The sequence below is a fragment of the Euprymna scolopes genome, chromosome 12, assembly GCF_053919585.1.
Source record: "Euprymna scolopes isolate OS-2025 chromosome 12, ASM5391958v1, whole genome shotgun sequence".
Lineage (NCBI taxonomy): Eukaryota > Metazoa > Mollusca > Cephalopoda > Sepiida > Sepiolidae > Euprymna > Euprymna scolopes.
In genome coordinates, this window is record NC_136493.1 from 56,131,711 (window position 1) to 56,403,825 (window position 272,115).

General features: G+C 32.4%; 5 protein-coding genes across 22 annotated transcripts; 2 read left to right on the top strand and 3 right to left on the bottom strand.

Moving 5' to 3' along the window:
* Nucleotides 1-4,667: 4,667 nt before the first annotated feature.
* On the bottom strand, nucleotides 4,668-17,026 carry LOC145291299 (uncharacterized). Its single transcript, XM_080136985.1, has 2 exons — nucleotides 16,870-17,026; nucleotides 4,668-9,513 (listed from the first exon to the last, which is right to left on the bottom strand). Exon 2 carries the CDS (start codon nucleotides 7,739-7,741, stop codon nucleotides 5,135-5,137), a length of 2,607 nt encoding a protein of 868 aa, XP_079993111.1. The 5' UTR covers nucleotides 7,742-9,513; nucleotides 16,870-17,026; the 3' UTR covers nucleotides 4,668-5,134.
* Nucleotides 17,027-23,336: 6,310 nt separating this feature from the next.
* LOC145291297 (uncharacterized) lies at nucleotides 23,337-45,447 on the bottom strand. 2 transcript variants are annotated; one of them, XM_080136975.1, is made up of 2 exons: nucleotides 34,223-34,401; nucleotides 23,337-28,641 (listed from the first exon to the last, which is right to left on the bottom strand). In XM_080136975.1, the coding sequence occupies exon 2, from the start codon at nucleotides 27,769-27,771 to the stop codon at nucleotides 24,427-24,429; it is 3,345 nt and encodes a 1,114-aa protein (XP_079993101.1). In that variant the 5' UTR covers nucleotides 27,772-28,641; nucleotides 34,223-34,401; the 3' UTR covers nucleotides 23,337-24,426. The 2 variants fall into 2 exon arrangements, 1 of the variants encoding a protein (XP_079993101.1); XR_013869377.1 differs by lacking the exon at nucleotides 34,223-34,401 and adding an exon at nucleotides 41,805-45,447 and having other exon boundaries at nucleotides 28,506-28,641.
* A 736-nt stretch (nucleotides 45,448-46,183) lies between these two features.
* Nucleotides 46,184-220,819, bottom strand: LOC145291298 (calaxin-like). 9 transcript variants are annotated; one of them, XM_080136979.1, is made up of 10 exons: nucleotides 220,682-220,813; nucleotides 167,832-167,874; nucleotides 111,922-111,988; nucleotides 103,566-103,697; nucleotides 94,926-95,030; nucleotides 94,174-94,259; nucleotides 91,441-91,506; nucleotides 86,467-86,571; nucleotides 82,290-82,392; nucleotides 62,952-63,088 (listed from the first exon to the last, which is right to left on the bottom strand). In XM_080136979.1, the coding sequence occupies exons 1-9, from the start codon at nucleotides 220,783-220,785 to the stop codon at nucleotides 82,324-82,326; spliced, it is 777 nt and encodes a 258-aa protein (XP_079993105.1). In that variant the 5' UTR covers nucleotides 220,786-220,813; the 3' UTR covers nucleotides 62,952-63,088; nucleotides 82,290-82,323. The 9 variants fall into 9 exon arrangements, 8 of the variants coding, with proteins under 8 accessions (XP_079993102.1, XP_079993105.1, XP_079993104.1 ...); XM_080136978.1 differs by lacking the exon at nucleotides 62,952-63,088 and having other exon boundaries at nucleotides 82,240-82,392; XM_080136981.1 differs by lacking the exons at nucleotides 62,952-63,088; nucleotides 103,566-103,697 and having other exon boundaries at nucleotides 82,240-82,392; nucleotides 220,682-220,819.
* Nucleotides 130,416-177,299, top strand: LOC145291300 (glycylpeptide N-tetradecanoyltransferase 2-like). Its single transcript, XM_080136986.1, has 13 exons — nucleotides 130,416-130,768; nucleotides 145,541-145,796; nucleotides 152,792-152,933; nucleotides 153,142-153,272; nucleotides 164,121-164,212; nucleotides 166,413-166,529; nucleotides 166,978-167,148; nucleotides 170,753-170,861; nucleotides 171,961-172,032; nucleotides 172,541-172,639; nucleotides 172,966-173,130; nucleotides 175,382-175,519; nucleotides 176,605-177,299. The coding sequence occupies exons 1-13, from the start codon at nucleotides 130,668-130,670 to the stop codon at nucleotides 176,623-176,625; spliced, it is 1,614 nt and encodes a 537-aa protein (XP_079993112.1). The 5' UTR covers nucleotides 130,416-130,667; the 3' UTR covers nucleotides 176,626-177,299.
* Nucleotides 208,892-241,128, top strand: LOC145291302 (cyclic AMP-responsive element-binding protein 1-like). 9 transcript variants are annotated; one of them, XM_080136991.1, is made up of 9 exons: nucleotides 208,931-209,057; nucleotides 217,376-217,428; nucleotides 222,809-223,061; nucleotides 223,593-223,675; nucleotides 229,611-229,756; nucleotides 233,322-233,345; nucleotides 236,524-236,703; nucleotides 238,318-238,465; nucleotides 239,762-240,005. In XM_080136991.1, the coding sequence occupies exons 3-9, from the start codon at nucleotides 222,891-222,893 to the stop codon at nucleotides 239,904-239,906; spliced, it is 897 nt and encodes a 298-aa protein (XP_079993117.1). In that variant the 5' UTR covers nucleotides 208,931-209,057; nucleotides 217,376-217,428; nucleotides 222,809-222,890; the 3' UTR covers nucleotides 239,907-240,005. The 9 variants fall into 9 exon arrangements, with proteins under 9 accessions (XP_079993114.1, XP_079993119.1, XP_079993116.1 ...); XM_080136988.1 differs by lacking the exon at nucleotides 217,376-217,428 and having other exon boundaries at nucleotides 208,892-209,057; nucleotides 239,762-241,128; XM_080136990.1 differs by lacking the exon at nucleotides 217,376-217,428 and having other exon boundaries at nucleotides 208,915-209,057; nucleotides 222,747-223,061; nucleotides 239,762-241,128.
* The last annotated feature ends 30,987 nt before the right edge of the window (nucleotides 241,129-272,115 follow it).

The window sequence follows — 272,115 nt, forward strand, 5'->3', positions numbered from 1 at the left end:
ATTTGAGCCACAGCAACGCGTGGCAGGGTACAGCTAGTATATATATATATATATATGTATGTGTGTATATATATGTGTGTGTATATATATATATATATATATATATATATATATATATATATATATATATAAAGAACAACTAGTTAATAAGACATGTTAAAAAACACTGAAAAAGAGTTAAAAACATATTTAATTTTATACCAGACTAATTACTGATACCAGATTATCCATTCACGTGAAATCACCTTTTTCATCACCCTATTCCTTCTGCTTCACTATTTGTTACCAAATAAGATCTATGACTTACTTGTAGTTTCATTAAATACTTTTGCAAGCAAAATCTGATCCCGCATTTTGCTAAATCCTACTCTTAGATGAAAAGGAAAGTATTTCTTCGAAACTCTGCGGTGTAAGGACTATCCACTTATTTTGTGCTTTCTTTTTAAAATTAAATATGTTTTTAACTCTTTTTCAAAGTGTTTTTTAACATGTTTTATTAACTAGTTGTTCTTATTATAAGCTCTATTTCCTATTTGGTTTTATCGAGCTTTTACATCTGGTTGAGATTACTTTATAAATATTAATTCTTCAATATTTTTAATATATGTTAGTTTTGCCATCTTGAATTATTTTGGTAAACTTAACTGTAATTCTTATTTCATAAAATCTTGGAAGTTTTACAACTTTTAAAGCTATAATGAAATATGTATATGAGGATAAAACAATTCCACTAACGCACTAATACATAGCAACACATTTACCCACACTTTTCACCTTATGTATGACACTCTCCTCAAAACTGATTCCTCTCTCCCAAACCACAAGTACATTAGGCTTGGCTCGGACTTCTTCTTCAAGCATCTAGTAAAAATTACACTAAAACAATGTAATATAGCTCACCACTGCATTACAAATTTTGATCAATATGTAAACATGAAGTTAAGAATAACAAGTTATTCAATATGACTGTCCATTGGAGCCATATTTGATTACTTTCCCTAATGTTTACATATTTAAAGTGAGTATTGCTCAATACAAAATGTGTTTTTCTCAATAGATTTTAACTTGAAATGATTCCCTATATAATATTTAACAAAAACAACATTATTAATGCCTACAGAGATTTTTTTCTCACAAACCACTCACACCATGATTTCATGTTATTAAAACTAAAGTTGTCTTTTGACAGGGCCTTGCCTAAAATATGTGACATGATTCACTCTAGCCTAATCCAGTACTGCTTTTGACGTTGAGCATTAATTTTTAATGTAAAAATCTCTGCATGTAAAATAAACAACTAGTGACAGTTTTTTAACTATTTTCTTCAATATTTATTCCTTGTTTTTGAAACGTGATGTTATGAAGTTGTTATCCTGAAAGATTACTTTAATACTATTATATGTTATGGTATTAGGTTGATGATATAGCTTTTTTTCTAAATTAATTTTGAATAAATTAAGGTAGTTGAGGCTTAATGGGGAAAACTGACTCCAAATCAATTTTACTCTCATTTCAAGAAATGTAATAAAAAAATTTAAAAAATGGGTAAATGTTACCTTCAACTACAACATAACATCGACCACTCCAATTTGTTTTTTTAGGGGTTTTGATCCTGGGATTATTTTGTGCCATTTCACTGTGTTCATTTACACTACGCTCTAGTGTGTGGTCGTGGTTTCTTACTTAAATGTACGTTTGCATGTGCATAGTTACGTAACATCTCACAAAGTGTGATACATGGCGGACATTTTAAATTACAAGAAATATTTTTCATAAAATAAAAAAAATTGTTTTCACCTAATTTAACAGTAAAAATAATGCTGTCGGTAATTTTTCACAAGCGGTTTACAAAAACATATTTTTATGTTTTTATTCATTTTTTTTGGGGGGGGGGGGGTATTCAATTATAGAACTTGTATAGTTTAAAAGGCGCTTCTGTAGTTCAATTAATCGTTTTTCTATAAGTAACAGCCATGGCCACCACTACCGCTCCTCCTCTCAAATGTTAACACAAAATTTTTGTGGAATGTTAAATGGTACTTCTACTTGGTAAATGTTGGTGCGTTCGGGAAAAGGTTAATTAAACTGCAGAACCACCTGTTAAACTATACAAGTCCTATGATTGAATACCCACCCCAAAAAAGCATGAAAAACATAAAAATGTTTTTGTAAACTGCTTGTGAAAACTTAATTTTTTTAGATCAATTAAAAAGTATTAAAAACTACATAACAACAGAAAAAAAATTGAATATTTTTTTTGAAAACTTTGTTATTTCAAATGCCCACTAAAGATTCCTCTGCAATGTGACAAGTCACTTTATTACATGTGAACGCATAATGTAAGAAAACACTACCATGCGCTCGCACATAGCATTAACTCAGGCGGTGAAATGGCACAAAATAGTCCCAGGGTCCAGGGATTAATACCATGCAAACAGTAAATTTATGAATTTGAATATCAGATTCATTGTCAGGGACTCCAAAACCCTAAAAAAACAAATTAGAATGATAAGTGTTGTATTGTAGTTAAAAATAACATTTACCAAAAAAAGGAAATACTGATTCTTTTCGATATTTGATGTAAAAGTTGTGTTATCTATATATCTATCAAAGTGAACGTGTCTGTGTGTCTGTCTGTGTGTGTGTGTGTACATTTCCCTATGCAATAACTCTGTCAATTTTTAGTCTACAGACTCGAAATTTGATATACAGGGTATTGAGATTTGGGAAAATCTATGTGATCGGTTTTCGGCCAGAAATTTGGCTGTTAAGAGGTCAAAGTTCAACGATTTGACCTTTGAGAACTCTACCAAACTCCTCCGACAATTTTGGGTCTAAATAGTTGAAATTTTAGATATAGATTCCTTGGACATGGATCTAACTTAATAACTTGATTTGAGCTCAAAACAATAAATGTTAATGGGTCATAATAGGGGTCAAAGTTAAAAAAATTGACTTTTTTTTTTTTTTTTGCTCAGCATACACCTCCAAACACCCAGGCAATGCCGGGCACCTATGCTAGTTTTGATAATAAACCTAAAATGTATGTTATTTTATTAAATAAAAAGTTCAGTTTGAAATTCCACATAAGACTCCCAAGCCTGGTATAAAAATATGACAATAGCATATTCTTTTCCTTGTTTCTATTCTCAAACATATATCCATTGATTCCCAAACCAAAAAGATGTGCTGAAGAGGTTACACCACCTAAAATAATGTATATATAACAACTAAGATGAAGATAGTCTGATTAATAGAAATAATATAAATGATCAAACTTAAGTATTTCCTTTGTTTCTAATCCTTTAATTATATAAAAGAAACATTGTGTGTGTTTGAGTTTGTTTCCTATTGATTCAGAAATGACTGGACCAATTTTTTAAATTTTCCAAAGTTACTTAATGTGTCTGGGAGTGTTCTTACATAGGTTTTGTATTGTAATGCATCTGATAAGTATCGAAAGTCAGTAATCGGAAAAATCCGATAAAAAAAGGAAGTTCGATTTTGACCAAAGTTAACACTTTTATACAACCTAATATCACAAGTGCATTTGAGAAATTTTATCATCATACAAGCAGAAAGGACTAGCCTATAAAATTAACTGTAGACACTTTATAAGACAGAGGCATGTTCGGAACTAATTTTTCTTTTTAGAGCATAACTGAATTAGGATATTTGACTTTTGTACATTTAAGTTTAATTCAAATAATTATGTAAAAATAATTTCATAAAATCAACAATTGGTTCTTTGATAAGACAGGGGTGTGTTCAAAATAAATCATTCTGTTTAAAGCAGAATTGAACCATGATACTTGACTTTTGCATTTTAAATTTAAGTGAAACCATTATTTACAGATAATTTTATAAAATCTACAGTGCAATGTAGACTACAGTGTATTGTGAACTAAGTTACTACACGGACGTATATGAAGCTTCTTCCTGGTACATTGCAGGAAGGGAGGGATCTCTAACTAGAGGAAGCAATCAATCGATTTGATTAAAAAACTGGCGATTTCACTGATTTCAAATGATAATAAAACTATGATAGGTTGGAACATTTATTGATCCTCATTCAATCTCAGACAACATTGGATCTCTCTACTAGTTAATTGATAAATTTAACTTCTTCCTTATTTATATTTTATTGTAAGTCTTGATACCACATGATTCAGAAATGCTTGCGCTTACTTCTCATGAGAACAGAATATAAACACGTATCACATTATTTTTTATATCACATAAAGGAAAAAAATTGCATTTTGTGTGAGCAAGTAAACTAAAGAACTTTGATGAATCCAACAGTAGGTTAAAAAATATGGCCATAGAAGGAAATAGAGTAAAAGCAAAAACCTGTAGTTGCAAAAATAAAAAGGTAAGATATTTAATACCTTGCATACAACAAAGGTAGCAAATTTGAAGGGAATGATAGAGAAACTAAACAAGGAAAAATGGCAACAGTCTAATTTAACAGGGCCTCAACCAAGTTGAGAGCATTTTTTTTGTACTCTAAAATTTACTCAATAAGATATTGGTCTATTTTAGAAGTAATGTAATTTGATTCTGTCCTGTTTTTCAAAAAACAGTTGATAAAACAGGACCTTTGATATGAGCTTTCAGAGAATTTATATGAGAAAAGGTTTTGCTACATATATCACAACAAAACGGTATCTCTTCACTATGCATTTTAATGTGGGTTTTCAAAGTTTGTGATCATAAATAAAACATATTTTACAAACAAAAATATGAAGTCTCTTTAGTATGTAGTGCATACAAAGTTTTCAAGTATAATTTTTAGCAAAGGCTTTATCACAATTTATACTTTCCAGAAAAGGCTTTGCTGCATATTCCAGAGATAAAGGGAGTTTTTCTATCTTTTTGTTTTTATTTCATTTTAGCTCAGTTAATTCTCAGAGATCAAGCACTCCTATCCCAACTTTTAATATGGACCTTAAAGATTTTAAGGCTTCATTTATCGAAGATGTTTGGTCACAAAAAGAAAATGTATTTTTACCTGTATAAGTTTCCATAACTTTTCCAAAATAATTTTACGAACCATTTTTATATGCAAACGGAAAATGTATTTTCACCTGCATAAATTTGTATAGTTTTTGCAAAAATTTTACAAGGCATTTTTTTACATGCAAACGGAAATCTCTTCAGCATGAATTCGCATATGTGTTTTCAGAGAAACATTATGCGAAAAAGCTCTGTTACAAAGTTTACAAGGATATGGAGTTTCTCCAGTATGTATTCTGCCATGACTTTGCAATTTATCCTTTCTCGAAAATGCCTTTCCACAGACAGCACAAGGAAATGGTAATTCGCCAGTATGAATTTTCATGTGATTCTTTAGAGTACAATTATAAGAAAAAGCTTTGTTGCATATCGTACATGGATATGGAGTCTCGCCTGTATGAGTTCTCATATGGAGTTTTAACTTTTCTTTTCGAGAAAAAGCTTTAGCACACACTTCACAAACAAACGCACTCTCTCCAGTATGAATTACGACATGAGCGTTCAAAGAAGATCGATGTGAAAAACTTTTGCCACAAATTCCACATGAATATGGAGTCTCTCCAGTATGAGTTCTTATATGGACTTGTAATTTATCTTTTCTCGAAAAAGCTTTGTTACAGACAGCACAAAGGAATGGCAATTCATTGGTATGAATTCTCATATGGTTTTTTAGAGTGCAATTATAAGAAAAGCCTTTGCCACATAACGTACAAGAAAACGGCCTCTCTCCAGTATGAATTCTCATGTGACGTTTTAACTGTTCGTCTTTAGAAAAGGTCTTATCACAGATTGTACATGTATGTAGAGACTTCATCGTCTGTGTTTCCAAACAATATAAATCTAACTCTTTCTTTATAGATAAATCTTTGTCGAACATTTCAAGTTTAAATGGAGTCACCTTAGCGTGACTTTTTAGATGTGCTTCCAAATCGTCTTTCATTAAGAAAGCGTCATTACATACTTCACAACGGAATATCATTTTTTCAATCTCCTCGTTGTAGGCATCTAAAGTATTTAACTCTTTTTTTATAGAAAAACATATGTCATGTATTTCAATTGCCTCAGTGTGACTTTTTACATGTACTTCCAAATCACCCTTTTCGAAAAATGTTTCATCACACACTTGGCAAGAAAACCTTGCTTCAGCCGAATTATGAGAGAAGTTTTTCTCATAGATTTTATAACGGTATGCGTTTTCCCTTCTTTTTTGCAATTTTCTTACCTTTTTGTTTTTATTGGGAATGAGGTGCCCCACCGATGTACCAGCATTTTCCCCAGTATGCATTTGCGAGTGAGATCTTGCCTCTTCAGTTGCATTATGAGAGGAATTTTTCTCACACATGCTACAACAGTAAGAATTTTTTCCGTTATGTGTTCGCATGTGAGATTTCAATTTAGCCTTTCGAGAAAATTCTTTGCCACATACTTCACAAACAAAAGGATTCTCTCCTACTTGGCTCTTAAAACGAGATTTCAAATCCGCTGCTGGAAATGCTCTGTCAGACATATTAGAAGAAAATGTAGTTTTTGTTGTATGAGTTTTTATATCTATTTTTCTAGAAGATGTTTTATCAAGCACATCACACACCACAGATGTCTCTTCATGTGTGATAATGTGATTTTTCAAACCATCTTCCACTGAAAATGTTTTTTGACAAATATTACAAGAAAATAGACTTTCTGCTGAATCAGTTTCTGAGTCCTTTTTTTGAGAAAAATTTTTATCAACCACAGGTGTGTCTTCATGAGTCATAATGTGATTTTTTAAACCATTTTTTGTTGAAAATGATGTTTTACATGTATCACAAAGAAATAAAGTTTCTATTTCATTATTTTCTACATGATTTTCTTGGTTTATGCTTTTACAAGTTTCATCAAACACTTTACAAAACAAAAGACTCTCTGTATCATGTGTTTTAATATGAATATTTAAACTATCATTTGTCAAAAAAATATTTTTACAAATATTACATGAAATTGAAGTTTCTTCTGTATGAGTTTCCACCTCTACTTTTTTAGAAGTTTTATCAAACACTTTAGAAACCAAAGCTGTCTTTTGATCATGTATTGTAATGTGAGTTTTCAAAACATCTTCTGTTGAAAATGTTTTTTTACAAATATTACAGGAAAATGGAGTTTCTGTTAAATCAGTTTCTGTCTCTTTTTTTCTAGAAGTTTTATCAACCATAGATGTTTCTTCATGTGTTATAATGTGATTTTCCAAACCATTTTTTGTTGAAAATGATGTTTTACATATATCACAAGGAAATAAAATTTTGCCTTCATAAGTTTCTATGTGATTTTCTTGATCTATGTTTTTAAGAGTTTCATCAAACTTTTTACAAGTCAAAGAATCTGTGTTGTGTGTTGTAATATGACTATTCAAAACATCTTTTGTTAAAAATGTTTTTTTACAAATATTACAAGAAAATGAACTTTCTACTGAATCAGTGCCTGTGCCTATTTCTTTAGAAAAACTTTTATCAACCATAGATGTTTCTTCATGTGTCATAATGTGATTTCTTAAACCGTCTTTTGTTGAAAATATTGTTTTACATAAATCACAAGAAAATAAAGTTTCTTCTTCATTAATTTCCATGTGATTTTCTTCATCTATGTTTCTAAACGTTTCATCAAACACTTTACAAACCAAAGGAGTATCTTCAACATGTGTCGTAATGTGAGTTTTCACACTATCTTCTGTTGAAAATGTTTTTTCACACATATTACAAGAAAAAAGAGTTTCTCCTTTCTGAGTTTCAATGTGATTTTCTTGGTCTACTCCTTTAAAGGTTTTATCAAATATTTCACAAACCAAATGAGTCTCTTCATCATGTGTTGCAACATGAGTTTTCACACTATTTTCTGTTGAAAATGTTTTCTTACATATATTACAAGAAAATAGAGTATCCCCATGTGAGTTTCTATATTATTTTCTTGGTTGACTTCACTAAAGGTTTCATCAAATACTTCAAATACCAAAGGAGTTTTTTCATGTGTTGCAAGGTGAGTTTTCACACTATCTTCTGTTAAAAATGTTTTTTCACACATATTACAAGAAAATAAAGTGTCTACTGTTTGAGTGTGTATGTGATTTTCTTGATCTACTCCTGTAACGGTTTCATCAAACTCTTCGCAAACCAAAGGAGTCTCTTTATCATGTGTCTTAATGTGAGCTTTCACACTATCTTGTGTTAAAAATGTTTTTTGACATGCATTACAAGAAAATAGAGTATCCTCCATGTGAGTTTCTATATTATTTTCTTGGTCTATTCCTCTAAAAGCTTCATCAAACACCGCACAGATCAAAGGAGTCTCTTCAACTTGTGTTATAATGTGAGTCTTTATATTATCTTCGGTTAAAAATGTTTTTTCATATGTATTACAAGAAATGACAGTATCCCCGATGTGAGTGTCTAAATGATTTTCTTGGTCTACTCCTCTAAAAGTTTCAAACTCTTCACAAACCAAAGGAGTCTCTTTATCATGTGTCATAATGTGAGCTTTCACACAATCTTCTGTTAAAAATGTTTTTTTGCACGTATTACAAGAAAACAGAATTTCTTCTTCTTTAGATTCCATATTATTACCTCGGTTTATTTTTCTATTAAAAGCTTTATCAAGCATTTCACAAACCAAAGGAGCTGTGTGGTCCTAATAGGAATTTTTAAACCAATCTCCTGTTAGATTTTTCCACACATAACAAAAAAGTTTTACCACTAAGCTGTCACCTGAAGTTCCATCTATCAATATTCTGCTGTCTTTTAAGTAACAAAAAATATTTAAGTTATTTTCACTTAAAAAATAATTAGTGTATATGTCACAAGTGTGTAAAATTGCAACATAATTAACAGTTGTGAAATCATAAAGAAAGGAAAACAATAATTTAGTGCTAACAAAGTAGATTAAATTCTCTATTGACCATTATACTTGTAACACAGAGATTTTAGCATTTCAGAATTTTATTTCTATGATTATGTGATTTATCAACACCAGAAAAACAACATGGCAACTAAAGTATTGGCATTATCTGGCTAAACTTATACAATTAAGTGTGGTTTTATGAAGATTATTGTATGAGAGGAGTTGGCTATTTGGACTTACTGGTAAGGTAATTTCATTTTTTGTTAATATCTTTTAATTTATGAATTAATGAATTTAACTGAAGTAAGACCTAATGTGGTCAGTCATTTTGATTTCTTGACTGTTAACTATACTGCAATTTTACCGGCTGGTATATCAAAATCCAGATCAAAATGTCACTTCCACAGCAGCAGATGTACACCGGTTGATTTGAGCCTCTTTTTTTCTCATCTACCGCATGTACACAAAAAAGTGTTTACTTCAAGTGAAATTCAGGTAAAAAATGTCTCTTGTAACATTCACTCCATCACATTTTAAGTTCATATGAGAAATTGATTTTTTTTCCTCTTTTGCAGATTTCCTATCAAATTTAATTTCTTCAATGTAAGAATCCATTTCTATTCACATGAGAATCTGAAAATAAAAATAAAAAAATATTAAAAAATCTGCGTGTGAGTGTATGTCTTTATTCATTTGTGTGTTCACAAAAATATTGACAAAATGATAGTAAATATGACATTGGTATACTCCTCTAAAAGTTTCATCAAACTCTTCACAAAGGAGTCTCATTATTATGTGTCGACGTACATATCCCTGACAAACCCGATTAGCAATAAGATCTCACCCCTTCACTGTTGATGTCCCTAAATGCCAGAAAACTTTCTATTCTAATAGTTTCTTCCCTCAAACAGCTAGACTTTGGAATTCCCTTCCTGCTGCCTGCTTCTCTGGCTGTACTGATATGCAGAAGTTTAAATGTAACATAAATAACATAAACAAATATCTTGTTAATCTTTTCTAGACATGGCCCCAAATAGTAGCCCCTTACATCCAAGTAGCGATATGCTTTGTAAGGGGTGAACATGAGTAAAACAAAAAAGTAAATATGACATTGGTAGGGACTACGATATTGATAAAGATCACTTTTTAGCAACATTTCACATTTCGGCAGTGCCCAACATGTCAGTCGCATCCTTGCTGTAGTTGTATCAAACCTATGCAGCTGGAACTCCAGATTTTGGTAGGGCCACCCAGGTTTGACACCAAATAACATTAGAGCCACAACCCAGCTGACAGGACTTGTCCTTTGAGAGTTTCTACCTCTGCCTGTAGCAAAGATACAGAATGTTTCTACCTCTGCATGTGTCAGATACAGAACCACAAATCAATGGCATGAAAGTGGCAATATTGTTTCTGTGTGTTCTGGGCCAAACTTTCTATGACTTCACATGCAACCTTTGAGCCTTGCTGTTCTTGATGTGGAGGAGTGGGGGGGGTAAAAACCTGCAATCTTACTGATTTATGTATGGTTGCAACCAACAGTTGTAGAGGCAGTGTGGTAGTGCCAGAGTTACATGACTAACAGAGCTTGTGTGTAAGTCCAGAAGTCAACATCAGGATCTGTCATCCTTTAGCCATCTCTGCCTCTGCATATCAAATATGGAACCACAAATCCATGGGGTAAGAATAACAATGTTGCTTCTATGCATGTACAACTACCATTCCTTTGTGTGCTCTGGACTAAACCTTCCCTGACTTTTCATGCAACCCAGAGCTTTGTTGCTTTCAGTGTCACACGTTAAAACCAGCAATCTTGCAAATTGATGGATAGTTGTGATCAACAAGGAAACAATCCAGACGCACAATCTTCAAAAGCTGCTCTACACATAACAATAACAACAACTACGAAAATCAGAAACATCTATCACATGACAGCATCCATTATATTGACATAAACTAAGAAGAAATGATAATACAATTAGAAGTGGAAAAACAACAGTCGACAACTTTGCTTTTTTAATGTTACAAAATGGAATACCTTTTAGAGTTTTAATGTTCTAGGTTCTAGGTGAGATCTTTTTTTTTGGGGGGGGGACCTCTTTTACGGAAACCCTTTTAGAAAAACAGTTTTAAGAGATATGCGTATGAGAGAGAGTGAGTGAAATGTTATATAATACACACAAACAAAATAATGAGTATAAAAGTAGCAGTTCATAAAAGACATATTTTATGTATGTTTAAAAATGGTAGTCTACATTAGCTGCAATAACTTGATAACTTATGGACTGTGAATTTCCCAACTATGGAATTAGTAACATATTACTACATTACATAAAACATTTACTTTTACGACCCAATGATCCACCATTATTATTTCAAAATGTCACTTAAACAAGGGAAGTAACTCATGGTTTTGAAGTTTTATTATTTAAGTATAACTTAAAATTTTTTCTTCAAAAGCTATTTTCATTAATAAATAATTTTCTACCAAATCATTTTTTGTAATTTTTGGATCTGTTACTAATTTCGAAATGACAATTAAGTATATAACATTGCTTTTAGTTGAAATTCAATTTTTCTATTTTATTATCATCATTCCTAACAAGGACCTTAATTTGTTTGTTTTGGCAAATACAAATTTTTCTTATTTTTGCAAATTTCTTTTCCTTTTCATTTCTATTTTGCAAATATTAATTTAAAAATAATAAAATCAAGCAGTGTCAAAAATTATGATAACATCAAGAAAAGACATGATAATTTTATCAGAAAGGTGATGTACAATAGCTCAATTTTTTTAAAAATCATAATATATTCAATGTTAAAATCAATTTAGTATTATGTATGAAATGATGAGAAGAAAAAAATCAACACTTTTTCAATTAGTAAATTAACTGATATACTGGCATATTTCCAATATGACTGTTTTGTGAGTCGATATAAAAATAGAAATGAAACATAGACTATGTTGGAATATTGAAAAGTTGTTGAGTGGTCCTCTTAAATATCACTTTCTGACCAGTAACAACCATCGTTACTAATCCTTCCAGTGTTTCATTGTCTACCTGTCAAATTCAAATTACTATTATCCTTGACTTGCCTGTTGGACTTGATAAGCAGCGACTCCTTTGTAAAAAGTTTCTCACTGAGATACTTTACTTCTTTTTGTCTGACATATTCTACACGGTGCCTTCAATAAGTTTCCAGACTTTTTTCAAATAGGAACTTTTATTGATTGTATACATATGAAACTCTGGTCCCCTTTAAAGTAATATCCTCTGGCTGCAATGCACTTGTTGTACCATTCTAACAACTTGTGGAAGACTCCATCGAATTTCTCTTGTGTGAGCATGTCAATGACGCTTGTCACAGCCTCTTTCATCTCCTCAATTGTCTCATAACGACAGCCTTTAAGGTTTTCCTTGAGCTTAGGGAATAAGCAAAAGTCACAGGAAGCAAAGTCTGGACTGTAGGGAGGATGAGGAACTGTCTTGATACCCATCTTGGTCAAATAGTCAGTAACAAGGATAAAGTTGTGGACTGAGCACCCTTGCAACAAACTTCCACAGATCTTCCGCATCTTCAATTCCTTGCGAATAATTGTGTGTACACTTCTCAAACTGACATCAAACTGTGCACTTATTGTCTTTATACACACATGACGGTCCTTATCCATGAAATTCTTTATTTGGCCAATCAACTATGATGTTCTGACTACCTTACTCCTCCCACACCTCTTATAATCCCTGCTTTCCTTGAATCTTTCATGCCACTCAAAAAATGATGCTCAATTCATGCAAGATGGTCTAAAAGCAGTCTGAAGCATTCCATGTTTCCGTGACATTTTTCAAAGTTTAAAATAGAATTTTATTGCATATCTTCTAAAGTGTCCTTACGTCCAGATTGTATTTTTTAAATTCACCAGTTATGATAATCAGGCTTAAGTAGGGTGTATTCCAGTTTCTGCTGTAGCTGTTCATTTGAACCTGAAATCAAAAAAATTAGTCAATCACCTCATAAGATGTATAGCAATAACATACTGAATTTTCAAGAGTTTATGACGATTTTAAATGTCGGTACAAAAAGTCTGGAAACTTATTGAAAGTATCTCGTACATCCAATCCTATTTTATATTTACTAGCAAAACAAACAGCTATATTGGAAATGCTAGTATGTCGACTTATTCACTAATTAAAAAAAAATGCTTTTTTTTTTCAATTTCATACATAATACTTAATTGATTTTGATGCTAATGCATTCAGCATATCATAATCTTTTTTTCATTAAACATAATTTAAAATTAACTGATAAGATTTGGCAACCATTATTATAATGGTTGCCAAATCTTATATATTAATAATGGCATTATAGGAGCAAGCCACTTCAATATAATCTAGCACTTTTAACTCGGAAGAAATGTTAGCTAATCAAGCACCTTCAAGACTCAGAATAATCGAAGTAATTCAATATGCTGATGATCACACACATCAAACAAACATTAGGGTTGGGGTTGGGATTCAATGTATATACTTATAACCTTAAAAATGGGAAAGATGAGAGAATTTCACAGTTAAGCTTTATACTAAAGAAAAACATAGAAACTGCTCGAAAAATGAATTGTTTTTATTTTTTATTTTATTTATTTATTTATTTTACCTAAATTCAATTCTGTGATGGATCTAAAGCAAATGCGAAAAAAAAAAATCCGTAGACCAGACCACATCCTTTCATGCGTTTTTTCTTTGGATGTTAACGTGACTCGTGTTGGATGTCATTTTAACCTTCTTTACAAAAAAGAAAGAGTATTGGGGAATTTATGCAGAATGCTTGCGAATGGAAGTGCGATCATCGGTATAAATACAAAAAATCTCATTAAAATGTTAAACAATTAAACTAAAACAGCAAAGGAGGGGAGGGGGGTGATTCATATTCGGAAATGGATTAAATTTCCCAATTGCTGATATGCGTATATCGTCCGTCAACAAGAATAATATAGAACCCTAACCCTAACTCTAACATCGTTCTACGTTAACACACGCACGCATCACGATTGTTACTATGTTCATTTGAAACGAACATAATAACGATCATAAACTTTATGGTGATTTGTTGAAAACAAACAATTTTTTTTTTATGCACTTATCGTAAGGGGGAGGCGGAGGCACTTTGTGAAATAGATGCTTACTTATAATCGCTGTAACTGACGTCACTCGTTTACAATACAAAACATCGTTTCCGTTGCCTTCACATAAGGATTAATGATTTCAGCTACACTATTTAGTAAATTACCATTTTACATCTTTAATGGATAAATTGTACGGATGCTAATTCACCTTAAAAATGAGAATTTTACTTTTTATTTGGCGATGTTTTGGGGGAGGGGGACAGAAAAACGAAAACAAATTAAACCCATTTTTTAGAAGAAAAAAAAAAGTTATTTTTTAATCCAAACCCTAAATACGGTAATGCAATTGCAGCAGCAATGCAATGCAAATGCACTAATGCAGTTTTATAGAAACTCTAAAACTTTAAATAACCATCCCTCTGAACTAGCATCTTATTTTCCCCCTTTCTTTTATTTTGTTTTGTATTGCCACATGGGCTAACGGTTAATGTTTACGTTAATGAAGGTGTTGTTTACTTCATTTACCCCAACCAGTCACCAACAACCACCACTTAAAATCCGGGTGATAACACGAAAAACGCCATAATAACTCACAATTTATCAAATTGAGTTATCGTCCCTGGTTCGCGAGAATAGATTTTACCACTTTACACACCTCCTTCAAAAGATTATTTATTTTTAAATGCGTGATTTTATGTGTCACCAGATTGCAGCTTTAACCATAGTTTTACTTCTCGCGAAAGTCTGCACCGAATGTATCGAAGAATTGTTTTTTGTGGGAATGGTTACATGGTAGGTATGTGAAAATGCCAAGGCTTTTGCGAGGGTTAAGTGGCATTGGTAACTTGAGTAAGCCGTAATTCTGTGCACTGAGGTATGTGTCATAAATTTGCCCCTACCACCTATATCCGGGGGGTTAACTACACCGCAGGGATACTGATGAGGTAGCACACATGTTTCGCTACATGCTGGTTTTTGAATTATTTCCATACGTTCAGTAGAAGTGTAAAAAATTTTGAAGTGAAGTTTTGTGTCATTTAAATCATCATTATTAGACCTGAAGGTAAGTTGTAATAGTTTTGAAACTATATATATTTGTTAATATAGATATTAAACCTTATTTGTGCGAAATATGAAGCCTATATGACTTTACCTTCATTGGTTTTGAGTTTACCTAAAATGTGAAGCCGTTACGAAAATTTTCAAAATTTCACTAACGCCATATCGTTAACCTACGCACTTTGTTTACAAATATTTTCCAACAACGGCAATGACGCCAAACTACGGCTGGCTAAAAAAATTCTTTTAAATTATTAAAATTTATTTCAGCATAATGAACTTTTAGGATTTAAATTATTTTACTTTCTTTAAAAACCAAAACATTTCTCCCCGGCAAAATGTATTTTTTTCTATTTTATCATTTTATCGAGCTGCTTTTTTTTTCTTCCATTTTGTTACTTTGCTTTTTTTTTCTATGATAAACTAATAAACAAATTTACAATTAAAAAAAAATACAAGAGTTATTTTTAAAATTAAAAAATAAAACTTTCATGAATATATTTTTTATTATGCACATTTTGCAAACTTTAAATTCTAAAAGTTTTAATAATTTAAAAGAAATTTTGGGTTTGTATTACTGTACACATTCGAAAAAGTTGTCAAAAAACAAATATATAACAAATAAATATTATCAAAGGCAAGATAAGTTACTTTTCTACCAAACTGGATACATTTTTTGTTTTTATTCAATGTAACATGAAAAACATGCAGTGCTTACCGTTGTATTGGAAAATTCAAAATGGCGGCCACTCTCTCTTAAACACGGTAAGTTTGGGAAAAGGTGTTATAAATAATAAACTAGACAAAATACTATTAAAAAAAACCCGAATATATGCCAACTTATGTCACGGTAACATATAATGAGCGAATTTCTAACAGTATTTTGTCTAGTTTATTATTTATAACATCTTTTCTTGAACTTACCGTGTTAAAGAGAGTGTCGGGCGCCATTTTGAATTTTCCAATACATCGATAAACACTGTATTCGAGCTGAATAAAAACACGAAAAATATATCCAGTTAGGTAGAAAAGTAACTTATCTTGCCTTTGATAACATTTATTTGTTATATATTTGTTTTTTTTTGACAACTTTTTCGAATCTATGTGTACAGTAATACAAACCCGAAATTTTAATTTATATGCTAAAAGAAATTTTAATAATTTATATGCTAAAAGTTCATGAGAAATGTAAAAAAAATTATATTTATTGGTGTTTGTATGATGAGAAATAAAAAAACGGTGCTTCTGCAGTTTATTTTGACATAAAAAATCAGCATTAGCAGCAGACTTCATATGCGGGGATGTAATATTGCCTTAGTAATTGACTGCATCTTCCGCCCCAGCATCCCCTTTCACCTCTTAATCTTGTAAATAATTCATTAATAAACTTTCAAAATATATTTTTCTTGTTCTCCATTCAATAAGCTCTCCAGTGATATTTGTCTTTTTGAAATCGGACAAGAAATAAGAAAGTTATGACAAAATAACTGTGAAAAATCTTGATATCGGTCACAACTTTGTTAAGGAAATCCATTGATTCTATTGTCAAAAATTAGCCTCAAATTTCAGCTTTAGAATTGTTGTAACTTTCTTATTATTTGTCCTACAGAGGTGGTTCAAGTATCATTAGAATGGTCTCTGCGTACTCTTTCTGCTGAGCTGTTCCATTTTGAGATATGTTAACTTTGAAATTTTCTTTCACGTACCTATACATGGTAATAAGGAAGGGAACCAAATATTTAGGAATGTCATTTTAAAAAAAATATTCCATAATCAAAACAAACGAGAAAGAAAGAAAAATGTTTCACCTTTGCAAACATTGTTTTCCTTGTTTTATCAAATGATATTCTTCCCCCTTTTTTTAAATGTGTTGTTTGGAACATTTTGCATCAAATGTAAACAAACTTGTTTAGAAAGATCAAGTGAATACATAGTTTAAAAAAAAAACATCAAATTGCTTGCGACATCGAAAAAAAAAAAAAAAGGAAGTTGGCGGTGAAACCTGAAAAATAATTCCTCATAAAAAATGGACCGTGAAGACTCCTTAAAAATGGAGGTCGTTTCGAAACAGAGAAGTTCTGGGCTGCTTTTGTTTTGTAGACATTTAGAGCACGTTTGTCAAGAAAAGTATTCGAAAATCATCCACCTTGATATTATATAAAAGGACACTTATTTTATAACCGGTGTATACGAAATAGGAGTCATCAAGAGATATTTTACCGGCTGTAATGTATATTTTATAATGTAAAAATCGAAATATGTATGAATATGATTAACAAAAATATTGGTGCTTGCTTGTGTAGATTGTAGTCTTTGAAACCAACTCATTTTATGTGAAAACATTATTACGTACTTACGTGTTATGTCGAAATTTGTATAAATTCCAAAAATTACGAAAAATGAACCAGTAAAAGATGTGCTAGATATATATTTACCAAAACATCATCCACAGTTGTAATTATTTTTCTACGATCTTTTTTTATTTTTTAATGACATTTTCACCCCAAACAAAGCATAGTGCCGTTTTGATAGGGGCGGGGGCTACTATCTGACACATAATTTGCAATTAAGTAGGGAGTTGAGCAGCAAGATGTTTGTTTACATTACACTTGAACTTTTGCATGTCAGTACAGTTAAGAATGCAGGAATCCGGAAGGGAATTCCAAAGTCTAGCAGTTCTAGGGAAGAAACTATTAGAGTAGAAGGCTTTCTGGCATCTTGGGATCTCTACTGTGCAGGGAGCAGGGTTGGGATTTTGCTGCTTGCCAAGTTTGTCAGGGGGGGGGTACAAGTGCTTGTAGTTCTTCCAAGCACCTACCATTAAAATACTTATAAAACAGGCAGAAGGATGCAATATTTTGTCGATGAGACAGAAGTTGAAGCCTAGCTGACAGTGCAAGACCTCTTAGATTGGCAACTCTCTTTTGAACCCTGTCTAAGAGTGAGAGACTACTAGCGGATGCACTAGATCAAATGTGGCAACAATACTCCATATATGGGCGAATGAGAGCCTACTCTCAGGCATAAGTAATTTTCTGGCACAGTAGAGAGAGCCCATCTTCTTTGCAGCAGCTTGGCAATACCCTCGATGTATCTATTCCAACTCATGTTCCCTGTGAATGTTAAGCCGAGGAGTTTCAACAAAGTACTTTCAGGTAATGTATCATTAACCATGGCTATTAGTGCAGGTTTCTTGTAATTATTAAAGGAAAGAAGCTTAGTCTTAGCAGCATTTAACGTGATTGTCCCCATTCCACTACAGACTGGAGGTTTTCTTCTGGGGTTTCTGCCATTGCCTTGGATATGTGTTCATTTATTTTTTCCCTTGTGTCTGTTATAGAGTGTGGTGTCATCAGCAAATATATCCATCGCAGAGATTATTCTATCAGGGAGGTCATTTATGACTATCAGGAGTAATAAAGGTCAAAGGATCGACCTGAGGCATACCCGCATTGATATCATATTGTTTTGGCATACAACCATCGAGGACACCCTGGAGTTTTCTCTTATTTAAGAGGGATTTAATTATGTTAAGTATTCATCCAGTAATACCATATGATCTGATTTTCCTGTGCCCATTTGCCATACTCTGTCAAAGAAGTGTAAGCCATGTTTATTTTCAGAACAGTTTCCGATGATTCATTGTTCTACACAAGTCCTGAGTGGTGACTGGTTTGCAGTAGACAGAACAGTTTCCGATGGTTCATTGTTCTACACAAATCCTTGGAGTTGACTGGCTTGCAGTAGACAGAACTGGAGTTGGAATTCACAAAGCAAAAGATTCTTCTCGTGTTCGGACGGCGAAAACATATGCGAAATTGCTACAGAAAGGTTTAATTTTTATGGAGCAATTCTGGTTTCTGATTGGTTGGTAGCAGAACGTGAATTGATTCGATTTGTCAGTTCTTAGCAGCATCGTTTATAAATAGAATCTCCCGACTATGCGGGATCATACCCCATAATAATCCAAAATCCACAAAGGAAAATCTGGGTGATAGTGGTCTGCTAGGTCCAAAGTAGAGTTGGAAGCTAGCTAATGAGCAAGCAAGTTAGCCTTACCGATTGCCATGCAGACAACTTCAAGATTGTTGGATAGGGGGGGGGGGATTGTTGATTACCTATTATTTCCTGCACTGTTATAGATTTTCCAGAAATCACAAGTTTCTAATTTTTGTGCTTCATTGCGTTTTCTGGTGGTCTCGGTATATTCTCTCTTAGCTGTAGCTATTTCTTATAAACTTTTATCTATTTGTTCTGGACTTATGCAAATAAATCTGCAGTATGCATGGTGCTTTTGAGTAATGACAGCTGTGCAAGTAGAAATAAACCATTGAGGAGAGTGAGGTTTGCTATAGAACTTCTGAGTAGAAACATATGCTTCAGTTGCCACTTTGAACCATTCAGTGGTCTCATTTGTGCACTGTTCCACAGGAAGAGAAAAGATATTTCCCCACGGAGCATCTCTGATGTGATCTCTGATGACATCCCAGCCATCCTTATTGTAGTACATTGATGTTTTGAACACTGGCTCATCAACTTGGTGTTGAGAGTTTAAGATGATGTTTATCATTATCATAGTATGATTAGCATTCCTGAGAGCAATGGGCATTTGTTACATAATTCTCAGGAATTGTAGTCAGAAATAGGTCAAGAAGTGAGGCTTGCTGGCCCTGATGGTCTGAGAGACAGGTGGGGAAGTAACTGTCTGTGTCCAGGAATGGGATATAGAAAAGTTATGTGTGATGCTATCAGCTGTGTCTGTGTAGTTAAAAAAGCCAAGCCAATTACTATGGTGGACATTAAAGTCATCAAATATATGTACTTAGGCACTAGTGTCTAGGGAAAGTGCTACATCTATGCTGTTACAGACGTGATTGATTAGAGTACAGTCCTGGGTTGAGGGAGAACGGTAAAGAAAATTTAAGTAGCTAACATTGTTCTAAAGTTAGTCTAAAACACATGAAGGTCCATCCACACTTTTGACATATCTTGTGTTATTATCTAATTTACCAATCTAACTGTTACGTGTATAAAAATGAGTTTTGAATGTGAAATAACCACATAAAAATGATACAACTAAGTGGAACGTTTAACAGATTTACAAGTTACGATTGACTTTATGATATTTTTAACCGCTGGATGTGCGATGATAAGTCTCTCGGTTTTGAAGCATGTGTTTTCGTCTCACAGTGTCATGATGGACTCTCCTTTTCTTTGATAGAGGCGTTGAATCAAGATTGAATTTTTTGGTCTTATAAATCCAAGTTTTCGTTCTTATCTGGTCTTCCATTGTCAGGTCCATACAGAGGATGAGTTGGCCGAAATGTTGTGAAACCACAACTATGAAAGTGAGGATACCAGTCCACAAATAAATACACAAATTACTCATCTCAAAGGATTCCAATAATAAAATAATATAATGTAAGAGTACAAAAATGCTTAAAAAAAGAGAAAAGGTGAATCACTCATTCCATTGTTATGCCTTAATTTGTTTCAGTTTGTGTCTATCCATTGCACTTTTGTATTGTAAATGACCTTTATATATACACACTAAACAATGCTGCAAGCAAACTACATTAACCTTTTGATTTCCTACATGTGTCCATTTTAAAAAATCCTTTTGATTTACATGAGATTAAAACTTAGATATGTACACCATAAAAACTACTGCCTTTGTTATGTGTACTCTGCCTATTCCTTTTTGTTTGCCAATCAATCACATTTTTGAATTTTTGAGATGAGGATTAGTTATTTGTATTATTTGGATTTATCGGACTACTGTTCTCATCTTGAGTGTAATTTTTACAACGTTTTGGTTGATGTAACCTCCGGCCTTCTCCAGGTGTATCTTTTCGAACTTGGGAATATTTCTGTTGAACTCTGAAATTTAGACAGAATTTCGAGTGGAACCCTTTATTTACTTCACGGGGGTAGCATGCTTTTGTTCGATCAGCCTTGACTGGATAGAGGTTGGCAAGTGCTCGACTGTGCTCCAATCTATGGTACCCCCTCACCAAACTTTCACAAGAAACATTTGTCTAGCTGAAAACACTATCAATAATTTCCCCCATTCTTTATCTGTGCCTAAACCTAAATGTAGATTCCATGAACAAATCTTCTTCCTTAGAACTGTACGCCTGTGGAACTGTCTTCTGTTTTCCTGCTTTCCAGCTGACTACAATACAATCTTCAAGTTCAACGTAAACAAGTTCTTGATAAGCCATTCCACTTAAGTTAACAAATTTACTGAATTTCCATTAATAACGATTACTATATTGTCCAATTTTACTACTGTACACTCGTTAACCCTTAATCTCGAGTGGCCTCTGGGCCTTGATAAGTGGTGATGCCTATGTAAAATAAAAAATTGTACTTTTTAGTTGCCCACACTGAGGATTGAACCTTCAGGAGAATATCACTTTTTACTATTGATTTTTCCAAGTATTCTAACTACTGCGCCACGGGTTTGAATAGAATAGGAAAGACCTTTGACTCACTTTTTCCGGTTGTAACAGCAACATTTATTTCCTCATTCTCCCACCATACGTGACTTCTTGTTAAGGCTGTGACATCACTTTCACTTCTAACATGATCTCAAACATCATCCACGTCTCTAATGTAATTATCCTCTCTAACGTGCTCTTTCTCCTTTTTATAGTCTTTTCCTTTACCAGTAACATCATTTCACATGCGCACCCACGCTCTGTTATACTATAAATGAAGTATATTTATTTATCTAAACCAGAAAGTCATAGAAAGTGAATGGTGTGAGTTAATTCGAAGTCTCCATCCAATAGTCCCAGGGTCCAGGGATTAATACCATGCAAACAGTAAATTTATGAATTTGAATATCAGATTCATTGTCAGGGACTCCAAAACCCCTAAAAAAACAAATTAGAATGATAAGTGTTGTATTGTAGTTAAAAATAACATTTACCAAAAAAAGGAAATACTGATTCTTTTCGATATTTGATGTAAAAGTTGTGTTATCTATATATCTATCAAAGTGAACGTGTCTGTGTGTCTGTCTGTGTGTGTGTGTGTACATTTCCCTGTGCAATAACTCTGTCAATTTTTAGTCTACAGACTCGAAATTTCATATACAGGGTATTGAGATTTGGGAAAATCTATGTGATCGGTTTTCGGCCAGAAATTTGGCTGTTAAGGGGTCAAAGTTAAAAAAATTGACTTTTTTTTTTTTTTGCTCAGCATACACCTCCAAACACCCAGGCAATGCCGGGCACCTATGCTAGTTTTGATAATAAACCTAAAATGTATGTTATTTTATTAAATAAAAAGTTCAGTTTGAAATTCCACATAAGACTCCCAAGCCTGGTATAAAAATATGACAATAGCATATTCTTTTCCTTGTTTCGATTCTCAAACATATATCCATTGATTCCCAAACCAAAAAGATGTGCTGAAGAGGTTACACCACCTAAAATAATGTATATATAACAATTAAGATGAAGATAGTCTGATTAATAGAAATAATATAAATGATCAAACATAAGTATTTCCTTTGTTTCTAATCCTTTAATTATATAAAAGAAACATTGTGTGTGTTTGAGTTTGTTTCCTATTGATTCAGAAATGACTGGACCAATTTTTTAAAATTTCCAAAGTTACTTAATGTGTCTGGGAGTGTTCTTACATAGGTTTTGTATTGTAATGCATCTGATAAGTATCGAAAGTCAGTAATCGGAAAAATCCGATAAAAAAAGGAAGTTCGATTTTGACCAAAGTTAACACTTTTATACAACCTAATATCACAAGTGCATTTGAGAAATTTTATCATCGTACAAGCAGAAAGGACTAGCCTATAAAATTAACTGTAGACACTTTATAAGACAGAGGCATGTTCGAAACTAATTTTTCTTTTTAGAGCATAACTGAATTAGGATATTTGACTTTTGTACATTTAAGTTTAATTCAAATAATTATGTAAAAATAATTTCATAAAATCAACAATTGGTTCTTTGATAAGACAGGGGTGTGTTCAAAATAAATCATTCTGTTTAAAGCAGAATTGAACCATGATACTTGACTTTTGCATTTTAAATTTAAGTGAAACCATTATTTACAGATAATTTTATAAAATCTACAGTGCAATGTAGACTACAGTGTATTGTGAACTAAGTTACTACACGGACGTATATGAAGCTTCTTCCTGGTACATTGCAGGAAGGGAGGGATCTCTAACTAGAGGAAGCAATCAATCGATTTGATTAAAAAACTGGCGATTTCACTGATTTCAAATGATAATAAAACTATGATAGGTTGGAACATTTATTGATCCTCATTCAATCTCAGACAACATTGGATATCTCTACTAGTTAATTGATAAATTTAACTTCTTCCTTATTTATATTTTATTGTAAGTCTTGATACCACATGATTCAGAAATGCTTGCACTTACTTCTCATGAGAACAGAATATAAACACGTATCACATTATTTTTTATATCACATAAAGGAAAAAAATTGCATTTTGTGTGAGCAAGTAAACTAAAGAACTTTGATGAATCCAACGATAGGTTAAAAAATATGGCCATAGAAGGAAATAGAGTAAAAGCAAAAACCTGTAGTTGCAAAAATAAAAAGGTAAGATATTTAATACCTTGCATACAACAAAGGTAGCAAATTTGAAGGGAATGATAGAGAAACTAAACAAGGAAAAATGGCAATAGTCTAATTTAACAGGGCCTCAACCAAGTTGAGAGCATTTTTTTTGTACTCTAAAATTTACTCAATAAGATATTGGTCTATTTTAGAAGTAATGTAATTTGATTCTGTCCTGTTTTTCAAAAAACAGTTGATAAAACAGGACCTTTGATATGAGCTTTCAGAGAATTTATATGAGAAAAGGTTTTGCTACATATATCACAACAAAACGGTATCTCTTCACTATGCATTTTAATGTGGGTTTTCAAAGTTTGTCATCATAAATAAAACATATTTTACAAACAAAAATATGAAGTCTCTTTAGTATGTAGTGCATACAAAGTTTTCAAGTATAATTTTTAGCAAAGGCTTTATCACAATTTATACTTTCCAGAAAAGGCTTTGCTGCATATTCCAGAGATAAAGGGAGTTTTTCTATCTTTTTGTTTTTATTTCATTTTAGCTCAGTTAATTCTCAGAGATCAAGCACTCCTATCCCAACTTTTAATATGGACCTTAAAGATTTTAAGGCTTCATTTATCGAAGATGTTTGGTCACAAAAAAAAAATGTATTTTTACCTGTATAAGTTTCCATAACTTTTCCAAAATAATTTTACGAACCATTTTTATATGCAAACGGAAAATGTATTTTCACCTGCATAAATTTGTATAGTTTTTGCAAAAGTTTTACAAGGCATTTTTTTACATGCAAACGGAAATCTCTTCAGCATGAATTCGCATATGTGTTTTCAGAGAAACATTATGCGAAAAAGCTCTGTTACAAAGTTTACAAGGATATGGAGTTTCTCCAGTATGTATTCTGCCATGACTTTGCAATTTATCCTTTCTCGAAAATGCCTTTCCACAGACAGCACAAGGAAATGGTAATTCGCCAGTATGAATTTTCATGTGGTTCTTTAGAGTACAATTATAAGAAAAAGCTTTGTTGCATATCGTACATGGATATGGAGTCTCGCCTGTATGAGTTCTCATATGGAGTTTTAACTTTTCTTTTCGAGAAAAAGCTTTAGCACACACTTCACAAACAAACGCACTCTCTCCAGTATGAATTACGACATGAGCGTTCAAAGAAGATCGATGTGAAAAACTTTTGCCACAAATTCCACATGAATATGGAGTCTCTCCAGTATGAGTTCTTATATGGACTTGTAATTTATCTTTTCTCGAAAAAGCTTTGTTACAGACAGCACAAAGGAATGGCAATTCATTGGTATGAATTCTCATATGGTTTTTTAGAGTGCAATTATAAGAAAAGCCTTTGCCACATAACGTACAAGAAAACGGCCTCTCTCCAGTATGAATTCTCATGTGACGTTTTAACTGTTCGTCTTTAGAAAAGGTCTTATCACAGATTGTACATGTATGTAGAGACTTCATCGTCTGTGTTTCCAAACAATATAAATCTAACTCTTTCTTTATAGATAAATCTTTGTCGAACATTTCAAGTTTAAATGGAGTCACCTTAGCGTGACTTTTTAGATGTGCTTCCAAATCGTCTTTCATTAAGAAAGCGTCATTACATACTTCACAACGGAATATCATTTTTTCAATCTCCTCGTTGTAGGCATCTAAAGTATTTAACTCTTTTTTTATAGAAAAACATATGTCATGTATTTCAATTGCCTCAGTGTGACTTTTTACATGTACTTCCAAATCACCCTTTTCGAAAAATGTTTCATCACACACTTGGCAAGAAAACCTTGCTTCAGCCGAATTATGAGAGAAGTTTTTCTCATAGATTTTATAACGGTATGCGTTTTCCCTTCTTTTTTGCAATTTTCTTACCTTTTTGTTTTTATTGGGAATGAGGTGCCCCACCGATGTACCAGCATTTTCGCCAGTATGCATTTGCGAGTGAGATCTTGCCTCTTCAGTTGCATTATGAGAGGAATTTTTCTCACACATGCTACAACAGTAAGAATTTTTTCCGTTATGTGTTCGCATGTGAGATTTCAATTTAGCCTTTCGAGAAAATTCTTTGCCACATACTTCACAAACAAAAGGATTCTCTCCTACTTGGCTCTTAAAACGAGATTTCAAATCCGCTGCTGAAAATGCTCTGTCAGACATATTAGAAGAAAATGTAGTTTTTGTTGTATGAGTTTTTATATCTATTTTTCTAGAAGATGTTTTATCAAGCACATCACACACCACAGATGTCTCTTCATGTGTGATAATGTGATTTTTCAAACCATCTTCCACTGAAAATGTTTTTTGACAAATATTACAAGAAAATAGACTTTCTGCTGAATCAGTTTCTGAGTCCTTTTTTTGAGAAAAATTTTTATCAACCACAGGTGTGTCTTCATGAGTCATAATGTGATTTTTTAAACCATTTTTTGTTGAAAATGATGTTTTACATGTATCACAAAGAAATAAAGTTTCTATTTCATTATTTTCTACGTGATTTTCTTGGTTTATGCTTTTACAAGTTTCATCAAACACTTTACAAAACAAAAGACTCTCTGTATCATGTGTTTTAATATGAATATTTAAACTATCATTTGTCAAAAAAATATTTTTACAAATATTACATGAAATTGAAGTTTCTTCTGTATGAGTTTCCACCTCTACTTTTTTAGAAGTTTTATCAAACACTTTAGAAACCAAAGCTGTCTTTTGATCATGTATTGTAATGTGAGTTTTCAAAACATCTTCTGTTGAAAATGTTTTTTTACAAATATTACAGGAAAATGGAGTTTCTGTTAAATCAGTTTCTGTCTCTTTTTTTCTAGAAGTTTTATCAACCATAGATGTTTCTTCATGTGTTATAATGTGATTTTCCAAACCATTTTTTGTTGAAAATGATGTTTTACATATATCACAAGGAAATAAAGTTTTGCCTTCATAAGTTTCTATGTGATTTTCTTGATCTATGTTTTTAAGAGTTTCATCAAACTTTTTACAAGTCAAAGAATCTGTGTTGTGTGTTGTAATATGACTATTCAAAACATCTTTTGTTAAAAATGTTTTTTTACAAATATTACAAGAAAATGAACTTTCTACTGAATCAGTGCCTGTGCCTATTTCTTTAGAAAAACTTTTATCAACCATAGATGTTTCTTCATGTGTCATAATGTGATTTCTTAAACCGTCTTTTGTTGAAAATATTGTTTTACATAAATCACAAGAAAATAAAGTTTCTTCTTCATTAATTTCCATGTGATTTTCTTCATCTATGTTTCTAAACGTTTCATCAAACACTTTACAAACCAAAGGAGTATCTTCAACATGTGTCGTAATGTGAGTTTTCACACTATCTTCTGTTGAAAATGTTTTTTCACACATATTACAAGAAAAAAGAGTTTCTCCTTTCTGAGTTTCAATGTGATTTTCTTGGTCTACTCCTTTAAAGGTTTTATCAAATATTTCAAATACCAAATGAGTCTCTTCATCATGTGTTGCAACATGAGTTTTCACACTATTTTCTGTTGAAAATGTTTTCTTACATATATTACAAGAAAATAGAGTATCCCCCATGTGAGTTTCTATATTATTTTCTTGGTTGACTTCACTAAAGGTTTCATCAAATACTTCAAATACCAAAGGAGTTTTTTCATGTGTTGCAAGGTGAGTTTTCACACTATCTTCTGTTAAAAATGTTTTTTCACACATATTACAAGAAAATAAAGTGTCTACTGTTTGAGTGTGTATGTGATTTTCTTGATCTACTCCTGTAACGGTTTCATCAAACTCTTCGCAAATCAAAGGAGTCTCTTTATCATGTGTCTTAATGTGAGCTTTCACACTATCTTCTGTTAAAAATGTTTTTTCATATGTATTACAAGAAATGACAGTATCCCCGATGTGAGTGTCTAAATGATTTTCTTGGTCTACTCCTCTAAAAGTTTCAAACTCTTCACAAACCAAAGGAGTCTCTTTATCATGTGTCATAATGTGAGCTTTCACACAATCTTCTGTTAAAAATGTTTTTTTGCACGTATTACAAGAAAACAGAATTTCTTCTTCTTTAGATTCCATATTATTACCTCGGTTTATTTTTCTATTAAAAGCTTTATCAAGCATTTCACAAACCAAAGGAGCTGTGTGGTCCTAATAGGAATTTTTAAACCAATCTCCTGTTAGATTTTTCCACACATAACAAAAAAGTTTTACCACTAAGCTGTCACCTGAAGTTCCATCTATCAATATTCTGCTGTCTTTTAAGTAACAAAAAATATTTAAGTTATTTTCACTTAAAAAATAATTAGTGTATATGTCACAAGTGTGTAAAATTGCAACATAATTAACAGTTGTGAAATCATAAAGAAAGGAAAACAATAATTTAGTGCTAACAAAGTAGATTAAATTCTCTATTGACCATTATACTTGTAACACAGAGATTTTAGCATTTCAGAATTTTATTTCTATGATTATGTGATTTATCAACACCAGAAAAACAACATGGCAACTAAAGTATTGGCATTATCTGGCTAAACTTATACAATTAAGTGTGGTTTTATGAAGATTATTGTATGAGAGGAGTTGGCTATTTGGACTTACTGGTAAGGTAATTTCATTTTTTGTTAATATCTTTTAATTTATGAATTAATGAATTTAACTGAAGTAAGACCTAATGTGGTCAGTCATTTTGATTTCTTGACTGTTAACTATACTGCAATTTTACCGGCTGGTATATCAAAATCCAGATCAAAATGTCACTTCCACAGCAGCAGATGTACACCGGTTGATTTTAGCCTCTTTTTTTCTCATCTACCGCATGTACACAAAAAAGTGTTTACTTCAAGTGAAATTCAGGTAAAAAATGTCTCTTGTAACATTCACTCCATCACATTTTAAGTTCATATGAGAAATTGATTTTTTTTCCTCTTTTGCAGATTTCCTATCAAATTTAATTTCTTCAATGTAAGAATCCATTTCTATTCACATGAGAATCTGAAAATAAAAATAAAAAAATATTAAAAAATCTGCGTGTGAGTGTATGTCTTTATTCATTTGTGTGTTCACAAAAATATTGACAAAATGATAGTAAATATGACATTGGTATACTCCTCTAAAAGTTTCATCAAACTCTTCACAAAGGAGTCTCATTATTATGTGTCGACGTACATATCCCTGACAAACCCGATTAGCAATAAGATCTCACCCCTTCACTGTTGATGTCCCTAAATGCCAGAAAACTTTCTATTCTAATAGTTTCTTCCCTCAAACAGCTAGACTTTGGAATTCCCTTCCTGCTGCCTGCTTCTCTGGCTGTACTGATATGCAGAAGTTTAAATGTAACATAAATAACATAAACAAATATCTTGTTAATCTTTTCTAGACATGGCCCCAAATAGTAGCCCCTTACATCCAAGTAGCGATATGCTTTGTAAGGGGTGAACATGAGTAAAACAAAAAAGTAAATATGACATTGGTAGGGACTACGATATTGATAAAGATCACTTTTTAGCAACATTTCACATTTCGGCAGTGCCCAACATGTCAGTCGCATCCTTGCTGTAGTTGTATCAAACCTATGCAGCTGGAACTCCAGATTTTGGTAGGGCCACCCAGGTTTGACACCAAATAACATTAGAGCCACAACCCAGCTGACAGGACTTGTCCTTTGAGAGTTTCTACCTCTGCCTGTAGCAAAGATACAGAATGTTTCTACCTCTGCATGTGTCAGATACAGAACCACAAATCAATGGCATGAAAGTGGCAATATTGTTTCTGTGTGTTCTGGGCCAAACTTTCTATGACTTCACATGCAACCTTTGAGCCTTGCTGTTCTTGATGTGGAGGAGTGGGGGGGGTAAAAACCTGCAATCTTACTGATTTATGTATGGTTGCAACCAACAGTTGTAGAGGCAGTGTGGTAGTGCCAGAGTTACATGACTAACAGAGCTTGTGTGTAAGTCCAGAAGTCAACATCAGGATCTGTCATCCTTTAGCCATCTCTGCCTCTGCATATCAAATATGGAACCACAAATCCATGGGGTAAGAATAACAATGTTGCTTCTATGCATGTACAACTACCATTCCTTTGTGTGCTCTGGACTAAACCTTCCCTGACTTTTCATGCAACCCAGAGCTTTGTTGCTTTCAGTGTCACACGTTAAAACCAGCAATCTTGCAAATTGATGGATAGTTGTGATCAACAAGGAAACAATCCAGACGCACAATCTTCAAAAGCTGCTCTACACATAACAATAACAACAACTACGAAAATCAGAAACATCTATCACATGACAGCATCCATTATATTGACATAAACTAAGAAGAAATGATAATACAATTAGAAGTGGAAAAACAACAGTCGACAACTTTGCTTTTTTAATGTTACAAAATGGAATACCTTTTAGAGTTTTAATGTTCTAGGTTCTAGGTGAGATCTTTTTTTTTTGGGGGGGGACCTCTTTTACGGAAACCCTTTTAGAAAAACAGTTTTAAGAGATATGCGTATGAGAGAGAGTGAGTGAAATGTTATATAATACACACAAACAAAATAATGAGTATAAAAGTAGCAGTTCATAAAAGACATATTTTATGTATGTTTAAAAATGGTAGTCTACATTAGCTGCAATAACTTGATAACTTATGGACTGTGAATTTCCCAACTATGGAATTAGTAACATATTACTACATTACATAAAACATTTACTTTTACGACCCAATGATCCACCATTATTATTTCAAAATGTCACTTAAACAAGGGAAGTAACTCATGGTTTTGAAGTTTTATTATTTAAGTATAACTTAAAATTTTTTCTTCAAAAGCTATTTTCATTAATAAATAATTTTCTACCAAATCATTTTTTGTAATTTTTGGATCTGTTACTAATTTCGAAATGACAATTAAGTATATAACATTGCTTTTAGTTGAAATTCAATTTTTCTATTTTATTATCATCATTCCTAACAAGGACCTTAATTTGTTTGTTTTGGCAAATACAAATTTTTCTTATTTTTGCAAATTTCTTTTCCTTTTCATTACTATTTTGCAAATATTAATTTAAAAATAATAAAATCAAGCAGTGTCAAAAATTATGATAACATCAAGAAAAGACATGATAATTTTATCAGAAAGGTGATGTACAATAGCTCAATTTTTTTAAAAATCATAATATATTCAATGTTAAAATCAAGTTAGTATTACGTATGAAATGATGAGAAGAAAAAAATCAACACTTTTTCAATTAGTAAATTAACTGATATACTGGCATATTTCCAATATGACTGTTTTGTGAGTCGATATAAAAATAGAAATGAAACATAGACTATGTTGGAATATTGAAAAGTTGTTGAGTGGTCCTCTGAAATATCACTTTCTGACCAGTAACAACCATCGTTACTAATCCTTCCAGTGTTTCATTGTCTACCTGTCAAATTCAAATTACTATTATCCTTGACTTGCCTGTTGGACTTGATAAGCAGCGACTCCTTTGTAAAAAGTTTCTCACTGAGATACTTTACTTCTTTTTGTCTGACATATTCTACACGGTGCCTTCAATAAGTTTCCAGACTTTTTTCAAATAGGAACTTTTATTGATTGTATACATATGAAACTCTGGTCCCCTTTAAAGTAATATCCTCTGGCTGCAATGCACTTGTTGTACCATTCTAACAACTTGTGGAAGACTCCATCGAATTTCTCTTGTGTGAGCATGTCAATGACGCTTGTCACAGCCTCTTTCATCTCCTCAATTGTCTCATAACGACAGCCTTTAAGGTTTTCCTTGAGCTTAGGGAATAAGCAAAAGTCACAGGAAGCAAAGTCTGGACTGTAGGGAGGATGAGGAACTGTCTTGATACCCATCTTGGTCAAATAGTCAGTAACAAGGATAAAGTTGTGGACTTAGCACCCTTGCAACAAACTTCCACAAATCTTCCGCATCTTCAATTCCTTGCGAATAATTGTGTGTACACTTCTCACACTGACATCAAACTGTGCACTTATTGTCTTTATACACACATGACGGTCCTTATCCATGAAATTCTTTATTTGGCCAATCAACTATGATGTTCTGACTACTTACTCCTCCCACACCTCTTATAATCCCTGCTTTCCTTGAATCTCTCATGCCACTCAAAAAATGATGCTCAGTTCATGCATGATGGTCTAAAAGCAGTCTGAAGCATTCCATGTTTCTGTGACATTTTTCAAAGTTTAAAACAGAATTTTATTGCATATCTTCTAAAGAGTCCTTACGTCCAGATTGTATTTTTTAAATTCACCAGTTATGATAATCAGGCTTAAGTAGGGTGTATTCCAGTTTCTGCTGTAGCTGTTCATTTGAACCTGAAATCAAAAAAATTAGTCAATCACCTCATAAGATGTATAGCAATAACATACTGAATTTTCAAGAGTTTATGACGATTTTAAATGTCGGTACAAAAAGTCTGGAAACTTATTGAAAGTATCTCGTACATCCAATCCTATTTTATATTTACTAGCAAAACAAACAGCTATATTGGAAATGCTAGTATGTCGACTTATTCACTAATTAAAAAAAAATGCTTTTTTTTTCAATTTCATACATAATACTTAATTGATTTTGATGCTAATGCATTCAGCATATCATAATCTTTTTTTCATTAAACATAATTTAAAATTAACTGATAAGATTTGGCAACAATTATTATAATGGTTGCCAAATCTTATATATTAATAATGGCATTATAGGAGCAAGCCACTTCAATATAATCTAGCACTTTTAACTCGGAAGAAATGTTAGCTAATCAAGCACCTTCAAGACTCAGAATAATCGAAGTAATTCAATATGCTGATGATCACACACATCAAACAAACATTAGGGTTGGGGTTGGGATTCAATGTATATACTTATAACCTTAAAAATGGGAAAGATGAGAGAATTTCACAGTTAAGCTTTATACTAAAGAAAAACATAGAAACTGCTCGAAAAATGAATTGTTTTTATTTTTTATTTTATTTATTTATTTATTTTACCTAAATTCAATTCTGTGATGGATCTAAAGCAAATGCGAAAAAAAAAAATCCGTAGACCAGACCACATCCTTTCATGCGTTTTTTCTTTGGATGTTAACGTGACTCGTGTTGGATGTCATTTTAACCTTCTTTACAAAAAAGAAAGAGTATTGGGGAATTTATGCAGAATGCTTGCGAATGGAAGTGCGATCATCGGTATAAATACAAAAAATCTCATTAAAATGTTAAACAATTAAACTAAAACAGCAAAGGAGGGGAGGGGGGTGATTCATATTCGGAAATGGATTAAATTTCCCAATTGCTGATATGCGTATATCGTCCGTCAACAAGAATAATATAGAACCCTAACCCTAACTCTAACATCGTTCTACGTTAACACACGCACGCATCACGATTGTTACTATGTTCATTTGAAACGAACATAATAACGATCATAAACTTTATGGTGATTTGTTGAAAACAAACAATTTTTTTTTTTTATGCACTTATCGTAAGGGGGAGGCGGAGGCACTTACTTCACTATTATTCATTAATTGTGAAATAGATGCTTACTTATAATCGCTGTAACTGACGTCACTCGTTTACAATACAAAACATCGTTTCCGTTGCCTTCACATAAGGATTAATGATTTCAGCTACACTCTGGTCAAGATCAAAGTGTAGTATCTGTTCTTCGGATGCTGCACTTCCATTTCTTGTTCTCTTTCGGTGGAGGAGAAATCCTTCACGACTGAGACAATTTTTATTTTTGTACCTTTTCTCCACGTTAAAAAACGACCCTGGTGTCTAACTCTGTCCCGTGGGGAGGCATAGTAAATAGGTACACTATTTAGTAAATTACCATTTTACATCTTTAATGGATAAATTGTACGGATGCTAATTCACCTTAAAAAATGAGAATTTTACTTTTTATTTGGCGATGTTTTTGGGGAGGGGGACAGAAAAACGAAAACAAATTAAACCCATTTTTTAGAAGAAAAAAAAATGTTATTTTTTAATCCAAACCCTAAATACGGTAATGCAATTGCAGCAGCAATGCAATGCAAATGCACTAATGCAGTTTTATAGAAACTCTAAAACTTTAAATAACCATCCCTCTGAACTAGCATCTTATTTTCCCCCTTTCTTTTATTTTGTTTTGTATTGCCACATGGGCTAACGGTTAATGTTTACGTTAATGAAGGTGTTGTTTACTTCATTTACCCCAACCAGTCACCAACAACCACCACTTAAAATCCGGGTGATAACACGAAAAACGCCATAATAACTCACAATTTATCAAATTGAGTTATCGTCCCTGGTTCGCGAGAATAGATTTTACCACTTTACACACCTCCTTCAAAAGATTATTTATTTTTAAATGCGTGATTTTATGTGTCACCAGATTGCAGCTTTAACCATAGTTTTACTTCTCGCGAAAGTCTGCACCGAATGTATCGAAGAATTGTTTTTTGTGGGAATGGTTACATGGTAATAAGGAAGGGAACCAAATATTTAGGAATGTCATTTTTAAAAAAATATTCCATAATCAAAACAAACGAGAAAGAAAGAAAAATGTTTCACCTTTGCAAACATTGTTTTCCTTGTTTTATCAAATGATATTCTTCCCCCTTTTTTTAAATGTGTTGTTTGGAACATTTTGCATCAAATGTAAACAAACTTGTTTAGAAAGATCAAGTGAATACATAGTTTAAAAAAAAAAAAAACATCAAATTGCTTGCGACATCGAAAAAAAAAAAAAAGGAAGTTGGCGGTGAAACTTGAAAAATAATTCCTCATAAAAAATGGACCGTGAAGACTCCTTAAAAATGGAGGTCGTTTCGAAACAGAGAAGTTCTGGGCTGCTTTTGTTTTGTAGACATTTAGAGCACGTTTGTCAAGAAAAGTATTCGAAAATCATCCACCTTGATATTATATAAAAGGACACTTATTTTATAACCGGTGTATACGAAATAGGAGTCATCAAGAGATATTTTACCGGCTGTAATGTATATTTTATAATGTAAAAATCGAAATATGTATGAATATGATTAACAAAAATATTGGTGCTTGCTTGTGTAGATTGTAGTCTTTGAAAACATTATTACGTACTTACGTGTTATGTCGAAATTTGTATAAATTCCAAAAATTACGAAAAATGAACCAGTAAAAGATGTGCTAGATATATATTTACCAAAACATCATCCACAGTTGTAATTATTTTTCTACGATCTTTTTTTATTTTTTAATGACATTTTCACCCCAAACAAAGCATAGTGCCGTTTTGATAGGGGCGGGGGCTACTATCTGACACATAATTTGCAATTAAGTAGGGAGTTGAGCAGCAAGATGTTTGTTTACATTACACTTGAACTTTTGCATGTCAGTACAGTTAAGAATGCAGGAATCCGGAAGGGAATTCCAAAGTCTAGCAGTTCTAGGGAAGAAACTATTAGAGTAGAAGGCTTTCTGGCATCTTGGGATCTCTACTGTGCAGGGAGCAGGGTTGGGATTTTGCTGCTTGCCAAGTTTGTCAGGGGGGGGGTACAAGTGCTTGTAGTTCTTCCAAGCACCTACCATTAAAATACTTATAAAACAGGCAGAAGGATGCAATATTTTGTCGATGAGACAGAAGTTGAAGCCTAGCTGACAGTGCAAGACCTCTTAGATTGGCAACTCTCTTTTGAACCCTGTCTAAGAGTGAGAGACTACTAGCGGATGCACTAGATCAAATGTGGCAACAATACTCCATATATGGGCGAATGAGAGCCTACTCTCAGGCATAAGTAATTTTCTGGCACAGTAGAGAGAGCCCATCTTCTTTGCAGCAGCTTGGCAATACCCTCGATGTATCTATTCCAACTCATGTTCCCTGTGAATGTTAAGCCGAGGAGTTTCAACAAAGTACTTTCAGGTAATGTATCATTAACCATGGCTATTAGTGCAGGTTTCTTGTAATTATTAAAGGAAAGAAGCTTAGTCTTAGCAGCATTTAACGTGATTGTCCCCATTCCACTACAGACTGGAGGTTTTCTTCTGGGGTTTCTGCCATTGCCTTGGATATGTGTTCATTTATTTTTTCCCTTGTGTCTGTTATAGAGTGTGGTGTCATCAGCAAATATATCCATCGCAGAGATTATTCTATCAGGGAGGTCATTTATGACTATCAGGAGTAATAAAGGTCAAAGGATCGACCTGAGGCATACCCGCATTGATATCATATTGTTTTGGCATACAACCATCGAGGACACCCTGGAGTTTTCTCTTATTTAAGAGGGATTTAATTATGTTAAGTATTCATCCAGTAATACCATATGATCTGATTTTCCTGTGCCCATTTGCCATACTCTGTCAAAGAAGTGTAAGCCATGTTTATTTTCAGAACAGTTTCCGATGATTCATTGTTCTACACAAGTCCTGAGTGGTGACTGGTTTGCAGTAGACAGAACAGTTTCCGATGGTTCATTGTTCTACACAAATCCTTGGAGTTGACTGGCTTGCAGTAGACAGAACTGGAGTTGGAATTCACAAAGCAAAAGATTCTTCTCGTGTTCGGACGGAGAAAACATATGCGAAATTGCTACAGAAAGGTTTAATTTTTATGGAGCAATTCTGGTTTCTGATTGGTTGGTAGCAGAACGTGAATTAATTCGATTTGTCAGTTCTTAGCAGCATCGTTTATAAATAGAATCTCCTGACTATGCGGGATCATACCCCATAATAATCCAAAATCCACAAAGGAAAATCTGGGTGATAGTGGTCTGCTAGGTCCAAAGTAGAGTTGGAAGCTAGCTAATGAGCAAGCAAGTTAGCCTTACCGATTGCCATGCAGACAACTTCAAGATTGTTGGATAGGGGGGGGGGGATTGTTGATTACCTATTATTTCCTGCACTGTTATAGATTTTCCAGAAATCACAAGTTTCTAATTTTTGTGCTTCATTGCGTTTTCTGGTGGTCTCGGTATATTCTCTCTTAGCTGTAGCTATTTCTTATAAACTTTTATCTATTTGTTCTGGACTTATGCAAATAAATCTGCAGTATGCATGGTGCTTTTGAGTAATGACAGCTGTGCAAGTAGAAATAAACCATTGAGGAGAGTGAGGTTTGCTATAGAACTTCTGAGTAGAAACATATGCTTCAGTTGCCACTTTGAACCATTCAGTGGTCTCATTTGTGCACTGTTCCACAGGAAGAGAAAAGATATTTCCCCACGGAGCATCTCTGATGTGATCTCTGATGACATCCCAGCCATCCTTATTGTAGTACATTGATGTTTTGAACAATGGCTCATCAACTTGGTGTTGAGAGTTTAAGATGATGTTTATCATTATCATAGTATGATTAGCATTCCTGAGAGCAATGGGCATTTGTTACATAATTCTCAGGAATTGTAGTCAGAAATAGGTCAAGAAGTGAGGCTTGCTGGCCCTGATGGTCTGAGAGACAGGTGGGGAAGTAACTGTCTGTGTCCAGGAATGGGATATAGAAAAGTTATGTGTGATGCTATCAGCTGTGTCTGTGTAGTTAAAAAAGCCAAGCCAATTACTATGGTGGACATTAAAGTCATCAAATATATGTACTTAGGCACTAGTGTCTAGGGAAAGTGCTACATCTATGCTGTTACAGACGTGATTGATTAGAGTACAGTCCTGGGTTGAGGGAGAACGGTAAAGAAAATTTAAGTAGCTAACATTGTTCTAAAGTTAGTCTAAAACACATGAAGGTCCATCCACACTTTTGACATATCTCGTGTTATTATCTAATTTACCAATCTAACTGTTACATGTATAAAAATGAGTTTTGAATGTGAAATAACCACATAAAAATGATACAACTAAGTGGAACGTTTAACAGATTTACAAGTTACGATTGACTTTATGATATTTTTAACCGCTGGATGTGCGATGATAAGTCTCTCGGTTTTGAAGCATGTGTTTTCGTCTCACAGTGTCATGATGGACTCTCCTTTTCTTTGATAGAGGCGTTGAATCAAGATTGAATTTTTTGGTCTTATAAATCCAAGTTTTCGTTCTTATCTGGTCTTCCATTGTCAGGTCCATACAGAGGATGAGTTGGCCGAAATGTTGTGAAACCACAACTATGAAAGTGAGGATACCAGTCCACAAATAAATACACAAATTACTCATCTCAAAGGATTCCAATAATAAAATAATATAATGTAATAAGAGTACAAAAATGCTTAAAAAAAGAGAAAAGGTGAATCACTCATTCCATTGTTATGCCTTAATTTGTTTCAGTTTGTGTCTATCCATTGCACTTTTGTATTGTAAATGACCTTTATATATACACACTAAACAATGCTGCAAGCAAACTACATTAACCTTTTGATTTCCTACATGTGTCCATTTTAAAAAATCCTTTTGATTTACATGAGATTAAAACTTAGATATGTACACCATAAAAACTACTGCCTTTGTTATGTGTACTCTGCCTATTCCTTTTTGTTTGCCAATCAATCACATTTTTGAATTTTTGAGATGAGGATTAGTTATTTGTATTATTTGGATTTATCGGACTACTGTTCTCATCTTGAGTGTAATTTTTACAACATTTTGGTTGATGTAACCTCCGGCCTTCTCCAGGTGTATCTTGTCGAACTTGGGAATATTTCTGTTGAACTCTGAAATTTAGACAGAATTTCGAGTGGAACCCTTTATTTACTTCACGGGGGTAGCATGCTTTTGTTCGATCAGCCTTGACTGGATAGAGGTTGGCAAGTGCTCGACTGTGCTCCAATCTATGGTACCCCCTCACCAAACTTTCACAAGAAACATTTGTCTAGCTGAAAACACTATCAATAATTTCCCCCATTCTTTATCTGTGCCTAAACCTAAATGTAGATTCCATGAACAAATCTTCTTCCTTAGAACTGTACGCCTGTGGAACTGTCTTCTGTTTTCCTGCTTTCCAGCTGACTACAATACAATCTTCAAGTTCAACGTAAACAAGTTCTTGATAAGCCATTCCACTTAAGTTAACAAATTTACTGAATTTCCATTAATAACGATTACTATATTGTCCAATTTTACTACTGTACACTCGTTAACCCTTAATCTCGAGTGGCCTCTGGGCCTTGATAAGTGGTGATGCCTATGTAAAATAAAAAATTGTACTTTTTAGTTGCCCACACTGAGGATTGAACCTTCAGGAGAATATCACTTTTTACTATTGATTTTTCCAAGTATTCTAACTACTGCGCCACGGGTTTGAATAGAATAGGAAAGACCTTTGACTCACTTTTTCCGGTTGTAACAGCAACATTTATTTCCTCATTCTCCCACCATACGTGACTTCTTGTTAAGGCTGTGACATCACTTTCACTTCTAACATGATCTCAAACATCATCCACGTCTCTAATGTAATTATCCTCTCTAACGTGCTCTTTCTCCTTTTTATAGTCTTTTCCTTTACCAGTAACATCATTTCACATGCGCACCCACGCTCTGTTATACTATAAATGAAGTATATTTATTTATCTAAACCAGAAAGTCATAGAAAGTGAATGGTGTGAGTTAATTCGAAGTCTCCATCCAATAGTCCCAGGGTCCAGGGATTAATACCATGCAAACAGTAAATTTATGAATTTGAATATCAGATTCATTGTCAGGGACTCCAAAACCCCTAAAAAAACAAATTAGAATGATAAGTGTTGTATTGTAGTTAAAAATAACATTTACCAAAAAAAGGAAATACTGATTCTTTTCGATATTTGATGTAAAAGTTGTGTTATCTATATATCTATCAAAGTGAACGTGTCTGTGTGTCTGTCTGTGTGTGTGTGTGTACATTTCCCTGTGCAATAACTCTGTCAATTTTTAGTCTACAGACTCGAAATTTGATATACAGGGTATTGAGATTTGGGAAAATCTATGTGATCGGTTTTCGGCCAGAAATTTGGCTGTTAAGGGGTCAAAGTTCAACGATTTGACCTTTGAGAACTCTACCAAACTCCTCCAACAATTTTGGGTCTAAATAGTTGAAATTTTAGATATAGATTCCTTGGACATGGATCTAACTTAATAACTTGATTTGAGCTCAAAACAATAAATGTTAATGGGTCATAATAGGGGTCAAAGTTAAAAAAATTGACTTTTTTTTTTTTTTTGCTCAGCATACACCTCCAAACACCCAGGCAATGCCGGGCACCTATGCTAGTTTTGATAATAAACCTAAAATGTATGTTATTTTATTAAATAAAAAGTTCAGTTTGAAATTCCACATAAGACTCCCAAGCCTGGTATAAAAATATGACAATAGCATATTCTTTTCCTTGTTTCGATTCTCAAACATATATCCATTGATTCCCAAACCAAAAAGATGTGCTGAAGAGGTTACACCACCTAAAATAATGTATATATAACAATTAAGATGAAGATAGTCTGATTAATAGAAATAATATAAATGATCAAACATAAGTATTTCCTTTGTTTCTAATCCTTTAATTATATAAAAGAAACATTGTGTGTGTTTGAGTTTGTTTCCTATTGATTCAGAAATGACTGGACCAATTTTTTAAAATTTCCAAAGTTACTTAATGTGTCTGGGAGTGTTCTTACATAGGTTTTGTATTGTAATGCATCTGATAAGTATCGAAAGTCAGTAATCGGAAAAATCCGATAAAAAAAGGAAGTTCGATTTTGACCAAAGTTAACACTTTTATACAACCTAATATCACAAGTGCATTTGAGAAATTTTATCATCGTACAAGCAGAAAGGACTAGCCTATAAAATTAACTGTAGACACTTTATAAGACAGAGGCATGTTCGAAACTAATTTTTCTTTTTAGAGCATAACTGAATTAGGATATTTGACTTTTGTACATTTAAGTTTAATTCAAATAATTATGTAAAAATAATTTCATAAAATCAACAATTGGTTCTTTGATAAGACAGGGGTGTGTTCAAAATAAATCATTCTGTTTAAAGCAGAATTGAACCATGATACTTGACTTTTGCATTTTAAATTTAAGTGAAACCATTATTTACAGATAATTTTATAAAATCTACAGTGCAATGTAGACTACAGTGTATTGTGAACTAAGTTACTACACGGACGTATATGAAGCTTCTTCCTGGTACATTGCAGGAAGGGAGGGATCTCTAACTAGAGGAAGCAATCAATCGATTTGATTAAAAAACTAGCGATTTCACTGATTTCAAATGATAATAAAACTATGATAGGTTGGAACATTTATTGATCCTCATTCAATCTCAGACAACATTGGATATCTCTACTAGTTAATTGATAAATTTAACTTCTTCCTTATTTATATTTTATTGTAAGTCTTGATACCACATGATTCAGAAATGCTTGCACTTACTTCTCATGAGAACAGAATATAAACACGTATCACATTATTTTTTATATCACATAAAGGAAAAAAATTGCATTTTGTGTGAGCAAGTAAACTAAAGAACTTTGATGAATCCAACGATAGGTTAAAAAATATGGCCATAGAAGGAAATAGAGTAAAAGCAAAAACCTGTAGTTGCAAAAATAAAAAGGTAAGATATTTAATACCTTGCATACAACAAAGGTAGCAAATTTGAAGGGAATGATAGAGAAACTAAACAAGGAAAAATGGCAACAGTCTAATTTAACAGGGCCTCAACCAAGTTGAGAGCATTTTTTTTGTACTCTAAAATTTACTCAATAAGATATTGGTCTATTTTAGAAGTAATGTAATTTGATTCTGTCCTGTTTTTCAAAAAACAGTTGATAAAACAGGACCTTTGATATGAGCTTTCAGAGAATTTATATGAGAAAAGGTTTTGCTACATATATCACAACAAAACGGTATCTCTTCACTATGCATTTTAATGTGGGTTTTCAAAGTTTGTGATCATAAATAAAACATATTTTACAAACAAAAATATGAAGTCTCTTTAGTATGTAGTGCATACAAAGTTTTCAAGTATAATTTTTAGCAAAGGCTTTATCACAATTTATACTTTCCAGAAAAGGCTTTGCTGCATATTCCAGAGATAAAGGGAGTTTTTCTATCTTTTTGTTTTTATTTCATTTTAGCTCAGTTAATTCTCAGAGATCAAGCACTCCTATCCCAACTTTTAATATGGACCTTAAAGATTTTAAGGCTTCATTTATCGAAGATGTTTGGTCACAAAAAGAAAATGTATTTTTACCTGTATAAGTTTCCATAACTTTTCCAAAATAATTTTACGAACCATTTTTATATGCAAACGGAAAATGTATTTTCACCTGCATAAATTTGTATAGTTTTTGCAAAAATTTTACAAGGCATTTTTTTACATGCAAACGGAAATCTCTTCAGCATGAATTCGCATATGTGTTTTCAGAGAAACATTATGCGAAAAAGCTCTGTTACAAAGTTTACAAGGATATGGAGTTTCTCCAGTATGTATTCTGCCATGACTTTGCAATTTATCCTTTCTCGAAAATGCCTTTCCACAGACAGCACAAGGAAATGGTAATTCGCCAGTATGAATTTTCATGTGGTTCTTTAGAGTACAATTATAAGAAAAAGCTTTGTTGCATATCGTACATGGATATGGAGTCTCGCCTGTATGAGTTCTCATATGGAGTTTTAACTTTTCTTTTCGAGAAAAAGCTTTAGCACACACTTCACAAACAAACGCACTCTCTCCAGTATGAATTACGACATGAGCGTTCAAAGAAGATCGATGTGAAAAACTTTTGCCACAAATTCCACATGAATATGGAGTCTCTCCAGTATGAGTTCTTATATGGACTTGTAATTTATCTTTTCTCGAAAAAGCTTTGTTACAGACAGCACAAAGGAATGGCAATTCATTGGTATGAATTCTCATATGGTTTTTTAGAGTGCAATTATAAGAAAAGCCTTTGCCACATAACGTACAAGAAAACGGCCTCTCTCCAGTATGAATTCTCATGTGACGTTTTAACTGTTCGTCTTTAGAAAAGGTCTTATCACAGATTGTACATGTATGTAGAGACTTCATCGTCTGTGTTTCCAAACAATATAAATCTAACTCTTTCTTTATAGATAAATCTTTGTCGAACATTTCAAGTTTAAATGGAGTCACCTTAGCGTGACTTTTTAGATGTGCTTCCAAATCGTCTTTCATTAAGAAAGCGTCATTACATACTTCACAACGGAATATCATTTTTTCAATCTCCTCGTTGTAGGCATCTAAAGTATTTAACTCTTTTTTTATAGAAAAACATATGTCATGTATTTCAATTGCCTCAGTGTGACTTTTTACATGTACTTCCAAATCACCCTTTTCGAAAAATGTTTCATCACACACTTGGCAAGAAAACCTTGCTTCAGCCGAATTATGAGAGAAGTTTTTCTCATAGATTTTATAACGGTATGCGTTTTCCCTTCTTTTTTGCAATTTTCTTACCTTTTTGTTTTTATTGGGAATGAGGTGCCCCACCGATGTACCAGCATTTTCCCCAGTATGCATTTGCGAGTGAGATCTTGCCTCTTCAGTTGCATTATGAGAGGAATTTTTCTCACACATGCTACAACAGTAAGAATTTTTTCCGTTATGTGTTCGCATGTGAGATTTCAATTTAGCCTTTCGAGAAAATTCTTTGCCACATACTTCACAAACAAAAGGATTCTCTCCTACTTGGCTCTTAAAACGAGATTTCAAATCCGCTGCTGGAAATGCTCTGTCAGACATATTAGAAGAAAATGTAGTTTTTGTTGTATGAGTTTTTATATCTATTTTTCTAGAAGATGTTTTATCAAGCACATCACACACCACAGATGTCTCTTCATGTGTGATAATGTGATTTTTCAAACCATCTTCCACTGAAAATGTTTTTTGACAAATATTACAAGAAAATAGACTTTCTGCTGAATCAGTTTCTGAGTCCTTTTTTTGAGAAAATTTTTTATCAACCACAGGTGTGTCTTCATGAGTCATAATGTGATTTTTTAAACCATTTTTTGTTGAAAATGATGTTTTACATGTATCACAAAGAAATAAAGTTTCTATTTCATTATTTTCTACGTGATTTTCTTGGTTTATGCTTTTACAAGTTTCATCAAACACTTTACAAAACAAAAGACTCTCTGTATCATGTGTTTTAATATGAATATTTAAACTATCATTTGTCAAAAAAATATTTTTACAAATATTACATGAAATTGAAGTTTCTTCTGTATGAGTTTCCACCTCTACTTTTTTAGAAGTTTTATCAAACACTTTAGAAACCAAAGCTGTCTTTTGATCATGTATTGTAATGTGAGTTTTCAAAACATCTTCTGTTGAAAATGTTTTTTTACAAATATTACAGGAAAATGGAGTTTCTGTTAAATCAGTTTCTGTCTCTTTTTTTCTAGAAGTTTTATCAACCATAGATGTTTCTTCATGTGTTATAATGTGATTTTCCAAACCATTTTTTGTTGAAAATGATGTTTTACATATATCACAAGGAAATAAAGTTTTGCCTTCATAAGTTTCTATGTGATTTTCTTGATCTATGTTTTTAAGAGTTTCATCAAACTTTTTACAAGTCAAAGAATCTGTGTTGTGTGTTGTAATATGACTATTCAAAACATCTTTTGTTAAAAATGTTTTTTTACAAATATTACAAGAAAATGAACTTTCTACTGAATCAGTGCCTGTGCCTATTTCTTTAGAAAAACTTTTATCAACCATAGATGTTTCTTCATGTGTCATAATGTGATTTCTTAAACCGTCTTTTGTTGAAAATATTGTTTTACATAAATCACAAGAAAATAAAGTTTCTTCTTCATTAATTTCCATGTGATTTTCTTCATCTATGTTTCTAAACGTTTCATCAAACACTTTACAAACCAAAGGAGTATCTTCAACATGTGTCGTAATGTGAGTTTTCACACTATCTTCTGTTGAAAATGTTTTTTCACACATATTACAAGAAAAAAGAGTTTCTCCTTTCTGAGTTTCAATGTGATTTTCTTGGTCTACTCCTTTAAAGGTTTTATCAAATATTTCACAAACCAAATGAGTCTCTTCATCATGTGTTGCAACATGAGTTTTCACACTATTTTCTGTTGAAAATGTTTTCTTACATATATTACAAGAAAATAGAGTATCCCCCATGTGAGTTTCTATATTATTTTCTTGGTTGACTTCACTAAAGGTTTCATCAAATACTTCAAATACCAAAGGAGTTTTTTCATGTGTTGCAAGGTGAGTTTTCACACTATCTTCTGTTAAAAATGTTTTTTCACACATATTACAAGAAAATAAAGTGTCTACTGTTTGAGTGTGTATGTGATTTTCTTGATCTACTCCTGTAACGGTTTCATCAAACTCTTCGCAAACCAAAGGAGTCTCTTTATCATGTGTCTTAATGTGAGCTTTCACACTATCTTCTGTTAAAAATGTTTTTTGACATGTATTACAAGAAAATAGAGTATCCTCCATGTGAGTTTCTATATTATTTTCTTGGTCTATTCCTCTAAAAGCGTCATCAAACACCGCACAGATCAAAGGAGTCTCTTCAACTTGTGTTATAATGTGAGTCTTTATATTATCTTCGGTTAAAAATGTTTTTTCATATGTATTACAAGAAATGACAGTATCCCCGATGTGAGTGTCTAAATGATTTTCTTGGTCTACTCCTCTAAAAGTTTCAAACTCTTCACAAACCAAAGGAGTCTCTTTATCATGTGTCATAATGTGAGCTTTCACACAATCTTCTGTTAAAAATGTTTTTTGCACGTATTACAAGAAAACAGAATTTCTTCTTCTTTAGATTCCATATTATTACCTCGGTTTATTTTTCTATTAAAAGCTTTATCAAGCATTTCACAAACCAAAGGAGCTGTGTGGTCCTAATAGGAATTTTTAAACCAATCTCCTGTTAGATTTTTCCACACATAACAAAAAAAGTTTTACCACTAAGCTGTCACCTGAAGTTCCATCTATCAATATTCTGCTGTCTTTTAAGTAACAAAAAATATTTAAGTTATTTTCACTTAAAAAATAATTAGTGTATATGTCACAAGTGTGTAAAATTGCAACATAATTAACAGTTGTGAAATCATAAAGAAAGGAAAACAATAATTTAGTGCTAACAAAGTAGATTAAATTCTCTATTGACCATTATACTTGTAACACAGAGATTTTAGCATTTCAGAATTTTATTTCTATGATTATGTGATTTATCAACACCAGAAAAACAACATGGCAACTAAAGTATTGGCATTATCTGGCTAAACTTATACAATTAAGTGTGGTTTTATGAAGATTATTGTATGAGAGGAGTTGGCTATTTGGACTTACTGGTAAGGTAATTTCATTTTTTGTTAATATCTTTTAATTTATGAATTAATGAATTTAACTGAAGTAAGACCTAATGTGGTCAGTCATTTTGATTTCTTGACTGTTAACTATACTGCAATTTTACCGGCTGGTATATCAAAATCCAGATCAAAATGTCACTTCCACAGCAGCAGATGTACACCGGTTGATTTTAGCCTCTTTTTTTCTCATCTACCGCATGTACACAAAAAAGTGTTTACTTCAAGTGAAATTCAGGTAAAAAATGTCTCTTGTAACATTCACTCCATCACATTTTAAGTTCATATGAGAAATTGATTTTTTTCCCTCTTTTGCAGATTTCCTATCAAATTTAATTTCTTCAATGTAAGAATCCATTTCTATTCACATGAGAATCTGAAAATAAAAATAAAAAAATATTAAAAAATCTGCGTGTGAGTGTATGTCTTTATTCATTTGTGTGTTCACAAAAATATTGACAAAATGATAGTAAATATGACATTGGTATACTCCTCTAAAAGTTTCATCAAACTCTTCACAAAGGAGTCTCATTATTATGTGTCGACGTACATATCCCTGACAAACCCGATTAGCAATAAAATCTCACCCCTTCACTGTTGATGTCCCTAAATGCCAGAAAACTTTCTATTCTAATAGTTTCTTCCCTCAAACACCTAGACTTTGGAATTCCCTTCCTGCTGCCTGCTTCTCTGGCTGTACTGATATGCAGAAGTTTAAATGTAACATAAATAACATAAACAAATATCTTGTTAATCTTTTCTAGACATGGCCCCAAATAGTAGCCCCTTACATCCAAGTAGCGATATGCTTTGTAAGGGGTGAACATGAGTAAAACAAAAAAGTAAATATGACATTGGTAGGGACTACGATATTGATAAAGATCACTTTTTAGCAACATTTCACATTTCGGCAGTGCCCAACATGTCAGTCGCATCCTTGCTGTAGTTGTATCAAACCTATGCAGCTGGAACTCCAGATTTTGGTAGGGCCACCCAGGTTTGACACCAAATAACATTAGAGCCACAACCCAGCTGACAGGACTTGTCCTTTGAGAGTTTCTACCTCTGCCTGTAGCAAAGATACAGAATGTTTCTACCTCTGCATGTGTCAGATACAGAACCACAAATCAATGGCATGGAAGTGGCAATATTGTTTCTGTGTGTTCTGGGCCAAACTTTCTATGACTTCACATGCAACCTTTGAGCCTTGCTGTTCTTGATGTGGAGGAGTGGGGGGGGTAAAAACCTGCAATCTTACTGATTTATGTATGGTTGCAACCAACAGTTGTAGAGGCAGTGTGGTAGTGCCAGAGTTACATGACTAACAGAGCTTGTGTGTAAGTCCAGAAGTCAACATCAGGATCTGTCATCCTTTAGCCATCTCTGCCTCTGCATATCAAATATGGAACCACAAATCCATGGGGTAAGAATAACAATGTTGCTTCTATGCATGTACAACTACCATTCCTTTGTGTGCTCTGGACTAAACCTTCCCTGACTTTTCATGCAACCCAGAGCTTTGTTGCTTTCAGTGTCACACGTTAAAACCAGCAATCTTGCAAATTGATGGATAGTTGTGATCAACAAGGAAACAATCCAGACGCACAATCTTCAAAAGCTGCTCTACACATAACAATAACAACAACTACGAAAATCAGAAACATCTATCACATGACAGCATCCATTATATTGACATAAACTAAGAAGAAATGATAATACAATTAGAAGTGGAAAAACAACAGTCGACAACTTTGCTTTTTTAATGTTACAAAATGGAATACCTTTTAGAGTTTTAATGTTCTAGGTTCTAGGTGAGATCTTTTTTTTTGGGGGGGGACCTCTTTTACGGAAACCCTTTTAGAAAAACAGTTTTAAGAGATATGCGTATGAGAGAGAGTGAGTGAAATGTTATATAATACACACAAACAAAATAATGAGTATAAAAGTAGCAGTTCATAAAAGACATATTTTATGTATGTTTAAAAATGGTAGTCTACATTAGCTGCAATAACTTGATAACTTATGGACTGTGAATTTCCCAACTATGGAATTAGTAACATATTACTACATTACATAAAACATTTACTTTTACGACCCAATGATCCACCATTATTATTTCAAAATGTCACTTAAACAAGGGAAGTAACTCATGGTTTTGAAGTTTTATTATTTAAGTATAACTTAAAAATTTTTCTTCAAAAGCTATTTTCATTAATAAATAATTTTCTACCAAATCATTTTTTGTAATTTTTGGATCTGTTACTAATTTCGAAATGACAATTAAGTATATAACATTGCTTTTAGTTGAAATTCAATTTTTCTATTTTTATTATCATCATTCCTAACAAGGACCTTAATTTGTTTGTTTTGGCAAATACAAATTTTTCTTATTTTTGCAAATTTCTTTTCCTTTTCATTTCTATTTTGCAAATATTAATTTAAAAATAATAAAATCAAGCAGTGTCAAAAATTATGATAACATCAAGAAAAGACATGATAATTTTATCAGAAAGGTGATGTACAATAGCTCAATTTTTTTAAAAATCATAATATATTCAATGTTAAAATCAATTTAGTATTACATATGAAATGATGAGAAGAAAAAAATCAACACTTTTTCAATTAGTAAATTAACTGATATACTGGCATATTTCCAATATGACTGTTTTGTGAGTCGATATAAAAATAGAAATGAAACATAGACTATGTTGGAATATTGAAAAGTTGTTGAGTGGTCCTCTGAAATATCACTTTCTGACCAGTAACAACCATCGTTACTAATCCTTCCAGTGTTTCATTGTCTACCTGTCAAATTCAAATTACTATTATCCTTGACTTGCCTGTTGGACTTGATAAGCAGCGACTCCTTTGTAAAAAGTTTCTCACTGAGATACTTTACTTCTTTTTGTCTGACATATTCTACACGGTGCCTTCAATAAGTTTCCAGACTTTTTTCAAATAGGAACTTTTATTGATTGTATACATATGAAACTCTGGTCCCCTTTAAAGTAATATCCTCTGGCTGCAATGCACTTGTTGTACCATTCTAACAACTTGTGGAAGACTCCATCGAATTTCTCTTGTGTGAGCATGTCAATGACGCTTGTCACAGCCTCTTTCATCTCCTCAATTGTCTCATAACGACAGCCTTTAAGGTTTTCCTTGAGCTTAGGGAATAAGCAAAAGTCACAGGAAGCAAAGTCTGGACTGTAGGGAGGATGAGGAACTGTCTTGATACCCATCTTGGTCAAATAGTCAGTAACAGGGATAAAGTTGTGGACTTAGCACCCTTGCAACAAACTTCCACAAATCTTCCGCATCTTCAATTCCTTGCGAATAATTGTGTGTACACTTCTCACACTGACATCAAACTGTGCACTTATTGTCTTTATACACACATGACGGTCCTTATCCATGAAATTCTTTATTTGGCCAATCAACTATGATGTTCTGACTACTTACTCCTCCCACACCTCTTATAATCCCTGCTTTCCTTGAATCTCTCATGCCACTCAAAAAATGATGCTCAGTTCATGCATGATGGTCTAAAAGCAGTCTGAAGCATTCCATGTTTCTGTGACATTTTTCAAAGTTTAAAACAGAATTTTATTGCATATCTTCTAAAGAGTCCTTACGTCCAGATTGTATTTTTTAAATTCACCAGTTATGATAATCAGGCTTAAGTAGGGTGTATTCCAGTTTCTGCTGTAGCTGTTCATTTGAACCTGAAATCAAAAAAATTAGTCAATCACCTCATAAGATGTATAGCAATAACATACTGAATTTTCAAGAGTTTATGACGATTTTAAATGTCGGTACAAAAAGTCTGGAAACTTATTGAAAGTATCTCGTACATCCAATCCTATTTTATATTTACTAGCAAAACAAACAGCTATATTGGAAATGCTAGTATGTCGACTTATTCACTAATTAAAAAAAAATGCTTTTTTTTTTTCAATTTCATACATAATACTTAATTGATTTTGATGCTAATGCATTCAGCATATCATAATCTTTTTTTCATTAAACATAATTTAAAATTAACTGATAAGATTTGGCAACCATTATTATAATGGTTGCCAAATCTTATATATTAATAATGGCATTATAGGAGCAAGCCACTTCAATATAATCTAGCACTTTTAACTCGGAAGAAATGTTAGCTAATCAAGCACCTTCAAGACTCAGAATAATCGAAGTAATTCAATATGCTGATGATCACACACATCAAACAAACATTAGGGTTGGAGTTGGGATTCAATGTATATACTTATAACCTTAAAAATGGGAAAGATGAGAGAATTTCACAGTTAAGCTTTATACTAAAGAAAAACATAGAAACTGCTCGAAAAATGAATTGTTTTTATTTTTTATTTTATTTATTTATTTATTTTACCTAAATTCAATTCTGTGATGGATCTAAAGCAAATGCGAAAAAAAAAAATCCGTAGACCAGACCACATCCTTTCATGCGTTTTTTCTTTGGATGTTAACGTGACTCGTGTTGGATGTCATTTTAACCTTCTTTACAAAAAAGAAAGAGTATTGGGGAATTTATGCAGAATGCTTGCGAATGGAAGTGCGATCATCGGTATAAATACAAAAAATCTCATTAAAATGTTAAACAATTAAACTAAAACAGCAAAGGAGGGGAGGGGGGTGATTCATATTCGGAAATGGATTAAATTTCCCAATTGCTGATATGCGTATATCGTCCGTCAACAAGAATAATATAGAACCCTAACCCTAACTCTAACATCGTTCTACGTTAACACACGCACGCATCACGATTGTTACTATGTTCATTTGAAACGAACATAATAACGATCATAAACTTTATGGTGATTTGTTGAAAACAAACAATTTTTTTTTTTATGCACTTATCGTAAGGGGGAGGCGGAGGCACTTACTTCACTATTATTCATTAATTGTGAAATAGATGCTTACTTATAATCGCTGTAACTGACGTCACTCGTTTACAATACAAAACATCGTTTCCGTTGCCTTCACATAAGGATTAATGATTTCAGCTACACTCTGGTCAAGATCAAAGTGTAGTATCTGTTCTTCGGATGCTGCACTTCCATTTCTTGTTCTCTTTCGGTGGAGGAGAAATCCTTCACGACTGAGACAATTTTTATTTTTGTACCTTTTCTCCACGTTAAAAAACGACCCTGGTGTCTAACTCTGTCCCGTGGGGAGGCATAGTAAATAGGTACACTATTTAGTAAATTACCATTTTACATCTTTAATGGATAAATTGTACGGATGCTAATTCACCTTAAAAATGAGAATTTTACTTTTTATTTGGCGATGTTTTTGGGGAGGGGGACAGAAAAACGAAAACAAATTAAACCCATTTTTTAGAAGAAAAAAAAATGTTATTTTTTAATCCAAACCCTAAATACGGTAATGCAATTGCAGCAGCAATGCAATGCAATGCAAATGCACTAATGCAGTTTTATAGAAACTCTAAAACTTTAAATAACCATCCCTCTGAACTAGCATCTTATTTTCCCCCTTTCTTTTATTTTGTTTTGTATTGCCACATGGGCTAACGGTTAATGTTTACGTTAATGAAGGTGTTGTTTACTTCATTTACCCCAACCAGTCACCAACAACCACCACTTAAAATCCGGGTGATAACACGAAAAACGCCATAATAACTCACAATTTATCAAATTGAGTTATCGTCCCTGGTTCGCGAGAATAGATTTTACCACTTTACACACCTCCTTCAAAAGATTATTTATTTTTAAATGCGTGATTTTATGTGTCACCAGATTGCAGCTTTAACCATAGTTTTACTTCTCGCGAAAGTCTGCACCGAATGTATCGAAGAATTGTTTTTTGTGGGAATGGTTACATGGTAATAAGGAAGGGAACCAAATATTTAGGAATGTCATTTTAAAAAAAATATTCCATAATCAAAACAAACGAGAAAGAAAGAAAAATGTTTCACCTTTGCAAACATTGTTTTCCTTGTTTTATCAAATGATATTCTTCCCCCTTTTTTTAAATGTGTTGTTTGGAACATTTTGCATCAAATGTAAACAAACTTGTTTAGAAAGATCAAGTGAATACATAGTTTAAAAAAAAAAACATCAAATTGCTTGCGACATCGAAAAAAAAAAAAAAAAGGAAGTTGGCGGTGAAACTTGAAAAATAATTCCTCATAAAAAATGGACCGTGAAGACTCCTTAAAAATGGAGGTCGTTTCGAAACAGAGAAGTTCTGGGCTGCTTTTGTTTTGTAGACATTTAGAGCACGTTTGTCAAGAAAAGTATTCGAAAATCATCCACCTTGATATTATATAAAAGGACACTTATTTTATAACCGGTGTATACGAAATAGGAGTCATCAAGAGATATTTTACCGGCTGTAATGTATATTTTATAATGTAAAAATCGAAATATGTATGAATATGATTAACAAAAATATTGGTGCTTGCTTGTGTAGATTGTAGTCTTTGAAACCAACTCATTTTATGTGAAAACATTATTACGTACTTACGTGTTATGTCGAAATTTGTATAAATTCCAAAAATTACGAAAAATGAACCAGTAAAAGATGTGCTAGATATATATTTACCAAAACATCATCCACAGTTGTAATTATTTTTCTACGATCTTTTTTTATTTTTTAATGACATTTTCACCCCAAACAAAGCATAGTGCCGTTTTGATAGGGGCGGGGGCTACTATCTGACACATAATTTGCAATTAAGTAGGGAGTTGAGCAGCAAGATGTTTGTTTACATTACACTTGAACTTTTGCATGTCAGTACAGTTAAGAATGCAGGAATCCGGAAGGGAATTCCAAAGTCTAGCAGTTCTAGGGAAGAAACTATTAGAGTAGAAGGCTTTCTGGCATCTTGGGATCTCTACTGTGCAGGGAGCAGGGTTGGGATTTTGCTGCTTGCCAAGTTTGTCAGGGGGGGGGGTACAAGTGCTTGTAGTTCTTCCAAGCACCTACCATTAAAATACTTATAAAACAGGCAGAAGGATGCAATATTTTGTCGATGAGACAGAAGTTGAAGCCTAGCTGACAGTGCAAGACCTCTTAGATTGGCAACTCTCTTTTGAACCCTGTCTAAGAGTGAGAGACTACTAGCGGATGCACTAGATCAAATGTGGCAACAATACTCCATATATGGGCGAATGAGAGCCTACTCTCAGGCATAAGTAATTTTCTGGCACAGTAGAGAGAGCCCATCTTCTTTGCAGCAGCTTGGCAATACCCTCGATGTATCTATTCCAACTCATGTTCCCTGTGAATGTTAAGCCGAGGAGTTTCAACAAAGTACTTTCAGGTAATGTATCATTAACCATGGCTATTAGTGCAGGTTTCTTGTAATTATTAAAGGAAAGAAGCTTAGTCTTAGCAGCATTTAACGTGATTGTCCCCATTCCACTACAGACTGGAGGTTTTCTTCTGGGGTTTCTGCCATTGCCTTGGATATGTGTTCATTTATTTTTTCCCTTGTGTCTGTTATAGAGTGTGGTGTCATCAGCAAATATATCCATCGCAGAGATTATTCTATCAGGGAGGTCATTTATGACTATCAGGAGTAATAAAGGTCAAAGGATCGACCTGAGGCATACCCGCATTGATATCATATTGTTTTGGCATACAACCATCGAGGACACCCTGGAGTTTTCTCTTATTTAAGAGGGATTTAATTATGTTAAGTATTCATCCAGTAATACCATATGATCTGATTTTCCTGTGCCCATTTGCCATACTCTGTCAAAGAAGTGTAAGCCATGTTTATTTTCAGAACAGTTTCCGATGATTCATTGTTCTACACAAGTCCTGAGTGGTGACTGGTTTGCAGTAGACAGAACAGTTTCCGATGGTTCATTGTTCTACACAAATCCTTGGAGTTGACTGGCTTGCAGTAGACAGAACTGGAGTTGGAATTCACAAAGCAAAAGATTCTTCTCGTGTTCGGACGGCGAAAACATATGCGAAATTGCTACAGAAAGGTTTAATTTTTATGGAGCAATTCTGGTTTCTGATTGGTTGGTAGCAGAACGTGAATTAATTCGATTTGTCAGTTCTTAGCAGCATCGTTTATAAATAGAATCTCCCGACTATGCGGGATCATACCCCATAATAATCCAAAATCTACAAAGGAAAATCTGGGTGATAGTGGTCTGCTAGGTCCAAAGTAGAGTTGGAAGCTAGCTAATGAGCAAGCAAGTTAGCCTTACCGATTGCCATGCAGACAACTTCAAGATTGTTGGATAGGGGGGGGGATTGTTGTTACGTGTATAAAAATGAGTTTTGAATGTGAAATAACCACATAAAAATGATACAACTAAGTGGAACGTTTAACAGATTTACAAGTTATGATTGACTTTATGATATTTTTAACCGCTGGATGTGCGATGATAAGTCTCTCGGTTTTGAAGCATGTGTTTTCGTCTCACAGTGTCATGATGGACTCTCCTTTTCTTTGATAGAGGCGTTGAATCAAGATTGAATTTTTTGGTCTTATAAATCCAAGTTTTCGTTCTTATCTGGTCTTCCATTGTCAGGTCCATACAGAGGATGAGTTGGCCGAAATGTTGTGAAACCACAACTATGAAAGTGAGGATACCAGTCCACAAATAAATACACAAATTACTCATCTCAAAGGATTCCAATAATAAAATAATATAATGTAATAAGAGTACAAAAATGCTTAAAAAAAGAGAAAAGGTGAATCACTCATTCCATTGTTATGCCTTAATTTGTTTCAGTTTGTGTCTATCCATTGCACTTTTGTATTGTAAATGACCTTTATATATACACACTAAACAATGCTGCAAGCAAACTACATTAACCTTTTGATTTCCTACATGTGTCCATTTTAAAAAATCCTTTTGATTTACATGAGATTAAAACTTAGATATGTACACCATAAAAACTACTGCCTTTGTTATGTGTACTCTGCCTATTCCTTTTTGTTTGCCAATCAATCACATTTTTGAATTTTTGAGATGAGGATTAGTTATTTGTATTATTTGGATTTATCGGACTACTGTTCTCATCTTGAGTGTAATTTTTACAACGTTTTGGTTGATGTAACCTCCGGCCTTCTCCAGGTGTATCTTGTCGAACTTGGGAATATTTCTGTTGAACTCTGAAATTTAGACAGAATTTCGAGTGGAACCCTTTATTTACTTCACGGGGGTAGCATGCTTTTGTTCGATCAGCCTTGACTGGATAGAGGTTGGCAAGTGCTCGACTGTGCTCCAATCTATGGTACCCCCTCACCAAACTTTCACAAGAAACATTTGTCTAGCTGAAAACACTATCAATAATTTCCCCCATTCTTTATCTGTGCCTAAACCTAAATGTAGATTCCATGAACAAATCTTCTTCCTTAGAACTGTACGCCTGTGGAACTGTCTTCTGTTTTCCTGCTTTCCAGCTGACTACAATACAATCTTCAAGTTCAACGTAAACAAGTTCTTGATAAGCCATTCCACTTAAGTTAACAAATTTACTGAATTTCCATTAATAACGATTACTATATTGTCCAATTTTACTACTGTACACTCGTTAACCCTTAATCTCGAGTGGCCTCTGGGCCTTGATAAGTGGTGATGCCTATGTAAAATAAAAAATTGTACTTTTTAGTTGCCCACACTGAGGATTGAACCTTCAGGAGAATATCACTTTTTACTATTGATTTTTCCAAGTATTCTAACTACTGCGCCACGGGTTTGAATAGAATAGGAAAGACCTTTGACTCACTTTTTCCGGTTGTAACAGCAACATTTATTTCCTCATTCTCCCACCATACGTGACTTCTTGTTAAGGCTGTGACATCACTTTCACTTCTAACATGATCTCAAACATCATCCACGTCTCTAATGTAATTATCCTCTCTAACGTGCTCTTTCTCCTTTTTATAGTCTTTTCCTTTACCAGTAACATCATTTCACATGCGCACCCACGCTCTGTTATACTATAAATGAAGTATATTTATTTATCTAAACCAGAAAGTCATAGAAAGTGAATGGTGTGAGTTAATTCGAAGTCTCCATCCAATAGTCCCAGGGTCCAGGGATTAATACCATGCAAACAGTAAATTTATGAATTTGAATATCAGATTCATTGTCAGGGACTCCAAAACCCCTAAAAAAACAAATTAGAATGATAAGTGTTGTATTGTAGTTAAAAATAACATTTACCAAAAAAAGGAAATACTGATTCTTTTCGATATTTGATGTAAAAGTTGTGTTATCTATATATCTATCAAAGTGAACGTGTCTGTGTGTCTGTCTGTGTGTGTGTGTGTACATTTCCCTGTGCAATAACTCTGTCAATTTTTAGTCTACAGACTCGAAATTTGATATACAGGGTATTGAGATTTGGGAAAATCTATGTGATCGGTTTTCGGACAGAAATTTGGCTGTTAAGGGGTCAAAGTTCAACGATTTGACCTTTGAGAACTCTACCAAACTCCTCCGACAATTTTGGGTCTAAATAGTTGAAATTTTAGATATAGATTCCTTGGACATGGATCTAACTTAATAACTTGATTTGAGCTCAAAACAATAAATGTTAATGGGTCATAATAGGGGTCAAAGTTAAAAAAATTGACTTTTTTTTTTTTTTTTGCTCAGCATACACCTCCAAACACCCAGGCAATGCCGGGCACCTATGCTAGTTTTGATAATAAACCTAAAATGTATGTTATTTTATTAAATAAAAAGTTCAGTTTGAAATTCCACATAAGACTCCCAAGCCTGGTATAAAAATATGACAATAGCATATTCTTTTCCTTGTTTCGGTTCTCAAACATATATCCATTGATTCCCAAACCAAAAAGATGTGCTGAAGAGGTTACACCACCTAAAATAATGTATATATAACAATTAAGATGAAGATAGTCTGATTAATAGAAATAATATAAATGATCAAACATAAGTATTTCCTTTGTTTCTAATCCTTTAATTATATAAAAGAAACATTGTGTGTGTTTGAGTTTGTTTCCTATTGATTCAGAAATGACTGGACCAATTTTTTAAAATTTCCAAAGTTACTTAATGTGTCTGGGAGTGTTCTTACATAGGTTTTGTATTGTAATGCATCTGATAAGTATCGAAAGTCAGTAATCGGAAAAATCCGATAAAAAAAGGAAGTTCGATTTTGACCAAAGTTAACACTTTTATACAACCTAATATCACAAGTGCATTTGAGAAATTTTATCATCGTACAAGCAGAAAGGACTAGCCTATAAAATTAACTGTAGACACTTTATAAGACAGAGGCATGTTCGAAACTAATTTTTCTTTTTAGAGCATAACTGAATTAGGATATTTGACTTTTGTACATTTAAGTTTAATTCAAATAATTATGTAAAAATAATTTCATAAAATCAACAATTGGTTCTTTGATAAGACAGGGGTGTGTTCAAAATAAATCATTCTGTTTAAAGCAGAATTGAACCATGATACTTGACTTTTGCATTTTAAATTTAAGTGAAACCATTATTTACAGATAATTTTATAAAATCTACAGTGCAATGTAGACTACAGTGTATTGTGAACTAAGTTACTACACGGACGTATATGAAGCTTCTTCCTGGTACATTGCAGGAAGGGAGGGATCTCTAACTAGAGGAAGCAATCAATCGATTTGATTAAAAAACTGGCGATTTCACTGATTTCAAATGATAATAAAACTATGATAGGTTGGAACATTTATTGATCCTCATTCAATCTCAGACAACATTGGATATCTCTACTAGTTAATTGATAAATTTAACTTCTTCCTTATTTATATTTTATTGTAAGTCTTGATACCACATGATTCAGAAATGCTTGCACTTACTTCTCATGAGAACAGAATATAAACACGTATCACATTATTTTTTATATCACATAAAGGAAAAAAATTGCATTTTGTGTGAGCAAGTAAACTAAAGAACTTTGATGAATCCAACGATAGGTTAAAAAATATGGCCATAGAAGGAAATAGAGTAAAAGCAAAAACCTGTAGTTGCAAAAATAAAAAGGTAAGATATTTAATACCTTGCATACAACAAAGGTAGCAAATTTGAAGGGAATGATAGAGAAACTAAACAAGGAAAAATGGCAACAGTCTAATTTAACAGGGCCTCAACCAAGTTGAGAGCATTTTTTTTGTACTCTAAAATTTACTCAATAAGATATTGGTCTATTTTAGAAGTAATGTAATTTGATTCTGTCCTGTTTTTCAAAAAACAGTTGAGAAAACAGGACCTTTGATATGAGCTTTCAGAGAATTTATATGAGAAAAGGTTTTGCTACATATATCACAACAAAACGGTATCTCTTCACTATGCATTTTAATGTGGGTTTTCAAAGTTTGTGATCATAAATAAAACATATTTTACAAACAAAAATATGAAGTCTCTTTAGTATGTAGTGCATACAAAGTTTTCAAGTATAATTTTTAGCAAAGGCTTTATCACAATTTATACTTTCCAGAAAAGGCTTTGCTGCATATTCCAGAGATAAAAGGAGTTTTTCTATCTTTTTGTTTTTATTTCATTTTAGCTCAGTTAATTCTCAGAGATCAAGCACTCCTATCCCAACTTTTAATATGGACCTTAAAGATTTTAAGGCTTCATTTATCGAAGATGTTTGGTCACAAAAAAAAAATGTATTTTTACCTGTATAAGTTTCCATAACTTTTCCAAAATAATTTTACGAACCATTTTTATATGCAAACGGAAAATGTATTTTCACCTGCATAAATTTGTATAGTTTTTGCAAAAATTTTACAAGGCATTTTTTTACATGCAAACGGAAATCTTTTCAGCATGAATTCGCATATGTGTTTTCAGAGAAACATTATGCGAAAAAGCTCTGTTACAAAGTTTACAAGGATATGGAGTTTCTCCAGTATGTATTCTGCCATGACTTTGCAATTTATCCTTTCTCGAAAATGCCTTTCCACAGACAGCACAAGGAAATGGTAATTCGCCAGTATGAATTTTCATGTGGTTCTTTAGAGTACAATTATAAGAAAAAGCTTTGTTGCATATCGTACATGGATATGGAGTCTCGCCTGTATGAGTTCTCATATGGAGTTTTAACTTTTCTTTTCGAGAAAAAGCTTTAGCACACACTTCACAAACAAACGCACTCTCTCCAGTATGAATTACGACATGAGCGTTCAAAGAAGATCGATGTGAAAAACTTTTGCCACAAATTCCACATGAATATGGAGTCACTCCAGTATGAGTTCTTATATGGACTTGTAATTTATCTTTTCTCGAAAAAGCTTTGTTACAGACAGCACAAAGGAATGGCAATTCATTGGTATGAATTCTCATATGGTTTTTTAGAGTGCAATTATAAGAAAAGCCTTTGCCACATAACGTACAAGAAAACGGCCTCTCTCCAGTATGAATTCTCATGTGACGTTTTAACTGTTCGTCTTTAGAAAAGGTCTTATCACAGATTGTACATGTATGTAGAGACTTCATCGTCTGTGTTTCCAAACAATATAAATCTAACTCTTTCTTTATAGATAAATCTTTGTCGAACATTTCAAGTTTAAATGGAGTCACCTTAGCGTGACTTTTTAGATGTGCTTCCAAATCGTCTTTCATTAAGAAAGCGTCATTACATACTTCACAACGGAATATCATTTTCTCAATCTCCTCGTTGTAGGCATCTAAAGTATTTAACTCTTTTTTTATAGAAAAACATATGTCATGTATTTCAATTGCCTCAGTGTGACTTTTTACATGTACTTCCAAATCACCCTTTTCGAAAAATGTTTCATCACACACTTGGCAAGAAAACCTTGCTTCAGCCGAATTATGAGAGAAGTTTTTCTCATAGATTTTATAACGGTATGCGTTTTCCCTTCTTTTTTGCAATTTTCTTACCTTTTTGTTTTTATTGGGAATGAGGTGCCCCACCGATGTACCAGCATTTTCCCCAGTATGCATTTGCGAGTGAGATCTTGCCTCTTCAGTTGCATTATGAGAGGAATTTTTCTCACACATGCTACAACAGTAAGAATTTTTTCCGTTATGTGTTCGCATGTGAGATTTCAATTTAGCCTTTCGAGAAAATTCTTTGCCACATACTTCACAAACAAAAGGATTCTCTCCTACTTGGCTCTTAAAACGAGATTTCAAATCCGCTGCTGGAAATGCTCTGTCAGACATATTAGAAGAAAATGTAGTTTTTGTTGTATGAGTTTTTATATCTATTTTTCTAGAAGATGTTTTATCAAGCACATCACACACCACAGATGTCTCTTCATGTGTGATAATGTGATTTTTCAAACCATCTTCCACTGAAAATGTTTTTTGACAAATATTACAAGAAAATAGACTTTCTGCTGAATCAGTTTCTGAGTCCTTTTTTTGAGAAAAATTTTTATCAACCACAGGTGTGTCTTCATGAGTCATAATGTGATTTTTTAAACCATTTTTTGTTGAAAATGATGTTTTACATGTATCACAAAGAAATAAAGTTTCTATTTCATTATTTTCTACGTGATTTTCTTGGTTTATGCTTTTACAAGTTTCATCAAACACTTTACAAAACAAAAGACTCTCTGTATCATGTGTTTTAATATGAATATTTAAACTATCATTTGTCAAAAAAATATTTTTACAAATATTACATGAAATTGAAGTTTCTTCTGTATGAGTTTCCACCTCTACTTTTTTAGAAGTTTTATCAAACACTTTAGAAACCAAAGCTGTCTTTTGATCATGTATTGTAATGTGAGTTTTCAAAACATCTTCTGTTGAAAATGTTTTTTTACAAATATTACAGGAAAATGGAGTTTCTGTTAAATCAGTTTCTGTCTCTTTTTTTCTAGAAGTTTTATCAACCATAGATGTTTCTTCATGTGTTATAATGTGATTTTCCAAACCATTTTTTGTTGAAAATGATGTTTTACATATATCACAAGGAAATAAAGTTTTGCCTTCATAAGTTTCTATGTGATTTTCTTGATCTATGTTTTTAAGAGTTTCATCAAACTTTTTACAAGTCAAAGAATCTGTGTTGTGTGTTGTAATATGACTATTCAAAACATCTTTTGTTAAAAATGTTTTTTTACAAATATTACAAGAAAATGAACTTTCTACTGAATCAGTGCCTGTGCCTATTTCTTTAGAAAAACTTTTATCAACCATAGATGTTTCTTCATGTGTCATAATGTGATTTCTTAAACCGTCTTTTGTTGAAAATATTGTTTTACATAAATCACAAGAAAATAAAGTTTCTTCTTCATTAATTTCCATGTGATTTTCTTCATCTATGTTTCTAAACGTTTCATCAAACACTTTACAAACCAAAGGAGTATCTTCAACATGTGTCGTAATGTGAGTTTTCACACTATCTTCTGTTGAAAATGTTTTTTCACACATATTACAAGAAAAAAGAGTTTCTCCTTTCTGAGTTTCAATGTGATTTTCTTGGTCTACTCCTTTAAAGGTTTTATCAAATATTTCACAAACCAAATGAGTCTCTTCATCATGTGTTGCAACATGAGTTTTCACACTATTTTCTGTTGAAAATGTTTTCTTACATATATTACAAGAAAATAGAGTATCCCCCATGTGAGTTTCTATATTATTTTCTTGGTTGACTTCACTAAAGGTTTCATCAAATACTTCAAATACCAAAGGAGTTTTTTCATGTGTTGCAAGGTGAGTTTTCACACTATCTTCTGTTAAAAATGTTTTTTCACACATATTACAAGAAAATAAAGTGTCTACTGTTTGAGTGTGTATGTGATTTTCTTGATCTACTCCTGTAACGGTTTCATCAAACTCTTCGCAAACCAAAGGAGTCTCTTTATCATGTGTCTTAATGTGAGCTTTCACACTATCTTCTGTTAAAAATGTTTTTTGACATGCATTACAAGAAAATAGAGTATCCTCCATGTGAGTTTCTATATTATTTTCTTGGTCTATTCCTCTAAAAGCTTCATCAAACACCGCACAGATCAAAGGAGTCTCTTCAACTTGTGTTATAATGTGAGTCTTTATATTATCTTCGGTTAAAAATGTTTTTTCATATGTATTACAAGAAATGACAGTATCCCCGATGTGAGTGTCTAAATGATTTTCTTGGTCTACTCCTCTAAAAGTTTCAAACTCTTCACAGCCAAAGGAGTCTCTTTATCATGTGTCATAATGTGAGCTTTCACACAATCTTCTGTTAAAAATGTTTTTTTGCACGTATTACAAGAAAACAGAATTTCTTCTTCTTTAGATTCCATATTATTACCTCGGTTTATTTTTCTATTAAAAGCTTTATCAAGCATTTCACAAACCAAAGGAGCTGTGTGGTCCTAATAGGAATTTTTAAACCAATCTCCTGTTAGATTTTTCCACACATAACAAAAAAGTTTTACCACTAAGCTGTCACCTGAAGTTCCATCTATCAATATTCTGCTGTCTTTTAAGTAACAAAAAATATTTAAGTTATTTTCACTTAAAAAATAATTAGTGTATATGTCACAAGTGTGTAAAATTGCAACATAATTAACAGTTGTGAAATCATAAAGAAAGGAAAACAATAATTTAGTGCTAACAAAGTAGATTAAATTCTCTATTGACCATTATACTTGTAACACAGAGATTTTAGCATTTCAGAATTTTATTTCTATGATTATGTGATTTATCAACACCAGAAAAACAACATGGCAACTAAAGTATTGGCATTATCTGGCTAAACTTATACAATTAAGTGTGGTTTTATGAAGATTATTGTATGAGAGGAGTTGGCTATTTGGACTTACTGGTAAGGTAATTTCATTTTTTGTTAATATCTTTTAATTTATGAATTAATGAATTTAACTGAAGTAAGACCTAATGTGGTCAGTCATTTTGATTTCTTGACTGTTAACTATACTGCAATTTTACCGGCTGGTATATCAAAATCCAGATCAAAATGTCACTTCCACAGCAGCAGATGTACACCGGTTGATTTTAGCCTCTTTTTTTCTCATCTACCGCATGTACACAAAAAAGTGTTTACTTCAAGTGAAATTCAGGTAAAAAATGTCTCTTGTAACATTCACTCCATCACATTTTAAGTTCATATGAGAAATTGATTTTTTTTCCTCTTTTGCAGATTTCCTATCAAATTTAATTTCTTCAATGTAAGAATCCATTTCTATTCACATGAGAATCTGAAAATAAAAATAAAAAAATATTAAAAAATCTGCGTGTGAGTGTATGTCTTTATTCATTTGTGTGTTCACAAAAATATTGACAAAATGATAGTAAATATGACATTGGTATACTCCTCTAAAAGTTTCATCAAACTCTTCACAAAGGAGTTTCATTATTATGTGTCGACGTACATATCCCTGACAAACCCGATTAGCAATAAGATCTCACCCCTTCACTGTTGATGTCCCTAAATGCCAGAAAACTTTCTATTCTAATAGTTTCTTCCCTCAAACAGCTAGACTTTGGAATTCCCTTCCTGCTGCCTGCTTCTCTGGCTGTACTGATATGCAGAAGTTTAAATGTAACATAAATAACATAAACAAATATCTTGTTAATCTTTTCTAGACATGGCCCCAAATAGTAGCCCCTTACATCCAAGTAGCGATATGCTTTGTAAGGGGTGAACATGAGTAAAACAAAAAAGTAAATATGACATTGGTAGGGACTACGATATTGATAAAGATCACTTTTTAGCAACATTTCACATTTCGGCAGTGCCCAACATGTCAGTCGCATCCTTGCTGTAGTTGTATCAAACCTATACAGCTGGAACTCCAGATTTTGGTAGGGCCACCCAGGTTTGACACCAAATAACATTAGAGCCACAACCCAGCTGACAGGACTTGTCCTTTGAGAGTTTCTACCTCTGCCTGTAGCAAAGATACAGAATGTTTCTACCTCTGCATGTGTCAGATACAGAACCACAAATCAATGGCATGGAAGTGGCAATATTGTTTCTGTGTGTTCTGGGCCAAACTTTCTATGACTTCACATGCAACCTTTGAGCCTTGCTGTTATTGTTGTGGAGGAGTGGGGGGGTAAAAACCTGCAATCTTACTGATTTATGTATGGTTGCAACCAACAGTTGTAGAGGCAGTGTGGTAGTGCCAGAGTTACATGACTAACAGAGCTTGTGTGTAAGTCCAGAAGTAAACATCAGGATCTGTCATCCTTTAGCCATCTCTGCCTCTGCATATCAAATATGGAACCACAAATCCATGGGGTAAGAATAACAATGTTGCTTCTATGCATGTACAACTACCATTCCTTTGTGTGCTCTGGACTAAACCTTCCCTGACTTTTCATGCAACCGCTGAGCTTTGTTGCTTTCAGTGTCACACGTTAAAACCAGCAATCTTGCAAATTGATGGATAGTTGTGATCAACAAGGAAACAATCCAGACGCACAATCTTCAAAAGCTGCTCTACACATAACAATAACAACAACTACGAAAATCAGAAACATCTATCACATGACAGCATCCATTATATTGACATAAACTAAGAAGAAATGATAATACAATTAGAAGTGGAAAAACAACAGTCGACAACTTTGCTTTTTTAATGTTACAAAATGGAATACCTTTTAGAGTTTTAATGTTCTAGGTTCTAGGTGAGATCTTTTTTTTTGGGGGGGGGACCTCTTTTACGGAAACCCTTTTAGAAAAACAGTTTTAAGAGATATGCGTATGAGAGAGAATGAGTGAAATGTTATATAATACACACAAACAAAATAATGAGTATAAAAGCAGCAGTTCATAAAAGACATATTTTATTTATTTTTAAAAATGGTAGTCTACATTAGCTGCAATAACTTGATAATTTATGGACTGTGAATTTCCCAACTATGGAATTAGTAACATATTACTACATTACATAAAACATTTACTTTTACGACCCAATGATCCACCATTATTATTTCAAAATGTCACTTAAACAAGGGAAGTAACTCATGGTTTTGAAGTTTTATTATTTTTTTTTTTTTTTTTTTTTTTTTTTACATAGGCATCACCACATTATCAAGGCCAAGAGGCCACTCAAGGATAAGGGTTAAAGAGTGTACAGTAGAAATTGGACAATATAGTAGTCATTAGTAATGAAAATTTGGTAAATTTGATAACTTATATGGAACGGCTAATCAAGAACTTATTTACGTTAGACTTGAAGACAGCCATATTGTAGTCAGCCGGAAAGCAGGAAAACGGAAGACAATTCCACAGGCGTGCAGTTCTAAGAAAGAAGCTTTGTTCATGGAATCTACGTTTAGGTTTAGGCACAGATAAAGAGTGGGGGGAATTATTGATAGTGTTTACAGCTAGACGAGTGTTTCTTGTGAAAGTTTGGCGAGGGGGGACCATAGATTGAAGCTCAGTCGAACACTTTCCATGAAAATAACGATACATCAGAGACAAACTCGCAACATCTCTTCTGTGAGATAGAGGTTGCAAGGAAGAGAAAAGGACATCTCCTACGAGGCTACGAAGTCTATTTTGAACTCTATCAAGGCAGGCCAAGTCCTTTCTAGCAGCTCCTGCCCAGATGTGGCAACAGTATTCCATCCTTGGACATACCAGGCTCTTATATAGATAGAGAATAGCATCAGCAGTGAGATATCTACCGGATCGATAGAAAGATCCCACCATTTTTCCAGCGACCTTGGCAACAGATTTGATGTACGTGTTCCATTTAAGATCAGGAGTAATGGTCAAGCCAAGAAGCTTGTTAAAACTTGAGGCCTCCTGAAGACGAGAGCCATTTATTTCAATTGATGCCAGATGTGGATCAGAATGTTGATGATGTAAAGAGAGAAGCTTGGTTTTAGATGCATTAAAAGTAACCAGCCACTCCTTATCCCATTGCACTACGTGCTCAAGATCAGAGGAGAGAGAATTGGAGAGAACTTGGTCGTTTACTGTCTTAGATGTGCTACCATAAATGGTAGTGTCGTCAGCATAGATGTCTACAAATGATGTAAGAATAAAAATTTTTCTTCAAAAGCTATTTTCATTAATAAATAATTTTCTACCAAATCATTTTTTGTAATTTTTGGATATGTTACTAATTTCGAAATGACAATTAAGTATATAACATTGCTTTTAGTTGAAATTCAATTTTTCTATTTTTATTATCATCATTCCTAACAAGGACCTTAATTTGTTTGTTTTGGCAAATACGAATTTTTCTTATTTTTGCAAATTTCTTTTCCTTTTCATTTCTATTTTGCAAATATTAATTTAAAAATAATAAAATCAAGCAGTGTTAAAAATTATGATAACATCAAGAAAAGACATGATAATTTTATCAGAAAGGTGATGTACAATAGCTCAATTTTTTTTTAAATCATAATATGTTCAATGTAATAGCGTTAAAATCAATTTAGTATTACGTATGAAATGATGAGAAGAAAAAAATCAACACTTTTTCAATTAGTAAATTAACTGATATACTGGCATATTTCCAATATGACTGTTTTGTGAGTCGATATAAAAATAGAAATGAAACATAGACTATGTTGGAATATTGAAAAGTTGTTGAGTGGTCCTCTTAAATATCACTTTCTGACCAGTAACAACCATCGTTACTAATCCTTCCAGTGTTTCATTGTCTACCTGTCAAATTCAAATTACTATTATCCTTGACTTGCCTGTTGGACTTGATAAGCAGCGACTCCTTTGTAAAAAGTTTCTCACTGAGATACTTTACTTCTTTTTGTCTGACATATTCTACACGGTGCCTTCAATAAGTTTCCAGACTTTTTTCAAATAGGAACTTTTATTGATTGTATACATATGAAACTCTGGTCCCCTTTAAAGTAATATCCTCTGGCTGCAATGCACTTGTTGTACCATTCTAACAACTTGTGGAAGACTCCATCGAATTTCTCTTGTGTGAGCATGTCAATGACGCTTGTCACAGCCTCTTTCATCTCCTCAATTGTCTCATAACGACAGCCTTTAAGGTTTTCTTTGAGCTTAGGGAATAAGCAAAAGTCACAGGAAGCAAAGTCTGGACTGTAGGGAGGATGAGGAACTGTCTTGATACCCATCTTGGTCAAATAGTCAGTAACAAGGATAAAGTTGTGGACTGAGCAACCTTGCAACAAACTTCCACAGATCTTCCGCATCTTCAATTCCTTGCGAATAATTGTGTGTACACTTCTCACACTGACATCAAACTGTGCACTTATTGTCTTTATACACACATGACGGTCCTTATCCATGAAATTCTTTATTTGGCCAATCAACTATGATGTTCTGACTACCTTACTCCTCCCACACCTCTTATAATCCCTGCTTTCCTTGAATCTTTCATGCCACTCAAAAAATGATGCTCAATTCATGCAAGATGGTCTAAAAGCAGTCTGAAGCATTCCATGTTTCCGTGACATTTTTCAAAGTTTAAAATAGAATTTTATTGCATATCTTCTAAAGTGTCCTTACGTCCAGATTGTATTTTTTAAATTCACCAGTTATGATAATCAGGCTTAAGTAGGGTGTATTCCAGTTTCTGCTGTAGCTGTTCATTTGAACCTGAAATCAAAAAAATTAGTCAATCACCTCATAAGATGTATAGCAATAACATACTGAATTTTCAAGAGTTTATGACGATTTTAAATGCCGGTACAAAAGGTCTGGAAACTTATTGAAAGTATCTCGTACATCCAATCCTATTTTATATTTACTAGCAAAACAAACAGCTATATTGGAAATGCTAGTATGTCGACTTATTCATTAATTGAAAAAAAATGCTTTTTTTTTTTCAATTTCATACATAATACTTAATTGATTTGGATGCTAATGCATTCAGCACATAATAATCTTTTTTTCATTAAACATAATTTAAAATTAACTGATAAGATTTGGCAACAATTATTATAATGGTTGCCAAATCTTATATATTAATAATGGCATTATAGGAGCAAGAAGCCACTTCAATATAATCTAGCACTTTTAACTCGGAAGAAATGTTAGCTAATCAAGCACCTTCAAGACTCAGAATAATCGAAGTAATTCAATATGCTGATGATCACACACATCAAACAAACATTAGGGTTGGGGTTGGGATTCAATGTATATACTTATAACCTTAAAAATGGGAAAGATGAGAGAATTTCACAGTTAAGCTTTATACTAAAGAAAAACATAGAAACTGCTCGAAAAATGAATTGTTTTTATTTTTTATTTTATTTATTTATTTATTTTACCTAAATTCAATTCTGTGATGGATCTAAAGCAAATGCGAAAAAAAAAATCCGTAGACCACGTCCTTTCATGCGTTTTTTCTTTGGATGTTAACGTGACTCGTGTTGGATGTCATTTTAACCTTCTTTACAAAAAAGAAAGAGTATTGGGGAATTTATGCAGAATGCTTGCGAATGGAAGTGCGATCATCGGTATAAATACAAAAAATCTCATTAAAATGTTAAACAATTAAACTAAAACAGCAAAGGAGGGGAGGGGGGTGATTCATATTCGGAAATGGATTAAATTTCCCAAGTGCTGATATGCGTATATCGTCCGTCAACAAGAATAATATAGAACCCTAACCCTAACTCTAACATCGTTCTACGTTAACACACGCACGCATCACGATTGTTACTATGTTCATTTGAAACGAACATAAACTTTATGGTGATTTGTTGAAAACAAACAATTTTTTTTTTATGCACTTATCGTATGGGGGAGGCGGAGGCACTTACTTCACTATTATTCATTAATTGTGAAATAGATGCTTACTTATAATCGCTGTAACTGACGTCACTCGTTTACAATACAAAACATCGTTTCCGTTGCCTTCACATAAGGATTAATGATTTCAGCTACACTATTTAGTAAATTACCATTTTACATCTTTAATGGATAAATTGTACGGATGCTAATTCACCTTAAAAATGAGAATTTTACTTTTTATTTGGCGATGTTTTTGGGGAGGGGGACAGAAAAACGAAAACAAATTAAACCCATTTTTTAGAAGAAAAAAAAAAGTTACTTTTTAATCCAAACCCTAAATACGGTAATGCAATGCAATGCATGTATGCAGTTTTATAGAAACTCTAAAACTTTAAATAACCATCCCTCTGAACTAGCATCTTATTTTCCCCCTTTCTTTTATTTTGTATTGCCACATGGGCTAACGGTTAATGTTTACGTTAATGAAGGTGTTGTTTACTTCATTTACCCCAACCAGTCACCAACAACCACCACTTAAAATCCGGGTGATAACACGAAAAACGCCATAATAACTCACAATTTATCAAATTGAGTTATCGTCCCTGGTTCGCGAGAATAGATTTTACCACTTTACACACCTCCTTCAAAAGATTATTTATTTTTAAATGCGTGATTTTATGTGTCACCAGATTGCAGCTTTAACCATAGTTTTACTTCACGCGAAAGTCTGCACCGAATGTATCGAAGAATTGTTTTTTGTGGGAATGGTTACATGGTAATAAGGAAGGGAACCAAATATTTAGGAATGTCATTTTAAAAAAAATATTCCATAATCAAAACAAACGAGAAAGAAAGAAAAATGTTTCACCTTTGCAAACATTGTTTTCCTTGTTTTATCAAATGATATTCTTCCCCCTTTTTTTAAATGTGTTGTTTGGAACATTTTGCATCAAATGTAAACAAACTTGTTTAGAAAGATCAAGTGAATACATAGTTTAAAAAAAAAAACATCAAATTGCTTGCGACATCGAAAAAAAAAAAAAAGGAAGTTGGCGGTGAAATTTGAAAAATAATTCCTCATAAAAAATGGACCGTGAAGACTCCTTAAAAATGGAGGTCGTTTCGAAACAGAGAAGTTCTGGGCTGCTTTTGTTTTGTAGACATTTAGAGCACGTTTGTCAAGAAAAGTATTCGAAAATCATCCACCTTGATATTATATAAAAGGACACTTATTTTATAACCGGTGTATACGAAATAGGAGTCATCAAGAGATATTTTACCGGCTGTAATGTATATTTTATAATGTAAAAATCGAAATATGTATGAATATGATTAACAAAAATATTGGTGCTTGCTTGTGTAGATTGTAGTCTTTGAAACCAACTCATTTTATGTGAAAACATTATTACGTACTTACGTGTTATGTCGAAATTTGTATAAATTCCAAAAATTACGAAAAATGAACCAGTAAAAGATGTGCTAGATATATATTTACCAAAACATCATCCACAGTTGTAATTATTTTTCTACGATCTTTTTTTATTTTTTAATGACATTTTCACCCCAAACAAAGCATAGTGCCGTTTTGATAGGGGCGGGGGCTACTATCTGACACATAATTTGCAATTAAGTAGGGAGTTGAGCAGCAAGATGTTTGTTTACATTACACTTGAACTTTTGCATGTCAGTACAGTTAAGAATGCAGGAATCCGGAAGGGAATTCCAAAGTCTAGCAGTTCTAGGGAAGAAACTATTAGAGTAGAAGGCTTTCTGGCATCTTGGGATCTCTACTGTGCAGGGAGCAGGGTTGGGATTTTGCTGCTTGCCAAGTTTGTCAGGGGGGGGGGTACAAGTGCTTGTAGTTCTTCCAAGCACCTACCATTAAAATACTTATAAAACAGGCAGAAGGATGCAATATTTTGTCGATGAGACAGAAGTTGAAGCCTAGCTGACAGTGCAAGACCTCTTAGATTGGCAACTCTCTTTTGAACCCTGTCTAAGAGTGAGAGACTACTAGCGGATGCACTAGATCAAATGTGGCAACAATACTCCATATATGGGCGAATGAGAGCCTACTCTCAGGCATAAGTAATTTTCTGGCACAGTAGAGAGAGCCCATCTTCTTTGCAGCAGCTTGGCAATACCCTCGATGTATCTATTCCAACTCATGTTCCCTGTGAATGTTAAGCCGAGGAGTTTCAACAAAGTACTTTCAGGTAATGTATCATTAACCATGGCTATTAGTGCAGGTTTCTTGTAATTATTAAAGGAAAGAAGCTTAGTCTTAGCAGCATTTAACGTGATTGTCCCCATTCCACTACAGACTGGAGGTTTTCTTCTGGGGTTTCTGCCATTGCCTTGGATATGTGTTCATTTATTTTTTCCCTTGTGTCTGTTATAGAGTGTGGTGTCATCAGCAAATATATCCATCGCAGAGATTATTCTATCAGGGAGGTCATTTATGACTATCAGGAGTAATAAAGGTCAAAGGATCGACCTGAGGCATACCCGCATTGATATCATATTGTTTTGGCATACAACCATCGAGGACACCCTGGAGTTTTCTCTTATTTAAGAGGGATTTAATTATGTTAAGTATTCATCCAGTAATACCATATGATCTGATTTTCCTGTGCCCATTTGCCATACTCTGTCAAAGAAGTGTAAGCCATGTTTATTTTCAGAACAGTTTCCGATGATTCATTGTTCTACACAAGTCCTGAGTGGTGACTGGTTTGCAGTAGACAGAACAGTTTCCGATGGTTCATTGTTCTACACAAATCCTTGGAGTTGACTGGCTTGCAGTAGACAGAACTGGAGTTGGAATTCACAAAGCAAAAGATTCTTCTCGTGTTCGGACGGCGAAAACATATGCGAAATTGCTACAGAAAGGTTTAATTTTTATGGAGCAATTCTGGTTTCTGATTGGTTGGTAGCAGAACGTGAATTGATTCGATTTGTCAGTTCTTAGCAGCATCGTTTATAAATAGAATCTCCCGACTATGCGGGATCATACCCCATAATAATCCAAAATCCACAAAGGAAAATCTGGGTGATAGTGGTCTGCTAGGTCCAAAGTAGAGTTGGAAGCTAGCTAATGAGCAAGCAAGTTAGCCTTACCGATTGCCATGCAGACAACTTCAAGATTGTTGGATAGGGGGGGGGATTGTTGATTACCTATTATTTACTGCACTGTTATAGATTTTCCAGAAATCACAAGTTTCTAATTTTTGTGCTTCATTGCGTTTTCTGGTGGTCTCGGTATATTCTCTCTTAGCTGTAGCTATTTCTTATAAACTTTTATCTATTTGTTCTGGACTTATGCAAATAAATCTGCAGTATGCATGGTGCTTTTGAGTAATGACAGCTGTGCAAGTAGAAATAAACCATTGAGGAGAGTGAGGTTTGCTATAGAACTTCTGAGTAGAAACATATGCTTCAGTTGCCATTTTGAACCATTCAGTGGTCTCATTTGTGCACTGTTCCACAGGAAGAGAAAAGATATTTCCCCACGGAGCATCTCTGATGTGATCTCTGATGACATCCCAGCCATCCTTATTGTAGTACATTGATGTTTTGAACAATGGCTCATCAACTTGGTGTTGAGAGTTTAAGATGATGTTTATCATTATCATAGTATGATTAGCATTCCTGAGAGCAATGGGCATTTGTTACATAATTCTCAGGAATTGTAGTCAGAAATAGGTCAAGAAGTGAGGCTTGCTGGCCCTGATGGTCTGAGAGACAGGTGGGGAAGTAACTGTCTGTGTCCAGGAATGGGATATAGAAAAGTTATGTGTGATGCTATCAGCTGTGTCTGTGTAGTTAAAAAAGCCAAGCCAATTACTATGGTGGACATTAAAGTCATCAAATATATGTACTTAGGCACTAGTGTCTAGGGAAAGTGCTACATCTATGCTGTTACAGACGTGATTGATTAGAGTACAGTCCTGGGTTGAGGGAGAACGGTAAAGAAAATTTAAGTAGCTAACATTGTTCTAAAGTTAGTCTAAAACACATGAAGGTCCATCCACACTTTTGACATATGTCGTGTTATTATCTAATTTACCAATCTAACTGTTACGTGTATAAAAATGAGTTTTGAATGTGAAATAACCACATAAAAATGATACAACTAAGTGGAACGTTTAACAGATTTACAAGTTACGATTGACTTTATGATATTTTTAACCGCTGGATGTGCGATGATAAGTCTCTCGGTTTTGAAGCATGTGTTTTCGTCTCACAGTGTCATGATGGACTCTCCTTTTCTTTGATAGAGGCGTTGAATCAAGATTGAATTTTTTGGTCTTATAAATCCAAGTTTTCGTTCTTATCTGGTCTTCCATTGTCAGGTCCATACAGAGGATGAGTTGGCCGAAATGTTGTGAAACCACAACTATGAAAGTGAGGATACCAGTCCACAAATAAATACACAAATTACTCATCTCAAAGGATTCCAATAATAAAATAATATAATGTAATAAGAGTACAAAAATGCTTAAAAAAAGAGAAAAGGTGAATCACTCATTCCATTGTTATGCCTTAATTTGTTTCAGTTTGTGTCTATCCATTGCACTTTTGTATTGTAAATGACCTTTATATATACACACTAAACAATGCTGCAAGCAAACTACATTAACCTTTTGATTTCCTACATGTGTCCATTTTAAAAAATCCTTTTGATTTACATGAGATTAAAACTTAGATATGTACACCATAAAAACTACTGCCTTTGTTATGTGTACTCTGCCTATTCCTTTTTGTTTGCCAATCAATCACATTTTTGAATTTTTGAGATGAGGATTAGTTATTTGTATTATTTGGATTTATCGGACTACTGTTCTCATCTTGAGTGTAATTTTTACAACGTTTTTGTTGATGTAACCTCCGGCCTTCTTCAGGTGTATCTTGTCGAACTTGGGAATGTTTCTGTTGAACTCTGAAATTTAGACAGAATTTCGAGTGGAACCCTTTATTTACTTCACGGGGGTAGCATGCTTTTGTTCGATCAGCCATGACTGGATAGAGGTTGGCAAGTGCTCGACTGTGCTCCAATCTATGGTACCCCCTCACCAAACTTTCACAAGAAACATTTGTCTAGCTGAAAACACTATCAATAATTCCCCCATTCTTTATCTGTGCCTAAACCTAAATGTAGATTCCATGAACAAAGTTTCTTCCTTAGAACTGTACGCCTGTGGAACTGTCTTCTGTTTTCCTGCTTTCCAGCTGACTACAATACAATCTTCAAGTTCAACGTAAACAAGTTCTTGATAAGCCATTCCACTTAAGTTAACAAATTTACTGAATTTCCATTAATAACGATTACTATATTGTCCAATTTTACTACTGTACACTCGTTAACCCTTAATCTCGAGTGGCCTCTGGGCCTTGATAAGTGGTGATGCCTATGTAAAATAAAAAATTGTACTTTTTAGTTGCCCACACTGAGGATTGAACCTTCAGGAGAATATCACTTTTTACTATTGATTTTTCCAAGTATTCTAACTACTGCGCCACGGGTTTGAATAGAATAGGAAAGACCTTTGACTCACTTTTTCCGGTTGTAACAGCAACATTTATTTCCTCATTCTCCCACCATACGTGACTTCTTGTTAAGGCTGTTACATCACTTTCACTTCTAACATGATCTCAAACATCATCCACGTCTCTAATGTAATTATCCTAACGTGCTCTTTCTCCTTTTTATAGTCTTTTCCTTTACCAGTAACATCATTTCACATGCGCACCCACGCTCTGTTATACTATAAATGAAGTATATTTATTTATCTAAACCAGAAAGTCATAGGAAGTGAATGGTGTGAGTTAATTCGAAGTCTCCATCCAATTGTTTCTGTACTCAATCTGAAAACCTCCACTACGTGTCCTTTACTTAATCTATTACAATCCTTTCCACTGCCTTTTCTTAACATTCATTCATTTTCTTTTTCATATTCTATTTAATCTATATATATAAAAGCGAAAATGTGTGTTTGTATGTATGTATGTGTGTTTGTTTGTATGTATGTATGTGTGTTTGTGTCTCGCAAAAACTTTCCACACAGGTCACGGATTTTCGCCAGATCTTCTTTTTTCTTTCGATTTTTTAAATTTTAATATTGAAGCAGGGTTATTTAAGCCATTTTTCACGTGTTTTTCAGATTTTTTTAACGTTCGTTTTTCTGTTTTGTTTACTTTGCTTATTCTTAGGTTTTCATTAACACCCCCACACCCGCCCGACCACACACACCCAAAAACACCCGGGCAACGCCGAGTACCCCAGAAGCCAATTTTCACGTGTTTTTTTTTTTTTGGGGGGGGGGGTATTTTTCAGATTTTTTAAAGAAGTTTTAACGTTCGTTTTTCTGTTTTCTTTTTTTGTTTTTCCGATTTTTACATTTAACATCGTTCGTTTGCCTTACGTTAGTTTTTTTTTGTTTTTTTTTTAATATTTACTTCTCTTATTCTTATGTTTTGGCACACACACCTCCAAACACCCGGGCAACGTCGGGTACCCCCCCCTCCGCTAGTCTATAATATAAGTCTGACCTGCCTGTTTAAATGTATGTTGGATGTTTGTATGTCTGCCTAAAACTTTTGACAAAGGTGACGGATTTTCACGAGATTGGTATCGTTTTGAAGCTCGACTCTTCAGATGACAAATATCGAAAAATTGCAGAAAATATTAATTCCTTTACCTTCAACTGGGCACTTTTCTACAGGGAGGGGTCACTTTTTTCGCCGATATTTTCTAGCTTATAAACTTTTGTCTATTTGTACTGGACTTATGCAAATAAATCTGCAGTATGCATGGTGCTTTTGAGCAATGACAGCTGTGCAAGTAGAAGTAAACCATTGAGGTTTGCTATAGAACTTCTGAGTAGAAACATGTGCTTCTTTTCGATTGTTTAGCCTTAATTTGAAATTATGTCACTTCCAGTTTGGCGATGGGCGCAATAGCAAAGACGTCACTTTTTTTTTTCACATTCTTTTTCTCCTTCGCGGTACGGGTTCGAGCCTGTTTGCCTGCCTACTACCACTTTTTTTTTTTTTTTTTGCTCAACACACACCTCTAAACACCTGAGCACCCAGGCTAGTGTAATGTATATGAAAAATTCATGTTACATTCGGTATACATTATTTCAGGAAACATGTTTTTGTAATTTAAAATACATTATTTCAGGAAACATGGTTTTGTAATTTAAAATACATTATTTCAGGAAACATGGTTTTGTAATTTAAAATCAATAAAAACTTTTTCCAATTCCGATTAATCGTTTACATGTTACATTCGGTATACATTATTTCAGGAAACATGTTTTTGTAATTTAAAATACATTATTTCAGGAAACATGGTTTTGTAATTTAAAATCAATAAAACCTTTTTCCAATTCCGATTAATCGTTTCAACATATATATATATATATATATATATATATATATATATATATATTAGTGTTGAAAAATTGGAAGATTTGCAGGTATAGGAATAAAAAAAATTGATGCCTATTTTCCGATGCCAAAACGATTCTTTTAATTGTCTTTTTTATTAGATTTTGTTTAAACCACAATCTTCCATTGCTATAATATAATAATGATAAAATAATAAATATTTATTGATTTTAAATTAATTAATTAAATTGATTTTAAAATCAATAGATCCTCCTCTACAAGTGTATTTTGACATTTAGGAAAAAATATGCATATTTAACATGTGTTTTTATGAAAATCGGGGGAAATGACAATCTTATAGTTAAATAATTAGAGATTTTTAAATAATCGGAATCGGATTCAGTAATTGTATCGGAATCGGGAATTTAGCTCAAAATCAGTATTTATATTGGAATCGGGAAAAATATTGGAATCATCCCATCACTAATATATATATATATATTTAGTAATGTGATTGATAATTTAAAATTCAAATTAGAATTCAAAATTAAAAATCTGTTTCATAAGAAGGAACAACAACAAAGTCAATAATTTGTACGATCGTTTCAGAAACAATGTTTTTATTGTGATAGACATTAAGCCACGGACAATAATTTTGACATTTATGAGCTACAATCAACATCCAAATGAATGCTTTGACGATAATTACAGTTTTCAAAAGGCGAACAATTAAAAGATACATCCACCTTGCTTAAAAAATTTCTAGGTTTATTTATGGTGTCTTTTACATATAAAAAAAAAACACCCAATACTTTTGCTGATGAGGAGACTTTGTTTAAAAAAAACTATATGTCAAAATTATTGTCCGTGGTTTAATGTCTATCACAATAAAAAACATTGTTTCCGAAACGATCGTACAAATTATTGACTTTGTTGTTGTTCCTTCTTATGAAACAGATTTTTAATTTTTAATTCTAATTTGAATTTTAAATTATCAATCACATTACTAAATATATATATATATATATATTAGTGATGGGATGATTCCAATATTTTAATTCTAATTTGAATTTTAAATTATCAATCACATTACTAAATATTAAAGTAGCTCTAGGATATTTGCCTATCGAGCTTATTATATATCTGAATTACAACGAGCACTGTTCTTTTCTTGTATTTTAATTAAATTAGTAATTTTACTATCACATTAAAATACACTCTGCTCTTTAGACTACTGTTCTACCCCCTTTAAATTATATATATATATAACATTTTTTTTAATCAACTTCCAGATATTCTTATTTATTATATTTAAAAATATTATTTTATTTTTGTCCAACATTTTTGGAATTGTAAAAAATATCAAGTTCACATTTCACATTTACAGAAGCTCCATCATTTAACACAAAAGTATTGTTTTTTTAATTCTTTTTTATTTCCTTATTTTTTAATGAAAATGTTGAATTGAAATAATAATTTTATGTGCTATAAAAACAATAAAAGGATTTTGGTGCAATAAAAACAAAAATAGAATGTCTGCCAGTGATTATAACATCAAATTAAATTTCTTTTTTCATGACTTAAAAAATTAAAGAAAAATATAAAGTACAACTTAAGACAATTTTATCAAAAAATGGTGCAAATATGAACCTCACCGCAAAAGCTCTTTAAGATTGATTAATATGTAAGGAGGTAATATGGTGTTAATGGTAAAAATAACGTTCAATAAGTAATGTCCCTAACCAACTTCTCATAGCAGTAGAACAACAGACATTGGCACAGTTAATAGTATTTAAATCTGGAGATTTTTCTTTTTTGTAGAACAACCCAAGTTGGTCCTCCAACCATGATATGACTTTGGAAATCAAGGTTGCATCATCTGGGAAATGCTTTCCTTTCAAAAACAACTTCTTGACTGGGAAGAGGTGAGAGTCAGAAGGGAAAGCCTATGAGTGCTTATAGTTTTTGTGTAGTATCATCATTGGTAGCAATAGCATTTTTATTTAGCTACCCTTATAGTGCACATACCTACTCTTCTGGCCTGCACTTCAATTTTGATTGAATGTACGTGTGTAGAGGTCTGCGCCATGTTGTCGAATGCGTATGTATTAGGCGGTTGACATCAATATTCATACGCCATGATTTACTTGTTACGCGTATGAAAATAGTTCTATGATAACACTACAGTGGTGGTGGTGATTATCATTATCATATGAAGAATTTATACATTTTATTGATTTAAAAAAAAAATGAATAATTTATTTACAGTAAAATTTCTTATTTGAATTATTTAAACTATTATCCTCATTGTGGTTGTTATTTTTCACAATGCATGTCAATATAACCTCCAAACTTATTCAGGTGCGCCTTGTTGAACTCGTAAATCTTTATATTCTCCTCCTGTCCTGGTACAGAGCATATCCTGAGCTAGTTCAGCTAGCTTCCTTCAAAGGAGGAAGTTTCCAAGAATATCAAATTCATGTGCAGTTCCCAGTCACATTTGTATCTGTTCAGGCGAAATAATTTTAATGTTAGTTTTTGCAAGATGTCGTTGTCATCCTCACATAGAGCTTCTGGTATTTTCAAATGGTCATCCATCTTGTTTTATTGACCAGACTCAACATAGTTGAACCTTGATAATGTAACAAGAACTGGTATGTTAACATAATTATGCCAAAACTTTGTGTCAAACACAGAATACATTAATATGATATTATAATAAAGTCGTATTCTTGTTTTTTGTTTCCAATTTAATTAATACAAGAGGTACACTTTCACAAATTAATTTTTATCCTGAAAACGGACTTATATAAACTTTTAGTTCAGCATGATTTCTACATATACTATGCATTCAAAAGAAATCTATGTTAAATAGTTAACCTCATTTGCATATTACATTAAAGAAAATCTATTTTAATAATTAGCTCAATGTTATTAATTGTTTGTTGTCAACATGAATATAAAAACAAAGATGAGAATATTAGTCAGAACAATACAGATTATTAATCATCATCTAAAGAATTTTTAAACATGTCTATGATATTTCAATATGTTTTGATACATGTTCATCACAAGACAATTGAAGCAAATAAGGTGTTCATTTACAAAAAAAGAATCCCAAAGCTAATAGGCCCTGCACTATCAGCCAAGCTCCAACCTCTGTCCCATCTTCGCAATGTTCCATCCCTGTGCCTGTTTTACAAGTACTTTAATGGAATGTGGTCTGATGTACTCATATCACTTTATATATATATATATATATATATATATATATATATATATATATATATATATATATATATATATATATATTAAATAATGGAGTAGTCACCAACAATGTGTATTTTTTAACATTATTTTATTATTCCGTGTCTTGGTTTTTCATTGAGAATTATGTTTGGATCATTGTAATAATGTTTTTAAGTCATTAAAATCGTTTTTACGCGTGTTTCAGACGTTCTGTGAAGCGTCCTCGTCAGAAATTATTTTCAAATGTGTTGGAGATGTAAAAATGGCAATTTTCATAGTTAATTTTAAGTTTTTCCAATAAAAGAGTAATAAAAATTGAGCATGCTAATGAATAATAAACACTTACAAGCCTCCACCCTTGGAAAAACTTCAAATTAACTACGAAAATTGCCATTTTTACATCTCCAACACATTTGAAAATAATTTCTGACGAGGACGCTTCACAGAACGTCTGAAACGCGCATAAAAACGATTTCAATGACTTAAAAACATTATTACAATGATCCAAACATAATTCTCAATGAAAAACCAAGACACGGAATAATAAAATAATGTTAAAAAATACACATTGTTGGTGACTACTCCCTTATTTAAATATACATCTTTCTTTCGTTGGAATTTCTTAACCCATTTTATATAAATATATATATATATATATATATATATATATATATATATATATATATATATATATATATATATATATATATATATATATATATATATAAAAATCCCACTCCTTCACTGTTAAAGTCCCGAAATGCTAAAAAAGCTTTTTACTCTAATAGTTTCTTTCCTTGGATTGTTGGACTTTGGAATTCACTCCCTATTTCCTACTTCCTACTCCCTGACTATACTAAGCTGTAGAAGTTTAAATGTATTGTAAACACATATCTCACTACTCAACTTCTCAGTCTCCTGTTAGATACTATCTCAAATAGTAAACCCTTACATCATAGTGGCAATAGGTCTTGTCTGGAGTGAAAAAACTGTATAAAATAAAAACGCTTTTTTACTTTTGATATTTTAAGAGGGTAATATATTTGAATATCTCTTACATAAGAAACAAGTATTACGTTTCAGAATTTTTGAGATGAGGATTCATAATTTGTATTATCTATGTATTAATACGATAGCATGTGTTTTCTTTTGTGTGTCACGCTTACATCTGGGTCATTTATTTGTTATGTACTTCCATTTCTTGTCATAAATAATTTTACCAAGAATTCTTCATAAGTTTTGGTTTCGGTTTTGATTATAGCTGATGGCACTCCAGTAATCTATTTTTTATTTTTTATAAATAATTTTATCAAGAATTCTTCATAAGTTTTGGTTTCACTTATGGCTGAAGGAACTCAAGTTATATATATATATACATACATATATTTTTTTCACAAGTTTTTATTTAAATTTCGATTCAAGCTAATGCACCCAAATCATATAGATATATTTTTTTTATTTTTGAAATCGCAACTTTATGATATATAAAAATCGATAGAACATTAACTCTTAATTCTCACCTGGAACCATAGAGATTCAACGTCTCTATCAACTGCGCTACAGGTTGAATTTTTTGGTCTTATAAATTCATGTTTATTTATTATCTGATCTTCCATGGTCGGGTCCGTACCGAATGGTATATATTATTTTAATTGGAATTCATTATTGAGATGAGTATTATTTATTAATTTTTTATTTATTGCGGACTATTATCCTCATCTTTTTCTTAGTTGTTTCCATACGTTTCCGCCAACTATTCCTCTGGCCTTCGTCAGGTGGTAACCGCGACGGGATAGGAACTCTGAATCTCCTGACTGCAATTACTGCCTTCTGTAGTTGTCGTCTCACCACGTTTTGGCCAAGTAAGCCTCTGGCCGGCTTTGGGTAGGATTGAAACCGCTATCTTCAGACAATTCTCACTTAGTACCGTAGAGATTCAACGTCTCTATCAACTGCGCCACGGGCCCCGAAGGGCGATCAAGGTAGAATTTTTGGTCTACTACAGAAGGCAGTAATTGCAGTGGATGCAGTCAGAAGATTCAGAGTTTCTGTCCTGTCATGGTTACCACCTGACGAAGGCCAGAGGAATAGTTGGCCGAAACGCTGTGAAATAACTAAGAAAAAAATGAGGATAATAGTCCGCAATAAATAAAAAATGATTAAATAATACTCATCTTAATAATGAATTTCAATTAAAATAAAACTTCAACTCTATAATAATATATATGAAATCTGCAAGAATTAAAATATCATATTTAAGCATACTTTATGGCCAGGCTTTGCCAGGCGTTCGTGCTAGCTTAGATAAATAAATTTGCAGTTTTAACAAAATAGCTACAATAATATTAGAGTGTCTCCATTTACACTGAATATCTACAGACTGCTGACATCAATATATTACATATGAATCAGTCCCCTAGTTTCAATTAATTTTAAAAAATTTTATGGTTTAAAATTTTTTAGGTAAGGATTGATAACAGGATTGGAATTTCCACAGGTCTTGCTAGTTTTGGATTATTCAAACTACTGTTTTAATTTTGAATGTTATTCTCACACCGTTTTAGCTAATATAATTTCCAACTTCTTTAGGTACATCTTGTCAAATTTGTGAATCTTTTGTTGAACAAAATTCTGAACAGTACCCTTTATTTAATCCATGGGGATAGCTTTCACTTATTTCCTAATCGATTACCAGGTAGAAGTCTTAAGTAATTCATAATTGTGTTCTTAAATTACCTGCACTGAGGATTGAACCTTCAACCTTTAGAAGACTTGTTATTTAGAATAGGTTATATTTAGCACTTATATCCGTTATGCTATAAGTTTTTGCAAACAATTGTAGTTTGAATTTTACAAACCTTAAATCTAGGAGCTTTTAAAAAAATTAAGCAAAAATATAAAAAAATTTACCTTGTTTTAAACAGTGAAAGGGAAGAGGTTAAAGGAATGGATTCTGGGGCACGTGATTGTGTTACAAAAATCCAATCACCAAACAATTAAAAAAATAAAGAAACATTTTCTTTTGTTTTTAACATTTTTAATTAGAAAAATCACATACAACTCACAAATGTTGGATGGAGAAAAAAAAAATGGAAGCAGTTATGCAACATCACATTGATGACCCGGGATATTCTTACACATCTGTGTTGTCAGGAAGAGTTCTTTTTGCTATGATAAAACAAAAATAAATATCAGTAATTAAACTAAATGATATTACAGTGTCAACTTTTTTTGCTGGCATTTATTTAAATATGTGTTCTCTGAATTCATATGGCTAGATATATTTAAATGAGAGAAAAGATATATAACAGGCAATTAATATAAGTATAACAATTAACTGTAGTGAATTTATATATATATATATATATATATATATATATATATATATATATATATATATATATATATATATATATATATATTGTGGATTGAACGGCACCGGTCAGTACTTAATGCCCATGTAAATGTCTTTAATTTACAGACCGCAAGACAAAAGTACCTTGTGCCATAAAAACCAAAAGATGGGATAGATGAACTGAAAAAAAAGGGAATATAAAAAAAAAAAGGGAAATAAAAAAAGATGTTTATTATCTTCAAAGACCTCATTTGCCCCCCCCCCGCTTATAACCCCTACCCATGTTACATTCTAACTTTGTAAACGAAATAAGAAAATGTTTTTGTTTGAAATATCAGTTCTCGACGATAATTCTTGGCCTGAAGATGTAATCTCCCAACGCGGGTGATTACAGAAACATGTATGCACATATGTAGCCATCAATGTTTGTATAAATAAATTTTATATACCTGCTCTGTTTACTCATTGAGCACTCTTTGGCAGACACATGTTGTTTCATTGGATGTACTTCTAGGAAACTAAACTCTACTGGCTAAATATATATATATGGCATGAGCATAGGTAAATGTCTCCCAACCCCTAACAAAAAATAAAAATAAAGGGTGTCAGAATCAGCATAATGGCAAAAACGAATTTTAACATTTATAATAAAGTTTGATTTAATGATAGATAAATCAAATCATTTTTTTTGTGTGTTGTTGTATTTTAAATATGCGTGTGCCGCTTCAATATGCAAGAGAAAGATTAAATCATTAAATGTTTTATGAGATGTTCGTAGTTCATGGATTTAAGTGTTTAGATTTTTTGAATCATGTATAATCGTGAAGACTTAATATGTATTTCTTACATATAGTCAGATAGAACTTGAATAAAAACTGTAACAACAGATGAAAATGAAAAACCTCCTCCGACTGAGGAACTCATGAATTCTTTAGAGAAAAATGTTTCTTCTTTTGTAACCAAAAGGAAATAAAATTTTTTATAGTTATATAATATGTAGAAGGCGGTACAATGCAGAGGTAACGAAAAGGCACAAACTGAAGTAAGTGAAAAAGTTTTGTTAAAACAAATTACAAATACATGTGTACATATTCATACATTTCATATACATATTATTACTGCCTTCTACATATTACATTTAACTACATACTATACAATGCTTCAAGCAAACTACATCCACCTCTTAAAATTTTTTATATTTGTGAGTTCCAGTAATCGCATAAGCCTGACGAATTCTTACGAGAATGAAACGCAGAATATTCTGTGTAGCTTAATTGCCATATATATATTTTTATAAATTACTACCTAACTCTACCTATGTATTGAGCACTGTTGAAGTAAATACTTAAAGTTTAAGCATTAAATTATACTTTCATATATTAATTTATGTGATTAAATGAAGTAGTCATATTTCCAATTTCTATATATGATCAAAGACATTCCAATACAAAACCTATCTAAGAACATTGCCATCCACATAAAGTACCTTTGTATGAAATTTTATAAAAATCAGCCCAGCCGTTTTCAAGTTCATAGGGGACAAATTCACACACACAAACAAAGTTTCTTTTTATGCAGGATGGACCAAAAGTTACTGACCTATTTTAATTATAAATAACTTTTATTTCTAAGTATTTTTTAATTTTTTAATATTTTTTATTTTTTCAGATCCTGAAATTTAATTATGGAAAAGTTCAGTATCGTCCAATGTACAAAAATTGTACAATTTTACTATCAAAATCAAGACTCAATAATTCAAACCCAGAGAGTCTATCGAAGACATTTCAATGTGAGAGATGCACCTAGTAAGAATGCAATTAAGGGCATAGTTAAAAGATTTGAAGATCAAGGAGTTGTGAGTGATCTGCCACGTTCTGGAAGACCCAAAGCTGTTTGTAAGGATGAAAACAAAGAAAGGATACATGAAAATGTTGAAGAAAATCCCACTCGAAAACGATCATCTTTAAGAAGGATTATGAAAGGTCTAAATTTTTATCCATGCAAAGTTTAACTTGTCCAAGAATTAAAACCATAGGACTTTCACACAGGAAAAGGTTATGGCAGAGGTAATCAAAAGAGCTCAAATTTGTGAAGCAGAAAATGGAAGGCATTTGCAGGATGTCATTTTTCACATTTAACAATACAAGTTTCTCAAGCTTACTAAGGTAAAATAAAGTTTATAGCCTTTTTTTTATGATACTATAATTTCATGCATATAACTGTTAAATTAAAAACTTATTTAAAATTAAAATGGGTCAGTGATTTTTGGCCCACCTTGTATAATAATAGATTATATACATATATATAGAGTAATTTATGAGAATATATATGGCAATTAAGCCACAAAGTCTTGCGTATTTCATTCCCATAGGAAATTGTCAGGCTAAAATTATATGGATAAATGAAATACTACTATATATATATTAAATTTTTTTTTTTTTTTTTTTTTTTTTACACAGGCATCACCACATTATCAAGGCCAAGAGGCCACTCAAGGATAAGGGTTAAAGAGTGTACAGTAGAACTTGGACAATATAGTAATCATTAGTAATGAAAATTCAGTAAATTTGATAACTTATATGGAACGGCTCATCAAGAACTTATTTACGTTAGACTTGAAGACACCATATTGTAGTCAGCCGGAAAGCAGGAAAACGGAAGACAATTCCACAGGCATGCAGTTCTAAGAAAGAAGCTCTGTTCATGAAATCTACGTTTAGGTTTAGGCACAGATAAAGAGTGGGGGGAATTATTGATAGTGTTTTCAGCTAGACAAGTGTTTCTTGTGAAAGTTTGCCGAGGGGGGACCATAGACTGAAGCTCTGTAAGCTATTTTCAAATCATATGCCAAATAAAGAGTTCAAGTCATTTACAGCAGTTTTTGGACAATGTTTATTTTCAGAAGTATACAAAAACACAGAAATTTGTTTGGAATAGCATTGGTCTTCAGAACAGTTTCATTTGTACGCAGGAAGAAACAATTCTGATGTCTGAGAATAAGCATTTTCAAACCAAACAAAAACAAAAACTTCAAGTATAAAATCCAATGTTAAATACCTCAGAAAAATATGAAATTATATATGTACACAGATCAAGGCTTGGTGACCAATACTTTTATGAAGATGAGTGGTCTTAGCAATGACGACAATTGCAAGTATTGCCACACAGAAGTAGAGAATGGGAGCCACTTGTAAAGTGCTGGCTTAAACCAAGCGGAAATGGAGAAAATAACCAAATAACAAGACTTTATTTACGATGTGAAAAGAAACTGGACTCTTAGGAAGATCTTTATCATTCCAGTAATTCCAGGAGCAGCTGGGCTCATGAAAAAGAATTTCACAAAGTACATGTCGAATATACCCTGTGAACCATGTGTAAGAGAGATGTAAACAACTGTACTTTAAGGAACAATTAGAATCCTAAAAAATCTTTCAGTCGGAATTTTTGAAATAGCAGGTGAATGTCAGTACTTATTGACTGATGATAATCTAGCCATTTCCAGTTTGTTCTGTAAATTGCAATCTGAAACATTTGGGTCGATAAGAATCCTCATCTACCCTATCAAAATATGAACAGTATTTTTTTCTTTAATTATTTTTTAGATAAGAATTTTTTTGTTCAATTGAAATAGTAATCCAAATATTTTTTGTTTTTAGCTTTAGTAATAGAGGGAAAACTCCCTCGAAAATAACGAAATAGTAATTGTAGGTTGCTATTTTTATGTAGTAAACTGATCCCCCACCAAAAATTGAAGAAGTTGATTTTTTTTTTTAAATCTGAATTATAATCTGAACTGTTCTTTTTCTTGTTGTTTACTTTAGAGCTGAGAGCAGGCAAAAGGAATATTAGTTTTTTGAGTGAAATGTTATCTTTGTTTCTGATCTTACCTCATCTGTTGGTAGGCAGGGCCCAAAAGCTTCAATAAGAAGAGGTTCTTCCATCACGGATGCTTTGTAATCAGCAAACGACAGTCGCACATCATGATCAATATCCTGTTAAGTAAAGACATCAAAAGTTAATAAAAGGGAGATAACTGCCATCAACATTGTTTATATGGATGAAATACGAGAAAACGTTTGTCACCAACATTGTTTACATGCATGAAATACTAGGAAACGAATAAATAATTTTTTTTTCTCGTTTCAGTATAATTCTTTGATATGGCAGAGGCTTGTTTGAAAATAATGTTTTTTTTTTATTTTGAAGCACAAATGAACCATAATACTTTACATTTTCCTTAGCCTTTTGACTAGGAGCAAAGTGTAGTATCTGTTCTGATACTACACTTCATCTTTTCTGTCCTAGGTCAGTGAAGGAGAAATTCTTCCAGACTGAAGCAATTTTAATTTTGTCCCAGGAGGAGGTGAATTTTCCCTACATTCAAACTCGACATTGTGCCTAATTCTGTCCTCATGCAGAGGCAAGTAAACATAGACATTTATGTTTACATTTAAATTCAAGCCAGAAATTACTTTCTAATGGACAGTTTAAAGGCTTTCAAATCACTTTTGAATTTTATTCTACGTTTTACAACCATGATTCAGTTATTGCATCTTTACACTGAGTGATGATAAGCACTCTCGCTTTTTTACATTTATTATATTTGTGGAGACTGACTTAATCGTGAAATGAATCCTATGAGCCCTAAAAAGCAAACAACTTTAATTGCTACCCTTTTCCTTTCTCTATTTTGTTGTGATTTACTCTTTTCATGAAGTCGGTTTTCACAGGAATATGTGACTCAAAATATTTTCTAACAAATGAAAATTGTTTTAAACTCCAAGAAGTAACAAGTCTATGTGAAAATAGTTAGCCAGTGTGAAGTTCGAAGCTTTTATAAAGCAAGGATACAAACAAAAACTAGACAGAATTCTTAAGCCAGCCATAGTACAGAAAAACTTCAGGATGTCTGCTTAACACAGCCCTCCATGCCAAGCACAGTGGAGGCAAAAAGAACTCAATGACTCACATACTAGCTTCATCCACTCGCACATATGTATACACACACTAACAAGAACAAGGTAAACCAATGCACATACATACACAATGGCACACTGCCAAATACTCACATATGTATATAACTTACACATGCATATCCATGCTATGAACATTTTGATCTACACATTTTTTAAACCTTGTGACTACGAACCCAAATTTCTTTACTGAACACATGAACGTTTTCATAATTGAAACTAACTTTTCTATTCTTTTCTCTTGTATGAAAATGTTTTATCCATTTTGTTTTTCTCTATTTTTCATTTAAAAAACTTGGCTTACGTTTTTAGGTAGCACTTGTTATCTGGTAACCATAACATTCTTTTACTGTTTCATTTATTTTTATCATTATTATTATGCATGCATATCCGTATACATTGCTCATTTCCTTCCTTCACTAAAATATAACATTTCTACCTAATTTAAATGAAATGTTGGTGTGGTTCTTGGCTATACCCAAAGATGCTATCGTCATCTAAGATGATGTCTACCAAAGCTAGGGATCATGCCACATATTCAATTATATTGAAGTACCAAGAAATTTTAATACTCAGTATTATTTCAAACGAAATAAAAATATATATATATTTTTAACAGTAATTTACAAAACATAATTTGAAACTCTGCATTTCTGCTAAGAGAAACATAGCAGTCGTAATTTTGGAGATGAGGATTGATAATTTGGATTATTAAGATGACTGTTCTCATCCTGAAAGCTATTCTCACAACATTTTAGCTGATGTAATCTCTAAGTTTCTTCAAGTAGATCTTGTCAAACTGAAAGGATTTGTTGTTTAATAGATATAAATGTTAAGTAATTATCAGTTCTAAGTGAAATTCTTTTCAAGGTTGAAGATTCAATCGTCAATGCAGGCAATACTAAGAATACAATTATGAATTATTAAAACTTCTACCAGTCATGACTGACTGAACAAGAGCAAACTACGCCTGGTGGATTCAATAAAATGTTCTGTTTGATATTGTTTATACTGATTCTGAAGTTTGACAGAAAGATTCCCAAATTTGTGCTAAATAATAATCTATTCTAAGTGACAAGTCTTCTGAAGGTTGAAGTTTCAATCCCCAGTGCAGGCGATACTAAGAATACAATTACAAATTATTTAAATCTGCTACTTAGTAATTGATTAAGAAATGAGTGAAAGTTACATCCATAGATTAAATAATTGTGTACAGATTCCTGAGTTAAACAAAAAGATTCTCAAATTTGCAAAATGTATCTGAAGAAGATTAGAGGTCACATCTGCCGAAACGTGATTCAAATATATCTAAATAATCCAAAAGACTTTTGTGTTGTGGTAAAGGTGACCAATTATACAAAATAGGAGGAGACAATATGTAATAGTGAATAAGAGGAAGCCAAATACTTTGATAATAGTATTCGATCAATTATTTCATATACATATTAACATACTGTGTGTCTGATAATTGATTTAGAAGAAAGACACTATTCTTTTCTGGTCCGTAGGGAAGGTATGTAATCCTATAAATACAATAAAGGTAAGTAATCCTATAAATACAATAAAAGTAGGTAATCCTATACAATGAAGAAATTTTTATGTGTGAAATGTAGGTACATGCAAAATGAGTGGCCGGTCGATCCCCAATATGTATAAACAATTTGACCTTTCTTTTCATTTAAAAATTCATGAAAATTCAGAAAATCAACCAATTTTAATGAAATTTTCAGTATTTATTAATTAACGATCACAGAATATAATGAATCTATTTGTTTTGTTTTTTTAAATCTTAGTGAAAATGTATTATTTTGTGTAAACAAAAAACACCTTTGCTAAAGTTAAAGTTTTAAGTATTAAAACAAGATGCATGAATTTATTTTTGCTTTTTTTAAGAAAAGTAAAGTATTGTAGATGTTAACAATTTAAATTAAAAAAATATATTTCAGGAACATTATAAAAAATGTTCCTAAAGTCCATCTTAATGAAATGAATATAACTCCAAAAAATTTAATTTCTCAGACTAACGATATTATCATTGAATTAAGCATTGTTTATTCAATATTTTCACCAAAAACATAATATAACTGCAAAAAATATTTCATGTGATTTTAATAACAGTTTATTTATAATCTAATATTATAATATTTCCCTTGAACGAATGAATGAAAAAATCTTTTTATAATCTTGAAAATAAAAATAAAATTTAAAACATTGAGATCTCAGGTCACTAAGAGAAAAATAATTTTTAAAAATGCAATAAATTCAACTGACGATTACTTTGAAGAAGCATGAGTGGACAGAATGTTGAAAAAAAAAATAAGTAAGTTGATAAATTTTATTAGTAAATAATCATTTTCTTTCAAATTTGAATTCTATTTAATCTCTATATAAATAAAATGAACTCATTTTTTCCCGTCTGATTTTGACATTAATAGGATTAAAAATCAAGATATTTCATGCAAATATAATATGCACAAACGGCAGAACAATATCTGAGGTGTGTTATAGGCTTATTATTTCTCAAATTCCTCGATAATCTTAGATTTCTATACTTTTTCTGCTGAGAAGTCACGACCAAAATCGGTTAAGATCAATGGAAGTGGTAAAATATTTTCTCTCTAATAAATTCCTCCTCCCCCTGCCACCACTTAACACCGTTTGGGGATCGTTCACAAGGAACAATTGAGAAGAGAACACCGGTTTGGCTTCGTAGTTCTTTCATGTAAAGTTATTTAAAATCACTAAACTAAGCTGCAGTGCTCTGTGGCGTAGTGGTTAGCGTGCTGGACAATTCACATTATATTTTCACGTTCGCTCCGACCTACCGTAGTCGTTTTTTTTTTTTTTTTTTTTTTTCCTAAACAACTGGAATGGACTTTTCTTGGTGGCCGAACTGTTAACGTTGCAGATGTTTTTTTTTTTTTTGTTTTTTTTCACACTTTATTTTCCTACTTTTACTCATGACTCCGGGTTTGATCCTTCCTACTTACCTACCATAACATTTTTTAAAACTCCCCCCCCCCCCCCGTCCCGGAAACAAACACTCGGGCAACGCCGGGTACCCCCGCTAGTCATTAATAAAGAAGTGTTTTGGCTTATTTTTGAATGAATAATAAAATTTAAGAATAAATCGAGTAATGTAACTGCTAAAATTGACTTTTTGAATAATTTGGATTTTGTTTTTCAACATTTTTTACTTTACACATAAATAGACATTATTTTCCATTGAGATTAACTTCGGTCTGTTATCTTTCACACAAAATGAAAATTTAGATGTAAACTAAAAAATAATAATGGTAAACCTCATTTTAAGAAGGATAGAGCTTAGTTTTCTTCGGCCATTTTGCCTGTACCTAGTGAAATGTCATGATAGAATGCAACTGAAGATACATTACTAACAGCCACGTTATATATATAAGTAAATTTCTATCAGTCAATGTATAAATTTTGCAAAGAACAAGTATCAATTTGCTTTCAACTTTTGTAAACTACCTGTTTTGATATATATGAAATATTCTTTTGTAAACACACTGTGTATTTTCTATATAACATCACCCACACATTCTCCAAATGAGTACTTCAGCTAGTATATATAACTAAATAAATATTTAAAAATGTAAACTTGAAAATATGGTAGAATAATGGTAAAAAGGTTTAAAGAACAAATGATTTCAAGAAGATTCTATGAGATTGTATCAATTGTATATAACAACTAGAAGCAATAAATAATATTATTTATGTTTAATTGAATTTGAACTGTGAAAATTAGCATTTAAATACTCTTTATAATGTTAACTACTTTAATGATGAATGACTAAGGTTAATCGTATTAAAAGAGGTGAGACAATGTATGTACACACAAACAAATAAATAAGAAAGACACTTGACCATTTTTTTCAGCACCAAATCCACCAAGTCTTTGATTCCTTCATCTGGATCTTCTTCTGTTGGTTGCTGAAACAGATTTTTCGTAAATAAATATACTATTACTACTACTGCATCATCATTATCATCATCATTGTTTATGTGAGTTTTCCTAAAGATTTCAGCTGTTTTTATTATTACTAGCAGTGGTAAACTACATATAAATATTATATTTTAATTCATGCATATTTAGTATTTATTATTATAGCGCTAATCCTCTATTGATTATTATATTGTACCCAATATAAAGTAATGATTTCAAAAGTAAAAAAAAAACATGACTTGGATGCCATCAGTTAGAATTGAAACCAAAATATTTAGCGCTCCAGTTTTAGTCATTATTTAGCGCACCATGTCATTACCATTTCAGCTATCAACAGATTTTTTTTACTCAAGTTCATGCCTAACAAAGCATATCACCACTTGGACGTAAGGGGCTACCATTTGGGACCATGCCCAGGAAAAATTAACAAGATGTTGGTTTATGTTACATTTAAACTTCTGCATATCAGTACAGTCAGGAAAACAGATAGTAGGAAGGGAATTCCAAAGTCTAGCTGTTCAAGGGAAGAAACTATTAGAGTAGAAAGCTTTCTGGCATTTAGGTACCTCAACAGTGAAGGTGGTATTGAAAGGTTAAAAATTATGTGAGTTTAAACTATGAATGTTTTTTTCACAAAAGTAACAGTTTTATGCAACTTACTTCTGCCAAGCTTAACATTATATATTGCAAACCACACTCCTCCTTTACCACAGAGGTCAATATAGTTCCCCCAAACAGCCTCAATAATTTATTTCACTCCTAATGAAACTATCGCTAGACGTTGCCTCCCCATTATGTTACCGAGCATCTTATCTACTCTTCTGATGAGAAGCATTAGGCTTTGAAATACCATGGTATAAAGAGCTCCTTTTTACTCAAATACCCCAATTGATTTATACACCTATTAAACAAATGAATAAATCTATATATATTACTATATAGTTTTTATACCTTCATTTTCTCTTTTTACTAATTCCTGTATATATATAATTGATTAAGTTCAAGTATATTGATAGAATGAACTAAAAACTAATATTTTTTTCAAAAATGTTTCATACATGTATACAGCTTTTATCAATAAAATTATATAAATTATTGTAAATATAAATAAAATTATTGTAAGGAGTTTGCATGGATCAATCAACATTTTGACATTTCCAAATGAATCTTTCAGTCAGAAAATAACTTAAAAATAAAATGTTCCCAGTATACAGCCAAAAAGGAAAAAGAGAAAAGAAGGATATATTATTTCTTCTCTTTGGAGTTTTTCCCTAAACCAAATTAATATACTATTTTCCATCAACTTTATCCCTCCTAATAATCTGACATCCTTCTTTTCTTTTTTCTTTTTTTTTTTTTTTCATTTCTTTTTCAGCTGTATTCTGGAAATATTTTATTTTTAACTTATTTTCGGACTGCAAGATTTATTTGGGAGTCCTGCTGAGGGCATGGAAATGTCAAACTGTTGATCAATCCAATTCGATATGTTTATATACCAGCAGAACCCGTGTACCAGCATTGCCTAGTGAAAGTATAACACAAAGTCAGAGCAGATTTGGTAAAGGATCCCCCTCCCTGAAAACAAATTAAATACGGTTGTTAGGAAAGGGGCCACTGTTGGCCCTGGAAAATAGTGAGCACTGGCAGCCATGGCCAAATTGAAATCATCTGGCTTCCACTGTCGGGTATTTTCTGACAGTAGCAGCTAGTGGAGGCCAATGGCTGCTATTGTCAGCACTAGTCATTACTGACAATTAGTGCTAGTTTGGGGCAGTTACAGATGAGTACTGGCATTTACTGGTGGGCACTGGCTACCTTTACAACTGGCAGTCACTGGTGACCATGAGTGTCAACCCCAATTGAATTGCTCCAAATTGAAATCGTTTGTCTTCAACTGCTGCACATTAGTATCCACTGGCTGTCATTGGATGTCTGTGACAGGTACTGATGTTCACTGGTGGTTAGTGCTGTTTTAAGACAGTTACTTGCATTTACTGGTGGACACTGGATACTTTTACAACTGTCACTGTCGGTTACTGGAGTTCACTGTTGGTCATGTGGCTATGACTAGTATCAGCCTGATCTGAAATTAAATTCTATGTTTTTAATGCCAAGCACTGATAATCACTGACATTTAGTTGCACTTTGAAATTGTTACTTGCACTATCTGGCAGACATTGGATTCCTCTGCAATATCCATCATTGTTAGGCATTGCTAATCATGACCATTGGACTGCTCTGAAATGAAATCGCTTGTCTTCAATTGTCAGGCACTGTCATCCACTGGCGGTTATGATGGTGATAGGCAGTAATTAGTGATGAGTGCTCTTCATAGGTGATTACTGTCACTTCTTGACAGTGATGGGCAAATTGCTATTTTAAGGTGGTTACTGTCATTTCATAGCAGAGATAAGAACTGGTTTTGACACGACTTTTTACTTATGCAGAATACAGACTGTGCTATTTTTTAGATATGAATTTAAATTTATATGGTATTTCTTGTTCATTAAAATGTTAATTGAAAGTAAAAAATAGGGAAAACATCGTCTCTATTTTACACATATAGAGATATATTATTCAGTTTATAAAATGTAATAAAGATCAATATCAATTTTATCTGAATTTAAAAATGAAAAGACAAATGGAGGATCTACCTTTATCAAGCAGTTCTTCAGCATTTGAAACATTTCCTCTCTTGAAATATAACCATCTCCATTTAGATCATACACTTCAAAACAATCTGTAAAAATAGAAAATTAAAACATAAATGATTTCTGCTTTTAACAACAATGTTATGATTTTAATTTTAATGTCAGCGATTAGTTACCATACTATTGTAGGAGTAGGGAGGGCATCTATAACTAATTCCATTGGTGTAATAGTCTCATATAAGGTCAAAACACAAACGGTTTAGACAAAAGAGTGGTATGAGTTAAGATGAATAATGACATCATGTTTGCTGAGTTGATAGAAAACAAAAGTTTCAAATCAGTCCGTCCGTGGAAGTCATATGACATGTGAGTTTGCCATGGGTTGCATGAAGCAGTTGGTGAATAATGTAGAAAACTTTGATAAGCTATGTGCAAAATGTTACCTCGATTAAGTTAACTAACTAAATAATTAGCTAAGAAAACATTAGTCTCTCTCTCCCAAGTCAATTCTCTCCCAAATAAAACGTTTAAGAAAATTTTCAGCAAATATTTCCTTGTGTCTTTCCAGCATACAAAAGCTTATTTGTAAAGCAACCATTAGACAAAACTGCACCCATGAAAAGAAACAAAAGTTGCATAAAAAAGAAGTGGGGAAAAAAGAAACACACATATAAAGAACATTTTATTAAGGAAAATATGGCAATAACATTTGACCTTCATAAGTGGTGATTCATTTGTATATAAAAAATTCTTACAATGCATTTTCTCTTCGTGTGTTCCTCTCAAAAAAATTGATAGTCCACAAATCCATTCTTCCTGGCTTATCCAGCTGTCATTGTCTTTGTCAAATGCCCTGAAAACTGACAAAATAAGCTAATTAATAAATTATTTTTATATTTTATCTTCACCAAGACTTATCAGTGTGACTATATATAACTGTATCACCATTTGCATCATTCAAACACCAGACTAAAGTCACATTTGACTTCTATTCGACACCCTTACCTACACAGCCACTAAAATAGTTTTGTGAAAGAGAATGGAAATATTCCTATTATTCATTTAACAAACACAGGAAGGCTTTCTGTGTTCATCCCTCCAAAGGGGAGTAAACTTTGCAATATTGCTTTAACCTTTCATTAAACAGATAGGAAAGTACTGAGCAGAGTTGTAGACTCAGAGATTTTGGAAAGGAGTTAGAGTCGGATTCGTAAGAATACTAGGAATTGAAGTAAAATATTTTTAAATCCAATTACAATTATTATTGAATATTGAAAGACTTTTAAATAAGGAATCAGAAGTCCAGTCTCAAAATTTGGAAAATCTTATGAGTCAGGATGAGAGTCAGAGTCAAACTATATACTTTCCAACTTTGCAACCGTGGTAAAAAGAAGTCATCAGTAAACAATTGATTAATAATTTTACACTTACACTTTATATGTGCAACAAAAATAAATAATAATATTAGTGATGGGACGATTCCAATATTTTTTCTGATTCCGATGCAATTACTGATTCAGTACTAAATTCCTGATTCCGATATAATTACCAATTCCAATAGAAATCTCTAAATATTTAACAATAGAGTTGTTATTTTTCCCCAATTACCATGCAAACACATCTTAAATGTGCAGAGATTTTCTCAAATGTAACGTCACACATATGCAGGGGTGATCTCTTGAGTTTAGCTTTACTGGTAGTAAAAAAATATTTATTCTTATATTATTACTGCTAGCAATGGAAGATTTTCTTTTAAACAAAATCAAATAAAAAAGATAATTAAAGGAATCGTTTTTGGCATCGGAAAATAGGTACAATATTTTAAATTCTGATACTCCGAAAAGTTTTGATTTTTCCAATTCCCGATTCCAATTAATCATCACAACAGTAAATGTCATGATTTGCACAAAAAGAAATACATATTTTAAAAGAAAGGGGGGATCAACATTGAAAAAAATAACTATTGCATACAACGCATTTATTTTAATTAATTGGTGAAATGAAACCCTATTGTTTTTTATGTCATTTAATTTTTTTGTTAACATTTTAATTAATAATGGTCATATAACAACTTTCCTGATTGTTGAACATATTTTTACAATCACAAGTATTTGCATTCTGATACGTTTCATCTCCATATATAATATTTTCATTGCAGAAATTCACCTCTGGACCAATGTACCATAGGTTTGCAACAATAGATGCCACATACAAATTTAATACATCAACCCTGAGAGCTACTATCTTATGTAGCTTACGACCACCATTTCTGCCATATTCACTCGTGATAATAAAATACTACATTACATACGATGAGCAACACCATCACAATTGACACATCTATAGAGGAAGAAGTTCTTATTTTTCTCTCATAATATTTAGTGCTCCGACCACTACCAGTTGAGACCAGGTCAAATTCTATATTTTCTTAAGATTTTGTGCTTGCACCACCATTAACTTGTTATTACATACATACACATAACATAACCTTTCCATTTCCTGATTCAAAAATAACAAATTCTCCCTTCTCAAATTTCATCCATTTTGATTGGCTGATACCTGACTATTTGCATATCTGGAATCCACTTCTACAATAAATAAATGAACACTCCAGAAATTATATAATATAGCGTCATTCTCTACAGAAGAAAATCATGCTAAAAAAACTAACTGAATTAAACATATTAACAGATTGTTGTTGCTCTCTACAGATTACAATCAAGCTGAAAAAAACAAAAAAAAAACAAATGAAAGTAAACATATTAACTGATTAGCATGACTCTATACAGAAAACAATAACTTTGTGTTTTTTTTTTTAGCGGGTAAATTTTTACATTAGCTCCACCTCTACAATTGTCTTTAACATGATGACTTTTCTAGGTTTTCAACTATGCTGATTATGAAAATCTCATTTAAATTTGGCAGAGACAAGTACTTTTTGATGGTTGGGGGTGTCTATTCCAAAAGCCATTCTTAACATGGGGACATTGGGGGTGTCTATTCCAAAAGCCGTTCTAAACATGCGGAGGTTGGGGGTGCCTATTTCGAAAGCCGTTCTTAACATGAGGAGGTTGGGAGTTGGCCACCAATAACAACCGTACTTTAATTTTTTACGAGAGGAGGTGTCTGCATCAACCAGGCAATGCCAGTTAACGGGCCCTGCTAGTTCACCAATAATTTCTTATTTCTATGAAACTCAAGAACTTTTGCTTCTTTGTGCAATGTGATGTCTCACTGTTTTTTATGTTCATACAAGTCAGTAATTTTGTTTAGCAATTATTGAATATTTTAGTTACTATTTTACAAAATATAAAAAATACTTTTCTGTTTTTTTTTGTTTTTTCTTACAAAGGAGTCACCACTTTTCAAGGTCTGGAGGCCTCTCAAGGATAAGGGTTGATAAGTGTACAGTGGTCAATGAGACAATTTTTTTTTTTTTTAATTTTGTTTTATTACATTTTCACCCCAAACAAGGCACATTGCCACTTTGGTGTAGGGGGCTACTATCAGGGGCAGCAACTCCTGGGGCACTATGTTGGGATTTGGGCAGCAAGATGTCGGTTCACGTTACACTTGAACTTCTGCATGTCAGTACAGTTAGGGAAGCAGGGACCTGGAATGGAATTCCAGAGTCTAGCGGTTCTGGGGAAGAAACTACTGGAGTAGAAAGATCTTTTACATCTAGGGATCTCTACTGTGTGGCAGTGGGATTTAGCTGCCTGTCGGGTTTGTCGAGGGTGTCTACATCGTGGGGGCAGTAGTGAAAATTGGGTAAATTGGATTACTGAAGAGGACAGCTCAAAAAGAACTTGTTCACGTTAGACTTGAAAACGATCATATTGTAGTCAGCTGGAAAACAGGGAAATGGAAGAGAGTTCCAAAGGTGTGCAATTCAAAGAAAGAAACTTTGTTCATGGAATCTACATTTAGGTTTAGCCACAGATAAAGAGTGGGGAAATTATTGATAGGGGTTTCAACTAGACGAGTGTTTTACATGAATATTTGGCGAGCAGAGAGGACCATAAATGCTCAGATGAGCACTTGCCATGAAAATAACGATAAAACAAAGACAAGCTCACAACATCTCTTCTGTGGGAAAGAGGTTGAAGGGAAGAGAAAAGAGCATCCCCCACTAGGCTACAAAGTCTATTTTGAACTCTGTCAAGGCAGAATAAGCTGCTTCTAGCAGCTCCTGCCCAGACGTGGCAACAGTACTCCATCCTTGGACATACTTGGCTCTTATAAAGATAGAGAATTGCATCGGCAGTGAGATATCTACTGGAGTGGTAGAATGATCCCACCATTTTTCCAGCAACCCTAGTTACAGATTTGATGTACATATTCCATTTCAGATCAGGAGTAAAGGTCAGACCCAGAAGCTTGTCAAAACATGGAGCCTTCCCAAGACGAGAGCCATTCATTTCAATTGATGCCAGACAGGGATCAGAACATTGATGATGTCAAAATAGAAGCTTGGTCTTGGATGCCACTGCTTTCCCCATTGCACCATGTGCTCAAGATCAGAGGAGAAAGAATCAGAGACAAATTGGTCATTTACTGCCTTTGAAGTGTTGCCATGGATGGTAGTGTCGCCAGCATAAGTATCTATAAATGATCTTAGGATGTGATTTGGGAGATCATCGATGTAGATCAGGAAGAGAGTTGAACTCAGGATGAACCCCTGAGGAACTCCAGGATTAATATTGTGAGCTTCTGATTTCTGCCCATCAACCACTACTCATATGAACCTATCAGAGAGAAATGATTTAATAATTGAGAAGACATTTCCAGCTATACCATAGCTGGAGATCTTATGGAGTACACCTTTATGCCACACCCTATCAAAGGCCTTTGATATGTCAAGAGCAATTGCCCTAGAATAGTAAGCCTCTGTCGAGAGATTCGCTAGTCCTATGACATATAACTGTTAGCACATCTGCTGTAGATCTAGCAAAACGGAAACCACATTGCGTGTCACTGAGGAGGTTAATTTTGCTGAGGTGGCTGACTACTTCTCTATTTAACACAGATTCCAGCAACTTACTCATGACACACAGGAGACTTATTGGGCTATATTGGGAGGGAGATGATCGATCACCTGAATTTTTAAATATAGGGCTTACTGATGTTTTCCAGGGTGTTGGGAAGCAATTCTCCTTAAGACAATGCTTAAATAGCTTTGTAAGTATGGGAGCTAGTTCTGGTTGAAGGTTCTTCAGCACTATAATTGGAATGCCATCAGGGCCAGTTGCTTTACTGGAATCAAGGTTTTTGTTTATCTTGGTGACATCACACACATATATTTGCTTGTTGCATAACATGTTTTCAGATGCAGGAGGAAATATAGGGGGTTGGCGGCCGTGATCGCATAGGGTAGAATTAGCTGCAAAGTTCTTGGCAAAGAGTTTGGCTTTGTCCAATGCTGATGAGATTACCTCAGATTCATTGAAAATGGAAGGGATAGAGCACATTCTTCTGTTCAGGACCCTGTTTGCTATTTGCCAAATAGGTGGGAACCAAGCCACTGCTCAGCTACTTTGGACTTGATGAATTGAGCATATGTACGAGCCTTTTTCAAGTCTCACACAAAACACACATTCATATTTCAAGCTGTCACATACATACGCGCACACAAACATACGCACCCACGTCCACACATGTACACATATTCACGTTCGCGTACATACACTCACATTCACGTATATATACACACACGCTTACGTATACACATGTACTCACACACGCGAACACGAACACACACATGGACGACGTCACTTCCGCTTTCTAAGGAAATACACATGCGCAAAAGACACTCCAGAAGCGAGTATAAAACATGGAGACAACCTGTTTCTAATCCTCTTTTTAGGACCAACTCTCAACTAGAGAGGTTGGGCGAACAAGCCGCCGCCGTTTCGGCGCGCGCGCACGCGCACCTCACGCCCACTTCCTACTATGTATGGGGCACGAGCTAATGACTGTATGTATACATTCTCCCTCTTTCTCTCTCCATCTACTACTGGCCGCTAAGAACACCTTCGCGTAGCTGACTACTAACTGATGACAACTCTAATATCCTCTTCCTTGCCTACACGCTGGATTCTCATTTCCACTACAACACTCACTTCAATTCCCACGCGCGAACAAACAATAGTGACCCGAACTTGAGATGAAAACACATTTCCTATTCTTGCTACAACACCAGTCCTGCAACGGACATTGGTTACATACGCGCGGACATGTTATAACTAAAATGTTCATTTCTTTCAACAGCAAATAAACGACGTTTATCTTATCCATTACTTGAGTCTTTGTTTCCTTCAATTCCCATTCGTTTCATTATTCTTTTGTAACAGGATTGGGGTATTTATATATCCTAGTCCCCTACACATACAACTCTCTTGTAGTCTTTATTACTCGTTTACAGTGGTTGCTGGCAGTCCTGAAGGCGGCTTTAGTCTCAGTACATCTATTACATTGGAAGCAATGGAAAAAGTAATTTCTGTGCACAATTGCAGCAGCACATTCTGGAGAGAACAACAGCTGACTGTTAGGTTTTTGGGGAGTATGAAGCGATCTATACCTACAATTAACCATTCTGTCAGGTTTGATACTATAGAGGACACATTCTTTTTAAACATGGAACGCAGAGGTAGATCTGATATAAATGTATGGAAGCTATCCCAGTCAGTCATAGAGTACCGATATACTGCATAATAAAGAAGTACATCTGAGAACTTATTACATTTTGTTTTTATATTAACTGAAACAACCGAGTGGTCAGAAGCTCCCAGTGGAGACAGAACAGAGTACGAACATAGCTCAAAGCAAGTTGTGAGAAAAAGGTCTAGGAGACTTGCATACTGATCGTCAGTGTCGGGCAATGGGTGGGTTCATGGACAATCTGAGTAAGATCATAAACAATTGAGAAATCGTGACAGAACCTCCCCTCATCATCTGTCTTGTTTGAGTGGGCTAACCATTCTGCATTATGAACATTGAAGTCTCCACAAACGTAAATGTTAGCCAAAGGATGAGCAGACAGGATGTGGTCAATTTTCTCAGATATGCTCTTAAAGATAGTAACCCCGTGTTTGTGAAGGTGATAAAAGGCAGATATAAACGTAGTGGTGTGAGCAAGTGCAACCCAGAAACACAAATAGGGTAATTTAGGGTCTTTTCTGGAGATCTCGCAACCACATGGAGAGCCATCTCTAATGTAGGAAAATATTCCATGCCCATGGCGATCTTAGGGGGGGGGTCAGATTTTGATGTTAGAGTATCATTTAATTATGAACTCATCTAGGGAAATAGTCAGTCTAATGCCTGTTTTGCTAAGGAATAATAGGTCTGGTTGATCTCCTGGAATTGGGTTTCAACCTCTGAAAGGTTGGAATGTAGATCCCTGATGTTGGAGAAAGAGACATGGTAGTGGGAGTCTACTCTGAGTGGGCTAACTTCTCACTAGTTTATTTTTGTATTGTGTTGAAAATTCCAAATTGAACAAGATACTGAAAAAAAACATTTTTCTAATGAATGTAAATAATTTTATTTGAAAGTAAATTTCATTCTATGAGAAATGTAAATGTAAACGCTTTTTGGCACAATTACAAATAAAACAAATAAGCTTAAATTTTTCTTGTATTTTTTCATTACAAAACTGTGTGCATGTGTGTGAATACTCAGGATCATAATAACAAGATAAATGTCAAACCATATAACTTCCAAAATACTGAAAATTTTTGTAAAACATTTCTCAAATTCACTTATTCAAAAATAAAATAGTTATGTAAATAAAAACTGCCTTGTTATTACAATACATGGAAGGTCTTGTTCTTTATTTTGTTCTTTATTTTTATTTATATTTTTCACTTGTGTACGAGCCCTTTCTGGTCTCGCACAAAAACATGCATTCACATCTCAAGTCATTTTTCTTGTCATACACATACGCGCACACAAACATACGCGCACACGTACACACATGTAGATATATTCATGTTCACGTACATACACTCACATTCACGTGCATAAACACACATGCTAACATACACACATACGCACACATACGCGCACACATAGGCACACATGGGCAATGTCACTTCCCCTTTGAAGGAAATCCAGAAATGCGCAAAAGACCACTGGAAACAACTATAAAAGCAAAAGACCTGAGCTGTTTCCTCCCTTTTCAATTCGGCTCCCAACCTAAGCGGTTGACGGACCAACCACTCCCTTTCGGAGCGCGCGTCACATCCCCTACTACTATGTGTGGGCCAAGAGTCAACAGACAGTACGTACACCTTACACGCTTTCTATCTCCATGGCCTGGATTGACTTTCTCACTCTCTCTCTCTCTACAACAATAGATTTTCCCTCTCACCAGCTAACAGCAAGAGACACACGCCAAACAGGATTGACTTTCTCACTCTCTCTCTTTCTACAACAATAGATTTTCCCTCTCACCAGTTAACAGCGAGAGACGCGCGCCAAACTAAACATGTGCTGTACCCTTTTCTTTCATTTGTTTCTTCATGAAATAAATTCTAGTTCGTTTATTTCAATAAACGCATTGTTCGTTTCTTTCTCAATTCAATTCATTTTTCCTATTTTGTACGACTGGGGGGTATATATAATGTATCCATCAGTCCTCTACAAATTGGTGACACCCGAACGTGAGATGAACACGCATTACCTTCTATACTACCAGTCCCTTAAAATAGTATCATTTTAGCTTCAAAAAGACAGATACTAAATCTCCATAAGCACTGGATTTAGCCCATATAAATAAAGTTTCAATTTCTTTAAAATTATTTCATATTATAAGTTTCTTTTGTGCCAGTGTAACTTTTGATTATTATCTTCCAAATGCAATCAAATTTTAACTGATAAGAATTACCATAAGTGATTAGAAATCTATTAAATTCGTTTCTAGATGAAAAAAAGATTTGTTTTATCTGTAAGGAGTAATTGAGTAGTCATGTTTATTTCAGCTGATACCACATAGGTTTGCATGTATATAAATGGTATAGACATTGTAGAGGTCTGTGCTTATTAGTTTGCCTCTGTTTTGTTAGTGAGAGAGTGCGTGTAGGAAATTGTGTGTACATGCTGTGACTGGGCATTCAGTGAATCTTTTTCATCATGTGCATGCTCATCATGTGTGCACTAATCGCCAAGGGTGGGACTAGGCTAGATTATGACGCGTTGTTCATTTCTTTCTCAATTGAATTCATTTTACCTATTTTGTACGACTGAGGGATATGTATAATATATCCACCAGTCCACTACACTTGTGTCCAAGAAGTACCATAAAACATTAATTATTTCAGAAGAAGTTGATGACAGACATTGACGGTGTCTAGATGGCTCTAGCAAAATTGCAATAATCCTCACAGACTCACCTCTGTCCATCAGGATATCATTCGTCATTCCAAAAATGTAGAGTAAAATGTCTCGAAATTTTATGCGATCCAGTTTCTTGTCCGTGTAATGCAGATACATCTTCATCAACATCTCCACTTCTAATCTGGTGACTTAAAAAAAAAAAGACAAAACAAAATCCAGAATCTTTTATGCAACGTATACAAGCTTTATCAAATTTAATTGAACACAAACATACAGCAATTCTATTACCATCTGTAGGTTTGAAAACATGTGCAACACTACAACCTGTCAACTTCGGATTTGCCTTGGACAAAACTTGCGATGAGTCATGTTCAGTTATAATCTGAAATAATTACTAATAATGAACTGATACAAATTCAGTGGGAGGAATCAAGGATGGCTTTCTTTGTATTAGGTTGTCTCTTCTTAATTGACTGAAATTTGCTACCGGAATAATAGTAGAAACTTACTATGAAGTGAGCGGACAAAAAAAGTATTATTGTTTTGAAGAAACAGCTTAGACTTGTATAAAATAAAAGTGTTTGTTGGCTGTTTTCCCTTGTGGGGTATTTTATTTTAACCTCCAGATAATGTTGGATCATTAGGAGGGAATATGCACCGTTTTAGGGGATTTTTCTTTTTAGTTATTTATTTATTTATTTTTTTCATGTGTAGACTTGTATATAATCGTGTTTATTGGCTGTTTTCACTTGTAAAGTATTTCATCTCAGCCTCTATATAATGTTGGATCACCAGGAGAGAATACATACGGTTTTGAAGCCTTCCTCTCAAAGGATTTTCTACATATCAGGTTCTCCTCACTGATATGAGGCCCCATTATCTAAATTGTATTTAAATCAAAGAAACTATTTGATGTAATCAAAACTGAATGTTTAATGACTTAGCATCTCACGTCATATAATGACCGAGCATCTTACATCTTCGTTGTGTGAAAACGAACATATATATATATATATATATATATATATATATATATATATATATATATGTTCGTTTTCACACAACGAAGATATATATATATATATATATATATATATATATATATATATATATATATATACTAGCAAATGTACCCGTCGTTGACTGGGTTCAAAAACAGCCTACAGAAAATGGACTCTGAATTTATGAAAGTATGATAGGTTATGAAAAGGAAGGGTTGTAAATTTGGGTTGAATTTGGGGGTATCAAAATCAAAGCAAAATATGATGAAAGTAAAAATAAAATAGATAAACCCCATAATTTATTATACCATACCTGTTCACACTGAAACACTTATCTCAATATTCTGTGGATCTATATTAAAAAACCTTGTTAAACTTTGTGACATACTTATCAAAGTATTTTTATGTAGATCTATATCAAAAACACTTGTAAACGGTTTTTTTTTAATTTTAAAATTTTTTATTTCCATACTTTGTGGACCAGGTGCAAACGCAGACCCCACAATTTTTATGAACCACTGTTCTACCAGATCAAACATACCCAGTCCTGTGTCTTGATACATCTATCATTATATGTAATCAGTTTTTTAAAATAGTCAACCATATAGGAGCCTATTCGTGACCACACACACACACACACACACACACACACACATTCAGCTTTATATTATAGATATATATATAAATTAGAAAAAATAAATTCATTAAATAAATGAGAAAAATAAAAATAAATGAATAAAAAAAAATTCCTTGCACAGGTCTCTCATCTTCCTCTATTATCTGTTATATTGACTGGTGTTTTAATTGCCCAATACTATGCAATACAAATCCTTTATATTACACTAGCAGGAGTACCCAGTGTTGCTCAGAGTTATATAAATTTAAATAGAAGTGAAATCATGTGTAATATCTTTATATTAAAATTTCTATCTCTCCCTCTATCTCAAGCTGTATGTTTGTTTCTCTATTTTCCTTTCCTTTCAACCGTCTTTATCTGTAAATCTTTTAGTATCTTTTGCCTAACTCATTCCACTCTGTTGTTTTATTGTGCTGAAAAATTGTAATTCAAATACTGGAGTTACCTCTTTCAAATACTTATTGTTTCAAAGCAACTCCAAATAGAACAAAACAATGACATTCTTGAATCAAGGTAGTTACATTCAAAATAATATGAATAGAAATTAAAAAGGAAAGATCATAAAAATATGTATGATATAAAGTAATTTTCAGATCATAAACTACTTCAGCTATTTCCAGGACTCACTCCATATACCACGCTTCTCTTAAATATATATATATATATATATATATGAAATAAAGTGATTTTCAAATGCTAATTTGCTTAAAAAATTTCCGGGACTGGCTCCATATACCCAGCTTCTAATAAATATATATTAAATAAAGTAATTTTCATATCATAAACTGCTTCAGCCATTTCCAGGACTGACTTCAGATACCTCTCACTTAAATATGTATATTAAAAAAAGTAATTTTGAGATTGTAAACTTCTTCAGCCATTTCTGGGACTGACTCCATCTACCTCTCACTCTTAAAAATATATCTGAAATAAAACAATTTTCAGAACATAAACTGCTTCAGCCATTTCGGAACTGGGTCCATATAGTCTCCTTCTTCCAGTTAAATATATATATGAACAAAATAATTTTCAGATAATAAACTGCTTCAGATAGTTCCAGGACTGACTATGTATATCCCTCTCTTAAAATTTTATATGAAATAAAGTCATTTTCATATCGTAAATTCCTTCAGCCATTTCCGGGCCTGACTTCAAATACCCCTCTCTTAAATATATATATATTAAATAAAGTAATTTTGAGATCGTAACCTTCTTTAGCCATTTCCAGGATTGACTCCATGTACCCCTCACTCTTAAAAATATATCTGAAATAAAACAATTTCCAGAATATAAATTGCTTCAGCCACTCTTAGACTTACTCCATATCTTATCTAAAAATATATTTTAAATAAAATAAAGTAATTTTGAAATCGTAAACTGATTCAGCCATTTCTTAGATTGACTCCATATACCTCCCATTGTTCAAAATATATATGAAATAAGTAATTTGCATATCATTAACTGCTTTAGACATTTCCAGGACAAATCTATAACCCTCCCCTTCCCATCATAAAAATATATGTGAAATAAAGTAATTTTGAGATCGCAAACTGTTTTAGTCATGTCCAGGACTGACTCCAGATATGCATCCTCCTTAAAAATATATATTGAATTAAAGTAATTTGCAGATCGTAAACTGCTTATGTTAGATAACAGCGGTATAGAAGCATTTACTTGTCTGTTATCTGTTTATCTATTAATCTATATATCTATCTATCTGTCTATATAATTATCTATCTACCTAGCGATGAATGGACAACAGAGATTTGAATCGTGATTTTTGACAGTTTGCACAGGAAAGTATGCAAACAGGGACTGGATGTGATGTGCCACATATTACATGTTTCAGTTTGCGCAAACATAGTTTACGTTGAATTTGAGGCACCAAGAGAGACAGATGGGCTAAAATGGAGGGATGATCTCAGAATAAAGACATAGAAGAACACCCCCAAGCCAAAGATCATCATTCACTCCAGAAATGCCTGGAAGGGAATAAAGAATATATATAAAAACACACATTCATCTATGGTCCCTGTTTTGAAGCGTTTCCTTTAAACAGGTTCCAGCTCCCCCAAGGACGGTTGGCAAATCCCCCCGAAGTGAGCAGCAGAAACAGGTATGTCATCATGTCACATGTATTATATGTTCTTACATGCACACACAAAAACTAGACAAGTCACAGGCCATAAAGATAGACATTAGTATATGAGGGCAACAGTCTGTTATACCACAAACACAGCATATATACATTTTTATATCTGGCCCGTTAGTCAAGAAAATATAAGTATCATTTAGATACAACATACGTTTAAGTTTGTACCATATAAACTCGGTTATATAGACATCCACCTCTCAATACACAATACTTCAGCCATTTCCGGAAATGACACCATATACCCCCTTCTTAAAATTTTATGTGAAATAAGTAATTTTGAGATCGTAAACTGATTCAGCCATTTCCAGGATTCTACCCGTCTCTTAAAAATATATATTAAGTAAAGTAATTTTGAAAATCGTATCCACTTCACTCTGACTCCATATACCCACCCACATCTAAAAATATATTTGAATTAAAGTACCTTCAAATCGTAAACTGCTTCAGTCATTTCCAGGATTCCATACTCCCCCCCCCCTCATCTTAAAAATATATATTAAAAAAAGTAATTTTGAGATCTTACACTGCTTTAACCATTTCCGAGACTAAGTTCATATACCTCCCTTTTTTAAAATCTATATGAAAAAAAGTAATTTTAAGATGATAAACTGCTTTGGCCACTTCTGGGTTTTACTCACACCACTCTTTAAAAATATATATAAAATAACTTAATTTTCAGATCGTATAGTGCTTCAGTCATTTCAGGGACTGACTCCATGAAGCCACTGCTTAAAAATTCATACGAAATAAAAGAATTTTGAGATTGTGAACTGTTTCTGCCATTTCCTGTACTGACTTCATGTACCTCCCCCTCTTTAAAAATATATATGAAATATAGTAATTTTGAGATTGTAAACTGTTTCAACCATTTCAGGGACTGACACCATATCCTCCCCCACGCTTTAAAATATGATTATATAAAATGTAATATTTTGATAATATAATGGACACTATTTACGTGACTTTTGGAATATGACAAATAAGGAAAAATATACATTGTGTTGATTTTTTATGCATTTTTGTATTTTAAGGAGGAGATAATACCTGGTAGGAAACTACTCCATATTACGGTTATTTGGTCTTTTGGCTAAGATCAAAGTGTAGTATCTTATCTCAGCATTCCAGCGACCTCGTCTTTCGTCTCCCTCCCATAAACAGTGTATGGATATCATATTTTAATGAATTCTTAAGAAAATGGCAAGTTAAGTTAAAGAGTAATGACGTCATTTTCGATAAAATGACGCAGCATTTTTTTCAGTTTGTACACAAATACATTGACTTATTTTGAAAACATGTCAAATGTTTTCTGTTCTGCTTATCAGTACAGTTTTTCCTGAATAATTTTTTTCTACCTCATCATTTTCATGATTCTTAGATGGCTTTCTAAATAATAACGTTATTATTTCAGCACGGTCCGTATTTTGCACCAGTAACTTTTTATTTATTAAATTGTTAGGTGAAAGTACAGAATAGTTACAAGATACGCTCCTCCCCCCCCCATATTAAGAATGGCTTTCTAAATAATGTTATAAAATAAAATGTTATCATTTCATCATGGTCCGTATTCTACATAATCACTTTTTGTTTATAAAATTGTAAGATGAAAGTACAAAATAGTTTTAAAAAATACCCCCCAACCTTCATTAATAATGGCTTTCTAAATAATGTTATAATTTCAACAAGGTTTGTATTCTACATAAGTCACTTTTTGTTTATCAAATTGTTAGAATACAGAATAGTTAAAAAAAAAAAAAAAGAAAAGAACACCAGAGAGTTGTATGCACAGTCCATCAATTCCAAAATGGCTGAGCAGCAGCTTGGTTCCCACCAAATTGGGCAAATAACGAACAGGGTCCTGAATAGAAGTGTGTGCTCTATTCCAACCATCATCAATGGATTTGAGGTAATCTTGTCAGCATTGGACAAAATCAAACTCTGCCAAGTACTTTGCAGCTAATTCTACCCTATGTGGTTGGGCCCCCCCCCCCATATTTCTTCCTATTTCTGAAAATATGGTATGCGACTTACAAATATTTGTGCGTGATGTTGTCAAGCTAATCAAAAACCTTAATTCCAGTAGAGCAACTCGTTCTGACAGGTATTCCTATTATCGTGCTCAAAAAGCTTCAACCAGAACTAGCTCCCATACTTACAAAACTATTTAAGCATTGTCTTAAGGAGAAATGCTTCCCAACACCCTAGAAAACCTCATCAGTATGTCCTGTATTTAAAAATTCGTGTGATCCGTCTCAATACAGACTAATCAGTCTCCTGTGCATCATGAGTAAGTTGCTAGAATCTGCGTTAAATACAGAAGTAGTCAGCCACCTCAGCAAAAATAATCTCCTCAGTGACATGCAATATGGCTTCTGTTCTGCTAGATCAACAGCAGATGTGCTAACAGTTATATCTCATAGGATTAGCGAATCTCTCGATGGAGGCTTCCTTTCTAGGGAAACTGCCCTCAACATATTAAAGGCCTTTGATAGGGTATAGCATAAAGGTCTACTCCACAAAATCTCCAGCTACGGCATAGCTAGAAATGTCTTCTCAATTATTAAATCATTTCTCTCTGATAGGTTCATAAGAGTAGTGGTTACTGGCCAGAAATCATCTCAGAAATAATATAATAAAGAAGCTCACAGTATTAATACTGGAGTCTCTCAGAGGTCCATCCTGGGCCCAACTCTCTTCCTGATCTACATCGATGATCTCCCAAATAACATCCTAAGATCATTTGTAGACATTTATGCTGATGACACTACCATCTATAGCAATATTTTCAAAGGCTGTAAATGGCCAAGTTGTCTCTAATTCTCTCTCCTCTGATCTTGAGCATGTGTAATGGTGAAAGAGGTGATTGGTTAATTTTAATGCATCTAAGACCAAGCTTCTATCTTTTCATCATCAACGCTCTGATCCCATCTGGCATCACTCGAAATCGTTTGTTCACTCGTTTATTATTGGTCACTTTTTTCACTTGCATTACAATTTTTTAATAGTTGTATTATTTTATTATTTCCTTGTTCTGCCGACCATTTTCAGCATCCTAAATTATCTGCAACAAAATTACATTATTTCCTTAGTAAATACTATTAGATAAAGACCAAATCCCGAATAAACGACCATGTTTAAAGAATAGTGTTTTCTATTAATTTGCTGTTTTGATACCTCATTACAATACAGTTTCCTATTCCAGTAGCTTCTTTCCAAGCTTGTGGGAACCTCTTCCTACTGACTGTTTTTCTCCTACCTATAAACTTGTTCTTTTCAAGACTAAGGTCAATAAGCATCTACTGTCTTTACAGTAATCATTTTCACACCTTGTTTGGAGTGATTTCCATAAAAAATTCTTTCAAAACATGAATATATTTTCATACTGTTAAAAATTATTATTTTTGAACAATTATTATATAAAATCATGTTTAAAATTCACTAAATAGATTTTTTTTTTTTTTTTCTAAAACAATATGCAGTATTTTAGGATTAGTTCTGTAAGTTTTTGTGATAATTACAATTAATTTGGTAAACTAGTGAATAACGCTTTACTTAAATTTTAATAAAGCAATATTCTGAAGTTAGTTGGTGGCCCAACAGTTGTAAATGTTAGACAAAGAGTTATTTTCTCAAATACTAGCAGCTCAGCCCAGCTTTGCTCGGGCCCTATGTACTGTTCATAACTTGCCCTACGTGTGAATACACTTTATGTAAGATTTCAAATGTCTAAACCAAAAATTATCTAAGTAATTTCGTAAAGACCACAGAAATAAATTTTTTTTAAACTTTGACCCCAGTTTTGACCCCTTAACATTTATTATTTTGGTCTCAAATCAAAATACAAAGTTTTACTCATGTCCAAGTTACCTACATCTAAAATTTCAAGTCTTTAGATCCCAAATTAATGAAGGAATTTGGTAGAATCTGTAATGGTCAACTCTTTCAACTTTGACCTTTTGGCAGCCAAATTTTCGCCTCAAAACTGATTAAAATGTTTGCCGCATGTTTGAATGCCTGTTATGTATAAATTTCAAATGTTTAGATCCAAAATTGGTTGAGTAGTTTGCTAGACACTGCAAAGGTTCAATCTTTTGAACTTTAACCTCTTGCCCACTCAAATTTTGGACCCAAAGCGGTTAAAAAGCTTGCCCTATCTTTGAATACCCTTTATGTAAAATTTCAAATGTTTAAACCAGAAATTGGCTGGGTAATTTGGTAGAGACCGCAGAGGTCACATTTTTTTTAACTTTGACCCTAATTTTGACCCCTTAAGATTTATTTTTTGGGGCTCAAATCAAATTAAAAAGTTTGATACATGTCTAAGTAACCTAAATTTAAATTTTCAAGTGTTTAGACCCAAAATTGGCGGAGGAGTTTGGTAGAGTTTTCAAAGGTCAAATTGTTGAACTTTGACTCCTTGACAGCCAAATTTCTGGCTGAAAACCAATTAAAAAGATTTTCTCAAATCTCAATACTCCTTATATCAAATTTTGAGTCTGTAGACCGAAAATTGACAGAGCTATTTAGTAGGGAAATGTACACAGACACACACACACACACACACACATTTTCACTTTTATAGATATATAGATTTGCTACTTTTTAGAATAGTTTTTTCTTACAATGTGTCATTTTCACTAGTTCATCCAATGTTTTCATTTTGCAGATTTCAATAGCGTTTCCAAAGATCTAAAAGAGAAACAGATATATTGAAGATATTTTGGGGTGAAAAAGGAAGCATCAGAAAAAAAAGGACAATAATGAATCATTTAAAATAAAAGTTTAATTCGTATTGAATTGTGATCGTGTATTTTTCCTATCTCTCTTTCTTTAAATTTTTTTTTATTATATTTTTACTGATATGCGCAAAGCCGATATATAAACAAAATTGTATTATTTCGACTATTCAAACTACTGTTTTCATCTTGGATGTTATTCTCTCAATGTTGTAATCTCCAACCTCCATGATTAATTCCTGAGTTTGATTGATACACCTGAAGAAGGTTGGAGGTTACATCGGCTGAAATGTTGTGCGAATAACATCCAAAATGAGAATTATAGTCCAAGTAATCCAAATTATCAATCCTTATCTCAAAAAATCCAGAACATAAAGAAATTATTTAATTAATTGTAATTTTCATTGAGATGAGTAATTTCTATCATTTATCAATTTATTTATTGTGGACTATTATCCTTATCTTCTTATTGTTGTTTCACAATGTTTCGGCCAACATCAGGTGGTTAACCGTGACGGAATAGGAACGCTGAATCTCTTAACTGCATCCTCAGCAATTACTGCCTTCCATAGTTGTTGTCGTCTTACCACGTTTTGGTCAACTAAGCCTCTGGCCGGATTTGGATAGGATTGAAACTGCTATCTTCAGACAATGCTCACCTGGAACCGTAGAAATTCAACGTCTGTATCCACTATGCCACAAGTCCCGAAGGGAGTAGTTAGGAGATTCAGCATTCCTATCCCGTCACGGTTAACCACCTGATGAAGGCCAGAGGAATAGTTGGCTGAAACGTCGTGAAGCAACAACTAGATGAGAATAATAGTCCGCAATAAATAAATGGATAAATAATAAAGAAATTAATCAAAAACTGTACATTTAACAAAAATAGATTTTTTTTTTTTCTGAATTTCTGCATATATAAATTTAAACACACCTATCCATTTTTATGTAACAAATTTTACTATAGCAAGTTTAAACTTGCTGAATAGAAAGACATTTCTGGTTTTAAAATTTTTGTTAGTGCGTGCTAGAGTACCAACTTAAGATTTACCTTTTCAAAGTTGATTTTTAGGGCTACTCGGGTCTGTTTTGAACAAATATCACATTAAAAATTATCGCCGACAAGTAGTTTTTTTTTTAATGTTATTAAGATCTTTATTATCCAATGTATACTGTATTATTTTCACTGGTGGGCATGTTTGTTTTCATGCGCATTCAATTTCCTTAGGTAAGTCTTTAGTTGGTACTCTAGCACACATTAACCAAAATTCTTAACAACCTGTGAAGAAAAGGATTAATGATTGCTCAAAACAGGAGATCCGTATGCACTTATCTTGTTTACTAACAAAAAAAAAAAAAGAAAGAAAAAGAAATATTGTTGCCTTATCAGTCGTTTTACCATTTTTTTTTTCCAGATCATGTGATGGTTAATCACATGACTTTTCAGTTCTATAGGCGGTATTCGCACTTCTTATAGATTTTTTTTCTTAGATACTAGTTGTGTTTTCTGCTGGCCGAGAAGTTACTTTGGATATCTTCCACTTCTTTGTCAGGCGAAACTGACTGTCACATCGTGGAAGGGAGCAATTCTTCCGTAACCTAAGGTAGGTACATATTGCTTCCTTTAGCTGTCATTAAATCTTTTGTTTTTGGGAAAATTAACTTTTTCCACAAATGTATTAAAAGACGGGAAGTTTTTTGAAGAAAAAAAAACCAAAACAAATTGATTAAAATTTTATAATAATTATGTTCAGTTAATAATTACATGATCAAACAAAAATGTAATAATTAGATTTAATCTTCAAAATCATATTGATTTATAAAAAATAAAAAAAAAATGAGAATAAAAAGATCCCCCGGACAATGTCTGGGAGGTATAGCTAATCCATTATAAAAATGCTGCTATGTTTATGAAAAACGTTTGCCATGAAAAAGAGGAATAAAACTATGTAGAAAAAAGTATTTATTTATTTATTTATATTTATATATATATATATATATATATATATATATATATATATATATATATATATATATATATATATATATATATATAAGTAGATTGTAGTTTGCCTATATATATATTCAAATAATTTTATCAGATAAGTGTATAACAAAACAATGTTTAATTCAGCATACTAAATACGAATTAACAAGTTTAATATGGTTTTAACAAGCGTATTGTTTACGTACGTATGATCGTGGAGATCTTTTCCGACTTTTGAAAAAAAAATTCTATTAAACAAAACCAAACGTAAACAAGACTCTCACGTACATTGTTGACTTGCGGTTGTCGTTGCTAAGGCGTTATACACATGCGCAAATTAAGAAAACCGGATGTGTCTCATGACGCTGACTTATTCAGAAAATAAAAATATTCTATAATCAATTTTGACGACTTCCTATTCAAATGACGTCATTGTTGGAAATGTAATTGGGTGATTTCTGAGTATGGTGATTAATCTTAAACAGAATCCATTTACAGCTGACATTACTAATGGGAATGTTAAACAACTTTTAATTTTCCATGAACTATTTTTAGCTCCTGTCTTGCATGTGATCAGACCGGCTTGTTCAGAAGAACCGTTTGGCGTTTCTCTCTTCTAATTTCGTCTGATTGATTGAGGTTCGCACATACCGAGGCAGATTTGCTGATAGCTTAATTAACTTTTTATAATGACATATGCAAATAATTATATTTTTATTTGCTGAGGCATTTTTTTCTCTCAGCCTGGGGAAAAGTAGATTTTTTCTGAAATGTCAGTAGAGAGGAAGGCAATCCTCAACTCTATAATCAAGATCAATGTGCATGTATTTGTATATATTTACATAGAGAAAAATATATGTGCTTCTATCCTGTCACGAAAAAGTTGGTGAATAAAAACATGCCATTATAAGGGTTGAGTGTCTAACCAGGCTGGCTGGGTCTGTCATGCATGCACGAGCATAGTAAAAGCATGGTGTGCACTAACCCTAAGTCCCAGTGGCTCTTCCTTCATTTTCGTCTAGTGATGGACCCTTTTAAAATGTAACCAGACACTGGCCACTGGAAACCCGCGCTCTGATGCTCTGAGCACACAAAACGCACATGACACTAAGTCCAGGTGGCAATACCTTTAACACGCTGGTCGTTCATTGTCAGTCATTGGGGGTTGAGTTCTTCTCTCACAGGTGCACTCGCATTGCTGGCGGGCTGTTTTCCTTCAGGGTAGATTTGAAATCAACTGGGTTATGCTCCACAATCAAAGCAACCAATAATAACTTTGGGGTCCTTTTTTTTATAAACAAAAATAATTATTGCATAAGATAATTTCAGATAGTCGTACAAGGAAAAGTGAAATTATTCAGGTTCGTTTCGACTTAATAAACATATACTGTTTCAAGATGCAGGATTTTCAACTTGAATTTTTTCAGACAGCTTCTCGGTAGGAGGATGAAAAGATGAGCTTCTATTTAGCTCTTTAGGGTGTCTCCAGATTTGGGCTCTCGGCGCGCCCACTCTAATGACCAGCAAGCAAGTCTCTTCTGTGAGTAATTGTTTACTTAGGTGCCATAATAGGATGAGCTTTCACAATCTCTTTTTTTTATTAAAGCTAAAACTCACTTGAGGATAAGAGTTAATACTGTAGAGGGAAAACTTATGGTAAGTGTTTATTGACATTAGATTTGAAGATGACTGTTGTGTATTTCTCAGGGAAATAATCTTGTCTCGACATGTTGAATAGATAAGATGTTTTTGAAAAGAAAATCTGTTCATATAACTTTGATTTGATGTCAAGCACAAAGAGAATAAAAGGAAAGTTTTTTGCAGTCAACCACTTTCCATGGAAATAATGATAGAGTATAAAAAGACGAGCAACATCTCATCTCTAATAAAGAAGCTGTAGAGAAATCACACAAAACAATATTTTAGGAACTTAAGAATAAGAATGAATAAAATCAACAATGTTTGGCAGAAGATTAAAAAAACAAAATGATTACGCATACAAAAGTAATTAAATCAAAAAATTATGGGTTTTTTTTTTCAACTTTTATTCACCATAAACAGTGCACATGGCCATGGAGACATAAGGGACTACTGTGAATTAGGTGAGCGTCCTAAGTGGGGAGTTGGTCAGCGAGATGTTTGTTCACATTACATTTAAATGTCTACATGTTAATACAGTCAAGAAAACAAGGAGAACAGAGAAAATTCCAAAGACAAATAGTTCAAGGAAAGAAGCTATTAAGATAGAACATTTTTCTGGCATTTGGAGACCTCTAATGGTGAAGGGATGAAATTTTGCTGCTTGTCAGATTGGTTGAGAATATTTACATTGACTGGGACACAAATGCAACAAGTTCAAGGATGCAGCTTTGAAATGATGAAACAGAAGCTGGAGTTTGGTAGACAGTGTGAGACATATTAGGTTAGAGTTTCTTTTTTTAACTCTTTTTCAGAAAGAGATAGACTAGTGCACTAGTCAAGATGTAACAACAATATTCCATACAAGAATGAATAGTGGCTTTGTAGAGATGTAAGATGCTGGAAAGTGTGAGAAGTTTTCTAGCCTGGTAAAGGGAGTCACTTTATTTGCAACAGATTTGGCAGTATCTTCTATGTATTTGTTTAAAATCATGTTACCTGTGAATGTTAGGTTGAGGAGTTGGGATGTTAGACTCTTGGGAATGGTGCTATCAGCCATGGCAATTGGTGTAACATGAAATTGTAGTTTCCTTAAAAGTCTGCTGTGAAATATAACTGATTGAAAAAGTTATGAGTTATGTATGAAAGATTATTTTTAGTTAATTTTTTCTTTCAGGTAAGTTTGTAAAAAGAGAAATAGCTTGTAGATTTTAAAAAAGAATTTAAGGGTAAAATGTAATAGTCATCCATTATTAACAATTGCTGCAAATAAGTTTTGCTTGCATTTCTGATAGGCACATCAAAACCAGCAGAAATAATAGAATTTCATGAAGGAAATCACTTTATGCCATCATGACCAACATGCAACTCATATCTTATGTGGAGAAAATATTCTAAAAGAAGAAGAAGCATGTTTTTAATTTCTCTCTCAAAAAAAAAAAGCAAGATTTTTGTAAATTTGTGTCTATTCTTCATGTTTATCAGTTTTTATGGAAATTTTTTACTTTACTCTAAGAAAATGAGGAAAGAAGAATGCTTCTTTTTTTTTTTATTTTAGAATGGTATAATAATAATTTAAAAAAATTCTTCACACAATTAGATTGCAAAACCAGGTTTCAAATCAAATTTATTAACAAAAAATAGCAATGTGCAACAAGCCATCTAAAAAAATAGATGTGTACATTTATATACAGTCTGAATGTTTGTCCAAGACAACTTTAAACTGGGATGTAGTAGGCTTCATCATTGCATCTTCTGGTAGGTAGTAGCATAAATGATAAAGAACTAAAACTTAATTCTGCTCTAATGTAGATGAACAAATGTGACAGTTCGGGGTTTCATTTATAACTCCTATGTTATAATCAAAATAGCCTATTGCTATTTAAATCAATAAAACAATATAATATTTTGAAATACTGCATATGAATAAAAGAACCAAAGATAGTTATTTGAATGCATAATTTGAATAACCATTTTTTAAACAGTTTATAATAAATTAATGCTTGGTGTTATTCATTTGTAATTTTATTGTCCTATTTTTCTGACATCTATGCAATAGTTTTATCAGTAACAGTAATTAATTCAAATGATTTAATTAAAAAAAAAAAAAAGAATAAATTACTAAAACATTTATTTATTTCTGGATTAAGTTTCAAGGGAAGTCATTTAAATTAAACTAAAATTGCACTAGAAAAAGATATACCGATAAGGCATATAAGCAAGAAAAGTTCATAGAGAAAGGGACAGGGTAACTAACTCCTTGCTTAGATGCTCTCTCTCTCTTTTTTCTTTCTCTCTATTCTATTCTATTAGCAATTTTCTTTTATTATAATTTTTAAATTCAATGATTGTTCTTATCCTGTAAACAACCTTTCATTTTTTACATTATTTAAATGATAAATAAATTTGTACAAAAATTACCAAAATGTTAATATTTATTTATACAAATGAATGTTAATGTTTATGTCTATGAATACATGCTAATCATTGTATCAATAAACTTTAATGTTTATCGATTTATATGAATCAATGTAAAGGGTCTCATCTTTTATTATTTAAAATTTTGGTTCAAAGTATTTCAAGTAGTGAACTTTGCAAAGCAATCGTAAGCAGGCAAACTAGCTAGTAATATTTATAAAACATGAAACAAAGAAGGATTTTGTACTTTATTTGTGAGCATTGATATAATTTCTGCTTATAGACATATACGTGTACAGTAATTGTTTGTTTCTTGTTAAATAAAACATCCTGAATTATGATTCTATTTATATTTCACTCCTAACAAGTTTGTCTACTTCATAAATTTCAGAAAATTAAGTTTCATTTTTGTTGTTAGCTTGATTCGATTTTTCATTACTTCATAAATGTTTAATAACTTTTCTCTACTAATAAAATTTGTCAGCTTCAAAAACTTTTCATGCGTTATAATTAAGGATTGGTGGTTCTGTTTACAAGATGTAATTCCTAAAATAACTTTAATGGGCATGCACGGAAACACCTGGGAATGGTGTCTGCATTTTTTCACTGGACACCCCTTGAAATACTAGAATGTACTCATCCAAGATCTATATAAAGATGACACCCAAATCATTCGAAAGTAATTTTGCAGGTAGCTCTTAAATTGTGTCAAGGTTCATAATTATCAACATTCTGTTTGAGTCCATATTGAGTCATATCAACGTTACTGTTAGAGTCTCTGTGTTGGGTTGCATTTGCGTTACTGTTTGAATCTGTGTTGGGTCATATTGATGTTGTTGTCTGATTTAATGTTGGGTCATATTGGCATTACTGTTGGGTTGAAGCTGACAAACTTCTTGGTCCGAATTGAGAGTTTTCTTGCTTTTAGTGACACAATAACTTGGTATTTTTCACAGGGTTTATTCAGCTTAAAAGCATGCATAGAGCAAGATGTTAGAATCCTAATCAGCTAGTGTTTCTGGTATATCTAGAGAATTCTTCAGTCAAGGGAGATTATACAAATTACCGTGCTACCCCAAATCATTTCATAAGTGTAAATAATAATGAAAAGGTTGAAGTTTATCATCTTCATCTTGTTAAGGACTCACTTTTATCTAGCAATTTAATTGACTCTTTCCTCCATCATATCAAAGAGAGAAATCTCCTCAGTCTCTTTCACTCATATAATCTCGTAACTAGTCGAGAGAATCATGGATTCATTCTCATCGGGATATTTTTATATAAAGTAAGGTATGTGTATATATTTATATATTTTTATGTATAGGATTCAGTCCTAAAATAACTAGCCAGTTTATATATTGTTTTTAATTGGAATTCATTATTGAGATGAGTATTATTTATTAATTTATTTATTGTGGACTATTATCCTCATTTATTTTGTTTTTGTTTCACAATATTTCAGCCGACTATTCCTCTGGCCTTCATCATGTGGTAATCGCAATGGGATAGGAATCCGAATCTCCTAACTGCATCCTCAGCAATTACTGCCTTCCATAGTTGTTGTTGTCTCACCACGTTTTGGCCACTAAGCCTCTGGCCGGCTTTGGGTAGGATTGAAACCACTATCTTCAGACAATGCTCACCTGGAACCTACCCAAAGCCGACCAGAGGCTTACTTGGTCAAAACGTGGTGAGACAACAACAACTATGGAAGGCAGTAATTGCTGAGGATGCAGTTAGGAGATTCAGAGTTCCTATCCTATTGCGGTTACTCTCTGATGAAGGCCAGAGGAATAGTCGGCCGAAACGTCAAGAAACAACAATAAAAAGGATGAGGATAATAGTCTGCAATGAATAAATTAATTAACAAGCCAATTGTTATGAATTTTGAAACAACATAAGGGTGAGTAATGGGTAGGCTATATGTAGTTTAATTTAGTTTTAGGCAAAGATTAGATGAAATCCCTTTATGAAAATTCAGATATCTCCAATTTGTGTGAAATTTTAACAATAGGTATTAAACATTAATTAATAAATATTCCTCGAATTTCAGTTTCCTTAGTGCATTTCAAAAGGTTTTTAGTAGACCTAATAGAGGCGCAATCTTCCATTTGAAAATTGAAATATTTCAGATTTGCGTTAAATTTAATCCATAGACATTAGACATTAAGTAAGATTCCCTGTGACTAAGTGTTAGAATAAAAACTCCTCTTAAGGTAGATTTAAAATTTCTGTTAATGATGCTTTATGCCAGAATCAGGTTCTCTCACATCCTCTGCTCAAGTGTGGACAGATTTAATCTTTGAAAATGTTCTTTGTAGGTAAGAATACTTCAGAAACACTGCTGTTAAATCTTACATAGTAATATGGGAGAAGATGAAACATATAGCAACCCTATTTTAAGTCAGTGCCCCCAATAATGCCAGCCTAAACATATTTGAGAGGCAGAAGAGAACTAATACCAACATCTTATGTACAATATTAAACTGGAACTTTAGGAAGATTTCAATCATTCCAATAGTCATAGAGGCCACGGGACTGAGGAAAAAGAACTGAAAAAAATTATCTGGTGAATTTACCTGGCGAACTAAACGATTGCATTTAAAAGGACAATTAGAATTATTAAACAGTTTCTGCAGTAGCAGTAGTAGCAGGCAAATGTCTAGCATCTAGTAGGATGCTCCTATCTCCAGTAAAACTAAGGAGAATTCTTTTTTAATTTGAATTTTTTTTTTAATTTTCTTCCTTTGAAAATTGTAACGTTGGGTATGGAGCAGCCAAACCAGCTGCTAACATTGCTCAGCTTTTTATTGAAACCAACCGCAAGCTCTTTTTAATATCCTTGTTGTTCCCTTAAGTGCAATTTAGAATAACATGATCTATGCTGTTTAAAACAGCATTGACACAGTATTTCTTGATGTTTTGAAGCCTTGAAATGGTCTTGCTTTATAAAAAGAATTCTCTTTATTTGAAAATTGTGGAATCTATTTAGCATATTATACAAACATACCAAGGTTTGAATGAATAATTGGTGATGAAAGCTGCAGAAGTATTTTCAACCTTTATAAATCTAGTTTAATTTTTCCATATCTTAGATTGGGATCTTTAAGCTTTCTTATTTTGGCATTGCCAGTCCAAACGAGGAAGGGTAAGTCTGTTAGCATTAATTCTCAGCAGTATAAGAGAAAATGTTGGTACCAGGAATTCTCAAGTTTACAGCTAAAATGGAATGGTTGGATAAAAATAAGACATTTTGCTTTTTCTTTAAAAATATTTTATTCTTTTAAGTTTCATTATTTTATCTGCCAAATGTTGACACGTAAGTTACATTTTGAGAGTATTAGTAATCTTATAGTTTCTTCAACACTTAAGCAAATTGCAGATTGCTTTGTTTCTTGGTAAAGAGATTTTTGGATCTATTGAAGGTCAGTAGAAAAAAAAGAGTAGAACATTGACCATGGATTTACTTATAGCAACCTCGTAATTCTTATGCACATTCCTGTTTTGTCCTTTAGTTCTCACATTCATGAACAATGTTTTTGACAAGGGTACATGGTTTCATTAGAAATTGCTGTTTTCTGCATCAGCTGTTTTGAGTGTGTGGTATGTGAAAATTTTCAATCCTTTTATATGAAATCAACATCACTACGTACACTTGATAAGTATCAAATCAATAGAAGAAAAATTAGAAATCTTTTTGATATTAGTTTCATCTACTTGTTGTTATGTTGTCCATGTTGAAATATAACGTTTCTGAATTTTGGAGATAAGGATTGGTTATTCATATTATTTAGATTCTTCGAACTACTGTCATCATCTTGAGTGTAATTTTCAGAACATTTTGGTCGATGTAACCTCTGACCTTCTTCGGATTTATCTTGTTGAACTCGGGAATTTGGATGAAATTTTGAATAGAACTTTTTATTTACTTCACGGGGGTAGAATGCACCTGTTCTGCCACCTATGACTGGATAGAGGTTCTAAATAATTCGCAATTGTATTTTTCAGTCACACACACAAATACAATTGCAAGTTATTTTGGACCTCTATCCAGTCATGGTTGATGGAACAAGAGCATGCTACTCTCAGGTTCTGTTCAAAATTCTGTCCAAATTCCTGAGTTCGACAGAAACATTCCCGAATTAGACAAGATAAGAACTACTTCCAGACTTCTTGAAATTTAGACAGCAGTCCTAGAGAGTTCCTCAACACCAAGGAATAAAAGATGTCCTCCCTCCTACCTCTGTCATAATTGTGAGTCTATATGGAATTTCAAACTGAACATCCAACTCTGAAACCCTGCTTCTACTTTGGATTGCCTGCTTATTTGCTTTGGACAAGCAAACACATACACGCTTTATTGCTATAAGTTAACTATTTCATTCAATGCTTTTATTCTTTGTATTGTTTCATTTCAGACACAAAACTTCTTTTTTATTTTGACATACATTTCTGACTTTGAATAATTATGGGAATTATTTATAAGGTGATTAAAAAAATAGCACAGAGAATTGTAAAAGTAAGTCAAATATTTGCACAAAGAAAATGAATAAAAATGAACACAAGTCATTGTGAGAAATTTTGGTTCTTTGATACAGCAGGGGGGCATAAGAAAATTAATGTTTTGTTTAAAAGCGCATATGGACCATACTATTTGGTGCATAATCTTTGGTGCTTGTGTAGATTGGTGATGTTTTAAACCAACACATTTCAGGTGAAAACATTATGTACTTAGGTGTCATGTCGAAATTAGTATAAATTTCAAAACTTATGAAAAATGATCCAGTAGAAGATGTGCTAGATGTATTTTTAACAAAAAATCATCCACAATTATGTTCTGAGATTTTTTGTGCAAAAATAGTGGATCCTTAATTTAAATCGATTTAAGTTAAGGGAGATAAGTCAGTTTGTCATACTGAATTGGTCACAGAACTCTTCCACATTAAAACTAATAATTCGATAAATTCTGTTTTTACTTGTAATGATTCTTTTGTTGAATCGTTTTTTGTAATTTTTGGAATTTACACTAATTTCGACATGACACATAAGCATATAATAATATTTTCACCTGAAATGTGTTGGTTTAAAACATCACCAATCTACACAAGCACCAACACTTTTATAAAATATTTTAACTTTGCCAAATAATGGGGCAAGAATTTATAACAAGTTGAGAAAGAAAATGAAAACAAGTCTACTTAAAAAAATAATAATAAAGATGTATGAGATTACAATGGTTGTATTGTCCTAACTCTTTGCATACATTTTCATCGTCATGAACAAATCTGACCGAATCCAACATTATTTTTCTGAATTTTTTGAGATGAGGTCGACAAGTCATGTTATTTGGATTATTTCAAGTACTGTTCTCATGTTGAGTGTTATTTGCACAACGTTTTGGTTGTTGTAATCCACTGCACCACAGGCTCCGAAGGGCAATCAAGGTTGGATTTTTTGGTGTCATAAATCCAATTGTTTTTCCAATTGTCGGGTCTGTACCGATTGTTATATTATTGAATTTGTTTGGAATTATTTTGAAGATGAGTAAATTGTATGATTTTTTACTTAATTATTTGGACTATTATCCTCATCTTCCAGTTGTTATTTTCACGACGTTTCGGCCAATTATTCCTCTGGCCTTCATCAGGTTAACCGCGGTGGTATAGGAATGTCGAATCCTCCAACTATATCCATAGCAATTGCTGCCTTCAATAGATATTATCATCTCACCACGGTTCGGTCCACTAATCCTCTGACTGACTTTGGGTGGGATCAATAATATGAATTTTCTAAGTACTTTATCCACTACGTCAGTGGATAAAGTACTACAATTCTCAAGTATAGTGGTTATCCTATGGATGAATCAATTATGCTGGTACAGTTATGTGAAGTGTTCCTGTTTCTGATTAAACCATTACAGAAACATGAATGTCTTGAATTGCATAAAGGTTAGCCAGCTAAGAAAGTGTTTACACAAGACTGCAGAGTGAAATTTGGAGAGAGTTGACCCACTGAACCGTGAGTCCAAAAGTAGAGCATCTTAAAAAGATCTCTCGGTTGGAATGTATGAAATAGCAAGTGAATGTCTGGCATTTGGTAGGATGCTCCATCCTCAGCTAGAACAAAAATAATAATTTAAAAAAAAAGTTATTATTTATACCCTCCCTTCCAATATATGTTCTCAAGTTCAAAATGATGGACTTGAAGATGGTCAGAATAACAACCAAAGTGAGAATAGTAATCTGGATAATTCAAATAAATTCTAATTAACCTATTAATATCCAACAAAACTTATAAGCGATAATCTACAGATAAGTTAGACTATCTACTATAATAGTTTTATAGAGGAAGTGGTGACAAAATTGTTTGAAATTTTGTTGCAAGGTCGCTGTGTCTGTATTCATCTTACTGGCTTTGTTTGAAACAAACAAGAGTGTCATCAAGCTTTCTATTGAAAAGACAAACTTCTCTAAACTTTAAATCAATCTTATTTTTATTAATTATTCAACAATTTTGGCAACGCAAAACATGACCTGGAAAGAATTATAAAAACAGGAATATATGACAGGCTGATTCACTGTATGCACTATAAAAATGGAATTGAATCTGTTAATTTTATCTTGTCTGTGATGATTGCAAGAAGGGGAATAAGCTGTCGATACAAAGAGTGTTCTTATTGCATATCACTAAATAAGTGAGAATATGCCAGTCTGTTCTTACTGGATCACATACTAATCACTCTGTGAGTGAGAATATGCAAGTGCAAAAGAAAATAGATTGTAATTATGTAACTTCTATAAAGTGTGTTAAAAAATTGATTGCTAAAGAAAGAGAAATAAAATCCTTCTTTATAGTCGATGGGTGGCATAAGAGTGTATATGTCTTTCCTTGTGGCTGCTTAGAAGCTCTCTGACTGCTTTGTGAACTCCTAAAGATATTTGGATGGAGTCCTTAAAAGGTCCGATCTAAAGTACTATGCCCCATTGTTTGATTGTCGTTGTGTAACCAAACAATCACACTAGGACTGCTCTCTGTCAGAGGAAACAAATATCAATGTTTAGGACTTTGTAGATCACATTTATTATCTTGTTTGTTTGGTCCAATTTACACTGAATGACATCGTTTTGAGATGTCATCCATTCAAACAGAGGTGAAGATAGCCATGCACAATGGATTACATCACAAAATTATGACATCATCCATCAATCTGAAAGAGACCCTTTTATCTAGATCCAAAGCATCACAGGTAATCAGTGCTACTCAATCCTTTTCTCCCTCGTGGCCCATTTTCAAAGTCACAAGAAATCTCTGGACCACATCTTTAATAAAAATTTTGAGTAACGTGGAAATGGCTTTTATTATTAATTTAAAAAAATGTAGTAAAAATGTTTTCAAATTACAGGAATTAATTATATATTGTGTTCTTTTGAATTTCAAAATCAATGGAGCTACACCACAATGATTTCATAAATTTATACCACACCCCACAGAATTTCAACCTGCATATAGTTTCCTCGGGACCCACACATGGCTCAATGAAAGTTCCAGACACATTTCAAAATTCCTTGTCCACAACTGAGCCTGAAGTTTCATGTTGGGAAACACTGAACTAGACATTGTGACTTTGTATCCTAAAATTCTATAGATCTGTTACCGTACTTATATCTTGTAACTGTGCACACTGATTGACATCACAATGAGAGATGGATGCCATCAGCAAGCCATTATTCATTTTTATGATGTAATGTAATTTAAATCTATACAAACAGAAGAAAGTTAATTCAAACATTATAGATTTACAAATGGATATGCATAGAAAATTATTGTAAGTAAAAATATTGGAAAATCTGGTGGTTTAGTATGCATTATGAATAGTGTTGGGACGATTAATCGGAATTGAAATCAGGAATTGGAAAAATCGGAATATTTATCGGAATCGGAAAAATTTGTACTGGTTTTCTGATGCCAAAATGATTCTTTTAATTGTCTTTTTTATTTGATTTTGTTTTAAGCTAAATCTTCCATTGCTGGTAATAATGATAAAATAATAAATATTTATTGATTTTAAACCACCAATGAAGCTAAAATCGATAGATCTTCCCCCACAAGTATATTTTTATGTTTAGGAAAATATTTGCACATTTAACATGTGTTTTTGATGGTAATCGGAAAAAAAATTACAACTATATAGTTAAATATTTAGAGATTTATGAAGAATCGGAATCGGAATCACTAATTGTATCGGAATCGGAAATTAAGTATGGAATCGATAATTATATCAGAATCGGGAGAAATATTGAAATCGTCCCATCACTTATTATGAATCAGTTAAAATGATCGCTTTTAGAGTTTACGTGAAATAAGCTTAGTCTATTGTTTTTACTTATTTATAGTCACCTCCCCTTACAAAGCCCCATAAAAAAACAGCTTACCAAAACATGTTAGATGTTGATGCGACCAAGGTAAGAGTCGGATTTTAGAAAATTGTTGCTGTTATCAAGTTATAGAGAAGTTTAAATGTGCATTCAGAAGTTGAACTGAAAATTGGAAATTGATGAAAATTGTCATTGTTTTGAATGGCGAGATTATAATATGATTTGGGTCGAACATTTTTTTAAATTATCGTTGTCATGAAATGGAGAGATTAAAATACGATTTGGGTCAAATTTTATGAAAATTATTGCTATCGTGAAATCGAGAAATTACAATACAATTTGGGTCAAAATTTTTGGAAAATTATTGTCGTCATAAAATCGAGAGAATTAAGTTACAATTTAAGCCAAACTTTTTTTCTTTTAGAATTGGTGTTGTTGTGTAGTGAGGGATAGTTTTTTGGGGTCTTTTTCCATAGGCATCATCACTTATCAAGGCCAAGAGTCCACTCGAGGATAAGTGTTAAAGAGTGTACAGTAGAAATTGGACAATATAGTAATCGTTAGTAATGGAAATTAGGTAAATTTGTTAATTTATATGGAACGGCTCATCAAAAACTTGTTTACGTTAGACTTGGAGACAACCATATTGTAGTCAGCTGGAAATGGAAAGTTGTGTCTAGCTGTGTAGTCAGGGATGATTGTGTCTGAAAACCCTGGGGATGAGTGCTGATCTGTGCATGGAATTGTATGAGATAATCTTTAAGGATCACTTGGGTGTATAGTTTGATATGCATTAATTTGCACATCAATGAATAAGCTATGCTAAAAAGATGTTATAAAAAGATCAAAGGCGAGAGGAGTCGAGTGGTTGGCAGTGAAGAGAAGAAGAAGACGAATGGGTAAATATTCAGATACATTACAACAGAACACCAACCACTCTAATTTGTTTTTTTAGGGGTAATCGAGGTTGCTGACAATGAATCTGATAATCAAACCCGGGGCAAATTTACCGTTTGCATGGTATTAACCCCTGAACCCACGAACTACTTTCCGCTATTTTACAGCTTCCTTTTATGCTACATGCGTGCACGGCAGCATAAACGACAGTTGTTGAATATGCCTTCACGTAGAGAACGGCCTTTTCACATGGCGTACAAATCTTTTGTGGAACATTTAAACTTATATGAAAAAGAAGAAAAGCACTCCAAGTAGGGGGGGGGAGTAATGTCAGAAAGACTTTTTTTTCAAAACAGAATTTAAAAAAATTTTTTTTTTTCATTGGCGGACAATTTAAAATTCGAAGAAAAAATTGTCTAAAACAAAATTTTTAAAAATTCACTACTTTTTGGGGGGATTTTTTTTTTTTTTCTTATATAGTTTTTAATGCGGTTTACAAAAACATAAGCACCAAATATTTTTATGTTTTTCGTTCTTTTTTTTTGCGGGAGAGGGATTCAATTATAGAACTTGTGTGGTTTAACAGGTGCTTCTGCAGTTTAATTAACAATTTTTCCGTAAGTAACACACCAACATTTACCGATTAGAACACCATTTAACATTTTTCAGAGATTTTACTGTTTACATTGGGGCCGGGAGTGGTGTTGGGGCACGTTCGAAGGGAAGAAGACAAATGTAAAAAGTCGTGTGCGTTACACTCGCTTATAACCAAGTGGCACAGATGAGAACTGCATACTTCTGGATTTTTTGGATTGTAGTAAAAAATGCTACAATTGTTTCTTGAATGGAAGAAATTTACAACAAATAATTGTTACCAAACGCAAGAAAACCTAATCTATCGATCTGTATAGCTTTTGAGATTTGATCTTTCTTTAAATGTTTTTTTTTTTTTAAGATTTTTCTCGTTGCCTTCGGAGCATTGTAAACCTAATGGATTCAACATGGCGCTAGATTTTACTTAATGTGAAGACTTGATGTCGTATGTTTCTATAAATCATTGGTAACAGTTATTAGCAGTACTTTTGTTTGATTTTCGATTTTTGAGTTGTTGAACAGATGACATTGAGGCTTCATATCGTTGGTATCATATTGAATCAGTCAGGATGACAGGACTCTGAAGAACTAAAAAAGAAAACACTTAAAAAAGGATCCAACCTAAAACCTATATAGACTGATAAAAGACAAAATTTTCCTATGTTTGATTAAAGTTATTTGTTGTAAATTTGTTTTTTTTTTCTTTTCCCTTTTTTTTTTTTCTGTTAACTATTCTATACAATTACTGTCGTTTGAAAGAGGAAGTAGAAATATCATGAGGACAAAGGTTGGCTTTAATGTGGAGAAAATCCAACTCCTCCAAAAATGCCACTCTGGATTAGGACAAATAAAATTCTCTCCTCATACTGAGAGGAGAACAGATAATACACTTGATCCTAGCCTAAAAGTCAGACAAATAAATCAAAGCTGTGGTAAAGAGCACTCTGGTATTTCAAATATACCTGCCATCATCTCTTGGGATCTTCCTTATCTATCCTTATTATCTCTGCCCTTTGCACAAAGAATGCGGGATTTTTTTTTCTTTGGCACCAAAATCAACAAAGTCTTTGCCATTTCTGAAATGGCCTTTTCTCTGTTGATTGCAGTATGTTGCTGGTCCTGTACAGTTCTAGGAGGTTCACCCCCCTAGGCTGTTGCTTCCTGTCTTTCGGGTGGAGTAAGTTTATTGCTCACTGCCTAACGTATTCCTACTGGGGAATTCCGACAGGGTTGACCAGTCAGTTTTTACTTGGCCAAAGTGCTCCTCCTTCAGGAGTGCTGGCTTAATTTTCCCCAACTTCTTGACCATATGTCATATCTTCCTATGGTGGGAAGGAAGTTTATAATTTATTATCCATCCCTGGATTCATTAAGATTATTGATAAAAATAATCGTACAATTATACACAAGCTCTGATTATTTTGAGAGGAGAATATTAATTAAATACATACACCCTGTTCCTCCCTAGATTACACATTTTACTGTATTAAAGGCTTTGTTTTCTGTGCAATAAAGCTTATTTACACCAAATCATTAAGGCCATATGAATTGACCAAAATATCTTCGTTCTGCTTTAGTGATGTGTTTGTGCTCTTATTTTGACTAGCCTGTTGACATGCTTCTCCATTATTCCATATACACATATATCTCCCTTTGAAAAGGTTTAGTTTATTGCTAAGTGTTTTTTTGTGGGTCAGAGTGCTCTTCCTTTAGGACGCTAGCTTCTCAGAACGCACACTCTTACATTTGTGTCACATCATCTCACCGTGAAAATATAAATAACTTATCCACTATTCCGTATACTAATATTGTATGTTGTCTGAATTTTTTGTCATCTTTTAAACCCCCTCACACATTCATCATACTAACAATACCTTTTAGCAGTCAACAATTACATACATATTATCTAATTGCCATAATACCACATTTACTTTAATCTTAAACTTTTTTTTCTGTGTAATTGTGATGAGCAAAAACGAAACCTCCCTCTCCTCCCGCTCTTGGGTTTTATCTTCCTCTTCTACTTTCCCCAGATTCGCTTCCGTTTCTAAAACGTGTTCTATTATAAAAAGAAGTCACTTGTCCTCACTTCTCCTACTCTTCCACAAGATAGGTGAGTGACATTTAATTTTCGTCGTTTCTTTTGTTTATTCAAACCTCAACTAATTTCTTGCTTGGAATCAACTTTCGTCAACATTTATACTTAAATGACAACAGAAACTTCTTAATTAGCTTTTTAAATGTATCTTGTTAGTTCGTAGTAATATTTGGTTTTAAATCTGCAATGATGAACCTGCCTTTATATTGTTTTGGGTTAGTCTTTTTGTGCGTAAAAGTTTACTTCGGAGAATTTTTAAAATTAATTTTGTTTCAAAACGTATATTTGTTCGTAAAAATAAGGGGGTCTAGTAGTAAGGTTGCTAAGGAAACATTTGCGCATGCGCAATTTTGAAACCGGAAGTTGGCATAATAACCGGAAGTTACATTTCCCCCGGATTGGATCAAGGGAGCTAACTACTGAAAGCGGCTAAACTTAAAATATTATTTCTTTAAAATTATATCCATATTGAAACGGCATGTATGATTGTTTATTTCAAAAACTATAAAGAAAAATATGTGACGATTGAAGGACGAATATTATTTCTTCCAACATTAAAGAGAAGTTTGAATCCGCTGTATTTTCCCTCCTCCTCCTTCGTTGATGAAATGTTAAAGATCTCGCCATGGCGGACGCCGACTCCCTGCATGACATGAGCTCTGACTTAGATGTTGATCAGAGTGCCGTCGACGGCGATGTCGAAGATGATGAAGTATCAGGTCAAAGGTATTTATGGAAGCCTTGCCTTACGCTCAAGATTTTATATGTAAAATGTTTGATCTCGTTTTAGTAGCTTCGGGGGTGTATTTTTTTTAAAGGGTGGGGCCGGTTTTTGGTGTGTCCCTTCAACTGCCACAAAGTGAGGGACCAATCGCCAACTATTGTTCTTTGTTAAATACATCCCCGATTTCATGACCGTCTACTTGCTGTGAAATCTAGCATGCAATCTATTTTCTGCTAAATGATCATTTATATCAGGTTTAGCAATGAAACGGTTTTTTTTTAATTAGTATTGGAAATAATAGTTTTAAGAAATCGTGCTTCGTTTTTTAAGTAATAAAACGCAAATAAAATCAAGCGCTGTTACAAGAAAATCTAATGTTATAATGCGGGAGTAAATTTCTAAATTTCACTTTTCTTTTCCATGTTTTTTTTTCTATCACCCCTTTATTTATCTAATAATTTTAAATTTTCGCGTTTAATTTTCTTTTCATTATAAACCGTTAACTAACATGTCCAAATTAAATTACATTTTATAATGCATTCCCTCTTTTAATTTAAAAATGTATTTTTCGTTTCTTATATTAAAAAAAAATAAAAGCTACAAACATGACTGGAATCACTTTGTTAACAAAATATGATTGGAATAAATTTCCACTTATTTTCTGCAAGTAGATCTTTTAAAGTAATGAAATTGGATTGTATCATTTTATTCACTTGTTTTTAAGATGAAAAATTTAAAAAGTCCAAACGATTCTTATACATGTTTTTTCTAAGTAAAAAAAAAAAAAAAAAAAAAAAATCAAAACGAAAAAGAATTGGGCAACACTAGGGACTACATTTTCAGTAACAAATGAAATGACATTTTGTCTTTGAAATAAAGATTCTTTTTTTAAATCCACAAATCATTTTATTTCTAAGTCTTGTAATAGTCTCATGACCTGAACTTTTCAATGACACTATAAAACAAAAGACCAAAAAAAGAAAAGAAAAATCGACTTATTTGACACGGGGGAAAAACATACATTTTTTTTTTTTTTTTTTTTTTCTTGCAAGACAAGTTTTTTTTTTCTTTTTCTTATAAACTGTCCAATTCGACTTGGTATATCACCCTTTCCATTATTCTTCCTTAAAACTTATTCTAAATTTGTTTTCCATTTACTTTTCGAAGTGGCTGCCAATATTTGTTAAATCCGGTAATTCAACAGCCCAAAGTAAACCACACGCAATTATAGTTCCTGAAGCAAAACACTGATTACTTAAATTGCATTTTTTTTCTTTCGATTTTCTAACCTTAAAATAAGAACGCCCCGATTAAAGTCTGGATTGATTCCATAAAATTATTTATTTTATTTTTGTAAAAGAAAAGACTAATTTACATATAATAAAATAATACATACATGTAAAAAGAAAAATACAATGTATTCGTTTTGTTTTGTTCTTTAACCAGGGTTTGTGTGGTTGGCTGTTGTACTTCGTTATCTGATTTTATCAATCCAAAATTGGCAGCCATGGGGATTGATCTGTATGCGCACGCACCGAATATATTAACTTCAATATTAACTTCAATCTTTTAACTGAAATATCTTTTCCGGAGTCGCATTAAATACTATCGGTTTCAAGACGTTCATGTCAGAAGTAGATTCATTGTAATTCTGGATGAATAGGATCTGTCATTGTTTGGATATTGCACACATTGATATGTAATCCCTCTTACAAGACTAGGAAAAATATCGTTTATTTACTATTCAGTTTTTTTAGAAATCACTTGTACAAGTTGTACTTGTGCTAAAAATCATCTGGCACAGGCCTTTTTACGCTTATATCAGAGTATGGTTCTGTTGTCTCTGGTGGCATTTTCCCAGGTGTTACCTCATCCTTCGGAAAGAGCGACGCCGATTGGTACATCATCAGTTAACCTAAGCCCCCTCCTCCCGCACGCATATATCTATCCGGGAATAACGATGGGTACGATCATGGTTATTTTTATAATTATCCAAACACCACAAAAAAAAAAAGAGTGCACAATTAACTCGCCGTGTATCCTTTGCGTAGTAGCAGGTAGATAAATTATTAAAGTGCTTTTATCAAATAAAGTACATTTTATTTTCCACACAATCGAATCTGAATATGCTTTAATCATGTTTCTTTTAAATCCTGTTTTTTGGTTGCCATGTAACCGCGTTAGTTTTGCACATGGGCGGCCCACACCACGTGCGCCGCGGAGTCAATGAAAAGAGATCCCCTATTCCTGTTTTATTTTTTATTATTTTTTTATATCACTGTCTGATTACATAGATTAGATGTACCCTCGTTCGACTAAGATGCTTTTATTTTCTAACCATTCTGAGCTGATTGAATTCAAAACTCGTGAAACTTTCCCTCTAAAAAGGCCCACTTGCTGCTACTACTTCCACTTTAGAAATAGGGGCAGACTTTGAAGCCTCCCCCCTTTTTTTTCTAATTAAATTGCTTCAAAGTTAAAAACTATGGAAAGGGATTGATCTAAAACACTTTTTTTAAACACCATCTGTATTTTCTTTACTTTAATTACCGCCATAAGTCCCACTCTAAATAAGTACTGCAACTGCACTGTGCACTAGTTTTCGTTAAAATATCTGAGGGGAACTTTTTAAAAAAAAATTTTATGATTTTTTTAATGTTTTTTTTTTACCTCTCCCCCTATATTTCATGTTATGAAAACTAAAAATAAATTTAGGTTGATAAAAATTACAGCATTTTTATGAAGCTGAAGAGTTCAAATTATCAAAGAAGTTGTAAAAAAAAAAAAAAAAAAAAATCCATATAAAAATCAATATTGTCTTTTTTTCTTGTACAACTTGTACATGTAAAATAAATAATGGTTAATCTCCAAGATCAGTGCTCGGAAAAATCAATTAAGATGCCGAGGGTGGCTACGGTTGATTATGGAACGGAACGAGAGCATGCTCAGCATGACACGAAAAACGCAAGCGTATATTTATTTTTAAAAAAATTAGTTTTAATACTTTTGTGTTACACACACACACACATTCTTGTATTATCTTCAAATAATAAAACAAAAAGAAAATGTTCAATTTTACATTTCTATAAATAGTTTGTTTGTTTTACGATGCAGTGCACTTATTGATCCGTGCTGAAATAACGTTATTTAAAAAGCCATTCTTTTAACATGGGGAGGGGGAGGGTGTTTTGTACATATTCTGTACTTTAACCTTACAATTGAATAAAAAACAAAACTTTAATTAAAATTGGAAATACGATTTTAAAAAATAGCGCGGATCATTAAGTGCATTAGCACCTGTTTTACTATACACAGATTCGAAAAAGTTGTCAAAAAATAAATTTTATAACAAATGAATGTTATCTAACTGGATATTTTTTTTGGTGTTTTTATTTAATGTAAAATGTTTATTCGGCTCGAAAAACATACAGGGTTTATCGATGTATTTGAAAAATACAACTGGCGGCGGACTGTTGAACACGCTAAATTTGGGAAAATGAGTTAAAACTAAAAAAAAATTACGCAAAATAATTTAATTTAATAAATTATTTTTATCATAATTTAGTAATAATTTGTACCGAAATGTAAAAATTGAACTTTTTTTTATTTGATAATACAAAAAAAAATTTTTTCGTGATAACACAAGTGTTAAAACTAAAGTAATTTTTAAAAATAAATATATAGTTCCAGTAGTTAATTCTTCCGAGCACTGATCTTAGAGATAACCTGTGCGTGTACGCACAAAAATATTTTATTTAAATTCTTTAGGTGTATAAAATGTTTCAATTTTTATCAATCTAATCTAGCAAAAATCAACTAATGATTAGATTTTCATGAAATCAATATTTATTCATTTATAAATTATATGTTCAAATGGTATGTTTGCGCTTTCAAAGCGAGGAACGTTGTTTTTAAGACGTCGATAATGTAAACATGATTTTAGTCTCGCATTTTCATTATTTTCATATGCAAAATATTACTAGTTTAGTTGAAGCTGCGTGTCAACATGTTTTATTAAAATTTATTATTCATTTAAAAAAAAAAGCTAAAATCATTTTTTATTAATTAAATAGAATTTTTAAGGCAAATGTGTATTTCAGCGGCGTAAATTATTTGACAGACAAAAATTTATAAAAATTATTTTTATATAAAACACTAGGGACTGCCAAAAGTCACCACAGAATTACCCCACCCTATATGTAACACGATGTAACTTTATTATAAATTAATATTATCAGTATAACTTTTGTACCATTTAAAAGAAGGGCAAAATAAACCAGTAATAATTAAAAATTAAGTTTTTTCATCGAACGAAAATAATGAAATTGCGAGACGAAAATCGTGTTTACATAATAGGCGCTTTAAAATAACGTTACCATGTAGTAGACATTCCGAACATGAAAACATACCCGTATTTAATAAATATATCAAAAATCAACTAATGGTCAGATTTTTGTGAAATTATCGATACTTATCTGTTTTAGAATGAAATTACATATAAAATGCAGTTTTCATAAAATATACAAGGGGAAATATATTTTTTAGATCGTGTCCCCCCCCCTCCCCATGGACCATGGTTCCACGCAAGAGCGTAAAAAAAGGCCAAATTTAGCCTCAAAAAGGCAAATCTGTGAAGCAAGCACTAGAAAGGCCAAATTTCCAAAACAAGATGGCGGTCTCGATTGCTGTACATTTAGTCGAATAAAAAGTGTTGTAAAAAAAAATAATAAAAAATTAAATGTTTTCGGGTTTATTTCAGTTCTAGGGTCTAATGTGTTTTATATAAAAATAAATAATTTTTATAAATTTGTCTGTTAAATAATTTACGCCACTGAAATACACATTTGCCATTTTTAAATTTGGAGAAAAAAAATGTTACTAATGAAAGTGATAAACTTTCTTTTTTTTTTAATCGCCGTCCATATTTTCCCATGTTTAATTTTTCTGCCACTCTTGTTTCCTTTAGTAAATTGTGAGTAGAAATGTACCTTTTTTTATTTTTTTCTTAGTGACCTGAGATATCAATTTTATTTTCAAGATTATTAAAAAAAAAACTTGTGCTGAAGTTTACACGTTTATGCGTACAAGGGAAATATATTGCACTATAAATTTCCACGGAAACTTATTAAAATCACATGAAATATTTTTTGCATTTATATTATTTTTTGGTGAAAATATTGAATAAATAATGGTTAATTCAATGATAATATCGTTAGTTTGAGAAAAAAAAAAATTATAGTTATATTTATTTCATTAAGAATGACTTTAGGGACTTTGTTATGATGTTCATGAGATATTAAAAAATTGTTAACATCTACGATGCTTTTTCTTAAACTACCAAAAATAAATTCATTCATTTTTATTTATTTTTTCAATATTTAAAACTAACTTTAAAGGTGTTTTTGGTTTATATAAAATAATACATTTTCACCAAGTTTTATAAATGCTTTGTTAATTATATTCTGTGATCGTTAAATAAGTACTGAAAATTTAATTACAATTAATTTTCTGAACTTTGGCAAATTTTAAAGTGAGAAGTACTAAAATGTTTTTTTGTTTTTTTTTTTTGGAATCAGCCATTCATTTTGCATGTTCTTAAAGACTTGCTAATCGGTCAAAAATTAAATTTTCAACGAATTAGTGGGGAGCTATTTTCGTTTGATGTTTCGATTTTTCAGTTCGTAAACATTGACATAGAATCTTCATATGAAATAAACTTTCTAGGGAGGTCACCACTTATGAAGGCCAGGAGCTAGCTGTATCAGAATTTTTTGGGAATTTTTGACACCCCTAACAGAAAACTGCGAATAAAATATAAAAAACTTGTAATTTCTCTTTTTAAAGTGGGTTGTTCATTTTCTGTATGGAATATACTTCCAAAATAAACTATTAAAGTTGTTTAAAAAATAATAGAAATATTATTTTTTTAAAAGACAGTGTTTACCAAGTGCTGGTGCGTGTTCAACAAGCTATTTTCTTTACGTATGAAATCAATTGAATTTTACGAGTGAAATGTTTTTCAATTTTTAAACTTTAAAAATCTATCAAAATTTTTCTATTGGTTCAATTTTTACGATATTTTCAGGGTCAATGTGAAAGTTTATGCTCTTTCCAACAAACCGAATATAATGTTTTAGACAAACGTGTTTTTTTTTTTTTTATCCCCCCCCCATTTTGAAATGTCTGTTAAAATTTAAATAATTAATTTACATACCAAAGTTTTATATATCACAAATTGAAGAGAAAAGATCAATAAATAAAATATTTTAATTTAAAACAAAATATTTTTTAAATTTACCTGTAAAGTCTAAAGTATAAAACTGTTTTCTTTCTTTTTCTTTCTTTTTTTTTTTTTTTTTTTTTTTTTTTTTTTAATGAAAGCTCATGTTATGCTTATATCGTCAAGTAAATACCAGATGCTGACGGCAATTTTTTTCTATTTCATTCAATGTTTTCTTTTTTTTTTTCTTTAGATATTTAAAAAAAAAATTCACTCGATAAAGTAGAAATAAGATATAATAATCAAAGACTTGTGTATTTTATTAAGAGAATTAAAAAAAAAAAAAAATTGGTTGACTTGATTTTTTTTGTTTAACGAAAAAAACTTATAAGTGAATGTGTGCGTTTTTTCACCTACGGAGGTCCCAAAATACTAATTTTCGTTAACAGCATGCAATAAAATGACCTATAAGTCACCATAAGATAATCGCGAAAAAAATCAGATTTCTCTCCCTTTATTTGAACAGTCAATAAGTCTGAGTTTACGTTTTTTAATCTTTGTTTAAAAAAGTATTTTATTCAAAAAGAACATGGAATATAAGTATAAATATGGATAAATTCTTAACAATGGAAGTACACATTAAATAGAATTTTTTATAGGTAAGTGATTTTTTGGAATTTATATATATTTTTTATAATCGAACTAAGTAAGATTTCGTTGATTTTTTTAAAATCTTTTAAAGAAAGCCGATTTTAAAAAAAAAAAAAAAAACAAATATTGCGTAATTTGTTATTAAATTTTTTCTTCTTTTTTTTTAAATTTGGTCTTTGCTCCTTTTAATTGAAAAAAAAAAAATTACGGTTTGAATTACACTTTTCAAGTAGTTATAAGCTTCGAAAGATAGTAAGTTCATTTATTTAAGTTCATATACGGTGTTTTTAATGGCAGATTCTGATACACCTAGATCACTCTAGGGAAAAACAAACAAACAAAAAAAAAACGTAAAAAGGGCATTCCTGCATTTTAAGTTTTTGCTAAAAAAAATTTTAGTTCCACGCATATTGAATTAAATGAAATAATAAACACTTTCTTTTAATTACAATTTAAAAACAAATAAAGCATGCATGGTCCCACGTGAGTGCACAGTGGACGAAGCATAAAAAAATGACTAAGCTCAGCATTTGCCCCCTTCCCCTTAGCCTCAAAAGTCCCTAGGGGACGTAAAATCCTAGTGAAAATGAACAGTGCAGTTTTAGGCCTTAAAATATGTAAATTTGAGTTCTGCACCATGCAAAAAAAAAAAAAAAAAAAAAAATTACTAAGTCCATCCCCCCCCTTCCCATTTAGGCCACAAGTCCCCAAGGCCTTAACATTTTAATTTGAGTTCAGCACGATGCAAAACTGTTAAATAGATATACACAGAAAATTTTGAACAAATATGGTAAAATAGTCTCAAAAATGGAGTGTTTTTATTAGCCCTAAAAGAGCCCCTGCGGCACACCCAAGAGTTATTGTGAAGTATAGACAAACAAAATTATATCGAAATCAGTTAGTTACAATTTTTCAGAAAGTTTTAATAAGCACAACAGTGTCAGTTTTAATCATTTTTAACTCAAAAGGCACCCCTAGGGGGGCAACTGGAGTCTTCCTAGGAAATGTTACTTTTTTACTCATGTTTAATGTTTTGCAAAATTTCAAAAAATTCCAAGGTGTAGTTATTGAGAAAAGTGTTTTGTAAACATTATACTCTATTCTTGTAGCATATGTACACTAGCAGTGTCAGAAATTTCTTGAAAACTATTGAATAATTCCACCCACTCTCTTTCGAAGCTTATAACTCCTCAAAAAATGTAATTCAAGCCCTAATTTTTTTTTTTCAATTAAAGGAGCAAGGACCAAGGTTTCATTAAAAAAATAAATAAATAAACAAACAACGTGTTTTTTTTTTTTGTTTTTTTTTTTGTTTTTTTAAAGGTTTAAAACTTCGGACTTTACATTTTTTTTGTTTTAAATTTGAATATATTATTTATTGATCTTTTATCTTCAATTTGTGATATATAAAACTTTGGTACATGAATTATTTACTTTTTAATAGACATTTGAAAATGGGGTGGGGGGGGGGCGTTAATTAAAAAAAAAAAAACGTTTGTCTAAAATATTATATTCGGTTTATTGGAAAGAGCATAAAATTTTACATTGACCCCGAAAATATCGTAAAAATAGAACCAATAGAAAAGTTTTGATAGATTTTTAAAGTTTAAAAATTGAAAAATACTGAACTCGTAACATTCAATTAATTTCATTACTGTTTTAAAAAAAAAAAAAAAAAAAAAAAAATCTATTACATTTAAAACAACTTTAATAGTTTATTTTGGAAGTATAATCCATAAAGAAAATAAATACCCCACTTTTAAAAGAGAAATTACGAGATTTTTATATTTTATTTGCAGTTTCGTGTTAGAGGTGTCAAGAATTCCTACAAAAATTCTGATACACCTATATGTACACATGTCAAACATTTTTTTTCTTCCGGTTATATGCATAATAGATTAATTGAAATGATTCCACATTTAATGATATTTGTCACCTATACATTTTTTTTTTTTTTTTTTATCGCATTATGTTTGAGACTGTCTATATGATGTACCAATTTTATTACTTAATTACTATTTAAAGAAAAGCAAAAGTATTTTGAATCCATTTACAAAAAACAGATTGTTTTGTTTATATAGCCAAAAAGTTGATTTTCTGATTTAATTCAAAACAAAGATTGTTTAAGATTGAAATGACCTTTTTGTCAGGTGTTGTGAAAAAATGGAATAGTAATTAAACTTCAATATGGGAAGACTTAAAACTAATATACCAATGTAGTTAATGGTTATGCCATGGATCCATGTAGATATTTTGGTAGGTTTAAACCTAATCTTATGTATTGCTACTTATTACAGTGTGATTATCCTTGAACCTGAAGGTCGAAGGTTACATCTGTCCAAATTTTGTGAATATAAACAATCAGGATTATTATCCTCATTTCGAAACAACAAATTCTGATGAAAATTTAATTGACTTAAGAGTTTCTGTGCATTTGAGGCAATGAGAAATATTTTGATGACTCTTCTTACCCACTTTCTATACTTCATTAAATTAGCAGAAAGATTTGTTTTTACCTTTGCTCTCCAAAATTAAATTTGAATTTATTGACCTTTGAACTTTAATTTCTATTTATAAACTAAGGAATATTTCATAAACCTTGTTTAGTTTCTAATGTGTCTTCAGGAGTTATGCGTTAAGAAAATAGTTTGATTAGTTCTTTTTTTTATATATATAGAAAATCCATAAGATCAATTTGAGTACCTGTTTATTTTATATAAAACTTTCAAAAATTCCCAATTCAGAGTGGCCCTTTTTGAAGGACAAAAACTATCGTGTCTAATTCTACCCTTGTTAGGAGGCAAGTTCTTTCAAACTCTTGATTTTCCTACTGAATGATGATTAGAAACATCATTCTCCAAAGTTAAAAATCTTTACTTTATATTTGGAAGTGGTTTTCAATTGAGAGACAACTCTAAAATTAAGGCATATCTTAACTAGTAATTTTTGTAATATATAAAACAGGAAAAATTATTTCGCTTTCCCTTTTAGTGAAGTTATGAACAGTATTTCAATTGTAATTTTAAAGTTCTGTTTAATATTAATAGGTTTTCATCCTTGTAATTGTAAAGCAGCTGTAATATTGAGTCCATTTTCATGTCGTATGCTTAGTTTCAATGAAACGTTGCATTTCTATTTAAATTATGGAATGTTTTTCATTTAATTCTAAAAAAAAAATAAAAATATCATTCCAAATTGAAAAATGCTTTTTTTTATTACTTTTACTGTACAAGACTAATAACGTTAAAAATAACACAATTTAATGTTTGTATTGTTTTAGAATAAAATGTTCAATATTTTCGTCAACATAAAAATATTTTTTGAATAAATTGTTGAAAAAGATATAATCTTATTCCACTTAGAAAATTGACGACTGAAATGTTATATTCATCTATTTGTTAACCAATTGAAAAAACCAGGCTCTTTATGAAGGATGTTGACACCACACTGCAAAAACCTAACATCATCTCCTCTAATAAGGATATACATGCGACTTTGAAAACTATAGATTTGCTATTTTTTGTTATGGTGGATCCATTTTATATAATGTTTTTTTTTTCAGTTATGTAAAAAATTTGTCTTAAACTTTAGTCTTGTTAGCTTTGTTTTGATTTAATACGAGTCTGTCTACATTGAAAGCAAGTCAAGGTTAAACATGTTTTCTATCGGAAAAGGACTGATAATTTCTAATGATTGGCTTTGCTGTTTGGAGAAAGAAGTTCCTTGGGTGAAGTCTGCAAAACTATGCAGTCATGTCTCCTTACAGAAAAGTAGAGTGAATACCTGTATTTAGTGTTTACTCCCCTCTCTACTAACTTGTAGACATTAATGGATGTTACTAATTCCAAAGCAGACCTGCCGTTAGCTTGCAATTTTACTCGTCACATCTTCTGAAGGTCACTGCCATTTTGTTTGACATGATTCACTCTAGCTTTCAAACTAAGTAGTTACAGTTGAATATAAGCACAATTGTTTTTTGCTTTTATTTTAAATCTTAAATGATAATTCAATAATTGATCTTTGGAAAAGGATTTCTTTTTATTTCAACTCCATCCAAAGATGATTGAAATTTGCAGGGTTTTTTCTTTTTTCTTTTTTTATTATTATAATTTGATATTAGATTTTAATAACTTTCCATAAATTAAGAAATAAACACCTTTTATCTCTTGATCTTTTAAATCAAGCTTTTCATTAGGCTGACTAATTCTCACAAGAATGAAACACGGAATATTCTGTGTAGCTTAATTGCCATATATATTTTCATAACTTACTATCTACCTCTGTATGTATTGAGCACTGAAGTAAATACTGAAAATTTATGCATAAAATTATCTTTGTATATTTATGTGATTAAATGAAATAGTTATGTGTGTGTGTACTATTTTTATAGTTTTCATTTTCGAATATCATTATGATTATATTTACTCTTCAATTGGATATCCTAAATAAACATTTTTTTTTCTATCTAAAAATATTTTGATGTACATCAATTTTTACAAAATAATGATACCAGATTTGTTAATCTTTTCAAAGTTTGTTAAGAATTAGAAAATTTGTCATTGTTTGCTATTGGTCGAGAAGCCGATTTGCACAATGTATAACAAGATGTAGGCTTCAAACAAGTGAAGCATCTTTACAAAATCTAATGTTATCTTGGGGTAAATGAAAACAATGAATATTAGATCAAAACTCTTGGAGAGGTGGGGGATGTAAAAATGCAAAGTAAGGAAAAGCAATTTTCTTCAAGTTTCATTTCAACAGCTAATGCATTGAATCTTAATTATTCATAGCACATTAAAGACCAAACTAATTTTTTCTAAATAGTAAATCAATAAAAACTGATTTTGAATTGTGTAGAAATAGATGGGAATACAATGTGATATGGCTAAAACGTCCAAATATGTTAGTGGGGTTGCTATTTTATCTTTTAGTATCAAAAGAAGTATCCATTACTTGAAACAATTATTTTAATCATTTTTTGGATTCTTTAATGTCAACTTTTTAACTTTGGTGATATTCAGTTTTTAGCACGGCTGATAAAATGATTATATAAGAGGAATCTTTTCACCTCACACAAATACTTATTGTGGAACTATAAAATTCCAAAATATTTTAATTTGAATTGATCAAACATTTTTTGGATATTAAATTGTTCTTTCAGTTCCTCTCCGTAACCATTTATCAAGTGTTAATAGGATTCTGTTCTATTCAAAATCATAGCATCAGTGTCAGTAAATAAACTTATAACCCGTCCTCATGAGTCATCAAATTTTATTTGTTCCATTCATAATTTTCGATCTTCATAATATTCAATTGATGTGCTATTCATTTCATTAGCCTTTAAAGAATTGACTGATTAGTAAATAATAAAAAATCTCTTAAAATGGACATTACATTAAAATCCCATCTATATAAAACAGTCAATGCCTCTAAAACAAAGACCTATCACACACACGCACAACTTTCCAACATTCTCAACTGCATCCCTATTAAGGAAATCTAACAGTTCAAGTATATTGGCTCAACCTCTAAAAGGTAGATTATGAATAAAATTGCAACCCATATCAGCTTTCTGCTGGCTCTAGAGTAAATTATCTCTAAAAAAAGATGAAACTTACCAAAATTTAAAATATGCTAAGCACTGATATACACGATACTGGTGTACAGTTAACCCCTGTGCAAAGATCTTTATGCACTCTATATTCTTAACATCTACTGCCTTCGAAGCATCCCTCCTTTCCAACCAAATGTTAAATTGCATTGTCTATGTAAGATGCAACACCACTAGCATCTAGCATCACAGATTTCTTTTAAAAGGTGATTTTGTGGATTTGGTCAAATTCTTCAACGATGTGAAAATTTCATATGCAAGTTAGTAGGCTCCAATATCACCTGCAAGCTGGAGGTGGTACAGAGACGACCAACTAAAGATTTGGATTAGAACAGTGAAGACAGAGCTAGAGATGGTGACTTGATTCAATATTTTTGTTCATCATTAGAAATGAAGTAAAGTGTGCTCTTACTTACTGATATTCGGTTCACACTAGATATTGTTTTTGCAAAACTGAACAAATTTAGCATTGGAAAGAGTATGGAGCTGAATAATATTCCCAATATTCTGTTCAATTGATGTGCTCTCATTATCGAAACCCCTGGCTTATCTGTTTAACCTGTCATTTTTATTTGGTCGCATGCCTCTTCTATGGAAGATTTTCACCCTGGTTCTGGTCGACAAGAAAGGTGACAGATCGAAGTTATCTAGCTATCATCGAATTTCTCTGACCTCTTGTCTTGGCAAGGTCATGGAGCACATTGCAAATGACTGCTTTACTTCACATATAGAAAATAAGCTCATCAGTCTCAATTTAGTTTTCTAAAATTGCACTTTACCACAAAACAAGCTACCTGTCTTTATCACCACTTGGCCTCGGAACGTGAGACTAAATGGTGCACAATTTCGTCAATTTTGGATCTTACCAATGCATTTGGAACCGTTCCTCACTTGAGCCTTTATTTGGCATCCAAGGCAGGTTCTTTTCTTGCGTCTGCAGGGAACTTTGATTGCTGGCTCTTTATTTGATGTGCTCACACAACTTGACTGTTCTCAAGCTCTTATGCCGATGGCACAAAAATTGCTGTGTCACACCCAGACCCTAACAGAACATCAGTTGCTTGTTTTTTTGCATCTGAGTGGGCAAGGGGCTGGGACATCATGCTGTTCAAACCAGCAAAAACAGTTGTGCTATTGTTCTCTAGATGCTTCTCTTCTGTCCCTATCCATGGGATTTAGTTTCAAGACTCGTTTGTGTCATTTTCAAAATGTCATAACTATCTGGGAATAGTAATATCTAGCAATCTGTTTTAACGACTGCTTGTCTTATATATCCAACAAGGTTAATAAGGAGCTTTACATGTATATTCTGAGCTACCAAATTCTTCATGAATGGAATTTTCTGGCTAGGCTTTACAAGGCAATGATTCTTCCTTGTTTGGAATGCAGGTCCCTAGTGTTTGCCAGAGTTGTCAGGGTGTTCTCTGATTCTCTTGAGCATCTACAGTGTCATGCCATCGAATATATACTATATATTCCCTACCACAATCCTGTTCCTTCTGTACTTGTTGAGATTAAATCTGTTGTGACAGTTGCATCTATTGCCTACAGATTATTTCATGGTTTTTGCCTCACCGCAGTGCTTAAATATCATCCTGCGACTATATACATTTACATTAGATCCATTGCATGCTAACACTAGTGTTTGCCATACCGGCAATCTCATTTTGCATTGTGTTCTGTAGTTCTGAATGTGCTGTCTCAGAATTGTGTGAATAAACATGTATCACTGTCACATTTTTGGAGTTCTATATTGTCTATCATGATGTTCCTAAGTTTTATGCATTCCTTAATTAGTTAGGTAGCCTCCGTCTATTGCTAACGGACTAATAAAGATAGAAAATTCAGACGACTCTGCTGTCGATTAGCGCATAACACAATGAACTCATTTGGAGCTGGCTTCACCCACCCAATATGAATGCTATTATGTTGATTTTACCTCTGTCATATCATCTGCCAAAGTTCAGAAATAATCATTTCTGTCTGTGGTTTGATTGCTGCACTGAATGGAAATATGACAAAGTTGTTAGAAAGCAGCAGCCTTAAGTCTCCCGATTCATGGCTTTCAAAATGCCTTACAAAAGGTCAAGAATTTAGTCTAAAAGTTTTTATTCTTTTATGGTATTCAAGTTTGTTTTCTGAAGGTGAAATGTTTTAAAGAATAGATTCTGATTGAAATGTTTATACTTAATGTAGTTGACCACTTATTTAATTTCAACATTCACTTGATTTCTAGGACTCTCAAGCAGATTGTTTTTTTGTTGTATTAATGATTAATTCTCTTATTTCTAGTGCTGAAGCTGCTGCTCGTAAAAAGAGTAAGAAGAAGAAGCGGAAGCAGAAAGATATCGAAAGATCAAGCGGAGATTCTGATAGTCAAGTATTGACTGATGAAAAAGAACATCGACTTCCCCGAGTAGAGGGGAAAAGTGATCAATCCCAGTCGGGTATTGAAGCAGATTCAGAAGGTACAGAATCAAAGAATCAGGTCCCTCTTGATCCAGACGACCAAGCTGTAAGCAAAGATGGTCAACCAGAAGACTCAAAGGTGAGCTCTGAAACTTGTGCACACATGCTTACAATATTTACGTGAGAAGAAAAATAAAACTTTTAACTAACATTTGCAGCAAATGTTACTAATATCAAATAATGGTACAATGATAGCAAATATTTTCTTTCAACTTTTCCTAAATCTAAAGATTTTAACAAGACCCATTATGGATTGTTCCAAAAGTAAAGCCTTTTATTTAAAAAAACAAAAAAACAAAACAAAAAAAAACTCAAAACGTAAAAGAGTTATGAAGACAGGAGTCGTACCATTAAAACAAGTACCCTTTTCTGCTTCAGAATTTATTTTTCTAGATAGTCACCACCATTCTCAATACATTTTTGTCAGGAATTCAATGACACCTCTCTGCTTCTGACATACATTGAAGACGGGAGTTGCTTTCTTAATCTCATATTCAGTATCTACAACAGAGATGAAACTTTCAGGTCACGAATGCATAAGTTCAGTCATCATAATGTAATTTGCAATTCCCTCTACTCTATTCAGATGGAATTAAAAAAAAAAACAAAAAAAAAAAAAACAAACTAGGAGGGATTACTTTTGGAACATCCCTCGTGTATCATATATATATATATATAAAGTGACAGTCTGTTTGAAGAACAGTCTCTACCAAACTCCTGTCAATTTTTGGTTTACAGACTTGAAACTTGATATATAGGGGATTTGAACCTGTGGAACAAATTCAACTTGGTCTTACTTGCTATGGGTCAAAAATAGATTAAACAATTTTTTTTTTTAAGTTTGAAATCACTTATATATTGGGTACAATATAATAATCAATAATGAATTAACTCTATAACAGGCCTTGAATTTTGTGGTTTCTCTTGAAAAAGCCTTAGAAATATGAGAAATGTCTTGAATAGGGTTTTAAAAATCATATTATAATCAATAAAAATTTGTATCAAAATATTAAAAGTGGAATCAAAATAAATACTATTAAAATTTCTTAAATATTAAAATAAACTCGAAACTAAATACATTCTTCTGCAAGTGCATATTATTTCTGGTATGGTCGATACAAGTGTACATTTCTTTATCACGAAACTACCCAATGTTATCCATATACTTTATGGATGTAGCCAAAGTGAAATTTAAAGTAAAAATAAACATTTATATAAACATTTTTTAAATATTAATTAAAATATTACTAGTGTTTTGGTTTATTATATCAATCTTTATATATCAAATTTTCTCTGTAAAACTTGAAATATCAATCTTTATATATCAAATTTTCTCTGTAAAACTTGAATTTTATCTGGAGAAGGCCTTGAAAATGGACATTGAAAAGCTGTATAATAATAAATATGAAATCTATATGTATATTAAAATATATTTAAACATATTTTACGAGTGGTCTATTAGTGTATGTATATATATATATTATGTACTAATGGGGCATAGGTCCTACTGTTATAGTAGAATATAAAAGTATCTGCAAAAAAGGAATTTCTTTATTAAAAAAATTTGATTTTCTACAATAAAATAAGTATGAAAAACCATATTGTTTCAGAATATAATGTTTTCTTCCTCGAGTAAAAAAAGTTTGATTTGTATTGTGTGGATTGTTGGTTGAAGTTTATTGTTAATTTTACTTTACAAAACTCAGCTATTTTATAGCTGTACTTTTTTTGTATAAAGTTGTGAAGTGATAACTGTATTATGAATTCCCACTCCACCCAAAAGTGTAGAAAAGCAAAAAAAAATTTCCAAAATAAATAATTCCTCTAATTTTCCTGCGGCAAAATTAAGAAACCATTGATTTTATATATGTGAACTTGCCAGTACCCCTCCTCTCTTTTTAATTAAAACAGTAAGAAAACTAACCTTAATTTTATCCTCTATTAATAGAGAAACCATTCGGCTATATATATCAAGTTAATGGTAATTGTTTTTAAAGTGAGTGCTCAGTACTCATTACATTTTTATAGGGTAGCGATCTTGTGAAAAAAAAAAAAAATATTGAAATGGTTTTGTTAGTTCATGTTTGTGGCTGTTTACATTAATGGAAGGTAGTTATTGCAGTGCTAAAAAGTAGTGAAAAACGAAAGGTAATCCAATATGATGTTCCCAGTATCTCGGAATTCAAAACTGTCTGACATCATTGTTCATATAGAATCTCCAATGTTTTTCACAATTTTCTACTGGATATCTTTTGTGGAATTTCAGCCTCCTTAAGCAAAATGAAACAGCCCCGGTACATTATAAAGAAATCTATCCAACACCTACTCACTCATTCTTTCATTGTTGTTTTTCTCTGCTTTTTATTTCCATGTAGTCAGTAGGGAGAAAATTAAGCAAATACTGCCATTGGTATACATTAAAGCCATGTGTACACATTATTCGTCCCCCTCTCTTTTTCTCACTCCCTATTATACACATGCATAGAAAAGTATAGAGGAAGTTGATAAAAAATAAAATGAATTGAAATATCAGTTTTTGTGACAGATTTAAATAAATAGTAACTTAAAAAATGTTAGCATATTGAAAAAAGAAAAGTTCTAATGTTAAATTTCATTAATTATCCTGGGAGAAATAATCAAGTAATTTTTGTAAATTCAGCAATTTTAGGAAAATAAACGAAGACTCCTGCAAACTTTTTTATTATCATTATTATAGAAATCACTGCAGACAAGGTGAGAAGCCACTTAATGTAGAGAGCTAACAAGAATAAAATGAAAGATAATTATGTCAAAGACAGCAAAAGTTGCTGGATTACAATGAGATATCAAAACGGTGAATTGATGATCACTAGACAAACAGGCAAGAACAAAAGAAACCGGGAATAGATCAGACAATTCTAACACTAGCACCATCACATTTATTGCAGAGAAGATAGGGTGGATTCAATTAAATTGCAGATACATTTTTTAACCTTATCAAGAACTTTCAAATGGGACAAATTCACCAACCCCAAATATGACCCCCATACATGTCTGGTAGTATATTTGTAGAATAGCTTCAGGTGTGAGACGGATGTTTAGAATGAAGAAATCCACTTTACAAGAAGCAGAAAAAGCAATGGATCTAATATATAAAGATTTGAGGAGAAAGAAAGATCAAGAGATTTCAGAGTGGTATCCTCAGCATGCATAATTTTCTCAATATTCTCTGGAAGATCATTGATACAGAAGAAGCAGTTGAGCCTAGAATACAGACTTAAGGAATATCAACATTGATAGGAAAAGAGAATGAAGAGATACCATCCAGAGTTAATTGCAATCTTTGACCAGAAAGAAAAGACCTAATGATGTCAAGAATCTTCTCACCAATACCATAACCCTGAAGGTTACGTAAAAAACAGAATACCACACTTCAAAATGTCAAGTCTAATAACCCTAACATCTCTTGAATTATCGATAAACCTACATATTCGCTCGGTTATAACAGTTAAACAATCAGAATGAAAACCACAAAGGCCCAGATTTTTAAGAAAATCATCAAGCTTGCTGTTGACCAACCTTTCAAAAATTTTGTTAATAATAGAGAAGGAGACTAACAGGATGATACTTAGTTGGATCAGATTGATCACCAGCATTTTTTTAAAGATAGGGGCAACAGCGGACTCTTTCCAACAAGAAGGAAAACATGATTTTGATAAACAAATTAAATAATTTTGAGAGAATAAAGTTCAAGAGTACAGCATTTAAGAACAAGAATTGAATCAAGACCAGTCAAGATCAGAAAGAACCCTAGTTAACTCTGAAGGGCATATCCTGTTTTCTTCAATATGATGATTTTATAATAATAGCAAGCTTATCTTGATTTTTGTAAGAAAAAAGAATTCTGCCATTTCTGATGTACATGTGAAATGTATTTTTCCTCAGTTAAGCCACGTATATATATATATATATATATATATATATATAACTTCTTTGTCATCTTTTTTCTTAACAAACCTTATTTAGCATTTAATTCTAACCTATGCCTCTCATTCTTTCCTTAAATTTTTTTTTCTTTTTCTTATAAAACTATGAATTTTTATTTAGTTTTTAAAATGGAAGGCAGGGGTTTTGTGAATAATTTTTAGCAAGTCTCTAAGTTATCGTAATTAGGTGAAACTTTGGAAAAATAAAAATTTTCAAGTATTTCAGGTAATGTGTAGATCAGGGGTTCCCAATGTTTTGGTACTTGTGACCCCTTACCTAAAAGATTGAAACCTATGTGATCCCTACTTAGGGGTTATTATTAGCAGCTTATTTTATTTTCTGTCAAGGACAGGGAAAGAAACCTCTTAAATTAAAAACAAAAAAAATTAAATTCTGTACTTGGTTATTATCAAAAATTCACAAAAAGAACATTTCTTAAAATCATAGGTTTGAAATGCTATTCAACCCAACTAGTGAGGTGTCTGATGGGTTTCTTACTAAAGCCTCCTGTTCTTGTGATAGCTCAGGGCAGTTCAGATGCAACTGATACCGATACCTATGGCATTACCCATGTTTTCGTCTAGTGGTCAAATTCATCGCCGTCATCCGCTCACTGTTTCCGCCTTTGAATCAGCTTCCAAACTGTCACTGGGCTGCCTGAAGAATATACTGCATTCACCAACGGCATTTTCAAACAAAAGAAAAAGAGCCAAAGCTTAATTGGCTTTTCTTAACATAGAATAATTATTGCTTTCGACTTTACAAATAATAGTTACACAACTGGCCGAGTCATGCAAACGGGGCTGGCGGTTTTCTTTCTTTAACCAAGTACTTCATTTTTTTCTATCGTCAGTATGCGGGGAAAGATCAGCTCACAGAGACATGTGTATCGCCAAGGTGCGTGGCAAAGAGTCTATCTCATCCCTTCCTCACCTCCTTTTATCAATATCGGTTAACTGTGCCCCTGCTCCCCCTATCTCTCCAAATATGTCCACAAGTGGCGGCCACCCAATCAGCGGCTGCGCCTTTGTTCGGAGAGGGGGGGGGGCTCCAGTAATGGCCTGCCGAACCCTGACCGCCTGGTCGCAGAAGAGAAAGAAAAGAAAATAATAAAAAGCGACCTTTACATTTATTGAAGCAAAAAAAAGGAAAGGTTTTCCTCTCTCATCTTCTCTCCACCCACCCTTCTCTCAACACGTCAGTAAGGAAATACCGTCCCCTCGCCAGGAATATGAGCAGTCACGTCCAATTAACACAACGGGTCTGCCACTATTCCTTGAATTTTCAAATTGAGCTTGTTTAGCTGATTAAAAATGTTGGCTAGGTATGCGACCTTTTTATTCCATGCTTCATCTTCAAAGTGAACTGTAAGATGTTTTCTTTTGAGTCTCCAGATATAGCTTTATTCCATCTTTCATTTTGAAGACACCATTATTAGTGTTTTCTTTCGACACCTAATGTACTATGGTGTAGAAAAGGACTTTATGATCAGCATTCATGTATTTGCATAGTTCTTTGAATAGGCAAATGTTGAGTGCTGTAATCTTCACATAATTTACAATTTTGATTATAGATTCAATCACTTTCTGTAAAGAGGCAGGGAAAGTCTTATTGGTGAGAGAATATCGGTGAATCATGCAGTGGATGCCTTTTGCTTGAGGTGCTAGATTTTCACTCTTGACTGGAATTCTGATTTTGATCCTAGCATAGCTGGTGCCTCATGTAGACAAATCTCACACATTTCCTCATTGAAAATCTTTGTTTTGGAAAAAAATTGAAACTTTTTCCATGACCTCAACGTTTATGGTTTCAAGTGCACTGCAGAATAAGACTTTGTCACCTAAATTAATGTATCTCACAAAAGAAAAGCCTCTGAGAACATGAACTTGCATCTGTTGACTTGCTGAGATGAAAAGAGAGAAACCCTTGATTTCAGTCAAAATCTGCTTCTTCATAGACATTTTAGAAATATGCATCTGTATAATGTTATTTGGCAGGGATAATTGCTACATCTTTGTCCTTGTTTCACCAAGAATAAGATCTATAGCTTTCATCATGCAAGGTTTAAGTGTTCCTCCAATTGTGTGTGTGTTTTTTAACAATTTCAAATGCAATCTCTTATGCTTCCTCTACGGCTGCACTCTGTTCTTTCTTTGCATGTTCTGAATATTCTCTCTTGATATGACACTTGAGTTCTAATGGTTTCATTGACTCTTTGCTGAAGACAGCATGACACAAATTATATTAGTTTCTCTTTAGCGCCATTAGCGAGCAGTGGACAAGCTAATGTTGACATAGATTCTGAGAATCGGCGCCATTTAGTAATGGATTAAAATCTGTAAATGTAATAACACCTTTGTTAAACTCGTTTCGTATGTACTCCTTAGATAAGACAAACAAAATTGAAGTACTCGGAAAATACATTTTTAATAAATGATATTAATAAATATAAATTATATAATATATATTAATATATTCAATTTAAAAAAGAAAATTTACAAGAAACTTAGAACATGTTTCCAATCAATATCACAACAGCATGTTTGCCAGGTACAACACCTACTGTTTACTTATCTCCTTATTAGAATTAAATAAAACAGTTGGGTAATACACGCTTTGGCAAACTTACACTGACTATTTGACTGTGGTAGGTGCAGAACGTGTAATGATGGGGTAAGTATTGGGAGGTAGCATTGCTAATAGTGTGATTCACCATCCACCAATCAGCAATGGACATGTGATTGATGTGTCCACAGTAAGCACACACATACTTGCTATTAATTGGTACACACATACAGTTTCAAACAGGTATACATATTTGCTCACAGGCAAGCATGCATACACCTTATCTCTTGAGCTATCATGGTACACGTTTTGCTTTGCACTTAAACAAAAAATGTAAGAGTTTAAATTTAATTGATGAAATAAACTTAATGTTATCCGAAGCTACTAATAACAAGCTACACTCTCTACTATCAATGCGTCGCAACCTACTGGTTGGGAACCCCTAATATATCTTGTGTAACTTTCAAGTAAGTTTTTGTACTTTTTTCTTTCTTTTTTTTTTTTTTTTTGCCTCCTCTAACTAATCTTTTTATTTATATTTAGCATCAATCTATAGTTGCTGGTCTTCAGAAGATTCAGTGGGCGATGGAATTACTATCAATGCCTCAAGGTGCACCCAAAAGTTTGGAGGAAGCTAACAAAAAACGGTATCAGTTTTGGGAAACCCAGCCCGTCCCTAAGCTCTGTAAGTTTCAGTTTGAAGAAATCTTTTATCTGTTCTATTTTTAAATTCATAAACAATTTCAAAGCGCTTAAGTAATATACATTCCCTATTAAATATTCTTTGCTGTTTAAAAACAGTAACTAAGTTACAAATGTCTAGAATTCTCATCTTTCATGTCTCCTTTAAATGTTATAAATTTGTAAAATAAAATAATAAATCTAATTTTCAGCTGAGAAAATAGATGAAAACGTGAATGAATGCATTGAAACTGACAAACTCCCCGAAGATATCCGTCAAGAATCTTATTCTCTTCCTGATGGTTTTCGTTGGGACACATTGGATATCAACAAACCAGATATTGTGAGTTACAAGAATTAACCATCTCTTTTGCATTTTCTTTTAGATACTTTCTTGCATCTAAATTTTTATTCATTTTTCTGTCATGTAAGCTTTCGATAGATCTTCATGTTTTAAAACCTATAATAACAATTTGAATTTTTCTTTAGAGTTTAGAAACTATTTAATTGGCATTGAGATCATCTTTTCTGAAAATGAAACTTATGTTATTATAATTAAAACTTTTTTGGTAAATATTTAAAGCCAAAACCAATCTGCTAGCTCAGGTTTTGAATTGCTTTGTATATTGTAGCTATTTTACTTAAAACATTTCTCTTGAATACTTGAATAATTTTTTTTTTTTTTTTTTCTTTGAACGGCAATCTATTGATTGAAAATTCTCTCTCATATATATATATGAACTCCTATCAGTATGCTTGCTTGTTACGATGAAACTGTCTTTCTGGTTTGCTAGTTCCAGTTTCAAAATTTGTAAAAGTAATAAAAAAAAAAATATTGGCTAGTGTCTTTTTACAAAAATATGTAAGTTTTTACTGGTGCTGTCATTGAAAAGCATAATTGTCCGATTCCATAGAAGGAGCCTAATTTTTATTAAAATACTAAACTACAGTTTGTCTTATTTTACATAAAATGATTTTTGCGAAAGGATATTAAAATGAAAAAACATAAATTGATAGATTACTCTGAGTCGTTGCAGTATTAAACTTGATTATCCTGCAAACAAGTACAGTTCAGAAGTTACAAAGCATCCCTCACTTCTTTTAAGAAAGGCTTTCTAAATGTTATTACGTCTACATTGTCCATAAACTGTATAAGTACCAAAGTTTTTTGTTTTGAACATATTTTTAATATCTATCAGTCGCTCCTCCCTAGATCTGTGACCTTTTTCTATGAATAAAATTGTAAAACAAATGTTAAATCTAAGATGATATGGTTTAAAGTTAGCAAAATCAAATTCAAATAAACAAAAAATGATATTAAATCTTTATTTGTAAGCCTGTCATTACATCTTTAATTGCAATAAAAAATACAAATAAAGTTTTAAACAATTTGGGATGCTAAAAGCGTTTTTTTTTTTTTTTTTTTTTAATAGCAAATTCTAGATTTGTATCAATTGCCCTTTCCCTAGATTAGTGAACATTTCCTAATATTTAAATTGTAGAACAAATGTTAAACCTATTGGAAGGAAGGAATGTCTTTTGAAAAGTAATAGAAAAAATAATTGTTAGTGAAAAAAAAAATTTCTCAAAACAATCTACAAACGAAAAATGGTTGCTCATCATGTGAAATTAGAAAAAATGTTAGTGACAGGAATAAAAAAAGGTATTAAAAATGTCAAATTTATGTGATTGTAACCTTCAAAAATAATAGTTCTCTTTTCAATCTAGCAAATTTTTTTAACCAGAAATTGTTAATTGTGCGTGTGTGTGTTCAGTTTTTTCAGTTTTATTTATGTATATTCGTTTTGTTTGTTTTTTTATAAAGAATTCTATGTAGAAATGTAAGTAAAAACAATGAAATACAAAGGATGATTTGTAAAATGCCAATGTAAAAAAAAAAAAAAAAAAAAAGGCATTTATGGTTTTGTTTTTATTTGTTTAAAACTGAACAAATAATGAACATTTTAAAAATTAATAAAGCCAAGTTAGCAGCGAATCTAAAATCTCAGAATTATCAGTCTGTTATGCTAGCAACTGAGCTAAGTGGAATGATCATGTAATGCTGGAAATAAATATACTAAAACTATGAAAAGCTTAAAATATCTATGCACATGCAGAATTTTTGAAACTGAAGTCAAAAATCAGATGAACAGTTTCATTGACCAAGCAAGCTGATCTCGGTTTTTTTATATATATTGCATGTGTGTGAAGAATACTTATATATAATAAAACTTTAGAATGGTAAAAAAAAAGATTCAATTTTTGTTTTGTATTCACGAAATAAACAATATATGAATAAAAATTTATAATCAATTTTAATCAGTAATTTAATCATTGTTACACAAAAAGGGCATTATAATATAAAAATGAGTCTCCAAATATTTAAGCCAAATCCCACACAAGATTAAAGATGAAATTATTTTGCTAAACATTTGTAACCTATTTACATTTTAATTTTTTTTTTTTCTTTTTTTTTTTTTTTTTTTTGTAAAAAAAAATTGGTTTTTGTAAGAAAAATAGTTTTTAACTATTTTAAGTTGAAACAGTGAAGACAATCACTCATGCATGCTGGTAGTATAATTAAGTTTAATGTTGAAACAATTCTGAGTAATCTATTTATAATCTATTGCATAATTTTTATTTCAAAAACATCTCAAATTAAAGAATCCTGCTTAATTCTTGTCTGATGACTATCAATCAGATGCAGTACAATTCTGATATATTTGAATCAAATGAAAGTTTCTGTCGATACACTTATTAAACAAGCAAAAAACCTTTTAGTGTTTGCAAGCACTATTAAAATTTTACAACATTTCAGTTAAATTCCTACAATTGAATTTAACCCCCCCCCTTATTATTTCGTGTTGCATTTGTGACGTAATCCATGACTTGGATTATGTAATTAATTAAAAATCGAAATATTTAATTTCGGGCCAACGAGAAATGTATCGTTTTTTGTTATTTTATTTTATCTTATCACCGATGCAAATGAACATAGTTTCAAGAGAGAGAGAGAAAAAGAAAGTATAGGAAAAAAGAGGGAGAGGCTAAACCTAAAAAGAGAGAGAAAGAGGCAGTGAGTATATGAGAGAGAGGTGAGAAAAGCCTTTTGACACGGAAGCTAGTGAGATGACTGGGTCATTTCACCAGAAACCCATCGACCCGTGCGCGTTGCTAGGCAACGAAGAATAAAGGAAAGAAAGGGACTAAAAAAGATACTGAGAAGAGAGAGAGAGAAACAAAGAAAAAGAGGCCCTTTTGGTACAACAGTCACCGCTGGACATGCTGCCAGACGGATGTGCAAAATTTCCACCCCATCGACAGGCAGCGATGCTGTCGAGATAGGAGACATTTTGACCAACCGCTTGGAACAAAAAGAAAAGATTTAAAAAAATAAAAAAATAAACTCAGTAAGTCATCTCCGTGAATATTTCCCTCTCTCGTATATTGTACATTGAATTCATTTTGCCATCATTTGTTTGCACTAAAGATACACTTTTTGTTTTGATATATTTCTCGTTGGCATCTTCGAATAGTAGACAAAATGCTCCTCCCCGTCTTCATAAATTTTTTTTTTTTTTTTTTTTTTTCACTTATTTACATTATTCCTCTCCTACCATAGTTAGTTCATTGTTTTATAATAAAATTTAATTTCGAAAATATCATTGCGTGTCGTGTTTTCCGTTATTTTCATATGCTGTTCGTCGTCTATTATATATTTCTGGTTTTGAAAGAATCTCCCCACACTTTTATTTCAGTGAGGTATACCGAACCCAGGGCCTACATGTTTTAATGTACATTGTATTTCATGAATGTCTTATTATTTTTTTTATTATGAACTCACAAATGTGTTGTTATTGTCTATTTGCATTAATAATAATGGAATTTGTAATACATTAAACAAAATTAAAATAAACGTAAATCATCTTTTGAACTCCCTTAAGTCTTACAACTGTTAATAAATTGATAAGGATTGGTTAATTAGTTTAGGAATTAATCGTGAGTGTGTGTGTATATATATATATATATATATATATATATATATATATATATATATTAATTTTATTTATACAAACATTAATGGCTACATATGTGCATACATGTTTCTGTAATCACCCACGTTGGGGGATTACGTCTTCAGGCCAAGAATTACCTTCAAAAGTGACATTTCCACCAAATACATTTTTCTATTTCGTTTATCAAGTTAAAAATACAACCTGGGTGGGAGTCAAAAAAACAAAAACGGTAAAAGGATGAGTGAGGTCTTTGAAGATGATAAACATCTTTTTTCTTTTCCCCTTCCCCCATCTAACCTAACTTTTGGCTTTTTATGGCATAGGGTACTTGAGAGTTTAGTTTTCTTGTCTTAGAGTCTGTAAATTAATAACCTTAGCTATGGTCAACCAAGTACTGACCGGTGCCTTTTTAATCTACCTCCACCCACACATACACGCAACACACACATAACACATCCATACACAGACACTGCCAACACACACATACACACATTAATCCATATATTCAAAAGCGAATCCATGCTGAACGCTCTTTATTTTATTTACTGAAACTAGACAATGATTCTGAAACTACGTAGAAGATAAAGTAAAAGTTACATTAAGGTAAATAAAAAATAAATAAATAAAATACATAAATAAATAAATAAATAAAAAAATAAATAAATAATATAATAAAAAATAAAAAAATAAATAAATAAGAATAAAAATAAAATTAAATTAAAACAAATAAACCAACAAAATGTGAATAAATATAAACCCGAAAGTTATCTAAACCCTACATGTACCTATATGCGTGTATCAATACACTTATAAATGTCTACATTTATCTACACCCGTGCATATATACACACACACATTACAGACATACAGAGACAAATAATAGTATTTTTCTTTACTTATGTAGCGTGGTAACTTCTTCGTATATGCAATATTATGCTACCCGACTATAGACGGGTGCATATATATATATATATATATATATATATATATATATATATATACAAACAAGATGAATTGTTACTTATTCATCTAATGAAGTATATATATACAAACAAGATGAATTGTTACTTATTCATCTAATGAAGTATATATATACAAACAAGATGAATTGTTACTTATTCATCTAATGAAGTATATATATACAAACAAGATGAATTGTTACTTATTCATCTAATGAAGTATATATATACAAACAAGATGAATTGTTACTTATTCATCTAATGAAGTATATATATACAAACAAGATGAATTGTTACTTATTCATCTAATGAAGTATATATATACAAACAAGATGAATTGTTACTTATTCATCTAATGAAGTATATATATACAAACAAGATGAATTGTTACTTATTCATCTAATGAAGTATATATATACAAACAAGATGAATTGTTACTTATTCATCTAATGAAGTATATATATACAAACAAGAAGAATTGTTACTTATTCATCTAATGAAGTAACTTTCAATGATTGCAAAGCTATTTATCATACAGCACTTAAAAATAGTGGATATAAGGACATAGAGATAAAATATAAAGTAAATAACACTAGCACAAATGGATCCAGAAATCGTGGTAGGAAAATTATTTGGTTCACACCCCCCTTTAACATTATGTTGAAAACAAAACTTGGTGCAAAATTTTTACAACTTATTAATAAGCATTTCCCACCAAATAATATATTACATAAAATATTTAAAAATACATTAAAATTAAGTTATAGCTGTAGTGATAATTTGGAAAGGATTATAAAAAAGCATAATGGAAGAATTTTAAAGACGACTAATAGAGAAGGGGAGAATACTAGTGCAAACACTGCGGTGAATAAATGTAACTGTAAAAAACCTGAGGAATGCCCAATAAAAAATGAATGTCTGACCTCATCGGTGGTATACCAAGCAAGGATATTCCCGGTGGAGAACCCAAGGGACGAAAGATTCTACATAGGGAGTACCCAAATGACTTTCAAAAATAGATTCTATGGACATACACGCTCGATGAATAATCAAACATATGAAAAGGACACTTCCTTATCGTTATATTACTGGAAATTAGTTAGAGAAAATAAAACACCTAGTATAGAATGGAATATTATTAGAAGGGCCAATACTTGCCACTCATTGAACTCACCATGTCTATTATGCTTATCAGAAAAACTTGAGATAACTAGGTTTAAAGACGGAGAAAAATTATTGAATATTAAACAAGAAACTGCTATATCCTGCAAACATTTCAGAATACACGCACTTAAGGAACTCTAAATTAGGATAATGGAACTGCTATAAGTACAACTAACCCCCATCAAATAACCCCCCCCCCCACAAAGAGGATAAGTGAGGTCGCAACTATAATCATACCCATATGGGTTACGTAAGTCACTTAGTATTCTACTTCATCGAGCAGTTATGGTATTACTAGCCGAAATAAGTACCTGTATGAAGGTATATTTGAACTAAATGAGTAATAGATCGTTTTGAGTGAAGCTCGTAATAATGTATGCATATGGATATTTTTGGGTGTGTGCATGTATGGATATATGATCTTTATATACCCGGGTAGGAAAAATAATTTATTAATATAAAAAAAAAAAAAAAAAAAAAAAAAAATGAAGAAATAAATAGATGAAAGAAAGTAAGGAATGAAGGGTGAATGGAAGAGAAGGGAATAAGGGTATTAGAGTGAATAAGCAAAGAGGAAGGTAAGTACTACAATATATAAGCTTATATACTCGGTTTGTATAACCTAAATACTCTGATTTCTGTCATATGTTATTATATATTATTATTGTATCGTGATACATCTTATGTATATCTGCCTTACCATCGTAAGAATCTTTGTTAAATATGTGGATAACCCTATGAACTTCATGCTGAATTCAATATAAATTTTTACGTAGTGTCAATTTTTACGGTAAAAACCTACAACTTAGGAAAGTGTAACAAGCGGATGAGGCCATGAAACATAACTAGACGTGTGGAATTTGATAGAAAAAGTGAATTTATATAGTAAATGTATTCATGTCTGTTTCTACTTTAGATGTATCATTTGGTGGCACGGTACATGTATACATGTATATATATATATGTCTATATTTGTGTGACTTTGGATATATAAGTGTATTTTACGTATGCATGTATGTTTGTATGTTTATATATATATATCTGTATCTATATATCTGTGTGTATGTTTGGATGTGTCTCTGTGTCTATTGTATGTAGATGTATGTATACACATGTATATTTCTGAACTATTAGAATAGGCTGCCTCGTATAGAATCGTAACAATGTAGATTACAAAAATGTATGGATGTCCGAATGTTGTTTATATATATATGTTATATATGTATGTATGTGTGGGTATGTATATGTATGTCTGTGTGTGTGTTTATATGTATGTATGTATGTGTATATATATGTATATATTTATGTATGTATATATGTGTGTTTGTATATATATGTGTGTTTGTATATATATATATATATGTATATGTATATATATGTATATGTATATATATGTATATATATATATATATATGTATATATATATATATGCACCCGTCTGTAGTCGGGTAGCATAATATTGCATATATGAAGAAGTTACCACGCTACATAAGTAAAGAAAAATACTATTATTTGTCTCTGTGTGTGTGTATATATGCACGGGTGTAGATAAATGTAGACATTTATAAGTGTATTGATACACGCATATAGGTACATGTAGGGTTTAGATAACTTTCGGGTTTATATTTATTCACATTTTGTTGGTTTATTTGTTTTAATTTAATTTTATTTTTATTCTTATTTATTTATTTTTTTATTTTTTATTATATTATTTATTTATTTTTTTATTTATTTATTTATTTATGTATTTTATTTTTATTTATTTATTTTTTATTTACCTTAATGTAACTTTTACTTTATCTTCTACGTAGTTTCAGAATCATTGTCTAGTTTCAGTAAATAAAATAAAGAGCGTTCAGCATGGATTCGCTTTTGAATATATGGATTAATGTGTGTATGTGTGTGTTGGCAGTGTCTGTGTATGGATGTGTTATGTGTGTGTTGCGTGTATGTGTGGGTGGAGGTAGATTAAAAAGGCACCGGTCAGTACTTGGTTGACCATAGCTAAGGTTATTAATTTACAGACTCTAAGACAAGAAAACTAAACTCTCAAGTACCCTATGCCATAAAAAGCCAAAAGTTAGGTTAGATGGGGGAAGGGGAAAAGAAAAAAGATGTTTATCATCTTCAAAGACCTCACTCATCCTTTTACCGTTTTTGTTTTTTTGACTCCCACCCAGGTTGTATTTTTAACTTGATAAACGAAATAGAAAAATGTATTTGGTGGAAATGTCACTTTTGAAGGTAATTCTTGGCCTGAAGACGTAATCCCCCAACGTGGGTGATTACAGAAACATGTATGCACATATGTAGCCATTAATGTTTGTATAAATAAAATTAATATACCTGCTCTGTTCACTCATTGAGCACTATTTTGGTAGACACATGTTGTTTCGTTGGATGTACTTCTAGGAAACTAAACTCTACTGGCTATATATATATATATATATATATATATATATATTAGTGTTGGGACGATTCCTAATTTTTTTCCGATTCCAGGAAAATGTTTAACGATTCCGATACCAAGTACGATTCCCGTGGAATTGTTTTGAAATATACACTCATATAATTGAAAGTTTTTGTAGCAAAAAAAAACCAAGAAAACGAAAAAGTGGAAATCCAATTAAGGGAATTTCGAAAACGATTTGACTTTTTTTCGTAAAATTTCTTTTATTGAAGATAAAAATCGAAACAAATATTTTAATCATGAAGAAAACATGCACCATGAAATTAATAAACAATCAATTTCAGGAGTTATTTTATATATTAAAAAATATAAAGAAAAAGGGTGGCTGTATACGAATGCTACCCCTGTAGCGAAATCCGCATCGGCTCCGATGTTGTATGTTGTTCGACTGAGGGAGAAGTTATTATTTTTACAAGGAAAGAATTTTTGCCGGAGTTTATATAATTATTAACAGGAAAATTGGTGAAAGTCAAAATGGAATCCATGCTATTTTAAAATATTATTTTCAAGTTTAATTATGTTCACGGGACTAACAACTATTCACAAAATGTTGTGGATCTGCTTACTGGTGTTTGCACCAACAATATTGAAGCCTACTGGTCTCGTATTATCGGGATCAGTAGGAGAAATGAAATGATCTCATGTCGATGAAGTCGTGTATTGAGAGCTTATAACCTGAAAAGTGAAAAAATATTAGATAATTTTGAAACATTTTTAGAGCATATTCATGAAAAAAATGGTAATTAAAAAAAAATCCCAATAAGCTTTGGGAAAAAACATGTTTTGAACAATTGAAATTTTTATTTTTGAATCAAAAAAACAAAAACAGTAGTGCTCTCGTCAAGTAATTTTTATTTTATTCAAGAAAATAAAAGGTACTCATATACTTATTGAGTCGTGCTGAAATGACATTATTTAGAAAGCCATTCTTAACATGGGGACAGGAGGGTGTTGTGTACCTATTCTGTACTTTTACCTAACAATTTAATAAAAACAGGTATCGTAAAACTTTAAACTTGAAAGTACTATTTAAAAATAGCGCGGATCAAAGTGCACTAGCACCAAATAACATTTCGCTGTTTCAATCTACGACATTCCATGAGAGGTACGTACACGCTAAAGCTTTTTGTTTATCACCACAAGTGCTAATTTTGACTTTCACCAATTTTCATTTGAAAAACAATTAAAAACTCTTCAAACATTGGGCGAGGCACTTAAACCATTTAAATAAAAATAACAGTAACATAAGTGCATAAGCACCAAATCTTTTTGCTTTGCTTTCATTTTGTTTGTTTGTTAAATCTGGCAAAAAATAAATAAAAATAACAAGAATACAAAAACAATAAGAAAAGGGTATCGTAAAACTTTAATTAAACTTTAAAATAATATATAAAAATAGCGCGGATTTGATTTTGACTTTCACCAATTTTCCTGTGTTTATATAAACTCCCGGCAAAAAAAAAAAAAAAAAAATTTATATATCCATAAGAAAAAAATTTTTAAAAATCAGATAAAATAATAACAAAAATCATTGGAGCTTAGGTCCTGCAGACGAGCCTCGTTCTGACATTAGGAAAATTTAGGTTAACAGCTGGTGAAGCTACCGAAAAGTAATCCTTTTGAATGAAGATGGATATAAACAATATTTTTTAAATTTCTTAATTTTACTTAAAAACAAAATGTAAACATATATGAACAAAATATTTCAGAAAATAATTTTTTAATTGTAAATAAAAATTGATTGTAAAAACTTTTTAAAAATAATTATTGAAAAATATTGCAAAGTGTTTACATAGCTGGTTCTTTGGGGTAATAGGTGCGCCTGAAACTTCCCTTCCAAAATCAAAGCAGCTTTAGTGTTTTTACTATTTTAAAGCACTTTTTTTTAGTTTGAAACACAGGTAGTGGCTAGTTAACTTAGAACAAATGCGCATGGTGAAAATTCTTCAGGGTTTGAATGTATTGTAATGCTTTTATGGGTGTTGAAAAACGTTTTTCAGCTGCCATATTACTTCCTATTTACTTGCCTCCCCACGAGTGGAGAGTTTGACACAAGGTCGGTTTTTAATGTAGAGAAGCATTTATTACAAAAAAAAAACGAAATGGTGAAATATAAAAGCAAGTTAAGCTAAAAGTAAAAAAAATTTTTTTTTTTTTAATTCAAACAATTAAAGAAAAAAATTCAAAGAAATTTTGAAACTCATTAAGATAAAGATTACCTTTTAAAGTAGTTAATAAAATTCTGGTACATCATATTCAATATGTTATGAAAAGTTCTATGATGTTTTTATCATAAACATTTTAGAGCATTAATCTCACTTCAAACAAAGAGTTCAACTTAAAAATATAAGAGAATCGTAATGAAAGAATCATAAATCTAAGGTATTTTTTAACAATGCGATTCCGATTTTCCCCAAAATACACGATTCTTACGATTCCGATTAATTGTCCATTGATATAAAGCAATATATATTGACATTACTGTAAACTTTTTAAAATTAGAATGAATTTTAATTATTTGCATAGAATTGTTTGATAATTTGAAAATATTTTATTTTAAAGTTTTGATATTTATTTTTCAGCTTAGAGAATTATATATACTTTTGAGTGAGAATTATGTGGAAGATGATGACAATATGTTTAGGTTTGATTATTCTCCTGAATTTCTTCAATGGTAAGTTTTTCTATTCTAATTTGTGTTGTGACTCTTTTAAATAATCAAAACTTATTGAATTTTTTTTTTTTTAAATATCTAGTTTAAATTTTTGTGATAATTTTTGTCATAATTTTTAATTGGATATGTGATCTTCACGCACACACCTTTAGTTCACTAGAAGAGAATGTAAGAAAATGGTGGTGCTCATGTTTATCATGAAAATGAGATCTCCTCAACATGAAGCAGTTATTTTTCTAAAAAGTTATTACCTGCATCAGGTAATGGCTTTCCCATAGTTTTCAGACTTAATTTTTAAGTCATCACCATTTTATTGCCTCATTTCCCTTTGTCAGGGGTCTGCCATTTTCCTAGCAGTCTGCAATCTGTCTCAGAGTTAATTCTGTTAAAATTTCCTTATCTAAAATCCTCATTTTGTTGCATCATTCAATTTTGCTCCAGATTTCTGCATTTTCTTATCAAAGAAGCTTATTTACTTCCCTCACGAGGGCAGTTAGACACATACTCTATTTTTAATGTGGGGAAAATCCAGAAAGGGACACTAATTTTTTTTTATTAAATGGCTTTGGTCTAGAAAGATCTCTCCTTAAATGATTAAGGGCAGAAAATATGGAATATAGTGTATAACAGATACTACACTTTGCTCTTAGCCATGTAATTTCTCTTAATGTAGCCAAACTGTTATCAGGAGTTCAATCGTTGGTATAGTCGCTCTCCAACAGGATAGTAGAGCTGATATACTTGGTCTGATCTGACTCAACATTACATATTGATATACATCGTTCTGTCCTTTTCTGATGGATGAACACAAAGTGGGATCCCAGTCCTCCATAAAAAAAGCTTTCATTTTCTAAAAGACAACAATAGGCTGTATTTAAACTGTTTAACTACAGGGGATTATTTTTATTTATTTATTTATTTTAAGCCATTACCTTTCTTGTATAGTGAAACTTAGAATTAATCAAATCTGCGAGTTTTCTATCGGGGTTCTAATGCATTTGTCAATATTATAACATCAGCTCTTGAACCATGTTTTTGTACAAGGTGCAAAACTAAACTAAACACCCTTTTCTCTCTGCATGTGTCTTACCCTTGTAGCTCCTCCTTGCTGACCAATCAATTATCTGATAATTTCAATAGGATTGTATCCATGTTTTTAAGTGTATATCAAATGGCATATTATGTAGCTTTTTCTAATAAGGTTTCTTGCAGGAATGTTAAGTGAAACTATGCTGGAATTTTGGCTTAATTGATGAAAGAAACTTGTGAATATTGACTGTTTAAATTTTTTATATTCATTAAAATTTAAGGTATTTATGCACTTATTGTACTATGCTGAAACAATGTTATTTAGAAAGCTATTCTTAACATGTGAGGGGAGTATGTTTTGTAACTATTCTATACTTTCACTTAACAATTTAATAAATTCAAGTTATTACGATCTTTTCACTTGAAAATATAAAAAACATAGTGCAGTACAATAAGTGCCTAAGCAGTATATTTAATTGGAATGATTTTTCCTTCTATTTAATCGACTGTATAGTTTGTGTACTAAAGATGAAATGTAATAAAAATAAAAACTAATAATCATCATGGGCTTTTATTTTAAACTAAGCAATATCTATCTACTAATGCTCAGGAGTTTTTTGTTTATGTATATATATCAAATGTTTTTAATGATATAAAAAAAATTTGATTTAAATATATCATTTAGTCACTAAATTATTAATTGAACCAAATTGTTATAAAACTACATTCCCAACTAATTTTCTTATGGTAATATTTTAGTTTCCAAAACTTTGTTTCAGTGCTTTATTCAACACTTTACATATTTCCAAATTGTTTTAATTAAAGCAACTCACTAAGTAATTTTTTTTTTTATCCCTTCAACTATTAAAAAGATGAAAGATTGACTTGTTTATGAAGAAATAAATAAATTCTGGATTTAATTTTAAAAATAAATTTTTAATATAAATTGTATCATTTTATACTATTGCATGTTTATTTTTTATCAAAATTCGTGTGAGGAAAAAAAGAATCAAGATGCCTCATAATTTTATTAATGTGTACCCCCCTCCTCCCCAGCATGGATTTATAGAATGAACTTGTTAAAGTTATGATGCAAGTTTTACTTTAAAAAAAAAAAAAAAAAAAATCAAGTCATTCCAAAGCTTATGCTTCTGACATTTTGTTTTTCCAGGGCACTACAACCACCAGGTTGGGTAAAAGATTGGCACTGTGGTGTCAGAGTAGTAAAAAATGGCAAACTGGTAGGATTTATTAGTGCTGTACCAGCTCATATCAAAGTATATAATAAGTAAGTATAAACTTATTAAAATCTTGGTTTATTTCACTTAATGAAATGCATGTATAATAGAAATTTACTTGAAGATTTCATTTCTGAAATGGCAAATATGTAAACTTAACATAAACCCAACTATTATTTTTGAGAAAGAAGCTTGATATGAATATTAGTAATGAACACTTTTTAAAAAATTTCAGTTTTGTCTATTGCTTATTATTAATTGAACTTGTAAACAAGATTTTAAGAAAATATTCGATTGGTTTTATCTATGAAATAAAATTTTTAAAAATCTCATTTTCTTGATTCTTTAAAAGAATTCAGTAGCTTATATGTTTAGTTTGCTTCATAGAGCATGTAATAATGATCAAATAAAAAAAAAAAACTGTCTTTTTTTTAATATTTTAGATTTTGAACTTGATTTTATTTTAATTACTGAATTAAATTTTTTCTTGCTTTTTAGATTTAAATATATGGTAGAAATCAATTTTCTGTGTGTACATAAAAAGCTTCGATCTAAAAGAGTTGCTCCAGTTTTAATTCGCGAGATCACAAGGAGAGTACATCAACGTGGCTTATTCCAGGCTGTTTATACTGCTGGGGTTGTCTTGCCCAAACCTATTGCGTGCAGCAGGTAAGTTTTTTTTTAATTAAAAAAAAAAATTTTTTAATGTATGTTATTCAGGTTTAAAGAAATAACTTTACCACTAGCAAAGAGAAAAAGAATCAATTGTTTAGTGAAAATGTGAAGGTTAGCATTGTACTGAAACATTAAAGGAGGGCGTTTTTTTTAAGTAAACCTAATTTTAAAACTTAAAATCCTTGAACCTTTACATTCTTTATATTCTTCACTTGTGTGGAGTATAAAGTTATAAACATTTTGTAACGGGTGAATTAATTCATGAGCTTAAAGATGTGCAAAATTATGAAGCCCCTTTATGCTTTAATAACATTCAACAGCAATTTGCACATTTACTTATATATTAGATTGTCCGGAAAGTTCCAAGTATTTTTTCGCCACACAGAGGATAGAAATAAGATTTCTTCTTTCTTAGTAATATTTATTCAATGAAAATAGTCACAAATTGTACTTTTTGAAGCTTCCAACTCTTGCGCAAGTGCACTAGTTGTGATATTTGTATTTTCTCCAATTTTTGTCTTCAAAACATCAATATTAAATTTTGAGGGTCATTTACAAGATTTTCTCATTTTAAATTTTGCAAACTATTTCTGAATAAATGATTATCATGAAGCATAATCACCATACATTTCACAAGTTTCTTTTTTTCAAAAAAAAAAAAAAAAAAGCATAGCTACCCAAACAAAACTTGTAATCCATTTTCTTATAATGAGGGGGTATCTGAAAGTAAATAAATTCCAAAAATTTTGTCAGCAATATAAAAAATATGCATAACACATGCTAAGTTTCATCTTTGATTTAAGTAAACACTTTATAGGCTTGTTAAGAGCCTTCAGAAATCTGTACTTTTTAAAAGCCAAAGACTTTCCAGACAACCTAATGCATAACCCAGAATTCCCAGGAAAATGAATTTTTGTCTAAATTTTGACCAACTTTGAATGCAAGCTATAAATTATGATGATTTAAAACATGTTTTAATCAATATGCTGTAAATATGCTAGATGTCTAAACAAAATTTCAATTTTTCTGTAAGCATTGCTAAACCCGTTTATTTCTGGATTTTATCTTGGTACTTGTCTTTTAAACTTTCACTGCTAAAAGCATGAATAACAAGCCAAAAGCTATATGGTTCCCGGACTGATTTTGGCTATTTTCCCCATTTAAATCTCTGATCTGATGTAAAACAGCCAAATGACAATGTTTCATGACAAATGATGCATTAATTTAAATTTGGTACCATTCAAAACCCCTATTTAGACACGTATGAATTTTTATAGAAAAATAAAAATTAGCCTCAAAAGGGGTGTTTTTTTTTTTTGTTTTTGTTTCTTCTTTTTTCCCCTAAAAGCCCCACAATTTTCTCAAAGTAAACTATTGTTTCCAGATGTGTGTATATATATATATATATATATATATATGGTCTTGCTTTGGGGTAATTTTCAGCAAAATCTAAGGATTGGAAAAGATTCTATTGTAAGAACAACTACTAAGATGAGAACAATTGTCCAAACAATCAAAATTAATACCAATCCTCATCTCAAAAAATTTTAAAACCATTTATCTAACCGTAATGCATCAAATTTATAAAAATTTTGTTCAAATGAAAAGTAAATAAATTTAAAAACTTTTAGAAAGCCAAGTTATGCTGATATGATTTTTTTTTTTTTTTTTTTTTTTTATTATTAAATGAAAAACAATGAATAATTTGCCAGATCGCTTCCTATTTCAGTCATATAAATTCTTTAGAGTGAAATGATTTTGCCATTTCTTCCAAACAAATTATCTCTACTTAAACCATGTTTGTAATAATAATAATAAAAATAACTTAAAAAGAGTAATTTACAGCTGGTTTGGCACTGTCCGAGATACACAGGTGATTATTTTTCATAGTCAAATGTTTAAGAAAACAATTGGTTAAAAATTATATTGTAAAATTTGAAATTAACTTGTAAGTACTATTTAACAAATAGTTCAGGTCGTTAAATGCAAAAGCATCAAATAACATTTATTTTATAAAAATCGTAAAAACATTTATTGTATCAAAATATAAGGCACTTATGCATTATGCGGGTGGGACCCTTTTGTTTTGTTGATTTCCTTGAACGACTGATAGGGGACGTAACTTTTCCTAATTCAACAGTGACAATAATTAAAACTAAATTTTGTTATAGTTTTTCTTTAATTCAAGCAACTTTTTATTACAATTCTATTTTTCTCTTATGGCGACTACTTTCCATTAAATTGTTTGAAAAATAAAATCCAATGATGCTTTAATTTTTATTAAAATTCTATTTTCTTACGAGTTTCTGTTTAAATTGTTTGGGAAAAAAAAAAAACCTTATGTTCCTTGAAAGCAGAGTTAAACACAAACAAGATCAGTTTTTAATGTGGGGAAGGGAACAAAAATAAAAATTGCCTCAGTCTAGAAAGGTCTCTCCTCCACTGACTGAGGACAGAAAAGAGGATATGTAGTATCAGAAGAGATATCACACTTTGATCTTAGCCAAAAGGCCAAGTAATGTTGCTTTAATACAAAAAAAATGTTTGTTTGTTTTTTTAATGTTTTTAGAATTATATTTTTATACATCTTTGTATAATAACTTTTGGTTTTCAAGTATTTTGGTGTTTTATTTTTTTTAAAGAAGAAATGTTTTATTACAAACAATAATTACAAAAAAATTAATTCAATCACTTTTTTTGGTAACTGTAAAGTTTAAACGTGATGCTCTTTTTTAACATTATTTAGAAATCTATTATTTAATATGGGAGTGGGGAATTTTGTAATTATTCCAAGAAGAAATTGGAGTTATCACCCCTAACAATGGCACCATCCGTATAATGTATAAGAGCCAAAACAATTTTTTTTCAAATTAAATGTAGAAATTAATATCTTGTTCCTATCCAGAGTGCCTCTTTTTGGGGAGCTAGATTTTCCTTACATTAATAACCAACCTTGTGTCTAACTCTGCCCTCGTGAGGAGGCAAGTAAATAGTAACTATATTTAAAAAAATAAATAAATAAAAACTTAATCAAACGGAAATAACCCAAAAAAATTTTTTATTTGAGACAAACAAATAAACTAAAATTTTTCATTTTGATTTCACCCCCCCCCCCCTTTTTTTTTTTTTTTTTTTTTTTTTTACCCCCTGGGGACGAAACCAGAATTTTTCCAAGGTCAAATATTATATTTCCAGATGAATATCCATGTGGTCTTGCTTTTAGGTAATTTTCAGCAAAATCTGATGATTGGAAAATGTTTTATATCCCGAAATGTGCTATTTTGGGCCATTTTAACTCCTCGAGGACGCAACCAAAATTTTTATAAAAAATCCGAGAATGTTACATTTCCTCCCTTGCCTAGTTGTGACTTTATGCAAAATTTCAGAAAAATGTAATGAGTAGTCATTGAGAATCTTTGGAACTAACGGACAAGGGTCCAAATCTGACTAAGTCGGTGGACCAAAAGTTCTTATTGAAACAAACATGTTCTCATTTACTTTGTATTAGCAAAAAGATTTAATAAAAACTACATTTACAGTTTATTGCTTTTGACATTAACGGAAACATTTTTAATCATTTTGCAACTGTTCGTTTTAGGTATTGGCATCGTTCATTGAATCCTCGGAAACTTATTGAAGTTAGGTTTTCTCATCTTGGACGCAATATGACAATGCAGAGAACTTTGAAATTCTACAAACTTCCTGATGTAAGTAGACCTTTCTGCAGACACTCAAATTGGACTTTTTTCATCTGAAAAGGCTGTCTAATGGAGAAAAGTTAATTTACAACTTATCCAAAAGTTTTATCAACTTATAAATTTGAATAGTAACTGTCATTATTTTAATGACAATTAAATTTTTCTAAAGCAAATTTCAGATTAATTTTGTCCAACTGTATTTTAAATATTTTTTTTTATATTTATTAAATTGAAATTTTAATTTTCTTAAATCATTCAAATTGTAAATAGGCTTATTAAAGTTGGAAATGAAGTAAATTGAAAAGTTTGAAAGACTTGATTTTTAATCAGTTATGCAAATTTGAAAATCAAATGTTTCATGCATCCCTTCTTAGAATTTTCTAATTCAAGATTTAAATTAAATCTTTATTAAAGTCTGAAATTTATATGAAAGGCTTTATTATTAACTATTTTACATGTTTGGAGATTTTATAAAATGTATTCAATTTTGAGTAACAAGAGGAAATATTTCATTGCTTTCAATTTGTCTCATAAAATAATTTTTTTAGAATTAAAACATAAGCCATCATAAGTATGATTGTCATATTTAAATTTTCAAAATAAAATTTGAATGATCAATTATGAAAACTTTGATTGTTTTATTTGCCATTGTTCTATCATTGTTGAGATGCATACTATTTCCAAATCTTTTGTCATTTAAATATGAATTATTTCAATATTCATTTTTCTATTGCATTTCAATTATCAGAAACCAATTTTTATCAGAAAATTCAAACATTAAATGTTTATGAAGATAAAATTATTTCTCTTTAGATTTTTCATTTACTGCAAATGAGCCTATAATTAAAAAGGCAGTCTTGAAAGCTGCAGAACTATCTATTAACAACTTCGTTGAAATGTTATTTTACTGGATTTATAATTGGTGACTTGATTGAAATGCAACTTAGCAATTTTTCTGTGCCCTGGTCTTTTACGAAAAGAAAAGCAAAATTGGATTTAATTCACTTTTAAGATTAATCCAATTATTTATCTCTCCTCTTCCTCCATATGCATCTTCAGCAATACTTTCCATTCAGTATTTAATCTATCTTCTAGTTATATTTTATAGATAACAAAAACTCCAGGATTCCGGCCGTTAAAAGCAGATGATGTCCAAAATGCATATCAGCTGGTTCTTCAGGTTAGTAACTTTTTTTTCTTTTTTCTTTTTTTTGTACTCTAATTTTATTTTTGATATTGGTAGATTAGTTCTACAGTGTTTTACAATTTAAATAAAACTGTTTGAAAAGTGAGCATCATGGTGTTGGATGCAGAAATGGAATTGTGTGAATGACCTAAACTGGGAGCAAGGCTTGTACTCTGGGCATAAAATGTTGAATTTTAATCTGGCTAAATGTAGCAAGTGTATTTATGCTAACATTTGAAACACGAATGCTAGATTGCCTCCAACTGTGACAGAAAATGGACTTTTTGTTTTAATCGAATCTCTTAGCATTATTTTTTTCCTTTTTCTCTATAAGTTAAAATAACTACTATATAAGTCCAGCTTGTATGTGCTTAATTTACTTTGAAAAGGTACAACGTTCAGTTACATCAATTTTTAAATTGTTAGATTTTGAATACTTATCTGAACACATTTAGTTGCATCTTTTTGTTTTATTTTATAATTGTACAATCTTCCTTTTCAGTATCTACATAAATTTGATCTATCACCCATTTTCAGTGAAGATGAATTTAGACACTGGTTCCTGCCGCGACCAGGAATTGTTGATAGTTATGTGGTTGAAGTGAGTTTTTGATTTTAATCCTTTACAATTATTAAAAATAATTTTATATTTTAGTGATTAAGTGTGATTGAAATTAATCTGAATTTATATTAAATTTCATCTTGACACTATTAGAAACAATGACATAAAAAATGAATTATTTTTATGGGTTAACATCAATATGGCATACTGATTTCTCATGCTGCTAAATGGTTACTTGTTCAGTAATATTTTTATTAGAAAGCATTTTCATTTGTTAAAAGAACTGAATCCTTTATATCCATTTTCTGAAAAAATTAGCTTAATTTGGTTGTTTAATGAACATCTTTTCTGAAACTTTTTTTCAGAATAATAATAAAATCACTGACTTCGTCAGTTTTTATACTTTGCCCTCCTCTGTTATGCATCATCCTATCCACAAGACATTGAAGGCAGCTTATTCCTTTTATAACGTCAGCACGGAAACTCCATGGCTTGATCTGATGCAAGATGCACTTGTAGTAGCCAAAAACGTAAGTTATCATGAACCACACTTTTTTTCTCAAACATGCAGCAAATGTATTTTTGACTTTTTTTTTGTCATTTCCTTAAGGAAATGATTACTCAAGTAATTATTTCCTTACTGTTAGAGGAATTTTTTGGTTCACCGACTTAGTCGGATTTGGACCTTAGAATTCACCCTCATCCGTTTGTTCCCAAAATTCTCAATAAGTACTTATATTTTGAAATTTTGCATAAAGTTACAACTACCCAAGGGAGGAAATGTAACATTCCTGTATTTTTGATAAGATTTTGCTGAAAATCACCCAAAAGCAAGATCACATGGATATACATCTGGAAACAATATTTGACCCTGGGAAAATACTGGGGTTTGAGTCCCAGGGTTTTATCAGGGGTGAAAAACACCTTTTGGGGCTAATTTTTATTTTTATCCTAAAATTTATACTTATGTCTAAATAGCCGTTTTAAATGAAAATTGAAAAAATTAAGGTATTGTTTGTCATGAAACAGAGTTATTTGGCTGTTTTAGCCCAATGTTTTACATGGGGCTAGGGATTTAAATGCTCAAAATAGATAAGTTCTATGACTGATTTTGGCTAACAGTACAAGGGAAGTAACTCTTGTAGACTCGATTTTACAAATATTGATTATATATTCGTAGATTGAATTTTAATATATGCGATTGGTTTACAATATAAGGTTACAACCTTGTTACCAAGCAACTCTTTTTTTAAGGTCCGACCTTTATCTAACTACACCCTAGTGGGGAGGCAAGTAAATAAGAACATGTCAATTTGAATTTGTTTTACAATTCAAATTGACTATGTATTTATTCCAATTCATGTTTGTTACCTGTGAATGTTAGGCTGAGGAGTTTAAATAATAAACTCTCAGCTAGTTCATAGGCAGTCATGGAGATTTCATCAGTGATAAGAATCGTCAATTTTGTTGTACTTTGTATGTAGATAATTTAGAGTTTTATCAGAAACGGTCTTCCTTGATCTGCCATGAAAAATAGGAAGATGAAAAGTTGTGTGAAGTGTGTTGTCATTTATTTTACTGCCTGCAGTACTAGTGGAAGCTGCAACAAGAACAGCTGGATGTTCCATATCCTTGGGAGAAAGTGTTCGCTTGAGGTAATCAGCTATAAGGTTTAACCACATAACTCTTTCCAGTCCCACCACAAAAACATGACAAAGGCATTAGTCATAGTTTTTAGCTTATTATTAAATAAAAGGTTCATTTTCGACAAACGTCTTTTTTTTTTTTTTCTTTTTTTTTTTTTTTCTGCTCCCTTTTTTGTCTTCCTGATTTAAATGCAATGAACATTGTTGTTTTTTTCTTTCCTTTTGCAAAACTCCTTTATGTTCTGCAAAGCAAAAACAATTTTTCTTTACAAAACTACTAAACACTATGAATAAATATTTGATGCTAGAAACAACTTGAAGCATAAAAGCTTTTCTCTAAAATCACTTGATTCCGCATTAAATAATCTGACGACGGTTGATATACTGTAAAACAAAACGACTTTATCATTCTTTTCTTATATTTTTCTCTTTCTCTGTATTTTCTTGCCTCGTGTTGTGTTCTCCCTTTGCTGGTAATCTAAAGTTTTCCATACTTCAAATGATGGGGGGGGGGTTGTAGCAGACATGTTTCATCAAAGAATAGTATTGTTTCCATCCCACTAACATGTGCATCAGGTCTTTTAATTTAGGAACCACAATATTGTAACTTATTTCTGTTAATTTAACTTTCATTCAATATTTTATTTGCAAATGGCTCTTTCTTTTTTTTTTTTTTTTAAATACCCAATATTTTTTTAATGGCTTTAAACTTTTATTACAAACTTTGATATGCCAAATAAACATTGAACAATTTTTAATCAATTGTAACATTTTTATAAATGAAATGAAAGTTGAAGCATCAGTTGATACTTGCAGTATGTAAAATACAATGAACACTCCTTCATTTAAAAAAATTTAATTTTATAAGGAAAATTTTATGATTTTTGTAAAATGTTATACTCATGCATTCATTTTGCAATAAATGTATATAGAACACGGAACTTTTTTTTTTTTTTTTACTTTTTCTTTATACTGTGTACACCTTACAAATTTTAAACTAGTTCTTAACTTGTTTAATTTGTCGAATGAAACCACTTTGATGTAATCTGAAATTAACATTTTAAATTGGGTTTTTTGATCTGTTAATTATTTTCAGTTGTTAAATTTAAATTTTTCAAATCTTTTCTATTAACAGATGGGTTTTGATGTCTTTAATGCACTTGATCTTATGCACAACCGTGAATTTTTGGAAAAGTTGAAGTTTGGAATTGGAGACGGCAATTTACAATATTATCTATACAATTGGAAATGTACACCCATGGAGGCCCATCAGGTTTGTTTCCTTTATAAATCTTTTAATTTTTACTAGCCTGGGTGCCCAGGTATTTGGAGCTGTGTGTTGAGCAAAAACAAAAGTTGTACTAGGCAGACAGGTTCGAACCCGTGACGCAAAGGCAGAAAAGAAAGTGGAGGTGTGTGTTAGGGTCTTGGTTGAGCAAAAAAAAAAAAAAAAGTAGTAGTAAGCCGGTTCGAACCCGTAACGCGCCAGAAGAAAAAGAGGTGGAAAAAAACTGTCTTACCGATGTGCCTACCATGGTTGTGACGACACAGGCGGTCGAAATAACGCCTTTTATGCAACGTCGTGGATGCGAGGGTTGAATGACTTGCAAAAAATGTCGGCGAAAAAAGTGCCCCTCCCTGTAGAAAAGTGCCCAGTTGAGGGTAAAGGAATTAATGTTTTTGGCCAATTTTTTTAATATTTGTTGGCCGAAGGGTCGACCTTCAAAACAATACAGATCTTGTGAAAATCTGTCAACTCTGTCAAGTTTTAGGCAAACATACATACATACATACAGACATTTAAACAAGCAGGTGAGATTTATATTGTAGATGTCCAATAAAGAAATTGTGCTTTAATGAATGTGAGGATTATTTAATCTGTTCCAGAAATAGCTGCAGCAGTTATAATTTGAAAGGTGTGAAAAAAAAAGGCAGATGATACTAAACCTCTGATGGTTTTAAAGGTTAAAAATCTTTTGTTTTTCTTTTTTTTTTTTTTTTCTTAAGTGAAAACCTCCTTAAAAAGGAAAGTTGGCTTTCATATTGTAAACTGCTCCAGCCATTTTTGGAACTAACTTGGTCTTGAATATTGACAAATCCTAACTCTTAATAAATGAATATCCAGAAGATTTCAAAAATTACTAAGTATTAAAATTGTTTAAAATGTGTAGTCTTAAAAATAATTTAATTTCATTAGTTGCCTAACAATCCGCAATAGATTAAAAAAAAATGAATAAAATTTCATATGGCATGAATATTTGTAAATATTAAAATTTAACATTAACTTATTGATGGAACTTTTTTAATGTAAATATCTCTTCTGCTTTTAAAATCTTTGATACTGATTACTTCTTTCAGGTTGGATTAGTCCTACAATGAATCTGGTCTGGTATTGACAGACCAACTGCGTTCGTGTCTGCAGTGGAAGTGTGCTATCCTCCAGTGGCTGGCTCGTTGGGTGTTCACAACAGACAGCTGGACTTGTATGGATGGTTACATGAACGGATTAACGTCTGCATTTTCTACAAGATGTGACCATGGATGAGCTGATCTATTTCCAAGTACTAAGAAAAAAAAAAAAATGAAAACTACAAAAAAACAGAAAAAGAAAAATGAGAGACTGTACAAGAGTGTGGAGGAATTGCTAATTCTTTTCAATTTTGGTCTGCTCATTCTCAAACCACTTTCACCTGTCATTGTAAGTCGCAGGAAAAAAAAGCAACTTGCTTGGCATTGGTGACAGTTGACAAAATAGACATGATGGCCATTATCAGTTCCCCCTTCTTTCCAGAAAAGCCATTAACAAATATATATATTAATATATTTAAAAACAAAGCTGAAAAAAAAACTGTTTACTATGTTAACAGGATATGAACTTTTTTTTTTTAATCATTTACTGTTCCCCCTCAAAAAAAAAAAAAAAAAAAGATGATCAACTATTTCTAAAGCAGATAACATAATTAGATGCATTTCTATCAAATTTCTTTTTATATGAACTCTAGCATTCTTTCTTTCTCCATTCCTGTTTCAACAAGTAAACAGATTTACTCTCATGTCTTTTGTTTCCTTTTTTTGTTTGTTGTTTTTCTTTTGTTTTTGTTTTGTTTTTTGTTTTTTAGCTAAGAAATTAGTAAACTTTTTTTTTTTTTAAATAACCTATATCTAAATTTCATCCATCTATAAATTGAATTTTGTTCACTGCTTTCTAATGAATTTATTAGAAATATTTGTAACCAACATCACATTATACTAATTCCCATTTTAAGGTATTCCCACTCTCAGCCACTCACTTTCTATTTCAAACTTTATCAATTACTCAACTTTTTTGTTTCAAGTTTATTTTCTATTACTGAATAACATGGTTTATTATCATGGGCAGTAGTGTGTCTGTATGCAATCTTACTTGCCGGATGAACATACACTGTTCATAGGTGACTGCCTCTATTGAGATTCTACAAAAAGGCGTTCAATTTGATCCACTTTAATTAAAATGAAGGAAAAGCAAAAACTATCATGTACAGTTTGGTTAATCTTAAATTTTTTTTTTTTTTTTTTTTTTTTTTAGCAAAATCTACTGAAATTTTATTTAGCTACATCTAATTGCAAACTTTTGCAGTTTGATTACTTTTTGGAAAGATCATTTGACCAATATTAATGCCCTGTTCTTTCTTCATGTTTCAGCTGGTTATTGCTGCCTTGCCTTTCTCATGTTATAACATTGCTTACATTGTCTATTGTTTCTTTAAAACTATAGAGTTATACAAACCCTTTTAAGTTTAGGAAATTGTAGATCTGAGGTTTAGTCTGCCCGGTGGTATTATCTCCTTACCATTGCCAACAGTATCATTATTTGAGCTTCCCTTTAATTCTTTTGCTGTATAATCCCACTTTCCATCTTCCGACATTTATTTTGTCTGGAATGACTGCAAGATTGAAAGTTGGAGATTCCTGAATAGGGCAGATCAAGAAGTCTCTTCATCTAATGAAATTTATTCAGGTTTTTGTTTGTAAGAAACAATAGGAAATCTAGATTGGATATTTTTTTTTTTTTTTTTTTTTTTTTTCCCTTAAAGATGTAGGTCTTAACATTTCATAGCCAGGTGTTTTCATATAAAAAAAAAAATAATACAATCCGTTATGATTTCCTTAAATATTTTGATTTCAAAAGTAATAAAAACTTACAGTATTTCCATATCACTAATATTAAAGCTTGCTGGACCAATAAAAACCAAGGTTTAAACTATAACTAAACTGTTGCTGATTTACAAGATAAATATATTATGTAATCTTCGTTGCAAAGTTTACTACTCTTTAAATTCCTTGCCTTTTTTTTAAATTTTTATTTTCTTTTAAGTTTCTTGGCTTTGCTTTTATTCTTGGCCTTTCCACCTCTTTGTCTTTCTCTGATGTCAGCACCATTTCCACCCCCCCCCCCTCTCTCTCCCTTGAGTATTATGAGGCTGAATCATTGAAACTGTTATGACTCTTTTCAGGTTTTAAATCTCTAACCATTCACTGAATTGATATTTATTTTTCAAAAAAAAAAAAAAAAAAAGTAGTAAATAAATACAATTTTCCATGACTTGGCTTTTTTTCTTCTCCAAAGCAACTTTGCCTTTGTTTTGGCAACTATTTTCCTCTCTTTAAACAAAATCTATTTTTTATTTGCCAACAAGGGGAGGAGGCTGGCATATGCAAAATGTGATCTGCAGGATTTTCTCTATGGCATACTTAATTTCACAATGGAAACATGAAAACACTTTTTTTTTATCAAATCAAATGAGTAAATTTATTTTTGATACGAACATTTCAATTTATAAATAATAAAATTATCACTGTTAAATATTCATCTCTAACTTAAAGAAAATAAGATTTTAATATTTGAATTATTTAAATGCATTTAATATTTTAGTTTTAGTTGGGGGATGGGATACAGATATTTGCAATAAACTTTTTTTTTTAGTTTGTATTTTAACCAGAAATTGTCGTTTGAATTACTGCTCCTGAAAATTATTTTTAGAGAAAATAAATTGATTTTGAAACCTTATTCTCTATATAGAGGAAAAAAAAAAACAATAAAATTAAAAATAAAACATTTAGTAGAAGCCATTTTAAGATGAGTTATCTAATGACATATGCTTAAATATTTTAAGGTAACATTAATTCACTTACATTTTTTTAATAGCTTATGCTATGTTCATTCTGTGATGTTTCATGTCTACTTCTTTAATCCATGTGACGAAATGCAACATGGTGCTTCTTGTCCTAATTCCCTTCTCCCTCTTTCCCTTTAGATCAACTCCATATCACCAATTCTCATGCATAACATCATTATGGGCTCCTGTTTTAGCCTGAAACATAATCATGAGTGTCTGCTTGTAGGTTTAGTAATGTCCTTTGTACCTGATTGCAAAATGTTAGAAAGTAAAGGCGGTTTATGCTACATGAAAATATAAATTAAATAGGATTAAATGTCCTAAGATGATCTAAAATTTTGAATTAAATTTAATACATGAACAGTGTGTGCGTGTATATATATATATATATATATATATATATATATATTTGGTTTCAAATGATCTGAAATAATAGCAAGGGGAGACTTGATTCCAAATATTTCTCATGTTATATCTCCCCTATTTTGGAAATAGGATAAGATTATGAATATCTCCAGCATCAAATAAGCCTTATACACTGAAATTTACTTTATGTATGAAAACCAAAGAGGGGAGATATAACATGAAAAATATTTGAAATCCTCTCTCCTTGCTGTTATTTCAGATGCAGTATCTTTCCATCCACGAAAAATCTTTTAAAATTACCACTATTAAAGGTTTTTGAGGGTGCTGAAAATGAAAATAACAGTAAAATTCCTAGGAAACGAGTAGTTTCCAAGATATGAATAAATTATAAAGTGGGGATTTGTCTATATTAATTTAACGTAAAATGAACATTAACTTTATAGCCAAGGTGACCATAAAGTGGGTTTTCATTTTGCATTAAATGAATATAGAAAAGTGATCCCATATGTCATGAAACAATAATTTGCAATCCTAAGGACAAATGTCACACAGCCCACTACACAATTAAGGTCATTATCTTTCCAACGAGCCTTCATTTGTTATAAATTCTGATTAGTAGTTGCTGAGATTTTGAACTTATAAAATTGTCCAAAAAAGCGGTATATCTATATATGGATATATCTATACTTGTCACCAAATTGAATATTGAAATGCTCATATCTTTGGTTCTATGAGTCGAAACTACATAAAAATTTGCAGGCTTTTAGATTATAATACTATTCTAGGTTTAAAATTTTATTACAATTGGTTAAAAAGAACATATTTTCAAACCAATATGTCCAAATTAGCATGTATGTATATGTGTCCTAGCAAGCCAGCTTTAGTTTTTTGCTTTGGATTTTTTTTTTTTTTTTTTTTTGCTTAGTTGTCTCCCCTATGACCTTACCAGGCCACTAATATTATTTGTATGTGAGTATTATTCGTTTTATACTAGCCTGGGTGGCCAGGTGTTTGGAGGTGTCTGTTGAGCAAAAAAAAAAGAAGTGATAGTAGGCAGGCTCGAACCTGTACAGCGAAGAAGGAAAGAATGTGAAAAAGAAAGAAAAAAAGTGACGCCTTTGCCGTTGCGTCCATTGCCAAACCAGAAGTGGCGAATGTTTAAATTAAGGCTAGTCAATCAAAAAGAGGGGATGACTTTCGAAAATATTGGCAAAAAAGCGACCCCTCCCTGTAGAAAAGTGCCCAGTTGAGGATGAAGGAATTAATGTTTTTAGCCAATTTTTCATTATTTGTCGTCCGAAGGGTCAAGCTTCAAAACGATACTGATCTCGTGAAAATCCATCGCCTCTGTTGAAAGTTTTAGGCAGCCCTACAAACAGGCAGGTGAGATTTATATAATAGATTATATATTAAATAATACATGGTGGACAATATCAGTTCTGAAGGGCTTGTGGCTAAATTACACTGGGTCTCATTGTTGGATATGTTGTAAGCCTGTGAAATACTCTGACACTATTCAAATCTCCATGGAGAAGTTTTTCTCATGAGTGCCTATTTAGGTCATTTTTCAAAGTAATGTTATATGACTTGTCATACCATTTTTCTGGGACAAAATTTAATGGGAAATTTAAAGAAAAAATCCATACAAGATATGGCCTAGTTTTACAGATATTCTAGCATTTTCAAAGTGTGTCAGATTGCTAAATTGAAAATTAGTATTTTGACTGATTTCTCAAACATAATAAAACCATAGTCCTTGTGCTGTTTTTTTTTTTTATATATAAAACTGGGAACTTAAAATTGAAAATAAGATACTTTTATTTTTAAAAAGGCTGAAAATTTTACTGATTATTAAATTCAGAAATAACGTATGATCATACAGATGACTAACAAAATAAGTCGCTTTACAAAGAAAAACCGTTAATCAAGCAGTGTATGACAATCTCATCCCTCAGGCAATCTTATACTGTTGCATGATATGCTTCGATTTTGAAGCCAGTGCAGCAGCATTTATGTTTTCACCGAATTTCTGAATATGATGTGATTTCTGGTTGTAGTTGTCCTCTCCAATCCATTTCAATCTCTCTGCCTAGAGGAGCGGTGTTGTAAGTGCCACTTAATTGATCCCATTGAACTGCATACAATATTTGAATGTGAACTATTATCAAAATGGCTTTTTGATAATCTATCACAACATAAATGAAAAAGAACAAAAATTGAACTCTTGTGTTCAATGCAGTAAAACAATCTAACGTGATTATCACAACGAATGTAGAATATGTCCAAGTAGAATATACTGTAAGGATTTCCCAGAACTTCAATTCTGTGATTGTATACTTTGCGTACATTGTTTTGCACATAATTCATGGGGTTTACAGAATTTCATCTAACATACACACCATGAAAAGTGCACTTTTTTCAGAAAATTTGTTTTGGATGATAAATTAATGTGTAGTCTGAATTTCAATACTAATAAAAAAAAATTGGCTCATACATATTGTCATAAACTTTTCTATGAGTTGGATGTTTTATTTAGACTTTTTTAGAGCCTGTGGTTTAGTTTATCAAGAAAAATATTTTGGGCTTTAAAAGCAAATGTTCTCTACAAAATTAGTTGTAATTTTTCCTGTTTGCATCAGATTTTGATAAGAATGGTGTTTTCTGATCAGTGTATTGTATGTTGTATTGGAATGACTAATATTTCACACTTCATGTGTGCATTAGATACTCTAGGATTTTAAAGCTAAAAAAAATGTTAAATTTGGAAAAAAGTGAAAAAAATTATCACACGAAAATGCACATTCTTGCATAGCAAATCCCAAATAAGTGTTTTTTTTTTTTTTTTTTTTTTTTTTTTTTAATTCCACCTACATATGGTACTTTTTGCTTGAATGCCTTATTTTGTGTCTTGGGTAAGTGAAATTTGAAATGACATTTTCTCTGACTGTCTTTAAAAATTTTTGTCACAAATTTAGGCCCATTTTGCACTAATATTTTCACACAAATGGTGCTCTAGCTGGAAAAATGTAAGTTAGAGGTAGGTAAACCCTATATGATTTTGAAAGCTAAACTTATTGGCTACAGATCTAACTACATGCCTAGGTCTGTGCTTGTGAAGGGTTGCTGAAAATAATTTTGGCTTCACCTGAGAAAAATTTAATGGAGACTTGAATGGCCTTCAATGTGACATTGATTGACGTGGAAAATCATGACCTAACAGGGAAATTGGATGTTTTGAAACTGATTGGGCAGAAGGATCACTTCATCTTTCTTGGCTCCATATGATGTGGTGGCCTCAACATTGGCATGAGTAGGCTTTAATGAAGTTAGTATTATTGATGAATCATGAGGACATCAAGCTAGAAGTTGGTTATATATCCTTTCTTATAACTTAACAGACGTTGCTATCCAGAGATTCTGCTTTTATCAGGGAACTTCCCTATGAGCAGATATTTAGCTTGTTGATAGGCCACTCAAGCAAGAGTACACTCATAGCGGTCTCCTCAATGGGGACTTTCATTACAATTTTGGGAAAACAATGAATTAATACATCAATTGTCAAATGAGAAACATGGGAATTAAGTTAAATATAAAAATAATTGGGTTCTTTTGCTAAAAGGCACACTTGCAAAGGGTTAGTTTGGGCATTGCATCAACATTGATGGCTGGATGGTTTGTTTCTCTAAAAGTGCTGGTATACAGACTGAAAAAGAAATTGTCCTCTCATGCTGCAGTTGAGTCAATAGTTGGACAAGTCAATCAAACTTCAATAAACGTTCTGTTGCCAGGTTAAAAAAAAAAAGGTTAAATGAAAACGGTCTTTTCATATTATGAAGCAAACTTAGATAATGAAACCGCCCCTGCACATCATGAAGAAATAGTGTATATACAATTTAAAATTTTTTTAATTGACTTCCACATTAACCTATCTCTGACCAGGTCTTTATCTCTTTCCCTTGCTTCCATCCTTATCAGTTCCATAGTTTGATAAATACCTGGATAACTTGGACACTTACTAATCCATTACCTTTGCCGACTATTATTGTTTCAGATGAAATATTTTTGCAACATTTGATTTCAAGAGATAGATTATAAATAAATTACATTTACGAACATGAGGATGGTATTTTTTTATGGTCTTATTTGATTAAATTTCATTATCCTTTTTTGGTTTCTTGATGCCAGCATAACCCTCTCCCTTACAGGTGAACAACTCTTAGTAATTTTCATTATGCTTAACAAACTGCTTGCACTACAGCATTGTACATTTTCCAGTTCTTTAACAGGATGACTTCTTGCAGCAATATAGATCATGAATCGTGTTCCAGAAGCAATTTATGGCCAATAGAATCTGGATTGATATCCGGCATTTCAATACTGAACATAATTTTGTGGTTTGTAGGCTTTAATAGTTTCTCAAGCTAAAGCAAACTATGCAGTAGTTGCTGAGATTTTGAACTTATAAAATTGCCAAAAAAAACGGTATATCTATATATGGATATATCTATACTTGTCACTAAATTAAATATTGAAATGCTCATATCTTTGGTTCTATGAGCCAAAACTACATAAAAATTTGCAGGTTTTTAGATTATAATACTATTCTATGGTTTAAAATTGTATGACAGTTGGTTAAAAAGAACCTATATTTTCAAACCAATAAAATATACCCAAATTAGCATACATTATATATATATATATATATATATATATATATATGTCCTAGCAAGCCAGCTTTAGTTTTTTTGTTTGGTTGTCTCCCCTATGGTCTTGTCAGACCACTAATATATTTATGCATACTAATATTTTTTCCTGCTAAATACGTATGAAATGCACTTATGAAAAGAGCCACTCCAGCCAATAAGATATTTCAAAGACTTTTTTTACTGTTTTCCTAATTAAGTTAGATTGATATCCTCATCCATTTTAGTTTTATTTCCTTAGGTCAGAATTCTGACATTTTCTGAGAACCTGCAATCTAAGTTTCCAAGCTTGAGTGTGCAAAATGTCTCTACCAAATTCAGAAATATTTGATTTATAGGGTATTTTGACATGTGGCTCATTTTCAGTTTGGTTTTTATCCTATAAAAATAGCTGCTAAGGGGTCAAAGTGTGTGTGTGTGGGGGGGGGGAACAGTTGACCTTGGCGGAAGTAAATTGACTAACTTCAAAGTATGCATACAATATTTTTTGCTTGAAGTCATTTAATTTTTAGCTTTTTTATTTATCCATTTGGCGAAAGCTCAGACAGTAATGATGGTGGCTGAATGTTAAATAACGACTAAGGCTGGAGTGCAGACTATTTTGGTTTTGATTCATGATGATGGCACCAAAGTTATTTAACTTTTGAAATCATTACTATATATATATATATATATATCTCAATAGAGAATTTGCTCCATGATAATAAATACAAAATCTGCACGAATAAAAATATTATATTAAGTGTATTTTATGACCAGGCAATGCTCAACGACCTGCTAGTGTGTGTGTGTGTGTATGCCTTCGTTCGATTTGTTTACACAAAGAGCGTCACTTAATACGAAATAATGCAAATATATATACATTTGCCATTAGCATATTAAGCGACGCTCTTTGTGTAAACAAATCGAGCAGAGGCATTTGGAAGATGTCAAAACATCGTTTATTCATTTCCCACACAGCAGCAGCCATATAGCGTAATGGAGTGAAGCCTTGACTGTCATTTGGGCGGTTGAGTTTCGATCCTGGCTTGAGGCAGTTGCCTGTCTAGCTGCACTGATGAGCTGTGAAACAGTGAAACCGTACTGTATGTGGATGACTATATATATATAAAAAGTAACCTCCTCTATGTGTACAAAAGTTCTCTACCAAACTCCTCTCTAAATATTTGGTTTAAAGGCCTGAAACCTGATATATATATATATATATATATATATAGAATATTTGGACCTCAAGAACACTTTCAATTTGGTTTTTTAGCCTGTAGAAATAGTTGCGAAAGAGTCAAAATTGAAAAATAAAACACTTGACCTTGGCAGGAATAAATCTAACTTCTGGGCATGCATACATATTTTTAGCTTGAACTTGCTTAATTTTTAGCTTTTTTTTTTTTTTTTTTTTTTATTATCCATCTGGCAATAGCTAAGGCAGACAGTAATGATGAAAGCAAAATGCTTTGACTAGATTCCAGTTGATAGCACTAAAGTCTTTCTTTTTTTTTTTTTCCATAAATCATTACTATTATGGCGGTTACCATAATGTAATTCTTGTTGGGTAGGTCACCATTCCGACGGGTCCTTCTTTTGGGGAGTCACCGAAATTAATAAGATGGGAGTGTTAGAATGGTCTAGAACCAACCTGGGAATAATAATCACGAAACAAAGGCATTTCAAAACGGAACAGTTTTATATACATTTCAGCGTACAAGTGGTATCGGGTCATAGAAAGTTTTGGATTTTCATCTGTCCCCTGACACTGGAACAACTCGTTTCTCCGTCTTTTTGCTTCCAAAACTTTTTGTATCTTTGTCTTTCCCACCAGAACTGTTCTTCGTCTTGATTGGCTACAACCTCTGGTCACAGAGAGAAAGGAAAAGTAAAGAGAAATGTAATGGAGAAGTAATAGTCTTGGTTTCACTACACTATATGTGTATTGGGTACAATATAATAAGAGAATTTACTCTAAAATAATAAATATGAAATCTGCATGAATTTAAACATATCGAAGCATATTTTACGACCTGGCAATGCCAGGTAACCTGCTAGTAATAAAATAGAAAGGTCCTGAGACTTAAAAGACTGACAGTAAGTTATTAGTGATTGATGAAACAAAAGAAATTAACAAAGGAGTCCTGAATTGAATAATGCAGCTTGTGGATGTACAATGAAAACAGGGTTCTCAGATTTATTTTTGCCAGAGAATTTCTCTTCAAATAAATAAAATCTGTTGCTAAGGAAAAATGGATCATTCTCATTCCAGAAAGTATCTCATATCTGACGCAATCCTCTATCTGTATAAGAGCCAGATACATATCTGAAGAGGTGCTGCTCTGAGAGCCCTCATTTCATCAGTGTACAAAATCGATACAGGAATCGCGAGGGGATGATCTCTTCTCTATAGCCTCTATCACACAGGTGTTGCTAGCATCTTTTTACTGTATCATTATGTTCGTGGTAGGTGCTCGACTGAGCTTCAATCCCTGCTACCCTCCACTGTAAGGCATTTGCAGCAAGAACCTAGATACAACCACAGCAATGAACTTTCTGTTCTCTATCTCAATCTCTCTTTACCAAAAACCAAACCGCCAAGAACATCTGTGGAACAGAATACAACAAGGCTGTTTTTCAATTGACTGCAGCATTCTTGTCTTCAATCTAATGTCAAGAAGTATTTGATTAACTGCTCTTTTAGATAATTAATTCCTCTTAAGTAATTTTCTGCCTATCCCACACATTGTTTGCAGTCTGTTTGTGGTGGCGATCATCGTCCTACTCTTTAACCCTTATTCTTATCTTTCAGTGCCTTCCCCCCTCCAGGCTTTGATGAGTGGTAACCTATTAGTAAAATAAAAAATTTGCAATTAAATGACTATTAAATAGGACATTTTGACCATCTTAATAAAAATCTGTCAAAAAATTTATTTAATTCATTTTTTTGTTATAAATGAACAAAATTTAGCAAAATATCACATCTTAACACCAAGCAGGATGTACTAAGCAAGCACTTCAATATTTGCTTTATTCATTTTTTTTTTTCTTTTTTTGTATTCAAACCAAATTGATTTTTTAAGCTCTTTCATTTTTTTCAAAAATATTTGTTTTATTTAAATATAAGTAAATTATTTTTAAGAAAAAAAAATTGAACATTATTTCTTTGATATGTAATTACTATAATTATTTTGGGAATTTCGATTTAAAAAGTGACAAGTTTTAACATCGTGCTTCTTTTTTTTTCTTTGTAAATTAATTTATTTACTATTTAAGAATAGAAACAAGATTCACCTTTTATTTTTAAAGGTTAATTTTAAGATTTTAAATATTGTTTTTATCTGGTTATTTATCAAGTGTTTAAAAATATTTTTTTCAAAACAAAATACTTCTACTTCACTATAGTTTTTATTGACAAAAAAATTTGTTGAAAAAAAATTTTTTTGTATACTTCCTAATGTCAAGCAAAACGAATGATTGACATTTTTAACCATTGGTAAAGTAAAATAAAGAAATATGCAACAAATCAAATTAATATATAAATTCATATGGGGATAATAACTTGAACTCTTCTTGAATACAACATAACCATTATTACAACTGGAATGTTGAAATTAAAAAAAAAAAAAAAAAGGGCTAAAATAAATTTTTTTTTTTTTAAATTACAACAGTAACAGCAGTATTTTTGAATTTTTAACATGCAAGGTATGCCAAACCAATATTTCGGTTGATTCAAATAATCAAATATGAATGTTGTTTGAATCGACTTAAGTATCTGTTGGCTTTAGAAATAGATGTGTTATTATTTTTACTTATCTGTCTTTATACTTCTATACTAAACATTCCATAGAGATTGCAAAAATATTTTTGTTTATTGTAGATTCTTTGCGGATTAACTTAATTCTATAAAAAATGAATGCTCACTCATTCATAAACTATGTCAAAGTAATAAACAAAACTTTTTTATCTCATTCAGTGAGCATTGTGGTTGATGATCAAAGATGGGTCAGAACTTTTGATAAGTTAGAGATAAGGGTGAAACAAAAAAAAATTCAATAAGGTAATACAGTAGAACCCCGGAATATGGTGGCCCTAGGATTCATTGTTTTTTGTTTTTTTGGGGTTCCAGGTTACGATGTGAAATAAGGTGTTTTTCTGGACCCTGGTTATGGTATTTGCCTTGCCTTACGGTGTTATGTTATTTGATTATATACACATATTATATACTGTACTGTATTTTGTTACTAATTTTTAATATGTACTGTATAAAATTTTGTTTAGGCTCTGCTATACGACAATTTCACATTATGATCCCAACCCCGGAACAGATTAATGCTGTATCCTGGGGTTCTACTGTATGAAGGTATTTTGTAAAAATTGTCTGCTTGTTGAAAAGAAGCCACCCTAAGGGTAGATAATCCAACATTAGTTACTGAAATAATAGCTGTAACTCCTCGCTCGTGTCCATTCTTAAAGATGTGTATTTGTATGTACACGATTCACTAATCATGAATCAATCAATATGCTCAAAATGTTAGTTTCTACAGAGCATTTTGAAAGGTAGTATAATATGGGCACAATCTCAGTTGAAAATTGTAATATTTTAGATTTACATTGAATTATATGTGTAGATATACACTAATTAAACAAGATTCCTTGAATTTTAATTTTCTCTTAAGACCCTTTAAATTTTAGATACTTTAAAAAATCATGTAATGAATTTGGATTAAAATTTGAATAAGAGTTCTAAACATAAGGTTTAGTATCATTATATGCTGATTTTAATCTTTGTAAAGAGACATAAAATAGTGTAAAATTTTTCTGTTTAGGAAATTAATTTTGCCCATCCTGGGACGGGTATTCCAGTTAAATATAGAACATCTTTCCAATCTTACTTGAGATTATACATGATGGTTCATTTTGATTGGGAGTCAAAATATGCATCCAATTGTAGATATTAAAGGTGTTGTGAGCCTTCCAGTTTACACAGGGTTTGCTACAGCATCATCTACTTGTATACCAACCTGTTTCATGATGGTTTTTCTTCTTTTCAGTAATTCTTGGATTATTTGCAGTCCCAGTTGGAATTTTAAAAAGCTGTCTCACAATCCTTTTACGTGTAGCCATTTCAAAATTCACTGCTCTGAACTGTTTGATAATGTATTCCATCTAATTTACTTAGCAAAATTGAATCATTGACTTAGAATTTTGAAGTTATGGCACTTTAATTTTCTTTATCATTTTTTATTTACCTTTGTTTCAAATCTAGAACCTGATAAGCATCAAATGAAAGTTAATCAGATTTAGAACAACCTTTGTATTGTCTTCTATCACCCACTTTTGTTTTTTCCTTAAATATGCACACACTATGCTCTGCCTTTCCATTAGAGGATGGATGATAGGAAGCCATGTGACACGATGATAAACCTTTTTTGAGAAAAGGTGGAGACTCTTACATTTAAAAGCTTTATGCCTGACCTTCTCTGTACTTCTGAGGAGACAAATTAAAAAGGTGTTTTAAAACATGGTTTCTTCAGAGTGTCAACAAATCAGATTTGATCTTAACTGGATTTGACAGATGTTTATAAAATCGTGGACGTATCAAAGCAATTTAGGTTGACAGATGCATTGAATGGTACAAAAGGTCAAATCAACTTGGCAGACACCAGGATTTGTAAATCTAAAAACAATATTTCTTTTCCTTGTTGACATGTATTCATGTTACCCCCCCCCCTTTCTCTACGAGAGATTTGTTTTGTAATTGGACGTTGCAGCAATTGGTCGGAAAAAGTCAACTCAACCAACTTTCAAGTTTTTTAATTATGTTTTTTCAGAAGCTGAAATGTAAAATTAAATATTTTTATTTAAAAAATGTGTGTGTGTGTGTGCTTTGTTTGCTTCTCATTACAAGTGTTCAAATTTCAGATGATGGCCTCAGTTCAGATAATTAAGTCTTTGGAAAGAATAACACCATAAGCCTATCAAAAACCTTTCAATACTAGTGATACATATACCTCCCTTAAAAGGGGATTTCCTATCATGAACAACCACAGATTGTGCCATGACCAGGATGTAACAACACTTCAAAAAACATTTCCACAGGATGAACAAAGTTGTACTTTCTCTGACAAATGATTGTTATAGTGATGAAAAAAAAAAACAAAAAAAACTTTACCATTATCATTCATCATCAATATACAGTTTATATGCTGCAAAGATTCCCTCATCTTTTCAATTGTAGCTGGGGCATATCTAGATACGAGTCAAATTGACCTATACCTTTATTTTTACCTGTTCTGTGACTGTCCCCCTAACCTTCTATGTCAGAGGATCTCCTAAATTCTTTAGTTAAATTGAACTACTATATCCACATCCAACCTTTCTCCTCCTCCGCTACTTTCATCTCCTATTAACCATACTTCTAGTTTACATTCTTCACATTTTGCCTCTTCTTTAGAAATATTAATAATACTCTCTTTTACTTTAGAAATATTAATAATACTCTCTTTTACTTTGAAGAAATTCCTGTCAACAAAAAGAAACAAAATATTAGTTTACTCGTTTTTTTTGTTTTAATGCGATTTTGTTTTTTATGTTGTGGCATTTTCTTTTCTATTTTTTATCTTCATATTCAATATCACACAGACAGACAGACAGACACACACACACACACATATAATACAAGCGTTCATGCGTCGGGTAAGTTTGCAGTGGGAGGAGAGAAATGTGCCCAATTTGTTAATATAAATTTTTTTTCAGCAAATAAATATTTCAAAGTGTAGTATCTGTTTCATCTTCAGTCAGAAATATTTTTTGACTAACCAATTTTTTTTATTTTTGTTCCATCAAAAGTGCTCCATTCTTTTTTGGGGGGAAGGGAGGTAGATTAATACACCCACATGAAAAGTGATCTTCTATCAAACTGCCTTGATGGGGAGACAAATAGAGACTGACAATGTCTGTTCTGTGAGTAAGGAACTGTATAGAAGAGCTCATCCCCACTAGGTTGCAAAGTCGATTTTGTACTCCATCAAGGCAAGAACAGTTCTGTGAGCAACATCTCCTCACCCCAAATGTGATTACTCCATCTTAGTACATGTTTGATTTCTATATAGCTCCAGCCATCCAGCATGGCCGTAGCCAAGATTGAACTCACTACATGAATTTGTAGTGTAATTTCAATCTTGTCAGTAGCTGAATACTTGATGCTTCGCCAGGGCTATCAAGGGTACTTTTTATCATGATGCCATCATTAGATGGGGTGCCTACCACAGCTTAAGAAAGTCCCATCTACCCTCGAGAGAAGAATAGACTGTGCCAGTTTCTCAACCTGGTATTTTACCGCGCAGTACATACAGTGTCTCGCCTTCCCAAATGGTACTGGCCAGGCTCAACATTGCTTAACTTCAGTGATCTGGTGAGAACCAGTATATTGATGTGATTGTGCCATATAATATAGCTAAAGGATGATTAGAAACTTGTATTGTTTTTGTAGTGAAGTTTTATTTTGATAGTAAGCCTACATTTTATTTTGATAGTAAGCCTACTACAAAAATGACTGATAAAACATGAACATTTAAAAAAAAAAAAAAATTTTTTTTTTTTTAAATGAAATCGCTCCAGACAAAGCATGAAGCTACTTGATGTAAGGAGCTAAAAAAATGCTACTTTAAAGTAAAAAAAATAATAAACAAACGTGTTGGATGGATAGATTCTGAGTAAGGGAAGCAAGAGTTTTGAGGTTGTCGAAAGTAACCTCAAGGTTCATTTTCTACTCTCCATAAAGTTGGTTTTGTTTGTAAAAAAATATAACACATGAAAAATAAAGTGTCTGAAGATAAAAAACTTAAAACAATAAGTATTTTGTTTACATTCCTATGTGGACACTCAAGTATTTAACGAATGTATCCAATGTTCCGGTGATAATAGTGGGAGGAAGGGGAGGGGTCATAATTTTGTTAAGCTTGTAATGTTGCACGATTTGTTGATTAAGGAGTCTGATCTGCACTGGTTGTCATTATGATGAAAACCTTAAGTAACGAGTTATTAATGTATTTTTTTTACAGAATAATTAATTGCAATAAAATATGCATTATTTGCTGTGAAATTTGATCTCAAAAAATAGTTGGGCCAGAATAGATGAAAATTGATAATTTGTATCAAGGACTGTTGGCATAACAGATATGCCATATGTGGTTGGTTATAATCAGTTCTAAATAGTTGTGGAGGCTGAAGATTTCACTCTTCGGTGTGAGAGAATACAATTATGAAATACTTAAGACTTATATCCTGTTATGGCTGACAGAACGAGAGCAAGCTACCTCTGTGGATTAAATAAAAGGTTCCATTTGAAATCCCATGCAGATTTCTGAGTTTGACAGAAAAATTCCAGACTTAGAATAGATATCCTGAATAATGGACGGCGGTTAAATTGACTGAAACATTGTGCAAATAATATCCAAGATGAAAACAGTCGTCCAAATAATACTAGTTGTTATATATAAACATATACATGTTATAAAATGATTAATAGTGTTTATTTGCCCCCCCCCCCAAAAAAAAATGTGTAACAATACATTTTTTTTTGACATCTTTTGATATTAATTTTGAAATTTTGTTTTACGGCATATCAACACTTCAGTGGGTCATTTTAATGCAAACCAAAAGTAAAAAATAAGACAGTCATTCTTTGTAATCACTGATCAGTTTCACGTCTGAGAGGAATATTTAGTCACTTTTTGTATCTGCGTCTTTTAACAATATGTTAAGCTTTGTATCCTGTCTTGTTCGCTTTCGCTAAATAAAAATAATGTTAGAATAGAGAATTTTACACATGAATTTAAAATTAAGTGACTCGAAAATTCCATTAGAATTTAAAAGTAGAAGTAGAGATACGTGTATAGGAAGTCAAATTATAGGTGGAAGTTTGAAATGACACGCAAGGAGGAAAGTCTTTTTCTTTTTTTTTTTTTTTTAGCAGATAAACTGATTGGATTGAGTTGCAGTTCTTGAAGCTCCGTTTCTGTTCCCCCTCCTCCTCCTCCTCTTCCCCTGTCCCAGCTCCAGTAGCAGTGGAAGCTGCAGCCACTTCTCTGGCTTCAGCACCAACACCAGCCCCAAGGGTGACAAAATCTCAGAAAGAGGCTAAAGATGAGTGAAACACAGTGATGGGCAGTCCCTTCTGCCACAGCCCCATCACACACTCAACAACAGCAGAAGTAACAACAGCAACAACAAAAAGTTTCTGCACTGAAAAAACAGAGGCAAAGATAAAGACTGTAAACTTCTCTGATGAGGAAGAGGTGTTCAGTAAGAAGGGGGCTCACATAAACTCACTCCTCCCTGGCACTGTTGGTACATAATTAATGCACTAATCATCTCTTCTTCTAAAAGTATTCTTAAGATTTTCTTATCTTGACAAAGTTCAAAACTGGCTTCAAAACCTAGAAGGTGATGCACTTTTCTCCTCCCTGCAGTCTCTTTCTCACAGAAGAGACATTGCGAGCTTGGCTCCACTCTATCCTTATTTTCATGGCAAATGCTCGTCTGAGCTCCAATCCATAGTCCCCTTGCCAAACTTTCACAAAAAACACTCAACTATCTATAACCACTATCAACACTTTCCCCCACTCTCTTTCCTAGAACCATCTGCCCGTTTCCCGGCCGACTACAGTATGGAAGCCTTCAAGTCTAATGCAAACAAGTTCTTGTTGAATAAATAATCAAATTGTACCCAATTTACACCATTAATGATTACTACACTACCACCTTATATTCATTAACCCTTATCCCTGAGTGGCCTTTGGGCCTGAATAGGTTGTAACTCCCTTGTAAAATAAAAAATAAAAAATTCCCAACATATTGTTCATGGCTACTGTTAATTATTATAATCAATTTTCATCAAAGATCAATATAAAATGACAACAGAAAACTAATTGAGACTAAAGTCCCACAAGTAAGATAAATATTTCGCAAAGAAATGGAAGTTTTGTAACAGAATCGCAAAGACGAATGCTAAAACACAAATGGCTCAAATTAGTTACCCTACTCCCTTCTCCAATTTGTTTCGATATGCTCTGTTTGTCACTTTCTAAATCTAGCAAGTTTTAACATGAACGTATTAATTCAAGTATTTTTAATCAATGAAAATCTTTCCAAACTCCAAAAAATAACACCTACATAAGAAAGTAGTAAACCAGTAAGAACAGATTAACGAAACCAGTTTTCTACAGACTTCACAAGCTGCACCTGAAAGACAAAAAACCTAATACTCCTCACTTGCGCACATCTACAAATATATTGATAAGAACTAGGTAAACCCATTCATGCACGCACACACACAATATCATGCTGCTCACATACGTATATTACTTACACACACATATTCACACTATGGACAGATTGACACACATTTGTCAATATGCTTTGCGACCATTTACTGAACCCAAATTTTACAATATCCACAAGCTTACCCAAATTTTACAATATCCACAAGCTTCCAACTGTCAAGTTGAAAAGGTAAAAACCTGAGATAAAATTGGAGAAATACATTCTACCTTCAAATCTGTAAAAGGAAAAAAGTCACTGTTATATTCTTGATATGCACGAGACAAAAAGGATTCGATATTTATTAAACATTTAAATTCAATAACGCAGTTGACGTGATAAAAAAAGGATATCTAAAGTGCAGGTGAAAGACTAAACTAAGAAAAAACGAAAGACTGAAATGATATTGATTAAATTTGAAAAATAAAATCTTGCTGTTATTTAAAAAAAATATTTTACAGTTTAAACAATTAAAGGGCAAAGATTAAATGACTTTGTAAAATACTAAAAACACCACAAACCTCCGCAAAAACTCACATCAACCTAACAATACAAAAGCCAATTTACGTGGAACAATCTCCAATCAAAAACATTAGGTGCAAAAAAAAAGAAACAAAATGTACATAACATTAATAAACAAAAGGATATAAATAAAAATCACAAACCAGCCTAGTTAAAAGTATAAAATGGGTAAACCGGGTGAAATTCTATTCAATTTTAACTTGCAAAATTATGTTTAAGACTTATTTTGATTAAATTTAAATGTAAACAAAATTTACCTGTTTTGTTCCTTTATATATCTACAGTTATTTCTCTTGTGTCATTAATAGTTTTTTTTTTTTAATATAATTATTCAAGTTAAGCCCTATTGTGTTTCAAATTATGTGAATTGCTATGCTGGTGCTGTCTTTAGTATGAAAGTCTCTTGTTTGCCAGGGTATGGAATTGATTTTTAAATATGTATCCATATGTGCTGGGTAGGGATGAAAAGAACTGAAACAAAGAGAGAAAAACGCTGTGTTTAAATTTTTATAGTGTTATGCTCTACTTTTGTTAGGACTACGAAAGCTTATATGCTGCACAAAAATTTAAAAAAAAGATGAATTCCAGATGTGGCTCAAGATTCTCAAATTCTGATTTAATAAAAGAATATGAGGAAAGGGGTTCTCCAATTCAGAACACCTGTAATACTATAGCCCCTTCTCACTAGCACCACAAGTGTTGCGAAGTAAAAGAAAAAAAGAGGAAAAAATATAACAAAGGAAATAGGAAATAGGGTTTATCAGTAGACAATGGCTAGGAAGTTGTTCACTGGGGTAGACAAAAGAAAGTTGACATGGGATTATTGATCAGGGTGTAGAAATGACGGTAACAAAAGGAGAGAACAGTAGATGTAGATATATTTAGATTTGGTTCAGGGGCACTTTGGGGAGTCACTATGGGGTACAACAGTCAATGAGTTAGCAGACCTTAGTATTTAGCAACGTTTTTATTGCAGTTCGGCTGATGGTTTGGAGTGAATTTGGACACTTGGTGACAGTTGCGATTTTGACACAGAAGGTCAGGAGAGCTTTGAGAGATCAAAATAAACTGATGGCAATAGACAAACACAGACTTGACAGTAGATGCCAATGTGAACATTAACGTTTAGAAGGTAGTTTTCCAGATAGTGTTATACATGTACCCAGAGCCAAACAAATATATATGTGACGTATTAAAGTTTGTGTTTTCCTATGGAGTTATGTTTTGTATTTTTTTAAATATACTAGTGAGCCCATGCGTTCCTCTCTATGACCACCAATGAGTAAGAGAGAACAATACTGCGATGATATGAAGAGAAGATGAAGAAAACAAATCCAGTAGAACCGGTAGACACATGGTGACACACACCAGTAAGTTAAAAAAAAAAAAAAAAAAAAAAAAAACACAAATAAGTGAGAAATAACATAAGACAACCAAGTTAAAATTTTAAATACAAATATTTATTGACATAAAATACAAAAGAGAAACAAACAAAAGATCAGAATCTGATATGGGAAAAGAATATAAATTTTAAGAATCAACAGGAAAAGAACACATTTAAATACACAATATCAGTTTACGAGAGAAAGTGGGGTTTTATCTTACAGTATACTGGTGGAGGGGAGGTCGTTCAAAAGATAATCTCCATCCGAGTCAAATAATGCGAAAATGTATAAATTTTTCTCTGTAAGAAAATGTTTGTAAAATGACTAAGAGTTAATATGCAAAGTAAGAGATCTGATCAACATGAGGTACGGAGAGACTAAGTCCTGGATAACAAGGTTGTCACTGCACAATCTTCCATCAGGACCATCTGTTGAGATATTAGGTTTATAACCACACCTAATAGGAAACAGGTTGAAACATGGTCCTTTTACTGCAAGTTGTTGGGTGAAGATTATAAGAGCTTATCAAGAAAATAGGCAGACAAGTTTTGAAATCGATTCTATAACTTGAAGGTAACTTCTCCTTGGCAATGGAAATAAATCAAGGCATTCAACTCCTTCACAAGCATTTTCATACACGAAATCGTTGGATGCATATTCGACGTAAGATGATAAAATCTTTTTACTCTTTTCCTGCCGTCCTCTTTTTCATGACTGAATCAACACTGAAACAAGAAAATGTTAATGCTGTGCCTCAGTTCTCACTTTTTAGAATTTATATAGTTATCATGTGACTGACCGTGTAGGTGGGTTTGTATGGGTGGATTGACTGAAAACAAAGTCTGATGACACAAGTCACTGAGTGCATTGACCTGCATTAGATTAGGTAATGAAAAAGACAAAGTACGACTAATATAGGATGATGAAATCAGCCATCATAAGAGGAGGGAAGGATATCTCTTTGCTTCATTTCTTTTTATGCATAAACTGGAGCAGAAAACATACAGATGTATTCATGTGTTTGTGGGGTATTTTATTCAATAAAAGAAGCTTCTAAAATCTTAAGTCGAATAGTACTATGACATAATAAAATTTGCAGCAAATATTTCTCGCAATTTAATTTGTTGACCATAATTGACCAATAAAAAAAATAAATTAGACCTAAGAGTCAATGCTAAATCTGGGAATGGTATTTATAACCTGAGGATACAAAGGCTAAGAAATGAGTGTTACACAAAGAGTACAATTATTCTCCTCATAATAATTAAATTCTCTTGTTGCAAAAACAAGAATAAGAATATGCGCAAAGACATGGAATATATGAATTTACTTATATCAACAGTGAGTACTCACTATGCCAAGAATAATGTACAATAGCACCATTTGTTTCAATGACCATAGTCTTAGAATTGAGCGACTCCATTACAAAGTCTAACTGGTAAAGTTGTTAGGGTTCAAAAGCTTGCTCAAATGTTAGAGCTGATCATATCTAGAGATCATAGCAAATAAATAAAAATTTTCACCAAGTGAGTCAATCAAAATTAGAAACTACTACTACTACTACTACTACTATTATTATTATTGTTGTTGTTGTTGTTGGACCAGAGTTATCCCCCTTGGAGATATAATTGGTTTTAACACAAAAGGATGCATCTGCATTCTTTTGTGTTAAAACCAATTATATCTTCAAGGGACATTAATTCTGGTCTACCGACAATGATAATTAAAAAGAAAAATCAATCCTCATCTATACTGTCAACAACAAAAATGACAATCCAATGATATAGTATTTATGCTATTCGATAAGTATTGGAAAAGGAATGAAAAACTGTTGATGCATAAAATTAAATTGATAGCACTTAATAACAAACAAAGCAATCATTCCAGCACTACTATGAAAATAGATATTATTACATCAAAGAAAATTATGTTGAATTAAACAATGCAAGCACAAATCAATCTAAAACAAATTCTCTTAACTAAAGACAAGCAAAACTCAAAATGCAGCAGTAGCAACAAGAACAAACTACTACTAATACTATTACTAGGCTCTATCAGTCTTAATAGTTTCGTCAAGTACAGAGTACTTGAGACAAATTTGATAAGTTTTTTATAATATTTCATTTTAGGACCATTTAATAGTAGTAAAGTGCAAAATATGGCTATTTCTGTGTATTCGTTAGTTTGATAGCTGGAAACCATGGATGACTGGAAGGCACTAAAATATTGAAAAAGAGTGACCTGCATTCATGTTGAATTCAAAGATGCAAGCTGCAGCTCAGTGCACTTTGAATAACTTGCAGGCCATGAAATGTGAGGTGAAAAAATGTAAGTGGTTAACAAAAAGCATCAAAGCAGTTGTGTTAGGACTGTGTCTGCACAACAAAACTTGTTAAAAAACTGCAAGAAAAAAAAAAATCCCAGCAAGGCAAATTGAAGCCTGGTAAGAGAGATGGGCATCAAAGTGATGACTATGAAGAGAGCACAATGTGAATCTTTGCTACCCCACATACCAGAATCACAAGGACCAATTACACACCACCAAGGCCTAATAGAATGGCCTTACCAAAAGTTGCTGTCCACTATTACTTATTAAGCATTGGGTGAAAAGGGTGACTGCAGAAAGGCCATATGTGTGGCAGCAGGCTCCAGCCCCATATGTAACATCTATAAATATAAAAGCGAAAATGTGTGTATGTATGTATGTATGTTCGCTTTTTGTGTATGTCCGAGAAGCGATCGGTCAACTCACTTCTTGTTAAAACTTTTTATATCACGTCTAAATGATAATATCTACGAGTTAACAACAGGGGTCGCCTGTCTATTTAATTTGCTTGACTTTGAAAAGATAAATATTCAACATTTTTCGATCGCTGCATGTGCATTAAGCTTTTTCGTATAATAAAAGCGAAACTAATTCTGGCGCATTTTTCCGGAAACGTCCGAAAGCAATCAGCTTTGATCAATGTGGAGTTTCTCCTTATATCAGACAATTGCTATTCAATTTGGACAATCCCCTTTTTATGGAGAGCTGGTTTTTGCCACATCTTGGGAAAACAAAAAAAAAATTTTAAATCCTGCCCCGCAATAAATAAAATACTGCCCCGCAGTCAAAGTTGACCTCATTAAGTACGGGCACCCGCCAAGTTTTAATACTTAAATAAATTCAAACATGTTTCCGTTACTATTTTGTGGTGGCCCAGTGGTTAACGTCGCACATTTATTTTTCACACTTTAATTTCCAACTTCGACTCAAAGGTTCGGGTTCGATCCTTCATACTTACCTACTAAAACTTTTTTTTTTATTTTACCCCCCCTTCCCCGACACAAACACCCGGCTGTTTGTATTTACCTAAAACCACACACACCTCCAAACACCCAGGTAACGCCGGGTACACCCCGCTAGTCTATATATATAAAAGCTAAAATGTGTTAGTGTGTGTGTGTGTGTGCATTTTTGTGTATGTCCGCCAAAGGCTTTTTTCCCACAGCTTCTCGGTCAGTTCACTCCTTCTTAAAACTTTTTATATGCTGTCTCGATGATAATATGTACGACTTAACAACAGGGGTCACGTGTGTATTTAATTTGCCCGACTTTAAACGCTATTTTTTCGAGATTTTTAGATCGCTGCATGTTTCTTTCGCTATTCAGTATAAAAAAAGCGAAACTGAATTCGAATTAAGCGATATAAACGTTTGGTCAATGTTGGCTTTTCACCGTCATATCAGACGATTGCTTTCATTTGGACAACACTCCCCTGATAAACGGGGGAGCTGCTTTTCCTCCCCAAAGTTGGGTTTTCACCTCATTAAAAACTGTCCCACACAAAATATTAACTGCTGAATAGCCATTGCTTACGTCGTCATAAATCTTAACTCCACAACTTCTATTTGACCTCATTAAGCAGGCACCTGTCAATTTTACTTAAATAAATTCAAACGTCTTTCACTTACTCTTTCTTGCTGGCCAAGCAGTTAACGTCTCACGTTTTTTTTCCAACTTCGCCTCAGGGCTTTGGGTTCGATCCTAACTACCTACCAAAACCTTTTTTTTATTTAAGAGTACACACACCTCCAAACATCCGGGCAACGCCGGGTACCCCCGCTAGTCTCTAGGAAATCACAAAAGTAGCTGTTTGAAAACTTCCACAACTAAGATATAAGTTTTATTCAAGCAGTCTTTATTTGAACTTAATGGTCTGGTTTTTTTTTTGTTGTTTTGTTTTGTATTTATTAACTGTTTTATTCTTTTTATCAAACAAAAATAGAACTTTTATAATGACATATATATTATGGACTGTTTTTCAAACATCGAAATTTTAAAATTAAAGTTAGTTTTATTCAACAAAAAAAAGACGATGTGTTTTTTTTCAATTAAATTATAAACTTTATTTGAACTTTTCAACAAACTTTTACAGACATAAAAAATAGACTTTATAGATATTTTATAATTTTTTTAAAATATATTTAACGAAAAGTTTATTTTTTTTCATTTCATTGTTGAATAAAATTTCAAAGTGATAAATGGTAAAAAAAAAATATATCTTGAAAAGAAAAAAACACCTTGTCTTTTTCTTTTTAAATAAAACTTTAATTTTAAAATTTTGATGTTTGAAAAACAGTCCATAATATATATTTCATTATAAAAGTTCTATTTTTGTTTGATAAAAAGAATAAAACAGTTAATAAATACAAAAGAAACAACAAAAAAAAAGTCCATTAAGTTCAAATAAAGACTGTTTGAATAAAACTTATAAAAAAAAAAAAAAAGGTTCATTCTATACGGTTTTGGCCATCCGTAGATAAAAATATGTCTGACGTCACTTCCGTCAAATGGCTTTGTAAACAAAGGAAGGCCAATCTACACCATTACCCCTTTCTCTTGCTCAAAAACATGACATCATGTCATATCATAATCAGTCGACTTTGGTGTTTTTTACTGAGTTTGATCTTTACCCCTGCCTTGTCACCCGTCTTCTGTTTAACCCTGAGAACAGTTCCGTTTTACAGGTCTGGGTTATCCTAAGATGCACTAAGAGTGATGCCCATCAAAATTCACATTAGTTAACTTAATCGCTATTTTACTGGCGTAGGATCCCTACTATGTAACACAAGGTATGATGATTGTTTTTTCATTAAAAAAAAAAAAAATGCGTCAAATTTGTTTCAGACATTCTACAGTCACTATCTACATAGACAACCTTGTTTCAATGGACGACACCATCTTTTTCTCACTTCATTATTTATCATCATGAAGGATCCCTTTCCCCCTGTGTATTCAACATGTCTATCAGATAATCGTTTTGTGGCAGCATAAAGGGTCTTCCAGGTGTTTTAGTTTATGCTTTGAAGACATCATGACACAGTATGCACAGAGACAGAATTTTAGTTGTATATAGATAAACCCATATTTTACCTCATTGTTCTAACTTGTCATATTAACATTCACAGGCAACATGAATTGGAACAAATATATTAAAAAAATTGCCAAAGCTGCTGCAATGAAGGTGGGCTCCCTTTACCATGCTAGAAAACTACTCACACCTGCCAGTATCCTGTATTTCTCCAAACTCACCATTCGTCTGTGCATGGAGTATTATCACATCTATGCTGGTACACATACCACTAATCTTTGCTTCTTAGACAGGGTTCAAAAGAGAGTCTTAAACCTAATAGATTCCAACCCCGTTGATGTTGCATCCCTGTGTTTGTTTTACAAGTACTTGAATGGAATGTGTTCTGAGGAACTCACAATAATTATGCCCTTCAACATAAATACTTCGGACAAACCCGACAAACAGCAAAATGTAGAGGTCCCTAAATGCCAGGAAGCTATATATATATACATAGAGAGAGAGAGACCCAACGTTTGCAGGATTGAATGAGGTTCAACGAATGTTTTATCCGCCCATATCTTATTGTCATCAAAATTAATGAAATCACCCATTTTTCAATCAAATCAATTGTCTGCTCACAATACACTGTAGTTTACATCGCACTGAACCTACTTTGATTTTATCAAATTATTTTTATATGATGGCTTGAATTAAAGTTTAAAATCAATTAAAAAAATAAAAAGTTAAAAAGTCAATTATCATGGTTCAATTGTGCTCTAAACAAAAAACATTCATTTCGAACGTACCCCTATCATATCAAAGAACCTACTGTTAATTTTATATGCCAGGCCTTTCTGCTTGTGCAATAATAAAACTTTACAAATGTACTTGTGATGTTAGGCTGTATAAGGCATTAACTTTTGTCAAAATCGCCTGTTCCTTCTTTCATCAGATTTTTCCGATTATCGATACTTATCGAAGACATTTTGATACAAAACCTACCTAAGAACACTGCCAGGTACATAATGTACATTTGTGTGAAATTTCAAAATAATTGAACCAGCCATTTAGGAGTACATAGCAAACGAACTCAAACACACACAGAGACAAAGTTCCTTTTATATAATAGTAGATAGAGAGATAGATATATAACTATAATAGTTTCTTCTCTCAAAATGTTAGATTTTGGAATTCCTTCCCCATTTCCTGCTTCCGTCACTGTACAAAGATGCAGAAATTTAAAGGTAATGTGAACAAACATCTCGCTGCTCACCTCCTTACATAGTGAACCTATAGACATGGTTTCAAATAGTAGGCCCTTATGTTCAAGAGGCAATACGCCTTGTTTGGAGTAAATAAAAAGTAAAAAAAAAAAAAATCTAAAGAAAGGAAGATGTTAACATAGTTATCTAATATTGTCATCGTAGAGAGAAAAGCAAAAGAAAAAAAAAAAAACAACAAAGTCATTCCGTACGATGAATTAATTTTATTCAACAAAACGTTAAGAAAATGGAAATGAAGGTTTGGTAAAGATTCAGAGTACAAAGAGTTCAAGTACATTCTGAAGAGAAAGAGTTGCTTTTCATAAGAAATTGAATACACATTGTTGGGATGATTAATCGGCATCAGGAATCGAGAAAATCAGAACTTTTTAAGGTATCAGAATCGGAAAAATGTCTCTTAAGGCAGATCCTCCATCCCTCCCTCTCACTGCTCTCAAATAAACACTAATCTTTGGACCCCAATTCATTCCATGTTGAGACACTGATTTTTAGCTGACCAACATGGGTCACTCGAAGAACACCAAGTTAAGTGTATCTATCTATCCGTGTTGCATGTAGATCTAGTCCCACCATTTCTTTCTTTTCTTTGCTTCATATTCTCTTACATATTCAAGTAATTAATATCCTATTCATTCAGTTTAATACAAATTAGTTGCTAGAGCAGATAGGTTTTCTCAAAGAACTTAAAAGATACAATTTCTTGTAAATGTTAGAGGGGAATCTATCTCCAATCCTCCGCTTATTTATGTAGAATATAGAGAAATACCTTAAAGTAAGATACTCAATATCTTCATCCATGCGGGGGTGCAGAAATACCTGGTGTAGAAACCAGGCGTATAGTTACCTCTCTCAGTGTGATAGACCTGTAGATCTTGTCAGATCATTCATCTAAGAGAAAGAAATCTCTGATAATAAAACTAGGGGAGGGGGGGGCTCCTCAGTCATGGATGACAAGCTTCCTAGAGCTGGTGACTCGAACAAATCCCCGGTGCCTATTTTCCAATGCAAAAAACAATTCCAGGAATATTTTTGTATTTGCCCTTAATATGTAGTATGTAGATATAAGGCACCCTCTCCCGCCATGTTGTGCTAAGGAAGAGAGGGAGGTATCCAATCATATTCAAACTATCTCCATTTATCATATTTCTGTGGGAAATTTAAATTAATTTCCAGTTGAGAACTTGTAAAGAAATTACGGATTCAACTGAATTCTTTTTATAGACTTTATAAGAAACTTTCAAGCAATAGGGCGATAGGAATAATGGCTATTCTCCCAAATACTTGATTTGCCTCAATCAAGGATGGGTTTAGAGATACCTCTACCAACTCTGAGTGCACGCAATGGTGTATCGCTTATGCAGCTACAGATTGAATCGAGAAATCCATTCAAAAATGTAAGCATTCAGGCTCAGCAAATTTTGTATCTTCAAAGGTCTCTCATCTCTTGATTTTCTTTGCAACTACACTACATCTTTTCTGTCCTTAGTCAGTGAAGGAGAACTCCTTATTGACTAAGGCAATTTTAATTTTTGTTCCAATCCAGAGTGGCCTTTTTAAGGTAGCTGGATTTTCCCCACATTAAAGACCGAATTTGTGCCTAAATTTGCACTTGTGGGAAGACAAATAAATCAGAACATCCTTTTTTATCATAAAAATATTGCAGCTTTAAATGAAACCATTTTTTGGGGGTATGTTTTACAATCCACAGAAAGTCGAAAAAGTGGTCAAAAATTCAAATATATGACAATTGTTATCAAAAGCAAGATAAGTTACTCTTCTACCTATCTGAAAATGTTTTTAATGGTTTGACTCAGTTGAAAAAGTTTATTCAATTCGAAAAACATAGTGTCAAGTGACACATGAGAACAAGAAAAATGGCTATGAATTGGCACCTAAATATTTTAAGTCTTGATAATAACTTAAAAATAAAAAGTCATACAAAATACTGTTAAAAACCCACCTAATATATCTTACTGTGACATATATTAGCTTGGTTTCTAACAGTATTTTGTTTTACTTTTATTTTGAAGACATTTTCAAGACTTCAAATATTTAGGTGTTAAATAGCGGCCATTTTTCTTGTTCTCATATAGCGCTCGATATTATGTTTGTCGAAACAAATAAACGTTTTAAAGAAAATTAAACCACTAAAATCTTTTCCAAATGGGTAGACGAGTAACTGATCTTGCTTTTGATAACATTTGTTTGTTATATATTTGAATTTTTGACCACTTTTTCGAATCTGTGGACTGTAAAACATACCTGCGTTTATTTTTTTTTAATTAATTAATTTTTTAAAAAATTTTTTAGACACGACCACAATAAATTTTCAAATTAACTTTAAAATCTTCTCTGTGACATTCATTTCAAAAAATTTTTTCACAAGTTTTAAAGATGAAGAGTTTATCATCCTTAGTTTTGTAATTTACTAAAAGCAAAAAAACAAAAAACAAAGGCGGACCTGAAGGAGCTTGCTACTGCTCTATTTTTTTTTTTTTTTTCAATTTTTTTAGCAGGTTATTATCGAATGGACGCTAGTCTACCAGATTAAAAAAGAAAATCAATATCTAAATATTTGTAGGGAGTGCTCAGTTTCTAATGCAAAATCACCCATTTTAGAGCTACTCAACGTTTTTAGGCCAAATTTGGCGAATTTAGCCTCTTTTTTTTTGGAATTTCGATTCCTCCGATTATTTTATATACATACTAGCAAAAGTACCCGTCGTTGACTGGGTTCAAAAACAGCCTACATAAAATGGACTCTGATTTATGAAAAGGAAGGGTAGTAAATTTGGGTTGAATTTGGAGGTATCAAAACCAAAGCAAAATATGATGAAAGTAAAAATAAAATAGATAAATCCCATAATTTATTATACCATATCTGTTCACACTGAAACACTTATCACAATATTCTGTGGATCTATATTAAAAAAACCTTGTTAAACTTTGTGACATATTTCCATTCTATGGAGGTCAGGTGCGGACGAACACCCCATAATTTTATTATACCATATTTCTTCAAACTAAAACATAATTATCAAAGTATACTTATGCAGATAGATATGAAAAGTCTTTATTAAAGTTTGTGCCTATTTCCATTCTATGGAGGCCAGGTGCGAACGCAGACCCCATAATTTTATTATACCATCCCTATTTAAGTTAAAACATACTTATCGAAGTATTATTATGTGCATCTATATCAAAAACACTTGTAAACGTTTTTTTAATTTTTTTATTTCCATACTTTGTAGACCAGGCGCGAACGCAGACCCCAAAATTTTATTATATCATCCATATTTAAGTTAAAACATACTTATCAAAGTATTCCTATGTACATCTATATCAAAAACACTTGTAAACGTTTTTTTTTTCATTTTTAAAATTTTTATTTCCATACTTTGTGGACCAGGCGCGAACGCAGACCCCACAATTTTAATGAACCACCGTTCTGCCAGAACAAACATACCCATTCCTGTGTCTCGATACATCTTCTATCATTATATGTAGTCAATTTTTTAAAATAGTCAACCATATAAGAGCCTATTCGTGACCAGACACACACACACACACACACACACACACACACACACACACACACACAGCTTTATATTATAGATTTATGGATATCTTCAAGTTTCGTCACCCGACATTTACAAAGGTTTTGTCCGGACGAATTTTTTCTTTTTCTTTTCTTTTTTTTTTTGAATACGCATTTTTTAAGTTTCGACGTCCGACATTTACAATCTAAGGACAATGAATGTACGCTAGAGAGTTCCAACTAAAGACTTACGTCTAAAAAGTTAGTTTTTAGGGGTATTCAGGTCAGGTCTGTATACCGTATTGTTTTCACTGGTCGCCATGTTTGTTTTCGCGTGTGCGCATTCAATATTTTTCGCAAAAATTGGATGCGTGTGCGCGAAAAACCATAAATACATATATAAAATAATTGGAGAAAGGGAAATTACAAAAAAAAAAAAAAAAAAAAGCCGAACAGCTTTATAAAAAGGCTAAATTCGTAAAGTTTGGCCTAAAAACGCCGAGTGGTTCTAAAACGGGTGATCGATTGTTTTACTAGAACGTTGAATTAGAAAATGAGATCTCCCCTCCCCCTTTTTGATAATCTGGTAAATAATTTGATAATCAAGTCGATAATAATCCGCTAAAAAAATTGCCAAAAAAAAAAAAAAAAAAAAAAAAAAGAATATAGAGGAAAAGCAAGCTACTTCGGGTCCGGTCCGCTAATGCAACTGAAAGATATAACCAGAAAAAAAAAAGCATATCAAAATGAACGAGCATAATCTGCACGGCGAACTAATTTGACGTGTCACCGCTATTAAAAAAAAAAAAAAAAAAAAAAAAAAAAAAAAAAGACAAAATTAGCCGTGAAAAAATGTTAGCCACTTTAGAAGTTAATGTTTTCAAGATAGCCGCAAAACCAAACAAATGAAGTATGGTTATCTTCGGTTCCAGGTAGCTATCATCTCAGGCATTACCTTCTCTTTCGGAAGCGAGGATCTCAGGATTGGTTAGCTGCCGGTTTTTTTTTTTTGTGGCGCGCACACTGGGGAATGCCGACGAATCCGATCGAGACAACTTTAACGATTATTCAGAATGCCCTTTTCCTCTTTCGGCGGGAGATTAAAGGGGAAAATAAATTCATTGCAAAATAAATTCACCGCGAGGTTAAGAGTAAGGTGTCTACTATTGAGTAAGTGAGTCAGTCAGTAATGGCTTCTAGAGGAAATATAGTCCCTTAAATTCGATTACGAAATAAACAGTAAGAACACATTTGGATTCCAAATTTTCCTCAAATTAAACATTTCTTATGTCAAGCATATACTTTTGATATTATTCTCAATGGTTGAATAAACTCTAGAGTAAGTCTAAACAAACACAAGTTCGTGGAAAGAATGAATCATTTTCTGAGAAAAAAAAATACTTGCCATGAGAAGATATTTATTTGAAATTCGTATTATTAAATAACAGGATTTATAAGGGGGGGGGGGAATCGGAAAGAATTAGAGTATAGTATTCGGATATGCGTTAAGTTCTATGTTTGTAAATGATAGTCAGACACAAGGCTATTAAGTCGGGGGTATGTTTGTCGTTCCTAAATAAACGCACTCATACTTACAATATCATCCAGCATGTATTTAGTGATCACGCCTGTCCTTTTTTACTTAAAGTATACCCCCTTTTAACGAATCCCCACGAGATATATAATAGCTCCCTAAAAAGGGCACCCTAAATTGGGAGAAGACGAAAAACTGCATTAGTTGAGGACTTCAATTGAAACTTTTTTTTTCTTTTTTTGCTTAAAATATGTTCCCAGCGTTTTAGAATTTATAATGGTTTATTTACAAAAGGGAAGATAAGAGTTAGGAAGAGAAAAAGAAAGCAGATTAGAAAAAAAAGGTACCTTAGTCATGATGACGTCATCGTTTATTGAGTTTGATGTAGCTATGACGTCATTGGTCTGGACGTGGATGGATTTTCCCGGCGGAGTGCTACACGGCCTTGTGACGCGGCACACCCCCTTCCTTTCTTACAACGTTAACCGCAGCACGACTTTTATGTTCTGCCGCATACTTCCCCCCTCTCTCATTGTGCTTACAGAGGAGTGGAAAGAAAGAAGGGAGATTTGTATGGCGTTCACTCGAATGACGTTCTAATTGACGTGGCCACTACGTATTCTGCTAATTTATCCACTCCGATTGCGGCAAAGTTGGTGACGAAAACTACGTAACTGGTAAGTAAGTACTCTGTCTCTGACTTTACTGTCAGGGGGGAGAGCGAACGAGAGTGTATTAGAGAGATGGGACAAAAAGGTAAATAAAATGGGGAAAATGTTTATGGTTAAAAAGAAAAGGTACTTTTTCTTTTCCTTGTGCGTCATGTCGTTCTTTCAGAAAAAAATATCGGTTATTTTTGTTTTTGTGTAATCTGCGTTTGGTATAGTCCTTTTGGGTTTGTTTGAAAATAAAAATATAAAATGGTAAAGGCTAAAACTATCCAGCCTTTAACGAATTCCAATTTGTCTGACTCACCCTCATGGCGATTGACTCCTACTGGAGATGATTTTTTGCGCCTCTGACGAAAACGACAGAAACTGGCGACGTTTTTCGACCAAAATGACGCGTACGATGACGACCCCCTCTCGTCGTGTGTGTGCTCCACGTTTGTCTTATTTCTTACCAACAACATACATAATCTACGCCAGTTTTTTTTTTTTTTTAATCTTTATATTTTACTCGACTCAAATTATTTCTCATGGCGATTATCCAACTACGAAGCTTTAAAAACCGACCACTTAGGCAGAAAAAAAATCGCCAGCTTGAACCATTTTTATTTTAACTTCATCTTAAGTTAAACTTTCTGAAATTATCATGCGTTTTTAGTTTGAAAAATCTGTTTATTTTTGCTTTTTTATTTCTGGTAAAGGGAGGGGGAATTCTCCCAGGCCTTACCTCCTCTTTTCAAGGGTAGTAATTTCTGAGAACTCCCTACCGACGGGTCTTTTAATGTCTGGAAGCCATCCTCCCAGGCCCTTAAAAGTGTTTGTTTATTGCCTGATAGTCCTCTAACAGGAAATGCCAACAAGTCCAATCACGACTAATATATATATATATATATATATATATATATATATATATATATATATCTTTTTTTTTTTTACTATAACCATTAAGAAATATCCCCACGTTTCCCACGTTAAACTGAACACATGTTAAACTTTGGTGACGGAGGTAAATATTTGTAAACAATAAACATTGTCCGTTTGGTTACAGGGGGGGGGTGTAGTACCTGTTCTGATGCTACGCTTAATCTTTTCTGTCCTTAGTCAAAGGAGGAATCCTTAAGTGAGGGAGGCACTTGAGGCAGTTTTAATTTTTGTCCCAATCCAGAGTGCTCCTTTTATGAAGAGTTGGATTGTACAAACATAAAAAACTGAACTTTTCCCTTATGGGTAGGAAAGTAAATAGAAACACGTGTTCAATATTTAAATGTTGTCCATTTAAAAAATAAAATCAGTCTGAAACAAATATACGTAAATATTAGCGAGAGAATAAAAATAAACTTTCTGGTATTTTAAAAATAAAAATTAGCGTTTATTTACTATCATGCGTTATTTTCACCATTTTTTAAATTTTAGAATTCTTTTTCAAAAAATTGCACGCAACTAAAATTAACCGTCTTTAGAGACAGCGTCAAGTTTTCAGGTGTCGTTGTTCACGCATTTAATATTCCGTTTTATTTCACGAATTCGACAGAAATCGTAAATCAAGCTGTTTCCGATTTAAAAATAAAGTTGCAAACGTATTGTATAATGATTGAAAAAAGGGGGGGGGAGAAATATAAATATACAACAGTTAACTTATCAAAAGGTAAAATTAATATTCTATCCATGACGATCTAGTTGCACACTTTTAGGGTGCAAGTGCACTTACTGATCTGCGTTTTTTTTTTAATTCAATTGTAAGGTTAAAGTATAGAATAGGTACAAAACACCCTCCCCTCCCCATGTTAAGAATGTTTTTTTAAATAATGTTATTATTTCAGCACGTGCACTGCAGGCCACTGCACTAGTACCAATATATTATCCTAATCCGACTAAAAACACCCCTGGACTTAGGGTTACTGATACCGTAAGCGTATATAGTGCCTCTATTTACTATGCCTCCCCACGGGACAGAGTTAGATAGTACCAGGGTCGTTTTTTAACGTGGAGAAAAGGTACAAAAAAAAAAAAAAACTGTCTCAGTCGTGAAGTACTCCTCCACCAAAAGAGAACAAGAAATGGAAGTGCAGCAATGATCAAAGTGTAGTATCTGTTCTTCAGATGCTGCACTGCAGCATCTGAAGAACAGATACTACACTTTGATCTTCATATTTATTTCGTTTAAAGAAAAAATTACAATTACTACACTTTGATCTTGACCAAAAGGCGTAAGCGTATATTGTAATGACGCATATTTATTCGCTAAGTAAGGAAGGGCAGGAAGTAGACGGTGAGAGCCAATTTTACGTCCCCTGATGAAAAAAGTTCCGAGTTGTTTCTTTTTCAATACATTAAACAACAATATCCGTTTATTTACTTTCATATCACATATGATTTTGTTCAAATAAATGTGGTGCTTATGCAGTTATGTTACGGTGCTGTTTTCTTAAATAGTATTTTTAAGTTTTACCGTATCTTTTTTTTTTTTTTTTTTGCGGACGTGACGTGACGTCTACGAGATTGCCACCCCCCCCCCTCTAAATTTCACAATTTTCATCTTTTAAAACTTGTTTCCGGTTAATCTCATCGATTAAGACGTTCAGATTTAAAATAAACAATTTGACATATCGTCGAGGATCAGTTTTCAATTATAACGTTCTACTACATTGGGGGAAAATGCTCCGTAGGTGTATCAGAATTTTTGTAGGAAGTTTTGACACCCCTAACCCGAAACTGCGAATAAAATATAAAAATCTCGTAATTTCTCTTTTAAAAGTGGGTTGTTTATTTTCTTTATGGATTATACTTCCAAAATAAACTATTAAAGTTGTTTTAAAAGTAATAGAAATATATATTTTTTTAAACAGTAATGAATTTTCCGAACTCAATATTTTTCAATTTTAACTTTAAAAATCTATCAAAATTTTTCTATTTTTACGATATTTTCAGGGTCAATGTGAAATTTTATGTTCTTTCCAATAAACCGAATATAGTATTTTAGACAAACGTTTTTTTTTTTTTTAAATTCACGCCCCCCATTTTCAAGTGTCTATTAAAAAGTAAATAATTAATTTACTCACAAATTGAAGAGAAAAGGTCAATAAATAATATATTCAAATTTAAAACAAAAAAAAAACGTAGTGTTTTTTAGAATTTTACCTGTTAAGTTTGAAGTTTAAAATCTTTTTTTTTTTAAACCACGTTATTTGTTTTTTCTTTTTCTTTTTTTTAAATGGAACCTTGGTCCTTGCTCCTTTTAATTGAAAAAAAAAAATTAGGGCTTGAATTACATTTTTCGAGGAGTTATAAGCTTGGAAAGATGGGCCATGGGGTGGAATTATTCACTATTTTCACGAAATTTCTGACACACCTCTCCGTGCTGCTCCGATATGCCAACTGGAGACGCCTTACAATTTTTCAATAAAATGACTTTTACAGGTATGCTGAAAACGAATATCGCAGGGAAAATTTGCGCAGACAGTTTTCGAGATATAAATACCTAGGTGTATCAGAAAGTGGCCATTAAAAATGAAGATCAGAACTTTAATAATTCAATTTACTATTTTTTGAAGCTTATAACTACTTGAAAACTGGAATTCAAACCCTAATTTTTTTTTCAATTAAAGGAGCAAAGACCAAATTAAAAAAAAAAAATAACAGGTTTAATAGCAAATTATGCAATATTTGCTTGTTTTAAGCGGGTTTTCTTTTAAAAAAATTTAAAGAAAATCAACATATTTTGACTTGCTTATAAATATATGTATATATATAAATGCCAAAATTCACTTACTTAAAAAAAATATGCTATTAAATGGGTAGTTCCATCCTTAATTGTTAAGAATTTATCCATATTGATATTTTAAATTTCATGTATTTTTTAAATAAAAGGATTTTTTTAAAGCGAGGCTTCGTAGAAAATCGCATTTTCGCAACGTGTTTTGCGTGAAGCTGCTCCTGCTAAAATGAAATTTATGAAATACGGATGAGTCCAAGGGATATAATGTCTTTTTTTTTTATTGCGTGTGTTAACCAAATTAGTATTTTTCATCCTCCGTATTTAAAAGGAAAGGCACATTCACTTATAAGTTTTTCCCCTAGAACAAAAAATCCGCTTTGTCAATTTTTTTTTTTTTCTTTTAATGAAATACACGAGTTTTTGATTGATTTACTTTAATACTTCTTTATCGACTAAATTTTTTTTTTTTAAATATTTAAAAAAAGAAAACATTCAATGAACTAGAAATATTTGCCATCAGTGTCTAGTATTTACTTGACGATGTAAGCATAACATGAGCTTTCATTAAAAAAAAAAAAAATCAGTGTTTTTTTTAAAAAAAAGGTTTTACACTGTGGACTTTACAGGTAAATTTCCAAAAAAACTATTTTTTTTGTTTTAAATTAGAATATTTTCTTTATTGATCTTTTATCTTCAATTTGTGATATATAAAACTTTGGCACATAAATTAAAATTTTAATAGACATTTCAAAATGGGGGGGGGTGAATTTGAAAAAAAACGTTTCTCTAAAATATATTTGGTTTATTGGAAAAAGCATAAAATTTCACATTGATCCTGAAAATATCATAAAAATTGAACGAATAGAAAAATTTTTATAAATTTTTAAAGTTTAAAAATTGAAAAATATTTCTCTTAAACTTCTATTGATTTTATTACGTAAAAAAATGGCACGCCGGCATTTTGTAAACACTGATTTTTAAAAAATAAACAATAATATTTCTATTTTTTAAACAACTTTAATAGTTTATTTTGGAATTATATTCCATACAGAAAATAAACAACCCACTTTAAAAAGAGAAATTACAAGTTTTTTATATTTTATTTGTGGTTTTCTCTTATGGGTGTCAAAATTTCCTCCAAATTTCTGATACACCTAATAAATACCTGTATTATGCAATATAATTTCTACTAGTTTGAATTTGCCACCATCTTTGTTGTTTCAATGAAATGATTCAGTGAGCACGCGTAGACAAACTGAAGTTAATTCTACGAAATGCAAACGTTTATTCATTGTCATTTCTAGCTAATTCCACCCAAAAAATTATGTTCAAAAATTCAAATTCAAGAAAATTCAGTCAATGTTGTCCAACTTGGTTATTCCGGAAGCCATTCTTAACATTGGGAGGTTGAAAATAAGAAAATGCCTTTCGGAATAAACATCCCAAACCTCCCCATATTAAGAACGGTTTTTGGAATAAACATTCCCAACCTTCCCACGTTAAGAACGGTTTTCGGAATTTCGCTGTAAAAAAAAAACTGAAGGTTTGCCACTTTCATATGCCGCCAGTGATTTATATTGCAAAATGCAGGTATTTATATCTCAAAACCTATTTGTCTGCGCTAATTTTCTCTGTGATATTCGTTTTCAGCATACCCGAAAACCTGTAACAGTCGTCATTTTATTAAAAAATTGTAAGGGGTCTTCAGTTGAATACCCACTTTGTGACCATTATTGAGAAAAAAAAAACTAGCGACTCTCACGTGACCAGTGAATATTCCCGTCTAAAAAAAGGGGGTTACGAAGGGAACTTTCTTGACCCTCTCCCTTCCCCCTCTCTCTCTCTCTCTCTCTTTTCTGTGATAAATTATTTCTTGCCTTTGGTAGCAATTATTTGTTGTGAATTTAAAACAAATTGAAAAACTACTTGTTTGCTTTAGATATAAATGTTGTTAATGTCCTATTTTAGCATCGGAAAAAATGTGACTATAATCATTTACAATAACGTATTTAAACTAATTTCATTTAAACTAAACAGAAATATTATATTAAGTTAATAAATTGTCTCATTCAAATGTTAGTACTTATAACCAAAATATGTTTTTATTTATTTTTATACAACTAAATCATGTATTCAATTTTGTTTGAATATTTTTGGAATTTTTTTCCGACATTAAACAGGATATTACCATGATATTCGTTTTCAGCATACTTGAAACCTACAAAAGTCGTCATTTTATAGGTGAGGCTCGAGTTGGAAAGGACAAATCTAGTGAGAGGGAGGGGGTAAGATAGGCACGGCCAAAAAAAATGGTAGAAAAGCCAAGTTTTTTTTTTTTTTTTTTAACTTGTTAAAATCCATCATTTTTGAGCAACTTTTTTTTTTTTCCAAAATGATAAAAGCCTGAATTCCTGAATTTTATCATATGAAAAGCAGAATAATATAAAACTTTTTCTACTATTTTTAATAGAATTTAAATTTAAAAACAAAAAAAACACCATTCACCGCCATTTTTGATCAATGGATAACACATTTTTTTAAAAGGTTTTTGAATCAATTTTTTTTCTCTCTAAATAAGATTTAGGATGATTTGCTATAAAATATGCAAAAATATAACATAAGTATTTGAATTTCAAATAATTCCATCTTTTATCTCACTCTAGAGATTTCAATTTCAAAGTACTGTTTTTCGTAAAAATAATGAATCTATATTGTTTTGAAATGTGAAATTCGTTGAATATGTTAATAATTATTCTTTCAGTTTAGCAAAATATATTTTGTGCTAATCTGAAAGAATAATTAACATATTCAACAAATTTCACACTTCAAAACATAATGGATGAAAAATTAAATGCATGCAAAATTCGGATTTTCAACCTTAAAATCTAATATGTGTGCATTTTTTTTTTTAATCTACAATCTTCACCCTCCCCACAATACAATATATTTTATTCAGTTTCAGCTGATTATTTTAAGCATATTTATAACCACAAATAAAGAAAGGGGGGGGGGTTGTAGGCATATATATATATATATATATATATCAACATTGATTATGAAAAAAAAAGCACACTGTTATAAGTTCATACTTCACTTAATAATCGGTGAAAATTTCGTATTGTTTGGATAATTACTTGATTTTTAGTAGATTTTTAAAGAGACTTCATAAAAAAATACTTACTCCCTCCTTTCATTTTGGCTGTGCCTAGAGTAAGAAAGTTACCTCTGTACCCCCTCTTTTAGATAGATGAGAGAATGCCGGGGGAGGGGATTAAGACAGTTCCCTTCAGAATCTCTTTTTTAGACTGGAATATTCCTGGTCACGCGAGGCGTTATTTTTTCTCGATGATGGTCATAAAGTGGGTGTTCAATTTACAAGAACATTATAATTGAAAATTGATCCAGATGATAATAATCATAAAAAATGTTTTTTTAATTCTAAAGTTTAGTTTGTAATCGATGAGATTAACTAAAAAAAAAAAAAAGTGAAAACTGCGGAATTTAAAGGTGGGAGTAATCTTGTAGACGCCCACTTATTTTTTTATTAAATTGTTAGGTAAAAAGTACAGAATAATTATGAAACCCTGTCCCCTCCCTATGTTTAGAATGACTTTCTAAATGTTATTTTAGCACAGCAACATAAGTACTAAATACCAAATATGTTTATTTTCGCACATTTTTTTTTTTGATAAAAATATTGTTTTTGAATATTCATAAAATTTATCAAATTTTATTTACATTTTCCAAAAAGTTTTGGAAATGTTCATCTCCTTTTGAAAATTTAATATTCATTCATTTCTGAAAATGTATCTGTAAATAATTATATTTAAAAAATATCTAAATAAACATTTAAAAACAAATTATATGTGATACATTATTATATTTAAAGTCAATACTGAGTAGAAACAAATAACTCAGAACTTTTTTCATCAGAGGGCGCGAAATTGGCTGTCACGTTTACTTTTTGCCTTCCGTATTTAGTGTTGATTAGAAGAAGTGAATATGTGTTATTGCCATATATATATATATATATATATACATATATATATATACACACACGCGCATGCCAGCGGGGTGCGTCTAGCCTTGCCCAGTCATAAAATACCCTTAATTCATGTAGATTTTATATTGTTACAAATCCAATTCTTGAATATTATATATAAGCTTAAAATTTTGTATTTCTTGTTGAATAATAAATTTGTCGTAATTTTTTTAATTCACCGAAGTAACTCCAATTTATCATTGCTCAATCTCGTATATTGAGCTTTTTTGTTAATCTGATTGGGATGTCTTATAAATATTGATACTAATATTTATATGAACTTTAATTTTTACAGAATTATACAATGTGTAATCTGAATGTATTTAAAAATTTGTTATATATATATATATATATATATATATATATATATAGTACTGATTTTAAGAGTTAAACAATGATTTTGGGTGCCATCAGCTAGAATCAAAGGCAAAACATTTAAACTGCATCAAAAAAATTTCGAACTTGTTTAATAAATATATTTCACTGTGCAATTAGCATCACATACTTTTTCCAAAGAATTCATTGTGAAGCCCAAATGTCAGCTTCTTTTTTCTGTTTCTTTTTTCACAGAAACTAATAAGGAAAAATAAACATACGAAATAGGGAGCTAAAATGGCCAAAAGGTGGGTGCTCACTGTACGCTAATGTCTTAGTAAAGTAGTTATTTCCCTCAGATAAGTGACAACATATCCAACAGCGCCTAAACTTTTTCAAACACGCATGCATACATCTACTATTTTATTTATATAGAGAATTGAACAATACAAATATTTTATATTAAATCCTGTAGCGCTTAGTGATAGAGCGTTAATATTGGACAAACTGAAACTTGGGTTATTTAATTCATCAAATGGTGAAACAAGTATATGAAATCGAACTTTTAATGAATTAGATAATGTTTTTTTTTTTTTTTCAGCATTTAAATTTGTCTTATATATTATACCTGAAATTATCGACAACCATTATGTTTAACGAAATTGCTTAAACGAAAGTAACAAAACAAATTTGAAAATAACAAAAACTTACAAATAGTTTTCCAAAAGTTTACAGGTCGATAGAACATGAAATTTTCTATCATTGTTAACATTTGTGTCATTCCAGCATGTATTCTTGCATTACTTCCCTTGTTTTCTAGACGGTGATAGCTGATTTGGCGTCCCCGGCGAAACCTCTTTCAACAGATATTTTAACTGAAGAAATTTATCACATTCTTAGATGAATTATTAGTAGTATTTGAAGAATTTGAATTATTATTATTATTATTATAAGAAGTTTGGCATAAGAATGATACTTTTTTGTAAAAAAAAGTTTATTCACTTTTAAGAATTTTTCAAATAAAAAGTTAAGTTTTAAGAAATAATATTATGAAATGATTTTTTCAACTACTTTATTTAATGTAACAATGTTTTATAAAATAATTATAATAATCACAATCATAATACTTAAAACTTAAATAATTTATGGAATTCCAGCATATATCTCGAGACATTCTGAAAAGTAAAACATTTTTTTTTTTTTTTTTTTTTTTACAGAAAAGTGTCAATTCTTATGCCAAATTTCTTATAATAATTAAAATATTAATACTACTAATAATTTGTCTAAGAATGTGATAAATTCCTTTAGTTAAAATATCTATTGGAAGATGCTGTGTTGGGGATGCCAAATCAGGTACCATTGGGGAAGTTATGCAGGAATAAAATGTGCTGCGATGCCAGATTGCCACAGTTGTTAATATATAACTGCCCCCTCCCCTTTTTTTTGTTAACCATACTACACTTTCATCAAAAATCATTTTAAATTTGCTTTTTAAAGACCTCGTGAGCTTCTTGGCTTTTTTTTTTTTTCTCGCTCATATACCCCTATTCTGAATTTGTATGCATGGGCCTGCATCAGTGAATTTTTTTCTTTTCTTTTAACTTATTTCATTCTGATATAAATTATTGCATAGAAAAATAAATTAAAACAAATCATATTTTGCATAAGTGTCAAAACTTCAATTGCGAAGTTGAAAGAAATGGGTACAACTACACTATAATAGCGAAATTCGGAAAACGAAAAAATAAAAATGTCTACTGCTTATGTCAATTTCAACTAAAAGCAATGACCTCAACTTAATTGGCATGTCAAAAGTACTTAAATATTACTGCATCATTTAAAAAACACAAGTTTTTGATCTTTATCGTTAAAAAACCGTCATCATATTGTTCTGATAATGTGTAACAAGGGAAGTAACTAAGTTAGGCTAAAAGCAAAGCAAGTAGCTCATATTTATGATTGTTAATGCACAATTTATTTAAAAATAATTGCCAGTAGTTACATGCTATTTACCTCCTCTTGAAACTCCTGCATTTTTTAGTCACAGATTGTATTTTCGCTAAATGTTGTCTTTAATATATTTTTCTACATTATTGTTTTTTATAATTTTTGGATATATTCATTACTGTAACATGGCAATTAAGCAGAGACTATTGGTTTGCCTTGGAATGCAATTTTACACATTTCGAATATCCCTATTATAGTGTAGTTGCACTAAATTATGAAATGTCTTTGCAATAAACATTAGCAACTTGTAAGATGTATTCTTGTGAAATAAAACATGATTCTTAATGGATCATTAAAATCGTGAAACTCTTACTGGAGGTAGGTCATGTGATTTTTATCAATCAATTGTATAAATATTACCCTTAAATTTCTTTTTCTTTTAAATAAAAATACTGAAAATAATTTCTTAAAATAAAAATAATCTTTGGTATTATTATTACACTATTTAGACTCCCAGTAATGAGACGCTTTTTTTTTTTTTTTCTTACACATTAAGCAAAATGAAATAAACCAATTAAATGATTTTTAATTCTAGAATGTTGAAAATAATTTCAGATTACCGATGTCTTATTTTTGAGAACCTTCATTTTTCTGTTTCGTTTTGAAATACTTTCATCATTTTATTAAATCTAGTTTTTGTTTTAACTCGTTTTAAAATTTTTTTTTTTTTTTAAATTTTATAATCCAACCTATGAAAATTTGGATGATTTGGGTTTATTTATTTTGCTGCCTTTAAGTTGACATCATAATGGATGAATATTTACTTGAAAATCGATGACATTTTCAAGTAAATATATAGTAAATATATTTCTTTCTTGATAATCGTGAGCCGAATTGTCTCACTCTTGACTTAATGAGCCTGTGCCCAATTGGATGGATCCTCTCTCAATTATTTATGCCATTTGCCTCCTCCCACTACTCTTTATCATTCACTGTTTTTACAAGTATTTACTCAAAAGTGGATGACATCATAAATGGTAGCATGCGTGATGTCATAATGGATGGGAGCTTTGTGTGACGTCATGCTTTGTTTTGTGCGTCATAAAGGATTTCTCTTACCACTTCAGTGAGGGTGACAAGGAAGATCACAGCTTTTAAGCGCTATTTTCTTTTTATTAACTGTTTTACATTATTTTTTAAGTCTATATATGATTCAAAACAACTTACTCTTGCGACACCATTGAGTTTTATATTCCTTTGTGCTTTTATTTTGAAAAAAAAAAAAAATCAGGTAAATATATATATTTCTATTTTGATAATAAGTATTTAATTTTCTTTTATTTTCTGTTTTTATTCACTTATCTTCTCTCTTTCTCTCAAGTATTTACACTTGAAAATAAATGGTAACTTTTTGAAGAAAAAAAGCTAATAAAGGATTTTTCTCACTAGCTCAGATGAGGTGTGCATGGTAACAAGCAAGCAAAAACACTAATTCTAGTATTGTATGTCATCCTAGTCATTTATAAATGTTAAATTAAAAATATAAAGCTCATTTTATAACGTCATTTACATTTATAAAAACCTTTTGGAATTTTCAAATATTTTTTTACTTACAAAAATTTTCTGTACATATCCATTAGTAAATCAATTTTATGATGAATGTGAATGAAATATATCCATTTTACTGTCTTTTCATGGGGGCCGGATGTGTCGCACATCCTAGGCAGCTTTGCTCTGAATTAAGTTCTTCATTCATTTATATATATATATGTATTAGAAAATTGATAAGTCATAATGGTTAATTTGTGAAGTCATTCATCTATCTTTGTGACATCATTCAGATGGCAAGCTAGATAACAAATCCACAGTTTTTGTATTTATAATATATATAGCTAGCTTCTTTGACTAAATTGCAATGTTAAGTTTTTTTTTTTCCTGTTTTTCAATCTAAACGCTTGAAATATAAACTTGTTGATTTTTAACATTTGTTTCTGCTTTATCATAATTGATGGCACAGCTGTTGCATCTAAATTCTTTTTTTTTATACACCCTCTCCTTGTTAAATGGCAAATTGTTGGTGGAATTGAATGCATATTTCAGATTTCTTGATTATTTTTGAAAATTTTTGCTCATGTTGAGTGAAGATATGCACTCTTTTGAGGGTTGAAGCTCAAACCCAGCTATTTTGAAACTTAAGAATAAAAGAAGGTTCGTCACCTTTAAATATGTTTCCCCACCCCTTTGCATCAAATAAGCAAGTAGAAGGGCAGCAGCCTCTTCTGATGTTTTATATATTGGCAAGAGGAAATGCGTATGAGTCAGTGCATACATGACAAGTGTATGAGTCAGGGTTAAGGCTTATGAATCTGAGCTTGTCATAATGGCAATATCCTCTTGTGTATAGTAAAGTTTTTCCCTTGTAAACCTGATTTGGTTTATTTACTGAAATTATGTTGCTATTTTATTTATTCTCAATGAATGAAAAAAAAAATTCTCTGGAATATGATCGTCATCATCACTGCAAATAGATACAAAACAAATTTATGCCCAATATTTTCCTAAAAAGAACAAAGATAATGAACCTACAATGTCAATATCTGTAAATTAAAAGATGGTTTAAGAAAGAAAAATGTTTAATGCTGTCATTGGAAGAGCAGTGTTCAGTTGTAGAATGAATTGTTAAAATCTATCTATTTTGCATGTATGGTTCTATAAGGATTGATGGAAATATGTCTTATATCCATAGTTAAAACTCAGCGACTGCCTTAACAAAAAGATAACGCCTTCCCTTTCACTTGATTATATTTCTGGATAATAATTACAGTAAATTTTACAAAAAGATTTTATGAAAAATACCGAAAAAATTGCACAATGAATTTCGCATCATTTCTATCTATTCTCTTAAACGAGTTCTAGTCACCACATTTGCACTATGAGCAATCCTACTGAATGTTACCCTTGTGTTTCAGTATTTTTTTATTAACAAAAATATATTTACTATTTCTATTCCATTAGCTTGGGTGGGTGTTTCTGCTTAAAAGCAAGCAGTATTTATCATAAAACAGAAATATTGAATAGAATCAAATGTATTCTTTCTCCTGCTTTTCTTAATTGTATATTTTGTGAATTTACAAAGTTCTTAATATTAAAAGGTATGCACTAAACCATGAGGAAATAGAAATAGCTTGAAATTAAACTTGTAAAACAGATGCTTAGAAAATTTTTTTTTTTTTTTTGTGAATGTTATCGTTAATATGACAGCATCTCTTTTTTTTTATTTTATCTATCTTGGTAAGAAAAACCATGTAGAAAGCATAGTTTTGTTTTTTGTCAAATGGTATAGGTTATAAACAAAGTAGCCGATATGAGTTGAGCATCTTTTTTGTATGTTGTCAAATCTTTATAAGATTATCCAACCTCCTCCCATCCCTCTTTGTTTTTTGTTAATTCTATTTGATATCAACGTTAATTTGGTTGGTTTAATTTAGTTGGATGGATGGAAGGCACTGAAAATGTAATCAGATTGTTAATACCAAGTTAAAACTTATTGATAACAATCTTTTCTCCTCTTCGTTGTCGCGAATAATCAAACTGCTTACTCCTCCTATTATTAAACTCTTCTTTTTCTCTTGATGAAATGCTCATTTTTATATTTAGCCTTCCTACTTTATTTTAACAGGACAGCACTTTCCTCTACACAACCTTTGACGTAATAATTTTCAATGTTGGCCAATATTGCAGGTAAACAGTCACCACTTTATTATTCATTTGTGAAACATTCTACGAGAACTTCATCTCTGTATGATGATGGTGAGAGTAGAGAATGTCTGAAGTCCGTACCTCTCAGTCCAGTGAGATTGAAAATTGTTCCCAGGAGATCTCTGTTGTGCATGTGACAATTCCTAACCAACCAGTCCAGGTGCAATCAGTTATACAATCTAGCCATCAACCATCCGTGATACAGACAACAGGTCCCAATGTACAAACTATACAGGTAGGTTCTTCTACCTACTGACAATTACGAGACTACCTACTCGGATCTTTTTATTATTTTGTAGCAGCACTAAATCGTAGAAATGTCCATTTCTTTTTAGTTGGAGATTAAAATATTTTATTCATTAAAATATAGTTTTCTTTTTTTTTTTTTTTTTGTCGTTGATTTCATGATGCTAACTTTTAAGCTGCGTAATATTTTTATTTAAAAGGTTTTAAGTCCTTTTACAATGAATTAGTTTTAAATATATAAATTTTTATTTTATTATTAAAGCGGATAAAGTAATTACCTCTTTTTTATTTTTTTTTAACTATTTCCTTTTTTAGACGATTAATGTAAGATGGGTCAGCATCCTCTGATTGTCTCTTCTTTTATTTAAGATACATAATTGAAACTTCCGCTTTCTGCATGGTTGAAAAAAAAAAAAGATTCTCAGTCTGTTCTAACAGCATAAAAAAAATTTTTCAATCTAATCACGAATCGTGTTTGGCCCATCTCTGGCTAATGTGAACTGTTTGCCCCTTCTTTCAGGTAGCTACAGTAGATGATGATGTGACAGATGGTGCAGAAGGAAGGAAGAGGAGAGAGATTTTAGCTAGGAGACCCTCATATCGGTATTTATCCTCATTTCTCACAACTGGTTTTCATATTTTTTTCATATCTAGGTTCTAACGATGAAAGTGAAGGTTATTTCTTTTTAACCAAAAGATGAATTGAACCTCTGATGGAAAAAATAATCCAAAAATCAGTTATTCAGTGTTAATGAAATTTTCAGCATTTATTACTAAGTGTCAATATAATATTTTATTTAAAAAAAAATGTTCATTTTTCTTTAGGTTACTTAAATTATCTCCCCGTTGATTTTGACAACAAACTGCATGATGTCTATAATTGGAACTCTGAAAGAAATTTTAAAATCAGAACTAGAAACAAATGATACTAAAAAATATCTTATTTAAATGTAAAAAAATATTGTATTAAAAATGTATTTAAAAAAAAAATTTTTTTTTTTTTTTTTTTTTTGTAATTCACATCTTTAAGGGAAAATGTTATTTTTTTGTAAAGTTAGTCACTGAGTTTTGACCATGGATCTGACATATTTTGTCTTTGAAATGGGGAAGGGATAAATATTTCAGGTAATATAATTTTTATTTTTTTAGTACTGTATATTAGTATTCATTTATTATTAATTAAATACTGAAAATTAAATTAAAACCTGATAAGTCTGATTTTTTTTTTTTATGGATTTATTTTAATCAGATTTTTTTTTTGTTAAAAGCAAATAAATTTGACTTTCATTGTTTGACCCTATTTCTATCCTTTTCTTTTCTTTTTCTATTTTGTCTCTCTATTCTTGGTTGCCATGTTTACAATAATCACACTGGTCTTCCTTGTTTTTAGTTTGTCCAAATTTGACCATGCTTGACTCGTGCATTATTTGCTAAGCAGTGATGTATCTTGTAGAATGTTTTGCACTGTATTGAATGGTGGTATATCTATGTAAATACACTTGTATACTTTTGTCATATATACATTACCTACTTAATAAAATTGGTGGCTAATTTACTATCAAAAGTCATGTATCAAGTTTATTTTCATTAATTTGATGCAATCAAAAAGGTGACATATTTACTTTACATTGCTATTGCCATATTTTATCTCATCTAAAGAAGATAGTCTCCTGTGTTAAGTGTTTCATCAGAAGTGAATAAAAACTCAAAGGATCTTTCGATTCCCAAAGAAAAGAAAATAATGTGACAAATACAGAAGTGCTATTTGTTTATAAATGGAAAGTTAAATTGAATTAAAAATAAGTTGTCTGAATCAAAGTTGTGGAGTTGGAGATTTTAGAAAGAAGTGAACTCATAAGGAGTTGGTCAGATTTTTAATCTCCAAAAAATCAATAGACAGTTTGAATATTGGAAAACTTTAAAATAAGGAGTCAGTTGGATATATATATATTTTTGTGTCAGATTACAATTCTGCTTAGAATTCAGTATGTCTCTATAAAATCATATTGTGATTTTTATTGATGAATAATTTTTTTTTGTGTATAGAAAATTGATTTTCTTAAATGATATGATCAACCGCCAAGAAGTATTTGTATATTAGTACCTATACTGTGCTGAAGTATTTTGATAATATTTCAGGTACTCTTGTGTTGCGTGTGATAGGTTTTATTGTGCTATATGGTCAGGATTTATCTCTTCGCACAATCTATAATTTTTTATTCAATATTTGACTGATTCTATAGAAATTATTAATATTGTTGTTTCAATATTTGTTTATATATTTCTTTCGATACTCTTATGTGTTAAACTTATTTTTTTGTGAAAAATACTTTTTGAATGTTAATTTTATTCAAAAAAATATTTTAAATGAAAAACCTTATCAAAGAGAAACTAAATTATTCAAACTCCTAAGCAGCAATCATAGTGAATGTTTCCTCTATCTCAGTTTTCTTTATCTTGTTAAACACAAATTATATTGGAATGAACACCACTGCTTATTCACTTTTATTTAATTGGAAAATTTATTTAATATTAGTAAATAGAGAATAAAATTAGTTACAAGGTGGGTGTAGTTTGCTTGAAGCATTGTATAGTATGTAGTTAAATAGAATTGTAGAAGGCGGTACAATGCAGAAGTAACGGAAAGACACAAGCTGAAGCAGGTGAAAAATTTATTAATACAACTTATAAATACATGTGTACATATTCATATTTCATATACGCAGTATATTTATATTTGCACAGTGGTCACCTGGGAAAGTCGGTCTGGTGGTATGTCCGTGTAATATAATATTTCGAGAAAGATCTCTTCGTCAGATATTTACTTGACTTTGACAAACGTACTGTTGTAAGCAGTAACTATACCGCAGCAAATCATCGCTTGGGACTTGTGGGTAGTATATGGTTAGGGTTTTCTTATTTTATATTTCTAAATTATTTATTTTATATTATATTTTATTATTTTTTTATTTATTTATTTTTTTTATAATAGTTTATCTTTGGTTCAAACGTGTTGTTGTAAACAGTAAATAGTAACAGTATCGGGCTAAATAATTGTCCGGACTTTGTTGGTGGCTTTTTAATTTAATATGATTGAGTTTGTTTTTCTTTTACTTATTTTTATTTCTAATTTATTTATTTATTTTTTTTTATAGTAGTTTATGTTTATATTGAGGAGATTTAATTAACTAATTTATTCGTTGTTTGTGTTTCTGCATTCTGTTTGAGGTGGTGGGGGCGTAGACTTAGAATAAATTGGTTGGTCAAGGGAGACTACTTGATGGGTTGTTCTAAGGGGGATAATTGTTACCGATATTTCTTCTCAGTTAGATGTATAATGTTGCATTACTTTTTGTGTATTTATTTGTTTGCTTATTTATTTTATTTTAGTGATATTATTCTCATTCTGAGGGTATTTTATTTAATTCGTTATGTAGTGTATATATACTCATTTATGGATTCTTGTATCTTTAATTCAATTATATAGTAACTATAATTATTTATTTATATATGCAATGTGTTATGACGAAGTGGTTAGAAGTTATTTCGAGAGTTTTAGTAAATTTTTTTTTTTTTTTTATAATGTATTTATTTATTTGAGTTAACTTGGATTTCTGTTTTTGGTGTATTATGTCTTGTTATTTGCGATTAATATTGTTAGGTTTACCGGAGAAATCAATTGGGTTATATTGGGGCATATAAACTTATAAATTTGCATGAGTCATATACATATAGCCGTGTAGCCCACATGCTCGCACCATCTAATTCATATATCTTAGGCTTGCTATTTAATTGTTAAACATTGTTATTATTATTGATGTGTAGTAATCTTGAATAGGGATTGCTTATTATTTTGTTTGTTTATTTATTTTGGTTTATTTTAATTTAGTTTTGGATTTATTTTTTATTTTATTTTGTTTGTTTATTTATTTTTTAATTGTATTATACAATGGTGGGATGATGTGCATTAAGTTAAGAATGAAGAGCCTAATTCATGTCGGCGATTAATGTAATTTGGCAATCAGGATTGATTCTTTGATACGAAGGTTGCCAACATTGCGTTCGGTGGCTAAAATATCTACTCTGATGGATTTGTTAGTGTTGCCGCATGTGTGAAGGTGTTTGCAAACAGAAGAGGCTTGTGTTTGTATGTGTTCTTTTACTCTAATGTGCAGGTGTCTCACTGAGCTACCGACGTATGATTGGTCACATTTGGTGCACTGTATGCGATATACTGTGTATGTACGGTGGCACATGTTAGGGTGTAGGGTACGTTGCTTAGGTGGGTTTTGCGTTTTGACAAATGTTGTCGTAGTGATGGCCCAGTGTGTATAAGTTGTATGTCTAGACCCTCACTGTGTATAGCTTTGCGGATGGCTGTTGTGATCTTGTCGTTGAAATGGGGCAGCTTTAGAAAGCAGGTGTTAGAGGAAGAATGTTGCGTGTGTCTTCTAGATTTATTGAGGTTTTCAATGGTTGGTTTTGGGTATCCATTTAACTAAAATTAGTTATTTCTCTATTTTTATTGATTTCCTTTAAAATTTCCCTAAAAAATTTATGTATTAAAATAAAAACAATTACAAAATTAATTTAAATTAATTTGAAAAAAAAAAAAATCAACTATAATTTTATCATATGTAGATAAATTAGATATTAATTTTATCATATGTTGATAAATTAGATATTAATTGGATATTAGTCAATGTAAACTATATAAGATATTATTTTTAAATTAAAATTTAAAATCATTTTAACTTATGATTACAGAAAGGCATATTCTCCATCATAATTATGTGTTGAAAATTGAGAAACCCAAGAAACTCCTGCTCCCACTCCTGAACCTATATAAATATTTTTAATCACATTTTTACATTTCTATGAGTATTATTAAATTTATAAATAATAAAACATTTAAACATTCATATTATTATTTCATAAGTAATAATGAATGTCATCACTGTTATATAGCTGTCTATCTAACTTGTGTATATATGTGTCTCTCTAAGTGTAGGTATAAATGAGGTGTATCTATATATAGCTGGTTGTGTCATATAGTGTTCATTTGTGTGCGTATGTTACACATATTCAATACAGTTCACTAAACATGGCAAACATACTTAATGTAGATTTTTTACAAATAGATGAATAACATTTTTGCCTTCTTGGCACCCGATAAGTCACATACCTTATTTTATAGCCTCCCTCTCTTCTGATGATTGGCACATGAAATGACGGCATCAAAAACACTGAGTTATAGTTTACAGATGTTTATTTCCATGATGTTCTGTGACTTGAAGTGTCTAGACTCAGCATATGTATTTTGAGGCAAGAAGTTGAGCATTTAATTAGATGACAAAGATAATTGTTTAAATAATAAGAAAGTTAATACTGTGTTTAAAAACTGGCTACAAATTTAAATAATACATACATTATTATTGGTCCCCCGATTTATCGGAAAGAGACCTATGTTTTCAGTGGTGTCTGTTCGTGCAGATGATTGCCAGCTAACTGTCCATTAGTTTTTCCTGAAATTTTGCCACAAATTGTATTTCATTAAATAGATGTGCACAGTAAAAAAATTTGTGAAGCCCATTGTTCTTAATATAAATCCAGTATGGGCGATCCTGGCAAAATTCTGGTTCGCATACCCGGGGATTTTAGTGCTAAAAACGTTCCTTTTTGTGGCTCTATTTTCGTATTTTTCAACAAAATCTTGATATGTCTGACTATATAGTGGTTTGTCACGGTGGTCAACTCAAATATACATGAGTTAGGGCCTGAAACTGCACCGTTATTCATTTACACTTAAATTCGGCATCCCCGGGAGCTCAAAAGTGGTCAAAACTGCCCCAAAATAGCCAAAAAAATGACACTTTTTGCCTTTGATCCATTCGTTAGATTTTCTTGAAACTTGGCCAAAATGTGGAGGCCATTGTTAATATAAATTCAGTATGGGTGACCTTGGCAAAATTCTGGTTCGTATCCCTCTGGGACTTTTAGGGCTAAAAAACATGCCTTTTTGGAGCTCTTTTTTCATATTACTCAAAAACTTGATATGTATGTCTATATAGTGGTTTTCCATGGTGCTGAATTCAAATATACATGTCTTAAGGTATGAAACTGCATCATTTGTCCTTTTTTTTTTTTCTAAGAACTCTATCACTTTTCAATGCTTTTCTTTTCTTTCAAAAATCATAGGACCAGAACTTGAATCTCTTTCTTTCTCTCTCTCATACATAACTCATGATGATGATTAAAAATAAAATGTAGAGGAAGAACTTGACTGTTCATCAATTTTTAACTCTTTTTATTTGAGTACTGAAGTTTTACACAAAAAGGTTGGAAATAATACGAATTGCCGTCTTAGAGCAAGGACAGAAAAGATACTTCATTTTGCTCCCAGCAAGGAAGCTACATGTGAACACTTGGTGCATTTTTCTACATGCTAAGAAATAATTCAAAAGTTACACTTATCTCCTTAATAAAAGTGTTTTAAGCGATTTGGTGAAAGATTAAAATTCACAATTTCTTATTACAGAAAGATTTTGAATGACTTATCATCTGAGTGTCCATCAATAAAAATTGAAGAAGAATCAAATAGCAACCAGAGTCAAGACGGACAAGAAACATCTGAAGCTGCTTCAAATCTAACCACAAGTCCAGTACAATACCAAACAGCGGCAGGTGAGTGTTCCAGGAACAATTTTTAGAAAAAATCCTGAACTTATCAAACTATTTCATAAATATATTAACTGTATCTACCTGGCATAATTTGGAATTCATTAGTGCCATTTCAGTTGAAATTTTTTAATTTAAGAAATGTGTAAATGACAAAGAAGTGTGTAGAGGGGTAAAAAAGATGACTCTTATGCTTTACCTCTTAAACTAAAATAAGAATTCGAATAAAATAAAATACGCATCAAGTGTGCTTGAAAGCCAAATCGCAACGTAATGCAAGGAAAATAAACAAATATTTTACTTGTTTGAAATTTATCACAAATAAGTCTGTTTGTAAGGAGTCGCGCGTTGTATCTGGCGGTTGTATTTTGAAATGTTTGAACTGTGCGTAGGCAACGCAAGAATAATGTCAACGTTTCTATATGAACTCTCACTTTTGATGTTTTTCTCGTGATGCCTACACACAGTTCAAACATTTCAAAATACAACACGCAGCTCCTTACAAACAGATTTCTTTCTCAAACTTTACAACATGCCAAGAAGAAGAAAAGGAAAAAAAAAACAAAAAAAAAAAACACACTGAAGATGGAATATACCTCTGAAATATATTTGATAAATTTCAAACAAGTAAAATATTTGTTTATTTTCCTTATATTGCGTTGTGATTTGGCTTTCAAGTGCACTTGATGCGTAAAACGTTTCTATATGAACTCTTCTTCTTAAAATAAGAATTATTTCCTATTTTGAACTTTTTATTTAGGTCATTTAAAATTGTTCCCTCCTCCCACCCAGGAGAAAAATGATTTCCTTTTATGCTTGATTCTTTTGCTATTTGAAGTCACCTTCTCCTTCAGCAAAAGGTGAAGAGTCAAAAAGTTTTTTTGTTTAAACTTTATTATGGTAGAATGCTGACATTCTCTTAATACACTCAGCTAGTCAGATCCCTAGCCCTTGCTGGAGGGAACACAATGTAATTTTAAACATTTTTTTTTTTCTTCCTTTCACACACATTAGTTTGGTGCAAAAATGTTGTTTTTTGACGTTCAACTTCAAAAGATCATAACTCCTTTATGAAAGGAGTTATGATCATTCTAATGGCTTATTATGAATAAGCCATTAGAATCAACACATTTTTACCAACGAAAAACAAGTTTATTTATCCCATTAGCATAGAAATCCGAAGCGATAAAGTCATTGAAGGCTGATTTGGCATCATCTTGGCTTTTGAAATATTTTTCACGCAGGAAGTTGTCAAAATGCTTTAAAAAGTGAAAATCTGTGGGCGAGAGGTTTGGTGAATATGGCGGATGAGGCAATCTCTCATAACCTAATTTGTTCAACTTCTGCAGGGTCTTGAGCAACATGTGGGTGAGCGTTGTCATGGAGGAGAATTAGTCCCTTCATATTGACCAGTCTCGGGCACATCTGTCGGAACTTCTGGTGCATTTCGTCAATTTGTTGGCAGTACTTTTCTGCTGTAATCGTTTTGCCTGTGGATTGAAGAAGCTGTGATGGATGAGACTGACCACAGACGACCAAACAGTCACCATAACCTTTTTTTGGTGCAATTTCGGCTTCGGGAAGTGTTGTGGAGCTTCTCCGGCATCCAACTACTGTGCTGAACATTGCCGGTTGTTGTAGAGGTTCCACTTCTCGTTACACATCACAATCCGCTTGAGAAATGAGTCGTTTTAATTTTGCAGAAAGAGCATAGAAGACAGCTCCAAACAATTTTTTTGATTATCATTCAATTCATGCAGCACCCATTTATCCAACTTTTTTGACTTCCCTATTTGCTTTAAATGGCAAACGACTGTTGAGTGGTTGACTTCAACAGCAACTTCTTGTGTGGTTATGCAAGGAATGATTTCAATTAAAGCTTTTAAATGTTCCTTATCAACCGCAGTCAGCCGGACGCAACTGTCTTCATCTTCGAAGTTCTCGTCACCATTGCGAAGTTTCTTGAACCATTGTTGTGCCACACATTTGTTAGTGTTCCTGAGCCAAACACATCATTGATATCACGAGCTGTTTCGGCAGCTTTTCGGCCTAGTTTGAACTGGAACAAGAAAATCATGTGGATTTGAATTTTGTCTATGCTGTGGAAAAGCCTGCTAAAAGAAATGAATTTGATAGAGCGAAAGACGCGCTTCAAAATGATATATAACATGGCTATATATATATATATATCAATGAATAAATTCAGAAATCATATATAAAAGTAACGTGAGAAAACGATAGTTTTTGCACCAACCTAATAATAAAGAATGACTCCAACAAGAGATGTTTTTTTTTTTATTTTCCACTCAAACTCTAAATTGTCAAAGCAACCAATCACATTTCAAATACGAACTGTATCACCTTCCCACCTACTTATTTACATCTCATTACCATTTAGATTATAATTCTTATTCACTACCCTGCTTTTCCGATCACACAGGATGAGCTTATTACATTTCTACAATACTCCTATTTGAATCAGGTAAGGGCTCATTAAGTTTTGGTGGCAAAAACTAAGTTTAATTTTAAATATTTGTGAAAAGGTAATTTTCTTTTTATTATTCTAATTTTTCTATTCTTAATGAAAATGAGCAGTAACAGAAAAATAGCTGATATTTCATTCTATTTAATTTTAAGTTAGTTTCTGCTTTCATTATAATTGAATAGATTTTTTAACTTATTTTAAAAATTGATAGTTTTCAAAATTTAAAATCTTTTGTATCTAATCTTTGCTTCTCTTTATATAATTATATTAATAGTTATACTTTCTCCTTGAACAGTGTTTGTATAGTATCTAGGTATGTCTACTTCCATCTTTACATATATTCTACTGCTTTATAGCTAATATGGAGAAAAATATTTGAAATTTTGTGAAAAGAAATATGCCTTAGTATTTGAATGAAAGAGAATACTACGATGATTATATTCATATATTGTTTTAATTGGCAAAAACTAATAGAAATTATTTACTTTGAGCAAAAACAATTTTTGTGCTGTCTAATTTTTTGTGGATTACCAAAAAAAAAAAAGAAGCTCACTTAGGAAAAAAAATTCTTTAAATTTATATGAGTACTAGTTTGACATAAAAAGCTACTGCCTTAGTAATGTATATGCTGCCTATTCCTTTTTGTCAGACAGTCACATGTTTTTATTTGTGTACAAATACACTCCAAAACACCATAGCCTTTTAATAGTTTATAAATTGTGAAAAAAATATTTTGGGATCATACTAATGTTTTATGCTAATGCCTCAACTGAAAATGGCTTACTTGTATATTAGCAGTCAATTTTAAGATGGATGCTTCAGATTCATTTAGTGTGGCTATTTTTGTGGAGTAAGTTGATTTTTCTTTTGTTCTGATATGTACATGCATTGTTTCAAGTAGCATTAATCCCACTTCATGTTATTAGATGTGTATAATCAGAAAACTTCCGTCTTGGAACCTGAAACCTTGTCAAACAAAAATATCAACAAAAGAAAAAGTAATTCAAACATTGTTGAATGTTTATTTTTATTTTCTTCTTGATTTTTTTTTTCTTTTTTCCTTTTCTTCTTTCCTTCACTTTTTAGTCTACAACCAGATGGATGGTTTGCGTAAGTATATATTTCTAAAATGATTTTGTATGTAAGTATGTGTAATATATAATACATCATCAACTTATGCTGAATAATTTACCTGTGAGGTGTTTTTCCCAAGCAGGCCTGCAGGCAGAGACAGGCTGATTGGTTGGCAGCATTTAGAAAATAAGTTTTCTTTGGAATAAAATTTGAGAGATTGCTCTTCTAATTGTCACTTTTATCGATGCATGATATTTTTCAATTACATTTGGTTACTAATTATTATATTTCTGGTGATGGGATGTATCATAATTTTCTCTATAATGTATTCACCAACAGATTTTTTTCTCTGTAAGTCTTTTAATTAAATGCAATGGATATACACGTCTTTTAATCAGAATTTATATTTTGGTTCCTTAGTAAAATGGTTACATTACTCTATTTAGATAGTATTGATAAGCAAAAAATAATTACGTTAAAACTAATTATAGATTCTTAGTCTTCTGATGAACAAAATGCCACTTTTCAAGAAGTTTATGTTCAAGTTTAGATTATCTAAATATAACTGAATATATTCTATTCTTGTTTTTATTTTTTGATGACTTGTATGTTTTTCTTTATGAATTTAGCAGAATACCAGCTTGTCTCCAACCTAGGCTGTTTATTCTGCCTGTCAAGTTTGCTGAAAATTGTGAGATCCTAACTTTTCCCCTCCCTCCTCATTTGTTGTGAATTTCCGATTTTGATAACATGCCTTTATTATGTCTGCTTCCTTTCCCTTTTTACCAACTTCATAATAGTTATATAAAATAATCTTGAAGTGTTTTTATCTTGTTCAAATGATTTTATATACTTAATTAGCATCAGTCCTTAGATGAATAACCATACAAGAAAACTTGGTTCAAGTATACAAAATATAATCTTAGTGATCTTTCAAGCCAAGGATCAGCCAGCAATCTGCTAATAGTCTTACTTAAGCTGTTCATTGTAACTTGTGCTAACACTGGTCAAGGATGATGAATAGATTTCAGTATTTGTTAGATTAAAGAAAGAATATGTGGTTCTTAGGGTTTTATGTAAAGTATATAACTTAAAAATTAAGCGTTTGCTTATTGCTAATGACCTTAATATAGGTTTTAAAATTCCAAGAATTTTAAATTGTTATTCAATATAGTAATGATTAAGATGTCTAGATATTTTAAAAACATTAATTTGTAGATCTTCTAACATAATTTTGTGCTTGCATGTTTCACTCATTCCTTTGGACTGTTTTACAACTTCATGTGTGTTACCTGCAAGTACCCACTTCCATTCATGTTTACAATTTGAATCTCTTGGTTTTGTTTAATGACTGTCATTTTTATCTTGATACATATTCTTTAATTTTAGTATTGTCTGCATTAAAAAAATTAAGATAACTTATTTAAAAAAACTTTATAGAAAAAGAATTTCAGAATTAATCAATGGTAAATGTCTAAATCGTATAACCATAGCAAATTTCTTTTGTGATGATAAAAGGTTAAAACTTTAAATTGTTAAAATTAATTGTTACTACCAAAATGACCATTCTTTAGACCAATTGTTTTCAACTGGGGTCCATGTGGACTCCCATGGTACATGTAACATTTATATCAGTTCAGTCTTCCTTCAAGATAAACTGTTGGTATATGTTCTTTGGTTTTCTTTACATTACTGAAAAATAAAATAAGCTATAAGGGTTCACCAAAATACATTAAAAAGAAAAGAAAGGCATGATTAAAAAAAAGTTGAGAACCATTGCTTTAGACTCTCCAACATTTAATTTGGTCAAAGTAAATAGTTTCTAACTAAATCTCTAAAAGAATAAATATCAATGTTTGAATTAAAATTACTCCAATTGTAAACAATTTTAGGAAATCAGGTTTATTTGCAAAATTTACTTTCATCGTGAAAACAATTCTTAAAGGATTGAAAAAGTATATTTCTTTTTTATTTGCATCAATCTTTGGTTTAATTTGCATCTCAAACTAAGCAAATGTACTTTTTCATCATTTGTAGATTTCTTTATTGCAAAGTATTTTCTAATGTAATTCCTACAATAATAACCCAAGTTTTACTTGCTAGTTTCATGAATATAAAAATATGTTGTAGGTAATCAGATCAAACATTTAGATTTTGATGTGAAAAAGCTATCAAATTTGGTTATAATTCTTGTACCATTTAAAAGGTCTTATAATTAAACTCTGATTCACTAATAATTCCAGGGTTATGTTATCTATTTTTGATTCATATTTGAAATGTATCGTTTTATTTTGGTTTTCTTTAAATTGGAGTTTGCTCCATTCAACTGGAAATAGCATCATTTTTATTGATTATTGTTGCAATTACTTTGCTTCTAATTTCTGGTTTAAAAAAAAACTTTTCGTTTAAAAAAATTGGGTTTTTATTATCCCATATTAGGGTATCAATTTCTGCATTTTTGTAATCTCTAAGCCTTTAAACTATTTAAAAATTATCAACAATTGAAAAATAAATAAGAAATATGAAATTTAAGGGTAACTATAAAAACGAGAGCCTGAAATATAATAATATTCGAAAGAGGTCATTTGATGAAAGGTTTTCAATAACTTTCCATATCTTTAGCTTTTTATTTTAGATAAATATTCAAGTTTCAAACTGTATACACAAATCTTAACTGATGATGAAATTGTGTATTTCTTCACTTCTCAGTGACTTCATGGTGTGCACACCATTTTGAAGCGCACGCATGCATTTAGTATAGCAACTTGAATGCACTAAATACTTGAGTTGCACCTTGTTGTCTGTTATCAAACTATTTGGTTCTTGTTCTTTGAGAGAAATTCGTTTTTTATTTGTTTTAGACAATTCTTTATATTGTATTTGTTTCTATTGAATGCTTTTTATAACACTTACTTAGGTTATGCAAAGTCAAATCTGTGTTCCATTCGATAATTAGTATTTAATTTTTTCTATGACAATTCCATACTATTTAAGTGTCCTTATTTCCAATATTAACATTTTGTGGTCAGTTTTTCTAATGGATTGTGTTTTGGTCAATTACTCTGTTTTTAAACTTTCATATTAAAAATAGAAAGTATTTTCTGTTTACAAATTAGACATTTTATATGACTACATAATTGTCAATAGTTTGAGAATTTAATACAATCTGTATCTGATGGCTTGATTTTGAGTATCGAATGTTTTTATGTTTCAGCTATAGTTCAATCTGGTGGCATCCAAATTACTACTCACCCAGACGCAGCCATTGCGGGACAAGGTTTACAGACGTTAACAATGACTAATGCAAATCCATCATCAGGTGCCAGTGCCACCCCAGGTACTGCCACCATTGTACAGTATGCTCAAGGTCCTGATGGACAGTTCCTTATTCCAGGTAAACTTTTTATTTTTATTTTTTTTAAATGAGTGTGAGTTTCCTTTGATTACTAAAACTGCAGTAAATTTTTATCATAAAAACTCAAGATAGGCCAATAGCTTGTCTTCTTATCCAGAATTCAACCTAATTAAAAAAAACAAAAGTACAGAAAAATCTTCAGGATATATGTACTTGTCATGGAATGAAAATGTCATATTCCAAAAATTATGTAAATTGGTAAATTTTACTAAGAAAATGAAATTTTATGAGGAAGCAATGGTGGTGTGTCTTGGTTCACCCTCTAAATAAAAGAAGACAACTTAATTCAAATGATCGAGATCAAAGTCAGCTTTGTAATGACTATGATTTACTATTAACCACTTAATATCATAAAATTATTTTCTATATAAAAAACACTACTTGATCAATTTACATGATATTTGAAATATGACATTTTTGTTCAGTGATGGATGCATAAGTCAGAGAGAGTTGCAACCTTGGTTGAAGTGAGTGTCCCTAATGATGGAGGTCTGAACAGAGCTGGAAGGGAGGAGCAAACCAAATCTCAAGGTCTCATGTATGATATGAAAAGAAACTGGAATCTTAGGGAGATATCAATCATACCAGTTATTAGAGGTGCTACAGAGCTTATGAAGAAGAACCTGAAGTCCTATCTAATATTCCTGGTGAACCAAATGCAATAGAGATCCAGACAGGTATCAACGAGGATATTAAGGGAACAATGAGGATACTAAAAAGAGCTATCGGTTCATTTCAATAAAAACCAGGACAATGTAGGTTTGGCTGCCCCATACCCAGCATTATAATCTTCAAAGGAAGAAAATTAAAAAAGAAATATATATATAAATTTTTCTGTATATATATATTTTTTGAATTATGTTGAATTTGGACAGCATCTGTATCTTGTATTAATGTAAACTCTTCACTTTTTCTAATACAAACTTTCTCTCCTAGTTCAATGTATCTTCAATGTAAGATTTCATTTCAATAATCTCTTCACTGGTGGCTCAATAAAATATTGGAAAAGTGCCATTGTCTGGCCACTGGCAGAGTGGTAATCCTAATATGGCTTCCCAGTCATGTGGGCATTAGAGGAAATCAAAGGGCTGACACAACACATTGAATAAGCCGCAAGACTAACTAATAAAATAACTTTTAAGCAAAATCTACTTTATTCATCAGCATAGTTTCTTTCCAGGTGATGTACTGATTCCAGTTTGTATAAGAGAAACTAAGTATGCAATTAACTTTTCAAAATTTATTAAATAACTATTTTAAAAATACACTGCATGGCACAAATATGTGCTGTTAAACCAAAATATCACATACAGTTGTCTTGTCAACAGTCAGTTCAAAGAATTAAAAATAAAATTGAAGGATTCTTGTGTGTGGCTCGCATTTTGCTTGAATGTTCAAGTTGTTACAAATAACAGTTAAATCTTGAAAAACCTTCACAAACATTTAAAAAGATAAGAGATAAAATATGAAAAAAAAAATTAGCAAAATAAAATTTATCACAGAAAAAAATGTTTGAGAATAAGAAATTAGTGTTTCAGAAAAATGTAGAATCATTTGCATTCCTCTTTTAAATCCTTTTCATTTTTTTTTTAGTTACAGTTGGTGGTGCAAATGTTCAAGCATATCAGATTGCCACCTCCCTCCCTCAAGTGGTTATGGCCACCGGAAATGCAATTACCAGCCCTCAACAGTTATCAGAAGAAGCAGCACGCAAAAGAGAATTGCGTTTATTAAAAAACAGGTAAACAATAACTCTATCATTATGTATGTGTGTGTGAAAATATATATATATATATGCGCATGAAGTCTGAAAAGGTGTTGTGGCTCATTGATAAAACGCTAGACTGCTGATAGTGTAGTCGTGAGTTTGATCTTTGTTGATGCTCCATGCTGATGATGGATGGTACCCAGAAACACGTGTCCATAGATATAATTTATACATGTAAAAATATTTATAAAATGTTTAACTATTTAATAAATAAAAATAATAAAATAAATAAAAATGTCCCATCAGAAAAAGGGGAGGGGATGACTCAAAAACAAAAATAATGGGGAGGTAATTTCTCTTTCTTCTTCACCGCTTAGGAAGCGAAAATTAATATACAAAAATAAGCAACATTTCATAACTGCTTATATATTGCTAAAATATAACAACAGTCTCATATATTTCATGTATCCACTTGAAGAGATATAATTTGTATTTGGATTATATGAACTACTGGTCTCATCTTGAGTTATTTTCACATTTTCGTTGATGTAGCGTCCAATCTTCTTTCAATGCACATTGTCAAACTTTGAGAATCTTCACAGAATTTCAAATAGAACCCTTTATGTAATCCACGGGGGTAACATGCTGTCATTTTGTCAGCTATTACTGGGTATGAATTCTAAGTAATTTGCAATTATTATATTTTGAGTGTTACTTGCATTGAGGATTGAACCTTCAACCTCCAGAAGAGTGTAACTTACCAGTGAATTTTAATAAGTACTTTATTCACTGCGCCATGGGTTCTTGCAGACAATAATCCAAATACACATTTTTAATCATCATCTCAAAAATTCAGAAAGTTAATAGAAGAAATATTTTGTGTATCGATTTTCAGTATTTATTTTGTGTTCAATACATGAGTAGTAAGTTATGAAAATATGGCAATTAAGCTACACAGAATCTTCTACATTTCATCCCCCATAGAGAATCATCAGGCAAAACCTGTGGAAGATTCTGTGTAGTTTAATTGCCATATATTTTCATAACTTGTATATATTTGTGTGTATTCATGCATATTCATTGTTATAAAGCTATCGAGTCTAAAAATGGAAAGGGGCCAATAAACAAATATATCAGTTCTCGCTCTTTTTTGTACATTATTCCATTATTGGATTTCTTTTTCTAAATTTTTACAGAATTAACTGGAAATTAGGAAGTATGTTAGCTGACTATTACCACATTTTTTAATGCAAGTGTCTACTTGTATTGCTATATTTTTGAAATTAAAATTCACAAATTTGAAATTGTAAATGTTTTGATTTTTTTCAGAGAAGCTGCTTCAGAATGTCGGCGGAAGAAAAAAGAATATGTGAAATGTTTGGAGAATCGTGTGTCTGTCCTTGAAAACCAAAATAAAACCTTGATAGAAGAACTGAAATCATTAAAAGAACTTTATTGCCAGAAAGAAGGATAATTTTAAGAAAATGGCGGTTTTTGGCTCAGCACTTTTTAAGCTTGTTGGTTCTTTACTGCAAATATAACAATAAAAAAAATACAAGTACACTTACAAAAAGGAGAACCTAAGTACCAATCTTTGTGAAGCCAAAAAAAAAAAAAAGAATTTTTGTAGAAACCTGTGACTAGCATAATCTGAATCCCTGAAACTGCTGGCTTCTTTGAGAGGATTGTTTTGTAAAACAAAAAGACTAACCCTTCCCCTACTCTTTCCCCATCCCCACCATGTTTTTTTTTTTTTTCATTATTATTTCCCTCTGAGGTCTGAATTTAATTTAAAATTTTTAAAATATGTGACTACAAGAGCATTTTGTCAGATTTTGCCATTCCCTAATGGTTTAATTTCATCCGTCTGATTGAATCTACATTAGATCATTTTCATGCCACAGTTCTTCATACTTACAGATTTGATGTCCATATTTTTAGCTTAATCTGATGTAGGAGGAACAGAAAAAATGACTGCTATAACATTTGCAGAGTAGAAAGCATAAAAAACTAATTTTTGAACAAACATTTTTAATTTCTTTATTCAATTCAGATTTTAATTTATTCTTTAAATACAATTGTTTTGCAGTATATTTTAGGGGAATTTGTAGCTTGTTAATCTATTCATATAATAGGACGTGTAAACACTACTCTTATTAAAGATTATAATTGCACTGAAATGTCTTAAAATGGTATAAACATAATCTGCCTTCTTTTGTAAAGCTAAGTTTAATACAAAAAATTTATTTAATACCAGAAGCTGTTAATGTTTTAAATTGGGAAGAATCCTTGAATTAAATATGAACAATAATCTTGGCACACTTAAAAAAAATTATTTATTTATATTATCTTAAATAAAACAACATTGTAAGTATACATCAGAATTTTCTTGTTCATCCAGAATTATCCTAACTTAAGCTGGAATATAAGAGAAGAATCAACATGCAACTAACTACTAAATATAGTTGCAACTGGGTAAAGCATGACTTTAAGAAATCATTTTCTTTTACTTGCTTATTTAACATAATGGGAGGGAGGGGGTCTGATAAAATGAAACTTTTTTTTCTTTTCTTAAAAAAACTGGTTGAATTTTGGAAGATAGTTTTGTTGACCATCACGACAAACCTCTTTATAGAAGCATGTCAAGATGCAAAGATTCTTTTATGTTCAGTGAAAAAAAAAAAAAGAAGAAATAATACATCAGTTTCTGCAATTTTAATTTCTCCAACATTGTTATGAATTCACCTATATTTTCACACACCACAAAAATGACCGTTTAAAGATACAGAAAGTTAACATATTCCTTTTGTGTGAGTGTGGTTTGTTCCCTACTAGTGATGTAATATTTATGTTGGTGCCTTCCTAATCAGCTGATGAATAGTTCAACTCCACTGAAACCTTTTATTCACAGGAATACATCCCTGCCTACCACCAAACTCTAACCAAAAAATAAAAATGGTGTCTAGCTGGCTTCAAAATTTACGTCTTTTTGTGTCGTTTGCTGCTTTTAGTTCTACCCTTAAGACAAAAAAGTAACTTTCTCTCTTATGACCCTCCTCCTTTTTCTTGATAACATCTTGTCTGTATTTGTCTCTTTCTGCTGCTGCTGCCAAATTCGAAGAAAGGTCTAGTTGCACAATCAACGCAACTAAGCTGATGAAGAAAGATTCTTCAATTTTACGGGTATGTCTTACAATCTTCTATCAGCAAACACATATGCACTTCATAAGAGGTGTAATTTTTCTTTTTTGTTTTCTAAAACTAATTAGAAAAGAAATCTCTTGACAGTTTGGCATTAGCAGCAGATTAAAAAGTATGGCTGCCAAATTTGTTCATACTTTTAATTCTTGGATATAAGCATTTTTAAATTACACTTTTTTTTTTTTTTTTTTAAGTTTGCTTCTTGCTCACTTGGTCATATTTGTGCTGAACTATTTAAAAAATATCACTTGGAATTTCCATTCTTGTAAAAGCATTGATTCCTTCCTTTTTCTGAACTGTTAAATTTGTCATTTCTTGCTAAAGACAACCACACCAACATAATTTTTTTTTTTTTTTTTTTGTCATTGTTCCTGTTAAGGAAATACTTGTGAAGTATGTGTTGTCCTATCTTTTGTTATTGTATATATTTACAAAAAAAGTTACTATTTAAAACGAAAACTAAACTGAGGAAAAACAAAGTGTTGATTGAGGCAGTCGGCCGGAATAATTCTTTTCTCATGTTTCCATATTTGTCTGCCTGCATCTGAGCAACTTGCTAAACTGTGTGCCTTGAAGTAAGTTTAGCTTTTCAGTTGCCGGTTTTCCAAACTGAGAAGGAATGCACCAATTGCTCTACTCTTTGCTAACAAATCTCTTCATTCTATATTTTATATTTTATGCAGCCATCATTCAGCTGCAGATTTTGTCAGTTTTTGTTCCTCCCTCTTCATTAGTTTTCAGTGCATTTCTTAAAAAAACATAAAAGTGCTCAATATTACTTTTTCATCTATTTATTTCTACGACAAAAGATAGTACTGTATTCATCCATATTTTCTTATATTTAAAATTATATATTTTCAGTATTATGCTTCATTTTAATCTTTTAGAATCACCTATATCTCTTATTTTCCTTTCTGTGGGGAATAAAATTTTATTGGTTGTAGCTTGATCTCCATTATTAGCCCTGATGTATTTTGGCCATTTTGAAATATGGTAATACAACTTGTGCCTGCCAGTTATTTTGTTCTAGTTTGATTGCTTCTAAGCTAATAATTTTCTTGAGTCTAAAAAGAAGTAATAGTGTATCAAAAGTTAATGCAAAAATCTATTTTGTTTATTTCCAGTTGTACATTATAGCTAAAAATATATTAGTGCCTAATCTGGTGGAGGGAGGAAGCATTTTGATATTTTCAAAATAACTGATCTAAATATTTTTCTATTTCCCGGTTATCTTAAAATAGAATTCAGAAATTTTGTCTTCTGCTAAGGATGATGTTGCTTGTGGCAGATTTTCAACTTCCATATCTTAATGTGCAGAGCTAGATATCTTTCAAGTCATACTTTTAAAAACAATGAAACTAAAAATATTTTTAATTATCAAATTACTTCAATCTTTTTAATGAATTCTGACATATTTTTAATATCTTGTAAATCTCAGTTAATTTCTCTTATATTTATCTTGTCTTAAGGTTTATTGATAACTTTTTATGAATTCTTTTCACTTTTTTCTTGTTTTTGTAATAGATGAAAATCTGTCCACTGCCACTCTTGGTTGCAAAATGAATCCTGCTACTGCCATTATATCTTCCTTAGTATCAATGTCTGTTTACTTGGAATAAACTGAAATTCTGGTTAAAAATGTTTTAGCTTTATTTTCATATAAGAAAAATATTCTTTTTTTATTGTATTGATATAGAATAGGTAAATCTCTCTATTATCCTGCAAATAGACCTCTTACATTTTCTGTTGGGGCTCAAACCCGGCAACCATTGAAGATCAGCAGTGGCAGTATGTGAACATCAACGTTAATTTTTATCCATTTTATTGGAAATAACTTTATCAGCTTTTCCTCTTAAAATGTTATATTTGACAAAAAAAATTCTTTTTGAGAAAATCCTAATTCAAAATGGGATGCTGGATCTCCCCCATATAAAATACCATCTAAGAAAAAAAGGCTGAGGGGCAAAAGCACTCCTTTTTCAAACCCTCCACATTTTCTAACTGTATAATAATAATAAAAAAAATTGAAAAGATATTGACTCTTACTTTCATATTCCAGAACCATATTATCTTCAGAAGACCTGGTATTTCTACATGAACTGTGGATAAATGGATCTGTCTTTTTTCTTCCTTTCGACATTTCTATATTTCATAATGAGGGCCATAACCACACTGGAGCAACAAAACCCAATTTACAGTGAATGTGTTATACCAGATCTTCTCTGGTATTCCTCTCACCTCTCTGGAAAAGAACATCTCGCCTAATAAACATTGCTCATTGTAACAATTGTTTTTAGTGACTTATTTCTTTTTTCTTTTTCAACAGCTACATTGTGTTATGTCACTGTTTTTGGAACAAAATCATTTACAATTTTTCTCTTCAAACTGCCCTTTTGCAATTTATCTTTACTATTATATAAAAGGCACTTTGTGTGTGTAAGTTGGTTCCCTATGGACTCTGAAATGGCTAGACCGACTTTTTTTTTTTTTTTTTTTTAAATTTCACACAAATGTACCTTATGTATCTCAATGTTCTTAGGTTTTGTATCGGAATGTCTTTGATAAGTATTGATAATCGATAAAATCCAATGAAAGAAGGAACAGACGATTTTGACTAAAGTTAACAGCGTATGCAGTGCATTTGAGAAGTTTTATTACCGCACGAGCGGAAAGGCCCGTCATATAAAATCAACTGTAGGTTCTTTGATATGACAGGGGAACATTCAAAATAAATGTTTCTGTTTAGAGCACAATTGAACGATGATATTTGACTTTTGCATTTTAATTCCAGCCATTATATAAAAATAATTTTATAAAATCAAGAGTAGGTTCTCTACAGGTCAATGTAGACTACAATTTATAGTAGACTAAGTCACTGTCGGGATGCATATGAAGCTTCCATCTCCTGCAACATGGTGAGTCCCTAACCGAGTCGATTTGAAAAATGGGTGATTTCACTAATTTCCATGACAAAAATAAAGAAGGGTGAAACATTCGCTGATCATCATTCAATCTTGAGCAATGTTGGGTCTCCCTGCTAATCGATTTATAAAAATACTAGTTATCTCTGTTTAGGATTGTTTTATTTGATTAATATTTTACTAAGACCCTGTGGAAATTCAACTGTACTCTGTACATCAATCTGTATAATATTAATAATCCCCTTGAAATAATAAATGTCTGTTAGGATTAGAAAAGACTTTTCTGTGGAAAGAATTGTTATAGTCAAACAAATATCCATTAATGTCTATGCTTATTTATTTAAAATCGTTAAAATTTAATTATTTTAAAATGATATTCCGTATTTATATATATATATGAAAATCACATTTCCAAATAAAAACACTTTATATTTATGTTCAGGCAAAAATAAGTATTCTTGCCAAAAATTAGGAAAAATTACTTAGTAAAATTTTAATTGAAATAAAAATCAATTTTATTGTATTTTACATGATTAACCGTTGACCCGAGTGCGTTTGTGAAGAGTATTATCGTTTTTGAAGATAACCTCAAAATCTACCTCTGTTTCCTCATGTTAAGAATGGCTTTCTAAATCTTAATTAAAAATGGCTTTCTAAATGTTAACGATTCAATAAACATTTTACTATTTGCCGAAATAAAAAAACAACAAAAAAAGACCCAATTAATTTCTAGTTTTGCATAATTCTCCAGAATTAGCTGTGATTGGGCCAATGGATTCAGAAAAATATGATACAACTGATTTTATTAAAATTCTTCTTGATAATTTTTCCTTATTTTGTTGAGAAAGCTTATTTTTATGCGATATTCCAATATACAAAAGAATTTTTATATGGAAATGCGACTTTAATTTTTTATTTGATATGTATTAGCAGCCAATATTCTCTGCCTTATAAAAATAATTGTCAACTAAATAGGTTTTGAATTGATAACACAAATGTCACTTTTTTAAGTATGTTTAAAATTGTACTGTTTTAATCAGACACCATAATGTGATTTAGGAACAATTTATTTTTAAATGGGTGAAGTTGGAACTTTTTTTAAATCTTAGTGACATCAGATTAATCACAGTCTCTTCTTTTTTTGTGTGTGAAAATGGTGATAAAATTCCTTACTGTATTATGTAAATGTGACTGTTTTTTTTGTTTTACAATGGTTGATGACTGTTTAGTTGTGATTGTGGCTCAGAACAGATGCTGAAATCGATTGATCAACTGACAAACACAACTTCAGCAATAAATGTAGATGTGGACTTTAGCATTTAGAAGGTCGGGGTAGGAGTCATACACGCACATAAAATCCAACGAATATGTACAAAAACCATCGGAGTCTGTGTTTATCTTTTGAGTTGTGATTTATTTTTATATTTGTGAACTCATGCATCAGTCTACAACATAGCCAGATTCAGAACGAGAGAAGATGAAGAGGAACAAATCCAGGGCACACAATGCTGGGCTGGGAAGTTGTCGAGTGGGGGACACGTGGTGTCACAGTTGAAAAAGATATAGAAAGATGATTTTGATTTCGTAGCAAAGAGCATCAATGAGTTTGCTGGTGCAATATTAATTGATTAATTAAAGTCCATATAATTTATGGTGCCAAATATCGTAAAAACATTATTTTCACAAACAATTAATTCAAAAGGTCCTATCTTTCTGTTTTTGATTATAAATTAAATAACAAAATCGAAAAGTTCATCTTTGAATGTTGCAATCCTCTCAAGTTCGTATTTTGTTATAGCAAATGGAAACATATTCTCAGACTGAATTCAAACAATTTGCTTAAAGTAAAAATTTGTGTCTGAGAATGATAAATTTAAATCATGAATTGGAAATTAAAAAAAAACATTGTTGAAACGTGACTGAGAATTCAATTGCCATATCCGATACTTACCTGTCAATTAATACTAAGGGTTCTTTATTTTATAATACCCACTCTACATATTATGACTCGGATTTAGATTTATGATCCATCTTTTTGGATGAAAAAAAGATTCTCATTGTCCAACCAATCATGAGAAAGCAAAAAAAAAAAATGCAATACTGTAACATGGCCATTACTTTTTAACTGTGTTGTTACACTTCAAACCTTTCAGACCCATACGCCATCTGGCACCATTACAAAAGGAACGAACAAAATCTAAAAACTAAGAGCATAAAACTCCAGGTCCACCATTCACCAATAAGAGGCATTGTCAACAAAAAAATCACTAAACTTTGCCACAACAATCAAGCAGATTCCATACTTAGATGTGGTAGCTCTAATATAGGGAGTAGCATTAATCAAACTCAAGCCACAAGGAAATGAGCTAAGGTGGAAAGTGTTTAGCATTACAGCAAATTACCATACCTATATGGCTTTCTAAGATTCATAAAGACAGTATTCCATTAAAGCCCATTATCAGCGCCCAAGGTTCAACATGCCACATATTTAGCCAATTCCTGGTAGATATAATCATTATTGTACATCAAGAATTCATCTCACTTCATGGAAATAATCAACAATACATTGATTTATTCCAACCAAATGGTGAGTTTGGATGTAGTGAGTCTGTTCACGAAAATACCCACTGGTAAGACTCTGACAGTAGTACTGGATAAGCTAACGTCAGATACTTCACTGAGGGACTGCACTTGCAATATAATGGAGATGCCAACTTTCTATGTAGAAACATATTTTATGATGGAATCTGATATATATCGTCAGGTGATGAGATTGCCATTGTTCCCAGTATTGGCCAATGTATACATTGAATACTTTGAGGAAATGGCATTAGGATCAACACCACTAAAGTGAACAATGAACTGTGAGAAAGAGGGTTGCAGGGAAGACAAAAGGACATCTCCTACGAGACTATGAAGTCTATTTTGTACTCTATCAAGGCAGGATAAGTCCTTTCTAGCAGCTCCTGTCCAGATGTAGCAATAGTACTCCATCCTTGGATGTACCTAGCTCTTATATAGATAAAGAATTGCATCAGCAGTGAGATATCTACTGGATCGATAGAAGGATCCCACCATTTTCCAGCGGCCTTGGCAATGGATTCCATTTCAGATCAGGAGTAAAGGTCAAGCCCAGAAGCTTGTCAAAACATGAGGCCTCCTCAAAACGAGAGCCATTCATTTCAATTGATGCTAGATGGGGATCAGAGCGTTGATGATGTAAAGATAAAAGCTTGGTTTTAGATGCATTAAAAGTAACCAGCCACTTCTTTCCCCATTGTAGAATGTGCTCAAAATCAGAGGAGAGAGAATCGGAGAGAACTTGATTGTTTATGGTCTTAGATGTGCTACCATAGATGGTAGTGTCATCAGCATAAATGTCTACAAATGATGTAAGAATGTGGTTTGGAAGATCATTAATGTAGATCAGGAAGAGAGTTGGGCTCAGGATGGACCCCTGAGGGACTCCAGCATTAATACTGTGAGTTTCTGATTTCTGCCTATCAACTACTACTCTTATGAACCCATCAGAGAGAAATGATTTAATAATTGAGAAGATATTTCCAGATCTTATGAAGTAAACCTTTATGCCATACCCTATCAAAGGTCTTTGATATATCAAGAGCAATTGCCCTAGAAAAGTTGCCTTCATCAAGAGATTTGCTAATACTATGAGATATAACTGTAAGCACATCTGCTGTAGATCCAGCAGAACAGAAACCATATTGTGTGTCGCTAAGAAGGTTGTTTCTGCTGAGATGGTTGATTACTTCTCTATTTAAGATAGATTCCAGCAACTTATTGGCCCATACTGAGAGGAAGATGACCGATCACCTGAATTCTTAAATACAGGGCATACTGATGAAATTTTCCAGGGTGATAGGAAGCAATTCTCCTTAAGACAATGTTTAAACAGTTTTGTAAGTATGGGCACAAGTTCTGGTTGAAGTTTTTTGAGTACTATGATTGGAATACCGTCAGGGCCAGTTGCTTTACTGGAATCAAGGTTTTTGATTAGCTTGGCAACATCACGTACAGATATACGTATATCACATAGCATGTTTTCTGATACAGGAGAAAATATGAGGGGTGGGCGGCCTTGGTCACTAAGGGTAGAATTAGCTGCAAAGATCTTGGCAAAGAGTTTGGCCTTGTCTGATGCTGACGAGATTACTTCAAGTTCATTGATGATAGTTGGGATAGAGCACGCGCTTCTGTTCAGGATTCTGTTTGCTATTTGCCAAAACTGGTGGGAACCAAGCCGCTGTTCAGCTACTTCGAACTTGACAGACTGAGCATACAACTCTCTTGCGTTCTTTATTACTTTTTGGCAGTTCTGAAAGCGGTTTTAGCCTCAGTACATCTATTACGTTGGAAGCAATGGAAAAAGTGATTTCTGTGCGCAATGGCAGCAGCACATTCTAGAGAGAACTACGGCTAGTTGTTAGGTTTTTGCTGTAACTTTTTTGAGGGTATGAAACGATCTATACCTACAATTAACCATTCCATCAGGTCTGATATTATAGAGGACACATCCTTTTTAAACATGGAATGCAGAGGTAGATCTGATATAAATGTACGCAAGCTATCCCAGTCAGCCATAGAGTATCCATATACTGTACGATGGAGAGGTACGTCTGAGGACTTATTACATCTCATTTTTATCTTAATTGATACAACAGAGAGTTGGAAGATCCAAGTGGAGACAGAACAGAAACTGAACATAGTTTAGGGCAAGTTGTGAGTAAAAGGTGTAGGAGACTCGTATACTGGCTGTCAGTGTTGGGCAGACAGGTGGATTCGTGAACAATCTGAGTGAGGTCATAAGTAATGGAGAAATTGTAACAGAACCTCCCCTCATCATCGGTCTTGTTTGAGTGGGTTAACCATTCCACAATGAAGTCTCCACATATGTGAATGTTAGCTGGAGGATAAGCAGATAGGACGTGATCAATTTTCTCAGATATGCTTTTAAAGATAGTAACTCCGCTGTTGTGGGGGCGATAGAGAGTAAATATGAATGCAGTAGTGTGAACAAGTGCAACCTGGAGTAATAGGTTTGGTTTTGTCTCCTGTAATTGGGTTTCAACTTCTGAAAGGTTAGAACGTAGATCCCTGATGTTGGAGAAGGAAACATGGTAGTGGGGTCTACATTGGAAGTTGGAGATCCGAGTTTAATTGTGTATTTTTCTTGAGACTTTTCATGATGGAGTTTTGGGATTTGTGGACTAGGTTGACAGACTTGCTTAGAGCAGGACAGAGAGGGAAAGTAAGAGAGAAATAGAAACAAATAATTTTTTTTTGTAGCACATGATAAGGTAAAGCCGTAACAATTACCCACTAATATGGCATCGAGAGGCCCACCAGAAGCTACTGCATAGTCCAGAATCCATTCACCAAATGGCAATACAGCAGCCCCAGTACTTTGCACCTGCTGATAGGACAGCCTCCTTAGTGGTTAATCCAAGGTTCATGTCCCTGACTATCAGGCGGATAACATCAGCCCAGATAAAACGTTTACCTCCAGCACCCTTACTGGTGACATGGCTACAAAGATAGACATAGAAACAGAAAATTTCCAACATCTTTGGCGACTGTTCGCGCAAAATACTACCAACCTAGAATACAGCTTTTTCTTCTTCCTTTGCCAGAAAAATCACTCATTAAAAAATGAGGACTGAGGGACAAATAAAGAGAAGCGAGAGTAACAAGAGCTGCCGATAACACATCCACAATGTATTGTCTACTCTCCATTAAAACAATTTTTTTTATTAAGTATTGTACTTAATAAAAGTCCAATTGGCGTGTTTAAGAGAAAGTATGGTGATAGATTCCCTTCTTACTAACTGAAAATGAATACAATTGCCTAATCTATTTATGCAATCAACTTGGTAGATATAATAAACAACATTTTTGTTATTAAATATAACAATCAAAAAATAAAAATATAAATTAAATACTGAAATAAAATGTAGCTATTAACATTTGAATCTAAAAAGATAAAAATTAAAATCAATATCACAATGACTTATCTTGAAAGAATTCCCATCTTTAAAATGCAAACTGTTGAAGGGATTTTAGCTTTAAAAAATGCAGCATTCCAAAGATTTTTTTTTTAATTAACTGTTAAAACACGTGATCTTCTCCTGGACTGCGGCTAGTGACGTTTTAAGGAATTGCGAGATAAAAGAAAAATGGGAGAGGGAGGGGGGCTGTAAGGAAAATATAATTGTTGAGTCTATGCTATCTTTAAGATCAACTTGGTAGATATAAAAACAGCATAAGGACAAGAAAATCTATTATTAAATAAAACAATAAAAAAATCTGGAAGCAGACACCATCAAAGCAACAGAAATGAAAAAGAAAATTGGAAAGGAATACCTTAGAAGAACAAGAAAACTCCTTAAACCTAAGCTATATAGAAGAAACCTAATAAAAGGTATAAACACATGGGCAGTGTCACTAGTAAGATACTCTGGACCGTTTATAGGGTGGACAAAAGAAGAACTGCGGCATCTCGACCAGGAAACTCATGGCTATGCACAGTACACTACACTCGAAGGATGATGCTGACCGACTCTATGTGAAAAGGAAAGACGGAGGAAGAGGACTGCTTTGTAGAGAAGATTGTGCAAACGATATAAAAAGAGAATTAGAAAAATACATAATGCAGAACACCGAAAGAATAATTATCACAATAAGAGACACTGAAAAAACGAGCAATACAGAAAAAAGCAAGAAAAGAAAAGAGAAACATTTACATGGATGATTCATAAGAGTGACAAAAGATAAGACTAATGAAAGCACTTGATCATGGCTACAAAAAGGAAACCTAAACAGAGAAACTGAATCCCTTATAATAGCTGCCTAATAATAGCTGTACAAGATAATGCGATTAACTACATCAAAATAAGGATCGACAAGACAGAAGAAAACAGTAAATGCAGACTTTATGGACGACAAGACGAAACAATAAACCACATCAATAAGCGAATGCAGCAAAATAATCAAAAAGGAATATAAAAATAGATATGTTCAAGTGGCAAGGTAGTACACTGGGAATTCTGCAAACAAATGCATCTTGAACACCCAGACAAATGGTACAAGCACAAATCGGCAGCAGTACTTGAAAATAAAAGTCATAAAATCCTACAGGACATGTATATACAAATGGATAAACCCATCCAAGCAAGAAGACCAGACGTCATAATAGTTAACAAGAAGGAAGAATCCTGCTAGATTGTAGGTTTTTTAGGTGAGTAGATATTGAAAAACTTATTGAAAAGAAAACAACGTATTTTAGAATTTTGGGTAGGAGATAAGTTTTGTATACAAAGCTAACAAAAGATGATAATCATTTCTAACGGTTTTGTCCATTAATTTTTTTAATGCTAATTCATGCATGACTTACAAAATCATAAAACTAAGTATCTTCTGTTATATAAAAGTCCCTTCGTGTGTGTGTGTGTGTGTGTGTGTGTGTGTGTGTGTGTGTGTGTGCATGAGAATTCTTTCTTCATAGGTTCCGAAACGGCTGAACCTATCTTTTGCAAATTTCACACAAAGCTAATTTATATGTCTTGCAGTGTTCTTGGATACGTTTAGTACACATTCATTTGATAAGTAGCGAAAATCAAAAAAATCCGATCATAAAAATATAAACATAAAAAACAAAATTTTTTACAGGTGACTATTTTATGTTACACCGTTCAAGGGAAATAATAAAATCTCAGCGAATAATTTCTTCTTAAAAAAACAGATTTATTGTCATCTGGAGATATAGCTCAATGGTAGAGTGTTCGACTACAGATTGAATGATCCCCAGTTCAAACCTGAACGTATCTCACCATTTTATTTTCATTTTTTCTTATCAATGAGTTCAATTTATGATAAAAAAGAGATACAATTTAAAATCGCCACAAATTTATTCGATTGCATCTTTAAAAACTAAACATGAATCAGGTGACTTTTCCAGGGCATTCATCATCAAGCCCAAATATCAGCTGTAAACAAACACAGACGGAATTTGATGAACGACATTATTATTATTATTATTATTATTATTTAAAAAATTTTTTTTGTGAATTAGTCCACTGGACAAATTATTCCTCATAATATATAATCAATACAGAATTGATTCTACAATAATACATACGCAATCTGCATAAATTAAAATATAATGGAGTCTAGCATATTGTACAACCGGGCAATGCTGGGTGGCCAGCTAGTAAAAGTATAATCCCTCAACAAACAAAAATATAAATGTACAAAGTTCTGTCTCCCAGATAAAACTAACATATGCTAGAATGTCTCGGAAATGGGAGCTCATTTTACATTAAATTAATATTCCCATTCCTAAATTCTCAAATAATTGATCGTTTTTATTGTTTTTCTTCCCATCAAGTTTTCAAAATGTTACGCATAATCTCCTAAAAGAGTAGAACTTTTTTATTTGGATGAGTGATTTAACAAGGTATTAATCTACAATAATTGTAATACTTAGAAGTAAAAGAATGCATTTAATTTTTACAAAGATAAATGGAAAATATAAGTTCAAATATAAAACAAAAGTTAATAAAAGAAATAGTAATTACATTTAATTCATAAACCCTGTATTTAAGAACTCAGGTGATAAGTCATCTCCCTCTCAGTACAGACGAATAAGTCTCTTGTGTGTCATGAGTAAGTTACTGGAATTCATATCAAATAAAGAAGTAGTCAACCACCTCAGCAGAAATAACCTCCTTAGTGACATGCAATATGGTTTCCGTTCTGCTAGATCTACAGCTGATGTGCTAACAGTTATATTCCATAGGATTAGTGAATCTCTTGACAAAGGCTTCCTTTCTAGGGCAATTGCTCTTGACATATCAAAGGCCTTCGATAAGGTATGGCATAAGGGCCTACTTCACAAGATTTTCAGCTACGGTATAACTGAAAATGTTTTCTCAATAATTAAATCATTTCTCTCTGATAGGTTCATAAGAGTAGTGGTTGATGGCAGAAATCTGAGGCCCACAGTATTAATGCTGGAGTCCTCCAGAGGTCCATCCTGGGACCAACTCTTTTCCTGATCTACATCAATGATCTCCCGAAACACATACTTAAATCATTCGTTGACATCTATGTTGATGACATGACCATCTACGGCAACACATCAAAGGCCGTAAATGACAAAGCTCTCTCTGCTTCCCTCTCTTCTGATCTTGAGCACATGGTTCAGTGGGGGAAGAGATGGCTGGTCACTTTTAATGCATCTAAAACCAAGCTCCTAACTTTACATCATCAACGCTCTGATCCTCGTCTAGCATCAATTGAAATGGATGGATCTCGTCTTGGGGAAGCTTCATGTTTTAACAAGCTCCTGGGTTTGACCTTTACTCCTGATCTGAAATGGAACACGTATATTTCCACTGGGAAAATGGTGGGATCCTTCTACCGCTCCAGAAGATATCTCACTACTGATGCAATTCTCTATCTGTATAAAAGCCAAGTACGTCCAAAGATGGAGTACTGCTGCCACATCTGGGCTGGAGCTTAAAAAAACAGCCTATCCTGCCTTGACAAAGTACAAAATAGACTTCGTGGCTTAGTGAGGAATGCTCTCTTCTCTTCCCTGCAACCACTCTCCCACAGAAGAGACGTTGCGAGCTTGTCTTTGTTTTATCGTTATTTCCATGGCAAGTGCTCGTCCGAGCTCCAATCTCTGGTCCTCTCTCGCCAATCCTTCATGATAAACACCCGTCTAGCTAAAACCACTGTCAGTAATTTCCCCCACTCTTTATCTGTGCCTAAATCAAAACATAGATTCCATAAACATAGCTTTTTTCTGAGAAGTGCACGCCTGTGAAACTCTCTTCCATTTGCCTATTTCCCACCTGGTTACAACTTGGACGTCTTCAAGTCCAACATAAACAAATTCCTGATGAATCGCCCCCTTAAGTAAGACACTTTATCAAATCTTCAATACCAACTATTACTACGATATTATCCCATTGATTATTGTACACAAAATAACCCTTATCCCCGAGTGGCTCCCGGGCCTTGATAAGTGGTGATCCCCATGTAAAAAACCCCCCAAAACACATTTCAAATGTATTTAAAATAGTTTTCAAAATACGCTTACAATTTAATGTTGGCAAATTTTCACCGTCTTTCACGTGTGTTTCATCAGTGGAAGAGAAATCAGAAAATGATTTCAAAAATATTAATATCAAAGAATCATTTTTTATTAGTCTTTAATTTTATTACCTTCTATCTTCATTCCAACGTTTTATAAGTTGACAAAAAAAAATATTGTTTAACAACCAGTATACAGACATGGGGAGAACGGGGGGGGGGCATTTTGCTTCAGAACGAAAACGATGGCTTACTTTTATTACTGTCACGGAGAAAATTCCTAAATCTCGGTAAGGAAATGGAAAATCAAGATCAAACACTGACACTATACGTTTTTCAGACACAAAGGCATTAAAATTCATGAATTCATTTATATCTAATTCAGTCTTTCTTTTTGCACTGCATTTAACCATCTCTTGTAAGATTTGCCACGACATAAAATAAATCAGACAAAAGCTCAACAGCATAAAATAAATAAACTAAAAGGATTAAAATTACTTTTTATATTTTAATGAAATTTTCAAATAAAACATTTTTGTCAAGAAAAATACTGTCAAGCATCAGTTTGACAGTATTTTTCTTGACAAAAATGTTTTATTTAATTTTTGCACATTTTTCGGACCATTGAAAATCAATTGCATTCTTTGAAAGGGTTACATAGGGAATTTATGCAAAGTTTCCCTTTTTTTAATGTTTTTATGGAAGTAAAATAAATTTTCACCGCATTTTGATGTTATTATGATTTTAATTTTACTGATAGTTGTAAAAATATTCATCATTATAACTAGCAATGAAAAATTAAGTTTTAAAAAATATTACAAGAATCGTTTTTGGAATTGCCAATTAGGTTAAAATTTTTATGATTCCAATACCCTAAACTGTTCAGATATTTCTGGTTCACAATTCTGAATATGATGTATTGTTACAACAAATATATATATATATATATATATATATATATATATATATATATATATATATATATATATATGATATAATTATTTTTCATACTTTATGGACCAGGCGCGAACGCAGACCCCACAATTTTAATGAACCACTGTTCTGCCAGATCAAACATACCCATTCCTGTGTCTCTATACATCTTCTATCATTATATGTAATCAGTTTTTTAAAATAGTCAACCATATAGGAGCTTATTCGTGATCACACACACACACACACACACACACACACACACACACACACACACACACACACACATTCAGCTTTATATTATAGATATATGATATATATAGATATATATATATATATGATATATATATATATATATACATGATATATATATATATTTATATATATATATACATGATATATATATATATACATGATATATATATATATATACATGATATATATATATATATATACATGATATATATATATATATACATGATATTTATATACATGATATATATATATATACATGATATATATATACATGATATATATATACATGATATATATATATATATATATATATATATATATATATATATATATATATATATATAAAGCTGTGTGTGTGTGTGTGTGTGTGTGTGTGGTGTGGCCACATTTAGGCATTAAAACGTCTCAAAGCAACAAAGTAATTTTGCTGCCTCGATTTGAGCGAGAAATCCACGTCTGACCAACTCTGCGTCTTTTTGGTTCTGGTCTGAAAAAGGGAATATTGGCACCTAGAACATTCTGGCGCATAGAACATATATATCTTCTCTACAATTATATAAATGCAAATTTGTGTATGTGTGTGTGTGTGTGTGTGTGTGTGTGTGTGTGTGTGTGTGTGTGTGTGTGTGTGAGTTTGTTTCTTATAGACTTCGAAATGACTGAAATTTAAAATTTACAGAACTTTAGTGTATACATCTGGGATTGATCTTAATTAAATTTTGTCTCAATAATTACCGATAATTGATAGTTGAAACTGTTATTTTAATTTATCTATCATCGTTAAAGCCATGTTTCCATGTCGTCGCTTAGCAACAATGAACGAACAATGGGCTGTGAAAATTCTACTGTGGATAAGTTGATAGTGTTTTTTTTTTTTTTGCATGACGTGGTCTGTAGGTTCAAACCCACACGTTAATTTCTTCATGTTTTCTTTCATTAACTGGAAAGAAGTTTATATAAAATAAATTTTATAAAAGAAACAGTAGGTTCGCTAGTAGTAGTAGGATACTAGAAAGCTGATTGGCTAACTAAAATCTCAATAGAAGTATATAAAAACGACAGACAACTACAAAATTCGCGCATAAGCCTGAAGAGTCCTAGAGTGGATGAAACGCGGAATATTCAGTGTAGCTTAACCGCCATATATATTTTATAACTTACTAACTAGCTTTACCTACGTATTGAGCACTTTTGAAGTAAATACTTAAAGTTTACACATAAATTTATACTTTCGTATATTAATTTTATGTGAGTAAATGGAGTAGTAGGAAGGCAGGCTCGAACCCGTACCGCAAAGGAGGAAAAGAACGGGGTAAAACCTAACGTTTATGCTGTTATGACCACCGCCAAACCAGAAGCAGCATTTTTAAAAATTAAGGCTAGACAATCTAAAGGAGAGAATAACTTTCAAAAATATCGGCGAAAAAAGTGACCCCCCTGTAGAAGAGTGCCTAGTTTAAGGGGAAGATATTAATGTTTTTAGCCAATTTTTCGATATTTGTCGTATGAAAGATCAAACTTTAAAACGATACTGATCTTGGTAAAATCCGTCGCCTCTATTGAAAGTTTAAGGCAGACATGCAAACAAACATACATACATACATTTATAAATTGGTAACTAAAAATTTTCGACCCAAACTGATGAAAAAACTTGCCCTATCTCTGAATACCCTTTATGTAAAATTTCAAATATTTAGACCAGAAATTGTCTGAGTAATTTGGAAGAGACCGCAGAGGTCAATTTTTTAAAAAACTTTGACCCCTATTATTACTCCTTAAAATTTATTGTTTTGGGCTCAAATCAAGTTATTAAGTTAGATCCATGTCCAAGGAACCTATATCTAAAATTTTAAAATTGCCGGAGGAGTTTGGTAGAGTTCTCAAAGGTCAAATCGTTGAACTTTGACCCCTTAATTGCCAAATTTCTGGCCAAAAACCGATCACATCGATTTTCCCAAATCTCAGTAACGTTATATCAAATTTCGAGTCTGTAGACTAAAAAGTGACAGAGTTATTGCGTAGGGAAATGTACACAGACACACAGATACACAGACACACACAGAGACACTATATATATATAATTTTTTGGTACTTCTACTCTATCAGAATGAAATTTTGGAAATCGTAAAACTGAATTTCATATGAAAACAATGGTATCTACGTATTTCTCATATTTTTAAGATGATTATATCCAAAAGTTACGAAAATCGATGAGGTAGAAAATTATTTATTAAAGGAAATAGAAAATAGAATTTGATGAAAACGATGGTATTTGCTTAAGCAAGACACAGGAGACTTTGAAAGGGAGGTAATTTTCCGTTTCAATTTATTTTATAAAAACAAGATGGTTGCAATTTTTCGCCTGCTAACACAATAAAGTTTTTTTTTCTTCAGTAATATTCAGGTAATTTCGATTGCATACTTTGGAAGCTAACACTGTAATTTATGAGAATTGACTAAAAAATTCAGTAGAAACCATTATTTTATTTTTATCTGAAAACTCCATTTATCAACTACAAAATTTCGTTCTAATAGTGTAGAAACGCCGGTTATTTTTTTTTTTGGGGGGGGGGCGGGGATTAGGTAGGCGCTGTTCAAAAAGAGTGTACTTATTTACAATGCCTCCCCACGGGACAGGGTTAGACACCAGGGTCGTTTTTTAACGTGGAGAAAAGGTACAAAAATAAAAATTGTTTCAGTCGTGAAAAACTGCTCCTCAACCGAAAGAGAACAAGAAATGGAAGTGCAGCAATGCAGCATCTGAAGAACAGATACTACACTTTGATCTTGGCGAAAAGAGTGTATCTGATTGGGGTAATTTTTTTTCTAGAGAGAAAATTTTGGGTTTGTATTACTGTACACATAGATTCGAAAAAGTTGTCAAAAAACAAATATATAACAAATAAATGTTATCAAAGGCAAGATAAGTTACTTTTCTACCAAACTGAATATATTTTTTGTGTTTTTATTCAATGTAACATGTTTATTTAGCTCGAAAAACATGCAGTGTTTACCGATGTATTGTAAAATTCAAAATGGCGCCAGACTCTCTCTTTAACACGGTAAGTTTGGGAAAAGGTGCTATAAATAATAAACTAGACAACATACCATTAAAAAAACACCGAATATATGTCAACATATGCCACGGTAACATATATTGAGCAAATTTCTAACAGTATTTTGTCTAGTTTATTATTTATAACACCTTATCCCGAACTTATCGTGTTAAAGAGAGAGTCGGGCGCCATTTTGAATTTTCCAATACATCGGTAAACACTATGCTTTTCGAGCTGAATAAACATGTTACATTGAATAAAAACACGAAAATTATATCCAGTTTAGTAGAAAAGTAACTTATTTTGCCTTTGATAACATTTATTTGTTATATATTTGTTTTTTGACAACTTTTTCGAATCTATGTGTACAGTAATACAAACCCAAAATTTTTTGGGTACTTGTTGTACAGTTTAGTCAAGACATTAAAAAATGAAAATATCGAAAAAAGTTTAAATTGTATGTATCCGTTATGGAAAGAAGTTCTCCGAAAAAAAAAAAAATCTCAACAAAAATAACCTTCTTAGTGACACTCAATATGGTTTCCGTTCTGCTAGATCTACAGCAGATGTGCTTACAGTTATATCTCATAGGATTAGCAAATCTCTCGACAGAGGCAACCTTTCTAGGGCAATTGCTCTTGACATATCTAAGGCCTTTGATAGGGTATGGCATAAAGGTTTACTTCATAAGATCTCTAGCTATGGTATTGCTGGAAATGTCTTCTCAATTATTAAATCATTTCTTTCTGATAGGTTCATAAGAGTAGTAGTTGAGGGGCAAAAATCAGAAGCTCACAGTATTAATGCCGGTGTCCCTCAGGGGTCCATCCTGGGCCCAACTTTTTTCCTGATCTACATTAATGATCTTCCAAATCACATCCTTACATCATTTGTAGACATCTATGCTGACGACACTACCATTTATGGTAGCACATCTAAGACAGTAAATGACCAAGTTCTCTCCAATTCTCTCTCCTCTGATCTTGAGCACGTAGTACAATGGGGTAAGGAGTGGCTGGTTACTTTTAATGCATCTAAAACCAAGCTTCTCTCTTTACATCATCAACATTCTGATCCACATCTGGCATCAATTGAAATGAATGGCTCTTGTCTTCAGGAGGCCTCAAGTTTTGACAAGCTTCTTGGCTTGACCATTACTCCTGATCTTAAATGGAACACGTACATCAAATCTGTTGCCAAGGCCGCTGGAAAAATGGTGGGATCTTTCTATCGATCCGGTAGATATCTCACTGCTGATGCTATTCTCTATCTATATAAGAGCCAGGTACGTCCCAGGATGGAATACTGTTGCCACATCTGGGCAGGAGCTGCTAGAAAGGACTTGGCCTGCCTTGATAGAGTTCAAAATAGACTTCGTAGCCTCGTAGGAGATGTCTTTTTCTCTTCCTTGCAACCTCTATCTCACAGAAGAGATGTTGCGAGTTTGTCTCTGATGTATCGTTATTTTCATGGAAGGTGTTCGACTGAGCTTCAATCTATGGTCCCCCCTCGCCAAACTTTCACAAGAAACACTCGTCTAGCTGTAAACACTATCAATAATTCCCCCCACTCTTTATCTGTGCCTAAACCTAAACGTAGATTCCATGAACAAAGCTTCTTTCTTAGAACTGCACGCCTGTGGAATTGTCTTCCGTTTTCCTGCTTTCCGGCTGACTACAATATGGTTGTCTTCAAGTCTAACGTAAATAAGTTCTTGATGAGCCGTTCCATATAAGTTATCAAATTTACCAAATTTTCATTACTAATGATTACTATATTGTCCAATTTCTACTGTACACTCCTTAACCCTTATCCTTGAGTGGCCTCTTGGCCTTGATAATGTGGTGATGCCTATGTAAAAAAAAAAAAAAAAATTTCACTTAATTTCATCAAGTATTTTTTTTTTTTTTTTTTTTTACAGCGGAAAAACACGTTTTTATAAGAGCGCGTTGAATGCAGCCATCTTGGATAAAAAAAAAAATTGTTTGAATTTTAGAAATGCCAAAGGGAGATAACTCCAGTTAAAGCGCCGACACCTCTCCCCCATCTTTAATACTAGCTTTTCTTCATAAAAATCGAACATTTTGCTCGGTATCATAACAAATTGTTTTTTTTCGCTGTAAAAAAAAACAAACAAACAAATTACTTGATGAAATTAAGTGAAATTTTTTTTTCGGAGAACTTTGTTCCATAACGGATACATACAATTTAAACTTTTTTCGATATTTTCATTTTTTAATGTCTTCACTGAACTGTACAAGTACCATTTTTTGTATTGTGGAAGAATTTATATAACAATATTTTTATCGTGTTTAAGTGTATCGTTCAATTTTGTTTCTTTTTTAATTGGTTTTGATTATGTACATATAAAAAGGAACGTTGTGTTTTTAAGTTATTAGATATATAAATGCGTTATTTTTCTTTGCATAGAAAAGGGCTAAGTTTTTTTGTATGAAAATGTTTTAGTGAGTTTTTTTCTTTTAAGTTAATGAAGAGAATTTTTGAGAGGGAAAATAGTACAAATAATACATTAAAGTTACGAGTGTTAATGAACTTCGTGTGTTCACGAGTTGCTTTTTCATGAGAAACAATTGCATGCTGGATTCATTTAGGCATCATTTCTGACAGTGCATAAAGATGACAGCAAGGCATAGCCAGAAAGAAACTGCTCAGAAATAATAATAAAAAATTTTTTTTTTCTTGTGTTTCCTCTTTTTCTTTTCTTTTTTTTGAGGAGGCTTGGTTTGGTTGTTTTTGTTTTATGGCATATCAACCCTTTTCACTTTATCTAATGCTGAATCCAATGATTTTGGCGAAAATTTCTTTAATAGAATATATATATATATATATATTTTTTTTTCATGTCGGTTTCTATTTAACCCATAGTTGGGACCCTAACAAGTACTACCACACCGGGTCAGAGTGGACCTGGGAGTAATGGCAATTAAAGGGTGGCTCCACACTCCCCAAAGCCTGCAAGTTGGGGCCTCACCATCGGATATAGTTTAAGGTCATATTCAGGACCTGGAAGAGGTACCTGTAATAATGATATGCAATGATAATGCAGTACCCACACAACTTTCTTTACCATGCTACAGAACTGCTCTCATCGATACACTGACACACCCACACCCACGACAACACGTAAATACACTGAAGACTTTGCTCTTTCTTTCTCCTTTAATGGCCTCCTTCGTCCTGACGACTGCTGGCTGCAGGCACATGTGGACTGAGCCGTTCTCTTCTCAATAAGCCAGCAATATATTAAATCTATCTTTACATAAGAACGCTTCCACCTTTCTCTCTTGTACATGCTACTAACGAAGATGACAAATAAAGTTGTTTATTAAATGTCCAAATGAGACTTCCTTTCGTTGTCTTCATTAAAGCGTGTGAGCCAGTTTATTTTGGGAGTGTGCTGTTGTTAATTATATGTCTCTGTGCTGTTCTATTTTCTTATTGATACCCGTAAGCGGGGCATGTTACAACATTACAGTACCTTTCCGTAGAAAGCCTTTATCCTTGCAAAAACTTATGCAACCTTCTACGGAAGGCAAAATAGTTACATGTAAAAAGCGCAAGGTTTATCTTAAAATAGTAATGAATAAGTAAAATTGTCGTATGCCAAAATGCAGCATGGCGTTTTTATTTGTATTGGTTATCTTCAGATTTGGTAAAAGTTGGCACTGCTTCGGCTTTCTCCTTTCACAGTCGAAACAACTTACATCACAACAGTTGATTTATGAGGGTGTTGCAATATTTTTGATTCATAATGGGGTAGAGATTTAATTGCTGCCCACCACAGCAATATGTGGCACAAGGCCGGAAGGTGGAGATCCAGCAGGCTCCCCTAAAGGAGGGGCACTCCTGCAATTGTAAAAATTGCCTGAGTAACTCCGTCGGCATTCCCCGGTCGGGGCGCCTCAACTTACTCCACCGGAAAGCCCAGTGGCAAGGCCTGGGAGGGTGGACCTCAGGCAGTGTACCTCAGTCTGACAGGTGCTGGGCCAGTTCCCGGCCCCTCGCCTGTCGGGCTGAGTGTCAAGTAACGAATCCTTGAGGAGTACTTCTACCTCGTCTCCCTGCAGCTAAGGCCGCTAGGAGACACATCTCATCATCCAAGATGAATAATGGGGTAGAGATTTATTTGCTGCCCACCTCAGCAAAATCGGGTACAAGGCCGGAAAGTGGGGATCCAGCAGGCTCCCCTAAAGGAGAGGCACCCTTGCAATTGTAAAAATTGCCTGAGTAACCCCGTCGGCACTCCCCGGCAGTAAGCGATAAACTTACTCCACCGGAAAGCCCAGTGGCAAGGCCTGGGAGGGTGGACCTCTTAGGTGTCGGGCTGAGTGTCAAGTAACGAATCCTTGACAAGTACTTCTACCCTGTCTCCCTGCAGCCGAAGCCGCTGGGAGGCACATCTCATCATCCAAGATGAACGAGTTATTTAGTCCTTTCGGCCCCGGCCTTGGCATTATCTACTGCCAAGGCCTCATTTGAGGTCCGAAAGAGCTTAGGCACCAGGGCCAGTAAGAGGGGAATTGGAGAAGAAAACAGGACTTTGCTAATGGACTAAGCTAGACTTGCGTTGGAAAGCAAGTACTTTATTTATTAAAAAACCTAGAGTTTCTATCATTCTGTACTCAACTGCCTACATTCTTACCAGGACCTACTTAAAAACGACTGCTCCCCAGCTTACGGGATGGCGGGATTCACGCTGTTTGTAGAAAAAGAGGAAAAAATAACATATTTACAGGAAACAAAAACAAAACATATTTACAAAAACAAAAAGTATTTTTTTTTTTATATATAATGGGGAGGGGGGAAAACTATAAAACTCCCAAAAAGAAAGAAAAAGAAAGCAAATAAACAAAATGTCTATGGAGACGGGTTAGTAAGAGGACTCTCCCTGCCTATCAGCTAGTTGTCAAATGAAACGCCCACTGTCTTTCGGTCCCCTCCCCGAGGGGAGAGGTGAAAGCAAGCAGGTCATTCCCTAGTGGGGAGTGGAGGACCTAAAGGACAGCACTTCTGCGTGCGAAAATAACTTGGGGTTGGGGTCAACAGGGATGGATGGCGTCTTCCAAGATAAAGTGTGTAAAGGCCAAAAACAGACCGGGGACAAAACAAACAAGTGGACTAGGCATCTTTGGAAGCTCTCCTAGCAGTGGCGGCTCGTGCATGGCGCTGTGGGACTGCAGCACCCCCAAGTTATTTCTACACAATATTAATGATAAAATTAAAAATAATACGTTTGTTTATTATTATTATTATTATTATTATTATTATTATTATTATTATTATTATTATTTTATTTTTTCTATGTGTACATTATAAAATCATTAACTTTAATGTCGGTATCTCCAAATGCATATAATAACAAAAATAAAACTTGCTTGGAGCTGTGAAATTCACAGTTACACTTTCTTAATGAAATTCTCTTGTACGCATGCGCGGATTAGATGCTTTAGGCAGCCGATGAAAGCCTCTTGAAGAACTGTCGATTGGTGCAGTTCCGTGTCGTGAAATTCGTTGTTTGCTTAGAGTGTGCGCCTGTATAGATATGATAACATTGTTATTGAAAAAAAAAAGTAGGTTTACTTATATTTTTAAAAATTATTATTAAAATCTGCACATAACGTGTTCTTGTACATTAAAATATTGTGCTATTTTTTTTTTAAATACGCACACTTTTAGCATTGCGATTTAAGTCGGTAGCAGACGGAAATATATAATATGCAGAAACTGTTTATTTTTATTTATTAAAAGTATTCGGGAATTTAGCAGTGAAGTTAACATGCGGCCAAGGGTAAAAACCAAATATACAATAAATAAATCTTACCATAAAAATAAAGTTACTTTTCCATCTACCTGCCTTTTTGTTTGTTTCTTTAAATGCTATTTATTTTGCAACAACTAAACTTTACAAAAAAAAAAAAACTGTTTACATTTTTTTCTAGAAGCAAAAAAGCGAAGAAACAGTTTATGTTGAAAATACATTTTAGTTAGAAATCTTTTTAACGTGTATGTTTTAGATATAAAAAAAATTAGCATTTATTTGCCTCCGACAAGGACAATGTTAGAAGTTTTACACTTTGAAAAATGGATTTTTTACACAAGATTTTTTAATTAAAATGTGTTTGTAAGTAAAAAAAAAACAACAGTTTTTTTATAATTATGCATTTTTAAACTTTACATTGAATTTGTTAGTAGATGGGCCAGATAATACGCATTAAAAAAAGTAATTAGAAATCCTTCTGGACTGAGACAATTTTAATTTTTTCGTTTTTTGGGGGAGAAAGCTACATTAAAATTCGATGTTTTATAATGCTTATATATGACATCTTATTTTCTTATAATAAATCTCCACTTTATGTCGATCTTTACCGGCATGGGAAGGTCAGTAAATAGCCAAATTTGTTCTTTTTATATAAAAAGCAAGTTGTTAAAAGATTTGTAAATAAAATTTTGTATCTTTAAATATTTTTGTTTGTTTGCTCACTATATAAAAATGTAAACTTTTTTATTTTGCATTTTATTTACAAATACGTTTTGTTATAAATACATCTTTAAAAATAAATTTTGTAAATAAAACTATTAAATAAAACGCTATTTTCAAATAGTAAACTCCTAAATTAACCCTCGTAGGGAGGCAGGTAAATTTCAAAGTTTTTCTTTTTGTTTTTATAAAAAATAAGTTATTTTTTAAAATGTTTTTCGTTTGTTTGCAAAAAACAAAAAAAAAAACAAACAAAAAAAACGCAAACTTTTATTTAATCTGAAAAGTTTAAAAGGAATAAATATATATATTATTTTTATTCTGTAAAGTGTGAATAATTAAAAAAAATCTTTTTAATAAAAAAGTTTTTGCGTATTATCCATTTCTGATTATTTGTCTTTGTTATATAATTGAATATTTATTTGAATGTTTGTTTATTATTTGATTAAATATTTATTTATATATTCGAATTCCTTTACACGATATTAAAAAAATACGTAAAATTTTTGAAGCAGCACCCCCACTAATTTCAGGCACGAGCTGCCACTGTCTCCTAGTGCCGACTACCGAAAAATAAAAAGACTATGGGAACAGGATCGACACGCATACTTACCCTAGTACTTTCCACTCTTGGTGGTTACTGCACCCATCTCCTATCAAAGTCTATGCGGTGCAATCTTTCCCAATCACATCTGATCTTTATTTTAAGTTGATGCTTAAAATAAATGACCAGATCCTGATCTGAAACAGATCACCTCTCATAGAAAATGCCTAGACGTGAAACCCATGTCACTAATCTAGCTACAGCTAGGATCGCAAGAAACACCGCCTGTTTCTCCCTGGTAAACAGCGAGTCAACAACGTACGCTAAATCAAGTGGCACTAACCGCTCGGGGTCGATACGAGCCGTTACCTCTCCGACATACTCCCAGAGACTCCGCACCCCGCTGCAATGAAAGAATGCGTGTTCCCTCGTCTCCTCCTTCTCCTCATCGTTGCAGCGTGGGCACGGGGGATAATAATATTCACTATTCCTACAATCCCTGGCTAGTCTGCCGAAGAGTGGCAGCACGTCCCGGACTAGCATCCATGTGATGGAATACTCTACATTATTAATGTAGCTACTGGCAGGCGCCCAACTCCACAGCGAGAGAACTTCCCCCTTGACAGATGTAGCTGCTCCACCAGCGGATCCTTTGTGGTACCCACCGCTAACTCCTCATATAGCCTCCTTCTAGGCCATGCTAGGTCACTGGACCCTTAAGGGCGGCTCGGCATTTGGTCAGGAAACGCCGTTCCCCCGCCGGTCTTCGGCGACCTTTAGCGGCGGGGTTGGATATGAGCCGTGGAAAAGCTTGTTCCACGACTGGTACCCAGTGCGTTTCCTCCATCAGTGTCCGACTCAGGAACGCCAATCTTTCTGCGTGCTTATAACTTTGCAAGTCAAGCATTCCCAATCCTCCCTCGCTAAACTTCTGTGTACAGACCTGTCTGCGGACATATGGCTTTCCTCCCTTCCAAAGAAGTTTGAAAAGGAGGTGCTCTAAAGCCTTACAGTGATCCGCAGGCAGGGGAAGAACAGACAAGCGATAAAGGATCAATGGAAACATGTACGTAGCACATGCCTCCGTGTGACCCTTCAAGAACAATCTCCTACAAGTCCAAGTCCCTACTGACGACTCGACCTTCGTCTGTACTTCTGACCAATTCTTGTCCAGCTGGAGGTCCGGCCTGAACGACACTCCGAGGATCTTAACCGGGCCATCAGTCCAGCTGAATGCACCTGGAAGCGAGTTTAATCCGATCCAGGTGCCCAACCGCGGGCCCACGGACTTGCTGCGATTGATCACGGCCCCTGTGACAACTTCGTACTCAGCGATCACCTCTATCACCGCTTTAACATGGCTCCGCCTTCCAGCGAACATGGTGACATCATCAGCATACGCAGACACCCTAGCAAATTTGCCGCCAGATAGAGCTATGCCATGCAGGACTGGACTCGCTGCCTCGTCTCTTAATTTGTGAAGGAAGGGTTCCAACGCCAGAACATATAACAGAGGCGACAGCGGGCAACCCTGCCGCACCGACCGGGATACCCCAAAGGACTCCGACAACCTACCATTGACTTGCACCACTACCGCGGGATCATGATACAGAGCAGAGATCCACTTGCGGAAGTCCGGACCAAAGCTGGTGGTTTCCACAACAGATCTCAAGAACCCTTGATCGACCCTGTCGAACGCCTTGGACTGATCTAAATTGATCAGCGCGGCTTCTGTGTCGGCTTCTAAACCCTCTATGATTATGCGAACAAAGTGCAAATTGTTCTGAATCGATCGACCCTTCACAGCGTAGTTCTGATCCGATTCGACCAAGTCACCGATAACAACCTGCAGTTGGTTCGCAAGAACGCGGGACAAAATCTTGAAATCTGCATTAAGCAGAGTTATGGGTCTATAGTCGTCTAGATTCCCCCCTCCATGCTGATCCCCCTTCTTCAGAAGCGTGACCACTCCTTTGGTAACCTGCCTCGGGATCGAGTCTTGGGCAAACCAGTGGTTAAACACGCCTGTCAGAAGGGGCACGACAGCTTCAAGAACAGTTCGTAGGGCAAACGATCAAGCCCCGGAGATTTGTTGTGGCCAACCTGCTTCAACGCAGTAATGACCTCACGTGCCGTAACCATCCCCTCGCAGCTAGCCGCTTGGGCCACAGTAAGGTGGGGTGAGCCAGCTAAATAGCTTCCAAACTCCTAGCCGCAGAGTCTGGGTAGTTAGGTGAAGCGTTCCTCCAAATGTCGCCGAAACCCATTGCAGATCTCCCGTGTTGACACGAGAGAGCACCCTTCCAGGTTTTTCACCTCCCGAATGTACCCCTCCAAGCCACGTCTTAGGGCGGCCTTACGCTCAACAGCGTCAACATTCACGGCTTCATTGGAGATTCTGTTTAACCTAGCTCTAACTATCTGACCTGCATATCGCTTGCTAGCCGAGCGACTCAGGTCCTCCTTAACTAGAGCTAGTTCTAGGGAATCCCCCTTTCCATTGGCCTCCAGAGTCACGAAAGACAACATCCTGTCTTTAATATCGTCCAGGGTTCCTGGCAATGCCATCATCCTGTTACCCTGGACGTACTCTCGATATTTGCTCTCAAAAAGTGCTTTATAATAATCCGGAGTCTTTTTCAGGCCTTCCTTCCGGCCCCAGGCTTCTCCTGTCGTCTTGGGTTCCCCTGGCATGCTGGTCTCGGCTGGCTGCTGCGTCTCTGGCCTTGTTTTTTGTCCTGCTGGTATCAGGGAGGTGTCGCTTGGTGTGAGGGCTGGCCACTCCACCACACTGGCTGGTGTCTGTCGAGTCCTTTGAGCCCCCCGCCCCCGAGGAGCACCCATCAACCACGATTACATCCAATGACCTACACTTTCGTAACCCTTCTGCTGCCGACTTCCGGGGGCTGCTAGATTCTGACTGTGATTGCATCGGTTGCGTCTTTGTCTCTTCATCCAGGACCCACCATTTTTTTATTGGTTTCCTCAGTTTTTTCTTTTGAGAGGCCTTCCAGGCTTCTTCAGCTCCTGGGGCTCCCTGGACGAATTTTTTCCACTCTGCTAGTTCCTCCCCTTTGGTCGTAGCCACCATGGTTGCTGGCGATATCCATGGTCGCTTAACACTCTCAGCACCCAGGTCGACCACCACTACATACGAAGTGCTGGGGGTGGCGACTGATCTCGAAATGGAGTTGGCAGCCTCCGGACCTGAACTCGCACTGGGGTCGCCTTTTGGGGTGGCAACCCCTGATACCGAACCGACCACACTGGGGGTGGCGACCCCCGGAACCCTTCTCGTACTGGGGGTGCTTTTCAGGATGGAACCCCCCTGAACCCTTCTCGGTCACTACACCTGGGACTATCTGCAAAAAAGGAGAAAAACAGTTAATAAGTTGCCCGAGGGCAATAACAAAAACAAGCAAGCAAACAACAAGAAAAGAAAAAACAAGTCCTTGCGGGTCCAATCCCCAAAGAAGGGGCTGGTCCTTGCAGGAGCAAAGCAAAAACAACTCGAACTTTCCAACGCAGACCGCAGAGAGCACTGAGAACACTATGATCTTAGCCAGAAGAGGCCGAGAAGCGACCAACATCCAAGATGAATGGTGGGGTAAATATTTATTTTCATAAAATAAAATAAAAAATATTTTAAGAAAAATTTGGCACAAGGCAGAACATGGGGGAGGGGGAAGGGCGGTCTTCTCTGTCTAAACCTAACTAATCTAACCTAACTAGTTCCTACATTCACTCTATTCACCACAATACCACATTCATACTATACATCCATCAACGTATACATCCTTCGTCCATTCACCATAAGAACATCATACCATGAGAAACTAATAAGAAACCCATAAGAAAAAATGGGGGTTTGGGATATAAAAATTTTGTAATACAAGAATAAAATGAAATATTTACAAGAAACAAAAGACCCCCCTGTTGCTAAACTGTGGCAGGTGTGCTGAATCGCCAGTCAAAAAGGTGATGTGGGTCCGAACGCTTTATTTTAACACCTCTTACAAAAACTTCAAAAGGGAACCCGCATCTCTGGCGAATCAAGCGATCTGCCACCTAAATTGGGGAAGGGAATGGGGAAAAAAAACAAAAAAAACAAAAACGGGACAAACTTAAAAAGGGCCTAATGATATCTATCACACACTAGTTAGGTTATGAACACAAGAGCCTAGAAAATGGTCCTAATCTTGCCTAAATCGTGACCTACTCTGGACTTTAAACGAGTCAGGGCTGACGTTCGTTTCTGTTACTCAATATTCTTTACCTAAGGGACGTCCAAGAACCAGTCAAGACTTGCTTCTCTCACCCAACACACATGCACAACTGACACCCACCTTTCAACAAAGTCTGACGAAGAGAGTCTAACTCTCTTGGCCTTGATACGACTCTTCAAATGATAACGGAAGATTCGTATAAGGTCGAGGGGAGCAAAGTCCTCAGATCCGTAGACCACTTTCATACGTGTGTTCCAGATAACACCTCTCATTACTGCTAGCAAGGTCAAACACAATTCTTTTCTAAGCCTATCCGTTGTCGGAGCCCAATTGCGACATACATTGATAGGAACCAAAGTTAACGACGATATGTTCAGTATGCGGACCATGAGACCTGTAACAAACTCAATCAGCGGCACCACGATGCAACAATAGACGAAGGCGTGACATAAAGTCTCGACCTCATCGCCGCACCGCTTACAAATAGGCGAAACCGCCAAGCCAGCTGAGTGAAGTCTCTTACCGACCCAGAGAGCATCCCGAATTACCAGCCAGGTCAAGGATGCCTCATCATTAGTGAGGCATCCCGACCCAGGCGCCCAAGGCCAGATTGAGCGGAGCTGCCCCTTCGTCAAAGGGAGCCCCTCACCAATAACATCCCTTACGTATCCCCTCACTAGTACCCGATATAATGCCTTTCGGGACAACAGCAGAGCGTTGGAGAGGCTTTCCTTAATTCTTAAGAGGAACTTCAGCGCGCGCCGGTACTCGCGGTAGAAGGGGCATTCACCTCGGGGCAACCTGTGTGCCTCCCCCTGGGACTGGTGCACCCCTCTCAAAGCCAGAATGGCTTTCTTGGTGTACTCCATCCAGAGGGCACCGTCTTCCCTATCCTGTGTGCACATTCGATCTAGGTAGTAGAGCCGTAATGTGTGGAGCTGAATCTCCATGTTTGGCATACCTAGACCGCCTTCAGAAGGATGTAGGTAACAGACATCGCGACATACCATAGGGGCCCTTCCAAGCCATAAAAAGTTGTAAAGAGCCCTCTGCAGATAAAGCAGTGTATCTGACGGGATTGGAAGCACTGATAGACGATAAATGAAGATTGGATAGATGTGGGTATTACACACCTCCGCTCTCCCCTTTAATGAAAGGTTTCTACTGATCCACAGCGCAGCTGCGGATCGGACCACTTTCAGAACCTCCGACCAATTTTTCTCCAGCTGGAGGTCAGGACCAAACCAGATGCCGAGTATCTTGCAAGGCCCGTCGCTCCAACTACAGGGTCCCTGAAGGGGCATACCCCTCCAGGCACCAATGCGCAAACCCGAAGACTTGTCGCAGTTAATTTTGGCCCCTGTTACCGTTTCATACAATCTGATTTCTACACCGACGACACTAATCTCAGCACTGCTCGTTACAAGCACACTTACGTCGTCGGCATAGGCGAAGTACTTTACCCGGCATGAATGGTGGGGTGTTATCCCACACAGTTGGGCAATTCTATTTATAAACGATGCTGCTAGGAACTGACGAATCGAATTAATTCATGTTCTGCTACCAACCAATCAGAAACCAGAATTGCTCCATAAATATTAAACCTTTTCTGTAGCAATTTCGCATGTTTTTTCCGTCTCGACACGGTACGAATCTTTTGCTCTGTGGCACTGTCCACTGCAAACCAGTCACCTCTCAGGACTTGTAGAACAACGAACCATCGGAAACTGTTCTGAAACTAAACATGACTTACACTTCTAGAGAGGGCCTGTCCGGAATTAGTACCAACCCAACAAGATTTCAACACTTTATTTTATTGTAGAACAAAAAACAAAAAACAAAAAAAAACAAAAAAAACAAAAACACAAAAACAAAACAAACACAAATTAAAACAAAAAACAGACAAACAAACAAGATAAACAATAAACG

Coding starts and splice junctions, on each gene's coding strand:
- LOC145291299 (XM_080136985.1), bottom strand. CDS start 7,741: ATGTGTGAAAAAACATTTTCAACAGAAGATAGTGTGAAAACTCACATT.
- LOC145291297 (XM_080136975.1), bottom strand. CDS start 27,771: ATGCTTGATAAAGCTTTTAATAGAAAAATAAACCGAGGTAATAATATG.
- LOC145291298 (XM_080136976.1), bottom strand. CDS start 61,835: ATGGAGGATACTCTATTTTCTTGTAATGCATGTCAAAAAACATTTTTA.
- LOC145291300 (XM_080136986.1), top strand. CDS start 130,668: ATGGCGGACGCCGACTCCCTGCATGACATGAGCTCTGACTTAGATGTT. Junction 167,149..170,752: donor AAACCTATTGCGTGCAGCAG/GTAAGTTTTTTT, acceptor TGTTCGTTTTAG/GTATTGGCATCGTTCATTGA. Junction 172,640..172,965: donor TTGATAGTTATGTGGTTGAA/GTGAGTTTTTGA, acceptor ACTTTTTTTCAG/AATAATAATAAAATCACTGA.
- LOC145291302 (XM_080136988.1), top strand. CDS start 222,891: ATGTCTGAAGTCCGTACCTCTCAGTCCAGTGAGATTGAAAATTGTTCC. Junction 223,062..223,592: donor CCAATGTACAAACTATACAG/GTAGGTTCTTCT, acceptor CCCTTCTTTCAG/GTAGCTACAGTAGATGATGA. Junction 236,704..238,317: donor TGGACAGTTCCTTATTCCAG/GTAAACTTTTTA, acceptor TTTTTTTTTTAG/TTACAGTTGGTGGTGCAAAT.